At 41.9% G+C, this 248,699-nt stretch overlaps 9 protein-coding genes and 1 long non-coding RNA gene across 24 annotated transcripts in view; 4 read left to right on the top strand and 6 right to left on the bottom strand.

Annotated features, from left to right (window-relative positions):
• Positions 1-5,989: 5,989 nt before the first annotated feature.
• LOC117772639 lies at positions 5,990-16,530 on the top strand. Its single transcript, XR_004615813.1, has 3 exons — positions 5,990-6,012; positions 6,189-6,285; positions 16,488-16,530. It is a non-coding gene; the product is annotated as an uncharacterized LOC117772639 (long non-coding RNA).
• On the bottom strand, positions 14,898-25,637 carry pde9al (phosphodiesterase 9A like). Of its 5 annotated transcripts, none has more exons than XM_034603930.1 (20): positions 25,491-25,637; positions 24,818-24,993; positions 23,090-23,160; positions 22,286-22,363; positions 22,136-22,179; positions 21,953-22,007; positions 21,620-21,690; positions 21,185-21,272; positions 21,013-21,091; positions 20,836-20,910; positions 20,655-20,741; positions 20,379-20,483; positions 20,066-20,148; positions 19,010-19,166; positions 18,726-18,839; positions 18,327-18,431; positions 18,086-18,214; positions 17,898-17,993; positions 17,048-17,059; positions 14,898-15,254 (listed from the first exon to the last, which is right to left on the bottom strand). In XM_034603930.1, the coding sequence occupies exons 2-19, from the start codon at positions 24,884-24,886 to the stop codon at positions 17,057-17,059; spliced, it is 1,509 nt and encodes a 502-aa protein (XP_034459821.1). In that variant the 5' UTR covers positions 24,887-24,993; positions 25,491-25,637; the 3' UTR covers positions 14,898-15,254; positions 17,048-17,056. The 5 variants fall into 5 exon arrangements, with proteins under 5 accessions (XP_034459821.1, XP_034459818.1, XP_034459820.1 ...); XM_034603927.1 differs by lacking the exon at positions 17,048-17,059 and adding an exon at positions 16,794-16,876; XM_034603929.1 differs by lacking the exon at positions 17,048-17,059 and adding an exon at positions 16,794-16,870.
• Positions 25,638-28,893: 3,256 nt separating this feature from the next.
• Positions 28,894-36,516, bottom strand: hepacama (hepatic and glial cell adhesion molecule a). Its single transcript, XM_034603932.1, has 7 exons — positions 36,269-36,516; positions 33,534-33,881; positions 32,631-32,912; positions 31,127-31,217; positions 30,809-30,876; positions 30,612-30,682; positions 28,894-29,758 (listed from the first exon to the last, which is right to left on the bottom strand). The coding sequence occupies exons 1-7, from the start codon at positions 36,360-36,362 to the stop codon at positions 29,396-29,398; spliced, it is 1,317 nt and encodes a 438-aa protein (XP_034459823.1). The 5' UTR covers positions 36,363-36,516; the 3' UTR covers positions 28,894-29,395.
• A 2,939-nt stretch (positions 36,517-39,455) lies between these two features.
• On the bottom strand, positions 39,456-49,296 carry spa17 (sperm autoantigenic protein 17). 9 transcript variants are annotated; one of them, XM_034603923.1, is made up of 8 exons: positions 49,222-49,284; positions 48,861-49,051; positions 48,379-48,458; positions 48,209-48,251; positions 45,951-47,256; positions 45,401-45,845; positions 41,905-42,106; positions 39,456-40,398 (listed from the first exon to the last, which is right to left on the bottom strand). In XM_034603923.1, exons 2-8 carry the CDS (start codon positions 49,012-49,014, stop codon positions 40,343-40,345), a joined length of 2,286 nt encoding a protein of 761 aa, XP_034459814.1. In that variant the 5' UTR covers positions 49,015-49,051; positions 49,222-49,284; the 3' UTR covers positions 39,456-40,342. The 9 variants fall into 9 exon arrangements, with proteins under 9 accessions (XP_034459814.1, XP_034459812.1, XP_034459810.1 ...); XM_034603921.1 differs by having other exon boundaries at positions 45,401-47,047; positions 47,081-47,256; XM_034603919.1 differs by having other exon boundaries at positions 45,401-47,256; positions 48,861-49,047; positions 49,222-49,296.
• Positions 49,080-111,589, top strand: LOC117772633. Its single transcript, XM_034603915.1, has 105 exons — positions 49,080-49,118; positions 49,630-49,730; positions 53,208-53,252; positions 53,397-53,511; positions 53,598-53,685; positions 54,026-54,214; positions 54,338-54,443; positions 54,525-54,758; positions 54,849-54,950; positions 55,100-55,291; positions 55,443-55,553; positions 56,083-56,275; positions 56,422-56,558; positions 56,984-57,208; positions 57,440-57,581; positions 57,733-57,856; positions 58,173-58,364; positions 58,453-58,590; positions 58,758-58,940; positions 59,098-59,292; positions 59,716-59,864; positions 59,989-60,157; positions 60,259-60,393; positions 60,524-60,676; positions 61,484-61,685; positions 61,896-62,036; positions 62,128-62,313; positions 62,596-62,667; positions 62,821-62,947; positions 63,034-63,167; positions 63,455-63,652; positions 64,227-64,376; positions 65,030-65,209; positions 65,843-65,959; positions 67,048-67,197; positions 67,296-67,448; positions 67,726-67,941; positions 68,766-68,870; positions 69,489-69,633; positions 69,750-69,961; positions 70,623-70,841; positions 71,002-71,108; positions 71,790-71,943; positions 72,388-72,487; positions 72,722-72,894; positions 73,123-73,359; positions 73,519-73,706; positions 74,161-74,281; positions 74,609-74,759; positions 74,929-75,068; positions 75,274-75,420; positions 75,890-76,012; positions 76,538-76,693; positions 80,281-80,397; positions 80,507-80,668; positions 80,861-81,079; positions 81,416-81,586; positions 81,937-82,071; positions 83,368-83,583; positions 84,213-84,391; positions 84,683-84,785; positions 84,902-85,060; positions 85,223-85,385; positions 86,225-86,328; positions 86,418-86,597; positions 86,715-86,912; positions 87,331-87,510; positions 87,608-87,799; positions 88,278-88,427; positions 88,534-88,637; positions 89,462-89,664; positions 90,467-90,687; positions 91,574-91,723; positions 91,843-92,007; positions 92,183-92,334; positions 92,533-92,701; positions 93,113-93,221; positions 93,685-93,821; positions 94,271-94,396; positions 94,945-95,118; positions 96,209-96,433; positions 96,566-96,692; positions 96,872-97,071; positions 97,163-97,375; positions 97,462-97,607; positions 98,417-98,544; positions 99,293-99,437; positions 100,266-100,398; positions 100,546-100,731; positions 100,844-100,970; positions 101,073-101,284; positions 101,382-101,544; positions 101,977-102,065; positions 103,150-103,310; positions 103,454-103,568; positions 104,177-104,358; positions 104,445-104,589; positions 104,683-105,015; positions 105,179-105,276; positions 105,369-105,475; positions 105,566-105,645; positions 106,433-106,461; positions 106,556-106,687; positions 107,095-108,307; positions 110,058-111,589. The coding sequence occupies exons 8-104, from the start codon at positions 54,548-54,550 to the stop codon at positions 107,644-107,646; spliced, it is 15,621 nt and encodes a 5,206-aa protein (XP_034459806.1). The 5' UTR covers positions 49,080-49,118; positions 49,630-49,730; positions 53,208-53,252; positions 53,397-53,511; positions 53,598-53,685; positions 54,026-54,214; positions 54,338-54,443; positions 54,525-54,547; the 3' UTR covers positions 107,647-108,307; positions 110,058-111,589.
• On the bottom strand, positions 49,600-52,402 carry LOC117772638. The gene is made up of 10 exons (XM_034603933.1): positions 52,281-52,402; positions 51,861-52,166; positions 51,673-51,726; positions 51,559-51,594; positions 51,304-51,420; positions 51,179-51,203; positions 51,039-51,076; positions 50,900-50,950; positions 50,673-50,785; positions 49,600-49,757 (listed from the first exon to the last, which is right to left on the bottom strand). Exons 1-10 carry the CDS (start codon positions 52,327-52,329, stop codon positions 49,626-49,628), a joined length of 921 nt encoding a protein of 306 aa, XP_034459824.1. The 5' UTR covers positions 52,330-52,402; the 3' UTR covers positions 49,600-49,625.
• Positions 111,590-112,158: 569 nt separating the features above from the next.
• Positions 112,159-123,561, top strand: scn3b (sodium channel, voltage-gated, type III, beta). Of its 2 annotated transcripts, XM_034604584.1 has the most exons (6): positions 112,163-112,901; positions 115,598-115,764; positions 115,881-116,103; positions 119,049-119,187; positions 121,952-122,036; positions 122,577-123,561. In XM_034604584.1, exons 1-5 carry the CDS (start codon positions 112,847-112,849, stop codon positions 122,013-122,015), a joined length of 648 nt encoding a protein of 215 aa, XP_034460475.1. In that variant the 5' UTR covers positions 112,163-112,846; the 3' UTR covers positions 122,016-122,036; positions 122,577-123,561. The 2 variants fall into 2 exon arrangements, with proteins under 2 accessions (XP_034460476.1, XP_034460475.1); XM_034604585.1 differs by lacking the exon at positions 121,952-122,036 and having other exon boundaries at positions 112,159-112,901.
• Positions 123,562-146,014: 22,453 nt separating this feature from the next.
• drd2a (dopamine receptor D2a) lies at positions 146,015-189,317 on the top strand. 2 transcript variants are annotated; one of them, XM_034604871.1, is made up of 8 exons: positions 146,015-146,072; positions 169,740-170,050; positions 178,770-178,879; positions 183,595-183,731; positions 185,804-186,012; positions 187,040-187,126; positions 187,435-187,831; positions 188,299-189,317. In XM_034604871.1, the coding sequence occupies exons 2-8, from the start codon at positions 169,772-169,774 to the stop codon at positions 188,493-188,495; spliced, it is 1,416 nt and encodes a 471-aa protein (XP_034460762.1). In that variant the 5' UTR covers positions 146,015-146,072; positions 169,740-169,771; the 3' UTR covers positions 188,496-189,317. The 2 variants fall into 2 exon arrangements, with proteins under 2 accessions (XP_034460762.1, XP_034460760.1); XM_034604869.1 differs by lacking the exon at positions 146,015-146,072 and adding an exon at positions 151,003-151,506.
• An 18,564-nt stretch (positions 189,318-207,881) lies between these two features.
• ankk1 (ankyrin repeat and kinase domain containing 1) lies at positions 207,882-216,374 on the bottom strand. Its single transcript, XM_034604894.1, has 9 exons — positions 215,989-216,374; positions 215,519-215,801; positions 215,263-215,414; positions 214,846-214,895; positions 213,162-213,317; positions 212,247-212,371; positions 210,798-210,831; positions 210,044-210,279; positions 207,882-209,113 (listed from the first exon to the last, which is right to left on the bottom strand). The coding sequence occupies exons 1-9, from the start codon at positions 216,195-216,197 to the stop codon at positions 208,067-208,069; spliced, it is 2,292 nt and encodes a 763-aa protein (XP_034460785.1). The 5' UTR covers positions 216,198-216,374; the 3' UTR covers positions 207,882-208,066.
• Positions 216,375-233,145: 16,771 nt separating this feature from the next.
• The window catches only part of ttc12 (tetratricopeptide repeat domain 12), a 19,655-nt gene continuing 4,101 nt past the window's right edge, over positions 233,146-248,699 (bottom strand). Inside the window, exons 6-21 of the mRNA XM_034605194.1 lie at positions 248,289-248,348; positions 247,717-247,788; positions 247,427-247,487; positions 246,709-246,897; positions 244,340-244,409; positions 242,868-242,956; positions 242,296-242,464; positions 241,611-241,706; positions 239,430-239,493; positions 239,212-239,346; positions 238,966-239,058; positions 238,697-238,765; positions 235,912-236,013; positions 234,964-235,063; positions 234,534-234,762; positions 233,146-233,456 (exon numbers count right to left, since the gene is read on the bottom strand). Of these exons, the coding sequence (XP_034461085.1) occupies positions 233,384-233,456; positions 234,534-234,762; positions 234,964-235,063; positions 235,912-236,013; positions 238,697-238,765; positions 238,966-239,058; positions 239,212-239,346; positions 239,430-239,493; positions 241,611-241,706; positions 242,296-242,464; positions 242,868-242,956; positions 244,340-244,409; positions 246,709-246,897; positions 247,427-247,487; positions 247,717-247,788; positions 248,289-248,348 (1,671 nt within the window). The 3' untranslated portion in view covers positions 233,146-233,383. The remainder of the gene's footprint in view (positions 233,457-234,533; positions 234,763-234,963; positions 235,064-235,911; positions 236,014-238,696; positions 238,766-238,965; positions 239,059-239,211; positions 239,347-239,429; positions 239,494-241,610; positions 241,707-242,295; positions 242,465-242,867; positions 242,957-244,339; positions 244,410-246,708; positions 246,898-247,426; positions 247,488-247,716; positions 247,789-248,288; positions 248,349-248,699) is intronic.

The following is a 248,699-nucleotide window of genomic DNA, read 5'->3' as shown; positions in this document are numbered from 1 at the left end:
CGTGGCTTGATGCACTGCATTCTGGGTGGGCCTCCCCCCGGGCCGGTGACCCCCCCGCCCCCCACCCCCCCCCCAAAATTGTGGCCGCACTCGAGTGCTGCTGAGACCAAGAGGTGGACGCTTCAGTGAAGGGGAAAACAAACAGAGAGGCCATAAAGCCGAGCAAACATGGTTAGCCGGGCCTGGCAAACCAAACTGGGCCCTGGATCCCGTTAGAGTGCGGGAGAGGAGGTCAGGCAAACACACCTCTTTGTCAGGCCGCGGGTATTCTGCGGCTACATCTCAGTTAGAGCGGTTTAAGTAGCCCCAGACCAAACTTGGACCCAAAGAACGGGTCACGGGACACATGTCAAATCTGACATTTCACTAAACCTCGTGAAGACAACCCACTGCCAACAAACATGCCCTGCTGCCTTCGTTCCGATAATCAGGAGTCATTTTGATCCCGTGCTTGCTTGCTGCACTTGTCCTGTTGTATTCGTACAGGCAGAAGTCCAAAGTGCAGTGGCTCCGTGAGGCTGTTTGCCTGCAGCGATAAAGACAGGCAGTGCAAAGCTACAGTCACTGAAGGGAAGTTGTCCTGCAGTAATTACAGACACAATGAGGAGGGCTGGGTGAACCAGGTCAGGGCTTCACCCCGGTGGTCTGGTAGGAAACAATGGGCCCGAGAAGAGAACAAGCAAATGTGAAAATCATACAAACACCCTGAATATGTTTTTACTGGCATGTGATCTGCTTTACACTCACGCTGATGTGTAGACACTGATGTTGATACATTCAAATATTTCCAATCAAGATGAAACTTTCCAAAACTTGTATTATTTAGGCCGATAAGGAAGCTTGTTCAAAACTTTTGTTTTGTCGCGTGATCAGTGATAAAAGCTTTTTTCCTGCGTGAACTCTGGAAAATGACCGGGATATTGGGTTTGGCCATTTTCTGGAGTTTGTGTTTCGCATATGAAGAACACATGTGGAAAATGTCCGGAACATTCGGGTGAGAGGCGGTGCCTGGGTAGAGCCTGGAGGAGGATCACGTCACAAGAGTCACAATGACTTTTTTGGGTGTCATGGAAACATTTTCCATTGTCGTTTTCGCATTTTGTAACACGTTTCTGTATTTGGATTGTGTTGCGACTTTTTTCCAGCGCACGTGTCTTCAAAATTGATGAAGTTGTTTCCTTAATTTGCATTTTTTCTTTTGATGTGTTTTCTTAATTTGTAGTGCGTCAGCTCTCTCTGTCACTTTAGAATATCCCTCACCTCATCCTCCCCTTCCAAACATGAAAGAGAACCTGTGGTAGCCCGCTCCCCATGTAAATATATTGTATATATATTTAAATATAAAGGGCTAATTCTAGGGTAAAGAAAACAATTTTTTTTACAATTTAGACGATCACACACTAGTGAAAACATCACTAGGATTAAATGTCTGCCAATAGATCCTTTTCACCTCAAGCTTACACACTGAACCTTTAAGACAACATCTAAGAACTTCAAAGTTCCCTATTTTGTCATGAAAGCAGCTCAGGTGATCGCCTCATGTGAATTGACTTGTTTGATTTCACTTTACTTTCACTGTTTCCCGAAATTACCGACTTCATCTTTGTTGTGAAAAGCTCAGATGTACTTGAATATTCTCCTGATGGTTCCAGCTGAAATGGAGTGAAGGTATTTGCATTCCTGAAGGCAGAAACCTGTGAAATAGACACCATCGCCTTCGGTCTGTCTCCTCTCGTCTCTCTACGTGATCCCTTTTCTCATCCAAGACACACAGCTGGAAAAGTTCCCTTACCTTAAACACATGAATTCTTGGCGTCCTCCTATGGTTGTGAAATAAGAAAAGCAATATACATCTCTTCGTTCAAACAGATGCATTCGCTCTTGAGCAATGATGTGATCATATAGATAAGAATTATGAGCTGTTTGTTTATATTTCGACATCTCGCTAACTATTTAGTAGCTCTGGGGCATTCTTGTAACTCAGTGAATCACAGCTGAAATGAATGGTAAAGATGCTATCAGAGTTTTAATATTCAAGGAGCCAAATTCAAAAGCAGCAGGAAATTAGATTTTTTTGGGGGGGGGACAAAATGGGATTTAATGTGGGTGACGTGGCTGTGAAATAATCCTCAACTGCTACAAACACACTCACACGTCCACTGCTATTTGGCTTTGGCCACAGCCGAGGTGCTAAAACTGCATTCCACTCGTGTGTGTGTGCACATATGCGTGGACTTGCACAAAGTAAGTTTACAACGGTTGTGCGTATGAGAAGGGATTTGTGCCACCCAGATAGAACCTTTTGCCAAAACAGCAATCTTTCCTTTTTTTTTTTGATAGCGAACTGAACGAAAGCGAGGGGGGCCCTCTGGTTTGTCATCTCTTAAATGCAGTAGCGTGGATTAGGAGCATGTTCTCCCAACTGGAGCACTTTGCTTTCATAGCAGGGCGTGAAAACTCCAGATAGAGAGAGACAATATTTGCATTGTGAGTTGATCGCCATCACATGCGGCCTCACAGTAATACCCCTAATACTCCCTGCATGGCCGTAACATTTTGCTCCATAATGGTTTGCTTGAACAGAGTGATCAGAAAGCAATGAGCTGATGGGGTTTCACTGCAGAGGAGAGGAGAGCCAGGTCCTGGGATTGATCTGTCGTTGATCTCTCCTCCAGACAGATGCCAAAGGTGTTTGTGTAAGTGTGTGGGTGTGTGTGTGTGTGCTTCTCTTTGAGAATTTGAAACGCATTTATATAAGGATTGCGGGAGCTGAAATCTGGCTGCTCTCTGCTCCTCTGATGATATTCTCATGTCGTTTTACACCCCTCCTTTTCTTCCCTCGGTTGAACTGCTTTGCCGACAGTGTGTCGGGGCAGCAGCCAGTCGCTCGGTGAGCTCCCTGCATGTGGGCTGACTGAAGGTATCCTCTTACATATGTGGGGCTCTGGGGCCACTGTAACTCTTGTGGAACACAGGCTCACATGGAGGAAAAGAGAGAAGATGAAGGCTGGAGGACGGTGGGGGAGACAATTAAGAAACCAGAGGGAAGGGAAGGGAAGCTACTGAAAATTCATTGTACTTAAAAGAGAAGTAGAGAGAAGAAGAAGAAGGAAAATAATGATAGCAATTTTGACAGTAAACATATTGATAGTATGTGGATAACCAAAGGATGTCTTACAGATTATTTAAAAGGAAACAAAATGGATGGTTTTAAAAGAAATAAGAGACTTTGGCAAAGTACCAAAAGCTAATAGGTACATTTACTCAAGTACTGTACTTGTAAAAGTACACATTTTAAGGCATTTTTTACTTTACTGAAGTACTTCTCTTTCATGCTATGTCATACATCTCATGTTTTTACAAACCTTGGTTACTAGTTAAACTAACAGCATGAAATCGTTCAATTTAGCTTGGTCATTTAAAGAAACTTAGCTACAGTGATCGATCATTATGAACCAAGCTCTTATAGGTCTCTTATTTTTGCAGAGTATCTTGTTTTGACTCATGTTTCAGTAAATTAAATTCAACTTTATTGTGAAAACACAATGTACTCACCCTTCAGGCAGGAAAAGCTTGAACGAGGGTTTTATATGAACATACTTCCAGCGTCACTGCAGGTGGTCCAACGTAACCATCACAGAGTCAATACTCTATTACTCTGCACTTTATCCTTTAGATCACTTCTCTCCGTCTCATCAGCACCTTGCTGTCCACAGAACTTTTTTGCTCATTTGCATGAACTTTAGTAATATAAATGTATTCTAACATATTAAAACAACAACAGAAACACAACTTAACACAGTACACAATAAAACATAAATTAACATTTATATAATTATATTATCCCATACATAACATGTCATAATAAAATGTTTTACCAGACAAAAAGTGCATTTAAGTGGCTCTTGCATTTGTTATTCAGTAGTAAATCAGTATGAATAATCTAATAATAGTCTTAATAGTATAATATTCACTTGCAATTTTTTTTGTGCCTTACTCCTGATACTTTAACAGACATTTTATGTACAGTGAAGTGTTACTTTTTGCTACCTTTACTTAAATAAAAGATCTGAACCCTTTCTCTATCTAGCACTGGACATTCCTCAGGTCCTCCTTTTCAAGCATCTATGATAGAAAAAAATCCCAAACACTTAGAGAATAGGTCATAGTTTGCAGATTGATTCGGACAGACCTTATGATTGACAAATGTTTGAATAAGGTTTAATGATTCAACATTATTTCGAATGAGGCAGTGGCACGGGTCAACATAGTGATCACTTAACCTCTGACTTTCCAAGAAAAAACCTCACACCCCCACAACAGATTCTGCGCGTCACCCAGTAACCTACATGACAAAATAGATCCATGGAAATTCCCATAAAGTTAATGACAGAGAGAGATCAGGAGAATGGAAGAAAGAGTGGGAGAGATGCAGAAAGGGGGGGGGGGGGAGCCTCTTGTGAATTGTGAAAATAAATAAACATGTTTGGGCTCATAGCTCAGAGCATTAAACCCCACAGTGAGAATGTTTCCTGGCAGCGTCCCAGCAGAAGATGAAAGACAATCCCACTTTAAACACAGTCGTAGGAATATATCATTTATCTTTCCTCCATTAAAGTCAAAGCTGTAATAACCTAATAGCTGAGGTAGAGTCACCGCCCTCTTTCTTTCTAGACAGTACAAATACAAATACCTGTAACATCTACTGTATAACACCGTGAGGTAATTACAGAGGAGAAGAAGTACGCCCCATACTACCTGTGTGTACACATCAGGTAAACCTCCACCAAACCCCTTTACAAACATAGATACATCCATTTTCCAGAGCTCTAAAATTAAAGTGTTCTTGTCGTTGGCGCTGACAGGTGAAGCTTAAAGGTAGATGCTGCTCGGCCAAGATCCCCCAGCATCCCTCCCTGCATCGGATGGCGTTGATTTAATTCTTGGTTCTGAGGGAGAACATGACTCACAAAACATCTGTTCAGGATTCACGGAACATCTCCCCAGTACATTTAATTAATCCAGCTCTTGGCCTGCTGGGGTTAGAGTAGAAATTACTGCTAATTCACAAGAGGGGAGAGGGGGGGGGGGCGGCGCAGGCTTTTAATAAGGTTGCTGGGAGTCATACGGAGGTGAATCACAAATCCCAGTATTTCCTGTGAGTAAAGCTGTGGTTTGCACTTACTGTATATTCAGATGGTCCCATAGCTGTTTTCAGTGTATGGGACCCAATTTCACTATATATACAGTGTTTGTCATATATATTCTGTCAACTGATTGAAAAGACATTCAAAGATACTCTGCCAGTCAGCAGCTCAACTCATATTCACAATGGTTCATAAAGTTTGCCCACTAATAACAGTGCTGGTCTTCAGCCTTAAGTGATCGCACTTTTTTTCCAGAAATGAAGCGTGACAGCCAACACAAATATGCCCATGTACCGAGTTAGTATCACTTACTTGCTCAAGGCCTTTTCCGCTAAAATAATATCAGGGTTGGCAGAAAACCTCTCAGAATACAATAGGTTCATATTTTTATTAGTTTGAACCTTGCACTGCGAACCAATACAAGTGAATTGAGATTCACCATCGGCTGTGAGTGACTCTGAGTCTGTTAAAGCTCAATGGGTAACTGAATTCAGACTGTGTGAGCCAGCATGGAACAACATGGACTTGAAAGTATCTTCAAATGTAAACTGAGAGAAATATAATGCTAACCAAAGCATTAGCGTTTGGCCGCTGACTCTTTATTTGTACTTGAGTGGCTCTCTTCAGCTCTATGTTGCATTTCAGCTCAACAGTAATGTTTTGGGTCATTTTCACCACCCACAGTTTAGTTTTCTCCTCGACAAGCAGCTAGTTATTTAGTGAAAAGTGTACAAAACCAGCTCGGCTCCAAATGACGGACAGAACGATGGCGACTGACTGACATCGTCCATCATATAGCAGCTAAATCGGTTTAGAAATTGACTTCAGTGGTTGGCTGAGACCAAAAGGAGAGTTAATATTGGAGGTATGTGGCTCCAAATTAACACCAGTGTCGCTCTCTATCTGTAAGTCAACCATATTTACCAATATCACAGTTCGCAATATGTCTGCGTTACTATACAGCTTGTTTCTGTGGCCAAAACGTGTTTATTGCAAGTTTAAGTAAGGTTTGTGTTCCTGGTGTTGTGTTGCTGCCGCAAGGAACAACCACCCATTACAGTCATGCTGGAGACCAGAGGATATTCTGGAGCTGCCATTATGAAAATGAAAAACTCAGAATATCATTATGTTAAAAGTGGTAAGTATAAACATTACTCTGTTCACTTTAACCCAATTCCACTCCAGCCCCATGCTATTACCCCCGACTGAGATTATAGAGGGAAGAATTTAAAGTACTCTGCTTTATTCTCCATATGTCCATCTGTCATTAGGCCCTGCTTTACTGCACTAACAGGCCTGCTAGTCATACAGATAAGAGGCCTGTGTAATTGCCGTGCGGCAACGCAATCATGGCACGGCTGCTGATGCCCTGCCAACACACAATCAAGATGCCCGCTCCAGATTATCACGCTGTAAACAAACCTCAGCAAACTGTCAGGGCCTCTCTTCTTCTGCTGGGATTAGTGTTTCAAACTGTCAGCTGCCAGACTGGGCTCCCTGGTACTGAGGAGTTATGATTCAACCACAACACATATCCAGGCCAATCAGCCGTCCATCAGCTGATCATTGTATTTGTATTAGTGTATATATGCTGTTTATGCCTTTCCTGGGTCCACGTCATTCATTACTGGTTCCCTGGTGCTCGGTTTTACTGGGGGAACTATTAATCTAAGTGCTTCTCCGAGAAGAACAGTAAACCAGTGAGATGTCTGTTTTTGGATGGCTGTAAATTGGCTGTAAATTGTAAATTGAGGGGGGAAACTTTAAGGTTGTGTTTAATGACTCCCAGACTCCGGTTTCATGTGTGCAGAGTTTTAATTAAAGTAAAGAAGCACAACACTGTAAGTAGTCAATATAAAGTAATTGCTCCTGTTTTAATGCATACACAATGTTTAAATATGAAGGAATAACCAGAGGCACTGCAGGATTTTACAGAGTTTCCTGCTCAAAGTTCAAGTGAAACAAACCATAAAGAGTCGATGGAACAAACACAGAAACGCCTACAAATAATTACAGTCATTTACCGCTGCCTCTAGAAATTTGTATCTGACAAACAAAACTAACATGTATTTTGTTCACAGAGCATGAATGACCTTTGCAAAAAGTTGAAAATCTATACAGAGTACAGCTTCTTAAAGGCCAACCAAAGACAACGCAGTAAAGAGCAAACACAAACCGAGGCTGAAGGCTCAGGAGAATCATTTACAACACGTAGAACAACAGAGCTGAAGTTCTTGTCGAGTTGATGCAGGGGTCTGGCCTTCATGAGGCAGCTGGAAAAGCAACAGTATTATCTAAAAGATGCTGGTATGCAGGAAATGGATACTTGAGCTGAGATAGCGTCCTTGAGCGCAACTCTTCAGATATCAGATCTTTCAATTCCTACTTAAAGCCAGTGTAGCCTCTGATGGTTAAACAGCTGTGACCTACAGAGGAGGAGAAGGAGGAATAAGTGATATTATAATGGAAGATGTGGTCATTGAAGAAACAAGTCATGATCATAGATTGTTTATAAAGATGGACGATTTGACAGCGCACTTAAAGTGGAGCCAAAGCATCTTGTTCGCCTCCTGGTGGATGGCTACAGTATAGGTCACACACATTTTTCGCAATGGGTTTCTGTTATTTCATCCATCACACTGAAATTTGTCCAAGTGCTTGATTTTCAGGTAACTTTGGTTTCAATTAGTTATTTGATGTTAATAAAACAGGGTGAAGCCTCATGATTGAAAGCTGAGACTGACTCGTGATTGGTCGAGTTCATGTATAAGTGACATCATCTCCTGATTGCTACTGCACAGACTCTGGCTCCAAATGATGTCATTGACTCAAGATGGCAGTGATCGTATTCAGATGTTTTGGCTTCGATTCTGGATAATGGGAAGAAATGGAGACGTGTCATCCATCTTTACATACAGTTTATGATTTTGACCTAAAAGAGAACAAATGCATGGATTGACACACTGATGAGTCACATTATAATGGGTGATGTAGTCATTGAATAACCAATAACACAATGGAGAGAGATGCAAAATACATTGTACAAAGTAATGTCTTAGTCAAATTAGTCAAAAACATTTTTATACACCTAATATATGCAGTTTTCAGGTGTTAAATGGTGATTGTTTAGCCATTTAAACTTCTTTTATAAACTTCCACCACCGTTCTGTCATGCAAAACAAACACTCAAATTACTGAACAATATTATAGCATTGCACCGATTTTACAAATTTCTGAAAAAGTAGCAAGCCTTCTATTCCTCACTAAAATTAGTTATTTTGTAGTGACAGCACTTCATAGAAACATGAAGTTTAACACCTCCTTTTTATCAGGATGCAGCGCAGGTGTCTCCAAGTCTTGTTGTGGAGCGTGTGAGGTCTTTCTACCTTGTAAAAAAAAAGGGAGTAGCTTTTAAAGAGACTTTTTGGTCGGGTTATGCTGTTAACTAGAACTTGAACATCAACAAGTACATTTGAAAGGACGAGAGAGCACAAAGCTAAATTGAAGAGACACTGATTTGCAGTTCTGCAAGAGAAAGAAAGGAGAAACTATTTTGTTTTGGTGCCCAGATTTAGTCCATCTGTCACTGCTCTTTGTCTCCTCTGCCGCAGAGTCTTTGGCTGCTGACACAAAAATGCAGGAGCAGAATTTAGGGTTTACTCTCTCCTCTGACCTCTGACTTCTTGCCATTCTTGTCAGGGATGTAACTGTCCTTAGTAAATCCTGCTTGTGTCCTCGGAGCCCAGTGGTCAAACAAGGATGCAGGGATTCTTGTGAATGTGGGAGTCAGGGGAAGGGGGACATGCATGATGATTTAACTGTCTCCTTCCAAAAGCAGGCGTCTGTGTGATGTGTTTGCTCACACTAAATAGGTCTGGACCGTGGAGTTGTCTGCAGAGAAAAGCCTCTGCGGCTGACTCATCCCCCCAGCGATGCCACAGTCAAATCTGTGGTTTTCGACAGAAGATAAATGCAAAATGTGCAGAGAATCCAACAGCTTCCACATTGAGTTCATTCAGACGAGTGTAAAAAAAACATCAACTGCCGGACGAGCTAGAAGTACATAATGACAAACAGATTAATGGACGGTATGGTCATAAAAAAGCCAGGTAGGGCTACAGTTGGAATGTAGTCCACGACATGTGTTTTGCATTTTACCAGTTTCCCATGAAACTAGGCCATGGCTCATCCACGGCTTCCTGCTGCAAGGCTTCAACTTTAGAGAGCCTGTTGACAGCGAGCGCACACACACACACACACACTACACAAAAACACACACGCACACACACACACACACTGCCCTTTTACCTCAACCCCTGGAAGAGCACACGCTGGGAGGAATTCTCCACACTGCGTTCTGGCGTGAGACAGCAGTGAGTAAGAGAAGGAGAATAACTGTTGAGGAAAGGAGGAAACAGAGAAGGGCATTTTCTGAGTTATGACAAAAGTCCTAACTTCACCTGTAAATCTATATCTTTTAATGAGAAGTTTCCAGAACACACATGAAGCTGAGAGAGCTGTTTCCTACATGACGGTTTTCATTAGGCTCTAAGCGGCTCTACTCCCACAACTGTAACGCAACCGCGGTCAAGTCAAAACAGGCTCGTAGCTCAGCACAAACATTTACAGGGCAGTAACATTTCAGTTAGTACGAGATGTGTTTTCTCTCCTCTCTGTGCTGCTTATCAGTTTTGATCCACATTCCTGTATAGGTCTTTTTCACAAATTTGACAGAATGATTTATATGCTGGATCAAATTACCTTTAGGGTACTCTTGCAGCATTAGCGTTTGTCAGACCACCAGTGTAGATCTGGGATCCATGATTAGGAGCTGTTGGGGGGGGGGGGGGGGGTAGCTGCAGTAATTCACAGAGATAATGTGCATCTGCGCAGAGGACAGTTCTCATGACTTTTCACAGCCTTTAAATGAGGATGCATGGATCAACAAAGTATTTCATGGTGAAGAGTTCATTAAATGAAATGCCGCTAAGAGACATAACTCTGTTGTCATTCTGTCACTTTAAAGCAAACTCTAGGACATAAAGAAGAAAAAACTGAGGATAAATGATCTCTGGAACATCAGCAGTAAAGAAATCGAACATGACACAAAATGAAAATTAAAGCAGCTACTGTGGCTCAGGAGTTTCAGGTTTTTCACTAACCATAAAGTTGGTTGTTTGATTGGCTTCTTAGGGAATGACACACCCCAAATTGCACCTGATGACGGTGTCCCGGCAGTGGGTGTGACATGTGATCTAGAAAGTGCTAAACAGTATGAATGAGTCATGGCTAAACCGTACTGTAATGTGCTGTGAGGTCAAAGTGCAAAAACTTTGCAAAGGATTTTTTTCAAGGGAATCTGGGCCCCTGCTTGGATTTGTAGTTCTCTGTTCTCAGCCGGCGTCAGCTGGGACTGGCTCCACCTCTCCCTGCTGCGACCCTCAAAGGATAAGCGGTACAGATATTGGATGGATCTGTTCTCGTGAGTCTCTCAGTGTTATGAGATGGTAAATCATTGGAACACCCCTGTAACCACCGGATCTTCACATCAAAGAACATCAAAGAACATATGGTTTCCTCAGCAGATGGGTTGCTGTTGGCGGAGGTCAACCATTATTTCTCCTTTAAACCAATAGAAAATATGATTTAAGTGGGTGCAACCAGAAACTGGCCTGTCCCATAACATGATATAAGGACATAATAAACAATACAATAAAATGTGTTTGTTTAGAAGTCCAAATATGTTGATGTGTATATATTTGGATTGTCTACAATTACACTTTGGTTGGTGTTTATTGTACAATAAAACATTGTCATAGAGGAGCAGTGTATCTTGTGCAAACACTCAGCTTAATAAGTAAACAAATCAGCTTGATTATGTATGAGGCCCTGATCAAATGTCTCTGCAAAACTGCCACACCTTCAGTAGCATGCAAAGGTCTTATATCATAAAAAAAAATGGAACAACTGCTCATTAAACCACCACTAGGTGCCTCTGTAAGGGATACAGTATTCACTTTCACATCAACAAACCGGCCCATTGAAGCATAGTAACACCCAGCCTCAAGGCAAAATGAATGACTCAATGGTTTTAAATAAACAGTTATGTTAATTAGAGTTGGACCCATGGAAAACATCTAACTGGTCGACTGAGAGAGACAAGAAAGACTGGAAGATTTTCAATTTGAGCCATTCATCGGTTGATGTTTGAACTGAAAGGTAGATCTGCATCAGGAACCATGTCAGTTAAAGGGAAGATAAACAAAATGAAACCTTATGACAAACCTTCTGTGTTCAGGTCTCATAAACAAGCAAGACAGTAAGGCCTTGTGCACGCTAAAGGATTTTTAACTCTTAACCGATTCTAAAAATGTGAGTGACCACAGACAGAGTGACAGATTTAATCGATTTATAATATTATACTTGTCAGAGCACACCAGATTTGGCCTGAGTATCAGACCACACACTTGCCATTTGTAGGAAACGATTTCACAGTGGCGAGAGACTTGAGATCTTGCAGAAACTTGGGTGTGTCTTCTTCTTATGACGGTTGGCAAACAACTTTTAGGCGCATTACCGCCACCTTCTGAACTACAGTGTGGAAAAGTAGTGTGATTAAACATGACATCAGAATAAAAATAAACATGGAGGAGGACCGACGTCGTCAGCTACCTCTACTTGCGTGAAAAAAAACAGATATTGATGAAATCATGGCAGAGAAGGCGGAATTGGCTTGTACATCTTTCAGCTCGCTCTCATTGGCTATTGCGGGTTTCTGTTGAAGCAGATTATCATGATTATTATATTAAGTTTCTTGGTAATCCGTCCAGTAGTTTTAAGTATCCTGCAAACTAACAATGAGACTAGAATGGCAATCAGTGGAACACACTGTTACTCTACCAAGGCCCAACATTCACTATGCATTCTTTTTTGAGAAATACGCCCTCATCTCACAAATGGTAAAAGAAAGTGAAAAATAAAACTTGAATCCGCCTCCCGATCCAGATCTGCAACAAAACGTCATGAGTTCTTCCCGGGACCATGCTGCATCCTTCCACCAAGTTCCATGGTTGAGTTGTTTTCGTATAATCCTGCTAACAATCAAACAACCTAACATAGATGCAAACGTAACCACCTTGGCCGAGCTAATAATATATAATATGTAGTGCACCTTGTCTAAACATGTCTGTAGAAACTCCCTTTATTTATGTGTAGCGGAGCTTTAATCAGTGGCAGGTTGCTGTCAACACACTGGGTGATGTTATGTGGAGAAGGTGATGGGTAATTCCATTAATTCAAACAAGACACGCACTCATGTGTTTACTGACTATCTCTCCTCTCAGCTGTGACAATAACATGTGGGCTACTGTTTTTTTATTTGATTTATTATAGTAGAATTGCACACAAAAGACAAGATTACAATGGAAAAAGCAATAAGACGATTCACACGTGAATAAAAAAGTGAGATTTATCATATGATACTACAAACTAAAGGAGGGAAACTGAAGTTTAATACCTCCCGTTCTGGATTTCACAATTCAAAAACACACCTGAATAAAAAGGGGAGTGTAATTAATGTCTTTGGTGAGTCATCCTGTTATTACTGTTATATTATGAGTTTTACAGAACTATGTAGGTGGTATTTGAAGTGGGAGATAAGGCAAGCAGGTGAGGCAATAACTGCTCTGGAGAAGCTAGTTGCCAAAAAAACTGTAATAAAAGCAGTGAGGTGTAGCTGGAGGAAAACACCCATATCTGACATGGCTCAAAGGGAAGCTGGGGTGGGGGGGGGGGGGTGCATGGTGCAGGCTGAGATAAGTAGCACCTTTGGGTGGTACATCATTAAATAACTAGTCGTATTTCATCACCTGTCGACTGTATTTCGAGCCCTCAAGTCCAAAATGTGGCAATAAAATGTGTTTCCATCAGGATGGTGGGTCTGAGGAGCTGTTCACACCTGGAGGAGGGAGGGTCTGCACAGTACTCATAAAACATCATGCAGCATCAGCCTGAGTTGTCAAAATGAAGATTAAGTTTGACTGTTCAGATGTAAAATGTCACTCATGAAGTGGCGTTAGTAATAATTCACCCATATAGACACATCTTCCATTGATGAGAAGCATCAACTTTCTGAAAATGAAATATCTTTACCTCAGCCAAGGAGGTTACGTTTTTACTAATGTCCTTTTGTTTGTTTGTTGGTTGGTTTGTTTGCTAGTTTGCAGGTGAGCAGGATTACACATAAACAACACAACAGATTTTCATGAAACTTGGGGGCAGGATGCAGAATGGGTCAAGAAATAACCCATTGAACTTTGGTGTGGATTGGGTTTTTCAGCATTTCATAATTTTCCCCGGCGTTGTTTCATGGATCTTGATTTTAAAAAAATCAGGCATAATAAGGGAACTACCATCTTTAACAATTTGAAATTTGATGCAGCTCCCTGGAGGTTTGTGCTTTACTTAGTACCTTTCTAGTGTTTGCGTGTAACATTCAAATGTTCATGAGTAGAAGTATGTGATTATCCTGCACTTAGTAAGAAAGGAAAACCATACAACACTTGTCAGGTTATTCAGTTGATTTAATGTGAAGTGCTGATGCCTTAATTTACACTCGCTGTGATGTGTTATGATGTTGGCAGAATCCACTTAGTTGTGATGGAGATGCATGTGTCTCACTATCTGTTGTGAGCATTTTAAAATGGATGAAAAGTGCTAGTGAAGTAGGAGCCTCTGAGCTTTTATGACGACAGATCCATCTCCACCAGGGAAACTCAATCTGCTGATGTGTAATACAGCTGAAAGCTCCAGTAAAAGCTGGTTAGGATTATAAAACTACTATTTGTGGTCATGATTATCTACAGCAATATAGTCACATGATGTTTATACCAATATACTTTGTACTATAATCGCTATATTTAAACAGATCAGTCACTGTTTGATCTCCAGCTCAAGATAACCCTGAGCCACTGTATGAAGCTTATGGAAAAATGGAGTGTATGTATATGGCAAAGCATATCATAAGTATATCAAAGCACTTAACCATTCATTCAACCATTCATGCAAACATTCAAACATCAACTGTCAAACACAGGGGCAGTTTAGGCTTTAGTATCTTGCCCCAGGACACTGTAGGAGCCAGGGATCGAACCACCAACCCTCTAGTGGCAACCCTCTCTACCCCCTGAGCCACACAAATGTATTTTTAACTTTTCTCCAACAAACCTTAGTCAGAATTTGTTGTTCTTTAATCAGATTTTATCACATGAAGTAATTTTGCCTCAACATGGGCACACAGTCAAGAAAGAAGATAGTGAAATGTGCATTGTCCTTCTGTATAAGTACTCCCTCAGAGAAACAGACATACAAAGCACAGTTTGACAAGTATTGTGAGACATTAAAACGTTTTATTGGACAAATTGTGTAACATCTTGAACAATATACATCCCTACGTGGCTTTATTTCATTAAAAACTGTCGAACGTAAGAGAATAGTACTAGTATTGTGATGTTTAACCCGCTGTGTGTGAACAAAAAAAAAAGGAAAGCTGCATTTTTCTTGGAAAAACACTCAGTGCACCATGTCAGTGAGAAAATGTATTGCTACAGTGAGGTGAAAACATCCCACTTTGGTGCATTTTTATTTTTCTACTGGACAAAAAACTGAAGGAAATAAAAAAAGTTCGTTATTGCTGGTAGAATTTTCCTGAAACCTTGGTCCATGAGGCCAATTCTGCAGCTTTTGTGTATATTTTTTTGCACAAATGCACAATAAATCAATCTGGAATTAGGATTTGTTTTTAGAGAAACTGATCCTTCAAACTCTTGAGGCGCTATAGGAAGAGAGCACAACATAAACACCATAAATATGCAGAGAGGTCAGCAGGTCCCTCTCTTTTACATCCAGTGCAAAAAAGTCTAAGTCAAAGTTCAAGATGTGCCACCTTGATGCTAAGTATAGTTCAGTGTGTAGCCGAGCAGTCTGCCTCTTTCCCCTCTTCCTCCTGCTCAGTGTGTCATCTTCAGCAAGAAGCCCAGAATGTCTTCATCAAGGCCTCGCTCATGTTTTGTTAAAGTCTTTCCTGAAAGGGATCACAAAAGAAGTGCCCTGTAACAGAACGTGAGCTGGGATTAGTTGGAGAGACACGACCCTGGGAGGAAAAACGGAAACTTAAAGTAGTTTTAAAAGAACACGAGAGAGCTGTGCCTAGATCAGCACAAACCATCAAGAATCATCCACCTCAGTGTTCAAAGAAAACAAGAAAGGATTTGTTTGAAGTCGCCACAGAGCTGTGAGTGGGTATTGACTTCTCTCAGTGAAAAGTCAAAACTTACTCAGACTCTAATGGTTTTCTTCATTTTTTATTTCTGTGAAAGAGTTTAGTGTAAAACGACATGAAAACAAGAGGTTTTGGTTTCAGTTCACGAGCAGACGGTTTTGTTTTTCTTTCTCACCACTTTGTTTTCAGCATCTCAGTCACTTTAACAGTAAAGTAAGATTTCTATGATGGTGTTACAATCTGGCAATTAGAATATCAAAAACACAATAATTTGTACTTGAAATTTGGGTTTTCTTGTATAATTGTACCGTTATTGTTTAATTATTTGATTTTAGATTTTGACTTCAGTCATTTTTGTGGGATTTCTTTCATTTTTCTTTGTGTCCGACATTGTTTTTTCTTTGCAGGCCATTGATCTTCTATAGATTGTTTTCAGACATGAACGTCAGACCCAATTTTCCAGACATTTTTCGTTTGCCTTTCACATATGAAGAATGCAGCAGGAGATTGTCCAGATCAGACGTGTTCGAAACAACAGGAACATTTACGGAGCATTCAGATGAAGAGTGGCGTCTGGGGTAGAGCATGACGAATAGATTGTGCTGAATGCAGGGCCTTAAAGGGGCCACAACAAAGGGGGCCAATTCCATGTCCAGCAGCCATGCACAATCCCTGATTCAATAAGGTGCACATGTAAGTCATTCCATGTTCTCTGTCAGCTACTATAGCTTTGAGATACACATCATTGAATATATTCAAAGAAATTGTTGTTAAAAATAAAGACGACTGACAGGACACGGTTACTTCAGGGTCCAATTAGAATTCAGTTGGGGTCAGTACCCCCTGGCCCCGCCCCTAGATCCACCCCTGGCCTTTAATTATCACCAAAAACTCTCTGGTCTCATTTTCTTTCCAATTTGACATCTTCATCTGCATCTTCTTCTTGCTCACTGTTCATTTTCTGGATATTTTCCTGCTGCATTCTCCTGCCACGCCCCCCTAGAAAAATCTAGGGGGGGCGTGGCAGGGACTGACTCAAACATTTGCGTTGTCACATTCAGCCCCTCCGGACAGATTACGGGCAAATACCCGGACTTCGGCGCATGTCTGAAAGCAGCTGTACATAGCTTCACATTGGCCAACACTTTCTGATGTGGAGCCAATTTAGCTCGAGCCGACTAAATGGGATCGGCCCCCGTTTGCAAAGTGACGAGAATCCAAAGTGAGGAAAGCGCTGCACAGTCCTACGGAGATAGAGAGGGAGAGCTGCTGTGGAGAGGCCAGAGTGAGGCAGAGAGAGAGAGAGCACTCGTGACACTATCACTAGACACCAAAGCACAACCAAGGAGTCAGTTACTTTTACTTACACAGATACCACTGCACTCACTCACTGCAGAGCTTACTTCTTCTTCCCGCCTAATGACATATTTTCAGTTTTTTTCTTCTGTGCCTCATTGAACAAAAGACACACCTTTATGTTAGCACGTTGTAGTGTTCGTGACCCCACCCGAGTGAAAACAAACTGCATAACTGATAATTGGTGGTGTTTTGTTGCTCCAGGTGAAAAAAAAAAGCTTCAGTGACAAGCTGAGGTGTCTAAGTCGACTTGAATTTTGTTTACCTGTTTTCATCACTGCAGGAAGCACAGGTATTATTGTGTTAGCGCTTTACACTTCCATTTACAAACCCCGCCCCCAGTTCCACATGTCCTCACAGGCTTGTTTTTCGACCATAAAGCTTTGTTTGCTGCGTGTGTGTACAGGCTCAGACCAGTCGTATTCCCTGGCTCGTTCCGCGCACCACCCCCCCCCCCCCCCCCCCCCACCCCCCCCCGCCCCCCAAGTCACAATATGAAACTTGAATGTGAAAACAACCCATAAAAACAACAATATTCTCTTATTGTGATTATTTCACTTAAGAAGTTTAAAAATATATGTATATATTTCCCTGTTTTTTGTTCATGATAAATAGGAACGAAATGTGATTTCTTTATTAGTAAAATGTTATTTAAAAAAATGTTTTAATAGGGGGTTACATACAGGACTATTTATTGACTGGGACCAGTAACATCCTGGAGTCCCTGCTGGTTGCTTCAGGGGTCTGAGGATAAAAAAGTGTTGTAAACATATAGAAATAAAACTGAATTGACTTGCCTGCAACCAGTCAGAGCCAATAAATGCCCCTTCTGTTTTTTGTACATAGTAAACAAGTGTTTATGGGTGAGTTGTTGAGGGGCTGGAGGGCAGATATTTTGGCTTTTGTCACTGTTTGACAGAGACAAACTAGCTGTTTCCCCACTCTTTACAGTCTTAATGCTCAGCTGGGATCACTGGCTGTGGCCTTACACCATGTCTACACAGGAGGCCGAGATGAGCACAATGCATATGTAGGTCACACAATCTTTAGCAGCAGTCAGAGCCCATCTCACTTTACACAAAGACAGACAGATGGATGGATGGAATTGGTCTTACCTCTGTCATGGCGTCATCGATCTGTTTCAGCTCCTCGTAGTGATCGCGAGAGTCTCTCAGAGGCTGAACCATGATCTCCTCGATCTGAGGGAACAGCTGTGGGAAAAAAACGCCGCAGTATGAACGTGACCTGTCAACCGAGGAGAGCGTGAGGAAATAGACACACACCCACGAGGGCAAGGCTCTACCTTCATGACCGTCTCGAACATCGGAATGAGGACAAACTTGATGAATCCGATTTGAGCGGTGGGTTTCGTGACTTTGTCTCTGTCCATGAAGGGAGCCACGGGGAGACCTTCGGACTTCTCCCTGTCACTCTGGAGAAGACAGAGGAGGACTTGTTGTTATTTCGCCCTGTGTGCCCTCTTCCTCATGCTGATTACATCCTGGATTTAGGGGTAAATGTGAAGGCTTTAGTTTAAGGTTCACCTGCATGAAGTACTCCTGCAGTAGACAGTCCACCCATGGCTCAGCCACCTCAGTCGGCCTCACTTCGTTGGAAATGTCACAGCACTTGATCAAAACCATCTTCAGCTGAAAACACAATCGTGGACATTAAGAACACGAGCTGAGGACAAAGAAGCCTATTCATTATTACACTGACACACACACACACACACACACACAAACACACACACACACACAAGTCTGTCTTACAGCGTCCACTGTTTTCCTGTGGCCGCCCTCACAATTACACTATTACAATCCAGTTGGCTTCTGCTAATTACTGCACAGACGAAGGATAAAGGCCCACTTGTTTGAATGTACAGTCCAGCAAACAGCTGGTGTCAGATGGAGATGCAATGTGATCTATTAAGACATACGTACACATGTCACATGCTCTTCATTGGTGAAATCAAAGCTGTCCACTTTTTGCTTAAAGGAGTCTAGTATCTCTCCATGTCTGGCCATGTCAGTGGCCAGGATGAGGGTGATAATGGCCTGAAAATGTAACAGACAAAATCAAAAGTGGGAGGGGAAGACATTTACTCACATTTTAAGTCATAAAATTACATTGGTCTTCAATGAAACCTGTCATGAATAGGGTTAGGGTTAGGGGTTACTACAGGGCTCCACTGCCCAGTAAATTGTGTTTTAACAGCACATTTCACCTGTCGGATCTGTTTGTAAGCCTCAGGATCCACGTTTGCAAAGATGTTGCACTCAGGAAGAGAAATGATCTGGAAGGCCACAGCACAGTGGTGGTTCTCCAGCGGAGATATGTCATTGTAGCGTACTGCCAGCTCTGTGCGGGCATTGATCTGATACCTGGTAGATGGATAACGGATGATTAGGAGGTATTATGGGGTTATGGGTTATGGGGTTAGGGGTGATAAATATAATTTACATAAATTGAGATGGTTAGGGCTAACCCTAACACTAAACCAATGCATTTTTTCTTTGCCCAGCCCTAACCTCGACCTAACCAAACTCCATCTATCCAGCCTTTTGACACAAATCCAACAACGTCCTTCTCAACCTTTTAACCTTTATCTCTAAGGCATAAACACGTAAAGATCAAATTATTGGGAACCCAACTCTAACTTCTCCTTTCACCCCAATCATTCTTATTTCTGTGGCAGGAATGCACAAAGCATAGAGAACTCTGAGTGATATGCGCCGGCACGTGCCTTGCCTTTGTCGCTTCACTCCAAACCACGTCAATCTGCATGGGGAAAGTCATTGTGACCGATTTATATTCCGAACCCTAAACCTTTCAACTGTCCAGTCGATGGACGAGAATTAGCAGTCATCAAGATAACTTAACACTGCCTAACCCTAACATTGAAAATTCGAATGTATGCATGTTTCCATCCACCATTATTTGCATATAGTCATTGATTTGGTTCATCAAGATGAGCACAAGGTGCCAGTGTGATTAAAAGCGAATTGAAAATGCATATAAATGATGAATTGTTAGTATTCTATCCTCATCATGTTTCCCTCATAAGAGAGCCCCTCGCTTTCCCCGAAAACCACGACAGAAAAACAACATGATAATCTGGATCGGAGTGTTTTCATACCAGCACACTATCCATGCTGAACTACTTTCACAGCTCATCGACAACAGTGTTGTGGTGGGGATGTCAAAACATGCTGGGGGTCAATGGGCATCGGCACTTCCCTTATCTGTAAACACCTCTGCAGAACAGAAAGGTGAGTCTTACGTGTTGTTGTAGCCGGGGTGGTCCAGGTCATGACACACTGCAGCTGTCATTAAAATGCCCATATCTGTGAGAGTCAGCTTCTCCTGGACAACAGGGAAGAGGAACGGTGTTGTCAGATAAAAGTACAAATTTCAAATCTGCACGTTTATTAATTGGTATTTCAAAGAAAGAGGAGTGTTTCTTAAAATGATGGCTTGTAAGAAATTATGATTTGTCCTGACCTGTCAAATATTTTGTAAATGTGCATGTTAAAGGGTGGATGATTATTTGACGTGCACGAACACACACTGTTCTGACAAATTTTGCGGTTTACCTGCAGGTTGCAGAGGTGAATCATGCCGTACATCATCTGGCTCACGCAGAAGCAGTGACGGAAGTTGTGAAAGGGGTTGTTACGGTAGTTGTCCTGAATCCCCAGCTAGAAGAAACACAGTTATTCGCTCATTGTGCTCGCTACAGAATCTTAAATCAAAAGTGTCTCTTGGCTTGAACCCATTAAAAATAATTTTCTGAGTTAAAAAGCTTTGAAATCTGGACCACGTGCATCGCAGGATATAAGACAGTACGCCCTCTATTGCTCTAACTTTACCAGCCAGCGTTTGAGTGTGATAGGGTTCATGTTGAATTCCTTCACCAGCCCCAAGTCATGGTACATGTACTCCAGACAGCTCAGCATCTGCCGCAGCAAAGAAAGAGCAAAGAAATCCGTCACTTTGTTGACCTGGAGTGGAAGCGGCTGATTTTAGTCCAGTGGCGATTTATCGACAAACCTCGTTGTGTTCCCAGTGCCACACGTCGAAAGTTGGCTTCTTCAGGGCTTCTATGGTCTCCTGAGACAGTGTGTACTGAACATGCCAAATAAAAACAGTCATCAGAACATCAGCTGCAGACCGTCAGAAGGCAGCTTTGTCTGGGAGTGAAGAGAGGATCTACCACAGTGGACGCACCTTTGGGTAATTGGGGACATCTCGTCGAGGAGTGACCTTCTTCCCATCGTCGAAGTTGTATTTGCACTGACAGCTCACTCTGAGATGGCAAGTACAAGAAAAAAAACTGGGATATTACATTTGATATCAGGTTTTTATGGATGAACAGGAGTGTGGAGTGTGTTCATCTCACCTGCCGGCACCTCTCGAAGTCATCTCATCTCGTAGCCTCCTCAGGTCGTTTTTACACTTCTCAATCTCCACCACTTTCAAGCCTTCCACTGCAAAACAATCACAAGTAAGAAGTTTCCAGTTGAATTATTTGATTACCTCCGCCACGGAGGTTTGTTTGTCTGTTTATCATTTAGAGGGATTGCACGGAAACTACACTGGACGGATTTCCATGAAACTTGGTGGAAGGATGTGGTACTGGTCAGGTAAGAACCCATTATGATTTCCTACAGACCCAAGTACAAATCCGGATATAGTGAATTTAAATCTTGTTTGATATGTGGACTGAGGTATGCGCGCAACTGAATGCTATTGTAGTAGTTTTGTAATATGGTCATTCAAAATTGGGTTTCCTCTGAGATCCCTTCAGATACACCGTCAACAATGTACCACTCACGTTCCACTCTCTTCTCCAGCATGGCGAGCCTGTTGGTGACCTCAGTCTTCAACTCGTTGATGCGAAAGGCTCTGTGAGAGAAAAGCAAATCACGAGGATCGATGACGATAAGAAAAACGACATAGTTCATTTGTTAATCACAAAATAAATCCGGAAAGTGACCTAGACTATAAAAGACAAAGGTGAAGGAGGTTGTTTTCTAATTGAACTTGGCTCTGTGGGTGTCAGCGTGTGTTACCACTGTACAGCAGCGGCGTCCTGGTATGTGTGAGTTATGTGTGAGGGTGGGGAAGGGCAGGCTTCAGCCATAACATAAACAACGGAGAGGGTTACCTGCTGAACTGCTCAGCCACCTGGGACAAGACGTTCTGAAACATGTCCTCCTTGTCTGCGGACACAAACACAATCCTGATCAGTCATTGTGAGCAGAGATCACCTGGTCCACTACTAGTATCACAGTGGAAGTGCTGTTGATGTGTGTGTTAGTCGAGTGACGGACAAACACAGGCAGTTTACCTCCGAGTTGACCAGTAGGCAGAGGGACGACTTTGTACAAAGAGCTGCGATTAAATCAGACGTGCGATCGTTATTATTCAAATATGAACTTCAAAAGGTCTTTGTTGTGATTTTCCATTTTCATGGATGTAGAATAATTTGTGTTGTCACCTTGGAGAGTTGGTGGGCAGGGTGGGGTCAATGGAGACCATGGCACCTTCTGGATCCACCATCATGATGGCAGTGTTCCTGTCATGACAGGATGAGAGGCTAAGTGAGAACAGTAGAATCATCTGATCTCTAACCACTGCCCTTTGTTCATGTGTTGCCCCATTTCATCTAGAGTGGAGCTTTTTGAAATATTTTGACTTTATTTCTACTTCATCAAGACACTGGAGCTCTGTTATGCTCTGAAAGTTATTAATAACATTTAAAGATATGTTGCTATAGGACACACAACATTTACATCTACTTGTTTCACAGCTGCTTCTATCCAAATGGTTATATCCAAAGGAAATTACAACCGAGAAAAAACCTTGAAGTGTAAAATTGTTTTGTATTTTATTTTATTGTTACACACACGACAAGATAATGTGCAAAGTGCCTAGAATGTATTATTTCAGTGGAAATAAAGCACATCATATATTGAAGTTATAAACATTTGCAACCTTCTTCACGGAAAACCAGTCAACTGACAGACCAGCGTTTGACAGGTTTATCCTCCCCAGTTAAAGCAGATGACGACCAGATCTTGCCTCTGTCATTAATCATCGCCTGCTTTGATGTGCATAGCTAAGGGAGTATGTCTTTGACTATTACGTGCATGTGTTCCTTCTCTGTCTCTGCTCTGCCGTGTGGAGCTTCTCAGAAATGTTTTGTATCCCTGGAGAGAAACCTCTTGGATGAGAGGGGAAACATCTCCCTAGCATCCACAAACAGCGTGACTCATGATGACCTGAATCCTCGCTGACAAACCTGGGAATGTTGGACGAGGAACACAGAAGCTCCTTGATGTCATACGGACTGCAGTGCCGACTGAACACCACCTGTGAGACACACACAGCAACTTCTCAGTTCAAATATAAACTAGCCTGTTTTGTTTTATTCATTTAGAAACAAGTTTTAAAGGACAAAGATGGCAGACGGTTGCAGATTTAAATCGAATCAATAATGTCCCATTGTTGTGGCATTAATGGCTTTCACGTCACGCTATTTAGAAAACCTCCTCTGCGGGTCATGAATCCAACACAGTGCAGTCTGTGTTTCTAAAGGCACACCTGCGCACAGCTGCACACAAACAGCTGCTGTGGTTTTGACATAAGGCCTCAGTGTTCTGACAGGGTATGGGGGGGGTTATCAAATTTCATGTTTTTTAGACCACCGGGTCACATGGGAGCGTGAAGTCAGGGTTGGTTTGCTTCATGGCTGAATGAAGCGAAGTCGGCGGAGAAACCAATGAGGGAGAGAGACGCAGTGAGAACGCATGAAACTCGCCAAGATCACCTTTATCTGTCATGCTAAAATAAATCAGATCGCTTTACAAAGCTCAGCACACTGCATGGTGTGTATATCTGTGTAGTGTGTGCATGGACCCTGGGAGAAAAGTGTGATCTTACATCTCAGAGTGAGCAGGTGTAGCAGACACACATTCAGCCTCAGGCCGTGGGCTTGGCGCTCTTGAAGAGACATGTGTCATCGCCAGCTCTCTACTTGAAGCACTCTACATCGGCCAGAGCAGCAAGTGTCTCATTTGTATTTATCTCAGTATGTTCGGAACGATCCAACACGAAACCCAAGCCTGAAAACATTTGTCACGACTGTGTTAGCGATCATTAAAAACGCTGCTCTGTTCATGTTCGATTAAAGAGCTGAAATAGGTGATCGCTATATGTTGTGTTACATTCCATATTTTACATTGCTGTGTTTTTGATTAGTTGTTTAGTTGCTGCTTCTTCAAACCTGAGCGCGAGGTAAGAAATAAAACCCAATCCATAATTTCTGTCAGAGCTGCAAGGCAGCAGAAATGGTGTGTGAGCTGCTAATAACAGGTGTTTGTTTCTGTCAGTAACACCTGTAAGGCAAACGCACAACCGTCTAATTTGAGCTTCTCCTCAGGTGACTCGGTCCATGGGGAACACTTCCTACATGAGTCAAGGAGGTGAATTATAAAGTAAATTTTTTAATTGACATAGTTAAAGTTATACAAGGTTGCTTTTTTTTAATTAACCTCAATATTGTAATCTGTTTATTAAAGTAGCAACAATAATTTATATGTAATGGATCCGATTACCTCTAATTATTTAATTAAAGACTTCAACATCTTTAATTATGATTTTATCTATTTTATCTATAGGTCGCCACATAATCCACATGCAAACATAGTTCTGATTCATAGAATAAATAGTGTAAGAGTTTTAAATGTCTTTGCTTGTCCATATTTTACACATTTTACAAATTAAATCTTGAAATTTGTGTATGTCCAACATATCCAGACCTTAATTAATTAATATTTACCAGCACTTTTATAAACAAAAGTGTTTTACGTGTTCATGAAACTGGTCAATGTTTTGGTCAAATGAGCTAATTTCCCACATCTCACGTACATCTCTCACAACAACACTGTGAGTTATCAGCGTGGTTTTAGAAATTTAAACACTAATAGAGATCCTCCATTTAATACATTTCCACTGTGAAGGGACCTACCTTTTGCACCTTGCCATCCACATCCAGGTAAATGGTTTTGGGGGCATAGGAGGAGGAGCTGGAGCCCATGTCAACCTCCCTCTCCTCTCTTACACACCCAGAGATATTTGGCTCGGATCCCTGACCAACCAACCTGGACAGCTAACAAACAGGGTCTTATCCTGGAGTAACCAACACTGAGGTGAACATATAAGGGGATAAGATAAGATAAGATACAATAAGATAAGATAAGATAAGATAAGATAAGATACAATAAGATAATATAAAATAGGATAAGATAAGATAAGATAAGATGAGATAGGATAAGATAGACATCAGTAAAAGTAATAATAAGTAAACATGCAATTCTTTTAATATAAGGAATTATCCAGTGTAAACAGAATAGAGATAAGAGATAATACTATGAAATAAATTGAAATGAAAATCTCCAGCTAGGAAGAAAATAAATACACATTAAATGAGAACAAATGCAAAACCATCCCCAGGAAAAAGTAATTGTAAAACATGATGAATGAACTAGTCATTTACGTACATATAATTTTCCATAAGACAATCAAAGAATAAATCATTCACTTTCAAGAAAATCTAAAATCGAATTATACATATACTGCATTTAAAAAAGATCACAGTCAAATCAATTTGTGAAAAGCAACAGCACATATGTTAAACTCACAGAGTCAGCGATGCAGTTTCCCCTGTGGAGACTGGAGGTAATGTCCCAGGTGCTGAGGATGCAGCTGACTCACATGCAGACGCCCTCACACACAAACCCACACGAGCAAAGGTGGAAGTGATGGGGAGGAGAGAGAGAGAGAGAGAGAGAGAGGCTGTGGGTTAAACAGAGGGTGAGGGAGGGTATGTGTGAGGCAGCCAGTTGGGTATGGAGTACTACGAATTTAACTGGCACTCGTATCGGTTGCCAGGTGACTGTTACTATGGGAGAAAAAACCACCCCATCATCTTAAGTGGTGCATGGCGTGTACCTGCGCTGGTCACAGACGTCTCATCTGCAAACACAGATTTAACGTATTTAAAAGAAAATCACAATAAAAAAAACACAATGTGACTTGTTTTGAACAGCTCTCTGATTGAAACCTGACTCGAGAATTATATTATATGAGTGCTCTATTGGAAACAGCAAGTATTGTTGGCCTCAGAGGCAAACAGTGCTCAAACCGAACTGATTAGAGCACTCAACAGTACCTGGAAAATGATATCTTATCAGGGTGACTCTGCTGCTGAACAAGGGGGGGGGGGGGGGGGGGCTAATTTCAAGTGGCCCTGTTCTGTTTCTGTCTGATCTGCATGAGTTCTGCATTTGTATGTATACAGTTTGTCTAAAAGTGTGTGATTTGTTTGATTTGTATTTTCTATCTCTGTGTGTGTGTGTGTGTGTGTGTGTGTGTGTGTGTGTGTGTGTGTGTGTGTGTGTGGTCCACTCATCCACTCCAGTGTTCAGAACAGGTCCAGCAGATGGTTTGGTCAGATGACTTATGCAAAGCACTCGAGGAGATTTCAGGGCATTTCATTTTTTAGCAATCCATTTATGATTGAGCATGGACAGTAAAATAAATATACTTTCAAAATGTCAAAACCTGCATTTTCTAATAGCATCTCAGAAATTGTTAAAGCCTCGATGTCTGGGCGCATTTTGGGCCAAGTCAATTCCTTGTGTTTTGTCCGAAATCTCAAATTCTCAAAATAGAAAGTCTCTTCTACAGTGTGTAAATGTGCATCGAGGCTTTTGTGACATCCTCCATCATTGGACCCTCAGAAGAAATACTTAGTTACTTTACTAAATAAAAATGATAATTCTATTGGTATTGAAAGTCCAGCAAACATTCTCCTTAAGTAAATAAGCTTTATCAGCAAATTTATATGAAAAGTTCTCATTCTGCAGAATAACGGCCCCTGTTACTGAGATATTATCATATATCACAATATTAGATTATTAGTACTGATGTATGAATGTATAAGAAGCGTGTTATTGCTGCAGCTGTTTAGTTGGAGGTAGTTTTAACTGCTTTATATAGAGATGGACATTTTGAGGAGTTGGGCTCCTCCAAAGAGTCACAAGATAAATCTCAGGGGCTGTGAAATAATATACCACACTTGCTTTATTGTAAAATATTATAATATTTAACTTACTTGGGCCTTGAACAGTTATTTAAATAAATCATCTGAGACATTTAGGGGGTAGGTGTATCTTTGCCGGCAAGACATTGATTTCTTTTGTGAAAGCAATGGACATGAACTATCTGACTCTGACAGATCCTGACCTACAGACACAAGAAGCCAATAAGAGCTTTCAAACAATAAAGTCACCCCCGTCCTCTGGGATTTTCACATCAACAGGCTGGTGTGAACGAGGACATTAGTGAGGAGGCTAATCCAGGCAGGAAGAGGAGGTCATTAATTAGAGATGGTGAGCATCTTAGATGATCTCTGTTCAACTCATGGGACACCTACTCGCGTGCAGGAACACAGACGCACGTACTTTCTGTGGGCAGATGTGATGCTGCTCCCCAGAGTCTGATTACTGCCGCTGCCACGCTGGAGGAGAGGTGGTATGTAATGTGATAGAACGTGTGACCAACACACAAAACGTTGGAGACCAAAAAAAAGCCAAGTCCAAGCTGAATAGGAGAGGTCCAATCTCATCATCTGAGGAAATGAAGCAACAAGTGATTATGCACATGTTTGTGAGTGCGCTTGCTCGTGCTGTGTGCCCGGTCCTGCTGCATGTGTATTCATGAGTCTGTGCACAGAGGAATAGAAGACCACAAAGCCCAGATCAAAAACATGGGGACGTCATCTGCTTATGCAACCACAAGACTCATCACACCTTCAGCAACGGACGACGCAGCTCGGGGATAAAAGCAGCAAACCAGGCAGATCTTCATGACAAAAGACGTCCAGCTGGTCGTGTGAAGGGAACACATTTCACTGATAATAGTGATGTACCAGGCTTCTCATTGTGTGTGTGTGTGTGTGTGTGTGTGTGTGTGTGTGTGTGTGTGTGAGTGTGCATGTGTATTAGTTCACCTCACTGCTGAATGTAACCCAGCACATCCTTTAATCTTTTATCTTTTCATTCCACACTGCCTAACATGGTTTTTTTGTTAAAAAAACAAACATGCAATTTAGTGAAAATGTAATAAAACCCATATTAGATATATTACTGTTATACATAGACACGAATGTCATAATTCCAGGTATGGTTTGTCCATAAGTAATCATATTCCTACTTGTATGGAAAAAATCCTATTCACAGAAATCATTGGGGTGGCTGTGGTTCAGGGGGTAGAGTGGGTTCCTCGAACCAGAAGGTTGCTGGTACGATCCCAGTCTTCCCCTTCCACATGCCATGCCGTTCTCATAGAAGAAAAAAGTGCTGCACATGGATCCACTGTACGAATGTGTTCGTGAAAAGCTTAGAGCTTTTAATGGTCATCAATACTAGAAAAGCTCAACATAAATACAGAGCATTTAGTATTAGGAGGCTCCATGATTGAAGCGAGTGGCCTGCATTATTCAGAACTCACCGTAGATTAACTCTTGGAGGGCACATAACAGCCTCCTCCTGACATTCATTTGATCTATTTATTTTTCTATATTTAGAATTGTTTTTGTGATGATTAAATTGGAACATCCCCGTTGACCTTCCGATGTCGAGTAAGTGAAGAGCGAGGGCTCCGCTCAGACAGGATGCAGTTTTGGCAGCGAGAGGCGTCTTTTTCCATGTGTCAGAGGCACGGAGTCATCGGTTAGCCATGTGTCTGCTTTAGATAAAGTAAAAGGGATGAAGCTTCCAAAGCAAAACACCAAACCTGGCAAAAATATATAAAATGTCATATGCAAATTAAATGGAGCAAAAAAGAGTAAATATACAATTTAAAGGAAATCTGCCTCTTTAGAACTTTTCCCCGTCATGTGTACATTAAATTATAGTATTTTTAGTAAATGTGTGGGTGACATCTGATGGACAAGACAGGAATTACACACGAGCTCAAGAACAGGACAGACAAATGATAAAAACTGTTTGGTGATTGTAACAAAAATAATAACGAAGTACAAACTATTTAAATTACTTTATTACCTTAGATTATACAATGACCTAATATAGAATAATAACCCAATTTGTGGTTTAAATTTTTTAAAAGAAAAGAAAACAACCAACCCCCTCAACAACAATTTACTTACATATGTACAGGCACTTATCAAACGTTCCCAGTAAAATTCACATTGAAACAAAAAGTAAAATATATATCAGAGCTGGTAAGTCTGTTCTGTCTCAGCATCATTTTCAGGATACACTACCTGTAAAATATATGTTTTCCTATGAGAGGATATCATCAAAAAAAACTACAGACATTGTGGAAAACCACAGAGAAATTGATGATAAATAATGGAATATAAAGAGTTAGCTGAAAGGGAACTCATCTCTGATCCTAGTGCATCAAATCCAACATCCTCCTTTTCCTCAGGACGCAGCAGAAGAACAACAAACTATACATAAACTTTACATATCACAGAATGAAAGCATACTTCCCAGGGAGGTTGAGAAACGTGCGGTCATCATTGTTGGGGTGGACAGTGAGTCTGATCACTGGGATCTGGACCCTCTGCCTCTATGGGCAGGTGGCTGGTTGGGATGCCCACGGGGGGACGGACCTTTCTTATTGGGCTGAAGCTGCGTGGAGACGACCCGGGGGAGTGAGCAGGGGAGCGGACGGGCAGCAGTGCAGGACCAAGAGGGGGCTGTGGGAGGGGTAGTGCTAGTGGAGAGGGGCTGCGGGGGTACCTGCGAGGGGCAGACCAGATGGGCCGCTCAGTTCTGTTTGAGGAGGGGGGAAGGACGGGAGCATAGATAGCAGGGATACTCATTTCTGATTGGCTGAGAGTGTTGCCAGAACATTCTTCCAAACGCTCCAGAGTCTCCTGAAACAACAAGAAGATGCATAAGCTACAATCATCGGTGGGGTTTTATCTATGATTGTAATTCTAAAGGTTCATTGTGTCAGATTTAGCTGAAAGGCATCTATTGGCAGAATTTGAATATGAATATGAAATAATCATAGTGATGTTTTTACTTGTGTGTTTCATCTAAACTTTATATTTATATCTAGAGTGTGTCCTCTCTACAGAGGCCGCCATGTTTTTTACAGTAGCCCAAACTGGTGAGGTGAGGGGTATTCAGCTGCAACATGCAACTTCACCACTAGATGTCACTAAATGCCACACACTGAACCTTTAATGAAGCTGTAATTTGTACCATAATTATGAAATGTTTCGCAGCATGGTTCTATGGGTGGCAGTGAAATATCTCTTCATGATTGTTTGCAATGAGCTAACATGATCCCCAGAGAATGAATGACTGAGGGATGAATGAGTAATGAGTAAAGTTTCATTTTTTGACTTTTAGGGAAAAAATGTGGGGTGGATGAGCAATTTTTAACCCCAGACCGTCATTGTCCTCAGGGGGATAAAGCCTGATGACTTAAGTGGTCCCCTGACCTCTCCTCTAGCGCCACCGATAGGAGAAAAAGTAATTTAGTAGTTTTCAATTAAAACCAATAGCACACTGTCTCATTGCAATCATGTATTATTTGCTCTTATTTGTTCTTCATTTAACAATTATCCTGTTTCAAACTTGCAAAGCACTTCGGAACATTTTAGTTCATGGAAAAGTGTGAGGAGCTTTTCAAAATTGTATAATTATTATTATTATTATTTCATTGTTTTAAGGCTCGATGTTGCACGGACATTTTGGGAGGAAAAAAGAATGACTTACATCTTCATTGAGAACGTAAAGAGGCATTGGACTCCTTCGACCGAGTGTAGTTGGTTTCGGTACAACATCCACTGCAAACACATATATTCAGTTTAGAAATGGGTCACATTCTGCGTAAATTAAAGTGTGAAATAATTCTTCGTGACATGGGTCAAAGGTTAAGTTTTGTGTTTGTGTCGTTTGTAGCTGTTTCTCACCGTCGTGGCCATTTTCACTCTGCTCTACATAAACAGGAGCTCTTTGGGGGACGGGTCGATGCTTCTTTCTACAACAAGAAGAAAAGAACTCCTTAAAACACATCCAACCATCAAGCTGCAGGTCGATGTGCTTTCCAATTTTCCACTACATGTTCAGAGTGGTGGAGTTGACACTGTGGAGCCACTTTAGACTCTAGTCACATCCTTAAGAGCAATATCAAAGCCAGTGAGAGAGAGAGAGAGAGAGAGAGAGAGAGAGAGAGAGAGAGAGAGAGAGAGAGAGAGAGAGGAGGTAAAAGAAGAAAGAGTAACTCTCACTTGGAAGGTTTCCAACAGGCACACACTGTAACCAGGGTGATTAGGAGGAATATGCCCCCGGTGGACAGGATGATGTATAGCGAGCTCCGTCCTGAACCAGAGTGAAACAGAGAGGTTTATGAGGACAAGAGAAGAAAGAAAGAAAGAAAGAAAGAAAGAGAGAAAGACATTGTCAGTAACAGCCTGATAACAGCAGAGCAATTCCCTCTCACTGAAGCACTAACTTGTAGCTTTGCTTCACTTTAGCTTTTCAGCTCTTTTTCACTATTTTATCCATTTTGTCTTGACACTGGGAAAATAAAGGTTTCAAAGAGTAGGTCTTTAAGGCAACAGATTGTTATTTTCTTCTTTTTGACTCTAGGCTTACAATGAAACATGACCAGGATATGGAGCAGGGGGAGCGTTCAATTCTTTTCCCCGCTGCCTGCTAAGTCTTCTGAGTGCTCTGGCAGTGAAGTAGCACATTAGGGTCGTCACTCGGAGACTTTGAGCCGCGCTCCTGCCCATGCAGAGGGAACAGAAAGCTGTTTGAGGGCCTGAAGCTGCCTCCTCATGCAGCACATCACAGTACAGCAATAATGAAGTCAGGATTACTGAGGTCCACTGAGGCAAAGCGTTCCCCCCCACCTGCCTTCTTTTCCTCTGCTCCCTCCTCATAAATAACTGTCCATTCATTGGATTAGAGTGCCTCGGCCTCGCGCTCAGTCTGACATGTAGTTCTATGCTGGCGCCCAGTAACAGCCGTTCGGAGCCAACTCTGCCGCACTTGGATTTGCACTTTGTTGTAAACAACATTGTTAGAGAGGCAGGCATGCAGGCCTGTGTGTAGGTCAGCATGAGAAGATAATTGCTTCTGTGAGCTGTAAATGGATGGTTGTTGAACAATGAGATAAAACAGAGTACTACAGTTTTCATAAGCAGCACAAAAGTGAAAAAAATATTTTCCTGGATCAGTTCCCTGATCCGGATTCCATGCTAACATTTTATGGGTTCTTCCACTGACCCATGTCACATCCTTTCATGAAGTATCAGTTTAATCTGTTCAGTTGTTTTTGCAAAATCTAACAGACAAACCAACAAACACATGGTTTGGTGGAAACAGTCTCCTACATTTATATGATTTATAGTTATAGATATAGTTGCTATTTAATTTGCAGATTAGATTTTTACCCGTAAAAAAAATATTTTTTAAACATTTTTATAGATAAAATATGCAGCAGTTTGTACATCGGTTTACACTGACTCCACCTCAACTAGCTCCAAATGTAAACTTGTCCTTGCAGATGATTGTATAATAATAATTTATACTTATTTAATAATATAACCCATTTAATAGTATTTATCTTATAACATAACATAGCAATATAAAACTGAAACAGGGTTTTCTGCTTACTACAATTTGAGTATTTCTGCTGTGCTATGGAACGTTATCATAGCATCATCTCTTCCATCTTGATATAAACTTGTATGACTTGACATCCTACCCGTGTAACATGCCACCTACTGTAGACAGTGAGCTTGACAGGTGTGCTCTTCACGCTGCTGATGGGGTTCTCCACCGTGCAGCCGTAAATGTCGTCGTCTGACATCACGACTCGTGCGATGGTCAGCACCTTTTGGTCATGTGACAGCAGCAGGCGCGAGTCATTGGCCATCACCTTGCCTCCCTTCAGCCAACTGTAGATGGGCTTTGTGCCATTATCGTGGGAACAGTGCAGGTGGAATTGCTCGCTGTACTCCAGGACGGACGATGCTATCATCTGGATGTAAGGTTTGGACACCGGAACTGAGGACGACAGGGCAAAAGACACAGGCGAATTCAAACTATGACAGGGAAGTTGATCTCTACTTACACTGAAAAGAGAAAGTTGTCAGTAAAAGGTACAACAAGAAAACATCAATACGTAATAATACAAAATAAAATGCAATAAAATAAAATCTGCTGGGATAAAAACGTTCTCAACTCGAAAAGAAGGCCAAAGAGAAGAGATGTGTTGTTGGAACAACTTAAAAATAACCGCAATTGGTAACACACAACTTAAATCAGTTTTTTTCATATTAAAGTTAATTAATAACATAGTTGTGTTGATCGAATTTGTTATCTTTAAGTTGAACAAACTTAATTACTTTGTATGTTAACAAATAAAGTATTTATTTAGCAAGTTTTTTTTAACTGTGTATAAGAACAACGGAAAAGTGGAGTCACAGTTGATGCCTCAAAGAGAAAACCACCAACACGGTGAATCACTGTATCGTGCACTGAAAAAGTTAAACTTCATGATAATGACTTGCGCAACAGAATGTATTTTTAACAAGTATTGATTTTGCTCCAGCTCAGAACTGCTCTTCAGTTTGTGTCCGGTGGTTTGAAGTACAGAGAAATGAAGAGGGTGGCAACTCTGCATACCATCCACAGTGAGCTCGGTGTAGTGCTCCCCAGTGAAGCTGTCGTCTGTGATGGAGATCTCCACTTCGTACGCCCCTTCGTCTGAGAGCTGCAGGTTGTGAAGCAGCAGCGACCCATTCTCGAACACCAGGACGCGGTTGCGGTACTCGGGCCTCAGGTTCCCGATGACCTCCGTCCCTATGGACTGCACAACGGTGATGGGTTTCTCTTTGCTCCTCTTCAGCTGCCACTTTATCACGGGCTTGTCGGAGCTGCTGCTGGAGTAGCTGACTGACAGCAGGGCCTCTTTGCCCACTGTGCCCCTCACCACCTGGCTTTGACTGGTCACATTCACCCCCGACACCTCACCTGGATAAAAACACGAAGAGACGGGGCTGAAGTCTCAAACTCTGGGAGTGTACAGAGAGGAGTACACGGATAGGGCAGTTTTGGGGGACAGTCACTATGCTGTCTTTGATGCTCTGCCACACTCAAACAATAGAGAACTCATTCAAAGACACACTAATTACTGCGACACTAATTACTACTATTACAAACTGAAATGGAAAATCAGGGCAGTGAATGGCCGGGATGCCGATGCACCAGAGTTAGAAAGTAACAAGACACTTTTATGTAGCTATACACTGATAAAAGAAAAGTGTTGGAACAACTTAAAAGAAATACTGAAGTGGGTAGCAAATAAAGTTTTTTTTAAATTTAAGTTAGCAATTTTTTTTATTTAACAAACTTCATTAATTTGTGAAATCTATTGTAGTATTTCTTTAGTTAGTAAACAAGTCACTGTACAGTACAAATATACATTACTTTTAATGTACCCTCATTTAATTTTTTAATTCCTGTTTGTGGTCATAGTTTAGTTATTCACAACTACACCTAAATAAAGGAATTGTGTTTGAGAGTATTGGATTTGCTGATTTTTATTTGCTTTTTTATCAGTTTTTCAACTAACTGTATACTGAGCCCTAGAAAAGATTGTTTCTATACAATTTGAACTCAACAATAGTAAGCCTGTTTAATTGTTTTAAATAATCACAATGGTAGTTTAATGAGAGTTTTGTGACAATATCACCACACTTACAGCACAATGTAAGTGCTGTAAGTGTGGTGATATTGTCACTTGAGTGCAGAGGCTGCCTTTTCATCTCTAAACTCCTTTCCCACTTCTATTTGCCACCACTGCTGAAAATATATTTAGTATTGCTTTTTTGCGCACCATTCACTTTGTAAACAATTATATATAATATCTCACTGAACTCTAATGATGTGGATTTTTAATACAATTCACACTCATTTAACTTACTAAGAAGCCTCAAGGTCTTTTTTTGTTAATATATCATGACACTTTGAGAAAGGACCTTTGTTCTTTGAACCATTATCTGCTGTTACTCAGTTACAGAGTTGATGAATAGAAATTCTGTACTGTGCTTTTAATGTGCTCAAAAACATGCACATATGTCACTTTGCGATGTCTAGTTATGTCTTGATCACTAATCTCAGAAACCCCCCGCCACAGGAATTCCTCTTGACCCCCTCGCCGTGAACAAGTAATAACTAATTTTGATTTGTGCTCCTCAATTATCCTCCAGCTCCCGCGGGGATACGGGGATGAGGTGTTACAGTGAGGAGCCACATTTCATCCTTTATAGACGAGGCCTGTCTTGGAAACCAAACGCAGCGAAGCTATTATGTTCACAGTGGAGGCTCCTATAACTCAGCTGTAGCTAGACACATGGAGGTCTAAACATTGGCTTCGGGCCTTCGAGGGGCATCCTACTGTTCGGCTTTCAACGATTGAGAGAATTGACCCTGGAGAGAGAGGAGAGAGGGAGAGAGGGAGAGAGGGAGAGAGAGGGAGAGAGAGGGAGAGTTGGTGGGGAGATAGGGAGAGAGAGAGATAGAGAGAGACAGAGAGATAGAGAGAGACAGAGATAGAGAGAGAGAGAAAGAGAGACTCTGCACTGTTAGCTATTCTTCGCAGTGGGGCAGTTAGCAGGGCATCGCCTCATTGCTGTGGCAACCATTTGGTCCGCCTGACAGGGGTTGCCAAGGCAATAAGACAAAGGGCATGATTGTTGGAACTAGTTTCCTCCACTGAAAAGAGTGTGAGAGGGTTAGAGAGGGAGAGAGAAAGAGAAACTCTTTGTCACTGGCGAAGTTGGAGATAGACACAGGATCCAGTGATTCTACTAAAACCGACTTGGTTTGGTAAACTGGACCCTTGTTACGGCCGTGAAATCAAATGAAACATTTTGAAAAGCAAAATAACCACGCGGTTAAAACCTTTTCACTTTTTCACGTAAATGAATTTGCCTAATACACACACGGTATGCAGGCCCTGCCCTATTCAACACTTAACCTACACATCCCCTTCTTACACATGTACAATAGACACTCCAGGATCCTTTAAGCATCTTACTGGGGCCCAATAGAGAGGGCACCATCTATCAGAGAGAATCCATCGAGCTGGAAACACACGGACAAGAAGAACATCTCTGACTAACTTAACCTGGATTAACTTCACTTCCAAGAGGGATAAAGGATGTTATGTGGTTTGAATTGACATAACGAGAGTGATCCAAAGAGTGTAAAGTAAAACAGCAAATGAATAACTGTAATTTCAGTTTTTGAGAAAAATTCCACTTGTTTTGCTCGCTATTTGAAAGTAACAGAAAAAGTCTCTGGCGAATTCTCCATCCTCTAATGTCTGGATAGGTCAAACAAACGTTTGGACTCACCTGTGACGAGGAGGAGGAGGCCAAAGAGCCACAGCAGCGCAGGAATGTCGGTGATACTGTCGCTGCTAGAGGAGGTCTTCCTCTTCACCTTCATCTTGAGTCCTGGGCAGAGTCTTTCTCCCAGTTAGTGAGCATGGTTTATCCACCCTGGGCACGTCCCTGCGGCTCCACACTCTCTCCACCACACTGCCTGCCTGCCTGCCTGCCTGCCTGCAACACTGGCCTCTGCCTGGTCACACTGAGCCCCTACTCTCCACACAGCACCCCAGTCACAGCCAACAACAGCCAACTGTGTGTGTGTGTGTGTGTGTGTGGGTGTGACTGTGTGTGTATGTTTGAGTGAGACAGAGACATAGTGTGGATGAGCACTGCCTTTTCAGAAAGGAGCTAAACGAAAAATAATGTTTGCCTCTTTAGGTGGTTACATAGCTTTAGGCATCTGTTATTTTTGAGAGCTTTCCGAAAAGAAAGTGCTGTCTCTTTTCCCGAGTTGAGCTTCTTTGCAAGGATTCCTGCCATAGCTGCAGCTCTCGAGAGGAGCCCACTTCAAGCTCCCAAATGTCTGAGCTTGAAAAACAATTCACTTCCCCTTTTCTCTGGCCCACTTTTGTCATGTTCTCTTTCTCTGGACTTAAGCTTCACAATAAATTCACAATCTGTCACTTGGCATCCACCTCTGCTGTTGACTAACACACACACACACACACAGCCTCGAAGCACTTTGTTCCAGCGGTATGTGTCAGGTGCATGATTCATGTAACTGTGCCTGTCTGAGAGCTGCGTGATAATACAGGCAACAAATAAGACGAGATAAGAACAACTTGTGCCTGTTTTGTCCTCTAGGTGGTGTAGGAGCTACACGAGGGTACTGAAAAGCAATATTTAAAAAAAAAAAAGGCTGCCATCAACAGCGCTGGTCATGTTTTGACATTAAAACCGTGACCTATAATACAATCTTGTCTTTTTTTCCCCTGTCATTTATTCAAGTGCATCACATCAATCAAAGAGAAAATTAAAGGAAGGTGCTCTTTAAAAAGAACAGAAAGTCAGATATTAAAAACCTCATCGTACAAAAAATGGATTGTAGTGCTTTAGACCCATTTACCCTTCTCCCGACGCCTATTTACCAGTGAGTTCTAATGTCTTATAACCTGACATGCTGCCTATATGTAAAGGTACTGAGGGTTAAGGCCTGTTTGCATGTTATTATGTGTAATTTGCTTTTTGAGGATATAGCACAGCAGCCTTCTCTTGAGTTCTTGCAGCATTTTGTCTGACAACAGAGGGCGGCTTCATGCAGAGGAGGACGCGCGGCTGACAGAAAGCGTCAGGACTGTGGGAACCAGTGGCTGTTCTCTCCCAGGGCTCAGGCTGCTGTGTAGTCAACCATCAAAGCTAAAACCTCTCCCCTCCACCTCTGCCCTCGCTAAAAGCAGCGCCTCCCTCTTCCTCTCATCTTCGAACGCTCTCTAAATCAAGGGGGACACGTTGCAGTCAAAAGAGCAGAGAGGAGAGACGGGACACAGACGCTGGGACTGTGTGTCCCAGTCGGTTCGTGTGCATGTGTTATGACAGAAACCATTGTCACATTTAGGCCTCGGTGAGATTGATGCCATCCTGTGTGACGCAGACATACAGATGTGACAAAATACAAAACGTCAGGACGCTCACATCCCGGATTCCACTATTTTACAGACCAGGTGCTGTTTATGAGAGTGAAGCCCACTCATTATTGCTAAGTGTATAAACCCCCCCCATCTCTTCTTGGATGGCAAGGCAGGCATTAAAACTGTGAAGCTTGCGCCCCCTGCTGTTTGTCCTGGCTTCTTCATCTCTAATTACCACCCAGGAGACTCCAGAGATCTTCTCTCACTGACAAGCTGTCTGAGAAAGAGAACGAAACCAGCCAAGCAGATTTTTCATGTGATCTACTCCTGAAATAGTCCACTTGCGCTTAACAAGTTGTAAGAGGTGGGGACAGCGCTGTTATTCGTTAGTAGGTTTCAGGCTGCCCTGTGTTTCACAAAGTCCCCTCACATGACTCACACGAGGATCTAAAAAGACACAAACACGACTTTCAGGCTCAGTTTCTCTGAAAATATGTCTTTTCCCTCGATCGCAGAATCCAGTGGGACCCACCAAGTGGGTGTTGTGCTATGTTTGGAGGTGTGCAGGATATTGATTGTTCATCCACAGTCATTAAAGAGACAGGAGAATGTGGCCATGTCACCTCTGGGACTGAGTAGGAGAAAAAGAGAGAGAATAAGTCCATGTGAAAAGCCATAGAGGATGTTTGTGAGAGTGAAGCGGAGGAGGCATGTCAGCCTGAGAAGGAAGTGCTCTGCAAAACCGCTGAGAGCAGGACCCATGATGGTACCTCCACAGCTGGTGACACAACCACGAATCTGTGTGTGTGTGTGTGTGTGTGTGTGTGTGTGTGTGTGTGTGTGTGTGTGTGTGTGTGTGTGTGTGTGTGTGTGTGTGTGTGTGTGTGTGTGTGTGTGTGTGTGTGTGTGTGTGTGTGTGTGTGTGTGTGTACGAGTATGACAATGAATGATTTCAGTGGGATCTGCATGGCAGAGTAGGGGCTGTGTTCTTCCTGTGTGAAAATGCATGTGCAGTTTGAGTGTGTGCCGTGTGCTGTATGTCTCAGATGTGTGTGGGCGGGCTGAGTGGGAACATTGGGAGACTGAAGATGCTCGAGCCTGTTTCTCATAAAGTGAACAAGACTGCTTGGGCGTATTAAGCAAGCACAATGTTACTCCTTTGTGATATAAACAGCCTTATTGCAGTAAAGGTACCACATGTATTCCAAAACCTTTGACGGGTGCATGTGAATTACTATGTGGTGTTTTCCCAACTATGCACCTGATGACAGGATGGAAGCATTTGATGGAAAATCACCAGCAATATATCTATTTAAATTGCCCTATCTGTAAATATTAGAAATGCATAGTGAATGTTGTGAATGTTTCAGCGTCGTGGTAATCTGCTCTTTCCAATCAGCAACCTGCTTATATTGCAGTAACAAAAGAAAAAGAATGAATGAGCAGTTTGTTGATGTTGTAGTGTTTTCCCCCCCACAAAACAGTGAACATAAAATAAACTGTTCGAAACAAACATCCTTATCCTTCTTGACAAAACCCCTTCGCTCGGATTAATGAAGTTTAAAACAGACATGTCACCGTATATTTAAGGTGGATTTATTTGTGCGATGCCATGACTGTACAGCAAAGTGCAGCAAGTTACTATGCAGTTAGATTTAAAGCATGAAACAGGATTTTTTTTTTTTTTTAACATAAGTCAAACAAGTCAAACCCAGCAACACAACATAGAGCATATTGAACCAGTGTGTCATAAAGGTAAAGCTGTACCAAATGCATCCGGAAAAAAAAAGTGTAATTAATGCATGCTGTTGTGGAAGATCAGATTTATAGAATGTGAGAATCAATGTGAAACTGAAAATCAAGGCAATTGCAATCTCAGAATAAACAGAACATACGTAGCTACTCTTCTTTTGATATTTTTGATGTTTTAATAATTTTAGTAAGCAGCTCAAATAATACATTATGTTCCAGATACAAGCACACCAGGAAACAATGCAAAATAAGAAATAACTTAAGCCACAGAGTTACGCAAAGTCTAATGCTGATGATGCATACAAGGTTTATACACAGATGGTACGAACTGATCCTTGCAAAATAAGCCCCGTTTAGCATTTAGAGGACATTCATTTTTCACGTTCACAGATCATCATCTAAAAACTAGCACACTACCAGAAGTTTCACAAGTACATGCAGTGAGTTGCAAATTCTGGGTCAAAGACATCCGTACTGATGAGGCTGCTGGAGAAGCAGAGAAGGAGTGTTAAAGTTCACGAAAATTCACAGAACACACCCTCAAGACTGCTCATTTTTCTACTGATAATTTAGGTTGAAAAAAGAAAAAACACGACTCCTGGGATAAAAAGGTGTGTCTGAAAGCCAGACCAGTCAGCTGACGCCATCGCCAGCCATCTCCCGCTACCTTGCTCCCCTCCCCCTCTTTCTCTTCATCCAGGTCAGGGCAGGGGTGTCACTGCTCTGGCACAGATGTGTCGTCGCTCTCTACTGCCCCCGATCCTCCTGTCGCTAAAAAGAGAGAAACAGGCGAGGCGTGAGGCACCGCAGAGCCTGGAAAAGAACAGTTCCTGTGTGCGCTTGTCAAGATTGAACAGTGTGATACAATCAGAAAACGTACATGTGGGCGGATCTTTTGTAAAAAAAAAGACAGAACACTTGATCAAAACTCAATATTGAGCTGCTACTTACGAATGAGTCATTTTCAAGGAATCTTTCTACAATACAATTACATTGAAGTAGAATTTACCCTTTAAGATTTAAAGTATTGAATTCAAACTTTCATGGTGACGGCTAACATAACTGAAGAGCTTAATAAAAAAAAAGGAATTATTGTGAAAAGGGGGTCTACCCCAATGGGAGGTACCATGGACGCTCGATTCCAGTTCGACAGGCCCATTAATTCTGCTCGGCCCTCGGAAGCGTAAGTATATTGTACCTAAAGCACCTGGAGCTATAAATACTTCTACAAAAGCATGCGAGGCGGCCAGCAAATGGGTTAGGGAGAACCATTGACATAGATTCCTTGTCTCAGCCACATCCCCAAAGAAAAAGCTGCTGTCTTACAGGGAAGTGAGAAAATTCCGAGGGATGGGTCTCTTAATGCCTACTCCAGTTTACATGTTCAAGTTTCAAAAAATACAAATTGAGTGGCTGTCTGATGTAAATGTGAGGTTATGAGTTTTAATACTTTCATTTTGTGTTATTATTGTCTGCAGAAATGTCTTGGAAAGGTTTTGGTTTGTATCAGCGTGAGAACAAATCTAAATGCCACCGTTGCTTGTTTTGAAATCATCAACATTACAAGGAGACAACAGCAACAACATCTTGGGACTGATTGAATCCTCAAACCACTGAATAAAAGTCATAAAGCATCCTAATGTGGTGACAATGTAACTTGACCTTTTCAATCTAAACCAACTGCTCGTGAACATGTTTTCTCTCTCATGACTTGACGCCACATCTAGAAGAAGATTCATCTAAAACCACTTTTGACAGAAGATTTAATTGAAAGATTCAATCATCTGTTGCTTGAGTCCTCATGGGGTAATTAAACGAGTCACTCGGTTTTGTGTTGCATTAATCACATGTGGTCTTAACCATAATGGGCTCTAATCGGTGTATTTAATTGTCTATGGCTTTTAAACGGGCTTCTTTCCTGTGTGTAAAACGATAAATCAGGTTGTGTTCCTGCGTCCTGCTCAAGTGTTCGACGCAAAGGAAGGATTGGCCCCACTCTCGTCTTAAAATGGGACATACGTAAAATCAAAGAAGATGCATGTTCTGCTGACAACATGGAGAATTTCCTTATAACATCCCACTAAATAGCAAAACTGCTTCCACTCACAATACTCTGTAAATACGCAACCTATGCTCTCCATCACTTACCTTATGTCACCTACTGTAGCTACACCTGTTGATGGGAGCATCTCCTACCATCCTTAAAGTCACTACCCATAATGCCATCATCGACGGCATTATGTGACCTTGTCTTATCCCTCGTCCTACACCACTGACCTGTGTCCCCCCGGCTGCCGTTGAGCACATCCCCAGTGCTGCTCACCTCCTCCCCTTCCGCTTTGTCCTCGGGCTTCATCTTCTTGCGGGTCATGTGGCCCCGGAAGCCGGCCTGGATCTTGGCGGCAGCCCTGTTGGCCTCTGGGTCATCCAGGGGGATGTCCATGATGTCCTCCTCCTCCTGGGGCCGACTGCACTCCTCCTGTAGAGAAGGGCCACAGTGTATTGGTTGTTCACAGTAGGACAGCATATCAAAGAGTGTTTTATCCCTTCAACACTCTCATCCTTAACAGATTGTGAACTTCTTTTGTAAAGCATATATGCTACAACATTGTCGTTTTGACAGCAACGAATGTGGTTGTTGTCATGTGTATTACATGACTCCAGTGGGTGCTCTCTCGAGGCCAGTAACTGACATTTAACAGCAATAACTTAATTGCTCTCCCTTTCTCTTGTTGTCAGAAGATCTCTAAATACACTGCTGGAGGAAACATGTCAGAGACGGACTGTTTTGTGATTAATTACCATGGTCTGTTGTCAACTTTTGGCTAAAAATTATGAACCAGTAAAAATGTGACTGCAATCAACAGCAGCAGCTCATCCAGAGACTGAAAGTACGGCATCCACTGTCCCACAGGAAACGTGGAGAGGGTGGGCGCGGGGAGAAATCCTGGCTTGTCATAAAGTGGCAGAGGAAAAAAAAACGCCGAGGCTGTCGACGAGTTATGTAAACACCAATTCAGATTGTGTGGCCAAAAAGGGATCGGCTACACCCCGAGCTTTTGCTTATAGAGACAGATTGGCATTTCACACAAAGGCAGCTCGCAAAACAAGCCCACCACCATCCCACTACCTCAGTGAGGCAGTGCTGCATGTCTCCAGTGAAACCCCTCCAGTGTAGGAGTGTGGCCACCCACCTGTTCAGCCAGTGTTCATTAGCCTCTGTGTCTGACTGCTCACTGAGCAGCCACAATCCGGCTGCAGCCGAGATGCAGGGTTCTGCCAGCTACACTCCATCTCAGGGGGATGGTGGTTTTATTGCCTCTACATGCATTGATTCTCTGATATTCTGATAAAATTCTCAGGTAATATTAACCACTTGAAAAAAGCTTAACAGCCTTTAGAAAATATGGTTTTACATTGTCACTTCTCTGTAAAGAAATCAACCCATTGAGATTCATAAGCACACAAATTGTTACATTAACTCTCGTGAAGCGACAACAACATCAACACACGGCAGGGTGCAGTGTGAGGACAACCAAACACCCGTAAAAACCATTAGTACTTAAAAAGTGAATCAAAATGAAAGAGAAAACGTCTTTAAAAAAGTTAATCTGAAACTTTTACTTACATTATGACACTCCATGTTTCTCAGAGATGACTTCAGTCTTCAGGTGAGCTGATCTAGTGTGACTTGTTCGCTTCAATTTCTACGCGGACCCAGCAAAGCTGTGTTTGAACGAGTCTCCGGTATAATACAGATGCCTCACTGGCTTTTTACTAACAATCACTGTATGTTCAGGAACACCCGCTCACGCACACGGAGTGAGAGAGAGAGAGAGAGAGAGAGAGAGAGAGAGAGAGAGAGAGAGAGAGAGAGAGAGAGAGAGAGAGACCTACAGCCACAGAGAGAGGACGGGAGAAAGAGGGAAAAAGAGGGAGGGAGGGATGGAGAGAGAGACCTCCTACAAACATGTGTTCCATCTTTTCAGTCTCATTAAGGTTGCTGACCTACTGTGTTCACATTACTGTAACAGACCTTTAACAGACTAGCAACCGCCAATATGAGGAGTCATAGAAATACGCGGAACTCGTGAGTATTTCACTGATTTAAAGTTTAACACTTTTGAAACAAGTGAAAATGATAGAATTGTTGAGTCTGGATACCAATAAGGAAAATGCAAAGTGACAACCGCATTGGAGTGAGCATCATAGAAACTTCACAAGTTGCAGTGTTACAATAATAAACTCATTTAAACAGATGACCAACATAGAAATACTATGCAAAAGCCAGATGGTCATGAAACAATAATTGCTGACTATCAAACTCTACTATTAGTGTGAAAATAAAGAAGTGTAAGCATCTTGGACTGCTTTACACTAGGAGGTGTTATAAATTTATTAGAGGCAGAGCGAGCGCGCAGCCCTCTCCATCCCTCTGATCCCAGCTGGTATGGCCGCCCACACTCCTCTGCCAGCCTCAGAGACAAGACGGAGAGGGAGAGGAACAGAAAGTATCCATTTATCTGAGTTATTCCTCTGACATTAAACGCTCTCCCACTGGTTTGCTAATCACTCAGACAATATGCTGAGTTATCCTCGGGCCTAATTTCACTACGCTGACACCCTTTATTAATCAATTCACTTTGGTTATTTGTAGGAGTGATAAACTCCTACAAATTGAATTTTACTGATATCAATCGCAGCTGTCTGCACATATCAGCCAAATCATTAGTGTATAAAACACAGTATTTATCCACCTAAGATGATCAGAGGAGGATCATAGTTTGCACTTATGAGTAAAAGGTGTAAAAGTTAAAATAAAAAAGACTTGGAGAGGATTCTGAGATACTGAAGGTAGGTCACTGTGAGAGTAGTTGGCCTACATACTGCACAATTGTGTTCCAGCTGAAATAAATCCTAAGCAAGAGTACACTGCATTTAGAAATAGAAAACATGCTCTTTTACTGTTTAATGAGTCAGTTAGAAACTGATATTAAAAGGTACATTACTGATACAGATGGTGCCTAGCAACTATCAGCATCATTAATTCTGTGATGACACTAAGAGAGAGCAGGATGGTGAGGGGTTACCATGGTAACATTCTCAGTACCCCTTCCTACACTCCCTCCCTGTGAGTGTTTGGAGCTCTGTTGGTCCAGACAAATCAGACCTAGCTAACTGTGGCAGCAGTGTAAAAAAAAAAAATGTTAAAGGCCTGATTTGCAAGACAAATCGTTCAGTCTGTTTTTTATGATGACAGGCTACTGAATTGAGTTTCAATCTGTGGAGGCAGTGCAGGCTCCCAAGACGGGAGTGAATCTGGCAGTAACAAAGCCAATGTATTACAGTTTCATGAGCATGCGGCAGAGTAAAGGCCTTAAACAGCATTGTGAGCAGAAATGCAGATTATGCTGAAGTTTGAGACCAAAACTTCTGCACAGCTCAGTTCGGGCGATTGAGATTACGAGCCCCTTGATGATGTTCAAAGTTTGTCAGAGCAACTGCCACACGTCATCCAGAGGATGAACTATTTTGGAGATATTTTCAGTCACCTACCCCTGAGAACCCAGGGGAGAAAGAAAAAATGTGAGGGGCATTGTTGACTTGTCCTTGAAGGGTTTATTTATATAGGCTACTGGAGACAAGAATGGGAACAGAACAGACTGTAACCGGGCTCAGACAACTCTGCATGACAACTGTAGAAACTTTTACACTCCGACTGCTGAAGAAAGTGGATTATATTCAAATATATAAATAATATATCAAACTTTACCTTGTCAGTGCTCTTCTTCTCCTCTGTCTCTAGTGTGTCTGTTACAGATGCGCGTGGTATTTCTTCTCCTTGCTGATCAGCAACTGTCCCATCTGCAACATGAGCGATGTCGATGCTCTCCTCTTCACACACTGCATCACTCATTTCCTCTTCTTCTGCAACTTTTTCTCCTTCCTCTGATGTGGCCTCTTTTTCTTCCCCTGTACGCTCAGGCCATGACTCTACACCCGTTCCCTGATGCTCCTCCGTTAGATGCTGTGTACTTGTTTCGAAAGTCTCACTCTCGCCCTCCGTGTCTGCTGTTGCTGTATTTGATGCGGTTACTTGTGATGAATGGTTTTCTGCACCATCATCATTAATGTCTTCATCCTCCCTCTCGATATAACCTTCTGTATTTCTGTCCTCTTCGTCTCCTACACCCGTGTCTGTTGTCTCCTCTATTTTTAAATCAGCGTCATTTGACTTTGTCTCTTTCTCAGAAACCTCACTCTGGAGAAATGTCCCTTCTCTTATCTTCTCGTTATCGTCAGTTGTATCATCAGTTTCATCATTTGTGTTCTTTTCGTCTGTTTCGGTGTTGGGCCAATCAGATGGGCTGCTGTTTAATTTACCTTCTCCCTTGTCTTCATCACTGTCATTGAAATTAGAGTCATTTGTGGCCACCTCTTCCTGCATTATATCAGATACTTTGAACTGACTTTCCATTTCCTCCCCTTCAGACTTCAGTTCTTTTTCAGCTCCCCCTGTTTCGGGTTCATCTTGGTGTTGTGGGCCAGATATATTTTGGTCTGTTGACACTGCAGTAACCTCCTTGGGCTCCTCTCCCTGTTGCATTTCTAATATCTCACTCTGCAACACCTCTCCTGAACCCTCTTCCTCTGGCTGTTTCTCCTCAGCCTCAGTAATTTGCTGAGCCTCTGGAACATCTTCAAAGCTAATCTCAACCAATGAATCCTCCTTTGGTACAGTATCACCATCTAAAACACCCTCGATATTAGCTAAACTTTCATGTGGTTCCCCAGAGGAAGCTTCAGTCTCTGTTTCCTCCTCCTCCTTTGTTTTTTCTGCCTGATCTTCTGCTTCTTGTTGATTATCCTCAGGGGTCTCAAACTGAGACAGTGATGATTGTGCAACAGTTTCCTCTGGCGGCGGTTTAAAGCTTTCCTCTTCATCGCTGTTAGTCTCCTTTTCAGAAGTGGCTCTTTCGTCTGTTCCTCCAAGCTCTGTAGCACAAATGTCCACGTCAGCAAGTCCAGAATGCGGATAGATCTCGATTGGTTCTTCTCCTTCGGTATTTCCCTCTTCTCTCGACTCTTCAATCTCCTTCTCTACAGCAGCAGCTTCTTGTTTATCACCCCCATTATCTTCTGTCACTCCTAACTCCTGAGCACATACATCTACGTTGGAAAGCCCACTGAATAATAGCATGTCAGCGGATGCCGGCTGAGGTACATCTGGGTCTGGAGCAGAGCTGATATCTTTTTCATTAGCTGCCCTTCCATCTTTATGTACTGTTGGGTCTTTGTCCTCCTCCATCCCACGCTGTTCATCTGACTGTACATCTGCAGCAGGGGGGCTGTTGATTGATTCTCCTTCTGAAAGTCCCCTTTTCATTGAAACACTAGAATTCTCTGCAACAAAGTGTTTATCTTCTTCTTCTCCTTCTCCTTCTCCTTCTTCTTCTTCTTCTTCTTCTTCTTCTTCTTCTTCTTCTTCTTCTTCTTCTTCTTCTTCTTCTTCTTCTTCTTCTTCTGTGGTTTCAGTTACACCCCCCTCTTCAGAGACTTTAGGTTGTGTGGTAGATAGTTCCGAAGCTTCTGCTGAATGACTTGATTCATGTGCAGTTTTGGACTCATCTAAAAAGCACCAATTGAAATGAAAGACTTTAGGTGAGAAACGTTCAGTGGGAACATGGGGGAAATTCGAGCGATGACATAAGTGAAGGTAATGCTTTTCAAAAACCATGCGATGTAATCTCTCTGTTGCCTCTGTGACCCTCATCTGGAACCTGTCACTGGGCAGGTTGGTCCTGCTCTCTCCTCTCACTCCTGACACTGCAAACCTCACAGTGCTTCAGATACTGAGCTGACGTACCATGCTAGTTCTGGGCCTCAATTCCACAATGTAGTCCTCTTTGGAGATCTTAACATGGATTTTTACAATGGAAACACTGAAGCATGAGATTGGACCACACTAGTAGTCCATCAGTATTAACAGCCAAGCAGGATGTGTTTTCACCCCTTTCGATCTGGATCAGGGGGAAGATCGAAGATTTGTTTTCCTCTTGCTTTAACATTGCGAGATGGGGCTTTTTTCCGCATTTTCATAGATTTCTCTGAGAATAATTCATAGATCCTGATAGCATGCTTAGAGGACTGATATTTATGAATGTGTGAAATTTGGAGCAATTCCAAACCGAGGTCCAGATTTAGTGAATTTAAATGTGGTTTCATAAGGGGAATGTTGGGCCTTGGTGGAGGTATGCACTCTACTTAGTGCCATTTCAGTTATTTTATGGCTTTTTAATTGTTGTATGTAGGTAAAAATCTCAGAGCAGGTTTTGCCCCATAACTCCAGTTATACGACTTGGCTTGTATACTCCTGATTCTATTTTTCTTTTTATAATCCACACGGAAATCTCAGCTGTGTCTACAGAAAAACCTCACACCAAATGACTCCGGTTGTTATCATTTTAGTAATAGACTTAAAAATGTTGTATTCATCTCTACGTGTCGCTATTCTTTCCCTCATGCTCTCCCTCTCCGGTTGATCCTCCTGGCTGTTGATAGCAAATAAGGTGAGACTCACTTGGACTTGTGATCTCTGGTGGAGGCTCTTTCTCAGGACTTGCCTGTCAGGGTGAAAATAACAAGAAATGTGTGCTGGTAAGGAGAGACTCACTAATAAACAGAGGAGAGTTTATTTAGGTATGGTGAGCAAAGTAGGTGTACTGTATGTACTGTAGGTAGATCTTATACCTCAGAAGCCTTGAACGCGTGGTTGTTGTAAAACCTGTCCTCCAGTTTAGCAGCCCACTCAGCCGGGTCCATCCCACTCTCTTCAGGAAAAAAAAAGAAGAAAATATATATTTGACAGCATCTTATTGCAGCACGATTCTGCCACTTTGCTGAAAATAAAATCCCTTGAGTCATCGTGGTGAAAGACTTTCTCGAAATAATGACTTGCCCACTCAAAATAACGCCTTAGGAACCCCAAATAAAGGCTTAGTATGTCATAATTTATGATTTATTATCTCTTTTATTAATTGCGACTTGCTATCTTATATATATGACTCTTGACTTTTTAATCTCATAACTACGACGAATTATCTCATAATCATGTTTTAACATCTCATAATCTCGATTTTATTTTAATCTCATAATTTTCACATAGCATTAATCCTTTTTTTTTTGTTGTCTTTCACTGGCGGAAGTGGGCTTCCATACAAAAGTGGAGTTACCTTCTCTCTGTTCGAGCAGAGCCTTGAAGTACTGAGCAGCATATTGAGAGATGTCTTCTGGTTGGTCTCGTAAGATTTCTCGGACTAGTCCTTCCATGATCGAACCAAACCCCCGAGGGACCCGCAGGTGGGTGTTGGAGAAGGGAACTGACATTTTAGCGATAAACGGGCCGGAGAAGTTTGTTTACTTTCTTCCCCATATGCAGCGTAGAAGAAGAAGAAGAGATCGGCTGACGTTAGCTGGTAAAGAATATACCGGTAACTTAACGTTTTATAGTTTATAGTCACCACACAACACGTAAACTCCTTAGATATATATATTAAATAAGATTCATTAAAATAAGTTACCTATACCTGTTACCTGAAATAACCTGTAACTCGTGTCCACCTTTACATTGAACTGCTAAAGCTAACAACAGTAGGCGTTCAGTTGACACTCGTTCCTAGGCAACGACTCCAACTACGGATACCGACAAGGCACACGTTTTTATAAAACTCAAACTGTTTATTTGATATAATGTGGGAACTGTCTTTTATTTACCTTTTTATTTTAGTTCATTCATTTTTTTCGCCATGGATTTTGTGAAGCGCTTGCTAAACCTTGTTTAGATAAGTGCTATACAAAAAATGTATTATTATTATTATTGTTATTAGTATTATTATTATTATTATTGCAGGTACATTTAAACACAGCACACAGAGTAATAAGGACACAAGACAATCGCATTATAATAACAAGATCAGTTTATTGAGGTGTATTTCTGCTCAGGCATATGTGATGACTGCATACTCGGAGCTGGAGCTCATCTGGCGGCTGACCTCTCTGGGCAGGAGCACGTGCAGCCGGTCAGCTGATCGCGAGGCCTGCAGGTGAGGCGCCGGTTCACCTCTCCACCACTGGTGCAAAACAAGCAGAAACAATGTGAACTCCGGAGATGTCCTCCCATCGTGCTCTCTCCTGACATCACCAGTGACAGTAACAGATGGAGGTGGGTGTAGCCTGTGTTTTACACGTGACACTAGCATATTTATGGTAAGATTCCACTCCTTTCAAAAGGTGTTTGTGGTTTGGTTTGCAGTCGAACCTTGCAGTCTGCAAATAGGTAGAGTGACATTTGTTTAAAATGTGCACAATCTAATTCGATACCTCTGCAGTGGATCATGCCTTCATGAAGTACAGGCTCAGGTTTTATTTAAACAGTTGTGAAACATTGTGATTCAACTTCAGGATTATTTTAGAAGCCATGTTAATGGATCTTCCCCCTGACAAGAGAGTTTATTTGAACATATGTGATATATTTAACTTAGATAAATAAACATGTAACTGACTGTGTGGCAGTTTATACAGAACTGTAATTATGAAATGCATATGATCGTACAAACATGTACATTTATGAGTAAAATCAATCAAAACAAATGGTAACATTATGGGAAAATTAACATGTAACTTTATATTTTTTAATCTTTTGTTTTGCTACCCCCAATTCACTTATGCTCTATATTTACATAGCTCCCATGTTAACCTATGCTGTGAGTTGGCTATAAAGTAACGGCTCTTTCATTTAGGATGACATAATCTGGCTCAATGTAAATGGTAAATTATGTAGCACATTTCTATTCCTGATGATCACTAAAAGCATTTTATAGTACAGTTGTGCCTCCGTACACACACCAGCTTTAGATTCATGATTGTGATCCAAGGTTGCAATGACATGCTCAGAGCAGAATGGAGAACAGGAAGCTGTCCTTTGAATTTATGATTCATCAAGGTGAATGTGATAAACCAGTTTATCCGGAAGTCCTGTCCCTCACCTCTTTCTGGTCTCCAGGAGTCAAGTAGCCAACCTGAGTGAGCTCTGGCGTACTGACGCCTCGGACAGTGATCATTATGTCAGCATATGGAACTTCAGTGTCGCTCTCATCGTCTGCGTCAAAGATATTATACAGTATATCACAGATTTTCAGTCTTTGCATTCTAAACAGTGATGATGTGTCTCTCAGGTTAGATGTGTGCTGTTACTGTTCCAGAGGTGATTTACCTGGTGTTGGAATTCTCAAAGCTACTCTTTCATTTTGTGTTGACATTGACCCTTTGGGAATATGATGGGTAAGAATGACAAGACTGCATTTGAAGGCTGAAATTCTGACATTTTATATTGTATATTTTAAACTGTTTACCCATCACTGGTGAGACAGCATGAAGTGGTAGTGTTGAGCTGAAACAGCAATAGATAAGCAAATAACTAACAAAGAATCAGATTTCTTTAAGGTTATTAGATACAGGTTTACCCAAACAGAAATGTGTAAATTGTACTCACCCTGACCTGGAAACAACAGGCTCCCCTGCAATGTGTGAGATTGTTACCACAATGACACAGAGATAGAAATGACATATATTCAAATCTAACTGATCTTACCGCATATTATCTAGCTTTGTAATCACCTTTATCATTCCAGCTCTGTCTGATCTGGTTTACACACAGGTAAGCGGCCAATGCTGCCAGAATCATGGCAACAGCAACGGTAACTGTTACCAAAACCTTAATCCCTGTGAATTCCCCTGTTTACATTGGAGAGAAAAAACTGTGTTAAACTGGGCTGTATTTGATTAAAAGCCAGCTTTTACTTCTGCACATAATTATACAAGAGACACAACCAGTCACACATTATCTATGTTAAGTAACGTGTGCTATCTCACCTCCATTTGAATCTTTTGGCTTAGCAGGAAGGGACCCTGAGAAATAACACAAAGTATAAAAGTAATGTAAATATTTGATATGTAAAAATATTGTAATTTTTTTTAAAACCTCACCATTTTTACTGTCTGTCTTTGGGGTAACTGTCCAATGTGGGGCACTTGTTTGAACTGGGATGAAAAAGCAAAAAACGACATGTTATTGAATCTACTTCCGTTATTGTAACATTTGTTTTCTCACCTCTGTTTTATGTGGAAGATCTATCTTATTTATTATTATATTTTCACATAATAACATAATCTACCTTCCAGTTGCAGTAAAACAACACGCTCTGTTTTTTGTCGAAGTTGAGGGTCTTCCGTGTCTTGCGTGTAGCAAGTGTAGCTCTTATTGAGATCTTCAGCGGACACATTTGACAGAGAGAGAGAAATTGTGCAAAAGCTGCTTTTGCTTAATGTCCCCGGACAGTGCGAATTATCTGATGCTCCGCTCCAGCAGCCACGAACAAATCCATTGGAGCAGTTGTAGGTGCAGTTTAATGTGAGAGTGTCTCCCAACACGACTGCCAAGAATTCAGTGGGAGTCTTCATATTAACACAGCTCACAAAATCTGCAGAGAGAGAGAGAGAGAGTATAATTTGATCTACTTTACATGACAAGCTATTATTTTACAACAAACAATTCTATTCAGTAGATAAACAATATAATGACAAATAAACTTTACCTTGTGTCAACCAAAACAACAGCAATGTGAAATGGACTGAGATCTCCATCGTATTTCTGGTTCCTGATGTCTTAAAAAACCTGCAATCAAATATCTTGTGCTCCTCAGTTTGGTGATGCTTGCACCTGCAGAGCTTTTAAATACCCACACATATGCACCAACTTTGGGGAAGGGCACAGGAAGTGGTATTTGACAGGATAAGTTTCCATTCATTGCACTTGACTTCCTGGAAAATAGCATTTCAGTTGAAAGCATTAAGCTCTAAAGCTTTTACTTCTAAATGTTGGCGCGCCAATGACACACTAACATTTAAATTACCAACATCTGCATATTTATTAATAATGCAAAGAATACATTTTGCACCTGGCTTGGAGAAAAGATTCTGTACGTGATAATGTGGTTTGCACATATATCTGCAGATGCACCACTGCAGCTCAACACTGCAGAGGATGTCTGACATTCACTTTTATTTTTTAAATCCTCAGCCTTTAAAGGAAATATGGGTCTTTTGTGGAAATGCATTCAACGATAGCCTAATTTAAATGATTATAGAAATGTAACTCCTGTTCTAACCTCTAAATGAATTGCATAGGTTTTTATAAATAATTGAAGATCCACTAACAGCAACAATATCGCAGTTAGCTCTGGCACATACTCATGCATTATGAAAGTAGAAGGTACAGTTACGCAGCGTCTTTGTGCACCATTATCAGCTCGAGCGTTCACCTGGGAATCACGTTGCATGCTCCTGTTTCAGCTTCAGTGACCGAGGCCCTCTCACTTTCATCGCTTTAAACAATCAGTCACGTAGGCTCAGACCAGACAGTTGGGAATGAAAATACACAAATAACTGAAACAGAGAGGACTTGATCAAAGATCCAGCGATGATGCGCTCACGTAGAGTGATGCATCGGCTCTGTTTTTCAGCCGCATGGGTTTTTCTGCTGCTGACACAATCTGGACTCGCCTCAGGTAAGAACAGTGATTGTTAAAGGTTGTGTTTTCAGTATATTTAATACATAAAGCCAATTAAAAAAGAAGTAAATCAACCTTGAACATAGTGTCGAGTAATGACAGACTCCTACACCTTTCCTTACGTGAATTTATTTGTGTAAGAATCAATTGAGGGGAGTGCAGACCCCCCCGTCAGCAAAGAGACAGACCTCGATCAGTGCCCAGGAGGAAAACACTTCTCCCACCAGCTTTGTTTAGAGTGTCCCTCCGGCCATTTGTAAGTCATCAACAATCTTTCAAAATCATGTACTCATTGACTGTGTGCATTAAGTAGCTATAACAGAACATATATCTGTTGTATAGTTGTCCAGGCAATGTGTCTGCACCTCACAGATGCCCAGCAGGAACATTCAACCTCTACACAGGAAAAAGTGATATCAGTGACTGCAAGGTAATAAACGCGTCATCGTACAAGTCACTGCCTCTTAAACCTGTTGTGCCGTGCCTTCCCTCGAAAGAACATATTTCACTTGTCATTTATAGCAGGGATTCAGACCTTTTTCAAAGCAGACATTTTGGCTCCTGTATTTACTGCAATCCAACTCCGCAGTATTAACTCTAGCTTTGACAAGTCTAAATGTCTGCTGTTAAAAAGGGTATATTCACCTTTTACTACTTACCCTCATCACATGTGTGTTTTATACCTGAAATATCTCAAATCCTGAGTTTAACGCTGTATGACAGGTGGGGGGTGTTGTTGTCTTTACTCATTTGAATTCCGTGTGCTGCAGCCTTGTTTTCCAGGTCTGATCAGCTCAGAGGACAAAGTGGACTGCAGGCTGTGTCCTGCAGGCTTTTCATGTGACCCAGCCAACGGGACGCTCTTTCTATGCCCCCCAGGACAACATTCTCCTGAAGGGGTCCTGCAGTGTCTGGCCTGCCCCGTAGACTCCGTCTGCCCCTCTGGATTCCTGCATAAGGTGACAGTAGTGGCAGACCTTTGCATGTGTGTTTTGTATTTGAGAAAGAAAAAAAGACAATTAATTGAATCCATTTGCTTTTTCTACATGTTCCCATATTGATCTCTCATATTTTGCTTACAGTGTGGGCCTGGTAAAGAACCCAGTGTGGATCACACTGTGTGTAATGACTGTGCCCCTGGCTTCTATTCCACTGTGTGTACTGTCCAGTGTCTGCAGTGTCCAGCAGGTAATGCAGTATTAAAAGACCAATGAATCTGTTTATTTATGATTATTAAGCCATTAAACATGGGTCCTCTGTCTGTCATAGGAGGTTACTGTCCAGATAATGGAATGTCACAGCCTCTTCCTTGTCCTCCTGGTTGGTCCTCCGCTCCTGGACAGACTCACTGCCGCAGCTGTAATGACACGTCTTTGCTGTGTGGGGGAGCTGTGGCCCCCCGCTGGAACCAGCCTCTGCACAGATCCAGTCAACCCATCACCTGTCGCCCAGGAACATACAAAGACACGAGGGAAGAGTTGGCATGTGTGATCTGTCCAATAGGTTAGTGTTTTATTTCTGCTTGCTCTCATTGACGACATACTGGCTGGAAGACGCCTAATATGTATTTCAGCTTTTTTTTCTTCACTCCAGGTCATTACTGTGTGGGAGGTGTAGCTCTACCGTGTCCTGCAGGAACGTATGGCCCTAAAGAAGGTCTGCAGAGGCTGAGAGACTGCACAATCTGTCCCGCAGGTAGAGTGGCAACCCTTCTTTCTTTGTTTCACATCCAAAGATGTATCATATCACCATACCTATAAACTCACCCTTGTTTTGAATGACTTTACCAGACGTGCTATCCCGAAACAATCTTGTGACCTTACCCTATAAATACTTTCCTCAAGGGTTTTATTGTCTGGAAGGCAGCTCCCGGAGACCCATCTCCCAGTTCCTGTGCCCACAGGGCTATTACTGTGAAGAAGGCACGGCCACCCCTCATGGGTCACCTTGCCCTGCTGGCACAGCGGGGGAACAACTGGGTCAGACAAGTAGGGCAGCGTGTAAGAGATGTAGAGAAGGACGCTTCTGTCCTGCAGGTAAGTCTTAGCACTGATAGACTGACTTCAATGGAGCAACAACAAAAATTATGTAACTTTGTAACTATCGCCATACTTGAAGAAAGAACATGAAATGAGGATCAATTTTGTTCCTGCATTTTTTTTTTTTATGTGTGTGTGTGTGTGACAGGCTCATCGGGTCCTGGCTTGCCCTGCGCTCGGGGGAGATATTGCCCTGCTGGGACTTTGGAAGAAGTGATATGTCCTCAAGGCACCTTCACCCCTCATCAAGGGGCAATAAGTCAGTTTATATGCTGCATTATTTCTGTTTTATATGCACCAATCTTCGAGTAATATTTCATAACCACAGGCATCAACTGTCCCTTTATTGTTCATTTATCATCAAGTCGAAATTACTATTTGGGACCCGCTCCATCAAAACTTCTGCTGTAATTAATATGGTCCTAAAACAGTCCAGCAAAACTGTGATAATATGAAAATATAAGTGTTATTTAGCTGCCATGACGAAGCAGAAAGTACAGATGGGAAATTGCAACAGATGGATGTGAAGAGGGCAAAGAGAGGAAGTGAGTAATTTAGTGGTAAAAACACATTTGATGGCAGGCAGGAGCTGTTAGTCCACTATAGAAAAGGTGACTGAGGGAAATCAGATGATGAGCTATATGATCAGTGGGTATAGAATAGAAGAACACCACAGAAACTTCTACTGACACCTTCAAATGAATCTGACAGACATCCTAACCAAGTGGGCCGACAGTGCAATCTAATCCTGCATACATCCTCATCATGTTTGTAACTGTTTCCTCCAGGTGTGAAGGATTGTCTCAAATGCCCTGCTGGCTTTTTCTGTCCTGAGGGGGCAAGCGACCCTGTGCCATGTCCACCAGGCTCCTTCAACCCCCTGGAGGGTCAGGACGAGCTGGCTGATTGCAGGGAGTGCTACGCAGGGAAGGCCTGCACACAGGTTGCTCTGAGAGCCCCGGATGTGGACTGCATGCAGGGGTACGTAATCTATTCCGGTTCAGGAAAAGGTTTGCTTCAGTGATTCTGCAAAGTTGTGTTTTCGATCCTGTACATTTTAATAGGTACTGAGAAATCTGTAAAATAGACATGACATGTTAGTCTGTGGTTTTGCTTGAATCCTATAGGTTTGTGTGTCCTCCTGGTTCCTCTAAACCCAACGACCCAACCAACGCTTGTCCCCCGGGGACACTGAGCAACCGCACTGATCTCACTGACCGCTCCCAGTGTCAGCCGTGTCCAGCACGATACGCCTGTCTTCGAGGTGCCATTTATCTTTCACACAAAAACATGTTCAGTTGGCCTTTGAGAGCACTGTTTGGTATTTCATAGCACCGCAGGGAACTAATTCAGTTGCCTCTGGCTAATAATTTGCAATTGTAATCAAAATATTGATGTAGCTATGTTTTTTTCACTGTAGTTATAAAAAGTGCTTTGGGGTTATATTATACATAATGAGAACTGAAATTAACAACAAATGTCTGCATCAATAGTCATTTACTCCCTAAAAATATTATAACATGTTTTTATAATTTCCCAAATATTGTCAATTTATTTCCTCATTGAGGTATTTAGTATAAGATGTAAAGATATTTGATTGTTCCAGCTGTACATACTGTACACCTTCCTTAAATCAATAAAATCTATAGCTCTCTAACCTTGATATCCTTGTTATTTACCTGTTATCAGGAACTGGTGGGATCCAGAGACCACCACTCTCCTGCTTTGCTGGACATTATTGTCCCCCTGGAACCATGTTCCCCACCCAGTACAAGTGTCCTGTGGGGACGTGGAACGGTCACAGTGGACAGGAAGCTGAAAGTGAGTGTCGGCCGTGCTCACAGGGCTGGTACTGTTTGGCCGGGTCCGGAGCTCCGTCAGGTCGATGCAGCTCGGGACACTACTGTCCTGAAGGTACACATGAGCTTCGCATAGTAAAGGAAGTATTTATACTGAATGAATGAATAAATTAGTTCAGTTTTGTTGTTCAGAAGTCTGCCACACAAAATCCTTCAAGTAATGAAATGTTTTACTTTTTAAACCCTAAGACTAAACACAGCTTTACATAATATGATTTCATAATTTATAGATTCGTAGCCATGACTCATTCATGTTGATATAACTCTGTGGATGTTGCATCACCAGGGACTGCATACGGCACCCAGTTCCCTTGCCCTGCAGGAACCTACAGCCTGCGGATGGGCAACAGACACAGAGAAGACTGTGTGATTTGTCCTGAAGGCTCATTCTGTCAGCAGGGCACCTCCAAACCCTCACCCTGTCCAATGTAAGTAGTAATTGTGGGTTGTTACCGGCAGGGATGTGTGAGTGTAAAGATGAGGTTTGTATGGAAGGAATTTGGTAAATGGGGTAAAATGAAGGATTTAGCAGTCATGATAAGTACTGTGGAACATCCACTCTGTTCCGTCTTTCCCCAGCTCCACATTTCGCCGTCTGAAAGGAGGTCGGAGGCTGGAGGACTGCTCTGCCTGCCCTGCTGGTTATTTTTGTCCCCACTCAGCCACTGTCAACCCCAGAGTGTGTGGAACTGGAAGCTACTCTGTAAGGCCCCATCTATAACTGGTCAACTGGCGGAACCAGTGGAAAGCAGTGGAAGCTGGAGCTGTTATAGTCTTGTCCTCCTATAAGTCGTTCTGATTGTTCTATTTTTAGATTTCCACCCACAGTGTTATCGTCTTGCATATCTCCTTCTGTGTAAATACATCTGGTAAATGGCTGCAAGAAGAGTTGTTTTATTTGTGTGTTTTCCTCTTCGCCCTTGCATTTTCAATCCATATTTTCTGTGTCCCTCCCCCATATTACTTGATATCCTTAACTTCAACCCTCTGCATCTTCCCTCATATTCTCTTGTGTGTAGGATGAGGGCTCTGTGGAGTGTTCTCCATGCCTGCAGGGCCACTACTGCAGTAATGAGACCACTAGCGAGGAAGCCATGTTAAGCGTCATGGTGTGCCCCCCGGGCTTCCTCTGCTCTCAGGGTTTGGCCCGGGACCCCCAGCGCTCGGCCACCCTCTGTCCTCGAGGCTTCTACTGCCCTGGAGGGGGCATTGTGAGTCAGAGAATGACACATACAGCTGTTAAGTTAATAAGACACTTTCTGTCCACTAATCCACCTGCACATGTGATGCACCTCACAGGATCCCAACCCCATTCCTTGCCCCGGTGGCACCTACAGTGAGTTCCCAGGTCTCCGTGACATGAGTGAGTGTGTTCAGTGTCCTGAGGGGGAGTACTGTTACTCTGAGCAGCCTGAGGAGCAGCCGATTACCAGACCTGTAAGATAAATACATGACATATACAGTGTTTTAGGGAACAAGAACTGTAGAGGGCATGTTTTTCACATTTCAATATTCATTTGTTTAGATTTTGTCAACATCAATTTTGAGATGAACAATATATTTACAAGATTTGACACAATATCCTGTATTTTGTAATGTTTCAGACAGGGGTGTGTCCTGATGGGCACTACTGCCCCCTAGGGACTGGCTACCCATATACCTACCCTTGCCAGGCAGGTCGATACAGGAATAACACACTTGGTCACAGTGGGGAGGCGTGTGTTTCATGTCCATCCAGGTATTACTGTGGCAGATCGGGAACCCATACGCCCTTAGTCTGTCCTCAGGTACTTTTTTAATATCAAAAATATAAAAAGAAATGATTTCATGCATGAATGAGACAGTTTAACCTCCACGACACAATCTCTCACCCACAACATCTCTGTTGGTAATGGCCTGTTTCTTTCTCTGTGTCTCTCTTCCTCTGTGTCACACAATCCACAGGGCTTTTACTGTCCAGAGGGCACCTCCGCTCCAGAACCTTGTCCTGAAGGAACCTACAGCTCCAGGCCTTCTCTTAGTGACAGGTCTGAGTGCTCCCCATGTGGAGGAGGCCAGTATTGCACCGGCGTGGGACTCAAGGAGCCCTCTGGAAGCTGCCAGGAGCGCTTCTACTGTCGTGAGGGAGTCAAGTCTGCAGTACGTCAACGCAGTTTTAATAATTTATTAAATAAAGCTTCTAGTCATTAATTCTTAATCCTTATCTTTATACATTTTGATCTGCATTAACTCACATAAAGTGGTTGCTCATCTTCCTGTAGATCACGAGTAAATGTGGTTAAATTAATGATAACTTCCATTCTATAGGATTGTTTTTTTATTTAAGAAGAGGGATAAGAGGAAAGAAGAGGAAAATACAGATTAAAGGAACCTTTTAAATCACTGGCTCATGTCACATTTGCATAACCAGTCTAAGCCAGTTTATAATCTCTGGTTTTCAGTGTCACAAAGAAACTCCCATAAAGAAACCTTACAAATGGGCATTTTAGGAGTGAAATCATTCACTACAGTAATGTATGTTTTCTCCTCTTTACTTATTTTTTGTACTGGGAATATGTCCAGACTCCAGTTGATGGTCCAACAGGAGGTTTGTGTCCTGCAGGAAGTTACTGTCCTCCAGCTTCCGTCACCCCCCTCTCCTGTCCCCCCGGCACATTCAGCAATAGCACCGGCCTCAGCGGACCTGAGGAGTGTGTCAGCTGTCCACCGGGGTACCTTCACTCATTCACTAATTTCTGCAATATGATTATACTGATATCCGTTGATGTATAGATGTACTATGTAAAACCGAGACCTGTAGTCTTTGTGCACTGATGTGTTTCTCCTCTTTGTCAGTTTCTATTGTTTAGGCCTCAACAACACCTCACCTTCAGATCCTTGCTTTCCTGGCTTCTACTGTACTGGTGGCTCAGCTTCGCCCGTGCAGAATGAAGCAGAAACAGGCTATTTTACCTCGGAGGGGGCATTCAGGGCGCAACCGTGTCCTCTTGGCACTTTTCAGATGGTATGAAATCATCCATACCGAATCCCCGCTCCTCTGAAAATGTGCTGTTAAAGTTAGAGAATGAGATGATGCCATAGTCAAGGTTGTTCCCTTGTCCACAGCATCGAGGTGCCCGGTCCTGTGTAGAGTGTCAGGGAGGCAAACTGTGCAACCAGACAGGCTTGTCCCAGGCACCGATATGTCCCACAGGACACTACTGTCCTCCCGGTACCTCTGTCGCTCGCCCCTGTCCTCCAGTCAGTATCTGATTCAGCTGCTCTTCTTCAGCACACTTATGATGTGTTTTCTTAGTCTGTAATATTTGCTGTCACACTTCAATCAAAGTCACACCGTTAATAATTTTTTTTGAACTTTGTGATTACTCAGGGTTCTTACTCTGACCAGACTGGGGGCGATGCTGTGCAGCACTGTCGGCCGTGCGAGGCTGGTTGGTTCTGTGGCAGGGCCGGTCTCTCTGAACCTCAGGGCCTCTGCGATCCGGGACACTACTGCACCTCTGGAGCCTCCACTGCCTCTCCAGTAAGACGGGATCAATGACAACTTAGATAAATCCACTTCCAGCAGTTTATCCGAGGAAAAAACTGTTTTTTAATCGAAATTGTCAAGTGGTCAGTATAACAAAAACTAGTTACCCTCATGATGGCGTCTTTATGTGACGTCTACAAACACAGCGTCTGAGGTTGTGCAAAGATAATGAGAGAATTGAGACAATGACTTAACTTTACAGGTGTTGCAATGACTTTAATGGACCACGGTTTTGATGTCATATCACTAACAATATCACCATCATCTTGCTCACTCATGCTTCATATTCAGCAATGTAACACGAAACCAGGTCTTTCATATTTACCATGCTGATCTCTAAATGATATATGATGAAGAGGAAATCTTTGACATTTTGTCTGCTGTGCCCTTCTTGAGGATTTATGCCGCTAATTTTGTTCAAGTGATGTAATGCTGTACTTCACACATAGCGCACACGAATCAGCGGGAAGGAGAAGGGAAACCATTTAAAGAGGTGGAGGTTGAGTGTTTCTTCTTTCTAAATTAAAGCTGTGTATTTAATTTGAAGACAGCCACTTATTTTCCACTCACTCAAAGTGTTTTCTCTCACTTGATATGAATATGAATCTGGAGACCTGTTTCCAAGTTTGCATTAGTTAAATATATAAAGTGCTTTTTGTTTTTGAATACGCTGCCGTGCGTGGGGGATGAATGACAGCTATTAACTCAAGCTGCCCACAGCTTTCATTTTTTAAATGTCAAACTAGAAATGAAAGCCAAAGTGATCAAACTTCTCTGACGATTACTCTAACAATCCCACAGGTGGCCGTGGCCTCTGGAGGTATGTGTCCTGCAGGCTACGTTTGTCCACGAGGGACAAAGGACCCCCAGCAGCACCCCTGCCCCGCAGGAACCTGGAGCAACTCTTTGGGAGCCGAAAACCTGTCCTCATGTGTGCCCTGTCCGCCAAGACGCTACTGCAACAGCACTGGGCTGAGCCAGCCCACAGGAATCTGTGATGCAGGTGAGAATTTATGACATTAGTGAGAACATTATTATCAGAACATTAATTTTATTACTTTTTTTTTGGGATAGATAAAAATGTCTGTGCTTTCTTATCTTCCATAACGAAAGTGGAACAGAAGATTAAGTAAAAAGTAAAGACCAGAAAAGATTTTGATCAAGTATAGTCAATTAATTTATATCTGTACATTTTGTATCTGCTGATTTATAGGGTATTACTGTTCAGGAGGGGCTGTGTCTCCAACGCCCTCAGGTGGACTGACAGGGGACATCTGTCCAGTTGGACACTACTGTCCAATGGGCTCAGCCTCTCCTGTACTCTGCCCTGATGGGACTCACTCAAACACTACAGGTACTGAAAAAAATGTCACGGTGCCTGTATAATAAGTGAGATAATAAATGCAGGAAGCTATTCATTTTTTTAATTCTTTTCTGTGATGAAGGAGCAGAAGTGTGCGATGACTGTCCCTCAGGGACCTACTGTCTGTCAGGAGAAGGTGTCCAGCCCTGTCCAGCAGGACACTACTGTCTCGGTGGTGGTGTCGAGGGCATCTTGCCTTGTCCTCCTGGCACCTACAGCCCTCACTTTGGACTCAGACAAGTGGAGCAGTGCCTCATTTGTCCAGCAGGTGAAAGTGTTGCCACATGTTTGTCGTCGGTGCTCTGTCTACAAGACGCTGGGAGGTTTTCCATGTGTTTAGTGAGCCGAAACCGATTTTAATGCAGCAAATTATGATGTATTTGCTGGATGTGTTGAAACCAATTCATTTTAATAAAAGCAATTATTGAATGTTTTATCAGATTTAATTTACTGGAAGGAGAATATTTTCTGTTGTGATTTGTTATTAACACTTTTTTAATGCCCTTTTCTCACTGCTATGACATTCTCCATTTCCATGCTTTAAAAACAGGGTTCTACTGTGAGGACTGGGGTCTGTTTGAACCCACTGGACCCTGTCAGGCTGGGTATTACTGCTTGGCAGGTACACATGCATGATACTTGCACAGTTTTTGACTTACTAGTGGACAATAAGTCAACCAGATGCTAAATATTGCCTGTAATCTAACTAATAGACCTGATGCTGCCTCAATTGATGAGATGACTGACTCTAACTAGAAATGTGAAACTTGTCAAGGTGTAAACTTTCAGATCCCAGATGGCAACTTCAGCACAGGAGTGGGAGGAGCATGTCCAAAGGGGAGATACTGTCCTGAAGGCACCAGTGCACCGCTGCCCTGTCCACCAGGGAGCTACTCCAACAGGTTGGTTGGGCCAAAACCTTACACACAATGTACACAGCCCTAAGTTACAGTATGTAACTATATGTTTTTTGTGCGTATGATTGCAGTCTTCATTTGACAGACATCTCTGGCTGTAGTCCATGTCCACCGGGTCACTTCTGCGGTGGTGCGGGTCTCACTCGTCCATCTGGCCTGTGTGAGGCTCGATTCTACTGTCTCGGGGGGGATACGACAGCCACAGGTAAAATGGCTAAAACACAATGATTCAATTCGTCATCCGGAAGTAGTTCATATGTTTCTTGAGTGAAATAAAATAGTGGAGATAACGAATATTGACTGTGTGACTAGAAATCGTATGAATAGGCATCAGATAGGAGAGAAACAGATGCTGATGAATGCATGAAATCTGAATGTGTGAGGGTGTTCAGTTGAGTGAATGCTCGCTGAATTAATCAGAATTTATCACATTAAGGGCTTAGCAGTCATAATCTCACTAATTTGCTTCATCTAATTTGCTTCCTTCTCCAGGCTCTGAAGGAGGTCCTTGCCCACCCGCTCATTACTGCCCTGAGGGCACCGCAAGCCCAGAGCCGTGTCCAGCTGGAACCTACAGTAACCTCACGGGCCAGTCCCTGTGTTCCCGCTGCCCCGCCGGATACTACTGTCCAGAAAAGACTGGCAACTTCACCAAGTTCCCCTGTCCCCCCGGATTCTACTGCCCTGATGGTAGATTTGCCTGAAAACACAATTAGTCATGGTTTGTGCGTGTGTTCATAGTTGAACTGAAAACATTGCAAGAATGGATCTCAGTGGAGCACATACCTCTGCCAAGGCTCAGCAGTCCCCTCGTGAAACCACATTTAAATTCACTAGAGCCGGATTTTCATTAGGATCTGCTTCAAAATGTACACACTCATCGCTACCAACCCCCTAAATACTGTTGGTCCCAAATTTTTCATCAAGATCCACACATATTTCTTAGAGAAATCAATGCTAATGTTGAAATACACCCTATCCCACAATGTTAAAGAAAGTAGAAAAAAAAAACATGGATCTTCCCCCTGATACTGATCACCATACTAATGTTATGGGTACTTTCCTGACCCATACCTCACCCTCCCTCTAAGTTTAATAGTAATCTGTCCAGTAGTATTTGCGTAATGCTGCTAACTGACAGACCGACAGACAAACAAACATCATCGCAAATGTAACCTCCTTGTCTGAAAGTAAAAAAGAGGAGCCTCTTGCTGCACTCAACCTTTTACAAAACAGATAAAAACAATTTGTATTATGTTCATAGGGACCAGGCATGCCACCCAGTTTCCCTGCCCTCGTGGATACTACAACCCAGAGCCCATGACTCAGAGTCTGGACAGCTGCCTGCCTTGTCCTCCAGGACACTACTGTGAGAAGGAGAGGCTGACCAAAGTGTCTGGAAAATGCAAGGCTGGTCAGTAATAGTGTCTGTGTTTACTTCTACCAAAGATGCAACCACAGCTGTACAGCCTAGTTTCTCAGTGTCAGGACTTTGTCCTCTGTGCTAGCCTATTTGTCTCTCGGGGCCAGGAAGCCAGTCTTAGTCAGGCTGTGATAGTCGGGGTAAGGGGGGGGGAAAGCAATTGCATGTTAAGCACGAAACGTCCCCATTCCACCCTAGACACATCATTCATTATTTCACTTCTCTGCTTTATACACTTTAACTCAATTCAGTAACGACAGCAACTTTTAAATAACCCATTCTGAATTATTTGTTAATGTTTAAAGATGGGAAGCAGCCTGGCTTTATATGTCAACCACAAAAAGCACAGTCTCAGTGTCAGTCAGGTGTGAGAGCAGTGGCCACCTTTTATTAATAAACATGTTTTCTCATTGATGACTCATCTCCCTCACCTTGCTCTGTATTACTGTCTTCCTGCTGTATTCAGCCTCCCACTCCCCCCCGTGCTGAGGGAGTTATCATATGATGTCAAGTGTCAGTGATGCTGCAGAGTGTGTCGGGAGCAAATGTTTTATAAATCACAGACACAGACAGCACACAATAATACATCACTGTCCTTGTCTCCCACTCTGTCTCTCGCCATGTTGTTGTGTTTTTCCTCTCAGGTTGGTTCTGCGTGTCCGCAGCATGGAACTCTCAGCCTTTCGACCTCGACAATTACACAAACGCCAACTGTCTATGTCCAGCTACGTCCACAGGGGGGCGCTGCCAGCTGGGCTTTTTCTGCCCCTTGGGTAGCTCCGAGCCCCTCCCTTGTCCACCGGGAACCTTCTGTAACATCTCAGGTGCTCGGACACACAACATCACACAATCATGCACAGTAGTTTTAAACCACAGCCAGCAGGTCAGTGGTCTTTGGCAGTGGTGCGTTAGATGCCTACGGTTTTGCTGGTTGCCTGCAAAACTTACTTATGATCGAAAAATATCCTGCAATATAATAAAAGTGTATTTAAATGAATATAAAAACACATTTAAATTTTTTGGTAGAATAAAGGGTGTAAAATACTGTAAAATGTTTTGCACATTGACAAAAAGATTTTACAGTATATTGTAAATATGTCATAGTATTTCAAATATGTACAAAATACTCATTGTCGTATGACGAAGATATTGAAAGTATCATCTTTATTTTGAGGTGAACATATTGGTTTGTATTTCCTTCAGGTCAGTGCAGCTATTGCTTATTTGTTCTGGCCACTACCAATATTCTGATGACATGATCATATGATGTGACAAATACACATGGTATAATCCCTTTTTTTATTGAGAGGCTGACAGAGTGGAGGATGTAAATATTGAACTGCAAATGGCATTTCAGGCCCCAGAGGGACGCACTATTCTGCAGAAGGGGATGGCTCTCTCTGCCATACTGGAGGATATGAAACACAAATAACAAACGTACTTGTGCTTCTCAAAAGGTTTGGCTCTGCCGGTGGGTCCCTGCTCTCCGGGGTTTTACTGTGCAGGAGGAGCCACTGAGGCCAGACCAGCAGATGGAGAAACAGGCAGCATCTGTCCACCTGGGACGTACTGTGGTAAGTCCTGCTTTACTGCCTTGGAACGGTTCAATCAATAACTTGCCAACGCAGGTTTTAAGCCTGTGTAATAAAATGCTTGGTGAAGTGGACATTACATTTTTTCCCACAGAAGACGGAAATTGTGATTTTAACATTTACAACTGAGTTTAATTGGACACAAATATATTTATCCACTGCTTTTGTTGACTCAGAGCAAACAAAGAGTTAACCCATGTCTATAAAATCTATATATACATTCCGATATAGGAAGTGGAGGACATTGTAACCTTGAGCAGAAGTAGACCGAGGGTGCTGAGAGAAAGAGAGAAGATTTTCTTTCCAAAGACCAAAGGAATGCAAATTAGTTGGACTGAGACTTTGAAATAGCTTTAACTATGACTCAAGTGGGTTTGACTCATTAAATTACCCACAGGTATGAGTGTGAGTCATCTTGTATCTATTTGTGTCGGCCCGTTGACAAACTGCTGACCTGTGTCGGGAGTCTCCTCACTTTCTGCTCGGTGCATCCTGCGTCAGATCCCTGCCTCGGCCTGGTTTATTTCTGCCGCCGTCTCTTGCCACTCTCCATCTGCCCACAAGATGTCCTCGCACTTGCATCTATACTCACCCATTCATGACTGCCACACCCACCTCACCTGTTTCCCATTCATAGTGTATATGCTGGCCTTCCCCCAGTCATTTGCCATTCATGCTTTTCCTTTAGTCACCTATTCACAAAAACACAGTCAAAGGCAGCTCTTTGACACACACATACTGCCACCAGGGGCACTTTGGGGGTTCAGTCTCATACTAACCAACGTTCTGGTTAGTGCATGACCCGCTCTACCTCCTGAGCCGCAGCTGCCCATCTGTTTTATGCCAGTATATGCCTCCTGTCTGCCTTTATCACCATCACTTCTAATAAATTCACTGCACTGTCCTGGCTTGACTCGCCTGCGTCTGCATTTCAGTCCTCCTATCTCTCACCTCGTATAAACCATAACATCCTGGTAGAAGCTGCAGTGCCTTGTAAGCATTGGTATGCAAACACGATCCACCAACAGACGACTGAATGACAGCCTTCTCCGACTATTTCCTCTCTGCAGTCGAGGGCTCAGGAGAGCCCGAGTTGTGTCCAGCTGGTACTTTCTCACCGGTGCCAGGTCTAACCAGTGAGTCTGGCTGTCAGCCCTGTATCGCTGGGCTCTACTGCAGCGGAGCAGGTCTCAGGGCTCCGACTGGGCCCTGCAGCCAAGGTCAGGAAATAACTTTTTTTTTTACATACTTTGGAAGCTTCAAGTTCCGTTTCATCCTGTTTACACTCTGCTGTGTTGTGTTTCTTGTCACTCGATAGGCTACTGGTGCCCTCCTGGTCAGACTGTGGCTACAGCTCTGCCATGTCCTCCCGGCCACTTCTGCCCACAGAGTAGTGCAGCCCCAGAGCGCTGCCCACCAGGAACCTACCAGGACAGAGAGAGACAGAGGGTCTGCTCTGTCTGTGAGGCAGGTAGGAGTCGTTCTCACCCTTTTTTTTACCGTCTCAGCAGAAGCATGTAGTTCATATTTCTGTTTTGCTGAACAGGGTGAAATGAAAACAGCTCTCAATCTACCAAGCAAATGCTTTATTTACTGAACTTGATGGATCTTTCATATTCATGTGTTCCATTTATTATATTCTGCACCTTTCATGTTTGTTTAAAGTATTCTGTGTTTACTTTTACATCACTATGGTAGTACATACCCACACTCGCTTATTTAAAAATGCACGTTTCTCCTCTTTCAAGGTTCCTACTGTGAGATGAGACTGGGTGATGCTAACACCTCTTTGCCGAGGCCGTGCCCTAAAGGACACTACTGCCCTGCAGGTACAGCCCTGCCCAACCAACACCCCTGCCCTGTAGGCTCCTTCAACCCGAGGCAGCGCTCAGACAGCCCGGCAGGCTGCATGCCATGTGCTATTGGACACTACTGTCCTTCCGTGGGACTGCCAGAGCCTGCAGGTGAGAAAAAGACATCTCTTTATTCGTCCTTCATGTCTTTTTTTCTTATTGTATCGCAATTATTTTCAGCAGTTACTGTTATTTAAACAAAGATATGATATTTGTAGGGTTTAGGAATGTTTCAGAATGAGGTTCCCCTGTGTCTGCGTTTAGTATTTAACCCAGATCACAAATAAACCATTTAACTCCGCCAAGGAAGTTATACTTTAATCCCTGTCCATTTGTTTGTTTGTTGGTTGGTTGGATGGTTTGTCAAAAGGAAAAGCCAAAACCAACTGGAAAGATTTCTACAAAACATGGCAGAAGGATGGGACATGGGCCAAATATAAGAAGAAATAATCCATTTTATTTGGGCAAAGGGGATTTTTTTTCTTCACTTTCTTTAACATTGCGAGTGACGCTGTTTTTATTTAATGTTATTTCCCAGGGAATAATTCGAGGATCTAGATGAAAAAAACCTACATATTTAGGGGACTGAGATCTGTGAGTGTGTGAGATGTGGTGCAGCTTGATTGAATTTAAGGAGACTGTTGGGCCTTGGGGGAAGTAAGCGCGCGACTGAGTGCCATTTTTGTTTCTCATCTAACTCCAATGCTGATATCTTTGGATTTTTTGTATTTGCAAAGGTTGTGAGATTTATCTCAGAGAGAATATCTCTAAATCTAGGTTAAAAAAAAGACATAAAACTGCAATATTTGCTCTTGAGGCAAATAAATTAATAATTATTCTATTTGTTTGATCAGATTGTTAATACTGGGAAACTAGGAATTGGTGATCTGTAGATGTTTTACTGATAATGTATTGTAAAATCTGTCTACCCTTAGGACCTTGCCATGCTGGTTATTGGTGCAGAGAGGGAGCCTCCTCTCCCAGCCCGCTGGATGACCTCTCAGGCTCCCTGTGTCCACCTGGTCACTACTGCCCCTCAGGTTACTGGCTTGTTCTCCTTTTATAAGCGAGCAGCCGCCAAATACAGCTGCTTGAATCCTGCTATATACTGTCGATGGCTGAATTTCATCAAGTGACAGGGGATGGTCCACATTTTCAAAATAATGTTTTTTGCGATGCAATGCTGATGCAGCCTTTTTTTATAGGTTGATATACCCAAATTTATTCAGTATGGGGTTATTAACATTATAGTCTACTATATTCTAGGGCTAAAATCTTTTATTCATGGTAATTACCATGCGGTGGCATACAAGTCCTGACAGCATTTATCTTGTAACTTTTGATACCAGTTTCTTCAAATTAATTCTTACGCTTGTTCTCTCGCACTCAGGGCACTGACCCCTACTTTAAAAAACGCTGCTCTCGGGTACGCTCTGCCATTTGTTGAGTGGCCCAACACTTACTGCAGCAGCGCTTCATAAGAGTGTCTCACTCTAATGCTGCATTTAGATTCTGCTCAGTGTGTAGAACATTGTCACTGTGTGTTGTATCACCACATCCAATTACTGCACCGCTCCTGTCATGTGCTGACACTTTTCTGCACTGCTCTGTTTTCAGGAGTTGAGAGGTTGAGTTGGGTTTTTGTCTCATCTCTCCAGGAACCACAGCTCCCTGGGCCTGCCCTGAAGGAAGCTGGTCAAACAGCTCCGGACTGGGCAGCCAGGAGGACTGCAGGCCGTGTGCGGGGGGGTTTTACTGTGACTCTGCTGGCCTCACTAAACCGATTGGGCCCTGCAGTGCGGGGTACACTAAACTTGCATTTACTGAAGATGACTTCTATTGTTATTTAAGACTAATACCTTAAAAATGTTTCAAAACCAGCCATCATGATATTTATTTTCGATTTTTTTCTCCTGCAGGTATTACTGTGCAGAGGGAGCCGTCACATCGACACCTACAGATGGAATTACAGGGGGACCTTGTCCCGAGGGTTACTTCTGTCCCGAGGGAACTGTTCAGCCTGTGCCGTGTGATCCAGGGACGTATGTGGCTGTTACACATGCTACACAGTGTGAACCCTGTGAGCCAGGCTGGTACTGTGTGTCCGGCACTCTGCACCTGTGTCCTGCAGGTTTGTGGTTTTTCCTACGTAGCCCCTGAAGTCCCAAAAGATTATTTTCTTTCTTTTCTTGTGCGCACAAGTTATTGCCTTGTGGAAACAAGTTACTTTCTTGTGCGTACAAGATAAATCATTTTTGCACACAGTTACTATCTACGTAGTAAAGACCTGACTGGCCGATGCACTGAAGACAACACTAAATTGCGTTTATAGCTTTTAAGAGTTTTCTTAATTTCTCAAGTATTATGATTGAAACATAGTTCTTCCGTCGGCGGAGCCAGTTGTCCTTCAGTATGATCAGCAAATGATTCCTGACAATCCTGAGTCTCTGGGTTAGAGCAACAAGAATGTCATTGTGTGACACTCCCAGGTGAAAACAAAACTAGATTAGCTGAGTTTTCTCCATCAATGGTCCACATCTGGTGGCTGAAGGCATATGAATGATTAAAACACAAACCTCTTCTTTAAAAAAAAATCTATATATAATCTTTTGGGACTTCAGGGGCTCCGCAGTTTTCTGTTAAAATATTTGAAATATACGTAATATTTTTATTTTCATGCTTATTATATTAAATTATCAAGCGAAACAATACTGATCAGTTAAAATGTGGCTGCACAATAATGTAACCCTTTATTTGTATGCATTTCCTGGTGTATGGTCTGTGACATGTAGGTTTTTACTGCCCTGAAAGAACTGGATTTGACTTGAGAGGCTGTCCAGAGGGAACTTACGGCCCTGACCCAGGCTACTGGTCCATCTCTCAGTGCAGGCAGTGTGACGGCGGCCATTACTGCTCCTCCAGAAATGGCACGGCTGTCACTGGACCGTGTCAGGAAGGACATTACTGCTCACGTGGAAACTCCTCTCCACGACCCGTCTCACAGGCTGCAGGTAAACACATACATTACTCACCAGACAGCTGCTGCATGTTCACAAATCCAGGAGATACAGCACAGAATGGTCCGATGTAATCAGGTCTTAGGGTGACCTAGTACTCCTGTTTTGGGGATGGTTGACAAATGGCAGATGTGTTCTGTTTGTCTCTCACCAGGAGAGGGAGGGCCATGTCCTGCCGGTCATTACTGCCCCCGGGCCTCCATCCATCCTCTGCCCTGTCCACGTGGATCATCCTCTAACCTCACCAAATTAATCTCCCAGGTGGCTTTGACTCACTATTCCACTCACATATATCCTTGAAAAGGATCAAGCGAGACATCTATCTGCTCAGAGATACTCCAGGATGGAATTTGAATGGAGTTGTCAATTCTTTTTGGGTCCTTTCTCATTCCAAAGTAACCGTCAATAACACAACTGGCTCTGTCCTGGTTGTGCCGACAGTAGAAACAGGCACTTGGAAAAAATAAATAATATTTTGCTGTTTCTTGTAAAGATATTTACTTCATGGCTTATTTATCTATATTTTATCATGTTATTGTTTAATAATTAAAATTCTAGCATCACATAGATTATTGATCAATCATCCTTTACTTTGGAAAGTAGTTTATGTGCAGAGACCCTGCAACACCATCCCTATATACAGCATCTAAAAACTGTTGACACTGTTTACAATTCTTTCTTTGTTATTTCTAGGCCTTACAATATTGTATTATTATTTTCTTCAAATAAGTTTTAAAAATCCTCTGGTTATGAGTTTTTTTAAACAAGCTGCGGTCATGCTAAGCTTACCAATGTCTCCACTGTTTATCTTTCTTTATTGCCTCAACCAATCAATAGCTAAACCAAAATCAATGTTGCAATGAGGCAAACTCTTTTCCCTTTCCTTTGTTCAACAGCCTCTCTGTCTTTGTCTCTCGCTATCTCTCTCATTTCCCCTCTCAGGAGGATTGCCAGCCATGTCTCCCTGGTTACTACTGCGATACCGTGGGGCTCTCAGCGCCGTCAGGAGAATGCTGGGAAGGTTTCTTTTGTCTGGGGGGTGCAGATCGGCCCGACCCTCCTCTGAGAGACGGTCGTGGTGGACCGTGCCCAAAAGGTTATCAGATCCCTCCGAATTTAGACATCTGCAATTTATATTTCAAACAACTTAAAGATGATTGTCAAAATAAAATGCATTGCAAGATAGTTAATAGAAAAAATAAACACAAGGATGATATAATCCGATACTTATTGCTAAAACAGGAAATGGATACAAAGTTACACTCTGTGTGTCATTGGAGGAGAAGCAAATAAAAATGCCAATTGTGAAGCACACAAGTAAAGCTTAAAATGTACATGAGCCCAGAGCCAACTTGGTGAACAGACAAAAGAAACACTCTTTCAAGTTAATAGAGCCGAACATAAGCAGCTGTTCTGTTGACACTAGAAATCGAACGCTGTCCCCTGTGGTGTGTGTGTGTGTGTGTGTGTGTATCTCTGTGTGAGTGTGTGAGTGTGAGAGTGTGCATCCCCTCCATGACTCTTGTCTTCACACAACCAGGTTATTACTGCTCCGAGGGCTCGGTGACTCCTCAGCAGTGCCCCCTGGGAACCATCAGTGCAGAGGACGGCCGAGCCAGCTGCAGCGCCTGTCCCCAGGGGTAAACTTCGCTTATCGGCCACCCACAGACACCCAGCACCGTACACATGCACACATGAAGGATTATGCAGGAACTGTAAATATAGATACAGTACATGTTTTGCATGCTTACACGCACACACATATGTATTATTTTTCTTCGCAGTTTGCATACTTATATACACAGAGAGAAACAAGTTGCTGCCACCAGTGGCCCAGAACAAAATAAGTCCTCTCTTGTTTTTTGTCTGGGTAGTTTTTATTGTCCTGTCGGCAGTAATGGCTCTTCGTCGGGGAGTAATGAATGTCCAGTGGGTCATTACTGCCCGTCTGGGACCTGGTCCAAGCACCAGTACCCGTGTCCACCTGGATCCATCAACCCTCACACTCGGATGGCAACACCCCAGGACTGCTCACCCTGCCCTCCAGGTCACACGCCATTTACTGCTAATAAGTGTTTAGCTTCTTTTAAGATTAAGCAGTTGACAGTAGAGCGACCTTGACCGTAAATTAAACACCTCGTTACCAAAATAAGTTCACTTAAGAAAGCAGCAAATTAAACCGATATAAACTAGATCTCAACTGGAATTCATACTGTCTGGAGTAGTTTTCCATTTCACCCAATTTCACTCACATTGTTTAATCCTCTCAAACCAGGCTCCTTCTGTATGTCCCCTGGGAGGGGTGTTGCATCCGGCCAGTGTGGTGCTGGTTACTACTGCCTCTCTGGGGCCTCGTCACCCACACCAGAGGATAGAGGGACGACGGGTGACAGATGTCCTGAAGGTCATTACTGTCCCCAGGGCTCCTCTGCACCACTGGCCTGTCCTGTAGGATATTACAGCAACGAGACCAGGAACATTCATCTCTCCAGCTGCCTGCCTTGTCCTCCAGGTTGGCACTAATTCACCACATGTTGTATACAACCGTGTTTAAGTATCTGTCTTTTATCACTCAGAGGTTTAAGATCCCATTACATAACTTTATTTATCGAGGGTTAATCCCCTCGCTCAATGGCTGTGACTGCTTGACAGTGCTGCCTTTGTTTTACAGGCTTCCTGTGTGTCACCAGAGGGCTCTCTTCCCCTTCTCATATCTGTCCTGCTGGCTCGTACTGTCCGGGCAGAGACAACAGCAGCCTGCAGGCCTCTATACCCTGTTCACCTGGAAACATGTGCCCACCTGGAACTGACAGGCAGGTGTCCTGTTCACCAGGGACCTACCAGGGTTCACCAGGACAGGTGAGGAAGATAAGTAATGTTCTAATATGTCCTGCAGTTTCAGATGTGGTGCACCTATTATACAAAAATAATAACACTAGTAGCTGACTAAAAATAACTTACAGTATATGGCTTGATATACTGGACTGAAACATATTAAATCCAAACCCAGATCTAAATGGTGCTCTTGACTAAATGGATATGACCTATAAAAGATAAGTTCTTCATCTACGGTCACGCTGTGTTATCTTCATTCTGGGGGCAACTTCAAAAATCAAATAGATAATGTTCCAGCCGGCCCATCTCTTTCAACATCTGTGTGTGCTGTAAACGGTTTATAACTGAGCTTTTATCATCTCCAACACAAGCATCTAAAATTTCATTGTCTGTTTATATCCGTCAACATCTGTAGTCATAATTTTGTGTTTGCGCTGTGTATTAATTAAAACGACGTGTGTGATTTACTCCTCCACAGGCAGAGTGTGTTGAATGTCCAGCAGGATTTTATTGTCCTGGCTCAGTGGAGGCTGACACTGGGCATGTGTCTGGGACTCGGACTCCCGTGCTGTGTCCAGAAGGACACTACTGCCCAGCGGGTAGGATACAACAGTGCGGCAATTCTAACACATTCATGACAAATGTTGTCAGATAGATATATTCTGGGCCACCAGTGATGCTGCAGGGTCAGTGAGATTGATTCATTAACTAATGCTGTGATGCATTGCATGCAAAATGCTCTGTAATATCCCTCTGGTTTCGTGTGGACTCATGAAACAAGTGGCTCCAACAGGAAATGGCTGTCTGATTTTGCAAATTCAAAATCAGGGTGGTGAACAGCATCCTTATCTTCTAATATGCTCTGTGATGTTCTGTTATGATTATTCGACTACCATCTGTAGATATTAAATGCTATGAATCCACAGGAACGCGGTCTGGTGTAGCATTTCCATGCCCAGCTGGTGCCTTCAGCGGGCAGATGGGGTTGTCCAATGAGTCGGGCTGCGAGCTCTGTCCACCAGGGAGATACTGCAGCTCCTCCGGACTGGCTGCTCCCACCGGCGTCTGCTCTCCTGGGTAAACACAATGAACACACACACTTCATCATGTTCATTGACAGGACCATGAAATGTATGACATCCTGTTTGTCTTTAATTCTGTCTCTATAATTACACCTCTTATGATCTGTCTCTCATCACTTTCTGCATCCCACGTCCCCCTGTCCTCCTCGTTCCTCCGCTCCTAGTTACCTCTGTGTCAGTGGTTCTGTTTCTGCTCAGCCGGAGGAGGGCCCAACAGGAGGCCGCTGCTCTGCAGGGTCCTACTGCCCCCAGGGCGCCACCTATATGGTTCCATGCCCCGCAGGCACCTTCAGCTCCATAGACGGTGACATGTAACACTGAGCAATTACACAGATACACCGTTCGTGTCATTTGAACATAATAGATTTATTTAGCAGAAGTTATTGATTGTGGTGCTAAATGTACATTTTTGAAATGAAAGATTTTCCTTTATCCAAGTGAAGTGGAAATGTTTCACATAATTACACCATGTTTCCGATCAGATATGAGTTGTGTTCTTGATTTATCAGGGGCAGTTTCCAAAGAAGCGTGTCAGCCCTGTTTACCTGGTTATCACTGTGCAGAGGTGGGCCTCTCCTCCCCGTCTGGGCCCTGCGACCCTGGCTTCTACTGCACAGGAGGATCCACGACAGCCACACCTCGGGGTAATATCACAGGTAACAGGCTTTCCCTTCTTGCCCCTCATGTAGAGTTAAAGGGCAAAGAGGCAACATACTCCGGCTTTTTCTCCCTTGTTTTCTATACGACTTTATTTATTGATGGCTGATGATCGAGATATGAAGAAGATTTCAACAAAAAGATTTAACTTACCAACCCTGCCTTTAATAAATGCCATGCAAGGCAGGGTTGGTAAATACTACTTCTTATAGAAATTGTATTTGTAATATAAAACGCTAAGGTAATATGACAACAGCACTGTGCACCTTTTTTCTGATTGTACCACTGTTTTCATGTAACATTTTCATGGCCTTTGACTCCACAGTGCTGGAGACATCTTGGCAAAACATTTACCAGTCGCCCTTAGTAGTAGTTTTCATCCTTGCACTGCAGGAAATGGCTCTGGGCTTTTTATTTCACCTGCTAACCAAATGAGGAATGGCATTCAATAAAGGTCCATTGTCTCAGTTGCAGGAGATTTCACATCCCCACATCCTGGCAATACAATCCTGGGTTCGTTCCATGGTGATGTGTGTCCTGCTGGCCACTATTGTCCTCGAGGGAGTTCAAAGCCAAGCCCCTGTCCTCCAGGTAAAAGACAAACCCTGGGATGTAAAATATTCCTGTTGGCATGAATCATGAATATGTTGCTAAAGAGAAGCATCCGTGAAAGTCCCCTTTCATTTCTCCAGAAGATCTGTGTCTGACCTCTTGCCTTTTTATTACTTAGCTGCTAAAGGTTGTGTACAGTGCCATAAAAACCCCAAACTTTAGAGGAGGTCGTAAAACCTAATGCAGGTCCAATAAAACCTGTCATAATGGTCAGGCAGCTGCTTAACTAAGTGAATTAAAGCGATACACATGAGACTGTCAAGCCATGTTATATCCTTTTCTCTCTCTGTGTGTGTGTGTGTGTGTGTGTGTGTGTGTGTGTGTGTGTGTGTGTGTGTGTGTGTGTGTGTGTGTGTGTGTGTGTGTGTGTGTGTGTGTGTGTGTGTGTGTGTGTGTGTGTGTGTGTGTGTGTGTGTGTGTGTGTGTGTGTGTGTGTGTGAAGGGCATAAAGTAATGGAGAGGAAGCTATTTTAACTCCCTTGATAATTTGTCCTCTTCACATAGGCACTTTCTTGGGGAAGTCTGCAGCTGAGTCAGAAGCTGACTGTGAAGCTTGTTACCCTGGTTCCTTCTGCCCCTCGTGGGCTCAGATCTCTGCTGACCTCCTGTGCCCCGCAGGGTGGTTCTGTCCACTGCGCTCACTGTCTGGACGTCAGCCAGGTACAGTACGCATGAGCCGGGGTCAGCTCGGGTTTAATCCCGCTAGTCTTTCCACTTCATCATTTCTCTTCTCCTTTCTACACAGTGTTGTCTGGTTTTCAAATAGCTGGCCAAAATATACTCACATGATGACATCGGTACCGACAAACTTATCTTGTGTACAACTTATAGAAGGTTGTACTGTAGTGCAACTTAACATATGAATGACATTGCAGATTTCAGTCAAAATACTGTAAAGAAATGATTATACTATGAAGTTAAAATTAAACTAGGGCTATGTTGTAGCACCGACGGGCCCGAGCACACGCATTTTGAAGCCTGTTGCGGTTAGTGGAGAGAGCGATCAATGACCAAGCGCACGTCTCCACGTTGCATGCGTTTTGCGCACTGCGGCAAGGACAAACGTTTCACTTCCTGCGTCCGTCACACGATGTCGATCCTTGCCTGCTAATTGCTCATTACGGTCCACACTATCAATTGCACATCACACTGTGCAAGTCCAAACTGTGCACCGTCCAAAAAAAATAATAATATGGACAGACAGTAACTAAAAAGTAACTAAAAGTACAAAAGTAACTAAAAAGTAACTAAAAGTACAAAAGTAACTAAAAAGTAACAAAGTACGAAAGTAACTAAAAAGTACAAAAGTAACTAAAAAGTAAATAAAAGTACAAAAGTAACTAAAAAGTACAAAAGTAACTAAAAAGTAACTAAAAGTACAAAAGTAACTAAAAAGTAACTAAAAGTACAAAAGTAACTAAAAAGTACAAAAGTAACTAAAAAGTAACTAAAAAGTACAAAAGTAACTAAAAAGGAAGATAAAGTACAAAAGTAACTAAAAAGTAACTAAAAGTAACTAAAATGTACAAAAGTAACTAAAAACTAACTAAAATGTACAAAAGTAACTAAAAACTAACTAAAATGTACAAAAGTAACTAAAAAGTAACTAAATGTACAAAAGTAACTAAAAAGTACAAAAGTAACTAAAAAGTAACTAAAAGTACAAAAGTAACTAAAAGTACAAAAGTAACTAAAAGTAACTAAAAAGTAACTAAAAAGTAACAAAAAGTAACTAAAAAGTACTAAAGTAACTAAAAAGCAACTAAAAGTACGAAAGTAACTAAAGTAACTAAAAGTACAAAAGTAACTAAAAAGTAACTAAATGTACAAAAGTAACTAAAAAGTACAAAAGTAACTAAAAAGTAACTAAAAGTACAAAAGTAACTAAAAGTACGAAAGTAACTAAAAAGTACGAAAGTAACTAAAAGTACCAAAAGTAACTAAAAGTACGAAAGTAACGAAAAGTAACGAAAAGTAACGAAAAATGTTACAAAGTAACGACAAGTAACGACAAGTAACGAAAAGTAACGTAAAGTAACGTAACGTAGGTGGTGCTATGACCCTGAACTAATATTAATATATGGATGTGTTCAGGTCAGGATTGTGATCATAGGTCAGTAGTTCGGAGCCGGTTGGATAATGCAGAGTGGATTTTCAAAGTACATCCTGTTTCATGGCGAATCAGTAGGTGGCGCTATGACACTGAGGAAATATTGACACATAGAGCTGTTCAGGCTTGGTCTCTGATCATGAGACATCAGTTTGGCGGTGATAGGAAACTGCACACTGGACTTATGACAACATCGTCTCCTTTGGGGGCTGTTGCTACACAAATGTAGTTTGAGGGAGATAGACCCATGAACATGGAAGTTACAGCAATTTCGTGTGTCACAGCGAGTCGATGAACTTTAACGCCATGCCATTAATATGGCATTTAACGAAAAGTCACAGTAATCTTATGCCTACATTATCAATGTCTTGAGAACCTTTTGACATAGGTTTGACATGGCTGTGGTCAGTAGATGAGGAGGAATACTTCCAAGTGTAAGACATGCAAAAAACAAGACATTTCCTGTTGCCACCAGGGGGCGCTGTGTTTTTAAGTCATGATTTCTGTGTAGATGTCATCAGGCCGGGACTTTTGTCTTACATGTCTAGTTTGGACTCGATTCGACCAAATATGTCAGAGATACAGAACCTCGTGTTTTGATGGCGTGTAATCAAACTTTGACGCCACGCCACGGTCACACTGTGTGACGAAAAATCGATCTTTGAGGTAGTTTTCATCTCCATCTTGTTGTGATGACACGCATCTCCATATGAAGTTGATCTGATGAAAGCCCTGGGACAAGTACATCAAAGTAAAAATGTGGAAAATGGCCAATATGGCCACTAAAGTCAAAATGGCGGGCTTCCTGTTTCTTTTTTCCAATTGCACCTCTGACCTTTTTTGTTTGTCTTGTCATGATACACCTGGGCTACGATTGTTGTGAAGATCGGTGAAAGCTAACTGAGGGGCTTTTCCTTAGATGGCGCTGTTGAGCCATTTTTCCACGCCCATTTCAAATTACTCCAGAATACAATTACTTTTTGGGGTTTTGAATTCCCTGCAAACTTTGGTAACAATTTGAGCATGTCTAGGACCTGAAAAAGCCCCAAAAGGGAAATACAAATCCTTCGAAATACAATAGGGCCTCCCACCGGAGGTGCTCGGGCCCTAATTAAAGCTAATTACATTGCAATGCCATTAGCAATACCAACATACTCCATGTGACATTTGTTGTCCTGTGAAAACGGCCCTGTTTTCAGATTTAAGAATAATTTTCTGATCATCCCACTGGCTTTCAAAGTGTATTTGATTTAAGAAGTAGGTGAATATTTTCACCCCCCCATGAAGAAACTCCATAATCTATAAGTCTTTCTGGAAAACTAAATATGGCCAACACAGGAGATAAGTGGTTTTCATAGGACAGTGTTCTCTCTTTTGGTTAGTTTCAACTCTCCACAACCATAGACTGTATTAAAGATGGACGACAAAGCAAAGCGACTTGATCGCCACCTGGTGGCTGGCTGCAGTACCGGTCACAACTTCTTCCTCCTCGTCCTTTTTGGAGGATGGGCCGCGGGCCAAACTAAAAAGTAGACATCGAATGATTCTTTGTGGAACTTGGTTTCTTCATAGTAGTTCTTATCACACTGGTGTATGTTCAAGTGTTAATTTTCTAGAAATCTAGTTGTTCAGTAACTGGTCCTCGAACTAGAGGTGTGAAGCAGAACTCATCCCTCACATGACTAACCTTGCCATACAGTACATACACGTATACAATGGAGGTTATTCTATTCCTAGGATGAGCTCTCCTTCTCCTCTAATATTACAGGTACTTCTAGAGATTCTTTTGAAAGGCATCTCGTCCCCTCTTCACCTTTCATTGAAAAGACGTTTTGCTAATTTGAGCACGAAATGGCCCAGAACATAAAAATAGTCTCCGGCTCATGGCTGTCTGAGTCAGGGCACCTGCTGCCGAGCCTGCTTTCTCTTCTCCGTGCCTCCCACAGGATTTTGTGCAGGATGCATTATGCTCAGAGTCACTGTTGCCTTCACTGCTATGTTTCCGTCACACCACACTGGGCATTGTGAAATGCACCGGCTATTCTTTTCAATGAATAAATGCCACCTCGGTGTGCTTCGGATAAATCATAGCAATTCTATACAAACATGAGCTTTTCTTTTTCTGACTGCGTCACAGGACATCAGTGCCCACCTGGCCACGCGTGCCCACATGGTAGCGCCGAGCCGTCCATCTGTAGCCCTGGCACGTTTCAGTCAGCATCTGGACAGTCAACATGTAACATCTGCCCACCAGGTAATTAAAAAAAATATGTACTCATAATGGATCAACAATAAACTGTTCATAAAGAAAACAAAAGGTGACCTGAGGGTGAATGTAAAATGAGACGCACCACCTCGCCCAGGTTTCTACTGTATGGAAGGTTCGCCTGTGCCAACCCCGTGTCCGCCGGGCCACGTCAGTCCATCGGAAGGCAGGACGTCCCTCGGGGACTGCACCCCCTGTCCCCCTGGCTCCTTTTGCAACAGCAGTGCTCAGACCGAGCCATCTGGGCTCTGCCACCCAGGTCTGACAGTTTATTATCACCCCGAGATAAAATGTCAGAGAATTGAGATGCAGGGCAAAAGGCTGCATTTTCCTCTACTGTATTTCTGCATTGTATTTATCTAATTTTCATTCATTCAAACATCTAATTCACCCTATATTGCAAATACTGCAGTTTTCTCAGAGACATGTCTAATTGTGTTGTCTGCCACAGGACATTTTTGCTCCATGGGGTCCACCGAGCTTTCTCCTATCTCCCAGCCTCATGGAGATGTCTGTCCCATGGGACACTTCTGCCCTCTGGGTAGTGGGTCACCAAAACCCTGTCCTGTTGGCAGCTTCCTCCCAGAGCCTGGAGCTTCCTCCCCGTCTCACTGCCACCCTTGCCCCCCAGGGAAATACTGCCTCGGTCGTGGATCTTCGCAGCCCACAGGTGGGAGATTTCACCAGCTTTGCATTAGTCAAGGACAGTCACACTTATCAATCCTTAATGAGCGTAAAAAGCCAATTGTGTAAAATCCACAGCACCTAGTGTTTCAGTTGTAAACCATATCAAAGCACATGTTCAGGGATCATGCTTGTCCCATTAGCGTCGTTCCAGATCTGTGAAATGCTGATCAAATCCCATTTTGTTCCAGGGACACAACTTTTAACCAATATATTGAAACTAAATGACAATTACCATGTTTATCAGGCCAAGGCTCACAAATAATGAGGTTTACAGTCAACCCAATGCTTGCAGCCCTTTCATAATACCTCCCTCTGTTAGGTCTGTGCTCTGCAGGTTTCTTCTGCTCCGGAGGTGCACAAAGCCCCACACCTCGGGCCAACTCCTCTTTGTTCAGCTGTCTGCATGAAATACTGGAGGCTTTTACCATGAAGACAGACACGGCCTTCTGGATGCACAATCTGTCCTTCTTCAGTAACTCCACTGACTCCGGTAAAACATGAACTTCTCTGCTTTGTAATTACACAATGAACGCTTCTGCCGAAAGAACAGTACATCAATTTCTTTAAACTGTTCAAGCAGAGAACGGAACCTTAATGTGTCATGATGAATGTCGCTCAAAGCAACAGCTCCCAGTTCGACCTTCCCACGAAAGTATTCTGCAATTAATCATCGCCTTTCGGTGTAATGTCGTACAAAGATGGTTGTACCCTTGACAGTCAAAACTGTTAAATCAGCTTGTAGAGAGAGAAGATTGGCTCCTCTTTGGTTTCCTGTCTGCGAGACAAAGATATTAACTTAGAGCTCCTTAATGCTTTTCAATCTGCCATATTTTATTATAGCAAGGGGAGCTGCGTGGATGGAAGTGGTAACGGCGCCACAGGCAGATTCTGACCATAATGTGACTCACCCACCGCCGTGTCTCCAGAGTCCACATTACGCGTGTTCCACCTACAGAGGAGATGTATGCCCTAGAGGTGGGTAAATCCTCACTGTGAACTTGTGCACTCTCTGTGATACTTTGTTCATCTCCTCCAGCGTACACATTATCTTGGCGCTCGTGACACGGTAGACAAATCGACTTGAACAGCCGTGATATATGACTAATTGAGTGTGGGCCATATTCCAGATGGGATACTTCATCTTGGTTTTATTTGGAAAGTCTTTCAGAAAATAGCTGACATCTTATGGTAGTTTGGAGAATGAATGCCTAGTTTTATTACTTTTATTAAAAAAAAGTAGAATGGCAGTCAGAGAGTGCTTAGCTCTGCACGACACATTTAAATTCACTAGATCCAGATTTTTAGATTGTATCCCTAAATATCAGTCCCCAAGACGTCAGATTTTTTTTCAGGGTCATTTCATCATTATTCCGAGAAATCAATTAAAATCCATTTTGCCAAATGCCCTATCTCATGATATCAAAGAAGTGGAATATAGATCTTAGCTTAGGGGGTCAGAAAGTTGGAGGTTCAAACGCAGTCTTCCCCATTCCGCATGCCGGAGTGTCCTTGGGCAAGATACTGAACCCCAAATTGCCCCTTCTCACAAAAGTAAGTGCTGCACTGTATGAATGTTTGTGTGAATGGCAAAACTGTGCTGTAAAGTGCTTTGAGTGGTCCTCAAGACTAGAAAAGGGCCATATAAATACAAAAACATATATAGGGTTCTTCCTTGACTCATACCACATCCTCTTGTGGTTATATTTCCAGTAGTTTTTGCCTAATCCTGCTAACTAACAGACAGAAAGGCACGAATGCAGAGCTTACGTATTGTACATAAGCTCCTTGGCTGAGGTAAGAATCAGGACTTAGAGAAAAAGCTTTATCAGCTGCACTCCATAATGACATTATCTTGTGCCTCAGTGAAAGCAGCACAAGATAGATGCTAAGGCTGCAGATTAACCTCAGTCTTTACGGTTTAAATTCCCCCAATTTGAAGACGTGGAAGCCTGAATGCTGGAGCTGTTGGACCTCCCTGGCGATTACGTTGTGTGGCGATGCGCATAAACACAGCAGCCGTGAAATAAAAGCTGATGTCAGACCAGCAGCGCACAAGAATTAAATTCTCTCAACAAAGTAATTACAGCCCCCTGATACACAAGAAATGTGGTGAGTTAACAGTAAATACAAGCGGAAAATGGGGTTGTGGGAATTCAAAGTTCAGGGTTTGAGAAAGTCCTCCATCTGTGAGGGGAGTGTGAGAATTAGAACCGTAATCCCCCTGATTGGTGTTTTTCGGTAGCACAGAAGTTAATAGTCTTTGTTTTTCAGGTTTCTTTTGTCCCTTGGCTTCTGCCTACCCCCAGCCCTGTGAGGCTGGCTCTTATTGTAACCAGACGGGCCTAGATGCCCCGGTGGGTCCCTGTGCTGCAGGATATTACTGCCCCAAAGGCTCTTTTGACCCCCGTGCCACCCTGTGCCCCACCGGACACTACTGCCCCCTGGGAACTCCTCTTCCTCTGCCCTGCCCTCTTGGAACCATAAAAAGTGAGATATTTATTTATCGTGTGTAATTGTTTGATTCATCTAAAAGAAATCTCACTTATTGTTGATCTCTTTTTGTGTGTGTGAACTGTTTAATCATAAAAAAAGACAGAAAAGTTAGTTATCCCCTGTCTCTTTTACGGTAATGAATTTATGATGAATGAGAAATCAGACACAGTACTACTCGGGAAAAAATACAAAGCTCAATCCTCCTTTGTTGCTCACATTGTCAGTTTTTCCCGCTAATATCCTCACATGAACCTGCTGTCTGTCTCTGCCATTCACAGATGTGGAGAAACTAGAAGTTCCATTCTAACCTCTCTTTCTCTCCTCAGGCGCTTATGAATGATTTCAGTCACAAAGTGGTAATTGTATTCATGTCTCGCAGCGGACAACTAGAATCCTATTAAAACATGCTGTAGCTCCTTTGAATGGATATGAATTCTAAACTGATGAGGGAATCAAAGTATGTACTTTGCATCGAATTAACATTGTGATCCGTCTTAATGCCTCCATTACCGCCGGTTACAATGTGACTTGTTATTTCCGACACTGTGGGTTTATCTATACATCTGTGTGTACACAAACAAATGGGGACAGAATGAATTGATTGATTTTTCCAAACTCATCAGGTTCCCGTGGTGGATCTACACTTGAGGCTTGCCAGCTGTGTCCTCCGGGTCACTACTGCCACCAGAGCGGCAGAGCGGAGCCCAGTGGTCAGTGTGTGGAGGGCTATTACTGTCCGGAGGGACAGAGCTCTGAGAGCCCACAACCACATATCTGCCCAGCGGGACATTCTTGTGAGAAGGTCAGCCATCCGGCGTTAGTCTTTAAGCTACTGTCAGTCATCGTCGACCGAATATTGCATGTGATGACTCTGCGTGAGTCCTCCTCCTCCTCCTCCTCCTCCTGGGATGTGTTTTTTATTCTTTAATGACAAGTGTGTCGCTGCTGCTTACTGCACGTGCCAAGTCAACTGTCTCGGCCCTCCTCCCTGTGCTGTGTCTGTCTCCACTGTTATTGTTACACCATGATCATTCCTGATGATGCATGTTATCTCCTGGTTGTAAGGTCGAATGAATTTTAATGGTTGATTCAGGGAAGTGTCAGTCAGAGCGCCTGTCCTCCAGGCAGTTACCAGCTCAGGCAAGGCCAGGGCAGCTGCGAGACATGCCCCGCTGGTTTCTACTGTCACCATCAAGGTAAAGTTGACAGGCGGATGACTGAGCATTAGCAGCGGGGAACATAAATGTATATCAATCTTTTAAATAATGATCAGGGAATGAATTTTTTTTTTTTATCTGTACTTGAACATCAGGAATGACCCGTCCACTTCTGTGTGAGGGAGGGTTTTATTGTCCCAGTGGATCAGCGAATCAGCGTCCTTGTCCAGCAGGGACCTATGGAAACATGTCGGCGCTGGTTGAAGAACGACAGTGCTCCCCGTGTGACCCTGGGATGTTCTGTAAAGAAACAGGTACAATGCATCCGCTCCCCTGGCACCTGTCGCTCGTTATGTATTTCTCATAGATATCTATCTCGTAGACGGCTGCAGTGCTTCCCAGACACAATTATTATTCTGTAGTTGCTCTGTTGTTAGTGTGATTAAAAACCTTGCTGGCATGATGTTTGTTTAAAGGGAGGAGTTTCCCCAGTGGGCTGTGTGCTGCAGGGTTTGTATGTGCTGGAAAAGCCTCAGAAGCTTCGCCATCCGATGGTCTGACTGGATTTCCATGTCCTGCTGGTTTCTACTGCCCTGTGGGGACCTCTGTACCAAAACCATGTCCGAAGGGAACATTCAGGTGCATGTCCTGCAACTCCATACACCACTGACTTTACACTCACCAAGCGATTTATTAGGAACACCAGACTAATACTGGGTAGCCTCAGTTCTTCGTGGCAAGAATTCCACATTTGTCAGCTGCAAGTTCACGCTGCCAATCTCCTGTTCTACTACATCCCAGAGGTCCTCTATTGGATTCAGAGCTAGAGACTGGGGAGGCTGCTGAAATTCACTGATCTCATTGTCATGAGTTGACGTGCGGTGCATTAAACATGTGCCGCACATGCTCAGCAGTTGAAGCTGTGGCATTCGAACAATGATTGATGGTATTAATGGGCAAAGGAGTCAATCCCCGCACTATTCCCCTACCATCACCAGTCTGGTTGTGCCTGTGGATTCATTCCTTTGACAAATACTCACCCTTACATTTCCATCCCTCAGCAGATTCATCATAGTCAAAGTCCCGAATGTCAAATTTGTTGCCATCATTCTGACGTTTGATACCTGAACTGAAGCTCCTGACCTAAATCTGCATGATTCTGTGCACCACACTGCTGTCAAGTGATTGGCTGATAGGATAATTGCATGAATAGGCAGCTATACAGATGTTCCTAATAAAGTGTGCAGTTACTGTGATATTATATATATATATATATATACATACAAAGTGTTATAAATTGTTGTATGAAAAGATCCTTGTTCACCTTATTTTTATTGTTTGTATTAAACATACAACAGTGTGAGGGGCAAGGAGTGCTTCCTACAATGTAATACTGAGCAGTTCTTATCCAAATTAGATGTAATCACTCGACTACTATTATGGTTTGCATTAATGAGAACGTTCACATCTGTTGACAGCGAGCAGAGTGGACTTGTAGATGAGTCTCAGTGCCGTAGCTGCAGTCCTGGCTTCTACTGCTCAGAGACCGGCCTCGCTGCAGCCTCTGGACCTTGTCTGCCAGGTAAGAAAAAATGACAAATTTAGGTAAGTTAGTGTGATTCCTTATCCTACTTGATATGGAAATTAGCTTTGCAAAGTGTTTCTCTCCAGGTTTCTACTGTCTGGAGGGATCCCACACTGCCACTCCAATGTCAGATATCTCTGGGAGTGTTTGTCCAGCGGGCCACTACTGCACAGAGGGCAGCAGCGTGCCCTCCCCCTGCCCAGCTGGCTCCCGCCAAAATGAGACGGGAGGAAAAAGTAAAGATGACTGCAAACCATGTCCTCTGGGTAAACAAGAAGCGATACTGTGTGAGCTTAACTCTGCAAAACTGGCTTTTCTGTGTGCTTGTACAAATTCCCTCGCCCTCTCGGAAAATCTCCTCTCTGTTTGAGTGTCTTTACCAGGCTGGTTCCAGGATTTATCAGGCCAGAGAGCGTGTAATCCCTGTCCTCACGGGTTCCACTGCCCGAGTCACAGCTCCACCAGCGGCAGCCCTCTTCTCTGCCCAGCCGGCTACGTCTGTCCCGGGGAGAGTTCAGACAGTCTTCCTGTCCCCTGCCCCAAAGGCACCTACAGCCCCAACCAGGGTCTCACCACCACAGGTGAAAAGCCTGAACCTTTCAAATAAAAAAGGGGACAAACTAAACAATCTTGCCCTTTTAGCTGGCCAAGTTCTTGTTAGCCAAGTTATTTAAAGACCTAAACAAATTAAGGCAGATGCTTTCCAGTGTAACTCTGAGGGCTTCAGTAAACTATTTGTTCCTTCTTAGTTATTATCTAGTTTCCCTTAAACAAAAGGAAAACATCCTGTCTCTACAGCAGAGTAATAATGATAACGATTTCAAGTCTTGCAAAATAATCTCTTAGTGATCCTCCTTAATTTAGTTATACTTTAGTTACTTCAGGACAGTGACACACAGCGGTGTGCGGCCATCTCAGACGTGCTGATTGACGGCACCCGGCAGGAAGCTTGTTTTGTGTTTTAGGGCTGAAGTCAGAGCTGTCAGTCTGTGTTTGCAGGTGAGTGCCTGGTGTGTCCAGCCGGTCAGTTCTGTGGCTCTGAAGGTTTGGTTGAACCCTCTGGGTCCTGTGCTCCTGGCTTTCTTTGTCTGATGGGAGCCACGGTGCCGAATCCGACTGACAACAGAACTGGATCTCTCTGTCCACCTGGGATTTTCTGCCTAAAGGGGCAAAGAGCAGGTCGGTGGAATAAAAGACGGCAGAGGTTCTGGGATGATGAATTTGATGGATTTTTAAAGTTAACTATCCTCCATTTCTTTTCCCCGTCGTGCTCCAGGTGATTGCTTGGCTGGGTTTTATTGCGACTGGGGCTCCAGCAGAGCCGACAAGTCCCCGTGCCCGGCTGGTTTCTTCTGCCCCAGCGGAGCACCACTCCCCATGCCTTGCCCTGCAGGAACATTTAGCTCCAAAGAGGGGAACAACCACCAGATCAACTGCACCACCTGTACCCCTGGATCCTACTGTCAAGGTGTTTTCCCACTTTCAAGTTCGATCCACGGGGGGCCAGGCATCGTAATTTATTTTCCAGTAGCACTCACAATACATTAGCATGCAGCACAGCCAAGAGGCATGTTTTCAATAAGGCGTTCTTTAATAAGGGACACAACTGTTCGCACACATACACACAGTTTAATGAAAACAACAATTTTACACCAATTCCATGGGGATTGTCCAAAGTCATTCTGAAGGTTTCATCAACTGAAGCTGAGCTTATACATCCTGAGGTAAAACAGGGACAGCTAGAGGAGTCTACACACCTCTCTTTATCTTTGCTTATCTAACTGAAAACTGATTTCACAGTGTCAGCGAAGTCAGTTTCTTTAATTATGCCGCTGTATCTTTTCAAAGTCAGAGACGTGACACGGAAAAGTTGTGAAAAAGCTTTTCATTTTATTTGACTATTTAGATCTCACCTTGGTTTATTAACTCTTCTTGCTGTGTGTCAGTTGAAGGCACCGTACGGCCTGCTCTCTGTCCCCCTGGACACTACTGTCCTGCCGGGCTGACTCTCGGCCTGGAGTTTCCTTGTCCTCCTGGCACCGTGCAGAACCAGCTCGGGGCCTCCAGTCCCGGTGCCTGCCTGCCCTGCCCTGCCGGTATGGAAAAGCATTAGAGTTAGTGCAGCCTAACCTAAACTCATGATCAGGTCAGTGTGTTTCAAATATTAATGATGATATACAGTTTTATTCCTGTTTCCTGCAGGAATGTTCTGCTCTCAGTCTGGTGTGTCCCAGCCCACAGGACCGTGTGAAGCAGGATACTACTGTCCTGCTGGATCAAGCAGCCCCAACTCAACTGAGTATCAGGTGTTGTTCTTCTTCTCTCTTGTTTGTTTAACCTGTTGATGTTGGTCAGCTGCTCCTTGTCCTTACATTAGCCCTTCAACCTTTAATCTAACTTCTCCTTCATGTGAGAATGTCCACATTAAAAACAAGAATGGCACTCCTAGGCCAAGGCCAAACAATCCCATTAAATTCAAAAAAGCTGCCCCAGATTTCACACAGTCATATTTATCAGTCCCCTAAACATGTCAGATTTTTTTTTCATCAAGATCCATGATTTATAACCTGAGAAAATGGTAAAAATGTTGAATGTTGCCCTGTCTTGCAATATCACAGAAAGCCAAAACGATTTCCTTCCAGATCCGCATCAAAATGAAATGGGTTCTTCCCAGATCCATACGACTTCCCTCCTCTAGGTTTGGTGGTAATAATCTGTTTAGTTGTTGGTGTAATGTTGCTTACAAACAAACAAATGGACAGAGATGACAACATGTCCGGAGTTAACTATGAATTTAACTCCCCAGTTTGATCACTCCATATGTTTTACTCAATCTTACCTCTATGGCACAATGTCAACTTCACACATGATATTGCAGAACATTGCCCTGTTGCTGAGCACAGTCACACTCTAATGGGAATTAGCATTTTATTCCCTCTGTAATTCAGACACTTTTGTATCGTTGTGTGTAACAAACATTTCAGCCTCTAGAGATCTCACTTTATTAGACCGGTAACTTAATGCAAGCAATGCATGCGTTCCAGTGATCTGAATTTTAAGGAAAGGATATTATCAAGTACAAATATCATCTGTCTCTCTATATATCTTTATATATGTCCTTGTTTCTCAGGGGAATTCAACCACAAGCCACCTCTGCCCCTCAGGCCACTACTGCCCCTCTGGCACTGGCCATCCACTGCCCTGCCCCACGGGCTCTCTGTCCATCTCCCGAGGGCTGAAGGAAGTTGGCGAATGCTCGCTCTGCCCCCCTGGACTGTTTTGTGACAAGCCTGCAATAACAGAGTTCTTGGATGCTCTCCCGTGTCACGCTGGGTAAACACATCTGCTCGTATAACTTTTCAGTTTCTCTGAGATTGGATGTGCACATTCGTCTATGTTTGGATTCCTATGTGGGATTTAAACTTGGATTAAAGGGACGATTTCGGTACGTCAGCACGATGTGATGAGTTAAAAAATCAAACACAAGTCTGTGTGTGAGAAATCAGACAGATAACTGAGGACAGCAGATGCATTTTTCATGAGTCTCAGCAGGAAGCAGGTGTCTTCAACAGGACAAAATCCTCTCAGAACACTTTGCTAAGTGTAGCATTTTGTTGGAAATATTCAATAATCAGCAATAAACACCTGTAACACTGCAGTTGGTTTCCCAGAGTCTGAGTTGTTTTCTTTTCTGGTTAAAAGCAAAGTCATAAAAAGGGTTTCACTTGGAGGAACTACAATTAAAATCCAGTTTATTAAAACATAAGTTTTTTCTGGGAACACACTATACTCAGCAGCTGGTGGTGCTTCTTTCTGAATAGGCAGAACTGAATATATATGTGTAATGATAGATGCAATAACATTGAATATTGTGCTTTAAACTGACTAAAATGACTGGTTAGGCCCTGCAGAATCCAAATGTCAGACTGTCAATGTTTATGTATCCAATTTTGTCTTCTAAATGCAGCCAAATACTGTTTTCATTATCGTTTTGAATTAAAATACTTTCACTGCAATGTTTTTTTCTAGAATTGAAAACTTTAATTTCCTCGCTGGCAGATTGTCGAAAGTTGCTGATAACAGCTTGTGGCAATATGTTTGATATGAAGTTTGTTTTGCTGATTTATGCCCTCAGGTATGTGTGCCTGGGTGGAAGCTCCAGTCCCATTCCCTCGGATGGTTCCCATGGCTACCTCTGCCCTGCTGGCCATAGCTGTCCTGTTGGCTCAGCAAGTGCGGTTCCCTGTGAGCCTGGCACCTACAGTCCTGCCCCCGGAGCAGCCCGCTGCACAACATGCCCCCGGGGGACAATGTGCTCCTCCTCAGCCACTCAGGAGCCCTCTGTCTGCCCGGCTGGTGAGCATGGGGATGATAATCCATTAATGGAATTTGATCCCATAATATTAATGTATAATATTAATACATTGCTCAAAACAATTAAGGGAACGGTTTAATTACACATCAGATCTTGATGAACAAATTATTCAAGTTGAAAGTCTTTACTGATGTACATTATATGATTTGTTGAGAACAAAATGATGTAACAACGGTCAATGAAAACCAAAATCCTCAACCCACTGAGGGCTGGATTCAAACCCACACTGAAAAGTAAACAATGTAAATCACAGGCTGATCCAACTTGTGTGAATTTCATCACGGTAACTCCTAATGTGACTCAGTTGTGTGTATGGCCTCTGTGTGCCTGTATGCTCCTGACAACATCTGGGTATGCTGATGAGTCGGTGGATGGTGTCCTGGGTGATCTCCTCCCAGATCTGGATCAGGGCGTCAGTGAGCTCCTGGACAGTCTGTGGAGCTACTTGGTGTCGGATGCACCGATACATAATGTCCCATAGTTGCTCAATCGGATTAAGGTCAGGGAAACGAGAGGGTCAGTCAATCACATCAATGCCTTCGTCATCCAGGAACTGCCTACACATCTGGCCACATGAGGCCGGGCATTGTCCTGCACCAGGAGGAACCCAGATCCCGCTGCACCAGCGTAGGAGGATTTCCTCCCGGTACATAACAGCAGTCAAGGAACCGTTGGCTATGACATGGAGGTCTGTGCGACCCTCTGAGGATATGCCTCCCCACACCATCACTGACCCACCGACAAACCGGTCACGCTGGTTGATGTGACAGGCAGCATAACGTTCATCTATATTATACACTGTGATGATTTAAGTGTTCCCTTAATGTTTTGAGCTGCATTAATAATATAAATATGTTATTTTTTTAGGTCATTTTTGCCCTGCAGGGACGGCCCTGCCTCAGCCCTGCCCTCCAGGGACGTTCAACAACAACCAGACAGGGGCCCACTCTCTCTCTGTGTGTAGCCCCTGTCCCTCTGGAGCGTACTGTAGCTCGTATGGAGCCTCAATGCCACAAGGTGATCAGAAACAACCGTGTGGTGAATTTTTTTTTGCCTTTTAGAAGAATGCACAAAGCCTTAGGCTACTTTAAAGATTTGCTAATAGGGAAGTAAACTGATAGTGTTTGTATTTGTAGGTCGTTGTTTGCAGGGTTATTTCTGCCAAGGAGGGGCTATGGGACCTACACCTCAGAGCTCTGATGACTTCCCCCTGAATGGCCCTTGTCCTGTGGGACACTACTGCCCAGCAGGGTGTCTCTCCCCGATTCAATGTCCTCTTGGCAGTGTTCGCAAGACCACCGGTACACCTGCTATTCACGTTCATCACAAAATGGCATTTTCATCTGTCACTATTATGTAAAGAATTGAATCATTTCTTATCCTCCTCATATCATGCATTTGCATTTGAAAGCAGTCCGGATGGGACCTCTGCTTGTCTGATCTGCATCACTGGTATCTCCTGTTCTCCTGTTATAGGAGGTGTGTCCTCCGACAGCTGCTCAGCCTGTCCTGCAGGTTACTATTGCTCCACCGAGGGTCTGGCCAACACCAGCGGTCCCTGTGCTGCAGGTTTCTACTGTCCTTTTGACTTCTCCTCAACCACTCCATATGCCTTCCTCTGTCCCAAGGTGAAGGTTATTCATACATTCTTTTGTTCCTCGCTCTATATTCGCCCTCCCTGTTCGTCCCCTTATCCATTGTTCTTTTTAATTTCCTAACAGAACCTCTCAGAGAAAAAGCTTGTACCACATTGATGAATATTAATGTCCTGCTACACTGGATGTCACCCCTCAGCTGCACCATTGTTATTTTTATTATGTTTTTAGGGCCACTACTGTCCGGAAGGCTCTGCCCTGGCCTTACCTTGTCCCACAGGAGAGTACCAGCCAAACCCCGGCTCGGACAGCTGCATCCCCTGCCGACCTGGATTCTACTGTGAGGAGGCCATAGTGGGGGAGCCGTGGCCCTGCCCGCCGCACTCTTTCTGCCCGGCAGGTGCACTTTAAGGACAATAATTTGAAATCTGCCTACAAGCATCTCTACAGCTCACTAATTAACAAGCTGCATTTTGTTTGTTCAATCTGCACAAAATGTCAAGTAGTCCTTTGTGTGGTTTTGTGCCGGGCTTCATACTCATCATGCTGATTGAGAGGGGTTTAAATCTTCTAATCCAACACTCAACAAACAAACTATTGAGGTTATTCCCCAAAATGATGATCTATTCATTTAATTGCTATTTAACAGTTTGAACCTTCTTGGAGAGAATTAATAAATAATTACAAAATGGTTTAGTTCAATGCAAAATAAAAGTGCAACATATAACCTTGTGCTAGTTCTGGAGATTGCCATGTAATAAATCATGCTCATGCAGGTTGTCTCTAATCTACTGCCTCTCTTTTTTTCCAGGCACCATGGTTCCTCAGCCCTGCCCCAATGGGACTTACACTCATCCAAACCAGGGAGGACTTCAGGAGGAGAGAGAGTGTTTACCGTGCCCTTCAGGGAAGTTCTGCAGGTACTGCATGAATTAAAGCCCCGGTACAGACAAGTGCTCCAATGTGTCCTTGTCTCACACTCACATGCCACACATGTACACACTGACAGACGCACACACACACACACACAATAAGGCACATGCACATCCCACACTCATGCATACACATTCAGACGAATGCTCAAAGGCACACACTCATCTCTGTTTTGATTAGACTCACAATTAGCAGAATGCAGCAGTATAGCACGTTCAAGAACCACGGATCACTGAGCAGCCAAATTAACATCTTCATGTGCATGGACGTAATGAATGTGGAAGGTGGAAATGTTGGAATATATGTAATCATAAAATCTATTTATCTAATGAAGCGTGCGTTTCAGTGTCTTCAAAAGGTTCTTCTGTATATGTGTTTTTCTGTGTGTGCGTCTGGAGTGAAGTGATATTTGCATTTTGGCTAAACTAACTCGGTGTATATTTTCATCAGGGCTGGAAGGATCCAGGGCGTGTGTGCTGCGGGGTATCTTTGTGTTTCTGGGAGTGCAGATTTTACCCCTCAGGGACCGGGGTCCAACTTCACCCAGTGTCAGTGGGGTATGCAGTGCGCTGGACCATGTCCACCAGGTACAATGAATGAACCAGAAACACCACCTTGTGTTTTATGCCTTCACCATCTAATCCAGTTGCAGTTTACATTCATAATTTTTCAGACTCCTCTCATATACTTTATGTAGTGGAGAAATAAAAGGAATATATGAAATGTTCTCATTTACTTTTTGGCAAAATTATGCATATAATTATATTAACATGTATGACCAACAAAATCTAATCAGTTCATTTTGAGTCCAAATGTCTGGAGCACCAAATTTGAAGACATTCCCTTAAAGCTGTTATTGCATTCATGAGAAATGGATGGTTTGAGGGACAAACTGTACAAAACATTATCAAAACATCTGTTCTCTAATTCTTTAACTTCAAATATTAGTTCTCACTGTCTCATGTTGGTGGTTAATCAGTTTATATCTAAGCTATTTCCAATAAATTGTTTGGACTCAACACATCCTTTCTTCTAGGTTTCTATTGTCCCGAGGGCACAGACGAGTCTCAGTTGTGTCCTGCAAATACAGTCAGAAGCTCCTCTGGAGGTTCCAGCCTACAGGACTGTTTACCCTGCCCCCCCCAGTACTGGTGTCAACCTGGTATGAGCTGATAATGGCCTGTTTGTGAGTGGTTAGATGTGTGTTTGTTGCTACTGTAATTAGGTTTTCAGAGAGGAAAATGCAGGTCATGGTTTAAGTTATGAAGCAGCCCTTTTTGGATGATTTTGTTGTGAGAGGTTATGAAAGGGAAGAGCTACAGTAAGGTTCAGTCCTGATACTTGGGACACAGCGTATTGTTTGCTTGATTTCCTATCATGTAGTCCACTACATTCACTGTGTGTCTCATCTAAACTGAGCGTAAGTAGATGCAGTGTTCCTAGGACTGGGACTAAAGTTAAAACCACCAGGCTCAGAATTAAAAAGCCGCGAGCACACTGCCAATGAAATTATGACGAAGCGTGGGCTCATGACGGGTTAACCGGTCAGAAATATAGCCAGGGGCATGTGCTTGGTGAGGCAAAAAAACAGATCAATAAAGTGAAATAAATTAGCCACAGTGTAACAATTGTTCCACTAAACCCTCTCACCATAGAAATATCTGCACCTCTTATTCTACCTCCAAATGGAACCGTTGTGTTTGTTTGCAGGAGATCCAGCTCTTCATCTGTGTCCTGCTGGTCATTACTGTGATGGTCTGCCTGACGGACACTTGAGTGGAGGACCCAGGCCATGTCCTCTGTACACTTATCAGGCTTCCCCTGGAGCAGGCAGCAAGGGGGACTGCCTGCCGTGCCCTCCTGGTGCACACTGTAACAGCACAGGTCTGACACACACATCTCACACAGCGGAATAACTACATTTATACATATACATACTAATGTGTCATTTATTTTCCATTAAAGCTATTTAATTTTTTTTTGCTTTGTCACTCTGCTATATCCTGTGCCAACTATATAATAACCTGTAAAGTCTGAAGGTTTGAATTTACATTTGCAAGGACAGTTCAAAGAAAATTGCCTTTTGAGGTTGTATTAATTTCACTCTGTGTGCCCAGTGTTATACCTGTGCCTGAGATAAGAGTGGAGGAGGTGTGTGATCGAAGGCAGTGAATTTAAAACTTGTCATACTGCAGACTACTCTAATGATGGAGTGGTGGATTTACAAAGGAAAAACGTCTTTCTTATCTCCCTCACGAATGCTTGATGTTTAAAAATCCCCACACTGTTACTTTTATCTGGTCGATGATGACCAGGAGATGACCTCCCTCCTTCTCCCCTGGTTCTTTATATGCAGGCGTCTTAAATAATGATAGCGAAGAAACTTTACTGCTGTTGTCATTCTGATAAGATTCACAGTTCAGGTTTATTACTTGAGGTCCTGCTCAGTGTGTATGGACACAGTGATGCAGCAGATTTAATTCTACATGAATACTAATACTGCTGATAATAATAATACACTTTATTTATATAGCACTTTCTTAACAATGTTACAAAGAAAACTTAAAACCCCCAAAACTCCAAAACCAGACAAGGCAGTTAACTCAAAGGACATTGGCCAGATTAAGGGATAAAAGCAGTAAAAAATGAAGAAACAAATAGTATATTAATAACAACTTATAACAAAATACAAACAGTAAATCAAACATTCAAGTGTTCAGTAAGAGAGAGGTTTAAAGATGAGGTTTAAAAGGAGTTAGAGAGGTAGTGTGTCTGAGTTTAAAGGGCAGAGAGTTTCTAGGTGTGGTGGTTCTAATAGAAAAACCTCGATCTCCCTTTGTCACTACCTGCGACCTGGGAGTAACCAGCACGGCTCCATCTGCAGATCTCAGCCATCAGGTGCACGCAAACCAGCTCAATAGATCTGAAATGTATTTTGGGTCTAGACCATGTTCTTGTATATGTGTATTTCCAGGGCTTACAGACTACTCCAACAGTCCCTGTCCGCCTGGTTACTGGTGCAGTGGGTCTGGCCCCCCCATCTACTGCCCCGCAGGCACCAAGAGGTCCCTTCCTGGAGCTGCTACGCCCAGACACTGTGAACCCTGTGCAGGGGGAACCTTCTGTCCAGACCCCCGGGAAACAGGGAAGCCCAATGTGGAGGGAATCCGTTGCAGGGCGTCCTATCAATGTCCCATAGGTGAGTTAATAATGTTAGCATATAAGCCTCTTTGTATGTGATGACTGTGAATCTTTTTTATTTTAATGAATGTCTGTCTCCTTAAAGGCAGTAAAGGGGTTTTGCAGTAATGAGGTTTTGCTCATTATCCAGGTGCAGCCTCAGAGAGGCCGTGCAGAGCCGGCTCATACTGCGGACCTCAGACTGCTGAGCCCCAAGTTTGTCCTGAAGGTTACTTTTGCCCTGAGGGATCCCACTCCTACACAACGCCCAAACAACTGTGAGTGCATGAAAGCTCTAATGTTGTAAAACCTGGCATGTGGACAAATGACTGTGAGCTCCACGTGGAAATGAGGGAAGTTGAATTGTTGAAATGATGAACGCTCTGTGGCTTTGGACTGATTCTACCAGGGTGTGGGTTCAAGCTTTATAAATAACCCCTGTTGCCATGCTCCACAGCTGTCCCTTCCCCTACTACTGCCCGGCCAACAGCTCCACCATGAAGTCCTGCGAAGGTGGTTCCATGCCTGTCACCACCAGTGGGCTCAGGGGATCCAAAAGCAGCTGCTGTAGTGTGTGTGAGGGGGGCACGTATCGTCTTCATCACTCCCCCGGCCCACAATGCCTTCCGTGTCCGCCAGGATACTCTTGCCCGCCAGGTACCTCACTCGCCACCACAAACCATTCCACATACCATGTCGTACGTGGAACAATTGTTATTTCAAGTATGACTTTATTTTTATTAAACAGGTACTGACTATTTCAAAAGTCACCCTTGCCCTTTTGGGTCTGTCTGTCCCGTGGGATCCACTGAACCCGTACCCTGCCCCCCTGGTTCCTTTGGTAACCTCACTCGTGCTGGGAAAATGAGTGACTGTTACTCATGTCCAGCTGGAACCTTTAACCACCTGCCCGCCCAGAGCGCCTGTTTCCCCTGTGGCAGCTCCTCTACCTCACCAACCGGTTAGACCTCCTCAGATGTTCCTAGATAGCTCAGAGCTTATAAAATGCTCTCATCTTGATCAAATCGGCCTCTTGTGCGTCCTCAGGTTCTTCCTCCTGTACCTGCATTGGTAAGAACCGTGCATTCCAGCACTCTGACGGTTCATGTTTGTGTAGAACTGGTTTTATCTTCTACAACGAGCTGGATTACCAAAGCTCCACCTCTGACAGTGAACTGGACTGCCAGCCTGAGGTCAGTAGCAGATCTAAAGTCTCACTTCAGTCGCTCATTACATCAGCTAAAACTCTTTACATACTTCCAATGTTTGTCATGAAAAGATTCCGCTCACGGCCTTAAAATGGAACTCTACATTTTGTGAGTGGGATCTATGAATATGTCCCTCACAGCTCACCTGCAGCTGAGGAGTCTCATCCTGCTACTGAGCCCCACCCACAAGTTGACAGGATTGGTTTCTTAAGTTTGTGACATCACAAACCCTGGCCGGCCTTTTTTTTCAGAATGGCATTTGTGTACTGCAGTGTTGGAAATACTGCCGACTGCTTATTTCACTCAAAATATGTGTTTTATTATATAAAAGGCACAAGAGGGACATGCAAACATTAAAAAAACGTTCTCTTGTCAAAGATTAGTTTTCTTTTTATGTTTAAATTTGTAATTTCTTCCAGTCAAAAGGTTTTCAGGGGAACATAATCAAAGTTGTTGATTGATTGTTTACCAGATCGAATTTTTCTTGTTCTTGTGAAACTGTATAGACTGGAAAATGACTTGCCTACAAGGTGAATAGAAAGTTTGTTGACATGTTTTTGCAGCTAAACTTTTAAATATCCAATGCTGAAGTTTTCAGAAGCACAGGATCAATCCCCAACATTCCTGTGTATCGACCACGGCAAATAAATTGAAAACCTAAATGTGAAAAACCCTGCATTCATATGACCTGTTTAATATGTAATTAATTGCAGAATATTTGAAAATCAACACAGGGAAAAGGGGAAACACCTTTGTTTTGTTGCTCAGTAATGAATAAGGTCTGTGTGTTTCAGGTGAACAGACGGTGTGCCACAGGACAGGCACGCCTGGCGGCATCCAGGGAGTGTGTGTCCCCTTCCCTCCACTCCTGTAATATCACCTGTGGACCACATGGAGGAACTCTGGATTTGGAGATGGGAATGTAAATCTCTTATTTATCTCTTAAGCCCCTTTTATATTTTTATCAGTTCACCTCAGTCCTTCACATAAGCCGGTGAAGATAATGACAATTTTAAAAGTTACCAGGTTAAAGGTACTGAAGCTAAATGTAGTGGAGGAATCAATTTTGATCTTTAAGTGATAAATACAATAGTTCACATTAGTATCCTGGTTGTGATCAGGTTTTAGGGAGTCTTCTGGTTATGTTTAACACCTGTAAACATATCTTACTGGTTTCATAAACCTGGACAAGACCCTATTCTGGTTTTGAGAAATGTGAATACCTTAGGCTGGGGCATGAAAAGACCTCATCCAGGTTTCTGAACCACATCGTGGTCGGATGGTTGCGTAGGTTTTATATACAGTCGATTATTTTATGTCTATATTTGACAACTGCTCATCCAAAAAACGTCCCAGTCAACACTTTGCTTATTCTGTCCTCAGCGTTAAATCCACGGAGCTTGAAGTCAATTGTCTGTCTGTTTATTCTTGACAATTCATTCAGAGATTTCTCTATTTGTAGTTGGATTATAATGGTAGAAATAGACATTATACTCAAATGGATTACATATCAAATGACAGACCCCAGGAGTTTATCCACTCTTGTTTGTTCACCGGCTTGTTTTTTCGGTAGCCGGGCGGCCTTTATTTGTTCGTGCCGACCGTGCGCTCAGCTTTAATTGACAAGCGTTTTTTTATTTTCTCTTATCTTCCCGATCCTGACACCCCAGCTGCCAATGTGAGCGATACGTGTCTGCCGAGGAGCTTTGCAATACGTCCTGCCTCTCCCGTCTGCCTCAGCTCTCTGCGCAGCTCTCGGCAGATGGACGCCTGCTGCTCAGCCTGAGAGACAGAAGCAGCATGGTCTGGACACGGGTGAGGGAGCGGCAATGGGGCTTTTCACAAACCTGTTATCATTTACACCGGAGTGCATGCAATTTTGATTTAACCTATACTTACTGATCAAAGTGTGTGTATGACTAAGAGGAAGGATTCTCGAAAGCCCCCCCCCCCCCCAAATGCAACATTAGTATTGTACGATGCAACCCAGAGGCTTGTCGGACTGTGGGGTTAAATGAAAGTGATTGGTTGGTGGAAAGCTGGGCGTAGCATTTATCAGGGCCTCGGCCAGACGGAGCCTCAGCAGGACACCTGGAGAAATGGTGCAGCTGGAGATTGTGTGATATCTTTGCACAATAGCGAAGAGAATCTGATAAAGAAAACCAAGCTCTCCATTCAAGGTAAAAGTATTGAGTTCAACAGGATGGCCTCATTACTCCCCATTAGTTTGAGAAATCTATGAATGGACATGTTTTGTGTGTGTCTACTTTTGTCCTTTTTAAGAGATGTTTATTTTGTGTTTGTGTTTCTCCGTGGATTATCATTTAATAACCCTTTATACGTTTAGCTCACTTTTTCTCTAGTACACGATCCTTATCTTTATTTTAAACAATTGTATGTTTGAAATTGAAATTATTTTACCATGCACATACACACATCAGGACACATTCTGTGACAGAAACTAAGCATCTTATTTGAGCCAGCATTGTGCTATAGTAGCATATACTGATATGCTGTACATAGTCAGTTCTAAAGTCAGTAATTATGAATTAATATTTTGATATATATATATATAGTATGCTGTTGCTGTACTATAATGACTTAGTAGCAGGTCTTATCCAACTTGTTCCTGTTCACTTCCAGACTGTAATGGATGTTTTAGGACCAGATATTCATGCAAAGAACTTTGGGAAAATTCATCTGGTCCAATTTGACTCTGAGGGAGTATTTGGTTGGATTCCCACACAGACGGGACTTATCAATCAGTTCCTGTCAGGTGAATAGACTTCATTTGTCATGTTGGTTGATGTAAGTCTGAATTTATGTCTCCACTCTACATGTTTGACTTCAGCATCAATCAAGTATAATTTTACAGGAAAAATGCTTATTTTTTATAACTGGACACTGATTTATCTCTACTCAGAACCAACAGAACTCCTAAATACAAGACCCAGAAAGAGGAGAAATACAGATGATGAGGATGATGATGATGTCGATGGTGTTGCTGCTGTTGGTGGTGACCTGGCTGTCCTTCCACGGATCCCCAACCCCATTGCTTGTATATCCTCCGGTGACATGCTCATTTTCCATCTCGCCATCAATCACACTGGTATTCTGCTTTCTTTGACTTCAGATGTGATTATTGGTACAATCTTGACGAGATGATTTATTTTTTGCTTTAATAGATGTTATATTTATATGAATTCATTTACACCCCTTAGACCGCCGTCTCAGTCACTTCCCAGTGTATCAGAAAGACCACCTGTTCAATAGTAACCCCGGCTGGGACTTTGGAGCCTTCCGACATTTGCAGATGCTCGTGAAGCAGACGAACTTCAACGCCACAAGGTAGAGTTGAGTTCAAACACTACAGGTTGAACCTCCAGTTTTGTTTATGTGAAAGGACGCTTTGTGAACATCTCCTGTCTTGATTCCTTGCCCTTCTCTCAGGTTTGCCCACGTGTTCTCAGAAACGGGGAAGTACGTGTTTGTGGACAGCGCCGTCCCAGAGTGGAGTTTGGTGGTGGTGGTCAGTGAGGAGGGGGCGGAGTGCGATGCTCGGTCGTCTGTGTTCCAGCCCATGACCCCGGCGCATCTGGTCAGATTTGGGATTGTCATGCAGCACCGGCTCAACCTTCTGCCTGACTGGGGAGTTATAGCAGGTGTGTATCCTCAGTGTCTTCTCATCATTTGGTCAAAGTTTAACTTGTCTTTGTTGGATTCGCTTCTTTATCGTGACAAGATGTCGACTGTGCACAGGGGTCCTGAGCCTGCTGCTGGTGGTAGTTGTAGCTGTGACCGCCACGATGCTCGTTCTGCGACCCAGCAAAGCAAAGCTGGTCTCCCAGTGGAGGATGAAGCCAAAGTGGCGCAGTCTCGGAGAGCCCTTCTGTCCGGTGGAGTGTGATTGCAATGGAGACAGGTCTGTTGTTGTGACTGCAGTTATAATGTGTTTTTCATGTGTCAGGATGCTGGATATGTGTGTACTGGTGGAAGAAACAGTACAATGTCCCCTGCATGACAGGTTTAAAGCTCAAACTAATATGGCATCCTCCTCTAATTCTTATTTTAAACTCTAAAATGACATAGATGACTGGGAATTTGTGAATCTGGTACTATATCCCTTTAATCCTGAGATGTTTCGATTGTAATCTTCTCTGTCGACAGATTAATGTTGTAATAAACTTGTATATTTTAGTACGGACAACTAAGGCAAATTAAGTCAGTTTATTCACTGCTGAGAACACCAATTCGAAATCCAGCCGGCTATCGTCAACTATCTGCAAAAGATTTGTCTTTATCAATAATAGATAAATGTATAAAACCACATTGTGGCTTGTGCTTTGTGCTTCAGCATCGCTGTCCCCAGTTTAGGAGGTGCTCTCGACAGCAGGGGGGTGGGAGAAGGTGCAGAGGCGGAGGAACCTGCTGTTTCAAAGGGAGGTAAAGTCACTATTCATTACATTTACATTTGTATCATATTTACATTTATCATAAAGATTTACACTAGGTCATAACCCGAACTCCCTTAACATTTTTATAGCAATAATAATGTAATGTAATAATGTGGTGGTTGAGTGCAAAGTGAGTCTTTAATGATATAAACTATGTTCTGTTCTAATCTGAATCTGGCTTTTGGAAGATCGTTTAATATTCTAGCATAAAACCGTTTACTAATTAGCACTAAAACCAGTGTAAAGTTCAGTTATTTTTAGAGTCATACACAAAACTATCTGAAAATATTTAGTTGTGACCTGATAATGGCGCGCTGTGAAAAATGGGGAGTACCATGTTTCATTTAAGGTTTTAGAGATATTTCAGTTTGGACCAAAGTGGTAAATCAACCCTTAAGCCTGACTCATCAACATTACCATTCATAGAGCTAAAATATTGAATAGACAGTTTATGGACTGTCACATGGGCAATAAATGTCTTTGTTCAATTCAATAAATGAGACCATCTGTCTTTACTTTTTGCATCACTTCAGTTTCCTGTTAATGAACCGATTATTGAAAGTGATTCAAGAGAAGTTTCACTAAAAAAAACGTTTCCATCTGGCTGCTTTCCAATATCGTTCACCGCTGGTGTGTGCTAATGTTTGAAATGACTTTTAGGTGGAGTTCTCACTTAGTGCGTATTGCATTATTCATGCAGCTTGATAGGGTGTTTAAACGTCCACTGGTCGGATCATTATGAAACCACCACGCATGACTAGCTAGCAGTTAAGAGCCTTTTCCCCCACTTGATTGATGATAACGAAAATAATGGCTAATTTCCCCACTCTTATGACTTGTGCTCTTATCTGTAGTTCCCTAGTTAGCCTCTGCGATCTTCATTCAAGTACTTATCATCCGACGCATGTTCTCTCCCTGACTATCTTGAGACACGAATGAATTACTATAAAACTCACTTAAGGAAGCCTATGATTTAAAAGGTGCATTCACTCATCATAGGAGCATCTTCTCAGGTAAAACAATAAAAAAAAGTGATGACTTGCATATTATTGATATTCACTGCCCCTATTTAGGAAGTGTATCAGGGCGCTGTGATCTAGAGGAGTTCAATGTGAAAACTCTGTACGACAAACTCGAGGACCAGAACCTCCACATCGCCTCCCAGCTGGCTCGACACCGCAAAGACATGCAGGAGTTTTACAGAAACATTTGTCAACAGGCGGAAACGCTCAAGGTGAGTCTCACCACACTGACTCAATGCAAACGTATTAAATGATCAATTCAAGAAAGAATTTGCGATTTGATGTGAAACATCTTAAAGTTATGATTTAAAGTGTCACAAGAAAACTGTGTAAAATAGTGTGTTTTTATTCTAAGAATTCCTTTGAGAATATGGACCATAAAAAGCTGAGTCTTCTCAAAGAGCTGCTTGTCCATAATACCATGAGGGATAAACCATCTGACAGCAGTGGGGGGGAGAGAGAAGCACAAGGTAAGACTGCAATGTTCAGGTTCTTCTTGACAGTTGGATCAAGAGGATCAATGCAGCTTTCACATTCATACTTTACATATGAAGCCACAGCCTGTTAGCTTAGCTTAGCATAAAGTCAAAGCCTGGCTCTGTCTTGATGTAACTAGATCAGTCTTTCAGCAGATCAGAAATTTAAACTTTGTTGTGTTTTGTGTAATATGCACATAAACATATGCCGTTTCTTTAAAGGCGAGCATGTATAGGTACTGTAAAGCTACACGGATATGTCCTACTTTTCCTTTCACAGTAAGTTGACATGTTGTGCCTAAATATTGTTTAACCCAGAAGAACTAATTGAGCACATTGTTTAAACTGGAGGTGCTCTAAATTGTCCCCTGAATTTCCCTCGGGATCAATTTAGTATTTGTCTATATAAATTATTCATGTTCTTTAAACCAACTGGTGAAGTACTTCCCTTGTGTTTAATGGCTCTAAGCCCCTTATCTACTCAACTGTTTTGCTTTTTAAATCACCTGTTGTTGCACTATTAGTGGTTTAAACTTTACTAACATCCTTTTTGAATCGTTTTAGTTTTTCATATATGGAACTGAATGTTCTTATCGCCCCAGCTGAGCCATCTATGGCATTACTGGGAACTGTTCTCAGGTCTGTGGAAGCTCTCGTCTGCAGGGTGACAGGAGAAGCTTGGCAGAACAGGGATTACTGTCACTCTGGTCCTCATGATACCAGGGAGTGTGAACCGCAAGCTGGATACACACAACCCAGTGACACCAACATGTGTTACACACAGGTGCTGTAGTAGCTTTTTGCATTTTTGTTTTTGCGTAAATTGGAATAATTACGTGGAGATTTATTGTAACTTACAAAATTCTACAGAGTCTACAGAGCACAGTCCCTTGTCTAAGTGACCACGACTTATCCAAGCTGGTCAGTATATCTCCTCTGTTCAAGACCCTGCAGGAGATCCAGCAGTCTTTACACAGCCTCTCCACAGCTGAGCCTACTCAGCATCTCCACCATGGTACAGACATATGATTAAAACAAGTTTCAATCAGAAAAGAGAGAGAAGCTGAATGTAATGATTATATACTGAATGTCGAAATTTCCTTCTCAGCTGTAGAGCCGTCTGTCCAGGAGAACTACGACGGGAAACTCATCCCAACTGCTCTGGACAACCTATCCGCTCAGCACGCTGCAGTTTTTCTGTTCGGTTGCCAGGTGATGCAGTTGCTCGAAAAATGCCCCCAGTTCCCCTCCGTGCTTTTGCTACTGGCCAAGTCGATCCCAGTTTCTTCATTGTCCACTAATGAGGCCACGCTGGCCCATTGCTCTGGGGACTTTTACTTTGATGCGACCAATCAAATCCTTTATCTGTCAGAGGCAAAGCTTCAGCACGTGGGGCATTTTATCAGCGTCCTTCTGCAGTCCATGGCCCACATTGCGTCAGGTAAGTGGATCATCACAGTAGTTCCGGAAAACCTAATCTTGTGTCCTTGTTTTTTTAACAGCCATGTAGAGAGCAGTATAATAGCCCTGGCAATCATCTTTGAAAGCACAAAGTACTGTATGTAATCAGCTAGAAAAATCCCATTTTCCACTATTTTTTCCAGCATCGAAACCTCAGAGCTTTATGCAGGCGCTGCATGAGGCCGTTTCCGCTCTGAGCCTTCAGCTGTTTAACGTCTCTTTCAAATGGAGCACAGAGGAGGTGAGAAAGTGCTGGAAACCTCACACATCCGTCTGAAACTGCACAGGTTTGGGGAAGATACGTTTTAAGCTTGTTTCTTTTCTTTGTCACAGTCAAAATTCAGCGGTTCGGAGAGTCAGCACGGTGCATTAGTTACAGAATTTCTCAACGTCAGAGTTCCCGCTGAGGTGCATTTCACTGAGCACCTGTTAGCTCGCAGGTTGGTGAGAAACATGAACCCTGCAGCAGAGTGTGCTATAAGCGAAACCGTGCAGACCACCTTTTTCTCACTATCTCTCCTCCGATTTAGACTTGAGAAATACAAGTATTTCAAGTTAGAGCAGCTCATCTTCAACCTCGGACGGTGTTCAACTGAGGACACAGACCCAGGTAGGACGAGTGCAGATTTCTAGTCATGTTTTATGCAAAATCAATAACTGCAAAAACTGCAAAGTAAGTATATAATATGGTGATGGTTACAGACGCATATGGACAAAGAATTAAAGCGGGTGACAATCTAAATTTACCACCTTAGAACACAGATGGTGGCAAATATAGTTGATTATAAATCATGATGATTCCGGTCTTTATTGTCAATATAGAAAGAATCCGAACCTGGTGTAAGGAGCACGATGATTTTTCCCTTGATCAATGTGTCTTCAACTTGGAGTCTCGTACAATTTGTGGGGATGAGTTTAATGCTTTCAGACCATTGATCCATAAAGGAACGCAATTTTGTGCAGCCCACAGAATTCCATTATTTTCACAACAATAACACTCCCATACAAAGTAATGAGAAAATCCAAATGTGGTTTCAGATTGAAGTTGTTTCTCCAATTCTTCCCGCTCGCAGGATTTATATTATAGGAAGTGCTGGAGAGTAAGAGTTGATTTTCACCCACTTTGTCACCTAAACAGCTTTTTGTTCCAGAGGAATGGGTCAATATCCTGCTACACACAGTTTGTGACCTTAGTGGCAGCCTGCCAATGAGCATTGGAGCTATTCTGAAGCCAGGGGGGAGGGGGAGGGCGGGTTCTGGTAGATATGCAATCACATATTATTGTGCGTTTCATCCAATTATTGTAATTTTCTTCAGAACAGATTCAAGCAACACTTTCACACTAAAATCACTTGTTTTGATTCTAAACAATTAAAAGTGTAGTTTAATTTCTGCAGGGTTGCCACCAAAAGGGACACCGATACAGGTAAACATCCGTAATTATGTTTATTTAAGAGTAATTTAATAGTGTCTACCCTCCAGGCATGACAAATGTTCCCTTCACATTTCTTCTACTCCAGATATCCTGTGTAGAAGAAGAAATCGACCGCTTGAATGAGTCCTTCCTGCAGCTCAGCGTGCAGCTACAGAAGAGAGCTCAAATGAGCAGATGGCAAGAGGAGACCCAGACGAGTGCTGGGAACCATTCAGCGGTAATTAACTGGAATATTACACATTGCATAATCCAAATAATTTATCTGTGTGGCAATTCTTCTGAAGAGGCTCGGAAATGCTCTCTTTGTTTTTAATACCCTATAAAATTCAACATGCAGAGATATTTCATTTTGACGTTCTCACGATTCATTAGCATTTCATTCATAAAAATGACATGATGCATTGATACATTTGGTTAAAACTGTGATGAATCCTTCAAATTTCTGCCTTTTCAAGCTGATGTTCAATTGCTCCCAGATTTAAGAGAAAAATGTGTGAGTGCAGTGTGCCAGCATTTGCATATTTGCATCACATCACGGTCTTTGAGATCATGGAAATTAATTAATTTACATCTTTTGCCACATCATTGTTCACAATACACGCTCTGTGATGTATCCCCTTGCAGAGGGCTACACCAACAAGCAGCGAGCCAAGCCTGAGTCGTAGTGGAACAATGCTGCTGGAGCTGAAGAGACGCCACGTATCGCAGCGTCTCAATGAGCTCCAACTCACATTAGGTCGGATCAGACAGCGCCAGCAGCGTGGCAGCGAGTCAAGAGATGGGACAGGAGGCCGTAAACAAACAGACAGCAGCAGCAGCACTAAGCCGAGAGAGAGGGAGCAGTATCCTGGCATAGATGGCTGCAGTCCCGCCGATGGCCAGCAGCAGGGCGGTGTTCCAGCGAGCCGAAGTCACAGCCAGGAAAACATACAGGGCCGAGCTCTTGGTAACTATAAAGTGGAGAGTCATATTTCCACCCAGCAGAGGAGTAACAACCCTGAAATGTTGCTGGACTGCCAGATGCTTGAGAGCCAAGATCAGCCGCTTGTGACTGTGCCAGGAAAACAGGAGCTAAACGGTCAGATCACAATAGAAAATACAACTGGACACATACACAGTGATGACATGTGGGCGCCCGCTGATCAGAGACTGGATCTGAATGTGGACAAATGCTAAGAAGAATTAGTTGCATCATGTATTATCTGACCATTATTCCTCCGCCTCCTGCCTTGTGCTCGAAATCTGTGTACACTATAATATTCTGTCTTGTTTGTGGGGTGGGGGGGGGGGGCGATCCGATCCGTAGTCTTTTTAATTATCTGTGATCCCGGACAGAAATAATTTCTGGCAACAAGCGGTGTGGCGTGACACACTCTGTCATCTTGTCCAAATAGTTTCTCAGTCAGGAGTTAATTCCGTCCTCAAACACGGGCTCTGTTCATTACCATATTCTAATTAAGATAATAAACTCCAGCTCACTGAACACAAGGTGACACTTGTGCGTCTGTGCTTAAACAACCTCCCCCTTGTGTAGAGGCGACGACCCTTGGTGTCTTCATGAATATTTAATATCGAACGACAGTAATTCTCTAACCCTCTTTCTCTCAGGTCCTCTAACCTGTCGTTTGTAATCTTTTTGTTTCTTTTCTAAGCTCTTTAGCTCCTTTCATCTATTTTCCTCTATGACCCACAGGCCATGCAAGTCAAACTCAAAGCAGCTGTGAAACTTGAAAGCGTGTTGGATCTGCTCCAGACACGTCAGTGCTGCACGGTCGCCTCCTTCTCCTGGTCTGATGGTTTATCTGTCGTACAGGAGTTCTGGGTCTTATAATAGAAAGTGAGTATTACTACAGGGGGACTGTGAGCCAAATCATAAGGTCAAATGGAACAAGTCTTCACTTGCAATCAGTGTTGGCTCAGAGGTCTGTGCCAAGTCCCCCCCGGGTTGAATCTGGCATCGCCCTGCAGCTCTGTGTGTGTGTGTGTGTGTGTGTGTGTGTGTGTGTGTGTGTGTGTGTGTGTGTGTGTGTGTGTGTGTGTGTGTGTGTGTGTGTGTGTGTGTGTGTGTGTGTGTGTGTGTGTGTGTGTGTGTGAGGTGTGGTTCAGTAGCTCCCTGTACACCTTATCAATTAGATTAGCTAAAATGTGCCACTGATCTGGCCTGTTAGTGTGTGCGTGTGTGCGGGACATGACATTGTATAACATCATGTTGAGCTGCTGCGGAGTTGTGTGTGTGTGTAAATGTTTGCACGGTTGTTTACAGTGGTGCAGCATTATCCTCGCTCTACTTGTTTAGATCAACACACGGGTTATTTTTAGGAACAGGGTCTTTCTGTGATGTTTGTGAGGGTATATGTTTGTGTATGTAAGCACAGGCTTCTGTGTGTCTGTGTGTGTGTGTGATCTCAGGGTCGATTAGAATGTTGTTTTGTTACATGTCGCTCTTCCATCTTTCCACAACAAAACAGCAATAATGACAGTCAGATGCACACAAACACAAGCTAACACTGAACTGCAATGAGTTTGTGTTTTCGTATGAGATATATAACAGTGGTGTTATTACCTCCGCAAATGAGGTTGTGTTTTCCTCCCCGTCTGTTTGTCAGCAGGATAAATACCGAACTGATTTCCATGAAACTTGGTGGAATCATGGGACGTGGGATAAAAAAGGGGTGGATACAGGATTTTTTCTCACCTTTCTTAACATTGCGAGATGCTTTGTGAGGTGTGTTTTTTTTTTGTTGTCATTTCCACTGTTTTCCCAGGGAATAATTCATGGATCTCGAGGGGAAAACAATCTGTCATATTTAGGGGACTGATATGTGTGCAATTTGGTGCAGATCCAAATAAAAATCTGTATCTTATAAGGACACTGTTGGGCCTTGGAGGAGATATGCGCTCCATATACACTAAGTGCCATTCTAGATTGTGTATGCATTGCAATTTATATTCGAATTGCACAATACGAAGTAATTTCACACAGCATCAGGACAGATGATTGCAAGATGCACAGAAACAGTCGACCCGCTGATGTACCAATAATTAACATCGATGTTAAATGTAGAAATGAGAGCTCCTGCTTATACTCTGTGTAAATCGGAGCATTTAAGAGGGTTTTTTTCTAGCGAAGCACGATTTAAATCCCCATTTCCAACGTGCTTCATCCATGGCTGCCTGATGTAATCATGATATAATCTTGAAATCCTTCCAAATCCCTTTAAATCTGCTCTTTGCAGTGAATCCTCGAGGGCCTCTGCACACACACTCACTCACTCACACACACACATTTACATCCATGAACAAACATTCCCTCTCTTATTCACTTATTTATACTCTCAGTCAGTAGATGTGCTTGTTCCCTGATTTAAACTCCTATGTAAAACTGTAATTGACCAACATTAAATTGCTCTCATGCTCTTCTGTTCTTCCTGTTTTTGTTGCTACTGTCTTTACGTTTAGCCTCATATCTTCAAAATCTACCACATTCATCACATGTGCACACTATGTTGAAAGCCTTTAGACCTTAAAAATGATTTGAAACATGATTTATTCACCTTTTATTCGTTGAAATTATTTCCTTTTTGTAGAAAGGGAGTAAAAACACGCTGGATACCTGTGGAATAGAGCGCTGTGCTCGACGTTTCCTTCCTGAGTCTGTGGGCTGTGGCCTAAGCAGACCTCCTGTCATCACCATGGCATTGCATTACTGTTGCTATGGTTTCTTTATCTCCAGGATGTGGTTCAACCAGGCCTGCCATATTTAGCCTGCTCCTCAGAATACCAGTCTGATGATGCTGACGGCAAAACGAGAGTGCACTCAGCTGTCTCTCTGCTCATCTCTCTACATTAAATATATCTGAACCAGCGTCACTGCAAACACTTGTTGATTCACTCTTTCGACAGTTATCAGCATTTTACAGCTTTAACACAGAGTATGTATCTGTGGACATTCTCATTTCATGTCTACAGATAGATAGATACAAAAAAAGCTCAAAAGAGATATGCATGGTTTTTCATCTTTATTTGACGTGGACTCTTCTCAGTGTGAGAAATCCTCTTATGAATCCAGATACAGTGGCTGTGAGATTAAATGCTGTGATGTCACAGTGAGATTAATGTGCTCGAGGAGGCCGAATCACAGATTCCCTTTAACCAGTTATTTCTCCGTTCTTACAGAGTTGGCATAACAACAGCAAATATCACAGTAATCCTGGCAGTTGTCTCAGAAACGTTCAGGATGAGAAAAAGGGAAAAAGTATTTTGTCTTGGTTAGTATCTGTAAATAATTATGGTGATTGAGATCATGACTGTATGTTCATACTGTTGTGAAAATCATTACAATAGTTTCTTTCTACAAATCAAACTGATTAAAGTATTTTATCTCGCAATCCGTGATTTGTTATGTGAAGGAGCAAAGCCCTTCTCATACAGAGGGGATCAGGCAACAGATATCCCACCTCCCAGGAAAGCCCATTGTAGACCTGTCAGTGTAGGTCTATTGATATAATGGATGTGCTGCTGGTCTATGGAACAGGAAAAGCAAATCCTGGATTGAGTTTGAAACCATTTTATCGTGTCCTTATCACATCTAACAGCTTCCACGACAGATTAGAGAAAAATGAGAGGGAAAAAAACGGATTAAATTCCACTTCTGTTAGGAGCAGGAATGAGATTTTCAGTTTTTCATTTACTCCACGAATCAGTTACTTTTTAAAAACTGAATTAAACTATTAGTTCTTTACCCTTAGTGTTTAATATTGCATATATCTTAAATGACCAAAGACTAAAAAGAGAAAAGGGAGGCGGCAGTTGATGGAGGGCCGTCATGCAGTATGCAAGAGTTCGTACCCAAATATAGAATATTGGAGAAAAGGCCAGGGTCTTTCAAGTCTGAACTCCAGAGGATGGAAGATCATTAGATTAGTTGCTCGTGTCCTGCAGAGTGTTTTATCAGCGTCACTGCTGCAGGAAGCCAGAGCTATAGATTAAACTGTGTATGTGCTCAGCATTCATTAGACCACAGATCAAGGCTGTGAATGAATTGTTACCTTGTGTTTTCGTCTTTTTTGTATCGGATCACGCAAAATCTATAATAGAATCAATAGATTTCCATGAAATGTTGTGAAGGGGTGGGACATGATCCATTGAAGATACAATTCATTTTGGGAGGGGGTCTGGATCAGGGGGCAGGCTCAGGATTTTCTTTTTCACTCTCTTCAACTTTGTGAGATAAGGACTTTTATTCATGGACCTTTATGGGAAAAACATTTTTTTTCTTGAGCTTTTCTGTCAGCATATATATGGAAATGCTGTATTACGGGGTTCAGTGTGTGTACTGCATGCCTCTATTCCTGCAGCCAGACTGAAGCACTATATCCCCTGCTCCTGTTTTTGTATTGTTTTTACTAAGAGGACACAGCAAAGACTTTTAGAAATAACTGAAGTTCTGATGTGGGAAACATGACAGAGCTCTACTAGCAGCTAATAATCAAGGTTTTGCAACGCATCTCAAAAACTGCTCGTTGTTATTCTTGATGGAATAACCTCAGAAAACCCTGGTTTGCATTAGGCTCCTGCACATGTGGTTGTAATAAGACGCTGTGTGGTGTTTGTTTAGCTCATTAGCCTGAAAGAGCGAATGAAACGCACGATGATGATTCTGCTCGGGCCTAACGACGGGGATGTGGTCAGAGTGGAGTCAGAGGGAGTGACTCGCGCATGCGCATCGCAGCCTGCGCGCCTGTGACTGCTAGAAAAACAAAGGCAGGGATCCTCGGCTGGGAGAGAAGTCATCAGTCATCTTTAATGCAGGAAACAGACCCCAGACTGTCTATGGTGCTATTCTGCGAGCGGAGGAGACGCGGCATCAGTGTTTCTGCTGCTCTGTGAGTGAACGCGACTGAATCGTCTTTCGAGAATCCACAGGTTCCTGTTCTTCATCATCATCTTCATCATCTCGCCCCTCGTGTGTCTGTGAGTTTGTGTGTGTGTGTGTGTGTGTGTGTGCGCGCGCATGGACCCGGACTGAATGACAGCACCTGTGGGCGAAGGAGCTGTTGCATCACACCTCACCACGGACTTGTTTATTTCACCGAGTGGAGGGAACAATGGAGTTTAGTTGTTTCTCGGTGGATGATGAAATGCGAGCCGGGTGCTTGTCGGAGGACTGAAATTCACTGTTGCGTTAAAACTCTATTTTTCTCCACACGTTGTACTTTGACATCCTGGTTTTTTTTGTTGTTGTTGTTTGGATTTTCCACCCGCGCGCATCTGCCGAGGAGAGGCGCTGTCCGTGGTTCTGAAGTCACCTCCTGGAAACTTCCACCAAAAGAACCAGAAAACCCCAGAAAGGACCTGTGTGCACCAGCATCTTAATATGGTAACTCAACCCAGAGTTCAGCTGCACACTTTGGCACTTTTGCTTTTAGTTGGTAAGTATGACCTGTAAGAGAGATGTTGAAAATAGTTTAAGATAAGATAGTGCTTTAATAGTCCCACTGTGGGTAGATTTCCCTTGTTGCAGCCAGGGAGATGGATCCAGAGGCAGGGCCCAGGGGGGCACTTGCTCCATCTATAATCTTATTGGCCCTGTCCTGTCAGGCCAAGCTTTCAAACACGCACCGAACTCTGGATAATCTGACGTAATCCGGTGGGGCTGCATGTGAAAATGCAAATATCCGAGTGCGATGCTCCAGACATTCTACAGAGTTTTTCCTGCCAGTCCCTAAGGTAAAAACTCTGGATAATGTCACAGTGAGTCACCGTGAGTGCACGGCAGGAGATTCTCCGGATGATTCACTGCGTAGGCGTAACCTGTGACAGACTCACAGGATGAAAAAGTGGAGCCACACATGTAGAAGACACCAACAAAATTGTCTAGAGAACTTTTGGTAATAAGGGCCGACGCTGGTGTTGATGTGCTGTAAACAAAAACATGTGATCTCCGCAGCTTATACTTTACGTTCTGCCTCTGCCTGCTGCGCCACCCGTCACCTTAACGCTCTGGAGATTTGTTGTTGTGAACATGTCTGAGTGGAGAATCTCCTGCTGCATCGTTCAGGTGAAAGGTAAACTCCAGAGAAAGTCCGGACCCAATTCATTGAATTTTTATTTTACACAGTGGGTTTCAACAGTAAACAAGGAATGACTTAAATGTGCAGCTTACTGAATCAGGCATGGATGTTGGGCATATAGTTGGCCCCCCCTCTGTGTAAAATGTGGCCCCTTTATGGCCCCTGATTTAGAAAAATCCAAGATCTGCCTCTGGTTACAGCAGCAAAAAGGTGAGGGTGATATACAAAGTCTGTAAAAGTAATAAAGACATAAAAGAAAACAGTACGAACACAAGGAACTATGAAGAATACAAAGCCATATGTTCAGCGTAGACAGGAGTGTAACAATATTGCAGATATATGAAATTGAAATTGCACAGATGGAACATTTTTATTGCAGTTATTATTAGTTTGACATTGTGAATGCTGCATGGCCCATTTCAGTGTGATTTACATGCACAGATGGGCCTTGTTAACAGCTTTTAAGTGAAACCATTGAGCAGAGGACACCAAGGTTAATCTCCTTCTCGTTCTTTCTCCCTTTCCCTGATTCCCTCCAAATCTCTCTCCTTCTATCTCCATATTTCTCTGCCCTCGTTTCGTGTGTTTGCATTGGCCCTCAGTAAAGGGAAGAGGGAAAAAAAACAGGAAGATGAGATGGAATCGATGTTGTCACTGTCTGCCCCGGGGGCGACTGTGGGTCATTATATAAGAGCACTGGGCCCAACGTTGCGACAGTCACACAAAGGCATCCATGTGTTGTGATGGCTGAGCTAACTGCCTCACTTCACATGAAATCCATCCCTGTTTATATTCCTCGGCCTCCCTCTAATTATTCTGTCTCTTAATGCATTTACGCGATGTATCAATCAATTCTGGCCCACAATGCCTTGCTGTCCTCCTCCTAAAAAACCCACACTTCCTCCATTCAACACTCAGTCCCTCCATTTACTCCACCCTCTGCCAGCTGATGCAAATGGGCACAGGTCATCGTTAGTGCTTAATGGCCTGGATGAGTTGGATTTGTTGTCAGTGTTGTGACTCAAGTCTCTCCAGTGTTCACAGGGCTGTATAATTCAATTGATGCCTTTTCAACACCTGCTGAGTTTTGGATCGCTGTATTCAACATGCAGGAGCTGATGACCTCAATAAGAAAGACTGGGCCAGCTTACAGAGGAAACGTGTGTCACAGTGGTGTGTGTGTGTGGTTGTACGCACATTAGATGTAATCTGTAACAAACAGTAGAGTACAGTACAGATACAGAGGAAGGACCCAAAGTCGGATGTTACAATAAAAGAAATTGATAAAACAGCATGGGACAGCACAGAGAGCAGTCCGAACAAGGAAACAAATCCAAATAAGGAGCAGGCCAGAAATTCAAAGTCCAGAAAAGACGTAAAGCGCTCGATTGTAAACATGTCAATCTAGCAATTGAAAAGTGGAGACACAAGGGTTTAAGTGAACTGAGACTTAATGAGATTACTAATAAGACATGGGTTCAACGGGAAACTGGTGGAGAAAAACACAGGCAGGAAAGTTATTTCAGAATAAAACAGGAAAGGCCGACACAATGTTCACACAGGATGCACAGTTAGTGATTTGGACAGGATGAATTAAAGCTTCATCTTTATGCACTTTTACATCGAAATGCTCTTGATGAACAAAGACAACTGCTGCTGTATATGGTTTATACTTATACTGAATATATATATACTGAAATTCAGATCCAGACATGTTATAAGACTTCAAAATACCTTGATATAATAATATAATAATTTCTTTCTTTACTGGCTTATCGACAAAATAGTTTGAAATAAAAAGAAGTCTATCCATCAATGATGTCTGCTACTTCAACTGAAAAGTGTCACAAATCATTATGTACTTATTCATCTTAAACAGGGACTTCAAGTGAGCACATAACTTCAGATAAACACCTTTCTAGTGTCAAACTCAGTGAAGACCAAACATCCAAGTGAAGATACAACAAGGAAAACACATTTCCGAGTGGATAGGGACTTTAAACACACACATTTTAACTGCACTAAATGTGTGTAACACTTCCGTGCTCCTCCAGTCCACCTAGGCCAGCCAGTATGTGTCGAAGTCCCCTCGGCGACAGAAGCCGTCCTGGGGAAATCCATGCTGTTGACCTGCATCTTCTGTATGAAGAGGGAGGAGCTCAAACCAAAGACACATGTGAATTGGTACTACAAGCCAACAAATGACATCCCAACAGTTCATGTAAGTGGCCTTGACATTATTGCACAGTGTACAACATGTATGTGAGTGTTCATACCATAAAGTCATCAGCTGTTTGTATATTTTATGCATACCTGCTTGTTTTTCCTCTGTCCTAGATATACAACTATGAGAAACGCATGCTATCACCACAGGCCGGACAATTTAAGGGCCGTCTTACCTGGAAGGGTAGCTACGACTTTCAAGAGGTCTCCATTCAAATCCATAATGTCACCTTCAATGACAGTGGTATCTATGAGTGCCACGTGACGCGCGAGTTCAAGGACTTCATTCCCCCTTCGAACTTCATGAAGAACATCACGCTGAAGGTGAAAGAGAAAGGTGTGGCTCATTTCTTTCCACTTTCTTCACTCTTATTCTGTGCTAAGGTTTAATCAAACGCTTGGTTTCCATGTCAGCACAGCTCAGTGTTCAGTGACTGTGATGACACCAATCACTTAAGCAGGGATATTACAGAGCAGCACACACAGTTGTTCAGAGCTCTAAGTGCTAAGTGCTTCACAGGCAGTGGCATGCCACCGGTGAGGTTACCAGAAATAGGCAGACAGTCGAGCAGAGAGCACACCTCAGCTCCGATCTGACACTTCAAGTGTTATAAAATATGCTTTTGCAATTGACACAGTCTAATGCATAACAGAGTAGTGTTATTTCAACTTTTAAAGATGGAAAAGTTTTCCCTGCTCCAAAGGAAATGTATAATTCATATTCAGCTCTTATAAAGCCAGTAGTGGCCCAGCAGTGTCTCCACAGGAGTCTGTGTTTACAGTCTGTGCAAAGTCTTTTTCCTGCATTACAACATCAACAGAACGGATGTATTTAGTTTTATTTAATCTTTATCCAAACAGGGGGTCTCGTTGTTATTTCAAAAGAGACCTGAAAAGAGGAGACATTCGGGAATCAGCAGATGAATACAGCACATCAAATGGTTAATTAAAACAAATACAAGAATCACGAAGAACAGCGTGTTTTGCTGACGCAGGACATAATAACTGATAATTCCATTGCAGTTTTGCACAACACAGAGTGACTGATACAGCTGCACACAGTATAATCTGGAGAGACAGATGTGTTCATTTAAAATCCCTAATAATGGAACCACCACCCCGTGCACTGTGTTATTTCCCGTGTACCTGGTGTTCTCTCTGTGCTGCCCCCCTCCTGTGATGTGGCATAAAGCGTTCATCAGAATGCTTTAAATGGTTCTTTGCATTTGATCCTATATTTCCAGCTCACTGCTCACTCAGTGAAAACAGCCACTAACAACACCACTCTCCTCCTCCCCTCTGTGATGACGTGGAAGTAATTGTGTGTTTTGTTTTGTCTGCCTTATTGTCCATCAGCACTTTCTTCTGTTGTCAGTGAAGGGATTAATTCAAACCAGCTTCTTTGCTATCTATTAAGAGGGGTAATGTATTCTGCTTCCTGGATGCTTGGCTTGCTGGATGTGTCACATTCCATCATTGATCGAATATACAATACAACATGTATATTTGGAGCAACTTAACTCTTCCCATTCCTTTATGTAACATCTTGATCTGCTTGCAAGAGGTAGTTGATTATCGGAGGTCGTTCACAAAGCAGGGTTTGTTTCATATTTAGAGGAAAAAACAAGCTTCTATGAATCCTCCAAAGTCTATAAAATGTACAACTGTTTGATTCCTTTAATACTTACTCTAAATAAAAGCCTCTACTTCTACATCTCATACAACAGTGGCATCAAATTTCACAGAGCCTTTACAGCCAGTGTATTGTACATCATAGCCTGGGAATCATGTTACGGTAACGTTGCCCATAGAAGTAAACTGGATTTGTTCACGACAAACATATCTCTGCTTTTCCCATCTAAGGGATTATATTACACTAATAGGGTCTATTTGCAGAGGCTGCCGAATCAAATCGGTGGAAGCTGTCAGCCGTCTGGTCAGCAGGCTCTGTGGTATTTGGTACACACTCAACGGTAGGGTGGTTCACGGTGGCTCGTAATGACATTCAAATTAAATGTATTAAAGCACAGGTTTTATTTTTTCCAAATGTGATTGTAAAATATAGTCACATGCTCGTATGTACATGTCAAACTGTTTTGCAACGCTGTAATAATTTCTCCTGTTCATACTGGGCATTGAGAGAAATCCACAGTCCTCTTTCTGTGTGTAATTTCCTATTTCTGTTGCTCACTCACTGTCTAAAGAGGGTGTTTCATACTGTTTTAACATTGGGTGTTTGCCATTTCGTTTAATGAGCTCCTGACTGCTGGAGCTTCATTTTAACTTAACTTTGGAATATTTGCACAGAACAAGGACTGTAATTTGCCCCCTCGACTACTTGGAGGCTTGTTGAAAAGAATGAGCAGGAGGACGGTTTGCAGCCAGCGGAACAGCTTCAGCAGGCTTATGAGTAGTGATTTAAGACAGACTTGAAAGTTTAAACAAATGCAATAATAAAACTTCATGAATTAGTTAGAATGTTATTACCCTTATCCTTGCACACATGAAATCAGAATATGACCTAAAACATGAGGTGGTTATATGTAAATGTAACATCTGTGCCCTGAGAACCACTGTGACCTTGCATATTCCTCTTATTTCATATTTAAAGGTACTTTGTGGAGTTTTAGTAGTAGTCTTGAATCGAGCAGTGTTTTTACAAGTGGAAAAATGATATACATGTGTATGTTTATGTATGGATACATGTGTACAAGTAGTTTCATGCTTCTCTGCTGATTGACAGCTGTTAGCACAACAACATAAAATATGTACCAATGCAGCAGCAAAGACAGTAAAGAACAAGACTGCTCGTGAGTAAAGATGGATGTAAAGTTGACTCCGCCATGTTAGTACATGCTGGTTTAGTTTATCCCAAAAAAACTCCACAAGGCTCCTTTAACTCAGTATAGGCTCTACTATTGTTATAACACAGGTATAGTCATAATGTTGGGTATGCAACAAAGTTTATACATCATTTTTTAAATATGACAAACAGGAAGTTCACCCAGAAAACATGACTTTGCTTGAAGTTCAGCAGCATAGTAAAAACTTTATATTGAGTTGCACTTTCCATTCAGCAAAATGATGTAGAAATAATTGTTGTGACTGAGTTTATCTTGGGTCAGCAGTGTTGCACATAAATGAACATGATTAGCATGACCTCCTTAAATCCATGAATAAATAATTCTGCCCTACTCCATTCAACAACAACAAAATCAAAAACCATTCAGAGGAGGGATGCATATTGAATAATACATGTCGGTTGCTGTTTGCTCTCCACAGCCACTAACGACGCCGCGGCGCTCTACTCCGGGATCATGATGTATGTGCTGCTGGTGTGCTTGACCCTGTGGCTGCTGGTAGAAATGGTCTACTGCTACAGGAAGATCACCAAATCTGATGAGCAGGCGCAGGACACAGCGTGAGTCTCCAACAGCGGCGCGCAAACAAACTCAATCGCAGATAAGTTTGAGTCGGCTAATTGAAAACAGTGTCCCAAAAGCACACCCGGTGTTGGCACCTCAAAATACATGCAAGTTTCTCTTTTCTCAAAACGCAGCAAGAAGGTGTGCGTCAATTAACTGAAAGTGTTTCCGTTCCATGCTTGAATTTCTGGTTATTACATCATAGTCATTTAAAATCTCAGAAACATGTCGGCAAGACAGATTTAGGAGGGCGAAGAGGAAGAGGAAAAGAGTCAGGCAGGCAAGGGAACAGGAAGACATACAGAGAGGTAATTGAGTCTACACCATATCGGTTTGTAGTCTGTAGTCAGTGATCTTTCTTTTTACTCACACCTTCCGACAGGCCTGAATAATTCTTGGCACTGCTGACTGCTCTTGTTTCTAAACAAACCTTTTTACATCAGTGGTAGATTTGCAGCTCCCTCAGAAACAGGGCTGACAAACACCCGAGGGCATCTGTGTAGTCAGCTCCCACCGGATTGTCATGATGTGACCAGGGCCGATCCAGGTTGACAACTTTTGCACAGGCAATTGGTGTCCCCTAACAGAACAATCACTGATAACACACTGCACATGTGCTGATGGAGACATTGTGGCTTCGCAAACAATTAATCCTGGTTCCAAGTCCGTCTCCTGCAGTGACACATAAAGCCCCAAACAGGGCATTTCTAATACTGTCTATGTGTTCAGAATGGTAATTATACATTGGGCTGAATGCTAGGCAACAAAGCACAACAACCTTAAGATACTCTGCAGCAGTAAGGGGTTTCTGTTTACTGTGTTTTTACCAGGGGAACCAACATTTCCCACAAAATTCCTCCGGAAGAACCGACATAATTCGAAACTAATTCTTCCAAAATAACATAAATAAATGTACAATGTCAATACAAACCAGTAAAGCTATGACACAACTGTGTCCTCAGAAACCATTGAATTTGATAAACACTACAGCTGCCACTATTTTAACAGCTGAATAATTAGTTTTGTCATTTTTCAATCAAAAAATATCAAACTCAAATATACGGATTTGCTGCTTTTCTTAGTTACTTATGGTCATTCATTGAATATAACTTTCTGTCATTTTATGGATTAAATGATTAATCAAGAAAATTGCTTATTATTAGTAGTAGTATTATTTATGCTGGCTTAAATAACACCTGAATCAACTATAACAGAAGATTGTGAGATTTGCAATCAGTGTTACTTGAACACCTATTCTTTAAAATTATATTTTGCTGTATATCACATGTATTTTTCTGCATAATCCTAAGAATATGTTAGATAACTGCACTTTTATAGATAATAACATACAGTAACATTACATAACAACAAACATAGAACTGCACAACGTAGAATATGTATCTATGCATTTTGTTGAATGCAAAAGCTGAAGTCGGTCAATAATGATCATGGAATGTAATGTACACTTGTGTGTAACTTTTAACGGCACTTTCAGGCCATTAGGCTGCTATCGACTAATGTTTTTTTAAGATGGAGATTAAATTCCACTTCGGCCTCAGCATTTAGGTAAAGTTTATCGATCCATGTGCAGATCAGGGCGGCACATTGAGTTAAGCATCAAGTGATCGAAGGTGTATCAGTCTGTAAACTTCATTTCCTGCAACTGAAAGACTTGATGTGTTGTGGCCGCCCCGCAGCCATTATTGACCTGTAGGACAACAATGCATCCGTCAGTGAGGAGCTACACCCACTCAGAGAGGCTGCTCTGTGGTCAACCTCTTAGCTACCTGGGCTTAATGGATTCATACCACATCTAGAACATTGTGAGGTTACATTTTGTGATGCATTAGTGGCCCAGATCGTATTTGTCTTGTTGCTGTGGGAAAAGATGGAACGTAGCAGCAACAGTAATAATTTGTCAGAGCGACAAAATGAGGCTGGATTTTAAATTTGCTGACGGAGTCACGAAATTCTTTTCACTCTGATGTTTTTTGCTTCATCTACTGTTACTGTTTCTATGCAGCTCCAATGAATGAAATTCATATTGAGCAAAGGTACCATGGTTTTTTAACAATATGAAGAATTACTGTTATATACTGTATAAAGGTGTCATGTCCTCTGATGTGCAGCTTATAGTAGATCTCCACCAGTCACATTACAGTGATGGTTCTATCAATAGACTGTTTATAAAGATGGATGACATGTCTCCACTTCTTCAAATTGTACAAAAAATAATTTCATTTAGAGCTAAAGGCAGAGTGCAGTAGTGATTGTGGAGTGACCACGCGCTTGGCCAATCACGAGTCAGTCTCAGCTGTCAATCATGAAGTTCCACCCTGTTTTTAGAGCATCAGATAATCAATTGAAACCAAACTGTGATAATACGTACCTACAATGACAGAAACCATATTTGAGAAAACTTTTTTTTTTAGTTTGGTCCATGTCCCTCCATTAACATGGAGGAGGCAGGGTTTATGACCACTAGGGGGTGCTCAAGATCATTTGGCTTCACTCTTGTGAAGCTTTCATGTCGTCCATTTTTATTTACAGTCCATGGCTTTACCCTTTAAAATAAACATTCATGTATTGGAGTGGATATTAAAGCATCACCGCCTCAAAAACTCGAAATTCAGTCGCGCTGCACTGATGTGAAAGTTGTTCAAACTTCGACCAGCTCTAATCTGTGGCGTTGGGTGACGAGAGCGACCCCTACAACCAGTTCTTAGACTCTCCTCTGCTTTTCTACTGATCTGCCCGCAGGACAAACTACCTAGCCGTTCCCTCTGAGCAGAAAGACAATGCGGCCGCTCCTGTTACCGAATAAAAGTCGGTTGTCAGTGACACGGTATTTTACATGTGACTCTTTTCCCAGTGAAACCATTCCGCTCTCTTCCAACTCATCGTTTGTACCTTTTATGATATGTCATAACTGTCAAAGCACTGTCGTGGAGTCCTTTCGCTTCAGCACCTTATCTGTCTCGTATTGTGCGTTCTCTTCAAAAGCTGCTGTCATTCCTTCCATTTTCCGTCCTCCATTTGCACTCATGTATGCAATCTCTCCCATTATCAATGATTACCCATTTAAAAAAAGAATTTCTCTCATGTGAAAAGTGGTATAATTTGAAGTAATTCAAGTAAACAGTTATTATGAGATGATATATAAGATATATAAAAAACAGTCTGCTCTGCGAAGGTGAATCTAAATCTAACATGTATGCCATTTGCATGTATAGGAAATAGGAATCCTGAATTATCATAATCCTCTGTGAATTAGATGATGTGGCATTTGTATTTTGTTTAATATAATACACATACAACACTGGTTATTTAGCATGTGAATCATTCCGTGTTGATTAAGAGGGAACATGTTCTCTGCTCTTTTCAGGTACTGACCAACCGACCAAGAGGCACGACCCAGTCTGTGCCTCTATGAAGGTGTCTCTACGCGCAGACAGCCGTGGGAATCAAACCAAACCACCTCCCCTGTGTATCGATTGTGTCTTGTGGAGAGCCATTCAAAAGATGTTCAAGTGCTCCGAAATTTCCACCTCCTTTTCCTCTCATCTTTTATTATTCTTGTTTTCCCTCATGCAGGCATCAGAGAGCATAAACGCAGCAGTTCAAAAAACTAAACTGTCAGCGTCCTGCACTTCAAATCTGAAAAATACCAACCATGCTTTATTCAGAGTGGCCAGCGCATAGAGTTACTACACATTCTCTTAGTAGTGAGTGTTGCCTATGTGATTTACAACCTATGTGTGTATATATATATATATATATATACATAGATACAATCGGAGGAAAGATTCTGTCCTGCTGCTGTTATACTGACTCTGTGCTGTTTGATTGGTTCATTTCGTTTTATTACAATTTTATAGACCATGCTGAGATTTTGGGTCACAGTTGTATTTGTACCGGCCGATATCTTTTTAATGTCTTTTTAAGGAAAATGGATTGCATCGATTTTTATACTGACTGGATGTGCATTTACCGTTTTGTCTAATGGAAAAATTTATAACATGTGAAACCATATCAAGTCACACTATTTGATCTGAGTTAAGCTAGAGGTCTCTCCTATACTCTCCTCCGTGCAAATCTTTAATCCCTGTAACATCCCAGTTACGTTCAGTGGGTCGAGCTGAACTGCAAACTGTTACTCCAAACTGTACTCTCCTGGGCTTTGACTGTTGCCGATGTAGTAATATGGCTATCGAGAATCAGTGCGTGCCTATTTCTATAGTGCGAAACTGTAGAAATGTATATATGTAGTGATTCAGTCATTCATTGCTGTTTGTTGTCTAGAACAGATTCAACATCTCCTGTGCGAGTGAGCTGCTTTTAAACTATTAAATACAATGCATTCCATCCTCCACGCTGAAGCTCCTTTTTTTGTCCATCCGAAAACGTCTCGTTACAGTGTGATTGCAGCCATCCTATAGAAATAAGAGTCCACATTTACACCATCACCAGGGCGTTCAAAGGAAAACGCAATATTGAGTATTGGCTGCCCGTGTCCTAGGTTCTCATCTTCTCGCTTCGTTGAAAGGGAAGATGTGGACTCTAAACCAGCCACAGTGAGCAGCTCTCGTGTTATCCAGCTCTCATTAACAGCGCAGGGTAGGAGCCGACAGGAGGAATTTTCTTCGCGCTTGATGTAGACTTGTATGTGTGTTTTAATTGCCAGTCTTCACAGAGCTGAGATGCGGCCCAGTGCGGCGGTGAGTTTAATTCACAGCGATCACAGCTGGTCCGCATGAGCGAGGCCAGAAAAGGCCGTGGAGGTAAAAAGGCGAATGTGGGAGTTGAGAGGAAGGATGTGGGAAAAGACTGGCACTTATAGGGAGACATGTGATGTATGTTGCTCTTTTAGTTTGCCGTGACCCATAACAGTGACGGATATAGCAGCAGCTGTTGTTATGGCAACATAGGCATGCCTGTAGCAAGGCAGACCGCATAGTGAGGACATTACTGTGCAATAGCTGAGACACGCTTATTTCTGCACAGCCATTCGAAATGTAGTGTTTTCATTAGTATGCACAAAAAATAATAATGAGTAAGCCACTGTCACCCAGCATGCTTTGCTCCAAGAGGAAGAGGCTTGATAGACCAGCCCGGGAACAGAAGAAATGCCGCCACAAGCCCACCAAGGTCAGGTATATTGTCTGAATGGCAAATAGGTAACATTAAACGCACACCCTTTATCCATCTATCAAGTGCACATAAATTGGTTATTGATTGTGCAACACATCCCATAAACCTTCCAACAATACGGCATTATGGCTTTGAGATGCATTGTGAAAGTGCAATTCCAATCCCCCCCCCCAACACACACACACACACCTCCACACTCCTCCTCCTTCTCCCTGCCTCCCGGTGTCTCTCCCTCTTCACTCTCCATTGTCGCACTGTGGCTCCCTGAGGAGGCAACCCAGTAATGTGGCCCACATTTAACTAAAATAAGTTTCAATTAAACCGCCATGCAGGCCCCCCCCGACTGTCGCAATGCCCCGGCAAGCATTTTAATTCACGTCATGCCGGCAGCACGGACGGGATGTGACTACGAACACCGTCTTCTTTGCACCGGAATGGGAATTACTAATCCAATCAAGTATCACCGGTGACAAAGGGATTGAAGCAGCTCACTGTACAAAGCACTCTGTACTTTGCAACATAGTTTTTTTTTCTTCCCCAGCTTATAGTCTGTTAATGTGATGGTGCCCAAAGTTGTTGCCTGGGAATGACCACAAGTGTTGCAGCTATTTTTCGTCATGAAATCAAATCATAAATCATTAATCTGGACAACACAAAACTTGTCCATCAATGAAGGGACTTTGTCTCCCCCTAGTGTAAATCTTATTATGTCATCAAATGTAATCACTGAGGTGTTATGAACATCACTTTTTTTCTCTCTCTGTGTTGAAAACCCAGAATAACCCTGCTGCTGTTTGATTGGTGATTTCTGATTTAAAAGTTGCCGATGACTAAGATGTTTGATAACAAATTCAGATATGAGTAATAGTGAATAAATGATCCCGTCTGTTTGGATGTGGCCTGTTCAGAAACGCTCAGCTGTGTCGTGAGCATCGATGCAGCGTGCCCTGTGCTGGCAGACACTGCAGTCAACCGGAAACGCAGGCTATTGATTGCCGATAGTCACTTTGCTGAAGCAGATTTCTATCTGTTTTAGCATTAATGCGTTATGATAGAAGGGAACATATTGATACATCTCAAAGTGAGTAATTTGTATGCTTTGGTTTTGCCTCTCTTACTACAATACCTGTTTTTCTGTGTTGGTAAAGTCCCGACAGGGATTTTCAAAGCATCATGCCAGACCGAGCCGGAGCTAGTTCAGCCAGAGTTCCATGTTTCCTCTATAATTCTTATTCCTGCCATTTTCCATTTCTTTTAGCTGTTGAAGATGACTGCACGCATTTCAAACAGACACTCAGAAATTGAATAATTTCTTCCAAAGAAGCCCTTCTGAGATAACCATGGGCAGCCCACAAATCTTCACACATTTCATGCTGTATACCTCTGGCCAGGGATGGGCTGTTGACTCTGCAGTGCAAAAAAAAAAAAGCCCACACTTTATTCATTCATTTCTGGATTTAGTAAGTTTCAGCTTCATTATAGAGATCCAGCCAAGAAGAAATGAAAGATGTGTTTGGACTGCAAACAATATCTCTTTTAGCAGATATAAATGAAACTGGAATTCAGATTCTCAGACCTAAGAGAAGTTAAAGCCAGACGATTTTCTCCTGATGAGGCTGTGTCGATAACAAATAATGAATAATAAGAGTCGCCATTTGAAATACAAGGCCGGGACAGAGAAAAGAATATGGCTTATTTAAAAAGTTTTGAAAAGTAACAGTGGTTAGCCTCACAGCAAGGTTCCTGTGTCTGGGTGAGTTTTCTACTTCCTCCCACAGTCCAAGGGCGTGAGATTGGAGACTTTAAATTCCCTGAATGGTTTTGTTTGTCTTTATGTCAGTCCTGTGATTTGCTGTCGACCTGTCCCAGTTGTACACTGCTTTACACCCAGCTGGGATTGGCTCCTGCTCCTCCCTAATGCTTAAAGGATAAGCTGTATCGCTACCGGATGAATGGATGGAGAAACATAACAGAACATTGCACATTTAGTTTAAGGACAGATCTGCACAAACGTCCTTCAATGTGCTCATTTAGGCCTTTTATCTAAACGGAGATACACAAGTGTCTCTCTCTGTTTTCTCTCTCTCTCTTTTTGGTTGTATCAATCATTTGTAAAGAGAGAATTTTAGTGTTCGGATTGTGTATAGACTGTGTCACAGGGGGAGTAGCAACCAATTCCAGCTGACACTGGGCGGGAGGAAGGGCTTCACCCTGGACAGGTCACCACAACCACTCACACTGACATTTACACCTATGGTCAATTAACCTACCTTCACCCAGAGAATATCACACAAACATGGGGAGAACATATAAACTCCACACAGAAAGACCCCTGTCCAACTGGGATTTTAACCAGCAACCACCATGCTGCCCAGAATATAAGTGTATTTTCCAAAATATTAAAAATATCCCTCTCTTGCTAAGTGATAGTATTAACAGTCATAGTAATTACAATGGGGTCCTGCTGAGTCAAGACATTTTTGTTCTTGATGTATAATTGTTCACAAGCCAGCTCCAGACAGTTTTCTGACAATAAAATAAATAAATATATCTAGTCACCGTTTTATTATGAACGAGACGCTCCGTCAGCACAATAACACTAATGCCTGTCTGCGATTCTAATTGGTTACATTAGCTCACTATTGTTTGGTCAATATTTGATTAGACATTTACCTCAGCCCTCTCTGACTCATACGTTCTTCAAAGTCAGTACCTTTCACGGAAGAGAAAACTGCTGGCACAACACAACACAACCCGTGTTTAGAATGTGTTTGTCGGCCGTTAAATTTCATCTGAACATCCCTGGTGCACCTCCAGAGAACCCCTCCACTTAAGTTTGATGTAATCTGACTTCGGAGCGTGTGAAAAGTCCCCGTGAATGATTCCTTAGTGCGTGTATAATTATATCAACCTTGCTATTAAGGAGTTGTCGTCCCCCATGTGGTGTCTTTTGCATACAAGCAGAGCACAGAGGTAGTGCTGTGTCTGGCAAACCTGAGAGCTGCTCCTGACTACTGAAAGAGCCGCCTATCTTCCATGGAATATTAATTTACTGTCCTGTAATCCATCAAAGCTCTTTTTTTATAACAGAAGCGGTCTGCTGGGTGTCTCCGTCTCTCCGCCTGTGTCCAGCAGTTGATCATATCTTGAGTCTTCTCGTCGATACCTCGGAGATGTGTTATATTTGTCGAGCAATATTCCTTAAATCTGCCGGGCCTTCTCTAATCCAGTGGCTTCCTTTTGTTTCGTAGTCCCAAAGTTTGTGTTTGTTTATTTGATTCTTGTTTAAATTCAGTGCAGACACAGCAACAGTAGACCTGTAAGGAGCCGTCTATAAACCACATGGAAGACTGTTGCCAGACCGTCAACCTCAATATTTCATACGTATGGATTAGGGGCTGCCAAACATCTTCTCACCAGTGACGTGCGTTAGAGAACACAGTTATGTGTTTGGTTTTCTCAGCAGCTTTAGACCTATATTGTTTCTGATATTGAACGTTTCCTTTATCTGCTTCATCACATTTTTCCGACTCACTGAACCCGAGCCTCGGGTTTTTCACACAATAAGGTTCGTCACCGAGGATTGACACTGAAAGGAGGAGATAGCGTATCCACTACCACATCTGTTTAAAACACCTAATCAGAATTGAATCCATGAATTAAACAGGAACCCCTTCCACTGTATACCTTAACCTTTCCTCCCCACAGGCCGCCTCTCCACATCCATCATCCCATCCTCCATTTCATTCAGCCACATTTCAAACAAGAGGCATCTTTGATTAGCAAGACAAAGAGTACGGCCTTAAATAAAAAGACCATTTACAAGTGAGACTCGGCGAGCGAGGCAGCGACTGGGCCGTGTTTTTCTAATTTGCCATGAGAGGATGGAGCTGGCCCGTGGCACAGTGACGTCGCCGCTCTATTGTTAGTGAAATGAACACCTGGCTGCCAGAGAAGTGTTAAATCACTGCTGTGTGTTTAGCCACACCTGAGGCCCCCCCCCACGCAAAGTGACACAAAGCAGAACATTACATCGCAGCCAGAATGAATCAATCCACAACTGGTCGGTCGATTAGGTGGAAATTTATTGCATGTTGCTATAGGTCTGCTAACTGCAATATCTTTTTTTTCCTGGGAGGAGAGGCCCTGACCATGAATCACAGTCAAACCTGATTATACGGAGGTGAAGCATGGGGAAATTGGCCCTGTGGATTTCTGCGGATTATTTTATGTAGGGAAAAGTTGATAATGGAAAAGGGGAAGGTTTTAAAACATCGCCAGACCTCTGATGAATCCTGCTGCTTTATTACTTTTGCGCTCCACCCAAGGCAGGAGCTGTCTGATACCCTTCTTGACACTACTAGTTATAGGGACCCACCATGTCTGATAAATCTTATTCTAGCCCCGTGGTTGTAAATGCACTCTTCAAGGGCATTCGTTACAAACGATAAACAGAAATGTACGCTCTCCTTCAAATTCAGCATTGGTCTATTCAATGGTGTTTGTTGTGCATCAAATAAACTGTGGGTTTAAGATCAAGTGATGAATATGAGAGTTAAGAATTTCTGCTTTTATTTCCTGATATTTAAATCCAGACGTGTTAAAACAACTCGGGAAACTGCACCTTTTGTTTGAACCCTACCTATTTTCAAGCGAGCAAAAAATATTGGTACATGTGACTGACAGGAGTTTCTTGTTGTCCAGGTGCTGCCTTTTGACTCGACTGTTTAAACATTAATAAAGCTTTGAAAGATTAATCCAATAGCCTTCGGTCTCACCTCGCCTGTATTCGTTGCACAAAAGATTAAAACAGGAAACAGCAGGAAATAAAAGTTGAAAGGCTGAATTCTCTCAACAAAAACAAAGGCACTCACTCTTTCGTTATTTTTAAGGGGTTTCTACATCCCTGTGGATTTAAACTTCATAAAATTCCTCGATACCCTCTCACGCCAGAAGGTTCAATCTGTGGAGGATGACTTTATAGACAGGTAGTGAGAAATAACAGCTGCTCTTCCCATGGAGGGTGGTGAACTCTTATTTCCACGATAAATCCCAAGGCTGTAGCGGTACTAAAGTCAAGACTCCTCTCCACAAATCCTCTGGGATCAATTAAAGCAGGGTGCACAGGAAACGGGAAGTTTATTCGCACCTTTAATCTCTATAAAATGCCAGATCATTTCCTGTGAGGAAGTATTATTTACATACTTTGCAGCTCGGCCCCTTTACCTTGATTAAGACCTCAAGCTCATCTGGCAGAGATGAACACGAGCATCCTCTTGTGACTTTACTAATAATTTGGAGCAGGGACTAATGAACACATCGGATCAATAGCTGAACCACACAGCATGGCTAGTGGGTGGAGTATGCCGTTCACGTCCCTGCAGCAGTTGACTACCAGTGGGAATGGCTGACCTGATCTGCCTCGACTCGGGTCAAAGGTTTTGGAAACAGGAGGAACTGTCAGTGAGTCTCAGGAAGTGACGTCATTGGAAAGAAGGTGCATCACCATCCAAAGCTAATGAATCAGATGAGGCTGTGTGGTACAGAATAGAGTATTTTGGTGTTATGTGTTAGTGAATTTTTATTTATTGTTAATTTACACCTGTGTTTGTTTGTTTCTTTGCAGGATTACAGTGGAAACAACAAAATCCCATTAAACGTGGTGAAAGGATGTGGGTCAGGAAATAACAGAACTGGATCAGCATGAATGTAAGGGGACTGCTGAGCCTTGGCGGAGCTATGTGCTCTGCTGAATGCCGTTCTAGTTTTCCCTGAGATGTTCCAGAAATGACTCAATCCTATTCAAAAGCTGTGTAATGGCAATAGGAAGGTGACAGTGAAAGAATAATATGCGGTGGACTACATATTGAGTTTGTGAATGTTATGAATTGTGTTCTGTTATATGCTGAGATGATTGCACATGGATCTGTCTGTCCACAATTAGATCAATAGAATCAGATATAAGAGTCTACAGCCATGGTAACAGATCTGTGAGAGACTGGACTCCCATTAGAATCCACCCTGTAGGTCATCTGTGCCGGCAGCTTCTTACAACCCACATCTGACAGTCCTGTGCAACAGTGTGGGCGTTAAAATAAGATAAAACGAGACAAGACGAGATAAGACGAGATGAGATAAGATAAGATAAGATGAGACAAGATAAGATAAGATAAGATAAGACGAGATGAGATTAGATAAGACAATATAAGACAATATAAGATAAGACGAGATAAAATAAGGTAAGATATGATCTTTTATTCGTCACACAACAGAGGGATGTGTGTGCTACAGCAGCACAGGGGTTAAAAGATTTAAAAGCATCAGTAAAAATGTCATAAATAAGTAAACATGCAATATTGACATTATGAAATATTCAAATAGAAATAATGCACACAAAGTAAATCATATACATAATATAAACAGAATTGCACGTGGAGATGCATTGCACTGACAACTGAAGTAGTGCATAGTGTAAATGAAATTGCGCCTGAGTGAGTGAGTGAGTGGTGCAGCTGTTTGTCAGGACTCTGGTGCTCGTGGTCGACTGGGAGCGGCGCTGGTTGTAAAGTGGGACAGCAGCAGGAAGGAGAGGGCTGCGATACGTCTCCTTCAGACACTGATCTGCCCAGTGCAATATCGTTCACCCCTTAGTCATTTAGCCCTGAGCTCATGTAGAGTATTTGTTTGCGTGTTTTTATTCATTCCTCTCTCTCTCCGAGGTCCATTTCCCGTGAGTTCTCACAGAGCAAATTAACTGTTAGGTTTACAGTCACTGTTGTTTGTGTTGTAAATAATAAGTAGAGACACACTTTATATACAGAGTTAAAGGCATTGTTTGTTTTTTTTGGGGCTGGTCTGCAAGATTTGTACCTGAACTGCTTTTCATTATAGACAGTGTAATCACTTCTGATCCGTAAAACCATATACAGCATCAGTCTTTGTAAGAAATGCCCCCAAACAACATTTTCATGTTCACAGTCCAATGTATTTTTATCCATTATTGTAACAGAATTTAGAAAATAAAGCTATGAAAATAAAAAATATGTGATCGGCTTTCTCATATTCTGATGCATCAGTCGAGGCAGGTCAATTTACAGCAGCACAGGGAACACTGCGGTTTTACTGAGGTGATTTTATGTGAACTACCTCAAATCCTTTCTATTCTTCAAACACCTCTGGGGATGATGGGGGTCACAGTTCTCATTATTTTGAGGGTCAGGAGCTGAAAACTTGGGAACCCCTACCACAGAGTGTCCCAGCTCGTGAAGGAGCGACGACAGGTTTGATGATTGGGTTGACAGCACGTCAGACAGATTCCTTTCTGTTTCTATTTGATTGTGTAAGTGGTTTATTCTAACCACGACCACTGTTTTTCTGTGACCTTACCCGTGTGCCTATTATTGTAACCATGGCGATAAAAACCTCCATGAAGTTACATTTTCTTACCCAAACCATTTTCTTTCCCTGATCCTGACCAATTCGTGTTTGTACCTGAACATAACTAAACACAGCATTGTGAAAAGGGACAGTGGTTTTTAACAGTTAAACTGTAACACAGGCTCACTAATTCGGGACGTGATCCAAGATAGGTCCTAACAGATCATTTAGAACTGTTTATAAAGATGGACAACAAGACAAACCCACAAAAGAGAAACCAAAGCATCTTGATTGTCCCCTGGTGGCTGGCTGCTCCATGTTAGTGGATTGGACATGGGCCAAAAGTTAAAATACATTTGTCATTATCGCACAAATGTTTGTCCAAGTGTTCATGTTCCCAGTAAGTTGGTTTTAATTCAATTTTGATGCTATAACAATGTCTGGCAGTAGGTCGAACATTGTATCAGTTGAGACCCTGATACCGTGGCTCAATCCCCACATCGCTACTGTGCAGAGATTGGCCAAGATGGCAGCGTTTGTATTTGGGATATCTTGGCTTAATTTCAGGGTGGTAGTGGAAACGCTTTGTCCATCTTTATGTATCAGGTGGTAGGGAAGAACTGTTCTTAGGTACAAGGATGGTTTGAGCTTAATTTCAATGTTAGCACGCTCATAAATGAAAATGCGGATGTTTAGCAGGTATAATATTTGCCATGTCAACCATGTTGGTTACCAGATGGGAACGTCTTGTAGGTATTTGGTCATAAGACATAACGGACAAAACAAGATTTTTTAAAATGTTTTTTGTCCATTGTGTGCCTCTGTCTTGTTTCTTTTCTAAATCTGTCGAGCGTTTAAAGATAAGAAAGAAAAGAAAAAAGAAGGGAAGTGAAGAGAAAACAATAAGAAGATCATAAAAATAGAGAAAATGGAGAGAAAGGCGACAGGCAACATCATTACCTCAGTCTCTCCTCTCCCCCCAGTTTATTTTCCCTAACAGCACCTCTCTGTCACACCTCTCAGCAGTGTGGATCAAATTTACCTCCCCTAGTGAATTTGACCCACACTTCACCATAAAAAATCACTTAACCAAGTGAATTTGATCTGGGTAGATTTGGATCGAGTTACGTGCTGTGCAGCTGTGGGAACCGGTAAAGAAAAGGTGTGACAACAGACCTTGACTGAGGCAAGGCTTTTCTGATAAGAGGAGACAAATTGCTTCCCAGCAGCTGCCTCCAGCCAATTAACCTGTGGACGCTCACAGATATGAATTTTACACTTTCACTGAAAACTGGGAATTACATGAAGTCAAAGTCTGCGTGTGTAACTAATTACCTGTGAAGATAAATGTGAGGAAATTGAAACAGAAACACATCTTTTGAGAAATGTGAGTGTTAATCACTTGTTATTGCAGAAAATCAAACAAAGGCTAATAGGAGCTTCAGGTCTCCATTATCTCCTGAGGTGTGTTTAGACAAAGGACGAATAAGACCCATATTGATTATTTTTACATGTGTCTCAGTGATGATAATGAAAGGAACCAAAATGATTATCAAGTCAGAAATCGGAATCAGGGTTTATTGCCAAGTCGGTTTACAAATGCAAGGAATCTGCTTTGGTGTGTTTGTGCAAGTATAAATAAAATAAATAAAATAAATAAAATAAATAAAAACCACAATTAAATCTAAAAATATTAAAAGCACCACGGAAGGGATTGTGAAATACGTTGTAAATACACACATGAGAATGGATTGTGCAAAGTATAGTAAGTCTGTTATTGTCCACGAGATGTTAAAGTGTCACTGTCACAGACGGGGACGTCAGTGTGGTCCAACAGCCTGATTGATGAGGCCAGCAGCAGTTGGGAATCAAATCAGTACAGAAACAGTCTGTGTCTTTCATTTTATTTCTGTTCTCAAAGAGCTATTAATTTTCACAAGGTCTCCTAATGGTGCGGAATACGTCTGTCTCTGTTCCCGGACTGTGACTGATCTATACACACAGAGAGAATAGCAGGACGGGGTATGAACAAAGGACTTAAGTCAATGCCAGGCAGAGTAGTTGTATATTCTCTTTTCTGCTTATTATTGGTCATTTAAACATGCACACACACACACGCACACACACATGCACACATGCACACGCACACACACGGATGCACATACTGCATGACACATGCCAAGCAGTAATTCATTTCTTGGGGAACGGTTATGCAGGAGCTTTTCCTGTTTCAAGCTTTTCGTAGCTAGACTCAAAATATCAGTCTCTCTGGTCACACGATGAATTATTCTGTGCACTTCTCTCTCCTCTCTGGGAAAGCCAGAGGATAAACTTCAAATTTAAAAGCAGAAATGAAGGAGGAAATACTGTTTGTGTAAGTGAACCTATTACAGAGCTTTTCGAAAAACAAACTCTGTGGCAATAATACAATTGTCTGCCAGTGATTTCTCGCCCCTCGGACAGTACTGTGATTGACGACAGAAAGTCAATTTCCACCAATACTCTGTGTGTGTGTGTGTGTGTGTGTGTGTGTGTGTGTGTGTGTGTGTGTGTGTGTGTGTGTGTGCGTGTGTGTGTGTGTTCATAAATACATTGATTTTCAAATGTGGTGTTTAAATATCATCACCATAGAAAATGAACCACTTCCAGGGATATTTATCTTTTTTCAGCTTATGCAAATACTGCGGCAATAAAAGGGAGTTTAAATTAATAAATGCTGGAAACAGTACAAAGATTAATATGGATAAGATTCGGATCTAAAGGCCAGCGGTTTTCCGATGTGCACACAGTAATGGGTAAAGGGATGAAGCAGGGGAGGCTTGGTGAGAATGCGTGAGGTTGGTCGACCGAGCTCTTAATAGACCTGTGTGATTGCTAACAGAGCAGCAGCAGGAACGTGGGGGGGGGAAACCTTAATGTTGGAGGAGAAGATTGAGCGGTGGAGATGCAGTGGATGAGTTCAAAATCACTGATGCTCAAGAGGAAACCAGGGGGGATGGGCTTAGGTGACGCTTACTCTGCGGTCGCTAGGCAACAACAAATGTCCACATGCCGATTAGCAAAGCAGCTAACATTTGTTTGCCGCTGCTTAAGTGTAGCCATTCAACAGCAGGTATTATGATGCAAATATCCATCTGTACCACTCGTCCTTTGAGGGTCGCGGGGGACCTGGAGCCATGATGCAAATATATATAATAAAATAAAATACTTGAGAAAATCCCTTCATGTACTTGCATCATTCATCTTTCTTTGCAGGACCATTGCACTCACTTGTTTGTGCACTTTGCGTACTTTCTTGTCTTTGTGCATGGTGTACGAAAGACGTGAGTTACAGCAGCAGTTGGGATTTGGTTCTAAGTTTTCGGACTTTTGACGTGTTGTCTGCAGAGGCACTGAATTGGCTGCCGGAGGACTTGCCTCGCCGTTCGTTGTAAGATCGTCAGACAGAAGTTTTTCTCTTGGATTGACAAACTTTTCTCTGGGACAGCCCTAAATCACACAGTGTAGGAGAATCTCCAGACTTCGCCATCTTTACTGTTGTGCGTGCAGAGCTCCGTTTTCATTTTATTCACTGTCATGCAGCACGTCATTGAAGCTGTCAGATTAAGCAAGTGATGGTAAAATAAGAAAATAAAAAAATCTAACAAGCTGGTATGGATCGGGATCCTCTGAGTCGTCCAGATGCTTTGTTGTTTTCTTGCACTACGACAAACTACTCCTGACTGGATGAGCAATTTCTTTTTAATTTGCACCCAACGCTCATTTCTGCTGTCACTGCAGAACGCCATGGCCCTTGTCTGATCGCAGATTATTATGTAGCTAAGCCCATTAATAATTGAAATGAAACCAAAGCAAACTATATCAACCTTATTCTGCGATGAGAAAAAAAGTTAATGGTCGTTCAATATGAATAATTTGTGTTACTCTGCAATTATCTTGTTTTTAAGAAAGCAGCCTTTTGTCCAAAGTTTTGCAGAGAGGCTTTCATAGGACGTCCACATTCCAACTACCTCAAAGTCCTCACCACTTTAAAGTGACTCTGCAGCAGGAGTTAGAAAGCAAAAGCTATATCACTAACACTGACACATTCATTCTAATTGAGTGTAACTTTCAACTTCTAGCCGGCACCCTCACCACATCAGAACTCATTAGTTGGGGAACTTGTGCAGTGCTGTACTTGGTGTTTTGGCAGTAGAAGAAAAAGAGTAATAATGAGCTGTGAACAGGATAGTGTTGCTTCTATGTCCTTAAATTATACTTTAGTTGTCTTTCTTCTTTCCTGTATGTAGAGATAGTCCCAATTCTCTTCATTGACACGTGATTACCTCCGATAAAGAGGTTATGTTTTCCCTCATTTCTGTTGGTTGGTTTGTTTGTTAGCAAGATTACACAAAAACTACCAAATGGCTTTGCATGGAACTTGGTGGAAGGATGTGTTATGGGTGGACGAAGAACCCATTGGATTTTGGTGCAGATCCAGATTATGGGGCCAAGCCTAGATTCTTTTTTCTTCTTCATTTTCTTATTTTTCTAAACATTGTGAGAGTTTTTCAACAATTCTGTTTTTTTCCCCCGGGAATAATTCACAGATGGTGATGCAAAAATCAGGCACATTTAGGGAATTGATATCTATGAGTGTGTGATAGTTGTTGCAGCTTAATTTAATGTAAGGGGACTGTTGGGTCGGAAGGTATGCGCTCTACTGAGGGCCATTCAAGTGCGTTATTGCTGTTTGTCTGTTTGTTAGCAGAATTATGCAAAAACTACAATTTTCATAAAATTTTGTGGAGGAGTGGGTGTGACCCGAGGTAGAACCCATTACATTTGAAGCGGATCAGGATAAACAGGCAGATCCAGGAATGTTGGGGCGATAGCCTTGGCTGGGAGAATTGCGGGATTCAGCAAAAACTGCAAAACCAATTTCCACCAAACTAAATCTTGGTGCGGTTTTAGAGGCGGGTACAGTTTGTTTTTTTCTCACTTACCTTCACTATATTTTATGAAAAATATATTATTTAGGGTCTCAGACAACTTTTTATTTTTTCAATCACGTGTAGGATTCATGTGTAGAATTATGTTCTCCTTTTGTATTCATTGGTTGTACTGGTTGGTGGATACATTTAATACTATGATTACATAATAGTTATTTCTCCAACAGCATTTAGTTTTTCCACCTTGAGTTTTGTCTAATTTTCCTCAATGTGCTGATCAGTCATCTTTATAAACTGTGCCAGTGGAATAACTCGCTCATATCCAAGTTGCCCTTGAGACCAACCATGGGGACACTTCTGCCCACTTCTTGGCTCTATCATCAGACATTAATTGATTGTGATGGTTGTCAAGGTCCAACTGAGCGACAGTCAATAACACATTAACTGGTGAGGACTTCTGTCACCAGTCATGTCATTGGATACACACCATACACACATGCAGTGCACACGAAACACACACACACACACATGTTGTAGACATGCCCACTAACACACTTACATACACACACACACACACACACACACCAATCAAGCGGCACCATCACAGAGGGACAGGGGACGCCACCTACTTTCCAAGTCGTGCTGTGCCCTGCAGACCCGAATGGCTGCGCTCCTCTGTAACAAACATCTCCCTTTAAAGACTGCATCACTAAATATTTCAAAAAGCGTTATTTGCCCAGATCCACTCATTGAACGTGCTGCAAAAACACAACCCACAAAGTTTGTTTGCACACATAAGCACTGGTGTTTGGAAGGTGCGATGCTCGTGGTACGAAATCCTTCTGGAGGGTCATGGTACTTGATTACAACTGAATAAACCCTTTAATAAAATTGCATAAATGAATCCCGAGCACACTTCTTTTTTTTTTTTACTGTATTCCCTGAAGCTTTTGACACAGCAGGGTACTTCAGATCTTTCCTTTGTAATGTCATTTCACATTATTCATGGTGTCCCCCCCCCCATCCACCATCCATATGTGTCTCTTTTTCATTCCTCCCCTGGCCCCCCGCCATCCCATCTTCTTATCTCGCCCTTTCTCTTCCCCTCCTATCTCTTTGAATCCACTCTCCACATCCTCTCCTGCCTCACAGAATTCATGTGGCAGCGGCGGAGCTGTGGCTGTTGTGTGCTGTGGCGCTCCGATCAAAAAAGGACACTAAAGACTAATCAACACACAAGTTGCACACACACACACCCACAAACACAAACACAGATTTAGAGTGAAATAGGAATTTTACGACACAAGCAAATGACATCTAGAATAGCTCCTGACGGGCTCCCACTCTGAGTTGTCCCAATGGACGTGCTGACTTCAGTGTAACATTAAACTTCTGAGAAAAAACGCTGATGTGAGAAAAGACATAATACACGGAAAATACCGCGATAGCATAGTGCTGAAGAAATGCCATTAATAAGGAGGGAAGAGGAGGGCGAGAGGGAGGGAGAGGTGGAAATGGCAAGACACAAAAAGATGACTTTCTGCTTTGAGATGAAAGCGGCAGCGGAGTTACAGCGTGGCCGAAAGAGGGTGAGGAAAGAGAGATCAAAAGGAAGAAAAAAGAAAAAGATGGAGTGTGAGAAAGAGAAAGGCGGCGTGACAGTTTTGAAGTTGACAGGCTCCGTGGACAAATACGAGCAGTGCATAGGCTCCCTGAGGATGTGTGTCGAGAGTCCGGGGGAGACAACGCTTGGGAACACCAACACTCCCTGGGCAAGGAGACCTCTCGCCTGGTCCAGACTCCTTATGTAAATACAGATCACAGTTTCTCTGTGTTTTGGGGGCGATTAATATCCCTACAAATGTAGATGAGGAGAATGCTTGCACAGATTTAAAAAAGTATATATCCTCCCTGTGCCGTGGCTGAAACGAGCGCAGTGCCAGTTTGGACATGAGAGGAGCGAGGCTGAAAAGAGCAGCGTTGTAATGTAAGCAGGTAAGTCTGAACCAGCATGTGCAGCCATTACACTGTCGTGAAAATCAATTGCGTGGCCTTTGACTCGGGCTATGCATGCTTCAGTTACACTCCCGGTGATGCAGGTGGAACGTGCTGGCTAAACTGTCTCTGTGGGACTGGGTTTTAGACATGGTTCATTTCTCCATCCTTCATGTGCTTGTTGTTTGCTGACACATCTACAGAGGTCCGTGCTCCCGGGCCCTCCTCGTCATTATTTTTCCTTGAGTAGTGCAGAATAGGGCCTGTTTTCAGTCACAGTGCCTGGCTTTGATAATTGCAGGAATGAATTAAAACATTTTCGCAAATAATAGCCTGTACTGCTCCTCCATGACCTTCTCCAGCAAATAAAATATTTAGCTGCAGCGATGGATCCACTTGTAGCTAATTAGAGAAGGGCACCGTGGTCAGGTGGAGAGATCTGACAGTGGATGGGGATAAGTGCAAAGGCCCTTCATGTGGGAGATAACTGCAGTAAATCAAGTAGAATAAGAGATACTGTGGATTCTCTTACTATTCTAGGTATTTGTTTTTCTTAGTATCACATATTAATCACAACAATAGTACAAACTACTGGCAGATCAAGTGGCCTCAGTGTAAAATATGCAGTATATACAGTGACAGTACCTTTCTCAGCATCCGTCAAGCCTGAAGAAGAAGATGGACGACATGACTGCTCCCCAAATGTAAAGCAAAATCATCTTGATCGCCCCCTGGTGGCTGGTTTCAGTGTAGGTCACCTCCCCCATGTTAGTGAATGGGACATGTAGCAGACTAAATAGTCAAAGTACACATCAGATAAATATTTCTGTCGTTTTATTAGTTATTTAATGTTTAAAAAAAACAACACTATGATCACTACTGTGCAGACATTATTTAGGATATTTCAGCTTCATTATTGTCCGTCCGGAGGAAGTGCACATGCGTTGTTCATCTCTATACACAGTCTGTGGGCCCACCTCTGTGCTGTCAGTATCCAATAGTGGGGGGGTGTGCGTACACAGCACGCTCTCACGTGCACCCTGTATGACAACCACACAGAGAGCGGGCCTACAAGGAGGCATTTAAATGTTTATTGGTTCTGTTTATCATCCACTGGTCCACCAAGGCAGTGGCTCGCCGCACCAGTATATGTGCCAATGGTCCCGATGGCCACTTGAAATGGTTCAACACAGACATTCAGGTTCTTTATTGAAGCACTGATATCAGGGTTCTTTTTCAAATTGTGTTTCTTACACTTTTCTCTTGTCTTGGACTGGAGCCAGGCTGATAGTGGTAACCACTACAATCCAGTCTTTGAGACAGTGTGCCAACACTAATGCCACTTGGAACAGTGCTGAAATACAAAAGCTATAGAACTGCTCCTCGGTCTCTCTCTCTCTCCTCTTATCCTGTCTTTCCCCCTCTCCCCCTTCTCTCCTCTCTCCCCATTTCTCTCTTTTTAAAACCAGCCGGTGAAGGCAGATGTTTGCCCGCCCTGAGTCTGGTTCTGCTAAATGATTCTTCCTATTAAAAGGGAGTTTTTTCTCTATTCCCTGCCACCAAGTGCCTGCTTATTGTAGGAACTGCTGGGTTTCTCATTATATTATTCTTAGGGCTTTGACCTGACTCTGCTTTCAGATGTATGTTGTGGTTTGTTGCCATACAAACACAATGGAATTGAAAGTAAATTAAATGCTCTGGGGTTTGAATAGTTCTACTTTAATGCAACAAGTGGTAATGAGACATTTAATGTGAGTGTTACTGGTTTTGTTGTGGTGTCAAAGTTGATCTCACTCATCCATAAAACCAAGTTGGCACGGTGTGACAGCACATCCCTTTTGATTTGCACTCAGGAATCATCTCTCAGACACTATCCAGTCACCACCTTCACCACACTGAGGCCAGGTATAGTAACACAGCACCAATGGCCCCATTTTTCATGTTGCAGTCAAGTCCAGGACAAGACACAGCAGAGGCTCTCCACAGCTCTTCCTGACGTAGATGAATTGCAGCTCCCCGGTGTCAGTGGGTGTCCTGGATGAATCTGATTATTCTTGGGGTATTTTCCACCTTTGTCAGGTAAGACTGCTCCTTCCTCCTCCATCTCTCCATGCCGACACTTGTGATTTTGCACTTTGGCACCTTTAAGCTGATCTAAAAAAAAAATCTTTCCCTCTTGACCTTACTTTTCTCACCATCTCTGCTCATTGTCCTTTCTCCTTCTCTCTCCCCCTCTCCCACTCAGGAGGAAACCTTCACACTTGGGCTAATGATCACATCATAGACTCATATCACTGCTCTCGCTAGCTCCCAATTATAGTCGAGAGTTGGCTTCTTTAAAAGACGGATCCTTATCCTCCTGATACCGAGGGCACTTCAACCCCTGCCGCCTTCATTACCCAAGGTTCTCTGTTTGTCTGTGCGTCTGCCAGGCTTTCTGGCCCATTAGCCTCTCGTCCATCCATCTGTCTTTTCTTTCATCTCTTCCTCTTTCTTTCTGTTGCTGTTGGTTTCTTGCTTTTTTTCAGTGGACAAAAAAGTCTCCATCCAAACTTTGCTCTCTTCATCAAGCAATTTCAAGCGTAGGAACCCACGGACTCAACTTTTGTTGAAGCAGTGAGATACAAGGGAGATAATTCCTCATGCTGAACAAATGAAAAATGACTTTTTTTTAATGTAACTGTGCTCTTTAATGGCGAGAAGGATGTTTCATTAAACGGAAGAGGATTTATAGGCATGGTCTGCTGAAGTTCTTTGAAATGCTGCAGAATTAACATTCAGTTTGAAGCTCTGTATAGTTTCATCACTGTTGTCAGGACTGTTGGCTAGAATAAATCATATACATTGTTGACTGTTGCAAAAGAATCACCAGCATATTTGCCTCAGCCACTGCAGCTGAAATTAAATGAGGTTCTTTTAGGCAAGCAATGGACTACTGGGTTTAAAAAGGTTTAATTTGCATATTCAGGAGAAATGGTGTATGTGTTCCCTTTTTCCCACAAAATGACAAATCACAGAGGAACAGATAAATGAAAACAAACATATATTTCATTACCTTCTGGATGATACTCACTTGAACCGCAGTGATAGAGATGTGAGATTTTTTTATATGACACACATCTTCTTTGTATTCTAAACCAGCCCCAACGATGCACTAGACCTGAGAAACAAACACAAACACAACACCTTACCACAATGTTAACTTTTTGTAAACCTTATCCTTTCACTTCTTTCAAGCTGTGTGTGAAAGAAGTGTGTGTGTGTGTGTGTGTGTGTGTGTGTGTGTGTGTGTGTGTGTCACGTGTGTGTGTGTGTCACGTTAAAAGATGAGGGTCAGTGTTGAAAACAATGTCTGTAGGAGTGTGTGGGTAGTAGCAGAAGCGTCACCAGCTGTAGTACTACGCAGGTCACATATAAACCTTCACTGAGTGTGGACAAGTAGCGTGTTTGTGTAAAAGCCTTGATTCTTTTCTGATGATGATACTGTACTTTAATTGAGATGTAGCCTAGTAACCATATGACTCATGTATTCAGGAATATTTGATTTGATGTGACAACATTTGCATGTTTTATCCATCCATCATATACACCGCTTATCCTTTGAGGGTCACGGGGGGGCGGCGCCAATCCCAACTGGCATTAAGTCCTTGGGCAGGTCACCAGTAAGACCTACATACACTTATGGTCAATTTAGAGTCTCCAGTTAACCCGTCCCCAATCTGCATGTCTTTAGACTTTGGGAGGAAGACAAAGTACTTCCTGCCACTGTTTAAGAAAAAGATTTTGTTGGTATTTTGGGAAATTTGCTGAGGCATATTTGTTTTCTCACAGAGAGTTTGATAAGATTATTTGTCCCATTTGAAGTGGAGCCAAGCGATGTTAGGTTAGTGTAGCATAAAGATTGGAGTGAGAGGAATCCAACAACTGTGGCTCTATCTAAGCATAACACAACACAATCTTCCTACCAGTTCCTCACCTACCACAGCTCATTATAATGACTTTATTGTCATATCTTATTTGTGCAATTGTATAACCAAGTCCTGTAGTTACTAGGCAACTAGTAGAGCCAGGAACTTCTTCAGTCACAACTTTGGTACAGATTAGACAAGAATATATAAATGAACTTTAGAGGTAATGGGAAGCATATATTGTAACTGTTTACCACTGTTTTCATTCTGTATCCTTAACTTAGCTAATCAGCTGGTCCACAATCAGTCATGAGTATCAAGTTTTTAATTCTCAACCAGAAAATGTAAAAAAACTTTTCTCTGAATGTCAAAAATTAGTTCAATCCATAGACTCTACATAACGATGAAAACATGACAGCTTCCAAAAGTAAATCCAAAGTGTCTTGATCGCAACCTGGTGGCTGGCTGTGGTATAGGTCATAAATCCTGCCTCCTCAAGGTTAGTGGATGGAACATGGATCAAACTAAAAATTCAAAGTATACTTAAACATTTTTTCTGAAAGATGGTTTCAGTCATTTTAGATAGTTCTTATCACACTGATGTTTGTTCAAGTGTTCATTTTTCCAGTAAATTTGATTTTAATTGGTTATTTGATGCCATAAAAACAGGGTGAAACCTCATGATTGACAGATGATTGGTGGAGCTCACGAATGGACCGAACTTGGCTACCATGGTTCCATCCCCCAATTGTTACCGTGCAGACTACAAATGAGCAAGATAGCAGCTTTCATATCCGGTATATTTTAGCTCCATTTGGGAGGAAATGGAGATGTGTCGTCCATCTTTAAATAGGCCTATACAGTCTGAATGCTCAGCTACGATAATCATCTGGTGGCTGTAGAGCGTTTAACTTTCAGCAAGAATGTGAATAAACACATTTCTCATAAACAATTATTTCCAACCGCAGTCTGGTGGTTTTTCACTTCTAGAAGTTGCAGCACGCACAACGCCTTTGTTCCGTTAGCATGTGAGAGGATCCACGATTATTACCCACAGAGTTCATCTCACCCTCCCTTCCACTTATGTGGAATACAGAGGTGAGAAAGGGACGATTACCATAATTCCTTTAATATAACATGACAGGTGTCCCTCCGTGGCATTGAGCCCGCATGGAGCTGATTAAACCACGGGCAGAGCCTCAGAAGGGAGTTAGCGCTTCAATATGCCGAACAATGCAGTCGGGGAAGTCATTCACATGTCACAGCTCCACCAGCAATGTGGTGTATGAGGATTGTTTATGTTCTGTTATCTTTTGAACCTTTTTCTTTTTATGTGTTGAAATAGCTGTTTGCTTTTATCATCAATTAAAACCAAGCCAAGAGGCGCGCATATTTCTATCTATCTATCTATCTATCTATCTATCTATCTATCTATCTATCTATCTATCTATCTATCTATCTATCTATCTATCTATCCATCCATCCATCCATCCATCCATCCATCCATCCATCCATCAATCACTAAGGGGAAAAAAAGGCTTTTCATTCCCAAACCTGCCTGCAATCAGTTCCAAGCGGAGTGAAAGGACACATGAAAGCAGACAAACCCTCTCTGTACTCAGTCATGGGTGGTCGTAAAGCTAACAAGCTTGTTAGTGAATGCAAAGGCAACTCCCAGTGCCCCATCATACTGTCCACATGCTGCTGGGCCTGGCAGCTTCAGCAATGGGTGACCTTGAGCTCCACTATTGCCTAACTGTTTTCTGTTCCCTCAGCCTTACATCTCCTCCGTCACATTGTTAAGACGATGCTACACTTTGCATCTATTCCTCTCTCGGGCCGTCATCAAGCGATATGACTTTAAAATTTGCACCATCAATTATTTACCTGACGGCTCCTCCTCCTTCGAGACTTATGTTTCATTCGGTGCATCACTTTTCTTCCCTTCCTCCAATTGGGATGAAATGTAACTACGGAACGAGATGGAGAGTTGCCACGAACACTGCGGGGCTCCACTAAAGGGTAATGAGTAAAGTTCAGTCGCACATTACACAGGAATATGGTGTAATTAATCAGGCTTATGAAATAAACATAAATCTTGCCTGGTGAAAGCAGCTTCTTCCATTGGCGACATCTTTCTCTCATAAGTTCCTCTAAAATTCATAATTACTCTGCCTCAGCAGACCAACTAAATCAGTATCTGTTATAGGAAGAAAAAGTTGCACTGTATTGAGTCTCTGGGGTAGCAAGTGATTTGTCTTGTAATTAAATTAGACTCTTTTTTTTAATCTGAATTCGCTTTATCATTACCATTTCAAAGTTTACTCTAATTTCCCTTTTACTGTCTCATCATTTTTCTTTCTTTTGCATACTTTGTTTCCGAGGGTTTTGTTGCTAAGCAGCTTTGCACTCAATTTTGTGGTTAGCACAGCTTTCACCACAATGAATATATATTTCATCATTTGAATTTCCTTAAAATAACTTCCACCCCTTCATAGTTTAGTTTAATTGTATTTTCTGTCATTCGTTTTTTCTCCCTCTTGGTAATTGTCTCTTAAATTTTCAGGCCGAGCAGAATTTACAGTAACTGTGAGTTCTTCTTCTAAAATTAATGAGTAAAAGCAGTGACTTTGGTTTTACAGCAAAAGGAAACGCTCGATTAAATCTGTTTTTATAATTTGGTTCTACTCTGTTTTGTCTGAAAGGCTGAAAAGTAACAATGTGTTAATACCTTATAAGGTCCATACCCAGCTCTCAGTGGAAGGCCAGTTTGTTCCTACTAAAGACACAAATCGTTAATAACTTATCACAAATATATCATTTGATTTCTAAACAAGACAAAGAGTCTGCAACCATGGCAGGTCTGTGAGGCTGTGGATTGGCATCATGGTTCTTGGATTCATAAGCTGACGTCAGTATGCTAACATAGTCACAATAACAATATTAAAATGAAGATGTCAGAATTATTTTAGCAATTTTCCTGAATTAGCTCTGAACATAAAATGCATTTTCTAAATTTCAGGGGAATCCGTTCATCCCAAAACCTCCACCGTTATCGACAACCATTATCAACCACTTATCCTTTAAGGATCACAGGGGGGGGGCAGAGCCAATCCCATCTGACAGGCAAACGGCGGGGGAAAAACCTCCAGGCCAATTTATAGCCTTCAATTAACTAAGGCTTTGTGGAGAACATGCAAACTCTACACTCTGGTTAAACTGGGGTTCAAACCCAGAACGTTCTGGCTGTTAGGTGCCAGTGCGGACCACTGTTCCACCTCCATCCTCCAACATCATGGTTAAAAATAATATCCAAAAGCAGCTGACTTCTGTAGTCTCTTGGAAATGTTATGCAGTGTTTTAATTGGGGTCTATTTTCAGCCGTGGATTAATACACATTTTTTTTAACCAGCAAGTGGCTTCGCTGCTTGTGTTCCTCATCATGAAGTGTTATTTTGTCACCTAATGCAATGATGTGGCTAAGTGATGTCTTTTAATATTGTCTGGACAACCATGCAGGTATGTAAGTAGCACTGAGCATAACAAGTATATTGCTGCACAGGCAATAAGTGTCTGTAGGGTCCATTTGTTGTTGTTTGGATGTGTCTGTGGGATTTGTTGTCAATAAGAAAAGTATTTAATATTGGCTGCTTTAAGCTGCTCCCTCTCCCTTGCGTGAAAGGAGCACATCTCTCGTATCCGAATATCTCTTCCTCGTCTTTATCTCCCCCCCCCTTGCTCATCGCTCCTTAACTCCTCTCTGCAGTGCCTCTGCTGTCACCCAAACAAGCAGCCGTGCCTCTTTGTCACTCTTGTCTCACGCAGCAAACAGTATGTCAGGTTTTAGTGCCAGCGCCGGCCAGGGAACGAGCCTCAGTGTCAAGTGCAAGATGTCACACAAGCTTATTTGGTGGTAACCAGTGGTAATATCATAAATTCTTTATGGGATGAGGTGAACTTTAAAGCAATGACTGCTGGTGCATAAAATATGATTCACTTTCAGGACCTTCCTGCGTGGCTGGGACGTCTGTGTGTGTGTGTGTGTGTGTGTGTGTGTGTGTGTGTGTGTGTGTGTTTGTATGTGTTCATGCATGAAAGAGGGAGTGAGAGTCCTTTCTCTCACGGCAGTGTCCCGCTCGTTGCCAGGTCTGTGCCTTTCCCCCGGCTCACCTCGAGTTGGCATCCGCCCGCTGGTGGTGGCTCTGATATTTTGGCCAGGCCGACAGAGATGTTAAGAATCTACACAATGTCTTTCCGAGCCCTGTTCGACATGCGGCTAAAAATGGATGCCAAATCCTGGAGTGAGCTCAGCCCTCTGACACAAAGATTATATGCAATTTTGTGAAACTCTCGCCTGGGAGAAATCCTTGCAGGATTATTAAACGTTTCATTAGCATGACATGAGGTTCAAGTCGGTGTGTAAACTGAGCAGCGTTATCAAAATTGTTGAGGTTTTATTTAGCGTTCTGCAAACATCCACTCACCAATACAAGTTAATGGAGGCCATATCAGGCAGCACCAGGCTAGTGTGTTGCCTTATGGCAGTCAGCAGTTCGATGGGTTTGTGCCTTCCACAGCAGAGGAGCCTGTGTGTACTGTAGTGTGTATGAGTGGAAAGTGTAAACTGAGATTTTACTATCTGCTGGAGTACAGACGTCCACATGAGATAAATGCTGGAAAAAAACATTCCTTGCTGAGGTTTTATCACTAATCTGCAGTATTTCATGCACAGCAAAGATTTTAGATGTTGTTATGTAGTGTTTAGCTTTATCCAAATTCCCTCAGTCCGTGTTGCTTTGGTTACTCCTACCAACATATCAACAACAAGCCTCAGACAACATCTGCTGTCTTGTTGCATGTCGCTGGACATTTTTGAAGGAGCAGACGGCAATAATAGCATCAGGTAGCGTTCAGGAAGTAGGAAAGTCTGGTACTCATAATACATAATATTTCTGGCAGTTGTATTATTGTTGAGGCTTTTGTTGCACAGAAAGTGCCAAAATTTGGAATATAAAAGAAATCCGTTTTTTGTCTGCTTTTTTTTATTCTTAGCTCCCTGATATTCCCTGAATTACTTTTCTTTAAAAAATATTCTTGTTTAAAATGTGAAAGATAAAAACTACTTCAGATGTTTTTATAAAAAACGGTGTATGCAGGAATGTATCTTTTATGGGATGGTAGATGCAAATCATAGGGGATATATATGATGCAACTGTTACTACAAATAAATACAGAGATAATGATAGACAAGCCTTTTTTCAGTGCTTTAATTCCACAGTAAATTCAAGACACAGTAGCTGGGTTACAGGTTGGGTGCAGAGCAGCATTAGCTTCTCAGGCTATTTTTGATGACAGCTCTGCAAATGAATATGTACCTGAAGCTACTCATTATGAGGAATGTGTTTTTTCGGGGGTAGAGGTGCAATTAGTTGTTCCAGGAGAAGTTATGAGCGAATCTCATGCAGTTTCCTCTCCAGCTTCCACACTTGCTTGTTACTATAAATGAGTGAGCCGAAATTGAAAGCATAAGGTCTCCAATTGCATAGACGCTGCCCTGCCATGAACTGAACTATTCCATCTTTGTGTGCCCCTTTCTCTTTGTCGGTTGGTCTGTTTTTGTTCCCAAAGAGAATTATCCGGTTTATGTGTCTGAAAGTTTTGGACGGGCTTTGTTGTGAAGTACTTTCACTGAACCTACCAGCCTTCATGTTTGTCCGCATTTGAGTCCGGAAAATCTTTGAAGTACACGATTTTCAGCTTCTGTGGCTGTGACGAGGAAAGAAAAGCCCACGGATTCTTCTTCAGCTGAAAACCCCACAAAACTGAAGATGCCACATCTGTGAATCCATACTTTGTGAAATAACTGCAATGGCATAGTAGACCAGGAATTGACTGTGATCAGACATACTTGTGCTGACTCATTGGAAGCTGCAGTTGGCTGTATATAACATACAAGAGTATAAAATATAAATATATCAGTCTACACAGATAATTATTCATAAACGACGTAAAACACTATCTATAGATGTAAAATTTCATGATTGATAAAAACATTTTGTATTTATTTGCAATAATATGCTCTGACAAGCACGATAATTTGAAAATAAATTGAAAATATTATTTAATCTGCTTTGATAATGTTGTTTTTCCCTCCATGCATTTACAGATTAGTGCTTGCCTCATTGCTAGTGCAATAGCGTAAATCATTTCAAACTGTGTTATAGTAATTATCCATTTTGTGCAGAACCATACCCACAGCATCTGTAATGTCAGCATTTTGTGTGGATGTCAATCAGTGAAGTTGCACATGAAAAACCATGTCCCTTCAGCTGCATGACTGCTTTGGTTAGCTTCTCCTCGGGCTGGGAATGTTACTAAGACTGGTGGAATGAATAGTGCAGCTCAGTGAGTGGATGGGTCGCTTTTACCACCGCACGCCAATCAGTGACCAAATCAGTTTCCCGGCATCCACATAAACATTTGACCTCAAACTGAATTTTGCCACTTTTATCTTGCGGTAATGAGAACAAGGTTCTGTGTTTATTATACTGTACTTAGTCCACAGGGCTCGCAGCTAAGGAGTCAGTCAATTACCTCGGCCGTGTGCTGGGTTGTAATATGTCAGGAGTGGGGAGGGCTGATAAGGAGATCATCAAGGTCAATCGAGGAACACGCTTCTTAGCCACAAAGTTTCTGTACAGTAACCTTGGCAGGAGCTGGTGTTCGGCCTTATTTTGGCTACAATACAGTCGCCTTTCTTTGTAAAAACAAGGTGCAGGCCAAATTATGTTACATTCTTAAAGTCGCCGCGCGAGCTCAACTTTACCCTTCTCACTTTGATAGGTGGTCAATACTAAATTCTTTAATTCAGTGGCATCTTCACAGCCAAGCCACAAGAAGCATTTCCACTGTGTCCCTCCCAGGTGAAGGAAACTTCTTTGAACACGGCAGTTAATCTGCGAAATAGATTCAAACCTCATAAGCAGCTTGGGAGGATTCAAACAGGAGCTTTAGAAATGGCTGTGACTAATATACTTATAGGATATCCTGTAGAATAAAAGGGTGTCTTCTGTATTTGATTTTCTTTGTTGTATTTTAAGTATCGTTGACACTCTGTGACTTGTGGGCTCTGTTAAGTGATGAGTCATGCACTGTCCGACGAAACACTGGAGTAGTGATTGATATGAAAAATTAGCTGAGGGCAATGTTTTTTTTTTTCATTCTTAATCATTCATTCATAATTCCGCGTAAATCTTGCCATGTCGGGAGCTGTCATCTTAATCCTCCCCTGCAGCCATAGGGGACTATTTCCATGAAACTGTCAAATAAATTCAATGAATCAATAAGTTTTGTGTTAACAAATAGAAGGCAGGTTGTCTCACCTGTGTGGAGACGCAGACAGGGTTGCAGTTAACACACATAACTTCAGCTCTAAAATAACGAGCTCTGGAAGAAGGTCCATCACTGGAGAAGCAGGCAGACACGTAACGACACTGCTTGCACACTCCTTGTGATACATCATGTGAAAAATATGTAAGACACTTGAACATACTCTGTATCTGGACTGCAATTTCTGCATTATAAAACCTATTACAAACAGTTAGAGCTATATTGCATCTATACATCTAACAGTACGCCTGCATTTGGCACCATCTGGGTACTGGTGTCAATAATGGAACCCACCTCCTGGTGTGTGCGTGCCTCTTCAGGTACAGACTGAAGCAGGTGGTGTGTAATTTGTGTCTGATGCCTCTCCACGTGTGCAGGTTGAAATAAATCTCAAAAGACGGGGTGTGAGATTCACGGTGCGGTGCATTGTTTATCGGGCGCTCGTCTTCATGGGGGATACTGGGGTTCTTTTCTCCCTCCAGCTGGTTAATTGCATTCACAAATCACCCCATGTGTAAACTGGCTCCCGGTTACATGACAGGAATGAAAGTCGAGGGCATAGTTTGTTAATGGAGAGAATAGAAGAACGTATAAAATATAGTTTGTGCTTTTCTGAGACAGAGAGAGAGAGAGACACAGAGAGAGAGAGATGTTAATTGTATAGTTCTCAGTGCAGTGTTTATACCACAGTCCATTCCCACAATATCATTTTTCAGGTCGATGTAATGCACATCTTTCACAGGCTGTAAATGAATTACTGCTCAATCATGATCAAACTATTCATGTTTCAAATCTCCTTCATCAAAATCAATGTGCGTCCCCCCCCCCACCCCACCACCACCACCACCACCACTACCACACACGCTCACGCACACACACACACACACACACACACACTCACACACACACACACACACACACACACACACACACACACACACACACACACACACACCTTTTTCCCCATTACTTTCTAATCCTAAAAAAAGAAGAAGAAAGCGCATCCCTTGGCGCACAAGTGCCGTGCGGAAAATGTGACACACACGCACATGGTGAGTTAAGGTTTCAGCAGTGCCCGTGACATTAAGGGAAACACACGTCCCTGGCCGGGTTTAAACAGACGTAACCCCGCCTCGATTCTCCACAGTTCTTTACAGTCTCCTGCCTCCGTCAGAGCCGCGAGTCAAGCTCCTGCGCGGCGCACGGACACTTTCCATCGCTCCTCTCGTTTCTCAGGAGCGCGACACTGGATGAGATCGTTCCTAGAAATCCTCCTGCAAACAACTGGAAGGGGGGGGAAACAGTTGATGAAGTAATTAGTATATATTAGTCCTATAGAGTTTTTATGTGGATGTGATTTTTGCTCGCAGTTTTTTTTTTTTGATTTGCCTCTCAGTGAATTTGCCTGCTGATGCCTCGCACCCAAGCCGCGGCGCAGACTCGGTTAATTTACGCAGAGCAGCTGTAACAATGTTCGGATACAGTGGGAGCTAACTGCATGTGGATGCTCTTGGACTTAACAGCCTGCAAAAAACAAGGATTCAGTCAAACTTATGGCGTGAAGGTAAGACAGTCATTTCATTTTTTTTTATCTTCGATGTGCCAAACTTACACCAAAGAACACAAATACTCTCTGGTTTTATTAAGTAGCCTCATACATATTGTTTAATAACGCATTTCCATTCCGGAGGTCCAGTCCAGTCCAGCTCCTGAGAGACTCCCCTCATACCAACTGATTTATTGCAAGTGATTCGCGAGATATTAACTTTCAAGGTGCTTTTTTCTGATTTGTCGTTTCGCCCTGGAGCGCATTTCCAAACCAACACTTTTCTGTGACTGTGAGTGAATGAGTGTGCGCGCATCTGCGCACGAACGGTGCAGTTGCCACACGCGCAGCCCTGTTTACAAGGAGGGTTTATTTGTACAGCAGGTCGATTGTTTACAGTATTGATCCTTGTTGTCTTTCAATGCAAAACAAGTGGAGGCAAACATTGGCTCTCCTCTCTAACCCAGTCCAGTGAGAGTGCTCTACCCAAGCTGTTAGTTGAATTCTTGAGGATGGCTGTGCGTCTGTGCCAAACTGGAAAACTGCTTTCCATCCCCTGGCGCGCAGGGTTCAGATCCGTGTGGGATTCAGTGGCTGGTTCCTCCAGAGGCAGCGCGTCTCCTCTCAGCGCTTCATGCGGAGCAGGTGACTGCTGCTGCGGCTGCACGCCCCCCCCCCCCCGTCTGCCACCAGCCCTCACTGAGCAGCGCTAACACGTCAATACCAACAGGCCAAATAAACGAGGAGGTTCATCTGCATCTGTGGCACTTACTGTAAAAGAGGGTTTACAGTTAGTGAATCGGGTATTTTCATTCCATGCATAGTCTGGTGCTGCTGCATTTGTGTGCATTTGTCATCACAAAACTTTACCTCCGCACAACTCTAAATGACGTTGGGGATCTTTATTCAACATCAGGGAAAGGATTTTCAAAATAGCATATGGCAGAGAATGATAATGATGATATCCAGTTACTTTTCAAGTCAACAATAACTGAAGACAAAAAGGAAAAAGAACACACAGAAAAATATGATAGGTCAATGCAGAATGTCACATAATCGTACCCAAAAACTGATGCCTTAGGTAAAAGACAACACAGGCAGTGACATTTGGTTGGCAGCTTCTCTGGGTCTTTAGCCAAAACACCGGACTGCCAAATAGCTGCTGCTGGTTTAAAAAAAAAGGATGCAGCCAACCCTCATTTTACAAAGAAAATTGATTGTGTCAACTCCAATTGGGCCGAATGAACGATTCGAATGCTTTTTTTAACCCAATAAATTGACTTGCTAACCCCAAGTGAAAACCTCTTCGGTTAAATAACGAGGTATCTGCTGCGACTGGACGGTGTGTCCACCGGCTGTGCATCCTTCAGACAGGGACTCTACACCTCTGTGACTGATCTGTCGTAACGTGTGTGGAAACCAGCCTCAGCAGAGCTGCCTAATGCAGCGCTTGTCAAGCCCAGCTGTTTGACACAGACGGCTCCACCGAATCAAATCTCCTGCAGCATGCTTTCAGACAATTGTCCATTTAAAAGCAGATGTGTAGCTCAGAATTAATTACTTGAATTGCTACACAGTGGTTAAGAGGATAAGGCATACAGCATTTGCACAGTGGTTAAGGGGTTTAAAGCCAAATGACTTGATGCAGCTGGTCAGTAAATATTGGAATTATAAATTCAACACGCTGCGCCCAAGAGAGATGTCATGCATCAAACAAAAACAACACCGTGTCACTACCTGTGCTTCTTAAATCCAATTACAAGCCCAAACCAAAGTTGTTTGTTTACAGGCTTGTGGCGGCCACATTTTTTTTGCTGCAGTTCTCACGTCTGTGTGTCAGTATGTCTAATACCTGAGTGGACCCAGGTAGGCTGTCTATCGGCTCTGCTCATGGTGCAGCATCATTACCACATGAGCTTCTTCTTGTGGCAAACAGAGATGCTGAACTGTCAAAGTAAGCATGTATTGCAGTTCTTCTTGATGGCAGCAGCTCATTCACTGCTGCCTCTGCCCTTTCTCCATTTGGGTTGACAACATTTCAAGTCTAATTAACTTTGGCTATGTTTGAACTCAGATCTGCTTTCCTCTCATATAAGGCAGAGCCAATGGGACTGATGCCGTTTTCAATATAATTTTCAGTTTTCAGGTCATTCTTGGAATGTGATCAGTCAATTTAAATCTTGTGCAGTCAGATTTTGGCCTCCCTGTAAGGGGCTTTTAGCATCTTCCGCTACCGTTTACGCCTGTGGTTAATTTGAGTTTGAATCCATAATAACTAATAAGAAGAACTAAGTGAAGCATGTTTGTTCTGCTTCTTTGTACAGTTTAGCATTATAAACTAGATTTCTGTGACGTGTGACCACAACCTCAATTATCAAACATACAAATATGAAAGTCATATACCAGAGTAGGTCTCTAATGCACTGATGTGGGGGTGGTGCAAGTGTATTGGAAAGCATTGGAGGAGTGATGCATACTGTGCGTACACACTGTGTGGGCTTTATCCCAGTCAGCATTGCCTAGCGTTGCTGACTGCAATCTTTTAATAGTAATGATGCTTTTTCATAATGATGTCATCATGTTATTTATAACATATTTGATGAATGTTTGTTGTAGATCACGTCTTTAAGGTTGTTGGTTGCAAAAGTTAATGCATCTGTAAAATATGTGACACCATTTCCTGATTTCATAGTGACGTCGTGATGACATAAGATAATAAATTGTTTTGAATTTAATCGTGAATTCTTTTTCAATCCATAGCTTTAGATTGTGTCTATAGTCCCGTTAGCTCTATTATTTGCTGGGATATCTCGGAAAATGTGTTCTTTGGACCATATTTTGTCGACCTTGACCCTGACCTTCGAACAACCAGTTTCAAAAGTTAATCATCTGGAGATGCCCTCCAAAGTCACACTGAGGTTGATGAAAATCCATCCATGTGTTGTTGAGTTATTTTGTATATACACATACACACATGGGTGAACAATACCTCAGGATCACATAGGATAGGGAGGCTTTGCAATATGACGACACCATAAGGCATACAGTATCTGTTTTATTGAGGAGGTTCTACCAGTTTCATAAAACACTATTAAATATATTTGTTCTCTGTTGAGTAAAAGTGGGACATTGCAGATTTGGGTAGAGGAGTCATCTCTGGCCTGCCTTAATACAGGTTAAACCGTGTCTTGTGGACTTTGATACTGACATGATTGTTTGTGATGGCTTTGTTTTCAGAAAAGTTAAACCATATAAATGTCAATGTCCCCGACGCTTCTTCACGGCTCTAACACCGGACGCAGAATCTTCTGTAGTGCAGTGGATTTTTCTCTTAGTTGTGTCGATGTAGGCAGAAGAAGCAGGAAAAAATTGCTTAAGTTGAACCAGAGTAAACAAAAAAGACAGGAGAGCGTGCGCAGGAGCTCCAGTGACCTTTGCGTGTGGCTCTGTCTGAAACATAAGCGAGCTAAAATTAAATATAAACAGTTTACCTTTTTTTGCAGAGCCTAAAGCATAGGCTGCACGCCGGATGCTCAAAATGACCTCCAAATTGCAGACAGTGGACACATCAACCCACATAACCAGCAGTGGAATTCTTGCTTATCAGTAATAAAACTGCACAAGGCTCATGTGAGAGGCCGGGGCGACTCCAAAAACCACTGGCACAGCTCCTCCTGTAAATTGTACATCACGTGTGCGGCGGTCATGTGGCTCATAAGGCCCCATTGTGCTTTAACAATTAAATCAGTTAATTCTATTGGATCTCTGCGAACGTATCCGACTGGCCGACAATCTGGCCTCCCCTGAAACCCATTCCCCGGCATGTCAAATACGTCAACACTCCAGGGACCAGCACCATCACTGAAAGGATGGAGGAGCCAATTAGGTCCGAAAGCCAATAGAAGACCCACCGCGATCTGGTTATGCTCCGGGTAACAGTTGTGTGTTGAAAAGTTATGTTAGCTGCTAGGTCTGTCTGTGCATTCATTGTGTGTCCATGTGACATATGGATCCACATTGTGTATTTATACCTTATGGTGCATTAGGAGTAATAATGCAACCCTAAATGAGTAGGTAGGGCTTGCATTTTGCTGCACGAGGCACTGCTGTCACTGAGTCATTCTATTTTAACACAAATTATATTTACTTTTTACATATATTTTACAATAGTGACATTTCTCGCTGTAACCAAACTGTATTCTTTGATTTTTCAGTGCAGTTTGAAGCATTTGAAGATCACTGACACCTTCACAAAGGCCTGTCTTGCAAACATACAAAGTGACTTCCTTGCACAGCTAATTGCCTTATACACACACCTAATTCTCTGTTGGATGGAATTGCATCACCACGTGTCTTAATTTCGAAGCCCGGGTGGTTTGGTCCTTTGTAGCTTGAGCAACAGGCAGTTAAAAGGTGCATGTGTGTGTGGGAAGAACAATGAACCTTTCCATGACTCCCACTCTCCCTGATTGGCTGCAGAGCTGCACACACACACATGCATTATTCCCCTGAGAGGTGTGAAAGGGCTTTAGCTACAGTAAGGCTACAATGTCAGAGGATATCAGGCACCTCCCTTGTATTGTCACATACGCTGCATACAGATTTACATCTAGAATAAATGTCACTTGACTTGGGGTGTCCCAATTGGCTTTGGCTCCTGTAGACCTTGATAAAATATCAGAGGTAAATGGTTTAAAACCGACTTCCAGGCTCGCAGGGGGATTCTTTGAATGTTCGAGCAAACAATCTGGACCAGAGGGATGACGGACATTGTGCAGCAATTAACAGGCCGACAGAGCGTAAAGGAATTAGGATTAATAGCAAAAGTAGAAAGAAAGAAGAGAATTTCCCAAGAGAAATAGACATTTCTTCCCAATTATCTTGCTGCCTGGTGTTTGGTCTGAATGGCCTGAAATGGGACTGTGTGGTCCATTCGAGAGTGTCTCCCTTTAGACTTAAAAATGATTTACACCGCTCACCATCTCTGCCTTAAAAATGCCAAACATGAAAGGTTGAAAGTGAGATCAAGAGGGGTGATGGATCAGATTCCAGCTTGGCATGATAAGACTCATGCGTCACTTTGAGAAAACCTCTTGTGTCAAAGCCATATAAAAGCTGAGGTTATACAGCCTTTCAGTGGTGGCTTCCCTGACATTTCCCTCAAGAGTCTGCTCTTCTTTTGTTTGGTGAACAAAGAAAGCATACATCCTCCTGTCTGTGTGACCTTTTGGTCATAGCGCTGATAAATTAATGTTCAATCAAATACTCTCATAGCAACTGGTGATCTCGGAAAATAGCAGAGGCAACAGAAAGCTCCGCTTTGAAATAAGATTTTCCATAGAGCACAAGTGAGATGAATTGAATGTTCATGATTATGTAAATAGTTATAGTGCCAAACCTCCTGAGGGTTAACAGACAACCCTATAGGTTCTTCATCCTATAGCCACTTTAATTCAGTATTGACTGCGTGGTTGCTTACCAGTGGCTCTCATCAACCACATACATGTAACCATAGGCAGCCATTTCCTGCAGGCAAACTCAGATTAGCAGAGTACTCGCTACCTGCTCGGTGTGAATGGCATAGGCAAAGGTTGGAAATGAAGCTGAGGATCTTGAAATGTTCCTCAGTCGAAGCACAGGTTAAAAAAAAATACTGCAATGCTGGACTCGAGGTCGTCAGGTGAAATATGACTCAAGTGGGTTGCTCATGTTTGTCACAATGCTGGGATTTTGTTTGGTTCTACTCAGATATAGACTCTAAGAGCTGCTGTGTTATTGGATCTTTCTTACCTTCAAAACTGCAAACCTCTCAGTGATCACAGAGCAGTTTGCATCTTTTTTTCACATATGCGGCAGAAGTGACAACCCTGATACATCGTGGTAGTTTGTGGTGTCACGACTAATCCATCAGGACAGTTGACCTTTTTGCAGAATCACACTTGTTGCAGCTCCAGTCCCACTGAGGTCTTGTTGATTTTCTGGTGTTGGAGCTGGTGGTGTAGATTTACAGTGAGGGCAGGAAATCTCACACATGCAAATTTGATCCTGCTGAAACCAATTTTCACTTAGGAAAGGGATCACATGTTTTCATATACATAATCAATTTGTGGCATGTTATCACAGGCCCAAGCATTTGCTTACATGTGCTAAGTAGTGACAAAGACACCTTTTTGTCCACAAGTAATTAAAGCTGTTAGCTTTGCTGCAAATAGTTGAGGTGGCCACATTCTCATTTTGTAGTTTTTTAGAAGTGGAGCTGCAACATAAAATAACGCACAGACACCAGATGCGAAATGCTAAATTGCAAGAAAAGTGACTTTTTTCCCAGTCGTTTTACGGACTGACGGCTTGGACATTTGCTGTCGGATAATCTCTCTAAAAACAATCTTCATGCGAATATGCAGAATCTGTAAGCGAGGGATAAGATTTCGGCCGTTTTGATTCATTTTTCTCTCTTGACCAATCATGTTTGAACAGGCTCTGGTTGCCCACGGGTAAACAGTCGGTGTGGAGAGCAACAGAGGTGGATCACATTGACCACACGCATCGGCTATCTGCTTTTCAATTGATCAGTATTCTCATGCAGATAGCTGTGAATGGAGATTAGCCAAAACGGTTGTCTGGACCTAAAACAGCTACATAAATAATCTGGTGTTTGTGTGAGAATCTTTCAACTTGTGCGGACTCCTCGGACTGTAAACAGTGTATGGGGGATGGAAGATGGAGTCTACGCTTGATGTCATATTAAACTGGCCGTTGACTCTGAGATTGTGCGACTGAAAATGTATTCCATGACAGTATGTTGTGATAATTCTGTGGTATGCTCACAATTTAGCAGCAGATGAGTCAAAAAAAAATGTATCTCTGTGTAAAAAGACATAGTAGGGAAGTAGGGATATGAAAATCCTCAGAAAGACACAGGTATCACAGTATCCTTACCTTGGTCTTGATCTGCGTATCACTAGTGCAAAGAGTCTGGTCCCCAAGACAAAACATAACGCTACCCAGGTCAGTGTGGGTATCTGCAGGATTATAAACTGTCTCAGTTGACTGTGCAGAGCAGCCGAGGCATGGATCGGCTCTGGAAAAACCCTGTTTTATTTACCTCGCGTATTTTATAAACAACACAGCTGCAGACAGGCGCGGTGGAGGCCTGCAGAAGCACTTGATTTACCTTTGACTTACGAGCCTCGGTTGGGCAGGCAAGGTGTGTCAGGAAAAGGCAGAGGCAGGGATGTATGTACTGTATGTACGTTTCATGCAGTGCAATGGAACAGCAGGCGGTGGTTGTGTGTGTGTGTGTGTGTGTGTGTGTGTGTGTGTGTGTGTGTGTGTGTGTGTGTGTGCCTCACAAGAGACAAGACCTGTTGTTAGACTGAAGCTTCCCTACAATCTAATGAGGTCGATGGAGGCTTGTTACCAACCTCCCTCTCCCCCCTTTCCAGTGGGTGGATGCTCTACCATTTTTACCCTTATGGTTTGAATTGAGTAGGTAATGGCTGAAGTCACCGGTACTATAACCTTTACGTCTTATTGTATCAATAACATCGATGCATAGGTTTTGTACCCAGAGGGCATCTGTCTTTTGAGCATGATGCATCAGTGGCTTTTGTATTTAGCCTTTTTTACGTCCCTCTCTTCCTTTCTCCCAGTGTGACTTGTCTTGAAGCTTCCTGGATGCTCTCCAGTATTTCACTTTGCCTCGCCTTCGTTTTGACAGCGTCCCCACAGTGAGAAGTCCCTTGTCAATGTTAAAATTTGCTCTCTGAATGCCATTTCCAGTGACACAGGTTATTGCATATGTCACTCAAATAGATGACTGAGTGGTCCCTGCTGTATTCTTCCAGTCAAGTCAGGTAATACAGCATCCTGAGACAAACTCTTCTTATTTTCCGTTGAAACCTAGCGGTGTTAATCAGGTTTATATTTACATTCGCGCTCGTTCTCTTCTAAGGGAAAGATCCACAAATATCCAGTCTGCAGTATATCTGTGGGTTCAGCACCAAACCGAGTGCACCTTCACGGATCTTTCGAGAAAGTGTGTCGTAATGATAAGTATAGAGAGCAAAGGGGCCATAATTGCAATGGGAAGATGATGACACGGTAATTGCACTGCTCTGAATGAGCAGGGGGTTTTTTCAGCACGATAAAAGTCATAGAAACAACCACCTACACAGGCAGCCCATTGAAAGTAGCTCCACAGTTGTGATGACTTGCTTCTTCTCTCACACAGCAACAAAAGAGGAGCAATCTTCCGGGGAAAAGGGAGAAATCACAAGATAGTCATTGACTTTGCCAGCATCAATGATTTTGACCGGGCAACTAAGAGGGCTGTGGCAGTTAGAAAACTAATTAAGGGGAAGGCTATCACAGGGGAGAATCAACACTTTGACAGTATTGACCGAGTGGTATCAGCGCGAGGTGCTGCTTCCCCTTTGCATGCGCTGATACTGAGAATTAGGAAAAAGATTTAAAGTCGCAAAAGGCTTGAGAGGGGAAGCAAAATTGAGCACCCCATCTGTATCATTAGAGCTGCGGATGCTCATTACCTTATTACACAATTCAATGAATCAAATCTGCTGTGAATTATTGATAGTCACATTGGAGAACATATAAACTTCATATATTAGCCACTCAAATGTGATTAATGAATCTATTATCAGTGGGTCTCAAATGCGTTATATATTCTAAAACATATTTCACAGTGGTGGTGTAGCATTTTCAACAATGCTCAAGAATGTGAAGGGGAAAATGGGGGAAAATAGAGCAAAACAACCCTAATGGAATGTGTCATGTTTTGGAGCGAGGTAATGAAGGTACTAGTGAATGGTGTGTTTCGGCTTCCCGCTGCATACGTTGCGTGTGCAGTGTGCGAGCATGGGTGGGCTCGTCAGTGCATGCGTGTGTGAGGGATTTCAACAATCAAATCTGAGAGCTACACTCTCCCAGCGATGCAATACAAAGGCTTATGTTCAGATTAATAGTGTCGTTTACTGCACAGTTTAATAAACTAATGACTGCATGACTGCTGCATGATTGGATGAGATTAGCAGTCAACAGCAACGAGAACGCGCCTGATAATTAGATTTTCTCCTCTCTGTTGTGGGGGACTGGATGCAATTACACAACAGTTGCCACGTATGAAGCAGCATAAAAGCTGCTATTGTTAGATTAATACTTCCACTGTGCCGCGCCAGCTTTTAAGATTTCAGCCCAAAATGAAGAATTAGGATTTTTTTGCTAATTAAATTTTTTTGGGGTACAATAGCAGTTACAGCTGAAGCAAAAAACCGGAACAGTTTGTATATTTATGAGGGAGTTATAAGTTAATTATAGTTAAACATATTTTTATTAGGAAGTGCTTATAATTATAGTGCACAGTCATGCCTATTTTGTTTTCCTGTAATTTAATTACAAATTTACTAATCCTAATTACTATAAAAACGCAACATTAATACAACATGGCAGCTAGAAAACTATAACAAACTGCACATAATAAAGTCGTGCTGTTGTAATATCCATTTCTACACATCAGAAGATTCCATCCGTCTAAGTTTAATAAGCTGTCTATGCTTTTGTAAAGCGCCAGATAGTGTTATTGTCGGGAGGATCGTTTTCTCTCGGAGCGAACTTCTTCACAGTATCTGATGGAGGACTGAAAAGAGCCAAGTTCAGCACAGAATACATACAGTCACTGGGTGCCAGACAAACTGCTTCGCTTGTGCTTCTTATCTGTTTTTGTTGCACATGGAGCCCGGGAGTCTGCAGAGAAAAAAGCCTTGTCACCACTGTGGAAATCAAGGATAGTCAGATAATGCCTCCCGCTTTCATAGATCAGCGCAGACAGTCACCTGGGAATAAGAGTATGTGGTTAGATGTGAGACTGAGAGATTGTGGGTAGAAAGAGAGGTCGGGCTATTTAAGGATCAAACTCAGGACAGGTCAGAATCCAGAGGTCTGCTCTTTTTTAGCTGTTTAATGATGAGAGCTGGATACGCCACAGCTGCTTTTCTGTTTTCAGTTTAATAATATTAAACTTTCATATATGAATATCAGTATGTAGGAAAGTACCGTGTAGCAGGAGCAGCTCTCAGTGTGCTTGGATTGTTGAATGTTAGTGGGTCTCTGGATAATGGTGGCACAGTGAGTGAGAATAAGAAAAGGGCATTTTCAAAATTATAGTCCCTCCAGCGCACAAAAATTGATTAAAGTGACTCCAAATAGTTAAATCACGGCCTCTGTAATAGGGTTATAAATGCATACATTCAGTATGGCACCAGTGTAAGAGCCGTGAGGACAGCCTGTGCCCAGTGAGCGGCTGCAGCATCTTAAAGGTCTACGTGTCATCGTAAAGTAGCTTTGTAGTTTTAGCACTAATAATTTCGGTGTTGCAATTCCAATTGCTAAGCTTCACATCCCTTAATTACAGTTGCTATGCCTGCTGAGTTTCTCAATTTCCGCAGTCACCATACTCAGTTACCTGTAATAACAGTTGCAAATTTACAACATGTAATTCACTGTACTCTTCGAAACTTCGAGGTTTTGACCTCATGAAGAAGTCGGATGGAAATCCCAACCAGAATTTAAAATTTTCCCACCTTCCTCTTTTTAAGATGAGATTTTTTCCTTCTTGATACCGATTCTGACACCTGGACATTGCGGACACCTACCACCGATCCGATACCAGTGCTGTGCTACTAACCTGCATGGAAGTGGTGATCTATCAACTAAACTGAAGTCTTGCACACAGTACTTGTCGCTGTCTTATGGGACTTCCCAGTGTGAACTGTTGCCAAGTTGCTGACATATTTGCTAGACAGCACAACTGCTGTTTTGGAGCAGGATGAAGAAGAAGGGATAGAAGTCGTTTTATCTGGGGGAACTACTATACTTTAAAGATGTGATATGTACTTGATGGCTAGCTACCATACATAATACACCTAAAGCTGAAAATATGCATCTAGAAGTTTCATACAATATATTTTTCGCGGGAAAAAGTATTGAGGACAAGGGTTAAACGATGAACATGACCAAGCCACGATCATCCACCTACTCACATGTAAAGTAGCTTTGGACATTTTGAATAGTAATGCTATGCATAATCACTTCTTTAGTTTACCTGAGTGGATACAAAACACGTTGACCTCGTATATTTAATCTTCTTCTCAAGTCTGAGCAAAACAAGGCCAAACATGCCATACACAGCAAAGTCTGAGGCTGGTAAGTAGTCTCAACACTTAGTAAAACTGCAAGCAAATGTATTTCTAAGACAATCAAAGTGTTCCTGTTATACAAAGTGCTCAGAACATTTTGTGTTTCATGCACTTTGTCTCACAAAGTCATTAGTTTTTACTATCTACCCACTGTGCACTCTCCAAACTGCCGTGCAGAACATGCCAGTATCGCAAGTCAGATAAACAGTCTGTAAAAGCGTGTATGGTTATTTCCTGTAGCTGTTCCAGACAGCTTATCTTAGCACAAGTGTTAAATGCTTGTTGCCCAGACTGCACTTTTCATGACCAAGCACAAGTTTTCCAAGTCCATCTAAATATTCGCATTGGAGTTTTTCTTACACTGGGACATTTTGTCACATACATTTTGCTGCAGTGTATTAAAAATATTCTGGGCTGCTGTCTGGATTTTCCCGAGAGAGGGATCCAGCCACATCTCTCTATCCTTTCCATCAGTCTGTTAAGTAGACTCAGAACAAAAACCAGTACAACAAATGTTAATGAGTTAATGGATATAATGTTAAGCCATTGTTTGAACTAGAAATTATAATATATCACACTTTAATACGTTTACTTGACTTGATCTCCAACACACAAACACCGCCCCAAAAAAGTCCACTTGAAGCCAAAATATGAATGTACACAAACACTTGCCTTACAAATGAGATATTTTTTACATAATTCAAACTATATTAGTCCATTTGATACTTTTTTTCCGCTTTGTTTTCACGCATTGTTCGCTCTGCTGGCTGCCAGGTTGTTTTAATGGGACAAGCAGAACCCCCACTGGGCTCCTTCTGCTTCTATCTGTGATGGTAAATTCCACTTTGAAATTAAGGCTCACAATCATATCCTCATTTTATGTATTTGAGTTTGTGTTTTCTTACCCACAGCGTGTTGAATGCTGCTGAACTCTCACCACGGTTGATAATAATACAGGGCGACTGCAGCACCACTCACTGTGACCCCCAAATAGACACGACTGAGACAATAGAGGCAAATTCAAGAAACCTTTGCACAAAAGTACAGAGGACGGCAGTTAATTACCGGAGCACTAGTACACCGAGTAACATGTGTTTTGTTGGCACCTTCTTTGTTGGAAAATAACAAAGTGCATGTGTTTGTTCAAAAACAGAGAGCACGGACTGAGAGATGTGTGCCGAAAGCAGGAAATTGCAGCACCTTGGAAAATAATTACAGAGAAATTGGCATTGATCAGAAACACAGTCAAACCTTTGACATGGAAAAGACAATTTCTGCTCCGAGAGATCTCGGAGCAGATCTGCTCTGCTCTGCTCTGCTCCATTGTATTTATTGCAACTTTGACATTATAATTATGGTGAATTTACAATATTCTTTTTAATTGTTGTAGTTGATCAGAATTCTACCATGGAATAAAATGTCTAATACTCTATTTAACAACGTTATTAAGCAGCATGAGTTTGATGCTAAGTAATTACACTGGCTTGAGTAATTGTACTTTCTTGATTCTTGTTGTTCTGAGTTTGTACCCTCATGGTTGAATGCACTTATTGTAAGTCGCTTTGGATAAAAGCGTCAGCTAAATGAAATGTTATGTAATAAAATATACCTATTCTGGTCTAACTATAATCTATAAAGGATCAATTTTTGCTCCATTACCTCTGGTGTTGCACATGCATATTTTCTGTACTTTCTCTATGCTTTCATTTTTCTACATTCCTGGCAAAGTACAGTGTTTTTTTATAAATAGATGTACATGATGTTCTCTCAAATGTGACCTATTGGATGCGAGTTGCAGTTCAGCTCTTATCAGTTTACTTCCTGCTACTTGAAGTCCCTGTCTCATGTCTTTGTTGTTGGCCCGGTGCCATGAACTAATCACGTCGACAAAATTACACAAAACTGGGCCATAGTCCAAGTGCTCAAACATTCCCCCGTCTGTGAGTTTTCCTGTCCTGCCCAGGTATCTATTTCATTCGATTTCCTCGCTCAAAATCATCACCACTGTGACTGATTTGTGTATCTATTATATGGTGGCTGTGTTGGCTTGGTTTTGTTGTTGTTGTTGTTTTGTGTTAGATTGAGGTGACATGTATGTATTAATGAGTAAATTGTTCCAAATACGTTTAGCAGCTTTCTCTTTCATTTTCACCATGCCCTCTAAGCTGCATGGCTGTTAAGCTAAGCCTCTTTGCTACTTTTCCTAAATCCTTCACCAACAAAGTCAAAGTAGAAAAAACTAAAAGTACAGAAACTGGAAATAGTTTGCAAGGATAAAAACTGCAACACTTACTCGATCAATTAAACTTTTTCTAAATCATACAAAAGCAAATGCATTTATTCCTTTTTTGAAGAAATGCCTTCCTCTGCTTTTTCTTTCAGAGTATCAATTAACATCTGTTATTCCAGTCAGTCAATAAACAGCAGTCTCGAATCCCATTTACAATGAAACTGATAAGCTGTTTCTAAATCCAGGGAAGTAGCCCTTTGTGAGAACAACTTCAAATCTTTAAATTATGATTTGAGACGTTGGTAGTGATTTTAAGATCTTAAAACAAGAAAGCACAAACTCATTGTCTGATAATTAGGTATTTTCTCTACCTCACTCATCAGCCAGTAGCTCCTTAATGATATTGTGTCAAAATAATCACACAAGCACAAAATAATTACATATCATTTATACAAAACAAACAACAGCAGGGGACCAAGCACACCATCCTGGGTAACTCCACAATTGACGGCCAACGCCGTTGACCAGCCTCAATCCACTTGTCACTTCGTCACACATAGTTGTCATCCGCAGCTGGATTTGCAATAAACACAAGCCGGCTCTGCAATCAATTGGGTCAAGCAAAATCATTTATGTAAATGTGTTGCGCTGTAAATAATAGAGTGCAGCTTCCAGGGCAGCGAGTGGTCTGAATAAAAAATATGGAAAGAAAAACGAATCATTCACAGTGATTTTCCCCCTTGTGCCCACGTCACAACACACACACAAACAAACACTCTCGTACAGAGACAAGTGTTCAGTCCTTCGGAGTGGTTGGGAAGCCAGTGGGGGATTAGCATTAGCAGCTCCTACTATAGCCAAAGGCGGGAGGGGTTCTGATTACAATTGTGCTAGTTCAGAAGTACACACAAAATTAATAAATTGCTCAAAGGTGTGGTTGACAGTAAGTCAAGCTGAACTGTTGCTAGAATCTGGAAATAAAAGATCGCTTTCAACTCAACTCAGTGGCACCACCATTGCAGGAGAGAACCACTGAGGCAGCACACAGCCAGCGTATGGACGGTGCATACAATTTAAAGATTAGAAGATTTCCACTGTGATACTGAATTTAAATGGGGAACACCGGTTCATAAATCTGCATCGAGGCATCCTGTCTGATTAAGATTCATGAATCTGCTTTGGTCAACAACTCTGACCTCTGACACACCTGCGGAGAAGGACATTATTATTACTCTCAGGTACGGGTCACCGAGGACATCATTTAAGGGAAATGAGTTATCGTAGGCTGCAGGCAGAGAGCAGAGGTTTTGCTTATGGACGAGCACCAGCTCTCAGGCCAGCAGTGAGAACAGTCTCACGTACTGTACGTAGAGTGGGCAAATAAATAAGATTAGACAGCACAGGGCATCTGCAGGGTACACACATAGACTGTTGCCCCAGAGCAATGCTTACACATCTGAACAGCATCATTCTTCCCTCACTCACTCCCTTATTCTCCCTCTTGTTTTTTTCCTCTCACTGCTTCTCTCTTAATCCGTCTGCTCCCTCTCTCCGCACAGAGAATTTCCTCCGCCCCCCTCTGGTAACCTTTCCTATTAATTTGCTTAACTACTGGGCTCAGAAATTGTCAGAGTCTTTGGCGCTGGACTCTGTTTTGCTCACACAAACATACAACACACAATATGGACCACACATAGTTCCCTGTGCAGAAATACAAAGTTCAATACACCTAGTTGTGAAGGCCCTTGTGTTATGTAGCCACTTTTGCTTGTATAGTCGTATGATTGTACATAAAGCACCCTGATATTACCTGATTATGTCTGTAATGACAATCTGAGCTAATTAACTCTTTAATGGAAGTTTTTAACATCCACAGTCAAGGCTAGAATAAGTGTGAAGGAATAAGATAATCTAATTAGTGCAGTGACATTCGGATGTTCTTTAGGTTAGATGTACCTGAACCTATTTAAAAAATCATATAGCAAATTGCTGAAAGAGTCTGTCCTTTGCAAGTGCAACGTGTCCCGTTGTGCAACGTATCCCGCTCACATAGTTCTGCAAACGGCACAAAAGTGTCTCTGGCAAACTTGGCCTTCTTAAGTCAAACAGTTAAGCAGATGACTGTAACTAATGGAAGGAAAATAATAGCATTGCTGCTAAAGTAAGTTCAAGAACTCCTTAACAAAAATAAATATTGAAACAAATAATGAAATAAAAAAAGGTTTGGAGACAAAGCGATTCTGGAAAACTGTAAATACTCTATATTCTCTCTTGAATTTTATTGGCTGGAAACAGAGGTAACAGTGAGGGATATAACCCAACAAGGTGAAATTGAAAGACAAAAATGATGTGCAGAAACAATTACATTTGTAGGAAAATAATTGTGAGATTGTGAAAGTGAGATTAGGTGCAGAGATAAAATTAGTTGGATGTCGATGGGGAATTGAAGTAGGATGCAGTCAGCAGGAGCAGCAGCCTGGAAGGCTGCAGAACCAATTAGGGTGTGAGTGAGGGGGAAGGAGGGAGAAAAATGGAGCTGGGAGAGAGGAGGATGACAAAAACATTAATCTAGACAGGTATGAGGGAACGGCACGGCTGAAGGTTTTGTGAAATAGGATGTGACTGTGTACTTTTGACTATCTGAAAAAGATGAGATGTATAACTATATTAAGTTTGCAGTGGTGGCTTTGTTGTGTTGCAGTGGAAAATCTGTAGTAAAAAGTGTCAAATCAACTGATAAATGAAGAGTTATGTCATTATAATCAATTTAAGAAATGATTCAAAGTACCCTTCAAATATTTATGAGGCACGTTGGGGCCATCATCATATTCCAGTCAGCATTAGAGTTATGGGTAGATTGGAGTTGAGTTTCCAGCAGTAGCAAATAAATCAGTTCGATTTCATAATGTGATCAGAAGCTCACGTCACAGTTACTGCCACAAATGCAAAGTGTGACACAATTGAACTGAACTTTAAGGATTAACAGTGGTGTTGCATAATGATGCATTGTGACACACACACACACACACACACACACAGAAAACACTGCTCCTGAAGCTCCTTAAACGCCTCGTCAGATCCTTACAGGGTATTGTGATGTCACAGGACATTTGCAGGCCTATAATTCGTGACTAGAGTTCCCCTAACAAAGCCAGGTATGAGTGAGCAGACATTTCCTACACGTGCAGGAAGTGGTTGACCAATTACAACGGAGTGGGCCAGCTGGCCAATCAGAGCAGAGGGGGTGGGTCTTAAAGAGACAGGAGCTAAAACCAATTGTTTGAGACAGAGGCTGAAAAGAGGAGCTGCAGCAATGAACAGTATGCGGACAATGAAAGTTAAGTGTTTTCTGAACTTTAGAGCATGTAAACCATTATAAATTAAACACAAATTAAAGTTATGAACCTGAATATGAATATTACAAGTCTCCTTTAAAAAGATGTTATCTAGATATTACCCCAGTTTTCCAAAACAGATTTTAAAGCACTTACAGTTGTTGTCAAAGCTTTTACTTTGATTTGACAATACACAGTTACATAATCTCAACAGTTCACATCTTTCTTTGAAAGTAGTTTTGGAATTTTTGACCACTAGTGGGCAGATTAACTCACTTGATTTTGGTAGCCAAAGGTCACGGTGGCCTCAAAAAGTATGTTTTACTTGAAAGTGATATATCTTAAGATCAGCTTGAGGGAATGTCTTCAAATTCGGTACAAATAATCACCTAGACTCAAAGATGAAAGATTTTGGTGCTCCCTTTGGTGCTTGGAGGTCAAAGGTCACAGTGGCATCAGAAAACATGTATTTGGGCTCTTGAATGTGAAATCTCAAGACTGCTTGAGGGAATTTCTTCAACTTTTGATCAGTTGTCTCTTGGACTCAAAAGAAAGTAATTACGTTTCAGTTGTCAAAGGTCTCAGTGCCCAATTTGAATGTTGGGGAAAATATTATGTAGAAACCACCCACAGGCAAACTAGAATTACCGCACTGCGGCTGCATGCTTCCGCCAACCAGTGCGGTGATTCTAGTTTGCCTGTGGATTCTCCGTAACCTTTGCATCACTGACTGTCTTACCGTGCATGACTCCTGCCTGCATTAAAACTGAGACTGTTGATTTGAACTTTGACTTTTGCCTGATTCTTGCAAGTGAGTCAATGTTCTGTTCTCCATACAAAATGGAGCAATGCACCTGCTAGAAGGAAATACAATTTCTAAATATTTCCAAACATTTTTGCAAATCTTTATGAGGAAGGAAATCCATTAATGTCTTTGTTAGGACTTTTGAGGCAAAACACTGAATGTAAGCACAAATGTGTTTGTTGCAAACTGTCTCATACAAAGAATAAAAAAGAGCACCTTTACGTGCCTGTCAACATTTTGAAAGGTTTTCTTGTGTTATGACTTTTTGCTGTATTGGATGAGTCAGATTCCTTCAGAAAAACTTTCTGCATCACTTGAAATAAATAAACAATGTGTATCACAAAATGTTGTATACACAAGGCCACTCACCAGCGGCCATGGGATGCATTGTAATGTAAACCAGTTCCCCAAATGACCCTCTTTTTCCTATTAAGTGCATTCCAGCTGCCAAGGACTTGGTTATTGATCAGAGGCAAATATGGTAGATTCATTCTACATGATTTTTATTTAGAGCTCCTATAAGTTGAAAATCAATATGGAGTTATTACTGGCTACAAAAGGCTTTAAGAGATTAATAGACAAGTTGTTTCTTACCCTCGCTGACTACAAATATTCACATGACGACACATTCAAATGCTGCTGTCTCTCTTTGTCTGCATATTTTTCAGGGGCCGTACTTGGCCTTCGTCATTCACAGCTAATGGATGTCTTTACCCAGTATGCCTACAATGACAGTTTCTATGACAATGGAACATGGAGCTTCAACGAGACCGATCGAGAGCACAAGCACCCGTACAACTACTACGCCATGCTGCTCACGCTGCTCATCTTCGTCATCGTCTTCGGCAACGTGCTGGTGTGCATGGCTGTGTCCAGAGAGAAGGCTCTGCAGACCACCACCAACTACCTGATTGTCAGCCTGGCTGTCGCAGACCTTCTGGTGGCCACGCTGGTCATGCCCTGGGTCGTCTACTTGGAGGTAGGAGATCAATGATGTACACGCACCATTTACATATGTATGTCTTTGAATATGCTTGAAGAGACATATATAAGCTGACATGCCCAATGAAGCAGACGTAATCTCTAAACCTATACCAGTTTTTATTCTCTGTGTTAATCTTTCCGACATCAGAAAACAAACGGGAAAAGTGATTTGCAGACTTCCAGTGTAAGAAGATTCCTGTTTCTGCATCATGTCCAATACCACAAATGTGTTATCTGTCAAATTAATATGAGAAGGTCGGCACTGAGAGCCTACTAGATTTTCGCAGTGGATGTGACCAATTTAAAATTGCAAAGCATATACTATGCAAAGAGCGGACATTTATGTGAACTCCGGTTCCAGAGGAGCAAGCTGCCTGCATTTATCAGCAGGTCAAAAGCTCAAGGTGAAACCCGGGTGAGGGCTGATGTCTTCACATCAGCATTGTAAATACCAGTTGTGCAGTGGTTGAAAGCCTGTAATAGCAGTGCTTTCTGACAGTGTCAATACGAGTCTATTCAGTCAAAGGTCACATGTTTATGAATAATTCTACCTGATTCTGGGATACATCATTGTTCATTCACTCCTGTGTGGGGTAGAGCAGAGCTGCCTGTTAACCTCTGCAGCCTAAAAGGAGAAGAGAGAAGAGAGACTCAGGTCGAACATAAAATCATCTCCAATCTACCAAATCAATAGCGAACAGGATGTGGTCTATCTCTCAGAAAAAATATCTCTCCACTGTATCTCTTGGTCTTTGCCCATCACCTCTGTTTGTCTTCTCGGTCCTGGGGTTATTTCTGACCATCACCCTTTAGGTCATGCTGTCTGATGTAGAGAAAGGCAATCTAAGACAACTGAGATTCGAAACCTCCTGTGTCTCTCAGTGAGTCATGATGATTATCACTGCGATCAGATTACAGTTTATAAATCCATAAAATGTCATGGTCTCGGTCTGTGTGTTGGTTGTGGTCGTACATGCAGCACTGTGGGGATTGATAACATGTCACTGAGGCATCACTTTCATTAATGCAGAATTTAAAGGGGACATAGCATGCAAATTCCACTTTGTTAGTGCTTCTACATGTTAATGTGGGTATCTGGCATGTCTACCAACCCAAAAACTCTGGGGAAAAAACACTCGTGCGTTTTGTTATGGTTCCTCTAAGTCAGAAACGTCATGCTTGAGTGACTCGATTGAGCTTCCTGGGTTTTGTGTCGTAACAAGGCACTGGAAGTCTCCCTACATGGCCTTGGCCCACCCCCCACCTCGTCCCCCCCCGTCCCCCCACACTCGTTACGCCGGGTTTACACCGGAGGCAGCGAGGCTGCGAGGCAGCGCAGCGCCGTTCCCAAGCGCGCAGCCGCCTGGCTGTTCACACGGGACGCGCATTTCTCCGCTGGTCAGCCCGCGATTCACTCACTTGTGGCATTTGTCTGGATCGTTGGGACTGGGAGGCTGCAGCAGTTGCTCGGGCGCGACCGCTCGCTCTCCCATGCGTGAGCTGGAATTTGTGTCAGCGCCACACAGCCAGCAGTGTGGAAGACTTCCGCAGTGTTCAGCACTACTGTAACACTGGCACAACTCGTTACGCCGGATTTACACCGGACGCGGACGCGCCGCTGCGAGGCAGCGCAGCGCCGTTCTTAAGCGCGCAGCCGCCTGGCTGTTCACACGGGACGTGCATTTCTCCACGCTGGTCAGCCCCATAGACTGTATATATAAGGTCAGCCCGAAGTGACCAAAGTATGTTACAGACATTTCATTAAGACCCCAAGGAACCATATCAACTTGTGGTAAAATGGGCATGCTATGTCCCCTTTAATAATAACCACTCATTGTCGTTGCTGTTCCAAAAAACATTATCAACAATCAACACACTAAAGATTGTTGAACTGTAAACTATGCAAACTGCATCCTGTTTCTGTTTATTCATATGTGTTTGTTCAGTCAGAATGGTTTGCTTCATTTTTCTGTTGATGTGAATACGCAGAGAGGGAACATGCACCCGGACATTTTGGAAAAGTAGAAGTTGAATTGTAGCCAGCCGTATACCAGAGCTCCAAACTGTAGCAGGACTTTGTCAATAAAATATAAACTTTGGGATCAAAGCAGAGAAATTTGTCTTGCTTTGTATGTTTTTCAACTTTATGTTGCCTGAGCATAAATAATGCTGCAGATTCAAACTGTTTTTGTGGGTCTTTTTTGCCCCTACTGTGCTCAGATGAGGAATGAAAACATGATAATAGTTAAATAGCTGTGTTACAGTTCTTTATGCTTAACTAGAAGCAACCTCGAAGACGGCATACCTCCGCCAATCCAACACCCTGTCTCATCATTTTAAAGAAAGTAAAAAAAAAAAATCCTGGATCCACCCATTTATCCAGATTCACTCTGGAATGGTCTCTCAGAATCGGTTGCGCGTGACAACCACCTTTGTGCTCATGCACCCCCATCACTGCCATAGATTAGGTTGATACTGTTGAAAACGCTCTAAAGAAGAAGAAAAAATGAATCCTGGATCCGATCATCCGAAAAATTGCGAGGAGCCTCCTTGGGTCATGCACCTTCCCTCCACAAATTGAATGGAAATCAATGAATACACAACCTCCTCGGCAGAGGAAAAAAACATCATTGATGAATTAAAAGTAGCATATAATGTCTCCATATGATCAATCCGGTGTGTCAGATGAATCCTCTGTCGAATAGCTATAAGACTCATAGCCCTATTTTGGTCACTAACCTTTAATCTATTGAATAAAAGATCATGTTACCCAACAGCAATGTACATAGATTTAGGAGGAAATACACTCATGAACATAAGACACCTGAACAAATGTTGTCACCTGAGCTCAATGTATATATTTTTAGAGCAAAGCCATGAACTCACTTTGTATCCAGTGTGCAGCCTGCACACACAAGCACACACACCAGGAACTCAACGTTGTACTTTGTCTCCTGTCGAAGGAAAACACAATCACACAAAATGGTCCCAGTTTTATTCCTGGTTTCAACCATTGCACCTCAACAACTGCTCACGGCGTAATTGGGAAAATCACACACTTAAAATACTTGTTTGGCACACACACCTCAACACTCATTATTTCTCCAGTAACACCTGACATCTCTCGGAAGCGCCGCACCTTCATGTTTTTACCTCCGAGCTGATCTTAAAGTGACGGTGTTGCCTCAGTGACAGACTACAGGACGAATCACGCAAGCAAATCATACACCACAATCAGCCTAAAGAGTCCATTCTACCCCTCGTTCTCCACATTTAGATTTAGTGGTGACATACAAATACAGAATCAGGTTACAAGAACACTTCTGCTCAGTGATCACCTGCTCTCTTGCTTCTGCCGGTATCCCCTGCTTCTTTCTGTTTATCTTTAGAAAGCCACCAGTGTCACAAAGCCCTCCTTACAAAATGAGGACAAGTATAGAAACAATGGTTAAGGCCTACTTCAGGATTGAAGTGGGGGGGGATTCGTGCATTAAAGGGACACTAAACCAATTCCATAAAGTTGATTCACTCACAGGAGTCACATTCCTGGACTCAAGTCCCTTGTGTGGGTCAAGTCCTACCTCATAATGCAGATGAATAAACCAAACATTATTTCATCTGACCCTCATAAACTTCTGCTCACAGGCTCTCTGCTATAAATGTTTTAAGTCTCCGGGCCAAAGTATGCTGGATGACATCTGTATGACGTCAAGGTTTCCTTAGGTTTTAGACAGTTCCCTGTAGAGTCATAAAATACATTACCATAACAATAAAATCTATTTTAAGAGGCTGAACTCCTTGCGACCAATTTAAGACTGTACATAAAGAGGGAAAACATGGCCGCGCCCCAAAAGGGAAGCCTCAGCTTCTCGACCTGGTGGCTGGCTGCAGTAAAGGTCATAAATCATACCTCCTCCATGTTAGTGGATGGGACATGGACCAAAATAAATATTACACAAAAGTACACATCAAATGATTTGTTTCTGATGGGAAACTTAAATAGGTCTTATCACACTCAAGTTCAGTTTCCCCGTAAGTTTGGTTTTAATTCATTATTTGATACGATTAAAAACAAGCTAAAACCTCATGATTGACAGCTGAGACTGAATCCCATTGGTGTATTGGAGGGATGACGTTACCACGGCTCCATCCCCCGATCACCACTCCACATGACTCTGGCTCCAAACGTGCAAGATGACAGCATTTGCGTTTCTGGATAGTGGGAGGACGTGGAGATGCACTGTCCATCTTCATATACACTCTATGCTTGTGACAAGAAAAACAACATTCACATCAATGCAGTAAACCATATGCGGTAAATCAGTTATGTGTGGGGGTGTTTGTTATGTGTTCTGAAGGATCATCTCCACGATCCATTGAAAGGAAATCCATTGAAAGGAAAACAGGATCAATGAGGGTGGACATCCACCGAAGCGTTGTTGCTATTTTTGTTCACTTATTTGTTTCCTGAGGTAAATTAGGGAATTAAGAATTGATTACAGTGTTTTCCTGAGCACATGTTTGGGGGGGGGGGGGGGTACACACTAACGACAGCGTTTATGGCAGCACTAATGGTATCCCGTCCCAACGGATTCTGTGACAATAACATAGAGAACTGCTCCATTTAAACAGTTCCCTACAAATAGAAGGAATTAAACCCCCTTCTGTTTTATAGACATTTTATCCCTGCAGGCTAACAATAACAATTTGGATGATAATAACAATCCCCCCACAGATTGATAAACTGAGAACTAAGTACTGGCTATGTGTCATGGTGAAAATGGATAACCAGCCTGTGTTTGCGGCAGGGACGCTCCTCTGATTTTGATGTGGAGCCGTTTACACCCTCACAAATAAGACATTTTTTGGTATGAATGGGAATTTGAAAATGTCTGATTGCCTACGGATTAGCTGTGGACAGGTTAACAAAGCTCACATCATTCTCAGGCAAATACCAGCAAGTTTCTAACCATTTCAAGATTTGCATTTGGAAATATACCAGTGTAATGTATTGTATGAAGCAAAGCTCACAACCGCTGAGCTTTAGCTGCACGAGAGATTATTTATTTATTCATTTCATGTTCCCTCAAAACATGTTTCTTCCATCAGAGACACAAACTGAAATTCGGCACGTCTTCAGATAACCCAAACAGACACACTTAGCCATTGTGTTGAGTGTCTGCTAACAAGATTGTTTGTCTATCTTTAAAGCTGCTTTGCTTCTTGATCCACGTGCACATATTTTATTTTAACTAGGTTCTCACAGAGCATAGCCATGACTGAGTTGTTAGTGTTAATAATGTATCAGCATGGAACTCAGTGAGAGCTTAGTCACAGAGTGTGGGAGGGAGATTCATCGTGCCCTTTATTATTAAATGCTAAATTAGCATTAATTACCGCAGTTTTTCGCTTTCTACCAAGTGTGACTGATTCAGAAAGCATATGAAGACATCACGCATTACTTCAGGTTCACAGTTTGTTAAAAAATATTTTAAAATATATTTTTTTGAATATTAGAATTTCATGCCCGACAGAATTCCAGTTGAAATTCAATTGTGTTTCTTATGTCTGCAGTAGCAAGGTTATCTGCTCTGTAAATCACATCTCCTGTGCTCTGCTGTCAGGAAACAAGGTAGTTAGTTTGTTCTGTCTACATGAAGAACTTGTTTCCAGACAGTCAATCAAATTACTCATCTCAGTCGGCCATTTTTCAGAGTATTTGCATAAATCAGTGTGTAAAGTTATGCTTAATACCAATGGAATTCAGCCTACCAGCTGCTGTCAATTGAAAACAGTTACTGAAACCCCCTTCCAGCAGACTGAGATGAGAAGGAGCATTTCCCTGTTTGTTACTTTTAGTGTCAAAACCTATTAACATATTTTATATATATATATAAAACAAGGCTAAATGTAATTTCATTTGGAGTAATTCATCCAGGCTTCAGAACTGGGTATTCAAGACTAGGAAATGATATACAACTGTAATAAAAAAACATGAAGAAATGTCAATGTTAATATAAATTATAATTATGTCACTCAGTAGAGCTCATACATCTGCCAAGGCCCAACAGTCACCTTGTGAAACCATTTAGATTCACTAGATCCAGATTGTTATTCGGATCCGCGTCAAATTTCACACACTCTTAATGTCAGTCCCCTAAACATGTCCGTTTTTTTCCATTAATTGTAATCAGAAAAAATAAACGAACATGTTGAAAAACAAACCAACTCACAGTGTTTAAGAAAAAATAAATGTGCTAGTTCTGCCCCCTGATCCGGTTCTGCACCAAATTTAGCCCCAAACCAACCAACAGTCAGGCTATAAAGCAGAATCCATAAAAGCAATTACAAGAGTCACATAAACATCAGGTATTAAAACTCAAATTAAAATGAAAAGGTCAAGCTATTAAAATGACTCAGTGAACAGTAAAACCCCAAAACCTATTTGTATAATCTAAAGTCTGTTAATGATGTCATGACATGGGATTGCCTCTTGCCAGTAAGATTATCCATCCAACACTGTGATACACAGATAAATCATGAATACCAAATACTGCGTGCTCTGCTATTCAACAGCTTTTTGCCTCTGTTAAATTTCAGAGGTTTGCTCTTTCCCATTCCTGCAATGATTTGTTCTAACTAAAAAGTTAGTTTGTCATTCTCATTGTGAATGCCCTAACGACGCCGAGTATTAGATGAAAGAGCAGGATGTGTTTCATTTCAATCTTATTTTAAGTGACGTCTCAAAGTGCCTTTTCTATTACCACTGCCCATTACTGCATTTTCAATTTCCCGACAACTTACATTTTGCAATTAAATCAGTTCACACTATGATATGCTGCTGATATGAGTTGGAGAAGGACAAAAGTGTTAAAAATCGGCACATTGCAAAGTGAAGATTTCGTAAAATTTATTCCCATTTAGAATATCTCTGTATTGATCAGTGCCTTGGCGCCTGAGAGATGATGCCTATAAAAGAGCAGTTTAATATCTATTGAATGTCTCCCTGCAATGATACAAATAGACGTGTGTTACAGCCCCGACGAGCTATAAATGTATCAGCTCGTGTGAGGCTCTTGTATTTGCGTTGGACCGCAGCACTGATGAGCATGTTAAAAATATAGGGTTGCTAGGGTAGAGCTGGTGAGAAGAGCGATCTGTAAAATGAGAAAGAAAGATCGAGAACGATAAATTGAGAGGTAGTTGTGAGGGAGAGAAACAGGCAGAGTGAAAGCAGAGAACAAAGAGGTTGTGAAGAGATACAGAGAAGACAAATGCCAGGAGCGGAAAGGTTGGAGAAAAATGCAAAAAGAGAGGAGAAGAGAGGAGAGGTTGCAACAGGGACAAGGATGCTCATTAGGCTGTCAGATCAGTATGCAATCTTCTGGTATTGTCGACACCAGCTACAGCGTACAGCTCCTTAAGGTGGCACTTGATTTTTTTTTTTAAAGACACGGCCTATAAGGTCAAAGATTAATCAGTCGCAGAGTTGCACCCTCAACCTTTCCAAAGCCATAGGGGGAGGCAGGTATAGGCTGAAGTGTCGGGTGAGGTGGGAGGTGTCAAAACATCGCAGAGGATGTTATGGTTTCATCACAGGATTGGACCATGACGGGCAGCAACAGAGCAGAGTCCCGCACGTGACCCGTTACCTGCTATAATGTCCAAGTTAAATCCGGACCCGCCCGCAGTTAAACATGCATCTTACATACACAGTCACTCATGGCTATGACCTTTCGTCCTCCTGTTTTGATGGTTGTTGAATATCTATGAATGGAATAAAAGCACAAAGCCACTGAGAACGTATTCACCTCTGGCTATTTTTGTATTTATGTGGTCCTAGCTAGTTCAGTGTCAGTACTGACAGTTGCTTGAGCGGAAGTGAAGTGGTCAAAAGTGGTGTCGTAGGCTTTCACAATAAAATAAATCCTAGCGGCAGAGTAGGTTTCATATATTATTTAGATGTTAAAAATATTGCATGATCATTTTAATTTCTGATTTCTTCGGAGAAAATACAACACATAAAACTTAACTGTACAATACACCTGCTGCCCACCCATGTTTATTGAATTTACACCAGTGCCTGTGAATTTATACAAATATATTTGCAACCCATGTTTTTTTCATTACTTTTTACGCTCGGGTACCCGACTCAACAGCTACAGCTCAGGAATTCATTAAAAAAGGTTTCGATCATATCTCTAATTACATGGGGCTGCAGACCAGGACAAATGTTACCATTATTATCTCTCTAACATTAAAAGTGTCTTTAGCTTCATGATAATCTATAGTGTATCTGTAGTCAGTGAAAAGATGTAAAGAGATTCATGAAGTCACTGAGCTGTCAATCTGTCAAACTCCACCATGTCAGGTGTAACAGCCTTTTGATAACATAGATATGACGGAACCGCTTAGATGTTGTGTATATTGTAAGATATACACACTATAGTTCATGCCTCACTCTCCTGATGCATGAACACGACTCAAAGCACATATTGGTTTTCTTGTATGCTAATTCAATTTTACCTCCTTCATTCTTCCCCCCTAAGGCTCAGCTTTGCTCTGTTTTTCCCCTCCCGTCTGTTACGGGTGTGGAAACAATATGAGAAAAAATATACAAGGGAGGCTCCACTGTCAGCTCGCAAGCCGGCAAGTGCCTTTATTCTGTCGACTGCTGCCGTAAACTGCCGATTGTTGATGTTCTTCTCTTCTAGGTAGTGGGAGAGTGGCGCTTTAGCAAGATCCACTGTGACATCTTTGTCACTCTAGATGTGATGATGTGTACAGCCAGCATCCTCAATCTCTGTGCCATCAGCATTGATCGGTGAGTGTGTCACTTCACAGATTGTTAAGTCCTGTCTGTCATGCCTCCTGCATGGATTCCTGATGAGATCTGCGCCCCCTGAAAAACAGAGGGCGCAACTCAGTGCATGTCTGTCAAAGCACACGTGTCAGTTTACACACTTTATGCAATTTCCACACGCGGATTTCACACCACACAAAACACCTACATTCCATGTGTATTTATACTGTAGCACAATAGTCACTTTAATTTCTCTTCAGCAGATGTGCCAGTTATAATTGTAAACATCTTAAATGGAAATTAAAAAACGTGTGTGTGATTTAGTGAACACCTGCGAATGAAATCTAATGGAGAAGTTGTGGACTCCTGGCAGCCCGAACTTAGACGCAGCTTATATTTCAGTCATAGACCACAACAACCACTCATAACAGTGGGCAAGTCAAAGGAATATCGAAAATGACACATAAATACATAAACATAAATCTGCAAATATATATACTTTAAAGGATAGAAATAACACAAGTCATGAACAGAACGTAGAGAAGGCTGAGATAGAAAAGAAAGTATGGGAAAAAGTCAACACAAAATCACCACCACAAATCTCTATTCAATAAAAAAGGTTAAAGAAGAGGGGAGGTGGTATTAAGTTCAGGTCTTAATGGCCAAGAAAATATACAATCTCATTCTATAGGCTCCACTTAGAAGGCATAGAGTATATTTCAGTAGCTATAAATCCTGTATGTGTTCACCTCCAGTGGTTTAATTTGCCGCTGTGATTTATGGTTGTACATCACTGCTTAGTCTGAAAAGACGTGAAGTCAGGAGGGCATTGAAATACTGCGTCTTCATCCTGGTGTAAAGTTGCTCTTTAACAACAATCCTCGTTTAAAAGCTTCTGATATATACACGGTGTGAGTGCACAGCAACTCCATTCACTCCCAATGGAAACGAGAGTCTGACATTGGAAGTAGTTTTCATTTAAACCTGCAATTATTGATCTGAGGGCAGTGAAAAACTTAGTCCGTCTGCAGTTTCGGTGCTGGACTGTTAGTGTGCAGTGGACCTTTAAGGTATAAAAAGCTGCATTTTGGAGCTGGAGATGACATCATGAGAGGGATAAACGAGTCAGAACAAATAGAGAAAATGTAAAAAAACAGGTTAAGAAATAAATGTAGAGAGCTGAAGGAACCGTAGAGTAGGGTAATAATTCTCTCTGGCTTCATCACTCCAAGCAAAACTTTGCGCCCACACATAATTATGTGATTAACTATTAGTAATAAAATATGAATGATTATAACAACTTTAAATAAATACACAAACAGATCAATTGCAATTTAAAATGCCCGAGTGTGACAATAACTTGTGACAAGACCTCATCCTCCTGGATTCATTAGTGCCGCCTCCGAAAATAAAGTCAATCACTCACACATACAATAATCACAAACAGCTGAAGGAAGCAGAGTTGCACGGGAAAGCCGTCCATCCGAGGGGCACGTAAAGGTTGAGCTCTCAATATTAAAACTGTACCAAGTAATTAGGTAAAGCTGACGACCAGAATATGTCTTCAACGTGCACGAGCTTGTTTATTGTGACCGAAGAACTCGTGGATCATTCTGAAGAATACCAAGGACATAACGTTTCCTGTATTTTCTATTTTACAGAATTCAGTCGTATTTAATTTGACGTGATTTTCTGCTCGGCTGCATTTTTATCTCAAACCCATACGCATGATAAATATTCACAATGGTTCCACACAGACACAATTTCAGCTCTTATTGAAAGGACTGAATTAGAATACAAATGTCACTCCTACGTGGGAGAAAGGCTTATTAGTCGATATAATCTCGTGGTAGATCATTGTTCACTGTATGTGAATGTGAAATGATGGTTAGAAGCATGCCAGAGAGAGGAATTGCATCCCAATTTACATTTAGACATTATTTTTAGAACTTTGTGTTTGCACGCTCTGTACTTTTGAATGCTCATCACTGACAGAATGAGTTAGACTTTAACCAATCACTTTTCCTGGTTTGAGTACTTTTCAGGAACGCTGGTTTGTAAAAGTTCACATCGGAGTGAGGTTTTCTTTTATTTCCATTTATCATTTCACCTGAAGGTAGCATCGTTATTTATACATCAGGGAAGTGTTTCTTTCTCTCCCAGCTTTGTTCTGTGGAGCAAATTCGGATGTGGTCAAAAACTGGCTACATTCAGCAGGACATCAGCTCAGTTAATTACTCTATTGTAAAGAGGATGAATACATTATTATTAGTTGGAGCTTGGGTGCACTCCAGTCCAATCAGCTACTCGCTTTTCCTTTGGAAGACGGCGTTAACTGGACCTAAGAGAACGCTGCTTTTGTGTGGGAGGTGATATGAAACATACACAAGCCAAATATTGTTTGACAAAAATCCAATTATGTTGCCAATAGTCAGATGACTTTGAGGTTGACTAAATGTTACACAAGACATTGATCTCAGAGGAATTCAGTTTCAGTGAAACTTAGCAAGGCTTTATATTTAGTTAGTCACATTTGGATGTTTCAATGTACAATACACTGCTCCAAAAAGAGGTGAGACATTAATCCTTTGCTCTTTCCTAATTATGAGATAAAATGTGATAATATTATGTATAAACAGAAAATATGTGCAGGATAACCTATAGGGTCTGGTGCAGAAAAGCATCGTCATCTGTCAAATGTAATGATAAAATAGGAAATGTATTATTATGATATACTATTATTACTAAATTATAGACACATTTACATATTTAATTGAGAATCAAACCTCCAATAAATGTGGAATGTAACTTTTACCTTCAAGGTACCAATATGTAATGTGGCATTCAGAATTACACATCCCATTAATTTCAAACTGCAGATGTATTATCTTCGAGACTTAACCCATGTGAAAGTGAAAGCCTTGGCGACTCAATACAGATCAGATGTATTTCCTTTAATCCCATGTACTTGATCCAGGACCAGTGAACAAGCTGTGAACACACAATTGACATATCATAATCCTTTAAGTCGATATGCTGAGCTTTTTAGCAAACAGTCGATTATTAACACACGCAGCAGTTGGGGATTAAGAGTCATGTTCACCTGGGGAACAAAAAAACATTATTCTCCTTTTAGCTCTGTTTTTGGTCTCCAACTGAAAACAACGAGTGGTGGGAATGGACCAAACAGTAAAGTTATGGTCTGACAAGTAAAGATTGGAGAAAAAAGCCCCTTAAAGCCAAGGGAGCTGCAAATGTGATGAAAGAGTAATGTAAAAGTGAAGGAGGCCAAGCTGAACATATAGGGGACCGCATAATTTTACAGGTGAGTGTGTGCAGCAAACGCTATAAGAAGATTACCTGAGCGTTAAATTGTCCTCTTTGCAGGCGGGACTGAAGGATCAATTTCTTTCATTTTATGTAAGTTAACAACCTCTCATGTGCCACTTGTGGTGCAGAGGGCTCAGCTTCCAGCCCCAAAATTGGAATACAGGTGCAGGTGGAAAAAAAACATTTTCCTTTGCTAACAATGAAGCTGATTGAACCTTCTCATCCTGCAAAAGCACTGTGGGCCAATTTGTTTCACCCATGACTTAAAGGTACACAGTGTTGTACAAGCCACAGAAACATACAGGGAATAATACAATTACCTTAGATTTAATCCTTACTTCTCTTCTGGCTTTTCATAGAGAAGCCAGTCATAATAAAAGCCTCGCTCACTTGGCTGAAGTTCAAAAACAAATTACACAAAAAATCGATGTATGGGACATTGTAAAAAAAAAGCTGTGCATTTCCTGGTGATTACAGCAAGCTCACTAATAGAATCAACCGATGTAGCAAGGTTAAATGATAAGGTCTTTCCTGTGAGACACTGGACGATAAAGACACAGCCTTCCTCACACGACCTCATCCTCACTTAGACGGCAGCACAGAGCACATGGCTGTTTCCAAAGGGCCGGGCCAACGAGAGCTGATCCAAGGCGACAGGCAGCGTTTCTTGTTTAACCAACCTGCAGGTTCCTTGGTCCAACTTTAAGCACTGATTAAGAAACAGAAAGGCAAGGCAATTTTATTTATAAAGCGCCTTTCACACACACAGGTAGATTCAAGGCGCTGTACAGAGACGTTAAAACACAACACTTTAATACAAAATGAATAGAAAACAATTTAAAATCTGAAATACAGGATCAATCGGTATCAGAAAATTAGGAAATAAGGTGAGAGGGGAAATTTATTCAAATAAAATAAATGGAAAATTGTAGAACAATTCAATAAAAATGGAATGAAATACAATAATGGTTAGACCTTATGAAATAGCTTAGTTAAAGGTGCTTGTGAACAAGGAAAATCCAGCACTGTGCTGCTTAGTGACTAAAAGCTGCTTGTCCATCTTTAGATTTTGCCCTGTGGACCAGTAGCAGACCACTCCCCAGTGATCAGAGGTCTCACAGGATTGTATTGGACCAACATGTCTGTTATGTATTTGGGAGCAGCTCCATTAAGCGATTTAAAAAATGAGCTGTTAAACATTTAAATCAGTGCCGTGTCTAACTTGTTGCCAGTGATTTAAGAACATTGTGATGTGGGCAGTCTTTTTAGATTTGATCATAAATCTTGCAGATGAATTTTGAATTTACCCGTGAATCAGACATGAACTCAAATCATACGTTCAGGATAAACATACATTTCATGCATGCTAACCAAAGCCTCTATTTCCCCCCCCTCACCCCTTACAGCTACACGGCGGTCGCGATGCCAATGCTGTACAATACTCGCTACAGTTCCAGGAGACGGGTCACAGTAATGATCTCCGTGGTGTGGGTACTGTCTTTCGCCATATCGTGTCCCCTGTTGTTCGGCCTGAATAACACAGGTAAGAGGGCGATATCCGTGCACGTCTGCTCTGCTGTCTTTGAAACAGGAATGTTTTCCCATGGTGTGTGACTAAATTGGTGGAGCAGATAGTGCAGCTGTATTGTATTATTCATTGGTTACATCCACTGCACAGTACAGGATGTACAACGTAGACACATATACATTGTGAATCATTATCTGGCAAGTCTTTTAAAGGCTTTCCCATAGTTGCATTGGTATTGCACTCAAGCAGAATGTAAATGTCAGTGCCCATTTGCAGTTTGTATAGAAGTGAAAACAAACTAACGCATTCTTTTGAAATTTTATCGCCCATATCAGTATTCGATTACTTCATATTGACATGTATCTAGCTTTAGCCTTAGGCCCCGAGGCTGCTTATTGCACAGAACAGGGGCTTTAAAGTGGGATTACAGTTAAACCAGGTTCTGATTAAGAGCTTTTTTCTTTGGAGGCGCCTGCTTGTTGCTGACAGCTTACATCCTGTCACTTTGAAGCTCCACTCATCCCTTCGAGAGCCTTTGTGTACTGTCAATGGACTCATACGTTCTGTGCATGCTGTTTGGAAGCATGAAAGTGGGGATCTCAGTAGAAGGAGCCACTGAAACCAAATCAGTCAATATCTGTGTTTGATGTAGCGCAACTGCTGTGTGTGATGTGGCCAATGTTTGAGACTGTAAAACTTGTCAGAAGTGGCTGGTGATCATTGCAAACGCAGATGAAGAAAACTCCAGATTTCTTTCCAAATGGATAGAGTCCTTCTACCCAAAGCAAACATGATGCAGTTAAAGCACAGTGGTCCTTTTTGTCAAAGCTGAGGGTTTTCTTTAGGATCCTACGTTTCCCATAATGCCAACTTATTGCCTCACTTCCAGTTTGTAATTCAGGCTGTTGAAAGTTATTAGAAATCCTTCTCCTGATGAGTGGACTGAGCCACAGCCACCCTGAAGTGTGGAGGTAACACTTGATCTGCTGAATTTTGGGTTTTCACGTCACAATGTAGTGAGCAGACTAAAGAATCTTTTATAACTGTATAACTGTCCTCATCAGCAGGTGGGCTGCATCCAACTACACTTGACATTGGTTGGTTTATAGACGGGGGGGATTTAATGTTGACCTGTTGTCGATTCAGCTCCGGAAAAATTGTCTTCCCATTCGACTGAAAAAAATTAATCAATCCGTTTATTTAGTTTATTTCGTTGCCACTTTAATATCTATATAGTATTACTACCAGTAAAATGAATGTCCTGTTGTCCAAATTTAATATCTTTGGAAGCTTTTTTTTCTTCAGTGGTAAAGACTACGTGAAATCCCCTGAGCCACTTATGCCTCTTTCTCTTCTTCTATTGTTTAAATATGACTCAACTTACTCTAATTGGTCTAAAAGTCCAAACTATCAAGAAAAATAACTATATATACTACATTTTGGTCTGAGCCCCCTTTCCCATCTTTTATTTTGGTTCAGACTCAATTGAAATATTTATTTGAAAGCCCCTCAGTTGTGCATTCTTTGCAACTAATGCTCATTTTGAAGCTGCTTTGAGATGCTGAACATGCACACCTGACGGGGCTTTCACACCCACCTTGTTTGGTCCGGACCTTCAGACATTTAAGTTTAGTATAAGACTTGTCTCACTTGTCTCGTCTGTAAGTTGTCGGTGATGCAGCTTTTGGGGAAAATTTGGCTTGTTTTAGAAATAAATCGATCAAATCTAAAATTACAAGCAACTAAAGCAGAGTCTAAAACTGGGGTGATATGATCTCTACATTTGGCAACAGACAGAAACTCTGTGGCAGCAGTCTGGGTAAGCTAAAAGGGGACCGCAAAGAGAGGTAGCGAGGAAATTATGGGAATGACCTCCAACTCAGAGTAGTGTAGTCACGTATTTTGAATGAAGTTGCAAGAGATTAAAAGCCTGCTGCAAGTTCAAACTAATTTCCCCATTTTACTGCAGAAAGTTCCAGAAGTCAGAGTGACAGGCACACACAGAACTACACTCTAAAAAAGAGCATGTTTGATGGAACATAACATCCAGTCTGAAGTGTTTATTCACCGTGTGCTTATCTCCACAGCTACTCGTGATGAGTCTCTCTGTGTAATCGCCAATCCGGCTTTTGTGGTGTACTCCTCCATTGTGTCCTTCTATGTTCCCTTCATCATCACTCTGCTGGTTTATGTGCAAATTTATGTGGTCCTGAGGAAGCGCAGGAAACGTGTAAACACAAAACCAAAGCAGCGAATGTGTCAGGCCGTCGACCCTGATGCAGCCACATCGCTGAAGGTGAGCTGCTTCCAACAAATCGTCTCCTGTTTACAGCGAACACCTTTACAGCCTCAGCATCAAAACAGATCGACTTTATTGCACCAGAGCTCTTTATCTTCTCAGCACATTTTAGACTCATGTCTTTTTCAACCAGTTTGAGAAAAAAAAACATCAAAACGCTAAAATATCTTCCTAATCAAACTGCAATCAATACATTTCTCAACCCATTCACACTTCATTGTTTTATGAACAGGCGCTGTATTACATAACATCACACTTCTGGGAAAACCCAGACAAGAGGAGGATTGATTTTTTCATAGGGTGGGAAAAAAAGGATATTGTTCAAGGCAAGGGATTGAAAGGGCAAAGGTCAGTTATACCTGAGAGCCTTTTCAAGTGTTTTTCCCCTTACATGTAATAGTAATATGCTACTGTATAACTGGTTCAGGCCTGGAGACCAGGTATAATCTTCATGCATTTACTGTTACGTATCAGTGTCAGAAGCCACCACGCAACACTAACTATGATGGCTCTCAAACGACCTTTCGATCGATTGATTTTTCTGACACTAAAACCCAGTGGTCACTGCACAGGAAGCCAAGTAATGCTTTTGATCCAGTGCATTACCCATGTTCATGCATGGCTTTACTCAGTGCTCTCTGTGTGCATGATATAGGAGGAGGTCAGGGGGAAAGAATAACAACAGACAGACGGCATTTCCTTTATACGGAAGAAAGACAACACACAACTATACAACATTAACAGATTAATTTAAAGTTGTGTTCCCCTCATGTTGCTAACTGTTGGATGAGTTTGTTTTGTCTTTCTAAAATAACCTCAGCCACAAACATGTTTCACACTGACAAGTCAATTGACTTCCAGCTACAGTTGAAGCCGCAGATCAGATTCTTGCTAAACTGCCTTTCTGTGGCGGAGCTGGGTCTAGCCTCATTTGACCTGGTAGGCAGAGCTTCGACAGCTCTTTTGTCAGTCTTGCTTTGACATTGTATCCTCTCCTTGCCTGACACAGCTGCTTTCCTTTCAGGATAAGTGCACTCATCCAGAGGATGTGACGTTGTGCACCATGATTGTTAAGACTAATGGGAGTTTTCCTGTCAACAAGAAGAAAGTGGTGCGTGAGTTTATTATTTTGTTACCCTTTGTTTAATTGTTGGGAATATATATTTATTTTACCTGTAAAAGATTTAGTGCATTGTCACCTTGCCATTTCCCCCCATTTCTCAGAGGAAATATAGCCTGAAAGGGCATCTTTCTGCCTTTGTGAGCATAGCAAATCTAAATCAAAGATTAAAATGTATCTATTTGATCATTTATCTATTTATTATGCGTTATTTTAAATGTCAACCATCTTACAATAACCTGAATGAAAGTTGTTCACCGGCTTCTACGTCTTTTTCTGCTAACTCTGTCCTTGCTCAGATTTTCATCAAAGACGTGATCAATGAGGGGGAAGATCTGGAGCTGGACGAGCTGAACAACAGCGGCAGCAGCAGCCAGAGGCAGAAGCAGCAGTCGCAGTGTGCTCTTGGAGACATTCCGGCCACGAGCCACCAGCAACTGATGCCCAGCAAGGCCAACAACAGCCCCACGTCCACACCTCCCACACCCCCCGAGGAGGCCCAGAAAGCAGAGAAGAACGGAGACCCTACCAAGGTGGCTCATGGGGATCCGGCACCGGTTGTGGCCAAAGCCTTTCAGACGCAGGCCTTACCTAACGGCAAAACTCAGACCTCTGTGAAAACTATGAACATGAACAAGAGGAAGATCTCCCAGCAGAAGGAGAAGAAGGCCACTCAAATGTTAGCCATTGTTCTTGGTAAGTCCCTTTTTTTTTATTTCTCATCTGCCATAAATGATTTATGATTAGTTACAGTGAAGACAAGTTCAATCAAATGCTATTTTATCTGAGTGAAATAAAAACTTGGTAAATGCTAAATAACATGCAGTGCTCACAACATCAAACCAGCGGGGGGATTGTTCAGAATCCAAGTTCCAAATATTTGTTATTAACCACAATGTTATTCTGCAGTTTGCAGTTTAGAAAGCATATTATCTTCTAAACAAGCTCGGCTGCCTCCATATTTTTATTTCCATAATTTTTTTTTGTAATGACCTAAAACAGAGCTTGAAAACAAGTCAGACAGTGATGCAACGAAAGGAAATCATTCTGATTCCTGTGTTTTAGAGTCCAACTCTTCGGTATTTGTGTATTTAAGGTCAGAGCTTCCTTCTTTGTCACTTTCCCCCCTCACTCTCTCTCTGTCTTTTCCCGTCTCTCCTCAGGTGTCTTCATCATATGCTGGCTGCCGTTCTTCATCACACACATCTTGAACACCCACTGCACGAAATGCAAAGTTCCCGCCGAGATGTACAACGCTTTCACTTGGCTGGGCTACGTGAACAGCGCTGTGAACCCCATCATATACACCACCTTCAACGTCGAGTTCAGAAAGGCGTTCATAAAGATCTTGCACTGCTAAACTGCAGCGTCATTCGTCTCATCAGACTGAGGGAGGGGTGAAGAATAAAAAAAAAACATCTTTTCTGTCAAATACCTCATCCTGCGAAGGAAATGCACCACAGGGGAAAGCCGCGATTCGCTTTTTAAAAAGGAACAGAACTGAACGAGTGGGAAAAACTTGACTGTGTCTTACTCGATGACACGTTGGCTCTATCTGTGAATGGTTTGTGGACTTCAAATCACTGAATGTAAAACAAGAAATGTCTGTAACAATGACTTGTTCCATAGAGAAAGAAATATGTACCATTGTTCTCTGAAAATCATTGTGCTTGTCGCGTAAGGAGCCATCTGTGTATACCACACACGTACAAGTTGCAAACTGCTTTTTATTGTGTGTGTAATTTATGTTATGAAGATGGAGATTTTCTGCAGATCTTATAGATATCAAGTCAGTGTTCATTGCAGTGTTAAAGCTCAGACGTGAGCTCTTAATCTTAAAACCTGTCACTGGTTGGAATGTGTGTTTGAGACAAGAGACAATTTACTTGCTGTATAATGTGGCAATGCCAATATCCACATATTTGCAATTTTATAAATTGGAAAAATCATGTTATTATTATTATTATTATTATTATTATTATTATTATTATTATTATTATTATTATCACTATTATACTTATCATTCTTTGCTGTAAATAGTTTTTTCTTAACACATTAACTGTGATTATGCCTGCAATTGAAATGTGATGCATGCTACATTGCTCCTCTACTTGACTTCTCATGAAATGTATGTTTAGCAAAAAATGACAAAAGATGTCCAATAAATGAAGTTCTGAGACACTGTAACGTGCCACATGAAAATCAGTGTTTGCTGTTTCAATACAGATACCAGACACCCAACAATAACCTGTCGGTGTTTACCAGCCTCACTCTTCCTCCCAGGATTGGTCTGCAGCTGAGTAATGTTGACTGTAATTATAACTGAGCGTCGCTGCTGTGCCAGGGGTCCTGCAGCACACTAATAAACTGTATGTGGACTTTGCAGCTCCCAGGTGTAATCGTGTGGATGTGTGCATCACTGTGAGCAGCTCCCCAGGGCCTTTGCTAAGCAAGAATGGGGTGAACTGAAATGCCAGTTGCAGCAATACATCTGTGTGTGTGTATTGTTTCGGCCTGCATCATTTTCACATCGGCAATAACCATATATCTGAGTGGTTGTGACAGTTTACAGGTGATTGGCTCAAGGTTAGTGTGTCAGGCTGTGATTGGAAGAGAGAAATGAGCTGGTGGAGCCCAGAGAAATGTGTGTGTAGGAGACATGCACATGAAGAGCCTTGTTGACTGATCATTAACATATATATAATCTCAGTCACTCCCATGGAGAGTGTGATGCATGATAATAGACAATCAAGTGGGGGAAAAAATTGATTTTAAATCAAAAGAAAAGTTAAGCCTATAAATCACAGTTTGGAAGCTCATGTTGATGTTTAAATCAGTCATAGTCAGACTAATAATTGTGTATGACTTAATTCATATGATTGATATGTTGATTCTTTCTTATTATTTTGTATTTGTTGGTTTTGTGATGAATTTCGCACATACACAATGTTCACTGCTCATAGATTATTGAGTCTGGCTTTTAAATGTACACAGCTCCCACAGGGGGAGACTAACTGTTTTCAATTACACTGTGAGTTAGGTTGATAGCTCTGGGCCCTGTTAAAGAACCAATCCGGGAAACTTACTTTTTCTAATTGCAATGAAGTTAATGTTTTTGTTTTTTTTAAAGGAAGCTTTCTACGGTGTCGAGAAACAGCAGCGGGGACTGTGTTGGTTCCAGCTCTGCTATTAGAAATCCCCCCCCTGAGTTCAACTCCAGTGACAAAGGTACCCTACCTACACTTCAAGACAACTCAGCATTCACATAGAAATATACTGCTGCTGACATTACACATGAGATATGCAGAGTTTGGGATTTGATGTTGTGCTTGATTCAAAAGTATGCGAAATGTTTTATCTTGACGAATGGATGAACAGGTTTCTTCAATGTCACAACAGTAAATTACAATACACAGAGTGCAGCACTGGTAGAAGTGAATATACAGTAGATTATTATTCCTTGGTAAAAAAACAATCAAAAAGTGACACGACTTCACAGAAGCCCTAAAATAAAGCAGCTTGATATAATCTTAATCATAGAAAAACAGTTGTTGTTCATCACAAACAAATGCATTTAATAAGTGGAAACTGATCATTTTATTATGACAAACCGCTAATGAGTGTTTTTATTAACATGAGTATTATTATTATTGATAATAGCAATACTTTGAACCACTGTCCAAGGTATAGACACAACTTCAATAAGTAGGAATAACGTAAGATAATCGATACAAAGCAGAATTGTGAAGAACAGAAATCAATCAACTCTAATCACCAGATGTGGCACAGTCCTTGCTTGTGTGCTTGGTGTGTGCGCAGATGTATTTCTCACGTGTCCAGCGCTGTGTCTAGTTAGAATCAGCATCTCCTCCTCCTGCCTGCTGCAGCTGCAGCCTCAGTTGAATTAGGAGATTCAATTCCCTGAGCAGCGTTCAGAAGCACTGCAGAGGCTGCTGAGCAGGAGAGGCACTCCTTTCTCTGAGTGTGATCCCAGCTGCTCCTGCAGCGACTCCCTCCTCTTTATCTGCTTATCAGGCATCCAGGTATTGATGTTGTTCAATAACACAAACGCATTGTATGAGGGCGTGTCAATGGTGTTATGGAAGATGACCAGGAATCCTCCTGCAGCTGTAAGTTCCAATCATCTTGTCAAGATTGTCCATGCCTCCTCTTTTGGTCCAGGGTGATGCTTGATCCTTGTCTTCACAATCACTCTATCAGCCATTGTTGTTGTTTGTGCTCAGGAGGATCAGATTCTTGTTCCTCTTTGGGAGGTGAAATACTGTGGTGGTGGTGGTGGTGGTGGTAAAGGCAAACTTTGATAAGCAACAATCCACCCCTCTTTGATGAGAAGGCCTCTCTCGCCCTTGCCTTAAGCCAACCCTGGTGCTGGTCATCCCCCTCTTTGTAGCTGCTGGCTGAGTTCATAAGAGATGAAGAATTTGTCCCATGTGACATTATGCCCCCTCGATCCATCTGTCACATCAAGCACAACCTTGAAAGGTTCTTCTCTGGGCCTCCACTGGTCGGCTTCACAGACTACCAATATCTTGATGCCATACCTTAGTGTTCTGCCGGGCGTATACTGAACATAAACAACCTGGGACCTGTTGACAAAAGAGATTATTATCAGTCCATGTCATGGCATAGTCTTTAGAGGAGGGAGATGGGAGACAGAGTTAGATGAGAAGATAAATAACACTGCCATATATGAAAGAAATTAATTTGGCTCAATACTGGATTGGCTGAGTGCATACCTCTGCCAACAGTCCCTGTGTGAAACCATATTTAAATCAACACCAAATTATTCACAATCATGGATATCACAACCCATGAATTATTCCCCGGGAAAATCTGCAAAAATGTCTCGCAATCTAGAGGTGCCCGTGAGAAAAACTCGTATTAATAAAGAAACCCTAACCCTATGGATTTACTGTGCAGCAGTTGCCTTTTTATTCAGCTGTACCATCAAATGACACCGTACAGGGAATACAATATGTTGATTATGTTGTAAAATCCTCATTACACCAGAAAAGTTTCTAATCTCTTTTAATTTCCTTTTGTCTTTGTGGTAAAACCGCAGCGTCAGGCGATGTCAGTTTCACTGAGTCCCTGCAGGCGCTGAAAGATGGATGTGATGTACTTTGTGACACTCTTTAATGGACTTGCACTATCTCCGAGGACATTTGGATTGTGTTTGCCCCCTGGCACACATCATCAGAACAAAGGTGTATAAGAGTGGAGACAGAGAGAAAAAAGCAAGTCCCTCCTGCTTGCACAACCAATGAAACAACCTATATGTCCTTCTATTGTGAATCCAGACAGTAAAAACCGTGGCCTGGACTGAAATATTTATACGTAAAAAGCATGTCATATTGTACTATTCCCTCACATGGAATCACAGCCTACTTTATATGTCTGTTCTACTATCATATCATCCATGTGCATTTTCTAAGCTATATATGGATCTCCTGTTGTCCTGTGGGCCACATGTATATATGGTGTTTACATAATAAAATCCCGTGGGGGAAACATTCTGGACCAGCACCAATCATGTCTGACACATTCTGTGTGTTGGCCCTGTTCCTGTCTTCATAATGGCTAATGAATCATTGTAATTAGCAGCTGTGCATGTTAACATTATTTAAGTAATATTATTTATGAATTCTGTTAATTCTCTGGCTTGTCCGTTAATCATACAGCAGATGCATAAAGTTATAGTGCAGCTTTAAAGCACTCGATTTATATTTTGAATGCTTTTGGGATCCATAGCGCCCAAATAAATTCCCTCTGACTTTGTTATTAACGTATAACTGTCATGGATATTTATATTGGAATTTAGTATCTGTGAGATTCAACACCAGAATGGCATCAGGATTTATGAATAAGTGAGAGCTTGCTGGTGTAAAACAGTGAATGTGAGACTCACACTATAATTGACACTAACAAAGTAGCACATAGACTACAACACATAGACTCGTGTCTCACTCCTAATATAGTCTCTTTTTCTAAATCTTTTTTGTCAGTTTATATAGAAACCATTATTCTGATCCCTCTTTTATCATTGTTGCTGCAGGGCAGAGATATGTTTCTGATTAAATTTCTGATTACGTCAGGGAAAACATCTGAATGCTGATGTGCCAGCCCCGAGTGTCACCCTCTCCACAGCCCCCCCCAGGGCTCCAGATCAAGCATCACCTATAGGCTCCATTCTCTGTTGGGACCAACACATCTACAATACATCACATCCTCTCAAGTCAATCTCCTGCCTGTCTCCTAATACTGCATCTGAAATGACAGACGGCCAAGCATCGGTACCCGTCGCTGATTTATGATGATACACACTATTATTGATTCTGCCGTAAGGGATATCAAATATGATGTCAGTAACAAAGCAGGTAACCTTGGCTTGGAGGGAGACGCTGTGGCATCAAACACAGAGTCTCTGAGTTGAGCCTTCCTCGTGTCTGTCATCTTCTCGTCCCTGTTCATTCGGCAGTGGGTGTTCTCCCCTCATCTGCTCCGTAGAAACAAAAGTCCCAGAGGTTGGAGAAGGAGAGTTTAGACTGAAGGTGGGGGTTGTGTGTTCTGCATCTTCAAGCAATGAGGAGACTCTTAATTAACTGAACCACGATAGCTTTCTTGAAATATTAAAATTGCCTCTTGCCCAGGCACTGAGTCCTTATACTGCTGGACCATCAAACAGCAGCGTTTACTCTCTTCTCGGTCCCTCAAGGCCGTGTGCTGCAGCGAGACAAAGTGGCACAGTATGGTAATGCTGTTTAAAGAAGCTCTGAGTTATCCACAAAAGTCAAAGTTGTGCGCAAACACCATTGTTCTGCCTGCTCTGAGGCACAAAGAGAAAAAGTAAAAGAAGTTTCTTCATCGTCTGCTTTCTGAGGAATATGTGAACAGGTCTTTCATCATATCAAGGTTTTATGAAACCAAATTTCCATTTTCCGCTTGCTTGAGCTGAAACAATTTACATACTTTAATTACCTATTTTTAATGTGAATGCTGTTTGTAAAATCACTAAAGAGCTCGCTTTGAGGAACTGCATTAATTAAAGCCCAATGGCTTCTAGGAAACTTCTACTCTTACTTTCAATTTTGGCCATAGTTGATATCAGTCTATTTATCAGTCAGTTTAGGGGGATTTGTGAGCTGACAAAAATACTTCTGAATATTTAATAAGGTGTGTGGTTGGCAGTATGAATCTTTTCTTGAAATGCTGTGATATAATTTTGGGTCATAGAGTACTGCACTAACTGTTTCCCTCCACCAAGGAGGTTATACCTTCATCGCTGCTTGTTGTTTGTTATTTCGCATAATTACACAAAAACCACTGAACCGATTTCCATGAAATTTTGTTTAGGAGTGAGACATGGCCAAAGGAAGAAGCCATAAACGACAAATGGTGGATTAAGGTTTTTATTTTAAATTTCATTATCATGATGTGGTAGGGTGTTTGCCTTGGCCAAGGTATGAGCTGACTGAGCACCTCCCTTGTTATCTGAGATGTATGAAATATACTTTATGATAACAAGAAAAAAGCTGTATAAACGTAATCTGTTGTAATGCCTCAGTTATATGTTACATGCTGGTCATCTGTTCAGTCATCTGATTCAACGTAGATTACAGTGAAAAAGAACCCTCAATGTTTTTGTTTTGGGGGGGGGGGGGTTCTCTCAAGGAAAAAGTCGCTCCCGACTTTACCTGGAACTTTTCCGGCCAGCCCCTGAATAAAATTTCTTGAAAATTTAAGTGGCCACGTTTCTAACTCGCAATATGCAAAACTGAAAAAAAGAGTATGTAATTGGGTGGAAAATATGTTGTTCATACTCCTGTCACTAGATGGCACTGTGGCCTTTCGGGTAGGAGAAAATAGCGCGAGACAAGCAGACATGAGAAAAACAAACCAGGAAGTGGAGAGTCTTCCGGTCAGTGATTCACCTGTTGTGTGTATGGTGCTGGCTGTTTTACAAATGGGTAAATATGAGAAAAGTGTTAATTCTGTGCAAAGTAATCGAAAGATGCCCGTTTGTATAAACCTTAGAAATCTTTAAATCTTTTATATAGAGTCTATGGTATAAACATGTAAAATCCAATGTTTGCAGCCTATGGTGACTTCATTAGTCGGATGGTTACAGATTTCTGGCTGAGTAAACTCGAGAGCTGTGTGTAGGTGCCCACTCAAGATATATATTTAGTTATTGTTCATGTTGTAGAACATTCAAGGTTTGAGCTCATTGTGTTGAGCTGCATCAGGTTAATGTGTTTGCCTGCCACCACACGTGCACTTGAGACAGCACAAAGATGGGATCTAGTGGGTATATTGAGGCGTAATGCTCCATTTCACTGAATGTGTCGTGTGATGTTAATGTATCAAATGTTAAATGTATGTAAATAGAAGAGCCACCACTGCAGTTACTTCTGCACTGAATAGTCACTAAGTTCATGTACTAAGATACTAATTTCCCATTTTTAGGCAGAGAGTTGGTTTATTTTTTCACGCGCAAGTGTCAAGCACTTGATGTTTAACCAGAGATCTCAGTCACTCTGTTAACTTATGTGCTTCATATTGATTTATTACTAACCAAGAGTTTAGGTGATCAGCTGGAAGTTTAAGGCGTGAGCTATATTTTTGGAGTAATACTTTGTATCTTAAGTTGTTAACCCTGTTGCATGAGAAAATTTCTAATTCATAACTCCATATATCATTAACACTACCCTCACACTTGGGAGTATTCAGGAATAAAGACCCGTAAGTATAGTTTTGTGTCATACAACATTTAACCAGGCGAATATCTCTGGATGAAAAAGAGTTGCCATTCAAGTAGAAGATGTCAACTAGATTCAAGAGCTTTTGTTGATGAGGGCCGACGCCGGTGTCGATGCGCTGTAAACAAAAACACTGTGCTTCCCTCAGAAAAATTAATATGGTATGTACTGCCTCTTGAATGTTTTACCCAGGAGCCTCCCCTCACCTGAATGGTCCAGATGTTTTGCTGTTCTTGTGAACACGTCTGACAATGTCCCGCTGCTTTCTTTGTATGTGAAAGTCCAAGAAAATGTTCGCAGTTCACATCTGAAAATGCTTAATAAACAAAAACTCTTAAGGACAGTGCAGTGAATCTTGAACGCTCCGAGCATTCTGCACCACAGCTGAGTTTCTGACGTCATAATATACTCTCTTCTCGCCAGAAGTGGTCATTATTGTCGTTGTGAGCCGCAGGACTTTTTGTGCGCGCCTCAGTTTAAAGGATAATGGGACAGGATTACATTTGTACCATCTATTACCGTCATTAATAGAACTCAGTATTACCACTGTCAGGGCATTGTGTGGCTAAATGTGAGGCGCTCAGTTGATCTCCCACACTAATTGTCAAAGAGCTGATATTTGAAGAAGGCCCCTTTGAAGCACAGCGGCCCCTGTTCTTTTATCATCCTTCAGGCTCCACTGAGACACTCATCGCACTTTGAGCAGCTGTTATCGTGACCTTTTTACAAATACTGCATGTGTTTGTTGCTGCAGCTACTCAGCAGCTTGAGCGCCTCTCCAGGATATCAGACATTATTAAATCGCTGCATTAACATTTGGATGTTGAATGAAATGCCTGTTTGAAATTTGATTATTCTCCCCCTTATCACAGCAGTTATTCCCCCTGGAAGTAGCATCAACCTCACAATTCTCACATGAACTCTTTTTTTTAGTTTTCTTCACCTATGAGATGATGGATGGTCACCACCCTCCCCTTTTTCTTTTTATATTGCCCATCAATTATGAGTAATAACTGTTATGTAGTACTACAGTTTGCTAGTAGCAGTGGCAGACATGATATATGAACAGCTTCCACTAACTAAATCAAAATGATCTGATTCCAAATTGCAAAACTTAAATAATTACCGCACTCTCAATTCATTTCTTTATGGATTTATATCATTTGCTGCTTGATGTAAGGTCTACTTTCCAACATTATTAATACAATGTAGCAGTTCCAGCGATGATGATGATGCCATTAGGGAGGAAGTAGTCCCTCTTCCACGGTGACACCATCAAATCAGTAGCATGATAAAAGCAAGTTAAAAGTGTCAAACAGCAACACTGTCAAGCTTGGAAATGCGAGACTTGTTAAATCTCAGTGTGCCTCAGGGCCCCAAAATGGTAGGACAAAGGAGAATGTTGCAATGGGTATGATCGGATTGATTGGATATGCTCCAAATCTCTTTTTCTTCTCTGATTGTGTAAACTTGGCTTGATGTGCGTGACAGTCTGATGTTGAAAGCAAAATGATTGAAGTGAAGTTCAGTGAGCAAAGCAACTCAACCCCCAACCATTCCCTCCTCTGTCTAACCTACTGATACCACCTGGCTCTTCTCAGTTTTAGCGGAAGTCTGTGCAGATGGGCCGAGTCATTTGTGATCATTAATCCCCCATAGGCAGAGTGTCAGTCTAAATCTTAACGGCGTCTATCAAATCAGTAGCTCGTTGTTGGTATAGGAGCGGTGGGAGATGCTATTAATTGTGGGGAGAGATTGGAGAGCCCTCTTGGTGCAGATAGTCATAATCAGGTTCTTGGTGAGATGACTTCTTCCTCTCCATCTCCACTTAAGCTCTATTTAATTTCTTCCTCTTTCTGCATCTGCACACCACTCCACCCAGGCTTTTCCTCTCTTCACTCCCATCTACAATCAGAGTAAGGTGAAGCATTGGAGTGTTGCACCTGATGCACAGAAATAGAAAGACATGGTTGGCTGGCTGGCTGGCTCGCCAGTCAATCAGTTGATTAATAGGTCTGTTTTTGGTTGGCCGGTCCATCAGTTTGTCAGTTATTTGTACAATTGCTTGGTTCGCTTGGTTGGCTGGTCCATCGGTTGATCTATAGGTTCTATAGTTTGATCTATAGGTTAGACGGTTGGTGGAATGGTTTTTTAGTTGGTTGCTTTTGGCCAAATGCTCTCAGCAGAACTTTTGTTAACTTTGAGAACACTGTGGTCTTCACAGTGGAAAGATAAAATGGTACCTGATGGAAATCCGCAGGATAACCAACATTGTATCGTTATAATGAATGTGCAAAATGTCAAAACACTATTTTGTCAAAACAAAAAATTGTGGATCAGCAAAGTCATTAGGATTCATCCTCTACTGATCTTAAATATCTGAGGAAAAATTTCATGCCAACATTTTTCTGAAGGTAGCTGTTGACCTGTTGGCAGGACTTTGACTCATGACAGCAGTTTTTCTAAACCACAGCTATCAGTGTGGCCGACAGCTCGTTTTGTTTTTACCTAATACGATACTACACTGGAGATTTGTGCACAGGAGCCACAGAGTCTACTTCAGCATATTCTACACTAAAAAGCAATTGCATAGTTTAATGGCGTTTTAGTTTCTTTTCCCAGTTGTCCCACTTGAGTGAGTCAAAGAGTTCACTGATTGTCCTTATCTCACCGAAAGGTGCATCAATGTAAAGGCAATTATGCTTCATTGATTCAGTGATAACAAAGTAGGACATGTAAAACACACAGAGAGCAAGAGTAAAAGCTTTGCTACTCTGCTTCAGCAGCTTTGATGTGATGCTTTCCTCTACTGTCACTTATCAGCCCAAGAGACCACAACCATATCCTTGTGGCCGAGGCATCATAGATTCTGCGTGACAGTCATTAAGTGTGTGATATACTATAACACAACTTGTCACCTAGTTATGTCTGTAAATGACATAGTGATACACATGAAAAGAGGAAGAAAAATAGAGAGATAAATTGCCAACAAATGACTGATTCTTTTGAGTCTTTTCAAATATTGCATGAAATACTTGGTATTTATACCCATCATTCTAAATATTGAAAATGTTGAGGTTTTTAATTATATACTATATCTACAAAGACAGTGGCCAATTAATTAGTCTTTTTTCAATAGTCTGAGACACTGGTCTCACCTAATCTACACTTGTATTGAATGTATTGATTCTTTTCTTGGCTGAATCCTGGCTTTAAGACTGGTGTGACGAAGTGTGGAAGGGCTATAACAGATAACCTATTCTCATTTCCACTCTGCTGCATAGAATATCAAGGGGATTGCCGTGATGCTTTAGAAAAGGGATTTGGCCCAATTTTATTGGAATTTTCAAAAGTGTAACATAAGACCTTTTTAGGGATTACAGATGAAGATAGAGTAGAAAGCCACACTGTTATCAGCACAACTAAAATAAGACATCACATGTGTCATTTTGAGTTTAGCTTCATTATAGCTGAATGTAACGAGAACATAGGTTTTTAAGGGGGCAGAGCGTGGAACTCTGTCGAAACTGGATCTGTTGTATCTGACGCATGATCGGGGGGACCAAACGTGACCAAAGCATCAGGAGATCAATACATCAAGATCAGTTCCCTGAGAGATAGAGGAGCAACTACATCACAGATACAGGCTAAATACAGAATGCCAGACTCCAATCAGCAAAAGTACTTATCTAAAGAAATCTGTCTTGTAGTCGTCTCAGAGGACGAGGAGCCTTTTCTAAACAGTTTCTCAGGAGGGGAGACAAGGGCAGATACTTTGGATGGACTAAGAAAATATAAACATTTCACATTGGATGACTGGAAAAAAAGATTTATGACAGAAAGGTGTATGTCATGTTTGCAGGAGAGAGAATTATACGACAGTGTATCAAACTGAAAGTGAAACATGGAGGTGTAAATATTCCGGTCTGGTGGTGTCTTGCTTACCCTGGAGTTGGATCCCTGCTCTGAAATGACCTTCTTCGGAGACATGCTTTACCGTCTAGTTTGCATCTTTGCGTTGAAGGAATTACTGCTGCAGAATTATGACCTGCACCTCAAAGCTTTATAGGAACGACTATGTTGAAGATTAAAGAAGACCAAGGAGTCCTTACAGTCATGGACTTTCAGTTTACATCAAACTCATTGAACATTCATGAGCCAAGCGTTCTGTGACATCACAAGAAGTTCTTTGACAATCATCAAATCATTCAGGGATACGTGCCAGCCTGAGTGCATCCTCTGCTGTCATTAAAGGGTCAGCGTGTAGGATATAATGGTGGCTAGGGGATAACTGTCTACCCCTCACCTCACCTTCCCTTTCCAAGTAGGAGATTGTACGTTGGCATCCAGGTAACATAAAAAGTCAAAAGGCCATGTGTTGTTAATGCTGTGTTTGGATTATTCATTGTGGGCTGCTGTAGAGACATGGTGGTGAAACTTGGCAGAGTGCATGGAAGAAAACCCACTCATGATGTAGATATAGGTCTCGTTCTTAGGGAGAGGTTGTCAATATTTTCTTCGTCAAGATACAAGATAGAAAATACTCTGGGAACCCTTTCATATCTGTACCTTGGAAAAATTAGACCCAGCCTATTGTGATAATTTATGAATTTGGCAACGCAGACCCCCCCCGGCAGTCTGCCACAGACACCCATTGGAGAACCGCTGCTGTAAGATAACAATGATTCTTAGGTTCAGGTGATTGTACATTTATGAAAACATAAATCCTACATGCTGTCCCTTTAAAACAAAAAGGGGACATTCCAAATACTTGCACAGTTTAATGTTTTATTCCGAGATCCAACTTTTCAATCACATTGGTAAGCTTATTTCATTTGTAATGGAAAAAATATGTATTACATTTTAAATGGATTCAGAAGTGGTTTTAGACTTCAATATAATTTTTATTTAATTCCTATGCTGAAATGATTCATGCCGCTCCATCATATTCATTATGCCATAAATGCTTTTTCAGCTCGTGCAGTGCAGTATCTTTGCGTGTATTCCAACATGCGGCTTCATGGCCTTGCATGACTTATTATGAATAATAAATAAGTGACCAAGGAATTGAGAGTGACAGGGAGTGAGCAGCAGCATTGACTAATGGTTTGAAATGTGTGGTGTGTAAAGCAGAGAAGTGGCTGGTGATGAAAACAAATTCTCGTTCAATGATAAAGTAATGGCTTCATGTAAATGAGCTTGTTATTGTATTAATTGGTGGTTTGGGAAGTGGTGTTTTAAGGGAAGGAGCGGCCTGCGATGAAAACAATTCCTGTTCATCTGCAGAGGTTGGGCTGTAATCTTCACTGAAGCCTGAAGGACAAGAGGTGAAGGCAGGAGGAAATGAAACAGATACATATCTGAGCAGTATTTAATTCACTGTCGCTGGGCTCCCCCTGGTAGCTCGTGCCAGGAGAGAATTGTTTGGACGTTATGATACTGTGATCTCCACTGCACTTGCTTTACAGTAGCAATATATCTTTTTGTCATTAATCTGGGCAGCGTAAAACTTTAAAGGAGTTTTGTCTAAAAAGTTCCGAAATACCCTGTATGGTGCACTAAACACTTTAGAGAAGGAGAACACAACTTTATTGAATCATAACATCAGTAGCCCCCACCTAACAGCCCTTAAAAGGCCGATAAATGTACTGTGAGTCTCCAGAAATCAAATGCTACAGACACATACACCCACCAGACTGCATGGTTTTGGTAATTTAAAGTGGAGATCTTATTTGTTCAGTGAAACATGCTTTGAAGAGCAGATTTTTTTATTTTGAGTCAACTTACCTAACTAATTTCACAGTCACTGAAGCTGATCACCTTGAAGTCGACAGGTTGTATTAATGATTGCCCCTTGAAGAGAAATGTGTAAATTTACAGGAGAAAACAATCTCGAAAGCTACACCATGAATTATGGTCACCTTATCAGATTTTAATTACATGATTATCACGATCAAAATAAATTCAGATAATAATATCATGATGACAATATTATGATCACTAATCATGATATGAAACTTTAAAAAATATTAACAATGCAAATGCTAGCATATGGCTGTCATGGTTAACTGTTTATTTTTGTTTTATCTCCTGTATGGCAAATGAATTACATTCAAAAAAGCACAAAATACTAATACCTATTAGAAGGTTGTGCAGACAAATGACAATCTTGGTAATCATAGATATCCATATAGAAAATAGCTCATTGTTGAGAAAATATTTGCCAAAATAATTAATATAAATATTTCTTCATAGCATAAGATTTCCTGATACTGAAAAAAGGAGCGGAGATTATAGATAAACAGTTTAGTCTGTGAATGGACAGTAAGTGTGAGAGAGACAGACAGAGAGACAAGCACATAGGGCGCCTAACTAATAGTGTGAAAAGATGGTTACTGATAAAATGAACATTGGAGTACTTATGTGATATGATTAAATATATATAATATGACTTTAAAATTTTGCACATCAGTGTTGCAGGTAGCAAGACCCTTTTATTCCCGTTGTGATAACAGACAAATAAGTTATAGAGATAATGTAGGTTTTGTAGATAACTGAATCACTTACTTTATTTTAGTGTCATAAAAGCGGCGTAACAATAACTTATCCACAAACAACTATGTTATGATCTGCCCCCATAAGGGACTGAAAAGTGACTTTCCCTTTTTACCATGAACCATCTCATACCTGGTGTGTCTCTGGGTTGTTTTGCTTCTAGTCTCTTGCCTTTGTGATTGTCTCTCCTCCCTAACGTCATTCAGTTGATGGGTCCAATTATCCCTGTCTGCCTTGTGTAGTTAGTTTCTGTGCTGCCACTCGTCTTGGTCAGTTAATCTGTCGAATTCATCTCTCCGGTCGTACACTGTGTTTCGGTTCACAGGTGCCCCTTGTTACCTTGTGCTTCAGCTCGGTTCCTTTGTGTTTGTGTATTTTTGAGTTTGGACTTTCTTTCTTCCCCGCCTGCCTGAATCTGAAAGTCTGTTTGTTTTCATTAAATTATCTTCGTCACACTTACCCGCCTCTGTAAAGAGTCTGCATTTTGGGTGCCGAAATCCTTCAACACATAACAAATGAATGCAATATGTGAAAATGTGCAGGTGCGGTGCTGTGCTAAAGACAGTCATCAATTTTTTCTGCCTTATACCTGACAAGTAGAAAAACACAATGTTAGATATGCCATTATAAAACAGCCCTTTTCTGCATTGTTTGTGCACATTACACTTTTCACTACCTTAAGATTTATTTTTGCACTGAAGGCTATTGCGATAATCAGCAGTATTTAACTGTAACACGCATCATCTACAGTCATAACACAGCTTGCCTTCAATTCTACTGTGGAAAAACAGTCAGCTGCTGTAAACATTTTAGAACCATGATGCATTGAGTCGTAGGTTTAAACTTCGTAAAATGACAGAACAATAAGTAAGAAGGGAAATTGTAGAAACTACAACAATTTGTTACAGTGAACAGAAGCAAACTCAAAAGGAGACAGAGACAACTGGAGTTATTATGGATTATTTATTGTTGTCATAAAAGGTCACAATCTGAGTGAAAAATATATAAGAAAAAAATTCTCAAAAACACTCAATTTCTCTTGCAAACCGTCACACAGATGGGACAATCCTCCGGAGTGCGAGACGCTGCGTATGCATTGTATGGGGTATTCAAATAGTGTTGAGATACTGAGTGTGGGGGGGGGGGGGGGTTCTGCTCCATACAAGGGAGATACCAATGAGATCCACCATTAATCATTTCAGAGACCCATGACAACACCAAGCAAAGGGAGCTGAAAGGATAATAAGAATACACAGGAGAAAACAAGGCCACTCAGCAGCAGTACAGTTCAATAGCTTTGAGAATACATTCTGCAGTATAGGAGTAGATGATCATTTTAAAATCGTTGTGGTCTTTCGCTATTGTGTAATGTTTCTTTATGCAGGGTCACTCTTTCAAAGTGTTTGGGATGTGAAAGGCATTTAATCACAGTTCCCTCAGTCAGTGACCTGAGTGAAGATTCACCGAGGTGAGAAAGAGCAGTCACTGGCACATCAGCGACCTTGGGGGGGGATGCGGTGCGACCGACGAGGGGTGTTTTTGACTGTCATAGTGAGAAGTCGCTCAGAGATGACGGGTGAAAAACGTTTTTCCGTATCATCACTCTGGACAAAATCACCCCCCAGGAGACACGATAGATCACTCAGACACTTTCTTGTGAGGACCAGGGATGCCCCGCAGAGCGGATGCCTGCCTTGCCCTGCTGGGGCGCCACACCTGGGTCAAAAGACACAGATGTGTCGCTCATGATTGCAGCGGCTTAACGCCACAGGCCATAGCTCAGCGGTGAGTTTAACCCTGCCAGCCCACAGCCTTTACGAGGAGCGCGTAATGGCTCTCGGCTGAGAAGCTAAACATGCGCATAAGTAGCCAGATTACATCCTATCATTAAGATGAGAGCTGTGAGTGTCAGACAGATTTTTTTTTCAGCAGGGTGTCCTTTTAAATCTTTATGCAAACATGACATCTGCACTCTCAGGCTTTGCTAAACAGCCTAAACAGTGTATAGAGGTTTACGTATGCCATCAGAGGAGGACATTAAACAGCTCATCCATAGCACGCACAAATGCGAATTGTTTAACTTGTTAAATACTATTATGTATGCAAATTGCTCCTGATGAGTTTTACAACAAAGCCTCCTGAGCCTTTGAATGCAGGATCACATTTTTAATTTGTGTAGGTGGAAATTCTCCAAGGTGAGTTGTATTCTGAATTCATTTTGTAGCAGTTCAAGCAAGGCAAACAGAAGGGGAATTTTAATTTTGTTCTAAACCAATTGTGAATGTTGGTATTGCATTAAATATTAGTAAAAGTGGAAGATCATCTTCAAATTGTTGCATTACGCTGTAGTTCTAGTTTGTATGAATAACGAAGTGCAGTTATTAAAGGAAATGATTAAAGAATAACGCAGGGATTTGTGCCTCGACAAAGAAAACATCACACTGCAGTTCACGTCTTTATTTTCTTAGTTCTGTGATTGTGGTAACAGCAACTTTCATGGCATATTCTTTTTCTCCTACTTGACTCCATGTTACTGTCCAATAGAAGGTGTGTCACCGTGTGTGTAAAAAGGTTAGGCATGGTTAGATGTACGTTCATGCCCTGTCCACACGCATGTAGATATGCTGCAAAACAAACTCTTTTCTCTGAATCTGGGCGTCTCGTCCACACGTTTTAAGTCACATTTTACAAATGCCTTCCAAAGTGCACATTTAAAAAAATATATTTTTCTGTGTATCATGTTAAACAGCAGCATTTGGGAAACAATGACTTTACAGCTTACCTCATGCCCACTGTTGGTTTGTGTAATGGCAATACACAACAATAAGGCAGCAATATACCGATTTAGCATCACTGCACCACATTACAGTCATTTAAATGTTCTCTGGTGTTTGACAGATTGTAGATGTAGACTTTATCACCACCTACTTGCCTGTTTGAGCCTCTTTAATGGTTATTGTGTTCTCATCTGGACGAAGATATTTTGTAAAAGGAAGGTCGTGTGGATGGAGTTGTCGTTGTTTTTTTTAATATACGCAGTCGTGTCGACAAGACCTTAGGACAAAATAAACACTGTCAGACCCGTAATACAACGACAGCTCTGTTGATTCCACAGATGAGTGCCATTCCCATCTGTTAAATTGTCACCTGAATGTTTACTGTGGATAACAAGCTCACAAATTTATTTTGCTTCCAATTTTTTTTTTAAACATCAAAAGCCTCATAAATTCCAAATGAGAGTTGCCGCAGTAACAAAGTACTTTCAATTGTAAATCATCCACCAGCCGGAGGCACACAGTCCTCTTCGGGAAGCCGCTCTTCGTAATGTGATAGCTGCTTTTCAAACTCCAGTGGATAGATTGCTGTGAGCTCAGCAGGGTCAGCAGATACTTCACTTTGTCAGACCCCTGTCATAAACCCTATGAGATATTAAATCAAGATTAAATCTAAGGCAGCCCAAGTGAGCCGCATGGTTCCTGGTGACTGTCTGAAAATGATTTTAAAAATACATTAAACAGCGTTACAGGAATCACAGGAGAAAAATACAGCTGAAGATTAAAACTAGAGAGAATGCCATGTTATTCTCTTAAAGTAAAATACACAGGTGGCTGCGTTCCATGGCTTGTAGTGTATTCTGTTGTGAAGTAGCCAGACTCGCGTTGAGGTTAGTGAGGTTTATTTTTTGTGTTTGTTTGTCTGTTTGTTTTTCTGTCTGATAATAAGCAGGATTAGGCAAAAACTATGACCCTGCAATGTGGTGGGAGGATATGTTTTGGGTCAGGAATTAAACCATTACATGTTGGTGTGAATTCGGATAAGGGGTGGATCCAGTAATTGTTTTCACTTTCCTAACTGCGAGTTAGGGCGTTCTTCACCATTTTGATTTCTCTGAGAATAATTCATGGATCTTGATGAAAGGATTCTAAAAGGTTTTGTGAACTGATATTTATGAGTGGGTGCAGAGTCAAATCAAAATCTGCATCTAGTGAATTTAAATGTGGTTTCAAACATTCTAGTTACTGGATTGGTTTTACACAGAGTCCTTTTAGTGACGGTCAAACTCGACCACACACAAACGATGAGTAGCTCAACGTTGACATGAAAACATTCAAAAAATGAGACACAGACCTAACAAGCTCAGACAGAACAGAATATAATCATGGTAGCATTAAACACTCAGGCATTTACTTAGCAACCCCCCCAAAAAAAAGGAAACTCAGTCCAAGTCCAAGTCATTATAATTTTATAATTCAGCTCCCTCCATCAGAATCAGTCTCTTGTGGTTTCAGAGAGCACCCCTGTGAACATGTAGATCAATACACCTCCTAAATCCCTGCATTCCATTTCACTTTAATAAGGTGTCACTGTTGTAAATGAGCGTGGCTCAAGCTGGAGAGTGCCTCCATCAGTCTGCAGGCGATGACTGATCGTTAGAGTTATTTTGCCTTGTCATAAAAGCTCTTTCCCACAATAGGAGCCCCGCTGGATATGCAGTTAATAGTTTGGGAATGTCCAATAGATCCTGGTTACTACAGTGTTGTCAGTAACAGCGATCCGACAGCTCTCTCATCTTATTATTAGACATGTAATACCTTCAGAAGGTTTGACAGGTTAAATCAAATACATCTCTCTATTTCATTATAACAGCAGCGATTTCATATTCTTATTTTCATCCAAATGTGGGTGCAGCATTCTCTTCAGGGGGCGAGGACACATTAATCAAGGTGATTCAAAGAGGAGAATCAATATGGCTTTGTCATTATAGTCGACTTCACCTGATTCTGACCCCATGTGTTGACTCACCCTGAAGAGTCTTACACAAGTGAATTGACTGCAAACGCCACAACACGACTACAACTTCTTTGTTCTCTTCCTTGTTGGATGCTCCAAGCACCTGTATCGTAACACTTCAAATAGACAAGCATCAAATTTTAAGTCTCGATTTGCTTGTCCAAGTTTTCACAAACGACGGCTCACTTGACTGCAGTAAGTTACTCTGCTCATTTCATCGTCAACATCTGTTGTCGCTCATTTGCGTTGTGGTTGTGTTTCTGTTGTGGCTTTTGTAGTTCTGATGTGGCTTTGGTCGTTGTGTTGTCACCTTTGCTGTTGTGTTGTGGCTCTTTATTCGTTTTTTCCGCTATTGCTCTTTTGTGTGGCATATCGGCCATTTTGTTGTATTTTACAGACTAATAGTATTATAAATAGAGAAATTCCTGATTTGGCCTAATCAATGGGACAGACTTATATGGTACTTTAGTTTATCAAAATAAAAATAGCAAGAGAAAATGTATTGTCAAGATTTGGTTATACAATGATTTGAAAATATAAAAACATTCAGGGGGCTTAATGACACATGTAATTGTGAGAAATAGACAAATAAAATGCTTCAAATACTTTCGTGTGTTTTAGTTATAATGTATTATCCAATTTTTTTTTAAGATAAGACATAAAAAAATGTTTTCACAATCTTGCTTTAAGCAGCTTAGTAAAAGCCCCTCTCAAAATGAGGATAAGATTCCTGCTGTGTCATTCATGTTTTCGTTGTTCCGTAATCCTTCCATTCAAACTGCTTCACCAAGCACTAGAGTCATGGTTAACATCCCTTTTCCAGTAGCTGCACTATTTCCCCCTTTTCACATTTCTGAGCCACAGCCTGAGCTGTGGCCCCAGAAGAATCCAGCAGTGTCCTGTCTGCTCCGTTCAGCAGTAGAGCCTTTACGATCGGCACACAGCCATGCTGGGCAGCCAGGTGTAAAGGTGTCGTCTTTCCTTTGCTTACAGCATTGACATCTGCATGATGTGTCATCAAGTGGAGTACACATGGGAAACTAACACTGTTGCAGGCTGCATGTAGTGGTGTCCATCCTTCACGGTCCTCCGTCACATTTGGCTCTGCTTTGGCCGCCAAAAGCTTTGCCACCATTTCGGACTGGCTCTGGTGACAGGCGAGGTGGAGTGGAGTCCATCCATTCTCACCTGTAACATTCACACAACCACCCTGACTCTCCAGCTGGACCATGGTAGCTTCATGACCCCTAAGGGCAGCCAGGTGCATGGGAGTCCAGCCTTGGAGGGTCCTGGAGTCTGGGCTGGCTCCGTTTGACAACAGCTGCCTGCATATGCCTGTGTGACCCTTCAGAGCAGCCAGGTGAAGTGCAGTGTACCCCTTGCTGTCCACACTGTCAGTACTCGCCCCACCATTCAGCAACAGTCTTACCACTCTATTATGGCCTTCCCCTGCCGACAAGTGAAGAGCAGTGGAATCAGTGGCATCTATAACATTGGGATCTGCTCCCTTTGTGAGGAGGAGCTTGGCAATATTCAGATGTCCGTAGGCGGAGGCTAGGTGAAGCCCCGTCTTCCCTCGTGCTTCCTCCTTTTGTCCGACTGCTTCCTCCGACAGCCGTGAAAGCAGCAGGCGCGCCACTTCTTCGTGGCCATTCTGGCAGGCCAGATGGAGGGGCATCCAGCCGGTTTTTTCCTGGGCATCCGCCACAGCACCTTTGTCCAAAAGGATACGTACAGCTCTCTCATCGCCGTTCTGAGCAGCAAAATGCAGAGCTGTCCACTGGTCCTCATCTCCCTGGGTGGCCGATGCCCCATGATTCAGAAGTAGAGAGATGATGTCATGAAGCCTGTAGAAAAGACACTTCATCTTTAGAGTACTTTTTGACATTTTAAGAAATGTACTTATTTGCTTTCTTAAGGAAAGTTAAATGAGAAGATTGATGCCGCTCTTATTTGTGTTGATAAAATATTACTTTGATGTTGCCGGGCAACCATCTTCTCTATATTTATCAGTCTTCTCCTCTAAGTCTGCAAGAAATTGTATAAGCTTTTCCAGAGTCACCCTACATTTTAAAAGACAGTTATTTTACTGCATTAATTTACTGCATTACTGAGTATAATGCTATAAAAATACTAAATACTTTAATAAAAAATATAAGCCATTTATTATTTTTTTTAATTACATTAAATATTATGTTAAAAACACAAAAAGAAATACACATCCTATTGCTGAACATATGATTTGTATCTGTAGAATCAATTAAAGGTCCAGTGTGTAAGATTTAGGTGAAAGTGATCTATTGACAGAAAGTGAATCAAAAATAATCATAGTGATGTTTTCACTAGTGTTTCATCTGAATTGTATGAATTGTTATTTTCGTCACCCTAGAATGAGCCCTTTATATTTAAATACTTTATATTTACATCGGGATTGGGTCCTCTCTACGGAGGCCGCCATGTTTTCTATAGTAGTCCAAACTGGACAAACTAAACACCTTTTGGGTTTTTATGACAACTGAAGGTTACCACAGGTTCTCTTTCATGTTTGGAAGGGGAGGGTGAGGTGATTCAGCTGCAATGTGCAACTTCACCACTAGATGTCACTAAATTCTACACACGGAACCTTTAAGTTTATTTTTTTACTGTAATTTCATGGTAAGTGTTTAGCAACTTTTTCTGTCAGAAATTTAACTTTTTGTCAGGGATGACCTAATCCACTACCTTGCTAGCATAAATGACATTTCCCTTAATCATTTCTTTCATTTTTCAATACAGACCTTTGCAGAACAGCAATAATAAGCGGCGTGTAACCTCTGGCAGTTGTACAGTTCACTTCAGCATCCAGATTTAGGACGTGTTCAACACTCGTGGCATCTCCGCTGGCTACCGTGTAGTGGAGGAGGCTCTTTTCCCCTGAAAACGGAGTGCACACATGCTCCTTCTTCACAGACTGTCTGAAACTGCCAAAGTCCTTTTTGGACAAAAGAGAGAGAATGCCGTACGTGGCATTATGGTCATCTGTGAAATGAAAACAAAGAGAATTGTATGAGACAAAGACCTGGAGAAAATGTGATTACAGTCTGTGACGGGAACTTTTTCTTTGCAAGAAGTTTGCTTTATTTTTGTTCAGTCTCCTCATTATACTGTGTAGAGCCATGTGCTTGTGTACATAATGTGGGCTTCCTGGAGCCTGGGGTGCTCAGTCAATATCAGCCGCTGCAGTGAAATGTTTTTGCATTTGTCTTTGAACAAATGTATCTATACATTTCTATTTTCACTTGGTATCAGAAATGAAAGGATCAATAAAACATACCGTGAATCATCTATTCAATAATCCAGCCAGCAGTTCAGGGAAAATGCATCTGATGGGGCTGCTCAAGTGTCTTTTTTTATTCCTTCCACCACTGATGGTTGACTTTGCTATTCAGTTGTAATGTTAATATTAAATATATGAGAGCACTTAAATAGCACTTTTTAAATGTCAGCCCTTCAACCTTTGCATTGAAAATAATTTCGTGCTCTAGTGATGTGTTTACCTGAGGGAATGTCAGACATCTCAGGCAAAGTCATCTAAAAGGGAAAAGAAAAAGAGAATACCTCAGAAGTCATTAGCTGTGACATCAATCATCATAAGTGGCTAATAAGCACAAATATCAATCAATACTGTATATGAGCACTTGATCTTCAAGGTTATGAATGACTCACAGTATAACACTGGTAATATTAACTTATCTGCACACATTAATGCTAAGTACATTTTAATTAGCATTACTTACTAATATTTCTGTTTTCAGCCACACTAGCTGCTAAAAATACAAATCTGCACAGACTGTCATGGTAGAGAATGAAGCCGACTGATGGCTGTGATCCCCTGATATTTTTTCTTTAACAACCCTGTTCACTTTTTAAGAAAATTAACCACTTGCAGCAGCAATACAACAAAACAATGAAATTAGAAGATTCACAGAATTAGTTTTTCTGCTGATGTATTGTATCTTACAGACTCCCTGTGGCGCTACGGTAAACTTTACCCATCATGAACAGGTTTTCCAAAATTACTTCACAACATTATTTAATATATTGAAAATGATAAAGGGAATAACTGAATCAAATCAACTATATGAAGATGTTTGATTTTCTGCTACTTCACACTTGCAAACATACAAAAATGTAGGCATTCATATTACTCAGAGACTGTCAAGAGTTCTTTAGCCTCAATTACACACCTCTACTAAAAGACTTGAAGATGATCAAACTCTGACTCATATGAACAAATTATGGAAACCGTCATTGGAAATAAAAAAAACTGAATCTCACTCTCAGTAACAAGGTACAAGGTAGCCTTGAGGCATCAAACCTTCTCCACTACTTCAATTTGTACTGCAATATTTAGTTGAATAGCAAATAGCACAAATAAAATAACGAGTGGTGGGATTAAGAAGAGCATCACTGTAACAACTCAATTGTAGACGTTCCCTTCCTACCACTCAATCGAGAAAGCATCGCTGTAAAAATAATACAATCTCCTCAACTCTGACAGCCTAGTGGAAAATGGACAAAATCATCACTAGCACAGTTTAGGTAAACCCCAGTTGGGCCCCTCTAGCTGCACATCATCTCCATCGCTTATTCCACAACAACAAATCCCTATGGTGCACTAATCCAGAAATATGAGGTTAGGAGAGACTGGCTCCTCCACTACTTTTTTCATCTTCTGGTTTCAAAGTGGGTTTATAGATGTTTGATTGCAAATTGATATGAGAAACAAAGATAACCTCTGAAATGTAAATCGCACAAAGTTATAACTCAATACAGCAACTCTGCCTAATTACATCCTCACAGATGCTAGTTTGAGTGTACTCTGTTGTAGAAAGTAAATCTTTCCCCAAACTCTTCATTAATCTGAACTGCCCATATTGCCAAAGTTGGAGCCGAGACAGCAGATCTCACAGTATCAGTCAAGCTGAGCATCAAGTGGAACACACCTCATGTATCGGGGGAACCAGCCAAGAATAATCAGACGTCTGTTTCTTATCGCCGTTTCTGTGACAGTGCATTGGTCCTGGGATCTTCAGGACTTCACTCAGAGCCTCCGTCTTTATCACAGTGTCTGAAAAATAAAAAACAGCTGTCAAGGACGGATCGGAATTTGCCTTATCAAAGGAATGTATTCCCAGACTTGCAGCTCTAAGACCCAGTGGGAACTTGTCATAACTACGCCACTTCAGCGAATGAACAGTCATGCATGAATTACAAGTGAATTCTTTCATAGGTACAATAATAATAGCAGTGAGTATCATAAACAGTTCCATGAAGGAACAAACACAACATTAATTTGTATTTATTATTGGTGTATATGATGCAGTTTCAAGTTATATTTGAATGCTGAGGCTTATGGACACTGGTGACACCACAGGAGCAGTATGGAGGCATTTCATGTTTTTTTTCTGTTGTTATTCTACGTTTGAAGAAGTTGTCACCATTTACTTCAATTGTATTGGATTTGGCTGCAACACTGTTTACCCCTGAGAATCCAGAAGTGTTTTGTTGAATCAAACACTTCACCCGCCTCTCCCTCGGCATAGTGATGAGTAGATAATGAGTGAATTTTCATTTTTGGGTGAACAATCCTTTTAAGGGCACACTGGTGATGCAGTCAAACCAGTCATACAAGTTAAGCATTAGAAGTGCTAGTATCACGTCATTATTCCCGTACGCTGACAAACTGTCATTCCTCGAGTTGTCGAAATACTTGTTCTGTTCCTTGTGTGTTTTGTGCCTTGTTCAAGATCCTCTGTAAGAGATAATATTGCTCCTCTGTCGTCGTGTGTATTTCAAATAGTACAGACTGAAGAGCTGCAGCTCCATTGACAACTTGAAATCCGAATTTTAGACTGCACCTGAGAACAGTGGCCTCTTCCTGCGATCCTGGTCCCAACACTTCTGCATGAGGCTGATCAAGGGGTCACACTCGCAGGGCTTCTCCTCAGGTATCATCTCCGTACAGGGTCTCTTCCCTTGTGATACCTGTAGGAGCACTGTGGTCACGCTGCACCCTGGGTCAGCAAATGTGAGATGTGGGACACAAGGTACAACAGAGATGAAGAAATGCAGAGAGAGCAGCCACAGCAGCTGCTGAGCAGGTTTTCATTTGTTTCTACACAGCATCAACACATTTAGCCAGAGGGGGGGACCAGACCGGATTTTGTTGTGCACTCAGGTTATGGGAACATTCTTTCTTTAACTACACATCACATGATGGCATTAGACATTCATGGAAGAAACCATGTCTACCTGTTTGTAATGTTAAATGATGAGTTTTAACAAGTTGTTTTGTTCATACTTTCACACAAAAATATAAAGTGTTCATTCATTAATTGAACTGTAGATGTGCTCGTTGGCTGACTTTGTCATCTTTAGTGCAGGTCTGTTTCCTGTCCTGATGCTATTCTAAGCTGTTCACGTGTAATGAACAGATGTGAGAGTGGTATTGATCTCTCAGGAAAATGGGGGTTAAGCCATTTATAATGTTAGCTCATGGTTTTGTAGTAAGTAAATGAAATTAAACATTGGGTCCGAGTTATGACTTTTCCGGACCAAGGTTCCTGTTTTAACATTTGATCTGGTTCGTTTTGGTTCGTTTTTCAGCTTCTTTTTCTTCTTCTTTTGTTTAATGCTGTCTCATCTTACTGCAATTTGTCTGAAAGTCCGAACTACCCAAAGAAATGTTTTCACACTGTAAAGGAACCGAGACATGGTTCAGTTTGATCCGGACCAAGACAATCTATTTTGGTTGGACTAAGTTTTGGTCCACTGATGTAGACTGTGGTCAAAGGCACCTTTCACACCTGTTATTTTGTGTCGGACTGAACTGAAAGTGTCCTGAAGTAGCTGTGAAAGCTCTCTAAGGTTTAAATAATTGTTGCTTGGCGAGGTATGTGGTTATCTTCAAAGAAAATGGGTGTTACAGGTTTTTTCTGAAAAAGAACTATGATTTCATGAGTGCCATAAATTAATTTGAATGATGATGGACAGCAGCCTCCTTTCTATTATTGTCATCGGTTAAAGTAAAATGTCCAAAATGTTTGATTAGTGTTAAATTAGGTCTAGATCTGGTGATTGCGACAGCTATAGAATATGATCATAGCTTTCATACTCCCCTTCCTGCTCCCTTGTGCACTATGGAAGTATGCTCTGTCATCCTGTTTTCTTCACTCATTTTCAGGTTGGTTCTTTCATTTCTCACCTTTCCGTATCTTTCAGCACATTATTTCAGTCAAGGCCTGTATCCCAATAGGTAGACATTTGTCACACATTTTGAGTTTGAGGGGGTGTTATTTTTTTTTTCACTTTCTATGCTTATTTACAACATTGACATGACCACAGTTTGACATGACCACAGTTTAGTTGTACCGCGTCCAATTTCGATTCCCCGTCTGGAAAGTTGCCTTGACCTTTTATGCTATTTAAATGAGGAACACTGTGTCGAAACACTCAAGTACAATGTGACTCCTCGCGGAAGTTACACCTATAAATCTATTTGATATGAAGATGTGACACATTTCAAATGAATTCACAACCTACCTGCGTACGGTTTCTGCTGTGTCAGAATCTCCCACATCACAATTCCAAAGCTGTAGGTCAAAGCATAAAAAGGCAGCTCAGCTCTTATTCTCTCACTCTTTCACTTCCTAAATTCAGACAACTTAATGTAAATCCACCTTTAATACAGAAGTCAGCTAAAAAATTATCTTGGTTTTCGTTCCAGTAAAAGGTACTATTTAACATTTGAATAACACTAGTGAATGTAAAAGGGGAAGAAAGAGCGAGTCAGACATGAGTACAATTTGAAAATGTCCCTGTTATTGTAATAGAATAAAACAAATATCAGTGGAGAGCAAGGTCGCACTTTGTGACTTGTGGATTGTGCACTGGGTCGGAAAAAAATCGCAGTGACTCTTTGCTGTGGTGCAATTTCGAAAAATACCCTTGGCAAGTCACCTGTAAACATCAAACGTAGTTCCTGGTGGATCGGGGCACTGACTGAAGGTCTCCGGTGGAATGTAACTTATGTTCCCTCTTGCTGTCAGATGCTCCATGAACGACTTCTTGCTCATTCCCTCTTCCCAGTGGATCAGACCAAAATCTGAAATCTGTGTAGGTAAACACAAGGACTCCACAGTTACACAGAGCTCAGAAGCATCATGAGGTCACTGTGACCATTTACGGTCTCGTCGTTATTCTGAGCTTCCCTGACCTTGACATGGAGATGATCGTCTAGTAGGATGTTTGACGTCTTGAGGTTAAGATGAAGTAGCGGAGGTTTCATGCTGTGGAGGAAATTCATGCCCATGGAGACCTCATGAATCATCTGGAACTTCTTTGGCCACATCAACGTGTGACTGGCTAGGAGATTGTTAAGTGATCCATTGCTCATGTACTCCATCACCACAGCTGTCGCTTCACTACACAGTCCGTAGATGGACATGATGTATTTGAATTTCACTTTGACGATGTTGGACGCCTCGTCTATTATTCTTCTGTGATGGAAAAACGTAATGTTCAGTGAAGGAGCTTAGACAATTAAAATGGATTTTTTTTTTTACTTTGACCACAGGAAATATTATTTTCAAACATTGTAAAGGCAAAGAGCAAACCACAAAATCTTTATGTTTGGAACTATGCCTATATAATAAAAACGATGTCTTTATATAGTTTAAATCCTACCTGTAAAAGTTGTTTGGACACATGGTTGTGTCAAAGTTTTTCAGGGCACATTTTTCCCGCCAGAGTTTGAGCTTGACCTGGTACACCTGACCAAATCTGCATTCTGCCACCTTAATCCAGTCAGCCTCAAAGTCGCCCTTCGTGAAGTCCCTGAACTGCCCGGAAGATCCGTCAAAACAATCCATGAGTTCAGAGGTCCTCTCTGACATAACCCCCCACAACACGCTCAGTCTTTAATCCTACACATAAACCGGGTTTATCCCGCAGATAAGCATCGATCAGAAGGCGCCCCGCAGGAGCTTAAGAGTCACACTGGGACAGAGAAAGTAGCAGAACATAGATACACATTAAAATCAGTGGCTGTGTGGAAGGCATGTGGAGTCATGCACACTAGGTTACACTGTTGTGGGAGGATCTGACCTGCAGAACTTGTTTGCACTGAAATGTGGCAGAGCCGGTTTTTAGCTGCCAAGAACGCTGACCTGGCTTTCAGTCATCCAGCTGCATCATTTCTAATCTTTCCCTGAAAACTGAGCATTTCCTCAGAGAAGTGTGAATTCAGCATCCACACAGTTATGATAGCTGATATGAGAGACATGCCCATTGTAGATGGGGGCCTGTATAAACAGTAAATGAACTGCCTAATGACCCATCCACTTCTATCAAATCGCACTTTAACAAGACACTTAACCCCCTGCAGCTCCAATGGAACGGCTCAGTAGTCTGCAGTCTGACTTCGAGATTATGGCAGTTTTCTGTGCCGCCTGTGTGTGTGTGTGTGTATTTATATCTTTCTATAGTTCAAAAAGCGGTTTTAGGGTTAATGATATAATGGGCTGCATTACGTCATTGAGTGTTCTCACAACTTCAGAAAGACATGTTTGTGTGTGTGTGGGGGGGGCGCGCACGCACAACCCACATTCTCCTACATTAGTAGAAATTACTGCATAATGTAATGTGACTCCCATCGGGGTACATGTTTAATGTCTTCTCTTTCTTGCCAATAGCTATCTAGATGAAAAGATCATTACCACTCTATTGGTTCAATATGAAGTATTGTTCAATTCTTGATTATGTTAAACCTTCCGGTGGTATACAGAGAGCAGAGCTGCCAATCACTACTTTCCCTTCAATAAGGTGGCTACAGAAATGTTAACAATAACAACATCTATGAACAATAAATGTAAAACCTGCATGCAGATACAGTGCAAGTAACTAATTTGCATTCACCATCTGTTTTCACTGCTCTGAGGAGAAGCTCTCATGTGACACAGGAAGCTGTCACAATACACCCATGATAACATCTTTAGCCTATTTTGACAAGTTTTCTATTTATTGCATCGTTTGGGACAATGTTTCTGAAGGTGTTTATAATTGTCTATAAATGCACAATCTTATTTTATGACAGTAATGAAACAGACACGTTGCTATTTTTCAAATACCCTGGGAGACTGGATTACCTTTACACCACCTAACTCTAATATGATGCTTCAGGCAGCTGCCAGTTCACCCAACTCTGATCCCTGAAGAGCAGCACCTCTAAAGCTTCACAGGTTTAAGTGAGACAACCAGCAGAGAAAGTTACTGCCAATGTGTACTAGTACTACCAAACTCCAGCCAAGTGGCATCCACTGTTTGTGTCATTTTGGAGCCTTAAGTTTGGCATGTTGTCCAGTGCCATCTTGTTTTTGTTTGTTTTTTTAAACCAGGAGAAGTCCACCAACACTGCACGCCCACGTACATGTGGAATCTACACATGTTGGACAGCACTACTTGTCAATCACACTGCATCCATTTGTCCCAATGCATAACATGGTTAATGGAACTTAATGCTGTATTGAAGATGTTTACTAACATTAAAATCAAGTGAGAAGTCCTTTTCTCATAGAGTTTTCAGGCTCCTCCGCATCAGCCTCACTTTTCCAAACAGGAGTCTTTTTATAGATTTTTATAAACAGTCAATGAGTCCAGCATATAATTCTGAATTGTGAATCAATTAAGCGCTTTTTTTTTTTTAATATTTAAAACAAAGTAGATCTTAATCAAGCTTTATAGTCAGTGGGTTTTGTTGTCTGTCTCTGCACAAAGTCAGGCTAGCTTTTCATCCCTGTCTCCAGTCTTTATTCAAAGCGTCGATCACTCTTTTTATGATGTTGGTCTTCTCTTATAACAAGAAAGCATATAAGTGTCACAGTATTCCTATAAAGTTTATTGTGAAGCAGTTTTATGTCCTTATTTTCTGCATATTCTAATTTGCAGCTTCCAGTCAGCTTCTAGCTTCTGTCCAAACTAGGATTACTTTGTTGTTATCACATACTGCCAGGTAAAGCAGCAGTTCCACTACAGCAACATTTAAATAATCTAAGAACTGTTCAAACCCAGCCATGATAATCATATTCATAAGGACATTTTGTACTTCATAATTAGTAATTTGCCTTAAATTGAATTGCAAATTTACTTAACTACTTTTTTGCAACGCCCAAGCGTTCATTATGTGTAAACAAAGTATGTACTCTGACAGTAGCCCCACAGTAGCTGAGCCTCATTTCTCTCATATTAATCACTTTCAGTCTGTTTTGCTATTTTTCCCTTCACTGTTTAGGACACAAAGTTGCAGACAAGACTAAATGAGATTAAATGATCTTAAACAGATTTTTGTGCCGAGAGGCTTTTTTGCAGGAGACAACAAAAAGGGAATTATCACTTTTGCATTATATTCACTGCCCCTGTGTACTGGAAGTATTTCAAAACTGTATTTCCTTCTTCTGGACTGAAATTGGCCGTGCAACTCATTCAGCACACTGTAAATATCATTTTTAATTATCTAGGATGAAGTGTAAATTCACCATTGCTGCAAGATGACTTTGAATGTCTTTCATGATGCTGTGATGTGTGAACTGCAGCCATTTCAGTTCTGGGTGCATAGAGACATTTACTGTGGATTCCATCTTTCTGTATCATTAAAGCAGGGTGCTCTTTGACAGAAAAGATTTAAACTGCCTGGCTTATGTGAGAGGATTACGGCAATAAGAATCTCATCGAGAAGATGGGCCAACAAAGATGTCCTCTACCACCTTCCCTTTTTATTCCCACCTGCTGTTCTGCTTTATAGGCCCGTCAGTTGAGGTTTACCACCACTCAAACTCCTTTACAGCTAAATCTATCTGGGGACATGAGGTATTGTTTTGTGATGTTAAAGAAGCAGATGAACTGAGATATGCACATTTATGCGCACACACAGACACACAAACAGTGCGGACCACTTTCGGACGCTGCTCTGAATAAATTGTACCTGTGGGCCACTGGTAGCTTTGGCAGTCATATAAATATCTAGGCCATCTCCCTTGGGTTTCCTCATTCCGTTCACATTGCACATTTAGATGCACTATAGTTCCCTGCCGAGAGCACGCCGCAAATCTCCACCACTAACTCACAACTGCGTGCAACCGTCACAGAGCAGCTGTCCATCTCCCATCGTCTCCGTCTTTCTATAGCTTTTATGGATTGTAAATGTAGAAGGTATTTTTTTTTTTTTTGGTATTTTGTTTCACAACGTGCGTCTCATCTGAGAGTAGCTACAGGCCTGGATTCTGCAGTCATTTCTTCCCTCCTGAGGTTTAAGTTTTCATTTTCTAAGACACAGTTAGGTATATTCATTAATAATTCCACTTCAATAGGATTTGCCCTTCCTGCTCCCTTTTAATCTGCTGGCTCACCCTGCAGGGCTGAGGTAGGGAGAGCATGCGAGAGTGAAGTGTGGAATGATTTGAATTTTGACACGTCCCATGGCCTGTGTGTCTGTTGGGGAGAATAAACGCTACTACAACATGATTGTGAAGCTTTAAGCGATTCCAGGTCAATTATTTTGCCGCGATGGATCATTTTGGTGAGCTGTCAGAACTTTCTTTGGCTGAAATATGTGAAGAGATGAGCAGAATAACTAGCCTTAAAAAATCATCAATAAAACACACTCTCAGCTCTGTTTTGATTTTGATCAGTTTTTGTTTTCACACGAGCCACGTAGCCACATTAAAACCTGTTATCATAGGTTTACACTGTATCTGCACCATCAGTGTTTTTTAGAGGACAGTGCTCTGCATATTTCTTTAATTAATAAAGTGTCAACTCCTCGCAACAGAGTGATTTCCAAACCCTTCATCTCTCTCTGTGGATGTGGGTGTGATAATAGATGAATTTAACATTCACTGACGGACATAGTTTCATGCTTCACTAACACCCACTATTACATGGGACAGACCTCGTGGATTGATGTTCCACTGAAAACCGGGTCACGATCAGATTCCTGATAGGCTACCTGAGGGGAGAAGTCTGTCTTCATTGATGGGCCAACATTTAGCCAATCTCGCATTAGCAGGCTCCACCACGCTGACTCGCTGGAGCCAAACGCTTCTCCGTTGCCCCCTCATGTCAATAACTGACAAGTTTAACTCCAGTGTCACTGATCCACATTCTGTGAGCATAGGCAATGCTACACAAGATAGAGCAAGATGAACAAGTGGGGTGGGGTGGGGGCATATTGTAGTGAATGGTGGTGTATTATCTGCTGTGTTAAAAGCTATCCTATGTAAGCAGCGTGTTTCAGAATAGAACATTAATTGCTTCCTGTGTATCTCTCAAGAGCCTGGACTGTTAATCAAAAATGTTATCCTCTACCACATGTATGTCTGTAGAATTATAAACATGCAAGGTCCATGATAGAGAGTAATAGCACAGGGAATTATGAGGCACAAGATGTCTGAGTGTGAAAAGGAAAAATTCCAATTTGCTCATATATTCGTCTTTTGTGCATCGGTTCAAATCTGGGTATCATCTAAATTAGAGGCCTCTGAAATATTTAAAACCTAATTTAATGAACAGCTGTATCTTTTTTAATTTGCCTCGATGCACATTTGCCTGCTGAGCGGACTTTTGATTGAAAGTATATTCATTAATTTCTGCGGTGATGAGCTAAAACATGTATGAATCCTTTGGATCACTGTTTTGTCGACAGCAGTTGGTTTCAGTGGCAAACCCAACGAGCAGTTAATTTAATTGAGCATTTTGTCACATGTTTGACTACACGAATACTGTCTTTTATCTGCTCCCAGGTCTGTTGTCTCATCTACTCTAGATGTTTCATGATGCACTTACTGATGCGTTTTTCTGTGAATAGTTTACTGCTAATCAATGTTGGATTTCTTTGTGAATCTTTTCTTGGACTTCTTGTGGTGCTTATGGCCTTGAGCCATGTTCTTTTCCTTGCGTTTGGTTGTTGGATTTGTGTGTAGTTGTTTGCACCTTTAGTTCATTATTTCATGTTTTACTTTGAGGCTTTTTTTCCTGGGCCAAGATCCAAATCATCAAAGTCCATAATGCATCATGAAAAGTAGTATACAACCGATTTTCACAAACCAAGCAATATGTACTCTGACAATAATGAATGTGCTTTGATTTCCTGAACTTATATTTTCCCTAAATAGCCAATCACGAGAGCTGTAAGTGCCAAACCATGAAGATAAGATAAGATATGCATATGTTATTTTAAACCTGTAATAAGGAGCTATCAATCTCCAAGTGGCTTGCAAAGAATATTGATTTGTGGCCACTGAGTGAAAATAAAGGTTTCAGAGCAGCTTTTCTATTTGGGGGATGGTGTTTATTTTCAGTGGCTGATAATAGACTGCTCTCGGTAAGTGTGAAATTTGGCTGCAACAGCTGTGTCACCTGTGAGAGGAGGTGTGAATTGGATTGCTCCTCGTCGTCTAGTCTGGCCTTTACTGGCTGATACAAGCAGCCGCCAGCTCTGTGGCTAATATGATTGACTGCTCCTCTGTCTGTTGACTAATGTAATTGTCTGCAGCTATTTTGGTGTGGACCTGATCAGTATAATTGGCTGTGGTTCTTCCTCGGTCACGTTAGGATCAAGTCACCACCTTGGTGCAGACAGCCACATAGCCGGCTCATGGTGGAGCTGCTGAGGGGAGCAGCAGAGTGCCTGCCGATGGAAGGCCAGCCACACCAGCAGCATCATGACAAAAGAGGGGCCAGCAACCAGGCTGACGATGACAAGAACCAGGTGCAGCTCCGACGGGTCTGAAAATCAAACGGAGACATTCGGAGTTGACGCCCTTGTCAAGTGTGTGCGCTCTTGTACAGCTATCTTTGTGAGGACCAGTTTGAGTTTACAACCTACTGAGTGAGGACATTTTTGGAAAGTGAGGACCTTTTGGGCGGTCCTCACTTTGTGAGTAGGGGTAAGGGGCTAGGGAATGCATTATGCCAATGAGTGTCCTCACTAAGACAGCTGTGCAAATATGTGTGTGTGTGTGTATGAATATATCTGCACACATTCACTTAACAATATGGCTTCATCACATGCTATAGATAAATGCCATTGTCACCTCTCATTTCCCGTCCAGTGGCACCTCTCGTGCATGCTCCGCAATGACTCAGATTGATTGCTTTTTGTTTTAAGGCACAGCCAGTAATTATCTATCTCCTCTGGGAAGGTAGAGTTCTTCACATCTTTTCAAATATGGAACCCTGTTCCGGAGATTGATGACTGTAGCCTCTAAGGGGAGAGCACTGCTCTGCTCAGAACACTGTTATAAAACACAAGGGGAATATGTAACATATGAGAATGAAAAATTATATTGTAGCTAACAGGTAATTAACTTTTTTTGGGAGGAGTGGCGTTTCTGTTTGTTATCAAAGATGGTGTGAACAATGCAAAGAGAAGATGGTTGAAATAATACAGGTGCACCTCTCCGAAGTGTAAAAAGCCTTTTTTCCCTCTGTGGTAATTCTTATGTGGACAAAAGGTCAGAAGAAGAAATGTCTATTTCAAAAGGAGGACTGGAAATAGGAATTTAGCTTGAAAGCAAACTTTCCTTTTCATCTGAGTTGGAGCAGTTCAAACAAGGTAGTGGAGATGTAATGTAAAGCTCTCATGTTAATGAAATATTTCAGGGGAATATGTACGCGGACATCAAATGCCAAGACAGAAAAACAATTTCGAGGAGGAGGAAAATAGATCAATAGATGTGCACAGACAAAAGTTCCAATATAAGTGGAAAACATATGAAAGTATACACTGTAGCTACCCTTGTCTGAGCAATGCATTTTAAACACCAGTAAGCCAGTGCAAACAGTGCACTGCATGATGAATTTAAATTGACCATTACCCACGGCAAAAAAAGAAGGCGCTAAATGTAGAGACCTTTGCTCCTGTGTACTAGAAAACATGAGAGGACACTAGAAACATCTGTTGGGTGAGATGTGGGTGTGCTCTCTAGAGACGGCCATACAAATTATTCTCCAGAGTTTATCCTCTGTTTCACCTCCAGCCTCTAACATGCACTTGTCAGATGATTCAGGTTTTCCCATTAAATCACAGGCCTCATTTCCACAACAGCAGGAGACCGTACAAGCGTCCTCTGCTGCTCTGCAAGTGTTATTCTGTAACTTTGCAAAAACCTTCAGAGTGCATGAGGACATGATGAGTGCTGTTGGCTGTTTGTCTTTAGCTTGGTGAGTCTTAGGCTACATCCATACAACTACATTTTTCATTTGAAAAAAGCTCTGCCACAGATACTCCCGGCGTCCACAGTACAGTACAGTGTCCTCCGGGGGACAAATAAAGTTGTTTTGAATTGAAGTGCTCTTGAGTTTTAGAGCTGCTTAAACAAAGACGTTTGGGAAAGCTGGTGGCCCTGTTTTAGTTACACTCACAACCTCCTGCTGATCAGGGGTTTCCAGTCACGACGTAGCCTTCCCTGATTCGTCAGGCTCCTATCACACGACCCCCTTCCGGAAGACAACAACAAGCCGTGGCTACCAGTGTAGAACACAACATGCATAATCGATTACAAGCGTTGCTGACCCTGTTGTCTTTGCTAACAGCTGTTGTGCTGTTAAATTCTGCATTTTACAATCATACAACTGCATGCATGTGTAGCTGATGAGCTATTATTCCCTATGCACATGTCCAGTGTATGGGAGTGGTCACGTAATAGGTATTGTCTTGTGTTTTGGTAAGGACAGGGATAAAAACGGATACAGAGCAAAAAAACACTTGTGTGGACTGATATTGTTCCAGTGTCTTAACATGTCTTAACATTTAGAAAACATTTGGGATATTATATACAGCTCTTTTCTTACTGCTGGTTGAGGAGAATGATTTATTCACTCCATATTCATCCATATATTTATTTACCTCTTACCCCCAGTTCTTTACTCACCTTGCTCTCCCTTCTCCATCGTCCCCTCAGCCCATTTACATCAGCCTCTCAGCGCCTCGTCCATCTCCCTGTTTTCTCACTGTCAAAGCCGGTGCCACTAAATTTACATCACTAGCAGAAGCTCATTCTCTCATCCCCTCACATCCAATACAGTGAGCTCCCTCTGAAGTCTTACCCTTTCACAGTCAGAGCGGTTTTTCAAGCGAGCGCTGAGATCACAGCGCACGTACACTACTGAGTAATTAATCATTTGGAGGAGACTGTTGGTGAAGCTGGCACTGGCTGACACGGCGCTGGGCGGCGGCAGCGTGAGCCCTGCAGGCACGGCTGCTAACCTGAACACAAACACACGGTGTAACCTTAGCAGAGTCAATCCCCCCTTCAAAAAAGAAAAAGGTGAAATGTTTAAGGACAAATGTTAAAAAAACGGAGGTAAAACTGAGGTAAAATCTCTCTGCAGCTGCCAAAAGCCACTGACGCAATACTGATCAATAATCATAAAAGCAGATAAAACCGTCCAGCTTGCTATAAATATTTGATATTTAACTGAGTTATAGTTCAGAAAAAGAAAAGAAATCACGTTTGGTAAAGGTCAGCTCTCACCTTATGTTGCCGTCATTACTCAAGGTTTATAATGTCAATAAGCTTTGTATTTAAATTCAACATTACCATCTATAAGTTACTCACTAAAAAGTGGAGTTTTGACTCAACGTCTTTTGTTGTGATTTCTGGCAGGTGTTAAATGTTTAGCATTTTTTTTATTTCTTTCCGCAGAGGGATCCTACAGTATTCAAATTATTCGTCCCAGGTGTACATACTTTTAACAAGTGTTCTGTTCAGACGCACAATAAAAGTCAACAGCCGGCCTATTCACATTTTGACATATTGTAGAAGTGGTGCATTTTTTACTGCTGCCGCTCGTCGAGTGCCGAAGTACGCTGCACTTCCATCTATCTGAGTGATGCTGGCTCGGAGAGATAACGCCATCAAACTACACGAGTCCTCTGTTTGCTGAGCGCACAGTATCCAGCCTTTATAATGTAACCGCAACTCCACCGATTGATATAAATAATAGTAACACTGTTTCCCTTCTACACACATTTGTAACCAATAACAGTTTGTCAAACTTAAGTTCAGGGCGGCACAGGATGTTTCCTTTTAACAATTTTTGTAAATATATTTGTACCATTTATACCATTTATTTTTGGAAACCTCAGTTCAATTTCTAACATAGGGCAGCATGGGAGAGAAAAAAGAAATGAAAATGAACGACTGACAGCTTGCTGTTTTTAATGAAATGCAGCAGATGGTTGCACACAGATCAGCCAATGTCCTATAAGTGTCCCATTGTGTAACTTTGCTGACTTGGCGCATCAATATTTAGTTGTACTACAGGGACAAAAATTACCGGAGCTACTTGTCATGGTATTTTTCTTTTAATGAGTGAAGCTTTTTTTTTGGGAGGGACACATAATACACCAATGAAACAACAAAATCCTCCTTACCAGCATATCTCAGACTTTCCTGTGTACCTGGAGAAAAAGCAGCAGGTGTAGTTGGTGGGGTCAGGTTGGACGGTCGGTGATATGCAACAGGAGGGGACCTCAAGGTTTATCCAACTGTTATTTGTCCTCAGGTTGAAGACCACCCTCTGGTTGCCCGGGGCAGGCGCAGCGTCACCAGACTTTGCAGGTCTCCCCAGGTTAAGGCTCATCTCTGCCGTGTAGTTACCACTGCTGCCACACAGCTCATCTGAAACTTCTGTTACACTGGCCACAGATTGTCATAACAAGTAGCAGAAGGAAACGGAATCCTGTTTGTCCATAACCATCCCAATTCAAGGACCATACAAGGCGCTTGTTTTTGTGTTAGCATTAAGTACTCCAGAGGCTGATGGGAATGGAATTTGTTTTCAGGTAATAGTTATAAATCATAGTGCTGAATGAATAAAATATGTTGTTGCTACATTAAAAGTTAAGCGATTGCATGCATGATGGCTTTTGAACACTTTTAGCCCTCTGACCCCCAAATATTGGATTTCAGAGTGATTTAAATGTATCATCAGGAAGTGTTTTCAGAATTTAGCCTCATATAACTCCACTACCATGTGACAATATTAATTTAGGGGGAAATAATATAATTATCTTCTTAATAACTGTTAGAATTATAGGGTTAGGGTTTGCGAAATAAGATTATCCTTAGAGATGAGATGAGATGAGGTCCTTCTCCTGTGATTCAGCCGTGGCGGCTCTGATTCAGTCTCCTGCAGTAACAGCCATTCAACAACTCTTGAACTGCCATCTCTCCCTTAGCCACAGCACGCGCTGACCTGGGGGCATTTTGTGCTTCAAATATCTCAGCTTTGGCTGCTCCTCTATTTAATTGTGTTTTTGAATCTTTCTGCGAGCAGTGTCCTCTCAGAAGAGTTTATATTGGTCTGCTGTAGCTGCTTTGGGTTCAGATGAGGTGACCTTTGTTGCAGTAGCCTCCCGAGCCTCAGCGCTCTGTTTGTAAGAGTTTCTTTGTGTTGTTTTCTCTGCGAGCTGAACCCACTCAGGTGTCCCACCTCTCTCCAAATGATCGGCTTTAATAAGTACTCCCCTTGGTTTTGCTGAAGATTCATGCTCTCGGCATAGTCTCTGCATGCTCTCTTTTCTGTCATAGTCTGATCAGCAGTGGCATCGTGATCAGATTTGCTGGTGGGTGGTAAAGGCACAGCGGAGCTTAGGTTGGTGACCTGTGGTGTAGCTTTTCCAGGTCCAGGGCTGTCGGTGCTGCAGTAACAATTTTCTAGTTTTGGGTCAGATGTGTGCGCAGCATTGAAATGACCTCTTCTAAGGTTCCAAGCCTGTGGTTTATACATTTTCTCTGCAGCAGTATGATCAATTTTGCCTCCTCCAATTGTTGTTTTAGCAGCCGCGCATGACAAAGCACAGCCATTTGTGCTGCAACTGCTTTTATTATTAACCTCTGTGGGTGAGATCCCTCTAGGTGGCACAGAATCACCCACAGCTCCAAGTGTCGCTTAAACTTATTGAGGTGTTTTCCATGCTTCTTATGCTGAACTGAGCTAATCAGTGTATGACCCGAAGTTGAGAATGTTCATCTTCAGTGACACTATATGTTATTAGAGCAGGTTTAATATCTTTAAAAGATAAATATTCCTCTCTTTTACTTGTGGTGCATGCTCTGTCGTGGGTCCCTCCAGCTCTGTGGGTCGCCTTTAACAAACCATCTCGGATGCCCTGCACAGGTTTAGCGATATAGGTGCCGTCGTAATCAAACCAGGTTGTACATGCTTGTCTTTGTTTGATAGCCTGTACAGAACTGTCATGCTCAAGCTGCTCTCCGCTCTGTGTTTCTGCTGTGTTGTTTCTTTTCACAGCAGGATTGAGTTTACCAGAAGTTGTGGGAGGCCCTCGCGGTGACAGAGACTCAATTGGACTGTACCATATGCTCAGCATGTGTGCCCTGAGATGACTCTTCAATAACAATTTGCTTACTCTCACCGGCGGTCGGCGCTGATTCATGAGCTCCTGTGGACACAGCGGGACAGCTGACCGGTGCCAGAGACACTAAATCATTGGTAGTTGTAACATTCATTATCCGCGCATCAATCTGCTGGGTGGATGTAGTGGGGACATTGATGTCACCTCTGAAGTCGTGTGGAGCGGGAAAAGCGTTGTCACCCACAGTGCCTCTTGGTCTGGAGGGATTGTGTTTTTCAGTTGTTTTTGCTGCATGATGCTCCACATCAGGAATAGAAGCATCACAGCATCAGACGGGGTTTTGGGTATTTACGTGCAGACTTTCTGATTTAACAAATTCAGCGATCATTTGTGTCGAGCACAGGTATAAAACGATTCGTAACATGCATGAAACCTCACTTAGTGTCTGCACAGTGCTGTGAGTGGTCTGCATGGAAAAGCCATTGGGTTTACTGTTTGTTTCATTATAACCTTTTATCTGTGACAGTTGATTATTCTCCAGGGAGGTTTTCACTGCGTTGTTGGCTTCATCGTTGCCAGCTACCTTAAACAGGTCATCATGGTTATTCTCATTAGTGTTTTTTAATGCTGGTCTCTCAGTATGTATTACAGAAAAAGAGTTGAATCCATCAGTGTTAATAGCGTGGTGTTTACTGCTGCCAACCAGGGAACCGTTCTTCTCATCCCTGTTCTCCATTTGCTTTGTGGCTGCATCTGAATGCTTTACTGACAAGGTCACAGTTGTTTGCACATCCTCATTCTCTTTGGTGTGATTTGTGTCATCACAAGTCCCCAGCAAGGACTCATCATGGCCACTTCCGCTATCGGCTTATTCAGCGTCGGAGTCGGCATTGAATATTTCCTCCACTGAGGCTGATCTCGTTAGCTCTGTTGGGCTACAGGTGCCAGGTAAACTGTCACCTCCAAACAGCATGAGGTTTAGCAGTGCTGACGTGCCGCTGAGAGGAAATTGATTGTTTTTTTGCCTCAGGGCTCATTGATGCCATTAGGGTCTGTACAGATCTCTGCTCGTTATCATCAACAGGAGCATGCAAAGCATCTGAATGGGCTGCCTGCTCTGACAGTTTGAACGAGCACGGCTGGCCTGAGGTCATGTCAAAGGAGGAGGGGGGGACTGACTTATCTGAGGGGCAGACTGCCCTTGGTGAGGCTGCGACTGCCCTGTGGAGATGCGGTCCTCAGATGACAAGGCTGCGGCTGTGGGTGGCCTGGCAGATGAGTCACGATACGTTTCCTGGGGCAGAGCAGGATTCACCGGAGCAGATATATGTACTTCTTCAATCATGTTAGACATTAAAGGGCCCTCAACACTTTAGTCAAATATACATGAGGCTGTGTCTCATTTGTGCTCTGTAGAAGTGGAGCAGACTTCGAAACTCAAGTATCAAATTTATTCCCATCATCTGAAATCATGTGAATAATTTATTTACCAAGAGTAGAACTATTTACTCCTAAGTGGGTCTGACCTGCCAATCATGGGGTGGTGAGTGACAGCATATTAGTGATACTGTTTCTTACAGACTGTTTTGATCTAGCTGCCCCACCGAGAGGGGACTGTGCTGTCTTTAATGTATTACCAAATTCTGAAAGTGCTAATATTCGGAGAGACTTGTGGGACCATTTGTGGTTTAGCATTCACTGAAAATGCATCCTCGACAACTTTGTTCTCGGTACTTTCTTCAGCGAGTGAAGACTTATCTCCGTGCTTTGTAAGCGTAGCACCGTGGGAGACATATGAGCTTTAATCCTCGTGTATCGCTTTTCAGGAATAGATGTCATTCTTGATAGTTTTGGGCTCTGGCACCTCAGAGCTCGGTGTAGTGGTCTGTGATTGCCTGTCACTTTGTAGGAAAATGGATTATTTTTCATTTCAACAACTTTTTCAATATTTTCACCCAGATGAATGAGCCGATGCTCACTGGCCCCCGACTGTTTAATCAGAGTGTGGCAGCAAGACAAGTTTGTAACCGTGTGCCCTTCGTCTCTATTAAGTTCTTCAGAATTAGTAGTTGGTCCAGGGGAACATTTTTCATGTCCTCTCTCTCTGAGTCGCCCTGTTATATATGATGTCTTCCTTTCTTGCCGTTTCCTCTCTTTTAGCCTCTGCTCCTTCCTTTGCCACCGACTCTCTGCTTTTCAGATACATCTCTGTGTGTTTATTTTAGTCACACCTTTACCTCAAGCAGCTTTTTCTTTCTTATCGCTCACTTCCTCTTGTCTTGGATCTTTATTGTGTCTCAGCCATGCATCCTCCTCCCTTGTGGTGTCTTCACCTTCCTCTCTATTTGTCTTGGCCTTGTGGGTTTCCATTTTTCCCCCCCCCCCCCTGTTTGTATTTTGATTCATCCCAAGTCCAGTATTAATTATGTCTTCCTTTTTCCTCTCAGTTTAACAATATTGAAATGATTGTTTGAAATCTTTTGCTCTCCAATTTTTCATCTTCCCTGCTCCATCATCCTCATCCTGCATCTTCAGTATCTCCTTTTGTCTCTTTAATGTCTCTGCCCTGATTGCCCTCTGTCTTAACGTTCTCTTTGTCCTCATCTTCTGCAGCTACAGTCAACACCTTCTCATTTCTATCTGCTAAATTTAGATTGTGGACCTTTAGTGACTCTGTGAATTAAATCCTTTTAATAAGAGAGACTGTTGCCACATGGTCATCAACGCTAACATTTTTGATGGATTCCCTACAAGTCCAGTCATTGTCAGTCTCTCAGAGAAGGTCTTGCTTGGCACTGTTTTTAATGTCAACATAGACGGCTGATTGTCAAAGTTCTGTATTGAACTTCAACATAGGTCCCTTTGTCTGCAAGCTAAGTTTAGATGGGGTTACGCTCTTCAGCAAAGAGTTTGAAGGACCATCACTTCCTGTCAGAGCGTGGGACTCAGGAGTTTCCACTTAAGAAGTGGTTGGCCCTCGGAGGCTGACAGTTGCGCTATGAGCTTCAATCAACCTCATCCATGCAGTTGGATGTGATGCATGTTATTTACTGGCCCACTGCTGAAGTACAGAGGCTGATTTGGGGCAAACACATTTCTGATGTTTGTCCAGAGACCGTGGGAAACATTTTGCTGTTCTCACTGAAACACTTCACTGTTGACTGTAGTTGGCGGTCACATTTTTTCCAAACAATTTTTGTTTCCATTTTTTAACTGGTTTCATCAGAGTATGAATAATCTTTGAGCGATAAAATGCTGTGGTTGTCGAGCTCACTCTCACTTAGTGACAGAGGTTTCATTACCATCGATGTGCCTCATTTGTTTCTTGGTGTCTTCATGTGTTACCAATGACATCTTGGCTACACGCAGTGTTTTAGATGCAACTGCTCCTATATCTGAGAAAATACAAGTTCGTCAAAGTGCTTCCTCTCACTGAATCTTCTGCTGTACCATTTTGGAAGATGGATTGCATTATACTCAGCGGATGCTCATTTCGCCCCAGGTTTGAAATCCCCTTTTCATCCTTGCCCGGTACCGTTTGTCATTATTGTCATTACGCAGCGCAGCCAGGTTATCAATTACACGAGGCTGAGATGCAGATTGGACTGGAACTACTGGCCCTCTGTCAGCAGATGTTAGAGAGTCAGTGTTTCTGGGATCATCAAGCAGAGTGTGAAGCCAAAAAGAAACAATCTTTTCAGAATTAGAGATCAATGGGGTTTCTGATTCGATGTGTATCCTCATAGTTGATGGATTGTCTCCCGCTGGTGTGAGAGACTTTTGCCCATTTCTGGAAATCAAACGCCCCCTGCTCCCTGATACAATTACAGCCAATGCTTTAGTGATTTGTATTCTCTCATAAGGTCGTGTTGGTCTGGTGACAAAAAAGACCACCCCTGGAAACTTGGCAGGCACTGCTGCTGCAGTGTGTTGGTGTGTGCGCTCTATAGTTGTTGCTTCTGTGCCGTGACCAATTGTGTTTCCCTTTCTCATAAGCAGATTCGTTGTGACAGTTGTGCCATTTGTTTGTTCTGTATGGTAACCTTGGAAATATTTTTTGGCCCTCACTGAAAAGAAAAAACAAAACATGTCACTTTTCCCCCAAAGGCTGTCCTTCTTCGAGAATCAATGCTGTATATTCACATGCATTTGAAGAGTTCATTAAATATAAATGTCAGGTTACCCCTAAAGCTACTATATAATTTTGAGTATAGGTCAGGTGTATAACTGTTTTGATGATTGAAGGGAGCACCCTTGCCAACACTTCATTTTAGCTTATCTCCCTCAGTGATTGCAGACACTTGGAGAGTTACTATCAATTACTGTGGCTACTAATTATGCAGTATTTTTAGATATCTACATCTAGAATTACAGCTACAGTAGAAAAAGTATAGTCCACTGGCGGTAATATGTAAGTATTATAGTGCAATCGAAAACAGTTCTATTAGTTCTGGTTGTTTGGTGTGTTTTGAAGCTTCCTTACATTTTTCCCACAGTCTTTTTTATCGTGATTTAGCTTTGGGGGGTTTTCCAGAGATAAATGGGTGTGGCACAGACTGTGCTGTTTATCACTCTCCTAGATAAATGTAACAGTTATGCAGTAATGATACAGATAAAAAAAACAATGCATTTGTTCACAATTAAAAAGTCTTAGCTGACCAATCTCAACTTATTCTCCACCATGTTCTGAAGTGTGTGTGTGTGTGCGTTTCCTAAAGTAAGAAATGTTTTGACAGTTTGTTGAATGACGACAAAACACGACAGGATACCTTCAATATTAATTTCATAAATCATGCTGTGCCAGAAAGAAAAAGTTAATGATGTTAAGTCCCATTAGTGTGTGACTGTGCCTTATATCGACTTAGATGTTTTTGCTGTTGATTTTAGCCTCAATATATGCTAATTAAATTATTGTGTATAATGTGTATCATAACATTTTCATATAGGCTTATATAATAATAATAATAATAATAATAATAATGATAATGATAATAATTTTAAAGATAATAATAATAGATCACTACAATACAAAAAATATTAATGATGATGTTATACTAATAATAATTAAATTTGTATTAGTATTTGTAATGTTGGGCAAGCAGTACTGAGTATTATGGTAAATAGAGACCTTTAATGATTAAGTGCCAGGTTTCTACTTCTATGCTAAGCCTCAACCGCACATCTCTCTGATCCACGTCTTCGATCAAATCCCATCAGTGTGTGATTCTGCTGGATCAATATCAGTGTTACACTCCAACAATTACAGTTCATATACCACTGTACAAGTGAACTCTGCAGAGTGGGTTCTTATTGATTAAAGCAGTGTCTTCTGCCTTATTTATACTTTAGGATTTAGGACACATTTTGGACTTATGATATAAACTATTGATATAGTTTTAATGTAAGTGACTGTATTCATGATAATTAACTGTTAATTCTCAGGGGTTTAAAGAACAAGGACAGCTAAGAACATTGCTCATGTTTAATCTTGTTTATATGGGTTAAGCAAGTAGGAGCAGCGTCTTATCTACATTAAGTAAATATTTGATTATTCTTGCAACAGGCTTAGCTTTCTTAAAAAACTCTATTTAAAAAAAGACATAATTCAAGTTTAAATGCCTTTTTGGACTCCAATGGTGTTCTTGTTTTTTATTTTGTTAATGTTGGAAGAGAACAAGACAGGAATGAGTGTAAAACACGTGATTGTCATGAGTTGATGAGCTTCACACAGGAGTGCAGGACCTCAAAGCCGTGTAGTTCTCGAACTTTTTCCTTGTGTCTGGAAATGAAGACAAAACACAGTGAATGTGTATTCAGTGGGTTGGCATTCAATTGAAACCACAATTTGTGAATTTATGAGCCTGGGAACAAAAGATCAGCACAACCTCAACACAGTCAGCGCAGAGCTCTTCACAGCCTGAAGCTAAACTAAATGTCTTCCTCCGCACAAAGAGACATGTTTCCTGCTGCTAGTTTATATCATTATGGGTACTACGAATTAGCATTACATAATCTGAGAGGTGGTACTGTGGGGTATACACAGTTTCACAGTTTTTTATTTAAAAAGAACTAGAATTACCGCCCTGCAGTTGTATGCTCCACTAACCAGTGCAGTTTCAGTCAAACTTTGAAGAAATTCCCTAAAGGCAGACTTGAGATATAATTTGCAAGAGGCCAAAAATATGTTTTACGAGGCCACCGTGACCTTGACCTTTGACCACCCAAATCTAATCGATTAAACTAGTCTAAGTGAACATTTGTGCTAAATTTGAAAATATTCTCTCAAGGCATTCTAAAAATAATGTGTTCACAAGGCAAAAAAGAGTTTTGTGAGGGAACCAGGACCTTAACCTTTGACCTCAGACCTTAGACCACCAGAATCTAATCAGTTCATCCTTGAGTCCAACTTAACGTTTGTACCAAATCAGAAGAAATCTTTTTAGGAGTTCTTTAGATAATGTGATCACAAAAATGGGATGGAAAATAGGCGGACAACCGGAAAATAATGCTTGCACCCACTGGCAGTTGCATAGGAACAAAAACCTCTCATCAATTTACGTACATTACGCCATTATGACTGCAGTGATTTTTCCCCCCAGATATATTTAAAAGTAAAAGCTGAAATGTCATATTGAAATATTAAATATGTATTCAAACCCTTGGCTGTGACACTTTAAGCTTAAGCACCTCCCATCTAACTTGACCATCTTAAAGACGGTCGTAAGATGATTTGTTGTGATCACATTTGTTGTGTACATATATTTGTCATTTCTTGTAGCCTGTCACTGCTCCTTCACTACTTTCTACAATGCGATCAGCAGCCTGTGTGGTGTGTGTCGTGGGGCTGAGGGGGCACCTGGGCGCAGACCGACACAGCGTCGCCAGAGCAATCGCTGCATTTAGCTGCACAGCCGTCTTCTTTGCATCCCCTGCAGCATGGCGTAGCAGCAGCAGCACAATATCAGTGCCCAGCAGATTGCTGGCAAATCCCTCCAACTGAAGGCAGTCGGCCAAACAGAGGGCTGCATTTCCTAACACCAACTCATCACAGCTGGAACCCAGCAGATGACGTAAGATGGACAGTTCTGTGTGGAACATTTAAGGAACAGCAAAAAAGGGAAGAGAAGGACACTATTACATATATTAACATATATCAACACACACATGCATGTAAATGTAGACACAAACACACACTTGATTTCCATTTTGGGTCAACCCTTAAATAATATTCATGGACTAATGAGGGAGCCTGTGAGAGTGATGGAAACAGGTCAATCATTTCTCACTTTTATCAGACTTCAGCAGCTCCTCTCGTGCCAAATGACTGCCAGCAGTGCACACTGTCAGAGTCTTAATGGCATATTTGGTGGCATCCTGCCCTGCTCCCTGGGTAAGCAAACACAAAAATAACCTGGACATGTTTGCAAACTCTCACTTTACATTCATGTCATGCAATGTGTGAAGTGATCACATTCAGAAATATTATCATGAGTAAAGTACCTCATCGGAATAAAGGTAGTTTTCATCTCCATACTTTATAACAGTGAATGTTTAGGTGTGCATGAAGACATGTGCCAGGTCATCAGAAAGTCTTTTCATTTAGATCAGTAACGCAACGCACGGGATGGAAGTTTTACATATGTGCAGCACTTAATGTTACTGTTACTGTAAAAAAAATAAATACAGCAGGTTAAAAACTGTTGATCATTGATCTTAATGAAAAAAATCTGGCACATTCAGGGAACTGATGATGAGATAAGGGAACAATCCATTAGTGTGTGAACTTAGTGCAACTAGATGGACTGTTGAGACTGTATGCGCTCTACTGAGTGCCATTCGTTTATTAGTGTTACAGGATGAGGTCCTTACTCCATTGTGTGTGTGTGTCACAGCAGACTGATGGTGCAGTGAGAGGACAGGCAGAATCATAAGCCAATTTATTCTGATTTATAGAGGCTACTTTGTGTTGGTTTTATTTGAAGTCAGACTTAATCCAGACCTCTCTGCTGCTACTTTACGTCTCCAAATGCATTGTCATTCACACATGCGCATCGCAAAAGCTGAGTTGAACCCTGTTATCCGTGCACTTGGCCAAAGAAATCTACATTCTGCAGGAGAACGCTTTGGAAGGGGCCTCTGGTCTTCATCGGTGTAACCAAAACATCATTAACATAATCCCACATATAAAATACAAGTGACCTATTCAAGGACGCTGTAGTGTGTTCAGTATGTACCTTTAGCAGCTGACACATGGTCCGAACAACACCCCTCTGGATAACAAGCTGCACAGCCTCAGAGGACTGAGGGAGGACAGTGCTCAGCACACCTGTGGCTCTCTGCAGGACAAAGAGGAATGTTGGCATTATAAATGGAGATAACCAAAAATGGAGTAGAGGTAGAAGAGGGCAGATAGATGAGAAATTGGTAAGGACAGCACAAGATTAAGGGACAACAGCTATGGGACAAAGAAAGCTCAAAGTGAAAAGGACAAAAAGATCAAACTGTAGACAAAACAAAAGGCGCTGTGGTAGTAGAAAGGTGGAGAATAGAAAAATAAGAATGTTTCAAGGCATGAATCGCTATAGAGTGTGTCTGCAGCAACTACAGTAGTTAGTTTCTTGTAATAATGGTGAGAGAGTTGTGTGAATATCTGTTAAAATAAAAATGTAATGACCCTTTCAAGGATTATATAGGGCGATAAAAACAAATCATAAATATAAGCATGAGATTTAGAGAAAGGTCACATATTACTGCATGCTTTGTTTTGCAGGCAGCTTGTGTAGAATTTCGGATTGTTGCACTAATCTAAGAGCGTCATTTTAGGGTATGAATCATGTGGTTTGAGCAGACAAATAACTATAGAAGGAATGAAATGAGTATACTATGAGTACAAATGAGTAATTTGAGAGAATTAGTTTTAAGTGAGGGCACAAATCACTCATTTGAGGGAATGATCGATGTAGAACTCATGGGATAGATTATATTCCACTTTAACCAATTCAGCTTTCTGTTGAGTAGTAGAACTGCTCTCATCAGCTGTGTTCATAGCAGCAGGAAGCAGCCATTTTCACAAAATAGGCTCTGATTGAACCGCACCGTACTGCCTCTACCCAGCACCGAATAGCACAAACAAGGTTAGTCCCAACAATAAACCCTGACCATTTAGTACAGGGATGTGGAGCCTCTGGTCTACAGGTTGTATACGGCCCCACTGACAATTCATGAATACAGTACAGTTCACAGTCCAGTCAACAAAAATACTATGTGTTATTATTCTACTGCCAGAAAAATAAAAATGATTCTTTTATTGAAGTAAAGGCCTAGCCATTGTGCTTGTTTTGCAGGGACCTGATTACAATGTTAAGTGTCGATATGCCTTGAAAACCTTGCTAATGCGTTGAATGAATCCATTTGAATTAAGTTCATCCCCCCTCTGTGGAGTTTGTGTGAGCAACAAGCAGTTTTCACTAGACCCCGTTTGGACTATGTTACACAGGCAACTCTTGCAGCCAATAGCTAAGAAGCTGAAATCTCATCTGTAAGGAGAATTTATCATTTAGAATGTAAGAACTGTCTCTGAGTGGATTACTGATGGAACAAGTTATTCTGTATTTAACATCCACAGATGTGTTGTTTTCATGGGGAGGGGGTTAGGTTTATCGTTACTTTTCTTGTTATGTGTTATGTTGTGATTATTGTCATGTCGTGGGCACACTGAGGCAAATTCCAAACAACTGAGTTGTGTTGCAATTAAGTATAAGAGCCTGAATCTTGTATCTTGAAAAAAACACCAGACGACACCAAAATAAATTTCCAGTTAATCTGTCTAACCTGCAATGAAACCACAGGCATAACACATACATAAATATGTGGTCTTGCCACAGATGTTGCCCCAGCAATGAGTGTCCTGCAAAACAGAATGTTAAAGGTATAGCAGGGTCGTCAGTCCCGAACCAGGAGATTTTGATTTATCACATCAAGTGAGTCTGCATTCTCGGAAGGTCATGTAATGACTGCTGTTTTTTTCCACCACACATTTCTTCTAAAAGCAGCAGTCTCCAGTTCAAGGAGTAGCTGAGTGATCTTGAGTCACAGTACTTAGCTCTGGTTTACCTCTGTGAGGTGCAACGGCTGAGTCGTGCAAGTTCACAATGAGAAGTAAAGCTTTTCATGGAGATGAAGGGAAACCCTGTCGTTGAACTCAGTGACAGTAAATGGCTGTGTGACTTGGCCTTCATAGAGGATATTACTCTCTGCACTGAACGTCAAGCTCCAAGGTCCCAGCCAGCTTCTCTGCTTTGAAATGGGATATTAAAGTTGATTGAAGTACAAATGGAGACGGGAACACTGTGCATTTTTCTGCAAAAACATTTACCACACCTGAATAGGTTGGTGAGTGCACAAAGCTAAAAGTAAGCTAAGCTAAGAAAAGAGCAGAGAACAAATTGTGAAAATACAAAAACCGTGACGACATCAGGTGACAAGACAGAAAAGCTGCCAGCCAGCCAACAAGTAAGAACTAAAAAAGGAAGAAAGAGACAGATGGGTGGAAGTGTGGTGCTCTGAGGGCCTCGCATAGGCAGTGTGAACCTGCCATAACAGCCATTAGCACAGGCAACGGCACCAAGAGCTGGAGTTTTAATCAACTGTAATGACACATACACAGGATCCTCTGAACATTGTGAATTGCTGTTACTTCCTTTTGTGGCACATTGCCAATGAGCTCACAAGCCCTGGAAAAGGCTCGTTGCTCAAGACAAATGTCTTTTTTCTAGTTATCTGAACAAATGGCTTTTGCTTTATAGGACGTAAACAAGTTTGGAGAACAAACACATTTTCAGCAAGCATCATCAGCGAAGTTGTGTTTTTTATTTTTCATTTTTTTCAAACCATCAGACATCGGCCAACTTGAAAACCCAACTAATGATGTGAGCGTGTTCGGGTTTCTAAATCCTACATGAATGTTTTTTTGAACCCATCTAAGCACTAAAGAGTCGAGCTGAAGTAAAGTTCACTCACAGTGATAACTCCCCCGTCACTGTCGCTCAGCAGGCCTTGGCAGCAGCCACACAGTGAAACAGCATGCTCCTGCAAAACGGCAGGGACAGAGAAGTGACCAAGGCAATTCTCACATACATGGCACCCCTCAATAGGTGACATCACACATCACGGCTGGCGCAAATATTCCATCTGCTTCCCTGGTCCATTGTCTTTTACAATATATTATAGTCTGTTTATTTTTTAGCAGTACAGTGTCCTCATAATACAGCCGTTGTCATGTGTGTCACCTGTATGACCGGAGAAGGTGTAGTTGAGAGGTTGATGATCAATCCAAGCATGGGGTAAAGGATCTCTTTGTATTCACGTGCACTGCACTGCCTCTGCAATGAAACAGATTCTTCAATGAATGAGATGTACACAATGTACAAGACTATTATGTCTAACACTCTTTGTCTTGTAGCACCCGAACTCTAAATGAATGATTCAATGATTAACCATGTGCCTTTCTGAACAGAGGCTGTAATCATACTAACAATGGCAACCGGAAAGGCGTCCCAGCACTCTGGATCATGAGCAAGTTTGTGATGGATGACGTCGTCCCGAGCCAGAGAGCCAATGGCCGACATCAGTGGTGGAAGGATCTGACGATTGGTCTTGTTGATACTTCTCTGTAAAATCAGAAAGAGGTGTGTATGTTTGCCTTAAAAACACACACACACACACATTGTATACAAATACCTATACATCTTACCAGTATTGATGTAAATGGCACAATGACAGACTCGGTCAACGCATTCCTTAACTGAATGTGAAATCTGTAAGAAAAAATTAACACATTTCTGTTGCACATGTCAGACAGACACACTGCGTTAAAGTGTATGTGCATATTCACACTATTAAACAGAGGTAGTATAAACTAGGGGTTGACTGATCAACAGTCTGGCCAATTATCAGATACAATATTTAGCATTCTTATGAATATTGGAATAGTTAGTATGGAATCAAAGAGCAACTTTTAGTTATCAGGTTCCACATGCATCAGTATTTCAATGCATATACGCCTTCAGGTGAGAACCACGTAAAAAGCAACCAATAAATTCTAGTCAGCTGCCAATATTTTAAATCTGTACTGCAAATTAATATTTGTTTGACATATCTGTGACATATCTGCCTCCTCTATTGTGAATAATCTGTATCGGAATAGGCCCTAAAAAAGCCACATCGGTCGAACCCCAGTACATACACAACATTCTGCACACAGTCACAATGAGCGACCTGAAGTTTAAGTTCTTCACTGCTCAGCGCGAGACAAGCAAACAAATCAACAACTCTGTCATCTGAGCAGGTAAAAGCTTGAAAGTAAACCACACATAAGTGGTGCCTCTTTCCACTGTGAGCAAATAAGTGCCTAGTGCATCTAACACCCCTCACAGATCCATATGGTCTTTTACACAGTAAAACAAACAAAATGTCTGAGTCATCCACATTGCACTTCACTTCAGGTGAAAACACATTGATTGCCACGTCTCTGAAGTTTCTCACTCATCCACTTCACAGGCAATAAGAGGCAGATGTATTTGCTTTGTTCCTGCACTGTTCTGCAGTCCAGTGTATTATAACAGCCTCGGCCTCCACCAGTCAAGTTGCAGTAAATATGCTCACAATTTCCCTTTCTGTTCCTGAGTTAAGGTGATGAGTAATTAACAGAACAACACTTTGTGCAGAACCTTGTCATTTTGCAATGTTGAAAAAAGTTGACACTTGTCCTTTTGGATATAAAATGTTGTCACTTCATTATTTCATTAGAAATTTGTGCGAAATCTTGTCAAGATTAGCTTGTGAATTATTGTAAAAATTGTCACAGTGACCACGACGATTTAGTCAGTTCAGCTTTGACCTCAAGGGAACATTTCTACCAAATTAAAAGAATTTCTCTGACGGGCATAAGTGAGATATCACATACATGCGATGGGCAGACAGCTTGATAGATAGATAACATGAAAATAGCCATACATACAAAAACATCCAAAATAAACAAACAGAAAACAAAACTTCCTTGGGAGACGTAATTAAGACGTATTAAGAGTATTCTGAACTTGGTCGCATTATTATAATGTCCTGTCTTCAACAGCATTTTGCAACATCAACATAGAACAGTTACTGAATGGTTAATAATACATGCCCTGTGTTTGAGTGTAAAAAAGTAGTAGGACGTAATGTTGATGTTAGTCTTAATCGGGCTATGCTCTGTAACATGGAAATGGAAATGGAAATATGAATGGAATTTTCAAATAGCAACTCATGTAAATATCATAATCGAAATAATGTCTTATTGAGAATAAGGTAAATAGTTGGAATATTGCAGTGGTGTTGTAGTGGGATTTGGACAAGCTGCGAATCAATATTCACTGAGACATAAATATCCACTAAAGCCTAACATTGACCTGGCTGAGCTTCCCCAATGAAGAGAAGAAAAGAAGGAGCATAGAGAGTTGAGTAACTCTCTTTGAGCTATACACAGTGAAAATTGATCTCCCCCATTTCACTGCTTGACACCTCGACTTATTTCCCGCTGTGTTCGAGAGCCTGGGTCGTCCTTTCATGTCTGTTTTTATGAGGCGCCAGAGAGCGAAGCAGGTTTCCAAGTGGCCTTTTGCCTCTGAGTGACATTAACACTTGTATAGCACATGTTGATTTATTAAAGAGGCCACATTTCCTGTTTCTCAGGAGACCTCTCGTCTCATGGGTGGATTTGAGAGTGAATTCAAAATATAAATATATTGTACAATATGGGAAGATAACAGCCTGTCTTGTGGATCATATTCTGAGTTCTGTAGAGTATCTGCAATTTATTTTCCTGTCCAGAAATAAATAATATTTTTCATGGCGTAAGGAGAGTGTTTTTGTTTGTTTGGCTGTTTATCAGTAATACTTCTTTTCTGTTGCAAAGTTCTCCAGAATGTTGACCGCTGCGTTCTCCTGCTGCTGCTTCGGCAGTAAGATGCACGCCATGAGGTTCCTCACCAACCTTTAAAGGCAGATTAAGAGCAGAACGAGATAAGGAATGAGAGATGGAAAAAGAAGAGAAACACAGAGAAAGTGTGAGTCAGCTAAAGCAGCATGTTCTTGAGTATTTTTCACGATTTCAATTAATATTTGTTGTAATGGAGGTGTCCACCTTTGAGATCAATAAGCGTGATAACAGAAAACGAGCAACAATATTACTCATTAATTCTAACTTTTTAAAAATCCAATCTGCTGCCGCTCACATACTATCAGACATAAAGCTAATAAGAGATCCCTTAGGCCATCCAATGTAATTTGTTAAACTTTGTAACAAAGCAATAAACTTATAAAATGTATGGCCCGGTGATAACCTACAGCCCCTCCAATGATTTCATCAGGGAGGAAAATTATTTGAAATACTAAATATTTAAAGACCTACTAGGGACGGGAGGATTCCAAAAAGTTTCAATAATAAGCCAACAATCTCTTCATGATATATAATTGCGTTCCTACATTGTTCCTGGGTTTGGAAGAGCGGAAAGGCATTTTAATTCCAGCTATGTTAATGCTGTTTTCAGTTGCATCGAATGACACACACAGAAATGTCTTACATGTGCATATTCAGGCTGTCAATAGCCAAACGTCTGCCATGTGGCATGTGTGAGTACAAACACAGCAATGCCAGACATTCATTCTGTACTGCAACATGCTCTGATGTTAACAAGTGAACAGTGGCCTGTTTTGTGACTGGGCACATCATCAACATCTTCTGGTTTTCATCTGAAAGCGAAGGAAAACAGAGAATGAGCTAAGTGGACACAGTGCACACATCCACATGAGCATTGCATTGCTGTACTATATATATATATGCTTTGTTGTTCTTGTATATCAACATGCACACATTGTTAATAGCTGTGTAAAGAAATCGTGACAGCGTGAATAGATGTTGGCTACAGCCCCCATGGCTCGTGTGGTTTAATGGCTCGTGTGATTTAACAACAAATAAAAGCATGATCCGAGAAAAGGATTTAGTATCACACAGTCAAGCTGTGCAGTGAGGACTCAGTGCCCAAATAGAGGATCATATTTAATTCCTTCCTCTGTTTTCTGCTAAATCAATGAGAGCCAAATGTAACACAGAAACCAAGTCGGAAAATGAAGAGTAACTGGATGATCTACAAACCATTTCCACAACAAAGAGCCCTCCACAATCTCAGAACAGACACACATAAGTCCCGACTGTGTGCATCCACTGTTTTCTGCAACAGGCAACTGTGGAAAAAAGAAACTCGATCTTTGCCGTTCTTGTTTTCCTCTAACTGACAGAATACAAATCAAACTGAAGCAGTGTGTTGTCGCTTAATGAAAACAGTACACAAAAAGTGTGTCTACAACAATGTGTCTCAACAACAGTCAGTATGTAACACATGACAAATGTTGATAATATGCACTTTATGGTCAAATCAGACAGCGAGCAGATGCCACAGCATTTCATATAGATATTTGGGGGGTTTATGGGCGTTGCGTGTTCTGGCACTGATGCTAGATGGAGTCTGTAACTTGTGTCACCTGTCACATGATAATATATATGTTTCCGCTTGAGGCGTTTGCAATTGACACATCACTGTAACTTGTTTCCTGAAGGTTTATGTTGTTTTTGTCTCTGTATGTGAGGTTTTTAAGAATTTACGAACTAGAATAGAACTCAGTATAGCACACACCACTGCCAAGGCCCAACAGTCCCATTAATGTAATCAATCCAAACCACCGATCAGTTCCCTGAATGTGCCAGATTTTTTTTTCATTAAGATCCAAGCCTTATTCTCTCGAAAATTGGTAAAAGTGTCAAAAAATGCCTTATCTTGCAATTTTAAAGAAAATAATAAAACAAATTCCTGGATCCAACACTCGATCCAAGTCTCCCCCAAAATTTGAAGTGGGTTCTTTCTTGGCCCATGTTACATCTTTCCACTCAATTTGTGTGAATCTCTTTTCTTTCTTTTTTTTTTGCGTAATCCTACCGACCAACTCACAAATGGACAGGGGTGAAAACATAACCTCCTTGGTGAAGGTAATTAGTCATCTCAACAAAATCTTTTTTATTGTTACATTTTTCTTTTCTGTAATTTTTCGTGTGTTGAGTTTGGTGGCAGCAGTGGCTCGGCCTTCTTTGCTACATGACTCACAGAGCTTTCCGTTGGATCATCTTCCTTATAACAGTATCCTTATTGTGCTTTCATCAAGCTCAGACTTCAATTTCTTTGCACTCTTTATTTTTGTCTTTGCACTCTACTTCCCCCACATTATGTTCTAACTTGAATAATAACACTGCTAACAATGGGCAGCAAGTATGTGGCAAGTTAATAATAGCCTCACTGAGATGACATGAGGGAGTCATAATTGGTATCTTGTGCTAAACACTCGCTCTTTCAGGACAAAACACAGAGCCTATGCTCATTTCGGCACTCATCTCAATCTCCAGTGTGATCATCGTTTCCCTCTCTGGGCGATCACACAAACAAGCAGACAGAGAGAGGGCAGAGAATGATCGCTTTAGTTTAGGCCATCATTGTCTCTGAATGCCCCCGTCTCTGGGTCCAATCTCTCAGAGCTCCTCTGTGGGCTGACATCTACCTCTCCCTCTGGTCCCCTTACCTCCTCACTAAGTCATTGCTGCCGATGATACTAAAGCCATTGTTCAGTCTGAAAAGGGTCTGGCCAGTACCTGTTAGAGGAGAACAGGAGATAGTGTAAGAGGACAGGAAACAATATATCAACAGCGTGTAGCCTTGAGGTTTGAGGGAAACACAACAGCCCTCTCTATTAGTTTAGCTTGCCTTGTTTACAGTCAAAGGTAGGAGAGAAGAAAATCAATAAAATATGCTGAGAGACTCAAGTACAGGTGTTTTCAGCTGGAGAATGCAGAAAGTAGAGCAGAGCAGCGAGGTAGTACTTTCAGGGGTGAAAGTTTGTAATGACAGCCCTGCTGAGATCCTTTCAGTTGTGAGTTATGTAAGTGATGCCCTTTTCAGTTGACTGGCACTGTGAGACAGGCGTTATATCATGGGTTAACTTGGATTCATCCAAATGAAGAAAAAGAGCAACTGGATAAGATTTGTTTTCCATTCTGCAGAGGACAGCAAATGCAACAAATACAAAAAGGACAAGTCAAAACAAATATAGAGACAGTTCAGTCCATTACTTCCTAAACTATGTGATCTGCAGTTATATATGGTTTGTATTGGGGGAGCAACGTGATGTAACATGTCAGAACTTCTTCTTCACAACTTCTTTCTTAGCTGATGTATAGCTACATAAATACTGCTGAGAGCGCCATTCACCTTGATAAATTGTTACATTGGAGCTGTTTTTAGAAAAAGCTGCAATTTCTGCCTCATGGCAGTAGCTAAAAATGAGTTTTATTAGCTGTGTGAAGTTTCAAAGTCGTTTGTTGGGTCAAAAACATTCACAAAAATATCAGCAGCTGCCAGAGGTGAGGAGAACTGCTGCTTGTCTACTATGGCCTCTTTTCATTCAGTAGAGGACCTGGTGAAAAACTATCAGTTAGTTTTCAACCTGATGCCACTTCTATCAGACGGGCGCATGAGGTGAAATGCGTTATGCCTTACAAATGTTTCACTTTGACAGCACAAGAGCACAATTCTTCTTACAGTGCAGACTAGTCTGTGTGAAAAGTAACCTTGAGCAACAAGCACCATGCCAGAACCAACGTAAAGCAAATACACATGGTTTGTCTTTTGCAACCATTTCTCCCATTGTTATTTGTTGTACTACTTCTATGAACAGTTGTAGTGTGCCCTCATTCGCTTTTATGTGTTCTTTATACTTTTATGATACAAGGCAACCGGGCCTAATGTTCATCTGCCCTGATCCTGAAGCAGCCGTGGTAATAACTATAAAGTGTACGTAGCTGAAACCCTGCTATGAATGTGTGTTATGTGACTTTATCTGTTCTAATTTCACCTGCGGTAAAAGCCAGGTAGATCCAACTCAGCAGTGTGGGAGCACTCTGGTTATTTTGCTGACTTTAAATGTGTGAAACTCAAAAAACGAACCGAATTATGGTTTTGGAGAATTGGTACACCCATAATGCGCATCAATAATTTAGAGGGTTCGAGGGCAGGCCGTCATAAATCTACAAAGTGAATGGATAGATACCACCATTAGCACTCCTACTTCAAATCCGACAGGAGTGAGTGCAGGTATGCTTCTGAAGTTTTGGAATAGACACCTGCCATCACAGATGTTTCATTAAATTGCACCCGTGATGGCTTCAGAAGGCTTAATATTGTTTGCTATCATCCCATAATAAGCCTCCACTCTGCTCTCCCCCCTTGACTCCAAACGCAATACTTACGCAGCTCTGTGCCTAAGAGCTCGTAAAGTATAATGATATCAGTCATTTTATTTTTAAATATTTATGATTCATAACAATGTTAGGTGTGTCACCGCTGGCTTAGAAATAGTCCACTCATCAGTTCAGTAACCACATTACATCAGCAATTATAGGCCTTGGGAACATGTAAGTCTTCTAATTGAGATGATCAGAGACGGATCACGGATCAAATCATGTCAACCTTAGAAATGTCACTCACCACCATCACTTCTATGCAAATGTCATTTCACAGTGTTACATTGTGAAACAGTGTATGTACCTATTTTTATAGAGTGGCAGTGCTGAGGTTTTGCTCTTTTATTGTGGTTTCGTGGTTTTGTTCACAAGGCAGCAAATGGGGCACGATTGTCATTGAATGATAAATAGCAGCAAATTAATTTGTTTCTGTCGCCTTATGCTCTGATGTCTGCAGAGAGTCCCTAAGATCTGCATCTCTTCAACTCCTTCAAGTCCTCTTAACCTCGCTTGTTGCTCCTTTGCACTCGTTTCAGGCCCAAAGAAATCGTGTATTTGTAGACTAGTGGAGCAGGTTATTGAGGAAAGAGTGGCACAAAGAGATTAGAGGAGAAAGGTAATTGTGTGAGGCTTCTCCCAGAGGATCACTCACAGTCAGTAACTGCTCGCAACAGAATCTCCAATCCTCCGCAGTAGAAGAGGGGAGTCTGGTCGGGCCTTGACAGATTCTCCAGCAACTGAGGCACGGTTGTCCCCTTCCCCTCTCCCTTGTCAAACTCTAGCTTTGCATTCGTTTCCCGAGTCTCTCTCTTCTCTTCCAAATCTACCTGGGTCAGGTATTCTGCACGGAGAAAACAAAGGAGATAAAAAGAAGGAAGAAGAAAAGAGGCGGACTGTTCTGACAGAAATTTATTCCATGGCAGTAACTGTAGTTGCACTGTGACAAAAAAAACTGAACTGAAAAAGTAAACTGAGCAGCCACCCTGAGTAAATAACTGTAGGATAGATTGTTTCTGACCAAATACAAATTTTGTAGAGAGTACCTTTTCAATGTTTTTATTTGGGTGAATCATAAAAAAAAAAAATGAAGGACAAAATATAATTACATCGGGGAGAAAATACGATGTCCTTTTTTGACAAGCTCTAGGTTGTCATGAAAGCGTGTCATGCCATTAAATGGGCTGCAGTCAGCGAGGCAGCATCACTGACAACAAACAAGAGAGAGCCTCTATATAATTTAAACGGATTTGTGTGGCATATATGGCACCAAAACTTAAAATGTGGTTTTATATAAAGCCAAATTCGCATGAAAACATACATACAAAGGTTTCCCGACCTCACCCCTGAAATAAAAAAGCATTTTCCCTTACCTTTTACCATCTTCTCCATTCCAGGTTCAATTTCCATTATCTTTTCAAAGAAGTGCCTTGACTGAAAAAGAGAAAAAGATTGGTTCGTCAGTGGTTGTATATGATGTGCCTCACTGGTCTCTCCTCGACCAATGAAAATCAATAGGATCCTTGCCGCTCCACAAGTCTGCAGTATCTCAGCACAACAGTGTGGTATATTCAAAACTATGACGCACATTGCGCCAAGTGTAGGGAGCAATATGTTTAAAAAACAGGTGTGATGAGATATAATAAGCTATAATTATACTCACCTCATTATAATTCTTCAGTTCCAGATATGCTCTGCCCATGTGCACAAAAGCCTTAATGCACCTCTCGTTACACTGGTAGAGAGAAAATGATCATGGGGGTGTATTAATCAAAGCACTTCATCAGCACCACATCTGCATATGGTGATTAAACATTTTGCATCGATAACACCAGGATAGTGAGGAAGAAATATTCTGAATTTCAAAGCTTGGTGATGGTGGAGTTATTACAGCAAATCTTTGGAAAAGTTCCTTCATTGAACTATTCATTATCCAAAACTATTTTTTTCAATGCAATCCTACAACTCTATGACTCATAACCACTATTCATTTTCATCCACTTGAATGTTCAATTCACATCACAATGTTCCCGACAGAACATTTTTTGCACCACTGTTGACCCATATCCTGAGTGCAGTACAGGACCAAGCATCGCCCACCATTCACACATCCAACCCATTTTCCTACCACACATGTCCCCTGAGGTCCAAGGTCCACAAAGAACAATGCCTCAGAAGCCACTTTGACAAATGAGGCAGCAGCTGACTGACCCAAGTTCCTGGCACAGGCCTTACCTTCAGAGCCCATTCACAGTCACTGATGGCCTCCTTGTACTTTCCCAGCTTGATGTAGGCCTAGGTGGATTTAGACATAGGACAGAATCAAAAACAGACAAACATAGAATGGCATCTGTAGAGCACATACCTCGATCTACCAAGTCCCATTTCATAAAGATCCTTGAGTTATTCTTATGGAAATCATTGTTTGTTTTTTTAAACATTCTATCTGGCAATGTTAAAGAAGGGGGGGGGGGGGGGGGAACCTCGATCCGACCCCTGATACGGAGCCGCACCAAAATTTAATAGGTTCTTTCATGACCCGCCCCACATCCTTTCACTAAGTTTTGTGGTAATTCATCCCACAGTTTTTGTTGCTTACAAAGAAAGAAACCACAGAACAAATGGATTGGGGCGAAAACATATCCC

The sequence above is a fragment of the Hippoglossus hippoglossus genome, chromosome 13, assembly GCF_009819705.1.
Source record: "Hippoglossus hippoglossus isolate fHipHip1 chromosome 13, fHipHip1.pri, whole genome shotgun sequence".
Taxonomy (NCBI): domain Eukaryota; kingdom Metazoa; phylum Chordata; class Actinopteri; order Pleuronectiformes; family Pleuronectidae; genus Hippoglossus; species Hippoglossus hippoglossus.
The sequence above is the reverse complement of the archived record's forward strand: the minus strand, read 5'-3'. Positions and strand labels throughout refer to the sequence as shown.

Coding starts and splice junctions, on each gene's coding strand:
- pde9al (XM_034603926.1), bottom strand. CDS start 24,886: ATGGGCTCCAGCTCCTCCTCCTATGCCCCCAAAACCATTTACCTGGAT. Junction 23,161..24,817: donor TGGATGGCAAGGTGCAAAAG/GTAGGTCCCTTC, acceptor TGTGTCTCACAG/GTGGTGTTCAGTCGGCACTG. Junction 17,527..17,897: donor TCGATGACGCCATGACAGAG/GTAAGACCAATT, acceptor TTTTATCCTCAG/ACCCCTGAAGCAACCAGCAG.
- hepacama (XM_034603932.1), bottom strand. CDS start 36,362: ATGAAGGTGAAGAGGAAGACCTCCTCTAGCAGCGACAGTATCACCGAC. Junction 33,882..36,268: donor CCTCCTCCTCCTCGTCACAG/GTGAGTCCAAAC, acceptor GTTTTTATCCAG/GTGAGGTGTCGGGGGTGAAT. Junction 29,759..30,611: donor TTTACGTTCTCAATGAAGAT/GTAAGTCATTCT, acceptor TTGTTGTTTCAG/GAGACTCTGGAGCGTTTGGA.
- spa17 (XM_034603919.1), bottom strand. CDS start 49,014: ATGTCAGTTCCCTTCTCCAACACCCACCTGCGGGTCCCTCGGGGGTTT. Junction 48,252..48,378: donor ACGCGTTCAAGGCTTCTGAG/GTATAAGATCTA, acceptor TCACCCTGACAG/GCAAGTCCTGAGAAAGAGCC. Junction 40,399..41,904: donor CGGCAGCCGGGGGGACACAG/GTCAGTGGTGTA, acceptor CTCTCTTTTTAG/CGACAGGAGGATCGGGGGCA.
- LOC117772638 (XM_034603933.1), bottom strand. CDS start 52,329: ATGGAGATCTCAGTCCATTTCACATTGCTGTTGTTTTGGTTGACACAA. Junction 52,167..52,280: donor GTTGTTTTGGTTGACACAAG/GTAAAGTTTATT, acceptor CTCTCTCTGCAG/ATTTTGTGAGCTGTGTTAAT. Junction 50,951..51,038: donor TGCTGTCTCACCAGTGATGG/GTAAACAGTTTA, acceptor ATATTCCCAAAG/GGTCAATGTCAACACAAAAT.
- LOC117772633 (XM_034603915.1), top strand. CDS start 54,548: ATGTCACAGCCTCTTCCTTGTCCTCCTGGTTGGTCCTCCGCTCCTGGA. Junction 93,822..94,270: donor CGCTGGACCATGTCCACCAG/GTACAATGAATG, acceptor CCTTTCTTCTAG/GTTTCTATTGTCCCGAGGGC. Junction 100,399..100,545: donor TATCAATCAGTTCCTGTCAG/GTGAATAGACTT, acceptor ATCTCTACTCAG/AACCAACAGAACTCCTAAAT.
- scn3b (XM_034604584.1), top strand. CDS start 112,847: ATGGTAACTCAACCCAGAGTTCAGCTGCACACTTTGGCACTTTTGCTT. Junction 115,765..115,880: donor ATGACATCCCAACAGTTCAT/GTAAGTGGCCTT, acceptor CCTCTGTCCTAG/ATATACAACTATGAGAAACG. Junction 116,104..119,048: donor GCTGAAGGTGAAAGAGAAAG/GTGTGGCTCATT, acceptor TGCTCTCCACAG/CCACTAACGACGCCGCGGCG.
- drd2a (XM_034604871.1), top strand. CDS start 169,772: ATGGATGTCTTTACCCAGTATGCCTACAATGACAGTTTCTATGACAAT. Junction 170,051..178,769: donor CCTGGGTCGTCTACTTGGAG/GTAGGAGATCAA, acceptor CTTCTCTTCTAG/GTAGTGGGAGAGTGGCGCTT. Junction 186,013..187,039: donor ATGCAGCCACATCGCTGAAG/GTGAGCTGCTTC, acceptor CTTTCCTTTCAG/GATAAGTGCACTCATCCAGA.
- ankk1 (XM_034604894.1), bottom strand. CDS start 216,197: ATGTCAGAGAGGACCTCTGAACTCATGGATTGTTTTGACGGATCTTCC. Junction 215,802..215,988: donor TGTCCAAACAACTTTTACAG/GTAGGATTTAAA, acceptor TTTCCATCACAG/AAGAATAATAGACGAGGCGT. Junction 210,832..212,246: donor TGGTTCCCCCGATACATGAG/GTGTGTTCCACT, acceptor TTTCCCTTTTAG/ATGACTTTGCCTGAGATGTC.